The 288,358-nt window shown below is 35.1% G+C and overlaps 2 protein-coding genes across 2 annotated transcripts; one reads left to right on the top strand and one right to left on the bottom strand.

Annotated features, from left to right (window-relative positions):
* Positions 1-13,380: 13,380 nt before the first annotated feature.
* On the bottom strand, positions 13,381-48,983 carry LOC150107566 (SPRY domain-containing SOCS box protein 3-like). Its single transcript, XM_090392131.1, has 2 exons — positions 48,795-48,983; positions 13,381-14,141 (listed from the first exon to the last, which is right to left on the bottom strand). Exons 1-2 carry the CDS (start codon positions 48,838-48,840, stop codon positions 13,381-13,383), a joined length of 807 nt encoding a protein of 268 aa, XP_090248257.1. The 5' UTR covers positions 48,841-48,983.
* An 88,782-nt stretch (positions 48,984-137,765) lies between these two features.
* On the top strand, positions 137,766-246,938 carry LOC150107565 (PITH domain-containing protein CG6153). Its single transcript, XM_090391388.1, has 6 exons — positions 137,766-138,000; positions 155,328-155,371; positions 172,886-172,963; positions 191,684-191,788; positions 227,902-228,010; positions 246,411-246,938. The coding sequence occupies exons 1-6, from the start codon at positions 137,821-137,823 to the stop codon at positions 246,510-246,512; spliced, it is 618 nt and encodes a 205-aa protein (XP_090247514.1). The 5' UTR covers positions 137,766-137,820; the 3' UTR covers positions 246,513-246,938.
* Positions 246,939-288,358: the final 41,420 nt, after the last annotated feature.

Genomic DNA, 288,358 nt, shown 5'->3' with positions numbered 1-288,358 from the left:
TATCGCTGCATCAGAAGCCATTAAACCACAATTTCAAGAAATTATGAAAGAAATTCAAGGCCATTGTTCACATTAAATATTGTAATAAATATGTTTGTAAGCTGTTAATAATAAAAATAATGTGTAAAAATATCTAGCATTTTTAATTATATGATGATACAAGGCATATTTCCTCTTTATAATACTCATTACAATAGATTTTTGCTCAATCAATTGGGGGTACGTGCTATTTATTTTTTCTGTCTTGGGGGTACTCAATCAAAAACGTTTGGAGACCACTGGGCTAGAAGAGTTACAACTGTTGTACGGAGAGCTAAGTCTGAGTAAGAAAAGAAACTGGCTCTGCAAGCTAAAGACAACCCATGAGAATTCTGGGTTGTCGTTAGCAATCAAACAACCTCCTCTGCATCTGCGAGGGTGACAGATGCGCAAGAGGTTGTTCACCTAATAAGTGCCCATTTTGTTAAAAGCTATCAACAAAGCACATCACTGGTGAATGCAACATTGAGTTAGCTGTTATCTCTTCTGAAGAAACATGGGTGTATGGAGAAGATCTCTTAGAGCTGTTGCACAAACTGAATAAGAATTCAACAACAAGGACTGATGGGATATCAGCATAAGTGCTAAAAGAAAGTGTAGCTGGACTTGCTATTCCTGTGACCAAGCTATATAATTTGAGTCTCAGAACAGGAAAGATTCTGCAGGAATGGAAAGAATGTATGGCAATCCCATTGCACACACAGGTTGTGCAAAGACCGATGTATCCAACTATCGACCAATCAGTATATCAGGAGCGATGGTGAAGATTTTGGAAAAAAATAGTTAGCGCTAGCATTCAGAAATGGGTTGACAATGAATCTACTTTGCAATGAACAGCATGGGTTTACTAAGGGAAGGTCATGTTTTAGAAACTTGCTCACATTCTATAATGTTATCACTGAGTTAGACAAGGGGAATGGATATACCATGATACTTTTGGATTTTGCTCCCAAAATCCAAATGATTTTGCATGGATAAGAGCTAATAAAGAATATTAGCATGGATAAGAGGATGGTTGACTGACATGAAAAAGTGGTATATATGGGATGTAAGTCTGCAAGATTTAAGGTAACAAGTGGTGTACGACAAGGATCAGTCTTGGGTACGTGATGTTATTCAATCTGTACATTAATGACATTGGGAAGGATTTGACATGTGACATGCAGCTATTTGCTGATGATGCAAAGATAGGTAGGGTAATCAGGAATGCTGTTGATATGCAATACTTACAGAATGATGGTGGGCCATGCAGCAAAGATTGCACACATACAACTCAAAAGATAATTGCAATGCTGAAACAAACTTTAATATGTAAAGCAAATGGTGTCATTTTGCCTCTTTAGAAGGCCTTGATAAGACCTCACTTGGACTATTGTGCACAGGTATGATTTCATTTGTGATTCTGATACAGTGGAGAGAGTGCAAAGGAGAGTGTTAGAATGATATCCAGATTGTGGAATACTGATTATGAATACAAATTGAGAATTTGTAGACTGCAGACACAAGAGAAAGAAGGGTGGTATCATTCAGATGTATAAACTTATCAAAGGGTCATCGATTTCAGTTGATGGAATTTTTCATTTTATGGAGGGTGGGGAAAGGACAAAAGATCATTCTTGGAAGCTAATAATGAATTCTGCTGAGAAGGGGATGTGGGCTACATTTTTCTTTCATAGGGTGGTCTGTGATTGGAATGAATTGCCATTGGATGTCGTGTGGTCAAGCAGTGTGAATGAATTCAAGAATAAGTATGATAGCTAGTGTGTGTAGTATGTGGTATCCCTGGATGAGTCCCTGACTCCCTGGATGTCTCTCTTAATAATAATAATAATAATATAGAAGTCATGAAGAATATAATTTCTTGGCATCTTTAATTTATAGTATAATGAAGTGAAAAAAAATTTCAACATCTGTCTTACTAAATACTTCAATCCTGAGCATTTTAGTAACCTTTTGACTAGTTGTATATAGAAATATGACTTCCATCTGGGTAATGACCCTTCCCATAATGCATAGCATTGTATATGTCCATAAGGATATGTGCTTTGCATTATGGGATACTAAGGCAAGGGACGTGAAACCATTAGCCTCTAGCCCAGCTGTAAAGTTACTTCAAATGCAAACTTTGTTTGCTTACATTTGGATAAAGGATTATAGTATAACCAAGTGAAAAAACCTTCAACAAAAATCTAGTTTATTTTGTATTCTGTTGCTAATGATTTTTGTAAAATTTGCATATTGTTGAATGGAGACTGATAAGGTGGTAATTTTTAATATTCTCTCCCTTTTTAAAATCTGTATTAAGGATAACATTATTCAAACTTTTTGGAATCTCCTCTGACTCATACCTAAGACAGAAGATTAGAAATACCATTAAATATTTATTTTTTGTGTGTGTTTCTAATAAAATATATGTTCATGAATCATTAGTAAAAGGAATTCTGTGTGTGACACAATATTGTCAAAACCATTTCATCACCATACAGAATTAAATGTATATAAAAACATATCTAACCTGTGCTATTGATCATGAGGTGCTATATGCTGGGTAGGAAAATTAATTAACTCACTTTATTGGCAGACTTAATTGACTATTGCCTTGTTAGTATATTTGCTTAAATTAACAATTGGGTATTGTTTACTTGTGCATGGCAGATATTAGCAGACCTGTAATTATTTGAATTGATCAGTTTTATGTCATAGGCTTAGCTCAAAAAAAAATTTTTATTTCAGAACCTTTCTCCTGCTTTCCTGCTTTGTTTTTGAAGTCTACAATTGATGTTGAATTGTTCCCTATGCTATTGATTTTTATTTTTCTTTCTTTCTTTCTTTCTTTTGCCTGTTAATGGAATTCCAGATGCCACTATCAGAAACTGATCATTTTTCACCTAAAACAAGAAAAAGGAGAAAAATGAAGAATGCACAGTCGTGTGTGTGTATATATACAGTATATATCCATTCACCATAAAATAATGTCAGTTAAATAATTTATGCAAGCCTTTCTATATGTTTTTTGCAGTAGTTTTATTTTTCACAATTATCACCATTATCTGCACATAGTCACAAGGGAGAGGGCACTTTCTTCTTTGGATGTCATTCTGCTTGATTCCAAAAATTTTACTAATAAACACAGCCATTTGGTTTTGAGCAGGTTTGAGCTAGTAGAAGTATGTGTAGATTTTAACAGGAAAAACAATGGTAATCTATGTGTGCGTGCCTGCGCACGCATACATGTTGACATGCTAGGCATGAATAGAAATTAACAATCTCTCAAAAGGAGAAATGCAGTAATGTGAAAAGTGCTTTTTTTTTTTTTTTTTTTTTTTGTCCTTTCCTGGTTGGGGAAAATGATCAGAATTTATTTGGAACAAAAATAATACTCAAGTTATTTTTGATCGCAATGTAATTAGATTCCAGGAGGATAAAACAAAGCATTTTATGAAAATCATAAAAAGGCACTTCTGCAATAGCATACTTGTAGAGTGAAATTGTTCATGATCAAAGTAACTTCACTCAGAGTTGCTTTTGGGTTATGTATTGTAGTTTAGCAATTAAACAAGGCAACCTTGTATTGCTTGTAACAAAATATGATGAAAATTACAAAAAAAAAAAAAAAATTACTTTTGCTTCTTCCCAGAAGTGAATTCTTAGAGTTTATTATTATTATAGCAGCTTGAACTCTCCTATATAATTACTAGTGATATGGATGAACTTTGTCAGTATATGGTAACTGCAAAATATGCAGAAATTTCTTTAAAATGCCCCACTTGTCATATCTGCCCTGGACAATTTCTGTAGTTTTTATTTTATTTCGTACAATTTTAGTGAAGGGGCCAATGACACTAATTCCTTATTCCAGGCACACTTTCCTATTCTTCAATGGCAAAGTGACATTAACAGTCACTGTAAAATGCATCTTCACATAAATCAAGATTGTAAGAATACCAGATCCCACTGTTGATTAGAGGACTGTAATTTTGTGAACATGTTCTGGCTAATGAATAGGCAGTCTGTAAACAATAACTTCACCTAATGGCTGTACACAAATGTGCATGACATGCAAACCACATCAGTTGTCTGCACATGATGAGCACAGGCTGGTTTCATGGGCAGAAATTTACAATGATGACACTTTTCTCTCAATACTTATACTAACATGTACTTACTCTCATTAAAAAAAAAATCAAAAACTAATTATATTTACATTTTTAATGTGTCTTCCGTCAACAAAAGGTTGTAAACCTATATATATATATATACAGTATATTATTTATTCGTATTTTTCATATACCTGGAAACTCAGCTCTAGAGATCAAAAATAGAACATTATCAAACCTTTGGTAAGCAAGGCTGGTATGATACCAGGCATTAAAATTTGCCTTCTACCTAATGACAATCACAGACATCCATGGCCATACCAGGATTCAAACCAGCAACCTCTGGTTGAAGAGTTGGAAATGTTAACCACTCTATCAACTAAGGCAGCAAATTGTTTTAGATAGATTTAACTCAAGTGTTCGAGTTTAACAATGAATAATTTCATTGTACAAGAATGCTATTGCAGAAGCAGTTTTTATTTATTTTTATCAGGTCATGTCAATGTTAATTAAATGTTTTCAGATTTTAAGCCAATTTGTGAAAAACAAACAGGTTTATTTGTAGGAGTTAACTTAGGAGATAGCCTAAGAAACTCATTTAGCTCCATTACCTGAATAATGAGTATTTTTCTTCAATTTTTTCCAAGTAAATGTTGTTAAAAGTGGACTTTTTCTTGAAAAATGTTTGACCTATGCATAATACAAAAGCAAAGGAAAAAGCAAAGCAAATATTAATCCTGAAAAATGTTGAAACAATAAGTTGATTGAACTTATATTTAAGAATGTCTTTTCTAAATAAAAAGCGAAGTCTTATTCTTAAATTTGTGCTGTTTTCAATCCTCTTTCAGCCTATTTTCTAGTGTGGGTATAGGCTTTGTTAGACAGTCTTATTATAGAAGTTCATTCATCAAATGTAATACTTTTAGTCTTTCAAAGCTTCACTAGCACTTATTTCCTTTTGTCATTCATGATGAAAGACATACAATTTAGTGTGCCAAACTAATTTCATATTGTTCAGCAAGTGGTCTTTGAATTATCTTATCCAATAATTACATTTGTCATTAATGAGCCAGTATTCTCAATGTAAAATAATATTTTAAAGAAAAAGTTGAAGTTTATTCAACTTTGTCTTAAAAAAACAAGATAAACTAGTTTGGGGCAATAATTATGTGAACAAAGTACTTTTTATTTTTAGTTGTTGAAAAATTCATTTGATACAGTCAGATTATCTGAAAAAGGTATAACTTGGTTGTGATAATTTAATATTCTCACTATAGCTATCCCAAACTTCCATTTTTTAAGTGTTATTCAAGAATGTGGCGATCTGAATAGAATAAATATCACACAAAGCAAACTGAGTGTTTGGAAATAATGGTTTCAGTAGGTTTTATTTATTTTATTATTATATTATATATATATATATTTTTAAAATTCCTTATACGGAATGTAATTGCTGGCCATCTGGATAATCTTCCTTTACATAAAGCAAGAACTTCTCTACATATTTCTAAATAACTTCCAGGGCCGTATCATTCTTTCAATACCTTTAGCAATATCCTTTCATTTTTTAAGCGTTATTCAAGAATGTGGTGTATGATCTGAATAGAATAAATATCACACAAAGCAAACTGAGTGTTTAGAAATAATGGTTTCAGTAGGTTTTATTTATTTTATTATTATATATATATATATATTTAAAATTCCTTATATGGAATGTAATTGCTGACCATCTGGATAATCTTCCTTTACATAAAGCAAGAACTTCTCTACATATTTCTAAATAACTTCCAGAGCCGTATCATTCTTTCAATACCTTTAGCAATATCCTTTCATTTTAATGAAGATGTCATAGTAACAGAGCCTCATGTCAGAGTATTATTAGTAGTTAATATCACATTGGTAGATAGCAGTAATTAATTTAAAGATTGTTTAAACTATCCCTCTAAAATATTTGGATCCCATTGGACTTTTTAAGAAAAACGGACTCATAGGTAAATTCTGTTCATGCCACTAGCTCGTTAATTTTGAAGAAACAAAAGATTGTTATGCAGCACAACAGACACTGTCCAGAAGGTGTGTCTGCAATGCATTTTAAGTCGCGGATAATGTGCTGAAGATATTAGAAGTAGTATTATGTTTTGGCTGTTGCACCCTGAAGAATATCACAGTCCTGAAAAAAAAATAAACATTACCTTCACATAGCTTAGCTCTTACATACTTTTTTTTTTTTTTTTTTTGTCTTATATACCCTTAATTATGCTAATTGTTGTTCTTCAAAATTTCAGTTTTGGTTCATACCACTGAATTTAATGGTTCTTATAATAGTCTTCAATTATTTAATATTGTTTTAAATTACTGAATATACACACTTTACTGTCATTGAAATGCTACAGCTTTAACGATCACAAATGGAATGGTTGGAAAGACCTGGGTTCTAATAATCCCATCTAGGAGATGAACCTTTTGAAGTCTTTCTGACTGAAGGTGAGTTTTAAACAGAAGAAGCAAAGTTTTTTCCTTCCAGAAACACTTTTTTTTTTTAATTCCCACAAAACAAGCACACTAGCCAAAAGAACAAACAATTTGACATGCATAATACACTGCCCTTGTACCCTTGGCTTCTTGGATCAAATAAGTCACAAACTGATGCAAACTGTATCACTTAATGCAGCTTTCTCTTGTTGTGCATTGAAGGATAGCAACAAGTTCCCTTTAACACAAAGAGTTGAATTGTATTTCCTTGTATTATGTATTAAAAAAAGACAGCCAGTCTCTTATAGAAGTAACTGAGTGTTTTTCCTCAACTCAGCTTATTACTCCTGTAAAGCAAACATCATATACTGTCCTCAATTCATATCAGTGCCAATCCAATCTGCATGCCACATGCACAGTCTCAGATCGTCAGTTGGTAGCAGTTTTGCTACTTCTCCCTCAGACCTCATTATTAAAAGAAGCACTACACATTTTCTGTTTATAATGAACTAATCAGTATCTACTTGTTAACCTTATCTAACTCACCTTCAATCGAAGGTGATTTAGCTGATCTCATACAGAGGTATAAAAAATAGAGTTTTTCATCCCACCTACAGACAAATCGGCCCTTCAGAACACACACAATTTACAGACAAAAAATACTAGTTGTGGTGGTGGGCGTTGATGGAGATGATTGGTAGTAGAGGTTTGGTGTAGTGGTGGAGACAGTTGTATAGTAGATATCCTCCCATGATGAGTCTTTGGACTCATCCTGTGATGAACATTAAACTAAACTCATTGATGAGTTTAGTTTAATCCTTTATCCAATTGTTAGCAAACAAAGTTTGAACCTGAAAGTGTCTTCAGGACTGGGGTAAGGTAGTACAACACCAGGCAACTCGTTGCAAAGGTGGAGTAAGCTCTAATCACTCCTATCTCAGTATCTCCCATAATGCAAAGCACATTTCCTTGCAGATATGTGTAATGCTATGCATTAAGGCAAGGGTCACTACCCATACCGGTTTCGACCTTTATTGAGGTCTCGTCAGTGGGAGCCAGGCCCAGTAGTGGAGACACCAAGGCAGAAGCAATGAGAGGTCATCCCAACTTGGATAAAGGATTAAACTAAACTCATTATAGTCTAGCCAAGTGAAAAATAAGCTCTCAACATCTTTCTCTGAATCTGGAGTAATTTAATAATAAGGTTGTACACCCTTTGGCAACTCCTATAGGTTGGGATGACCGCTCATTGCTTCTGCCTTGGTGTCTCCACTACTGGGCCTGGCTCCCACTGACGAGATCTCAATAAAGGTCGAAACCAGTATGGGTAGTGGCCCTTCCATAATGCATAGCATTACACATATCTGCAAGGAGATGTGCTTTGCATTATAGGAGATACCGAGATAGGAGTGATGAGAGCTTATTCCACCTTTGCAACGAGTTGCTTGCCTGGTGTTGTACTACCTTATCCCAGTCCTGAAGACACTTTGAGGTGCATACTTTGTTTGCTCACACTTGGATAAAGGATTAAAATAAACTCTCAAAAACAATTATGTGTATGTGCTAATAATAACTGTTATATTAGCTTTGTATTCGGAACATGAATGAGTAATTATTGAATGCCTCATTGAAATTCATGAGCTTTTTGCATAATTGACTTTTGTTCATTAATGTGTTTAAAACATTTCTATATTCATATTGATCCTCTAGTAATAAGTGATACCATAATATTTTCTGAAGAAAAAAGTAATTTATAATTTTGCATTTTTGCCATATATTGTTTAAAAATTAGTGTTTAGTCCTACTCTCCCTTCCCCCAAGTAGTTCACCCATCCATCCATCCATATGTTTTAGCTCTACAGACCTTTAATGTCACACTTATTTTGGGACTTTTTCCCTATTTCATGGCAAGATAATGGCACAAATAAAAAAAAATAGAAACATTGTTTTGCTTTACAATTTCTAGTTTAATTTCTTTTTTTAATTTTATGGATGGATTTGTTTTAATATAATAGATGCCCATCCATAAAAGAGTGTAAATGTATAGTACATTAGTACTGTTGGTGAGTTAACAGGTTTTTTTATTTTGTTAATAATTTTTGGATTTATTTTTTCAAGCTATCTCAGGCCTCTATTAAAAAAAAAAATAAAATAAATAAGGCAATGGTCTCAACCAGGCGATGAAATTCATCTCCCACTTAAAAATATTTGCAAACTATCCAAGCCAAGATTTGAACTTACAGCCTATTGGAGAACAAGTACATTATCCAGGCCAAATATGCCAGTAGTAACCACGATTCTTAAAAGACATTAAATTGAAGTGTTTCTGATCTACAAAAATAAGATTTTTTTTTAAGTGTACACCACTGTGAAATTTAAAGATTACACATCTAAGGATATAAGGAGCCTTTTAAAATGGTTTTGCTGAAGACAAATTAGACCCTTCTTGAAATGCAGATTTTTCATCTCACAAAACTGCAAACTGGTTGGAGAAGATATAAATTAGCAGACACAATCTGCTGGCCGCTTAATTGCTTCAGCTATTATTAAACCAAATTTAAGCAAACTCAAATTGCTCAAAATGTATATGTGAGAAAGAGAGACCAGCATTGTTTCCCTTATTTTGCTATTTAAGCAAACTCAAATTGCTCAAAATGTATATGTGAGAAAGAGAGACCAGCATTGTTTCCCTTATTTTGCTATTTTCAATGTGTTTTCAGTTTATATAGTTTGCATAACTATGTGGATGAAGCTGCTAATGCAGCCAGTGATGATATATAGAGCATGAAACTATTGGCAGTGCAAAACACCAGCTTCCCATACACTGCTGCCACCTCACTGGATGTTGCATCTGCAAGATATTCTGTTCTTTCCAAAGTCTCTGAGGGTTTCTCACACTTAGTAGCAGCAACTGCAATAGCCTAAGCAAAAGTATTTCTTAAATAATATGCCTTGAAAACAGCAGAAACATTCTGATCCATGAGTTGCCAGAGTAAGGTGGTATTTGGTGAATGTGTTGATTAGATGTCCATTGTAAGTATGAGTGGTTGTTGAGGACTGACTACATTGTTATTCCATCTACCTCTGCTCTTGGGAATAGCCTTTCTCATAAAATATTTCCCAACTACAAACCTCCAACTCCTCAAGAAAAATGTCACAGATTTCTTCTTTGATAACTTAAAAAAAACTGAAAATGTGACCAAATTAATTACCCTTAAGAGCAGCATTTTTATTAGCAATGATTTCAATTTTAGGAATTACCAACCTTAAAGACAAGAAGATGGTGGGGAGGGGGTGTCTGACTGAAGCTTAAAGAATTGTCAAAGGATTGAATCAATTCAGTTATAAGGATATTTTTACATTTTCACATGAATCTTGCATTATGGAATTTTAAAACTGAAGAAAAATAAATAAAGTTAAACATAACGATGTATTCTTGTACAAAAAGATAGTTTTAATCATCATTGGAATAAACATCCTGAAGATGTTGTAAGTCAATACTTTATCTTCAGGATGTTTATTCCAATGATGATTAAAACTATCCTTTTGTACAATAATACTAACACTGTATTCAGTAAATGTGTGGCCAAATTCAGAAAATATTATTTAGTGTTAGTATAACTAATATTCTTTGTGGTTAGTGTTTTAACAACCACAAAGAATACTAGGTTTTATTGGGATTTTATATGAGTTGAAGCCCTCATATACAAGCATTCTCTCTCTCTCACACACAGACAGACACACACACAAAAAGCCAACCAAACAAACAAGATAAAATATTTGAATTGAGAAATACATTCAGTGGTAGTAATATGAGTCATAGGTTTTCACTATTCTACACCAGTTTGATCTTTTAGCATTTAATACAAGCATTCTCTCTCTCTCTCACACAGACAGACACACACACAAAAAGCCAACCAAACAAACAAGATAAAATATTTGAATTGAAAAATACATTCAGTGGTAGTAATATGAGTCATAGGTTTTCACTATTCTACACCAGTTTGATCTTTTAGCATTTAAACTAAGTGACTTCCCATTTCATCAGTGGAGGGATCTTCAGGTTAGTAGTTCCGAAATAAGATCAAATATTAAATATTTGTAGTACTTGGCAAGGCCATTGAAGAACATAAAGTGCTGAGTTTTACAGAAATTGAATTTTTGTGAAATTTAAATTAGAATTCCACAGAATACTGCACATATGACAATCAGTTTTGGCTATTTAATTTCAGTTTAAGTTGCACAGATACTTTGTAGACTAGATCAGTGTGTATAACCACTGTGGATATATAATCCCATAAAATATCTGCATCCACAGTTGTATCTAAAACATCACTAACATTGCATATATTTATTATGTGCAGTGTCAGACTGAGCAGTTCAGGAGTTTATGAATTATGAGCTCCCTTTTTATTACTAGACATGAATAAAATATAAATGAGAAATCAAAGGCCTATTTCTTATGATTCAATACTTTCTTCTTAAGTAGCTTCTCCAGTTTGAAGGTTGGCCCAATTGGAGAAGCTATTTATCCTCTGCCATTCTCTTAATCTTATAATGGTTCTTGTTACCCATCCATTTCTTTACCTCATCAACCCATGAAGTTCTTGGTCTACCAAGAGATCTACTTCCCTCTAATTTTCCCTCCAGCATTTCCAACATTTTCACTGCTGATCCTCTTAATGTGTCCTGCAATCTTGAACTTTCTCTTTATAAGATCTTCATGAGTGCTCTTTTGGTTTCCCATTAACTTCAATATCTCTTCATTAGTTTTTTCCTCATTCCAAGAAATCTTCAGTGCTCTCCTATAGCACCACATCACATAATTTATTATTCCAAAATGCTTCTTTTGCCTTAGCTATCCAGAACTGTTGTTTCATCTTCTGTAATTATTACTCCTAAATAATTATAAGCCTTTACATTTTGAATGAATCCTGTTGATACCCAAAATTTTTCTTAGTACCATGTACTAAGTAAAAAAAAATAAGTACTTAGTTTTAGTCATATTTAATACTAAGGCCATAATTCTGAGTCTTTTTGACTTAGTTATCATATTTTGTAACTCTGATTTTGCTATGAACACTAAACCATTTGCAAATCTAATATTAATTCTATTGCCATTTATTTTTTATTCTCATTTCATATTCTTCATATTCATTCATTATCATTTCACTGTATATATTGAAAAGTATAGAGGATACTATGCACCCTTGTTTCACTCTTTTAATATCTAATGTTTCATTATTAATTTAGTTTATAATTTGTTTTCTGATTCTATTATCATTCTGAGGTCTTAATATTTCTTTTAACTTTTCATGGCTAACTGTGAAATTATGTTATCTATTTCTATTGATCTTTCAGTAGCAGTTTTTAATTCATTAGTTACACTCTTTCCTAGCATGAATCCTTTGGCTGTTTATTTATATAGTACTAGTACTGCCTCCCCCCGAGTTACAGGCTGGTGAGCTGGTAAGACAAAAAACTTGACATAAAAACGTTTAAAATTTCGGCATATCTTTTTATATATAGAAAGTAGATATAGAGTAGATTTAATTCTAGAACAGATTCTATTTTTTATTATTTTCAGTAGTATTTTTGAATCATGGGATATGATACTAATTGTTCTAAAATTATTACATTCTGCTGCATTATTCCTTTTTGGTATTGAATGTAAGTTCAATACCAAAAAAGTTCAATACTGATATTCCATCACATCTCATCATTTTATTACACTTACTATTTCTTCTATAAGTATACATGGATTATTTGAATTAACACTGATGATAGGTTTGCCAGGCCTGTGGTCATTATACAGTTCTTCTAGGGATTCCTTTCATCTTTGTATCTTGTGTTCTGGATTTATAATAACATTCTTATTCTTACTTTTAACTGTTGACTTATTTTCTTTTGGTTATTATGGATGGTATTTTAAATTTGCTCATTTTATCGCTATCAGTATTGCTTCTTTTATCTTGATCCATGATGTGACTCATGGTTGAAAGATATTGTGGTGAGGACCCTATCTCGTCCACATTGTTGTAAGTGTTCATGGCTGCAGATCTGTGTGCTCACAGGAACAGTTTGCCTGTTCTGAGGGATGGAAAACCTGCATTTCTTGGTGAAAAAAACTCTGCTTCCATATGAGATTGGCTACGTCACCTTTAGTCGAAAGAGAGAAGATAAAGGTTCCTCACGTCATAGATGGGAATCGAACCTAGGTCTTTCTGACCAAAGGACTTCGTCTATACTGACTGTGAGCTACTGAGGCTCCATCTAATACCTTAATCTACACTTTTTGATTGATATACTGCATTTCCTCTCTCACACATATAAGTGTTGTTTACATTGATCCAAATATTCAGAATAAAATGCGCTCAATAATTAGTTTATTACTTTCCAAGTTTGTTTCTCATTATGCTGTGTGTATCTTGGGATGTATATAATTAAATTTTTTTCAGTGTGTTGTGCTAATGTACTTTTTTTTACCTGCACATTTATTTTCAAATATGGATTTTCATGATATGTACACATGTATATTAATAAGTCTTTATTTTTCTGATTTTCTTTCTTGAGACAAATGACTATAATGTGTTTATTTGTTACCGTGTCAGAGAATTAACGACGACTAGTAGATTCTCTTAATTTATGGAAATGCCACAAAACCTAATAAATTACAGCACACGTCAGATGAAAATGTCCTTACAAAAAGTGGATTTCATGTTAAGTATATATTATTAGTATGAAAGATATGTAATAAATAATTGGCGATGTGTCATACATAGAGGCAGGCATTCGTCGGCCTACAGATGCTAGAGTGTCTCCGGTGTTTCTCTTGGCCAATGGGTCGGTCGACTGCCTCTAGCAAGAAGGCTTTCATTCTGTTTGGTAAGTTCAGGTTGTGGATATCACTGGCATGTTTAACAAACTTAAGTATAACAGTCCTGCATCTGTCTTGTAAGTTAGTGTACTCTCGCCGCATTACACCCAGATACATTTCTGTTTTTGCCGCAGTGGAACACACAATAGGATATAAATCGTCTTGGATTATATTTAGACCAGAAAATGCAATACCAAGACAAATACCATCTTTATAATACGCAAGTGTACCTTTCTGGCCATCGAAATAAAGTCCAACAGTCGTAGCTTCATTTTCTCGAAAAGGTTTCGTATACTGTCTCCATTTTCCATTGTGCCAAAGTAAACCCTTATGAGACAAGCCCCAACCTTCTTCATCCTCGCCTAACATATTCACAAATGCATCCACATGAAGTCTTGCCCTCTTAGTTCCTATACCAAACATCATACTCGTACCAAAGATCCTTTGAGATACCTTCACTTCCCAATAATATCGACCTTTGTTCACTACACGCGTTCCGCGTACTCCAGCCGTTCCATTGCTCCAGTTAGGGTGAAAATGGGCTGTCCGGTAGCGAGGACCATATAATCTCACCTCGTGTGACTTGTCCCGTCTGTTCCATGACCAGTTGTCCCTACAGCCGGATTTTAGTGGCATAAAGTCATGGTTGGCCATATCTGTAGGAAATAAAATATATTGGTTACCATATGAATAAATAAATCATTCACACATAACTATAAAGATTTTTCTTAAAAGTTATTCAGGTGAAGACCATAATGTGAAGAATTCATTTAAAAGAAAAAGTAAATTAAGCAAGGAAGGGGAATATTAACATCTACTGAGATCCGCTTTTTTTATTTAAAATATTTAGATCAAAAATGGGGATATTTGATTCACATTTCTTTTTAAATAAAACTTCAGACTCCTTTATGCCCCGGGCAGAGGCGTAGCTAGAGGCGGGGGGTCCGCCCCGAGCGGCACTTTAAACCTTTTTGAACTTTTGCAGTTAATTCTAAAATAGTCTCGAGAACTCATTTCCAAATATTGTAATACTGCGAGTTTTCCTCACAATTGCTGTAAGTGTTGCCAGTTGTGAGAGGTGTTTTTCTAAATAAAATTAAGAATTACCTACATTACTATGAAATAGACTTCGCTAATGTCATCGACGATTTTGCTAACAGAAAAACAAGAAAAATAACATTTTAGAATGTTTTGATTTTCTGTAGTATTTTTGGTGTGTATTGAGAGGGACGACAAACTCAGGGAATCGCCCCAGGCGGCAATAGCATTAGCTACACCACTGGACCCGGGATCGTTCCGGAAATGGCCATCCTCATTCCTACCAAAACTCCCCACTCATCTACTGATAAACTTAATGATGTAAAGTCAAAATTCATCTCAGCGCAGCATACAAAGGACACATTGTGTTAATCCAAGGAGTTAAAAAAACAATTTATAAGAAACTGTATATCCCTACTTTTCTTATCCCTCTGCACTTAATTTTTCATTCATCATTTCTCTAGAGGCAAATTAGAACCTTATGTAATACCATTTTAAAAACGAAATGGTATTCCGTATTATCCAAAGTTCCTCTACCTGATATTAGCTTAATCAATTTTTTTCCCCTCTCATCTTGATAATTTAGAGGAATAAACGTTTTACAACTATTGTATTATTTATTTTTAAATCATGTTTCGTATTCAACAGTCAATACCTATTTCAAGCGATGTTGAAATAGCCCACAGTCACAAGGGTTTTTCCAGGCTATGCTGAAAAAACGTTCTTCCTTTATTTCCTCTATTCAATGTAATTTGTTTTCTTTCCCAATCCATCTCTTTTTACGTGCTCATTTCCTATCTTTGCTTTGAATGAATCTAAGGCGAAGTTAATCTCCTTAAACTTTGTTTATAATCACTTCCCTTCCTTGTTTTATATTTACAATCATAAAGTGGTCTGTTTCGTAATAGAATCATTGCTGCTTCAACATAGTTACGTAAACTGACAGACTGAAAATTTATAGACAAAAACTTAAACTGACGTGAAATAAATTTATCAGCTGTAAAATTTTCGCCTAAGTATCATAGGCATCTTCATTATAATAACAATAATGGAACACAAAACAAAATTACAATAAAAGAATCAATTTCATTTCTGACCGTCTGTGTTCCTAGTGACGCTTTTGAAATTAATTATTTGATTTGTAATTTTATTTCTGTTCCATTGTCGTTATACTGAAAATTCCTATGATACTTAGGCGTAATTTTACAGCTAATAACTTTTTCCCACGTAAGTTTGTTTGCTTTTTTAATTTTTCAAAGACTTGTTGGCTGTTGCTATTAAGATTCTGTTCGTTATCACAACTGTTCTGTACTATAGATAATGCTATTTTGTCTAATTTTGCCATTTCATGATTTCAATAAATCCAAAATCGAAACGATTTCATAAATGTTAACAGAAATCCTCAATACTAAATGTCATCAAATTCCATGCAACCATTATGAACGTACTGCGTCGTCCTACCAATAAAAGTGATCCGATTGAAAACCAATACCGAATCTCATGGACATACTGTATTTCAGTGCACATCTTAAATGCCAGATTTTGTTAAATTGCAACCAACCAGAGATATGTTGATATTTAAAATTTCGAAACGTTTTTAACTTTGAAAAATTGTTTGTTACAGTTGAAAGGAATATTCAAGTGGCTCAATTAAATAACTCAATTACTTAAGGAAAATAAGGAATTCGATATACTGTATTTATTTTCCTTACGTAATTTACCGTGCGTAGATTTTATCATGTCTATGAATTGTGTTAGTATTAACAACAGGAGCGACTCGTGCATAGGCACTGCGGAACTACAGCACCCCCAATTTTTCTCGATATTTAAATATATTTATTAATTTATTTATATTTGCGTGTAATATTTAATTTTATCATCAACAATCCTATACAATTCTCTTATTTTGTATAAAAAATAATAATAATAAAAATCATCTTGTAGCACTTAGGAGGGCGAAGGACGCTAGCAGTGTTTACCACAGTCATATTGCTATGCGCGCAAGCATGTCACAGTGAGATGCGAGCTATTGGTGTAATGTGCGGCGCTGTCCGTCGCGCAGTTCCACTGTTGTTTATATGCAGTTTGCTCCAGTAGTAGAGTGTTCGTAGTGCTTATCGTGTTTACTCCGTCTGTTTAAATATTTGGACATTACAATTAAAGACGTAGCATTTGTTATAGTTTTTATTTTAGAGCATTATTGTTATGATTTTTTTTTTATGTTTTTATCATTGTTATGATAATGGATTTTATTTTTAAGTAATTTTGAATTATACTAAACTATAATTTTATCGATAATAAACAATATTTTTTCATTGTTTAATTTTTTAATTTTTTTTTATTTTTACCATAATTACCATAATTTTTACAGTGTGTATGTATATTTCAAAAGTTGCAGCACCCCCGCGATTTCAAGCCACGAGCCTCCACTGATTAACAATGAAATTTAAGTTGCTCCATACATTCTCGTAAGGATCTCAAATATTGAATTACAATAAAATCTGTCTAACCAAAGTCAACCAATAACCTGCTACAGACAGACAGACAGACGAAATGAGGGTTTATACCTATTTTGCGAAACACGCAATGCAATCAATACGTAAGCTGGTCGAAATACCACGCTTCACTTTCAAAATAAGGGATTTCAAAATTTCTGCCGTCCAATCATAACGAAACAAGTGTTTAGGAATTGGACTATCTTACTTTCGTATTCAGCTGGAAGACCTGATAAATGAACAGAGATACATTATTTATTAATTTATTTAGTGATAAAACTGGTTGCAAGAATATCAAGGAATAGAGTCGTAGTCAAACTTGGCTAAAACAATTGCACAAACAAAATAAACAAGATCGTACTTACTATATTTACATCAACAGAACATTTTGCTAAGCAGTTTCTAGTTGCCATTTCTTCAAATGTATTGAAGTTATGATAAGGAAATTTGGCAGGTTATTTAAAAAAAAAAAAAAAAAAACATCTGGTATTGAATATTTTTCGGAAGACAGCTGGTATTCAATACAAATTGATTCTTAAAAAAAATGTATTTATTCATTTTGTAACTCTTTAAATTATCTTTTACTGATTTCTTTATTAGACATGATTTAGTTCAACTGCTGGAATTTTGTGCACATTAGAAAGACTTGAAATTTATTAAGATCCCTCCCTCACTGTTTTATGCGTTTTTCAGACAAAGAATAGAGAAATAAAAACCCAAACATTTCTAGTTAGGAAAAACTGATTTTTTTAACAAACCTTTTTTAAAAAATTGACCAAAGGGAAAAACTAGGAATGTTTCATTTTTCTGAATGACTATGAATTTGCGTGTATAGGTTTAGTTCATGCCTAGAATATTCAAATATCACCACACAAAGCACTATTTACCGCCCCCCCCCCCCAAAAAAAAATAAATAAAACGCTTAAAATTTAAAATAAAAACATTGGTATGAGTTTAAGGTTGCATTACAGGCTTCAGAAATGTCAGTAGTGCACAGATTTCTGGGTTATACGACTTGGTAAGAAACGTGATAGATAAGGATACACAAGGAAAAATTGCTGAGTGTATACTCCTAATATATTTCTTAATATATATTTGGCCTGACACCAAGTTTTTAAAATAAAAATGCATATATAATGTAACATTTATATATATATATATATATATATATATTTTACTGACTGAATTCCGAGAATTAGAAAAATAAAATTAAAAAAATAGAAAAAAATAAAATTTCTAACCTGCTTTTTTTTAGTTGTGGGATTATAAACAGTTTCTTCTAGCAGAAAAAAAAACATCCTTTTTGATTTTTACTTTCTAAATAACTTTGCTTTCTTTTTATATAAGCAATGACCTTTTTAGAGCATTCAGTGAGATTCCTTTTTTAAGGCCTTGGACATACTGTTGTCTAAAGCCTGGGTAGATTAGCGGAAATGACGCTTGCATCCTCTACACCAGTCTATTCACTGACTGGAGGAACTTTTCCTAAGCCTTTCTTCGACCGGTTCCCGAGTTATTCAATCCCTGGCACGGATTTTTAACACTTCGTTCCTCCAATAAGTAAGTTATTATACTGGGTAGTGGCAAATTCATTACTAGCTAAATGGCAAGAGAATTCAATATTAGCAATAAGTACACGGTTGCCTAAATAATCGAGGTAAGTTTAAAACATTATTCAGTGGAATCAAAAGAGAGGCTATTCTTTCTTTTTATAAAAATAAAAAAAGCCATAAATAGTTAACTAACTCTATTAGTATGACAATATAATAAAATCGACTAAATGATGCATCACAAACATCGGAGGAAAGATAATATACCTCGATTCATTACACAACGCGATACCTTTTCAGTATCCAACATCAATATCGACTTTCCGAAAAAACTATCTGTAGGGATATTTTGTAATCAATAGCTTGTGAGCAGTTTCTCCTCCATGAAACCTTCGTCATGCAGCTTTTATTGGATTACTGAATGTGTTGGTCTCACTTACATTGCGTTCAATAAACTCTCGGGTGATTGTTTTACTATGACGTCGATGACCGTGTTAAGGTTATCTCGCTCGATCTGTCAATAACTTAGTCCTGCCTATCCTATTTTCTACCTTAGCACAACTTACAACTTTATTTTCTCAGTGGACTTGTAAAAACGAAGGCGACAGAAACTGTAGAAACACACTTAGTAAATAAGAATAATTTGATCCTCAATGTATTTATCTTGTACAGTAGTATCTTTCTAAAAATATTTGTTTAATCTTCACAAATTAAAATGCAGCATGGAAAGACTAATCCTTTATTTTACGGACACTGTTACAAATTACAAAAATATCCTTTATTTGGATTGGAGAGTTCGCACGCAGCTACAGACATAGAACACCGGGAGACATAGGGTTAGCCACCTTATCCTCGGGACGGGTACGGTGTAGAAGGGCTAAAGATAGCTCTGTAACAGGCCACTAGGCCTAATACCTGAAGAAGAAGAGTGCACAGATGTGAATCCCAGGTACTTGGATCAAGCGCAACTATCTGCATTGCAAATATGTCTGTGTTGCAGATGCATCGTTAAAAGGTTTTCAAAACTAAGATTTATGAACAATTTCCCATGGCCTCCACATCCTGAAGCGGGCCCCCAGGCCAGGATTTATGGCGGGCCTTTTTTTTTTGTCTTTAATCTGTCGCTCAGGTTAAGGACAACATATTGCTATACAGTCTGCACTATACAGGTTTAGGATCAATTAGTTTAAATGATAACACAAAAGTAATATTTATGTAAAAAAATACCAACATGTATATAATACAAACTAATAATAATATTCAAAATTACTTCAAAGTATATTTTCTAGCTTTTGTCGACGCAAATTTATCAATAATGTCAGTAAAATCAACTCGCTTAGCCAAATCATTTTCGATGCACAAAATTGCTTGGTGATTAAGTCGTTCTTGGCTACTTGTGCTTCTTTGCCACGTTTTCAATGAATTGCCCAGTCTGCTGAATGATCTCTCAGCTGAAGAAACAGTAACCGGTATTGTGCAAAATAGTTTAATGGCGAGGCAGATATTGGCAATCATACCTTGCAGGTGTTTGTCATAAATTGCTTTCAAAAGTCTCACCAGACTTGTTTCTGTGCCAAAAACTATTTTATGAATACTTTTAAGGTGAAGAATTTCATTCAGTAACTCTTCTGAGAGATCGTTTTCACACATATTCACAAGTTTTGCTGCTTTTGCGATAAGTTGACCATCGTCCAGGTTGTGGAAATTTAAAATAGGTGAGAATAATTCACATATATTATCTGCTGCTTCAAACCTTGTTTTTAAAAAAAATTATAATGAATTCCAGTACTGGATAAATTACGAAACTTTTGAAATCTTGTTCAGGTTCTACAGTAGGTTCTCAATTTTCGCAAAATTGAAGTTGCACACCGATTGCTTACTCTTGCACTAATTCTGTTATAAATGCGGACTCGACCTCAAGAAATATCCCTTTACTTTGTATAATAATAATGTTCTTATTGTCAATATTTGCTAATATTTTGTGTGCCAAAACATTGTCATTAGCATACCTTTATAAGATCTGAAATATTTTTTCAAGCCTTAATTGTGTTCAGTGTTGGAGGAGAAAGCGAGACGGGCGAACGAAAACTAAAAACTAAAGTAAATCCTTTTGAATGGGAAGTTCAGAAGCGTAACCATAAGTCTGAAAAGATGGATAATGGGTTGGAAACGATTGCAAAAGCTAGTAGTCCCTCTCGGCACATATTCATTCATATTTTATAAAGTTTCTTTTTGTCTTTTGTTAGTCTCACTTAACTGGCCACCCGACAAGGCGGGTCCCCTAATTCCGAGCCCCCAGGCTAGAGCCCTGTCAGCCCCACCCTTATGGGGGTCATACAATTTCCTTACACAGTACATATCTTAAAAACAAAAAAAAAATGTTTTTAAGTCATTAAAGAGTTTCTAATTACTTACAAATATAAAAGAGAAAATACGAGATCTTATTTTGAATATTTGGAGCAAAAGGTCTTTAGAGAAAATCTCAAACTGGATCGACTCACATTAGCGAATAAAATACTAAAACTTCTATCGTCGGTCTCATATGCTGAATACTTGCAAAGCTTACACATCCATGGATTGTTTATCTGCCAACGTCCAAGTGGCAAAAGCTCTGAAACGTGCAGAGAGAGAGAGACCCAGATCTGGTGAAGGATTCTACCCTCCCCCCCCTCTTTTTTTTGGAATGAAAGAATAGGTGTTACTGCAACCTGTGCTTCTGTCTGATATCCAAAACTAGCATGGCTAGTTAACAAATAGCTAATACATTGATAGGAGATTGCCTTTTTTTCGAAATCTATCTTCCTTGCACTGTACTTTCATGTTATCCAATGTCTCAAGTGAGAAGGGAAGAAATAGAAGTGGAACTGTTTACGCATTTCTTTTATAAGTTGATTCTTTCTATTTAGAACAAGAAACGTTTAACTTGTTGAAAGTTTTTCCCTTGGTTATATTATATTATATTATAAATTAAAGATACCAAGAAATTATATACTTGGTTTAATCCATTATCCAAGTGTAAGCAAACAAAATTTGGGCCTGAAGTATCTTTCAGGACTGGGGCAACTCGTGGCAAAGATGGTATAACTTCTCATCACTTGCCTGAGTATCCCATAATGCAAAGCACATCTCCTTGCGGATATGTATAATGCTATGCATGTATAATTAAGGGAAAGGTGACCGGTTTCGACCTTAATTGAAGTCTCATCAGTGGGAGCCAGATCCAGAGGTGGTGATACTAAGGCGGAAGTAATGGAGAAGTCATATTTTCATATACGAGTTGCCAAAAGGTGTCACCCCTTATTATTAAAATACTCTGGATTAGCGATAGATAGGGGTTAAAACTTTTTCACTTGGTTATATTATATTATAAATTAAAGATACTAAGAAATTATATACTTTGTTTAATCCATTATCCAAGTGTAAGCAAACAAGGCAAGTGATGAGAAGTTATACCACCTTTGCCACGAGTTGCCCCAGTCCTGAAAGATACTTCAGGCACAAACTTTGTTTGCTTCCACTTGGATAATGGATTAAACCAAGTATATAATTTCTCGTATCTTCATTTATATAAAAAAAGTTTAACTTCTTGAGATAAAATAATGTATCGGGTATAGAATATAAGACTATCGGATGAATATAGTAATATTGCAAACTAGTTTACCTTTAGTAAGTTATGATGGAATAATACAGGAGTCTTTACAGAAAAATTGAAAAATTTTCTGTTTGGACAGTGCAATACATAAACAAAGCATGGCGATCGCATGAATATATGATAGAAATAGAAATATACAGATCATTCTCTAGCTGTATATATACATATAAAAGAAGGCTCTGTCTTCTAGTAGTCACTCTTCGGTATGCAGAGTGGCTACGAGAAAAAGACTAGTAAATTTGAACAGGGGTGGAATTTCGGTGCAGGTTTAATAGACCCTTCAGTGACAAATACCACCGAAATTGCTAGCATCGTGAGAAGTTATTTCTATGGTAGTATCCTGGGAAACGCGAGAAACGCATCATCACTAGAGGACAAGTGGGCGGGAGTTTACCCTCGACAGGCTTGATGCAAGCCCATTATTCTGGAGCGTTATTTGGACAAGCAACAGCCAACGAAATGTGCACGGAGTTGATTGTATGTCGCAAGCACCCTGTATTGTCTAAAACAGTCCGAAGAGAGCTTCACTCAACCTAATAACATTTTCGGGTTGCTTCTATACAACTGAGAACTCTTCACGCGTAAACATCAACTGCTCAGAAGTGCAAGAAAGTCATGTGATCTGAAGAGCTGTCCATCATGATTTTTATTTTCGAATAAATAAGTGTATTTGTCAGCATCTCAATAATTTGTGATACTCGGATTTTTTTAAAATTCCAATAGCGACAATTTTTAAGGAGGAAGAACAATCCCATAGTAATTGAGCGCATTCTCTCTCTCTCTCTCTCTCTCTCTCTCTCTCTGTTTGTCTGTCTGTCTTTCTCTTTCACACATAAACTGATGTATTCAGAATGCGTTTGTTATTATATATAACAACTGAAACATTTAATCTCTCTGTCGTTTAACTTCATATTTATGCCTCCAGTTTTGACAATCACTTAAATTTCATTCTTCTTCATGAACCATTAATCATTTTGCCAACTTCATCAACATGCATCATTAAAATATAAAACTGATCACTGAATTTGAGAGCAACGACAAATTTATTGTACTTGTGTGAGTGTGTAGAAATAGCGTTTTCTTTCGGCCTGTTAGAGGGCAGAAAACTGTTATACATGTTCGACTCTAGTCACCGATTAGGAGAATGTTTTCTGAATATTTTTACGGCGGTTTGCAATTTTTCCCCTGAAAAATTGCGAACCGCCAACTACTGAGATGGTGAGATGTTGTTTGGTGTACTCATATAATGTCTGTGAAGTCATTGATAGCTTTGGAACAGCGGTCAATGATGGCTAAAGGTGAAACTGGCTGCCTGCTGATCTTCAAAAAAATGCAATGGGGTTGAAACAGCTTAGTCTACTTCCATTGGGAAATAAAGACATTAGAAGATTAAATTTATATTTTAGACATTATTTTAAACAAACGAATTAAGTAGTGATCAGAGATATCCTTATAAAAAGTGCACTTCGTAATAAATGCTTCTTGTATCTGTTGCTATTTATTACCACGACTCAATTTAAAGCTATTTTATTTATAATATACTGTAGAGATGTATTGTTGTTCTGTACAATTTTGCTACTGAAATGGACAGACTGAGCAACATATTTTACTAGAGATTCTAAATATATGTATTTAAGGTCTCCGCTAAAATGTCTCTTAATTTTCATTAAATACCACCTTGCCTGTGAGTAATTATTATTATGATCATTATTTTTCACAGTTTTGTCAAACACTGCAAATGAAAATGTTCTAATTAAACTCAAAATTGAACTTTTTTTGTGTATTTGAAGTATCTTATTGGAAGCCAATGATAATCACAAACATCCAAGCCCACATCAAGATTCAAACTCACAGCCTCTTAGTTGGAGGGGAAATATGCTATCCAATCAACCAACCAGGCTCGCAAACTTGAGCTGAATGGATAAATTTAATGGACGCCCTACTAAATAAAATTATAAAATTACATCCAGTCACAGTTATCATTGTATGTCATTTCTACAGTAAGTGTTCGTCATTTTTGTTGCTGAAAATGAATACTAAGAAAGCTAAAAAAAATCGATGCGGAATTTCGATAAATTTTAACTAGTCGCAGCTGAGGATAGACAACGAAAACGAATTCCATACGTACTCATTTTGAGAAGGCATCTAAAAGCCAGAAAATAATTCTCACACTGGCCAAAGTCCTCATGTTAAATTTTTCCGCCATTTGAGAGAGAGGTTTCGTATAATCAATATATTGAAAAATAAGACGTTATACTTCGTAAGAGGCAAACACACACACACACACACACACACACACACACACACACACACACACACACACACACACACACACACACACAAAAAAAAAAAAGAAAGAATTTCATATCTCATATAATCACTTCAAAGTTTCTGGTTCTCTGTGGAAATGGTATTTGCCACGAAGAAAAACTATTATAAATTCTTTTTCAGTTGTTTTCGAGTTAGTCAATCTTTGGCGCAGAAAAGTAGAGTTTTTAACCCTGAAGACCAAAAATCGACGCAAAATTCACACTATTTAGATATAACATCTCTGGTTCATCTTGTAGTCCTAACGTAAAAAGAACACTGTTCGAGCACAGATACGAGACTCTTCAACACTTCTGCGCATGGCAGAAGGCGAATCCATTCCGATAATCGTGTAATCAATGCGTTTCGTGGGACGAGTGTTTATTATTATACGTCGGAAAGTTAGCTTTTCTTTTATGAAAATTCTAGTTTTTAAAGTGGTAGCTATTGTGCTTGTACAATAGTTGGAAAATTTTACGTATAAAACACGTGATTTCGCGTGTTGATGACGAATCGTACATCACTTTATTCCTTTCTTCCCCTCAACATGAATTAACTCTTCTTGACAATCTGCCAGCCAGGAATCTGGCATCTGTGGTTGGACAGTACCTGTTAGAATTTAGAACCACAAGAGAGTACTTGTTTGCCATGATTGATAATCTTGGGTTTAGTCGTCAATGATGGCTGAAGTATAGAGACTGGCTTTCTCTAATCTTCGAAAACTTGGCTGATGCTAAAGGAGTTCTGCCTTTTTAGAACTTACTCCTTTTGGGAATAAAAGCTGTTAGAGGATTTATTTATTTATTTATTTATAATAAACAGATCTGTAATGGTTACCCTGAAAGAGTAGTTCATTATTATGTACAGAAAAAGAACTCTCTCTCTCTCTTTCTTTCACCATCCACCTTCCCATACTTCCATGAAATTTCTACTATTATTCACACCCGTGTTAAAAGAATTAAAATCTTATATGTAACTTGGGAATTCCCAAGTAGCATATATTTGCATATATCATTCTCTGCCTTCCCAAGATAGAGATGATTCTTTCCAAAAAATACTTAGATGTAGCAACCTTTACATACTCTTAAACAAGCCTTAGCGATGAAATCCAAAAAGTGAACAACCACAGTGATATATCACATAAGAGACAAGAAACGTTAGGTTTAACTTTACACATCACACCTGACAAAAATGCCATGAATTGTACTCTGGCTTTTAGATAACTCTTCTAAATAAGAAGAAAATTTCTTAGCAAGTCATCGTTAAGAATCTAGTAATACTATTTATCTATGTGGAAATCTTAATAGGAATCGAAGCTTAATTTCATAACCTGATTTTTTGAAATCGCTAATTTAATCCTGCAATATTATTATTATTACGTGACACTTTCAGGGAGCCCAAAGACTCATCGAGGGAGGGTCCCCTACTCTACAACTCTCTATCTCCACCAACTACAACTACCATCATCATCATCTGCACCAACGCTATCTGCCGTCCACCACTAGTATTTTCATAGACAATCACAAACATCCATTCCTACCGCGGGATTCGAACCCGTAGCCTTTTGGCTGGAAAGCGGATACGCTACCCACTCGGCCAACCCCGCCGACCTCAACTTTTCCAGCAATGTAAAGTAATGGAAAATAGTTGGCAGTGGATATAACACATACAACACTGGAAATGGATTCCTTCCGAGTTTCATTATTATTTATGATAGAACTTCATCAATCTTTGTGTATTTATGAACTTTTCCCCCTCCTTTATCCTGTTATATTGTCCTGAAAAATATATCAGTCATATTAATGTGAGAAGAAAATAAAACACTTGGGCTAACATTTTATTCAAGTGATAGGGACAATAAATTATGTTTATTTTTGCTTATAGTAGATTCCAGTTATTATTAGATCAATAGTAATCTGTTTTCCATTGGACTTGGATATTAGTGAATCCACTGTGTTTTGGAAAGAGGGCTGCTTGAAATTAAATAATTAAAATAAACAAAAATAAATCGCCTAATGTTCCCATATTTTTCATTCAAAAAGGGAGTAGGCAGGCTCATTTAGCTTCAACTTTTTTTTAAATCAGCAGGCAATTAATCCTCTACAATCAACCATCAAGGATAGTTGAGGATACGGCTATCGATGATTTTAGAGGCATCAGCAGAGAGAGAGAGAGAGAGAGAGAGAGAGAGAGAGAGAGAGAGAGAGAGAGAGAGAGAATGGCAGACAATTGCCACCATCTAGTGATTCTAAACCCTAATGAATACTAGTGTTGAATTTCTTGAGTTGGTCGGTTAAAATCCGAAGATTTCAAGAAAAATATATTATTTATTATTACTTATTTTCTTTTATTCTTTGAAACACGAGATTATCTAATAATAACACCTAAATATAAATAAACTAATTAATTAAATTCTGACTGCATTTAAGCTAAAATTATTAATATAGTTTGTAATTAATGAACATGACAACAATAATAATAATAAGCTAATGCCTTTTATTCCCTTAGAGGGAGTACATGAGGCCTTTAAATCCTATCTAACTTTTGGAGACTGAATGGGCAGTTCAGTCTTCGCTGGTAGCCAATCAGAGATAGTTGGCTCAAGTCTATCACTAATTATAGGCGGCCACCGATGAAGAGACCGGCAAACAAGTGCTGCCATCTCTGGGTGCCTGACAGAATATGTTACTATCTGAAATAATGTGGGTTTTCTACGGTCGATTTTCTTGAGTTTACAGCGCTAAAAACCCGAGTCTCCGGGAGAAAAAAAAACGGATAGCTCGTGCCAGAGATCGACTAACTCGAGAACCAGCCGAAGAAAGGCTTAGAAAAAGTTCCTCCAGTCGGCGAGTTGACTCGAACTATCGGGCTGCCCAGCGCACAGGATGCAAGCGTCAATTCCTCTGAGCTACACAAACATGATAAATGAAAAAATAATTACAAGGTTTCGAAGCAGTAGAGTTAATGATTCAACTGAAAACATAATGAGCACGTCAATTAAACTTTATGTAGGCAGCAAATGATAAGTCACATTTTTCTTGCATTGGATAATTCTGTTTTAATATTTCAGAATACATCACTGAAACATGAGAGCAACCCACTATAAATTTTAGATTTTTCGCGATTTCTACATGCATTCACATCACAGCCAGTACGTTTCTTTTTAAATGTAGTTTATCATCCTTCACAGTATATAAAGTTAAAACAATATCATCACGTTAATTTTTTTAAAAAAAAGTGAAGAACAGTTCTTTCAGAATCGCCTGTAAAGAGAGAGTTATACGCCTCCGTTATTTTTAATGCTATACATAATATTTTGAAAGCAATTAGTAGACGAAATGTTGGGGATGCTACAATACTAGTGATTATGGAATCCGCAATCCGGAGGTTAAAAACTATTTGTTCTAATGATTCCATCCTTCAAATATTGAAAAGAAAAGGACGTCTTAAAGAAGTAAACGCACACGCACGCTCACACACACACACACACACACACACACACACACACACACACACACACACACACACACACACACACACACACACACACACACACACACACACACAAGCAAGCCATATTTTGAATTTTTAGAATCCACTTTAAGCCTTTGTCGACGAGTCAGTATACACAAAACAACTTCTGTTCCGAGTTGTCGCATGATAAATGTTGTCAACAAGGCCCACGCAGTATGGATGAAATGCAAGCATGGGTTTTGTACCGCGCGAGAGGGGTTATGCACCTGGAATGAATGTTGAAGAACATATGTCCTATTTTGGAACACCTCGCTATTTTCAGTAACCAATATCGATCGACTAACCCAAAACAGCTGTTGAAAACTGTCTAATCATAGTGTATATCATTTATTGATCCTTCCAAAACTCATTTAATTTTTTTACGGTCGAATTTGAGCACCGAATTACATTCTTGATGTTTTACTGAGTCTTAAAATTACCATTTGAAAATTGAACGATAATTCACTTCGTTTCTTTTTAATAGTTTTGTTTTTTCGTAACTAGATGTTTGTTAAATTAATGGCAATCACTTAATTATATTTGTCTTAATTTATTTTCAATTCTAAAGTGCTTCTTTTAAAAGTTCATTTTCCTCATAAAGGCAAGTTTCGTTAAAGATAATACATTTGTTTGCGTTTTGCGACTTACATTAACAAAGCGTTCAACGTACCATTTAAGTTAAGTGTAGTTATCAGTTACTGTTTGCGTACTATGTGCTAAAAACATCTGTTTTTTTCGTTATTGAAATAAAATCAGAAATAATAATAAATATTGCATTTATAAGTGCATCTTTAATTCTGTAGAATATAGGCACTAATGTTAAGACTAATAACAAATCTATTTTTATTTTATAACAACTTTTAACGAGTAATATGAAAATGAAGTTTCCCTCCCATATGGAACTGCTGTTTTACAATCAGTATGTATGTAATTATCTTTCGAGGTCATTTCATGCAACATGCCCGTGACCTAATTGATACATATGTTCACGAGAAATAATCTGTTTTACAACTGAACTTTGAAGAGAAGTTCGTTATCTTTACACAAATCGTAATAATCAAAATATTAAAATGCGTATTTTACCGAGTAGATTTAGTCTGCTATGCATTTAAGACCATTGTCGCCATCTATAACTCTCTTTCGGTGTAGACGTATATTGTGTAGACGTATATATTATTGTATATGTCTGCTACTGAAATTCATTCATAATAGTTCATTGTCCGCACTCATTATACAGACCTGCTGCTTAATAACAGACAAAGGAATCGATCTATACTCAACGAGTTTCAATGTCTGAAGGCTAAAATATGTTGTGTGATCAAAGAAAGAGACGATCATTTGTCACATTAATATGAATTTATTAGTATATGTAAAAATGGCAAAAAAGTATCTATATTATTATTATTATTAAGAAAGACCTCAAGGGACTCAGAAACTCATCGTGGGAGGCCATACTATTCCTCCCACGATGCTGTTACACCAGCTGTAACACACTAAGTAAATATAAGTAAAATAAATAAATAAGTCCTCTAACGTCTTTTTGTAGACAGATAGATTTTCTATTTTTGGCCGATACTTGGCCCAAGGTTATCAATGATTTCATAAGCATCAGGGGAGAAAGTACCACAGACAACTACCGCATCCCTTAGCTCCTAGCAACAGCATTATATATTATTGTGTGAAATAGTCGGAGCTCTACAGACGATTTCCTTGAATTGCAGTCTTAAAAACCAGATTCACTTATATGATATATGTCGTTGTTTTGTTTCTGATTTAAAAAAAGTGCTAGCAACTAGATTTTTTGTTGTTTATGCAGATACTCTTTTTGTTTTATATTTTCATGCATTTACCTTGCATTTCTTCAATAAAAGTACTGGATATCCAGCTAACCTGTTTCTTCCAGCGTGTAGTAGTCGAGAAATCCTATCACAACCAGGTATACGATAGAAATAAATTCAACATTATAACTAAAAAATAAAGAAAGAAAGCGAAAAAGCGAGAACAAAATCCTATATAGCATATTCTGAAGTTAGATAGGTACCTTGCTGTGGAATAAAGGTGGACCTTCGAATTACGGAGCTAATCAAGTGATGGGATCTGATTAGAGTGTAGCTTCACTGTTGATTATAAAAAAATTCCGATGATTTGCACTTGCTTCTTTGTATCGTGGCTTCTAATTTTACTGGACTAAAAGTTGTCCAAAAGTTGATCTCTGTCGATGTCGACAAGGCTCTGTGGTTAAAAAAAAAGTCTTGGGTTCGAACTCCGTTAGGACAGAAAGAATCTTAAGAATAAAAAGTACTTTGCAAATGAAGAAATCAGTTAGCAAAGGTTGAGATTTTTCCCTTCCAAGAACTGAGGTTTTCCCGAGTTTCAGCGAATACATTTAGTTAACAGATATAAGACACTACCCCATAATCTTAGTTTCTTTCCTGTAATTTCAAATAATAATAACTAAAGCATGGTCATTAGATCTGAATTGTCACAATGTGGTAGCATATGTATTTATGTTCTTCAAGGACGCTTCTTTGTGTCTATTCATTGTGAATTATCCAGCAGACGTGGCATTTAATGCCACGTGTGCTGGATTACAAGAGAAATCTTAATTACGAGAGAAAGTAAACTATGTCTTTATATAAGGATTATTCCTTTGGTGTGGTTTGAAGTAGAGTGAATATGATATTTATGTACCACTTTGGGTTGTTTTCAGTGAAATGCTTTGGATATAAGAAATTGAAATTTTTTGCTGTAATCTTTGGCTTGAGATGGAGGTGGATGTAAAGTAAAACGTGTGGCATAGAGTATTGCGTTTAGTAAAAAGAGTTGCATCACTGGAGCAAATAGCCTTGACATCAAAGAAGTTAGTATATATATAATCTTCTATCACATTTTTATCCCCCAGAGGAAGTTGGCGGTGGTCTTTTGCCATTAACCAACTTTTGGAAATCAGTAGACACCCTCTCTTCTCCACGCTTAATGTCGCCAATCGATGAGCCCGTGGCTGGCCATCGTAGATTTTAGAGACATCGGGGAAAGTATGATAGAAAACAGCCACCATCTTGCAATCCTAAACCCTAACACTTGCATTGTTGTCTGAAATAGTGAGCTCTGCGTCGATTTTTCTGAGATGCGGGTTAGAATACAATTTTCCAGAACAAAAAAAAAAGTCTACTTGAGCTAGAGATGCACTAATTTGGGATTCCGTTTAAAAAATCCTATAAAATGTTTCTTTAATCGGCGACTAGAACATACAATGATCTTTATTCTGACTGTAGAACATAAACAGAAATACAAATCCAACTCACGCCACCAACTGCAGTCACGTTAGTAGTAGATGAGGACAGAAAGAAAGGGTAATGTATGTTGACCTTTGCCTACATTGAAGAAGAATATACTTGGAATCATTTGCAGCGATCATATAACATAGGTTATACGGTAAAAAATAAATATTTTTTAAATAATGAAACCTGTGGTGCGTTCATAATTAGAAGAAACACACGTATAAACCACAGTGAAAATTATTTAATTGTAAATATTTCATCCTAAGTGTCTTAGGACATCATCAGTGTGTTTGTTCTAAAAAATAAATAAATAAAAATTCATTGCACTGCACAATGCAGAGAGTGTTAAAGCTAGATGTGCACAGTGAAAGTTTTGAAAGACCTAATTGGATGTTTAAATCCCAATGAACGTGTTCAATTGTTCAGTGATGCATTGTGTGTGTGTGTGTGTGTGTGTGTGTGTGTGTGTGTGTGTATGTGTGTGTGTGTGTGTGTGTGTGTGTGTGTAAGATTAAAAGTAAGATAAAAATTATTCTACAGAAATTCTATAAAAAATTATTCTAAAGTGTGTGTGTGTGTGTGTGTAAGATTAAAAGTAAGATAAAAATTATTTATTTTCTTGTAACTATTAATTAATCTGCCTGAAATATAATAAAACATTTAATTTCAAAATGTGGGGTAATTTTTTTTTCGATGTTTAACCAACAGATAAAATTACGAAAATTTGTGTCTACATCGTATTACAGCGAAGAGATATTTATAGTATTTCAGTATTCTTCGGTATTTCCCAACATGCAATATTGTTTCATGCTGATTAAGTTTTCTAAACACGTAACCCTTTTCGAAGAGATCTTTTTATATAATAAATAAATATCGTTAAAATTTCTAATAAATTTACAGACATTTTAAAATGAATTATTATTTGAACTACACATTGTGTTGACAAGCCTAATACGTTTCTGTAGAATTACAGAATTAGCGGATGAGTGTGTTTTCTGATCTCTAACTAGAGACCTTCTTAATGTTCAATACATACAGTGACAGGCTCGAATCATGGCGCTCTCCCTTACTGAAAAGGAAACTGAGAAGACTTTGTTGAAATGACCACCCACTAGAATCTCACCAAAGTCAATTTCAGCGAAGTCTGAATGGCTATTGATGTGACAATTAATTCTGTGATTAATCTAGGTAATTAATCATTGTGACAGAAGTTTTATTCAATGGAATGCGAAATGAAATTATTAGGAAATGACTGTAATCAAGTAGCCTGTGGAGCAGCCTCCCGCAATGAGTTCTTAGACTCCTTGGGAGCGCCATGGAATAATAATAATAAATCAAGTTTATTAAAAATTTTCAAATCAAATTCACCATCTCGACAGTAGTATGAGAGGAGTTCTTTTTTTCCCCTTTATAACCTTTGTTCTCTCTTACGATAATTAAATTTAAAAAGGAACGATTTTGTAACACAAACTAAATGGAAAATTTACTGTGAAGTTTTTCAAGCAAACATCAGGGTGTCTTTTTTTCTCAGGTTCGCTTAATGAAGGCATCCCACACTAGCACAGTTCATTTCTGAAGCATTGGATGAACAAATTCAGTGCTACAGAAATACAGAAATATTGCGCGATATGTTTAATATAGAAATATTCATTTCTGTATTAAACATATCGCGTGAAACAGTTTAAAAACATGTAGCGTGCTGTTACTATATATTCATGAATAACTTAATGAAACGGAGACAACTTCGAACTGTAACAGTAAATTAGAAAAAAAGATTGGGAAGATATAAGAAACCTTAAATTGACATAAGATTGAATTATATTTATCCACATTATAGAGTGGAACTTGCCCAATCTATAGCAGTAGAGAAATACATGGTACGTAGTACTATTAACACTGCTCAGTTAGGAAAATGTGCCTAGATTTTTAAAGTTTTCTTCATGGAAAAATAGGTAATGATATCATGGAGTTTAAAAGGGTTTAATCGTCATGTGCCTCCATCTCGGATACAAAACTAGTTATTGGTTTCTCAAGTCCCACATTTTTTAAGATGTACTCAGTATCACGTCAAAACAGGCGAAACTACCTCTCCTTCAACTAAACTAAAAAGAAGCATAGAAATGTGAAAGGTAGTGGTGAGCGAAGGCTGCAGTGTTTCTTATGGTCTTATCGATAGGTGATATTGCCATAGTTGACATCGCAATGCAATATTAGAAGCAGGAATACTATCTCAGATGAGGATATATTCCACTCGCACAATTGAAGTACCAGGACCAAAATCATTCTCTCCTCTCATCGAAGGTCATTGTCAAAAATGGGTGTTTCAGTGTCAGCAGCACGTCAGTTGGAAACCAGAAAAAAAGGTGCAATTTCCCTTTCCACTGCACCACTACCATGAAGATTGATAGCTATGTGTAAGGCGCAAAAAACAAGTCAATGGATCTCCCAGTGCAATGAACTCCACGGTACAAGCCATTGGAGTGGTACTGTCGTATGTTTATGTTTTGTTAATCAGAATTGGAATCTTGATCTACGGTACCAGAAATTCGTGACAGGTGCATTCTAGCATTTCATACCTATTCCCAGTGAAATGGAATCCTCCAGGATTCCTGTTTTGAATGAAAAAAAAAAAAAAACGAGTTTGGAAAAATTTCTGCTACGCAAGATATCGCTCAGATTCAGTTGAAAAACTATGTGTGCAAAAGACTGCCAAACAAGGTTCTATACAGGGGGGGGGTCTGAATTTTATGCTATGCCAGTGTATGTAAAATGTTTACAGAAAGTAATGCAACAGAACTATTTTTTAGTGAACGGATATCAAAGGAATTTACGAAAATTTTATTTGATGTGTTTTATATATGAATGCCTGTGCATAATCACAATGTAAATGCAATAATTATTATTATTATTAGTAGTAGTAGTAGTAGTAGTAGTATATAGCTCAGTCAGTATAGACGAAGCCCTTTGTTCGGAATTAATAGCAGTAAATATATCTTATAATATATTACTTTGGGATAATAATGTTTAGTAGATTATTACGCAAGTTTCCAGATATTGCAGACAGCCTAGTCAAAATTATGTCCTGTATCTAGTGAAGAGTATTATGGTGTAACTCAATGAGCCAGTCTGCAGTGCTGAATCCATAGAAGAGGAGAAGGATGGGGGGGGGGGGGAAGACTGCAGTACAGTTTGAGATTCCTAGCATTATAAGCGAGCGTCTAGGTCTACCATAAATCACGACTTCTCGCGTAATTACGTAAATGTTGGCTCAAATGACAACTGGAAGATAGGAGTGTGTGCAAATAATACAGATGAAATACGCATTGGAAAACTGTGTGTGTGTGTGTTGCAAGGATTAGACATTCATTATCAACGAAGCTCGCATAACAAACGCCTCCCATATGAACCTTTCGTGGCTCAGTCCATCTCTTAATATTTCGATACGAAATTTCCCATATCAAATTTTAGCTTACATTATTAGCATTCTTACAAATAATGATTTATGGAAATATCTTATTTAATTATAGTTATAAATTCAATTACCGCTGTGCTTCTATGTTTGTTCTAACTTTCCGGCAAGGTGGCGTAAAGGTGTATAGCATGCGCAGATGTTTTAGTAGCACATAGTCATGAAATATATTTTTTCTATTGTTTAAAACGTATTATCTGCTCAACATCGTGATAGCACCATGTGCTAATTCACCATTATTAACACCATGTGGTAAAACAGTTATAAATCAACAAATATTTTCTTTATTAAATATAACTTTTTATAACTGTATTAAAGGGAAATAATAATATATTGATTTATTTACCTGTTTTATTTATTTATTTATTTATTACTTGTGGAACAAGTAAAACATTTCAGTTACTTAGGCACGATTTTTACTGAAGATGGTAAATTAAATATGGAAATAGACAACAGAATCAACAAAGCTGGTGTGGTAGGAAGTCAATTGAATAAATTCATATGAAATAAGAGAGAAATTAGTCGGAACACTAAATTAGCTATATACAAGACAGTGTTCAAGCCAGTTTTAACTTATGGATCTGAGAGCTGGGTCAAAAGTAAAAAACACTTGACCAAAGACTAGAGACCACATATGTGAGAGTCCTGAAAAAGATTAGAGGCGTGAACAGATGGCATCAATGGCAATATCATATTAAAAACCAGGTTATTAGGAAAGAACTTGACGTTGTCAGCATCCAGGAATGCGTTAGCAGAGCTAATCTCAGGTGGTATGGTCACTTAAACATAATGGGAGAGGAAAGATTAGCAAAACAAGTGTTCTCTTCCAGGTTGGCAGCAAAACGACCTAGAGGAAGACCAAGATATAAGTGGATTGATACGGTACAAAGTGCGTCCGCGCGGTTAGTCTAGTGGCTTTGCGCATTGCAACCATATGCCTGGTGAACGAGTGTCCCAGGTTCGATTCCCATCGAAGATTTGAGGATTTTCCTCAGGCATAGCCAGGTTAGCCAGTCTTGGGCGCGGGAAGTCGTTTTTTTCCCGCCAGTTTAGCTGGCGTTTTTCATCCCGCAAGCAGGCAAACCGACCCCGTGAATATATGCCTCTACAGCCAAAAAATATATTGGCACAAAGTGCCTTAGACGATAGAAGTATAAGATCTGATAATGTTAGAGTCCTGACAAGTAACAGACTGATTTGGAGGAAAATTGTAGATAGGAAGTTAGTAATGATGTAAATTTTTCATGTAGTACTGTCATATCCTGTACACTCCTTGAGAGTACATGGCAGAAATTTGAGGATGATGATGATTTATTTAGAGTAAAACGGTGCAATGATCTATTCTGTAAAGATTGAAACAAAAAATTAATTAAGCAATTAAATTAAACGGTCTTCAAATCTGGTGTGATACCCTTCAAAACATGACAAACATCCTGTAGAGAATCAGAGCTTCTCCATTTCGGGGATGCAGCAATAAAGTAGTTGCGCAAGCTGGCAGCCAGATAGCATTTGGAATAAAACGGAATGGCAATGCATTTAAGGATCAGCTAGTGCATAATCCCGCTGCTTACTACACTACCAGATCCTTCTGGCACGATCTGGTAGTGCCTGGAGGATCTGGCAGTGTAGTAACTCCACGTTCTCTGTATGGACATGTCTAAGAGTATCTCCTCTCACTGCGTTTCCTTGTTCTTTTCTCTTCACTTCTTAAACACCAACATGACATAAAAGCCACAACAGAAATACTCAAATTGTTCTTAAAGTAAAATAAAAATCCTCTCCTCAAAGTTAAAAAAAAAAAAAAACACGACAAAAATCGCTTTCACATCGACCTTATTATTATTATTATTATTATTATTATTATTATTATTATACGTGACACCTCCAAGGAGTCCTAAGACTCATCGGGGGAAAGGACACTCTACGGTACACCGTTACACACCTCACCATGTCTCCTACTACTCATCCTACTACTACACACAACTAACATCAACGCCATCTACCGTCCACCACCAACTTTACCTATATTCGTGCAAACTTCAACTTAAATTACGTGCATTATCACTCACTGATATCTAAAATTGATCTCCTGGTTTTGACCGAAACTCATATTACTTCAACAAGAACCACAGTCCATAATAACTGCTCAAACTACAATCTGTATGATTCCTTCTCATGAAGCTGTATTTGTGTTTTTGTGCGGCATGATATTCCTTGCGAGAAGGCCATTCAGCTAATCATGAGATCCCTCTCTCATGAACCCCCTCTTCAACCACTGTTTCACAGACGGTCAGTATCAGCATTGAGTCTTCAATGGGCACTGTTCAGCAGAACTGGCATTCATCACACCTACATTTCTGTTTAACCAATAACACGAGCAACAGCTACCCGACGCATCCATTGACAGCTGTTGACTCATCGAACCTACTATTATCACTTATCTTTCATTTCATGTAGTTGGAGGTTCTGTAGAACAACCTTTCCCGTGAAGTATTCCGCAAAGACTACAACCTCCAGCTCTTCAAGAAAAATATCAACAAGAGTTGCTTTCTTTTGACCTTTGTTCACACACGGTATTGAATTGCAGTGTGCGTGCGTGTGTAAGAGAGAGAAAGAGTGTGTGTGTGTGTGTGTGTGTGTGTGTGTGTGTGTGTGTGTGTGTGTGTGTGTGTGTGTGTGTGTGTGTGTGTGTGTGTGTGTGTGTGTGTGTGTGTGTGTTTATATAGGTTCCCAGATTATCTCACTTTAGTAGCCCATCTTAATGTACTGTGGGGTGGACTACTAAAAATCCTATATGTTTGCAACCTTTTGTAGGTAGGAAAACCATTTAAAAATAAATAAACAGTACTTTACATAAAAGTGGCGCTAATGTCGTATCTGTTACTTGCGATACATCATGATATTCCCACTACACTGCTTACCAACAAAACAATGTCGTCACTGTTACTTGTGGTGTCAATCATTACGTCATATCCTATCTATTCCTACGACATTTACATATATTGTACATGGTTTAATAGGTTTAATAGTGATTTGCATTCATTGTGGCAATGGTGCATTCTCCAAAAGGGATGTAAAGGCTAATTTCTAAAATTTTTAATTCTAGAATTAAACTGCAATCGCCTACTCCCTATAAGGGAATAAAAAGTCGTTAATATAAGTTATGAAATTTTATTGTAAATAACGTAATTTAATAATTCCCTAATTAGCAGACTATGGCGTAGTTGAACCGTATTCAAATGAACCAATCCAAGTATTTCACGAAAATAACAGAAGACAATAAACTTGGGCTAGAATTAGGCTACCTTTTGAATATTGTTTTGTTTGTTTTGTGTTCGAAAAAAAATCCATTTCATCGTCGACTGATTAATAATAAATATCTAAGTGATAAGTTTGTTTTGCTCAGTGTAGATAATAGAACAATGTGTAAAATATCAGCTTTAGATTAAAACGGCAGTCTGTTCTTTAAGAAAAAAAAAAAAGCTCTGTTTGGTAATCGGTAATATTTCGTAGAATTTTGGAGTAAAAATTACTTCAAATTGAAGAATACAGAACTGTCAAGAAATATTAAGTACTTGCCATCGCTTAACACGAGAGTTGGACGGATATAATAATTCAGTTACCCATACGGTGCATTTACATTATAAACTGAGTAGATGTAATATGTTGCTTTCGTATTCTGTATGGCGATTATGTAATATATAAATAAAATCCAATTAAGAAAATGAACATGCAACTAGGAAAGGAACAGAGAATGCTTTGAGGGTGAGCTACATACGGGACTGTGTTTGTTCATGTACACTTCTATTTAAAGCAAAACTTTACTAACCATTAAAGGTTATATAATGAATAGGTATGAAAAAACTAAATATGATAAATAAAAACTAAAAAAAAAAGATATCAACGCTACTCGGCTTAGATGAAGATAACGAGGGACATTGGCAGAAACAATTTTGACCAATAGTATTTATTTATTTTATTTTATTTATTATTTAGGTCAGAATGAGGACAGTGATTCCTGCCCGTATATAAGTTGTGGATGTTGGATGTACGGCCTCACTAATAATTAACTTTTGCAACGTTAGCTTTCGAAATGTAATTAAATTAACATAACAAAAGCCTACGGATTTAAATACATTTTGTAAAATTGTAATTAAAGTATAGTAACACTGGTTAACAAAGAATCTGCAGTCATGATTAATCCAGGTGGATTTATGATTTTTGGGGCGAATAATTTTGAAAAATGGATCCCCAAGCACGTTATAGTTATTCGTTAGCAGTGTGCCAAAAACATCTTGCTAAACATTGTTCATGATACAAATTCTAAAACGTCAATCGGAGTGGGGTGGGGGAGAGGAGGTATATTGTTAATTGAATATAAACATCTAAAATTCAAGCGCCTAAATATTTTACTACATATTCGCAATGAAAAGGGCAACAGATGAGATGTATGCAGTTGGTGAATAGTGTTACTGTGTAGATGGGCAATTAAGTTGGATGAGGTGGATTGTGGGAGTGGAGTATCCTTCCTTGTTGAGCTCTTGGACTCCATACAGGTGTCATGTGATAATATTTTCTTTTAATATGAAATATGCACAGAAATTTAAAAGTACTTGAGAGCTGGTTGACCGAGTAAATTAACGAAAACATTTCGCTTTCCGATTAGTGCATTTGAATTCTACTACAGCATAGAGAGTCTTTAGGTAGAAGATGATTGCCATCTCCCTGTATAAGACCACCGTACTCCTTATTAAAACCTTAAAAGTAACTTGAAAAAAAAATGTATTGTTACTTAGTTAAAGTGTCCTTTTGGAAGTATTAATTTCCCTGGCAGTAGTGGAGACAAGGAGAATGAAGACAAGGAGTATTCGTTCTCCTTGTCTGCACAAATGAGGCGAATATTCAGTGATATATATATTTATAAGTTAATCATCTAGTTCTGCATATGTGAGATTTATTATTGCCCAAAACTTATTACCAATATCTCTGAAATTTTGAGGCTTCTTAGTTCTGTTTCTTCATTTTTTATGAGTTTTTAAATACTTTCCAAAACTAAGATCTAGTTTATCAGGGACAGTACGAAAGTAAGGATTCCTATTTTTTTTCCCTCAGAAAATATCATCCACCACAAAAGTCGTTGTCGGAGTTCTTCATGAACAGCTTGTTTCAGCTATTCGTGACCGCAACATGGCATTCTCAGAATGCATCTTTCAGAGGGTATCCAGACTAGGGGAGAGATGGGGAAGATCATACCAGATAAACGTTGCAATTATATTCATTGTGCACAAACTAGTGCGAGGTCAAGCGTTGTCATGTTTCACTACTGTCAGTGTTTGGTCCAGTATTTAATTGTGTTCACACCAATACTGTCATCACGATACACCTTTTTCAGATGGGCATGAATTTTCATTGGACTTGCATCATTCGTAGTAAGGAATTCAAATCATGATTCTCTTCGTATGTACATCTATAAAGGCATTTTGAAGTATTTTTTATGCTGTGCTCATGTGACTGATCCTGCGCCACTCATGGTGGAATTAGAAACCAGTACTCTGCACTGAGTAACATGTAAAATTTTCTACCATGCTCGAATCGAAGCTTTGAAAATATAAGAGAGATTACTTTTGTATCGCCTCTCATTCCCTTCTCAAGGTTTTTAAAAATTTCGGCTTCTGAAATTTTCGTAAGCCTTGCAGTAGGATACTGGAATGTTGATCCATTTTTGTCTTATGCCTGAACATGAGACATTAGATTAACTTTAACAGGCCACTGTGGCGGAAACTTTCATCTGGAGTCAAAGTGGCTTGCGTTTCATGCTTTCTTTCTTCCTGCTATAATTTTTATTTGTTTATTTTTTATTTTTTTGACATTTTCTAGAAATGGCGCATCAGCGTAGCAATGCTGTCCTATAAGCACAAAATGCTGCGTTGTTTTGTAAATCCTCCGTGCACAGCCACTAGTAATACACTAACTTTTAAATCTCCACAAATATTCCACTAGTAGTCTTTGTGGCTTGTTATTACTTCCATCAACTTAGACGTGTATCCAAAAATTTCCTGAAAAATAACATCTAAAAATTCGCCCCTAATAAAGGCTATTTTTGTTTGAAATATGAAGATCTAAAAAAAAAAAAAAAAAAAAAATCAGCTAACGCCTTTTTAGTCCCGTATATACGGGAGTAGGCGAGGCCATTTAGCCCTATCTAACTTTTGGAGACTGAGTGGGCAGTTCAATCTCCACTGGTACCCAATCAGAGACAGATGGCCCAAGGCTATCGCTAATTAAGCGGTACGCAGTGAAGAGAGACGGCTCAAATGTGCCGCCATCTCGTGGTGCCATCTCAAATGTGCCGCCATCTAACCCTAACACAATAAATATATTTAATGTCTGAAATAATGCTACAGTTGTATGGTGTCAATGGAGCATTATATCAAGAATACTTAGTCTTCATTTGAGTTGTAAGTCAGCAGTTAGAATTGAAGGAAGTACAGGAAAGTGGTTTAATATTAAATCTGGTGTCAGACAAGGATGTACATTATCCCTCTCTGTTATTCATTATCTATATGGATCACCTTATGGAGAAAAGTGGTATTAAACCTGACATCAAAACTGGAATATTAATTTCAGTTCTTTGCTTTATGCGGATGATGTCATACTTCTAAATAAATCCGCTACAAGTCTGCAAGATTCCCTGACTAAAGTGAATAACTGCTGCAATAAATATGGTATGAAGGTCAGCATTAAAAAGACAAAGACAATGAAAATAGGAAGAAACATTGAAAATATCAACTGCATTGTGAATGGAGAACATACTTAGGCAATTTTTAGTGAAGATGGTAAATTAAATATGGAAGTAGACAATAGAATCAACAAAACTGGTATAGTGGGAAGTCAATTGAACAAATTTCTTTGGAATAAGAGAGATATCAGCTGTATACTAAATTACGGAACACTAAATTAGCTGTATAAAAGACAGTATTCAAGCAAATTTCAACTTATGATCTGAGAGCTGGGTCAGAAGTAAAACACTTGACCAAAGACCAGAGCCCGCAGATATGAGAGTCCTGAGAAAGATTAGTGGCGTGAACAGATGGCATCAATGGCAATATCATATTAAAAACGAGGACATTCGCAAAAAAATTTACATTGCCAACATCCAGGAATGCGTTAGCAGAGCTAATCTCAGGTGGGATGGTCAGTTAAACAGAATGGGCGAGGAAAGATTAGCAAAACAAGTGTTCTCTGCCAGGTTGGCAGGAAAACGACCCAGAGGAAGACCAAGATATAGGTGGATTGATAGAGTACAAAGTGCCTTAGAAATATAAGATCTGATAATGTTGGAGTCTTGACAGGTAACAGACTGATTTGGAGGAAACTTGTAGATAGGAAGTTAGTAATGATGTAATTTTTCATGTGGTACTATCATATCCTGTATGGATGATGTTATATCTCAGGAATTTGATGATGAAGTCACATAGCAAAAGGTGCAAATACAACTGAAAGGATAATTGCGACGTTGAAGCGAATCTTGACATGTAAGGATAAGGAAGTCATTTTGCCTCTATAAGGCCTTGATAAGACTCCAATTGGATTATTGTGCGCAGGTTTGGTCTAAGAAGCTGTGGAAATTGTGAAAAGAAGAGTTACAAAGAGATTATATCCGGTTTGAGGACAGATTGCGAATACATGGATTACAGACTCTGGTTAACAGGAGAAAGAGGGGTGATATGATAGAGGCTTATATACTTTTGTAAGTTTGTTATTGGATATTGTCTAACGAAATTTTTCGTTATAAGTAAGACGGGGAAAGAACACAAGGGCATCCACATGGTAGTTAAGTTTGTTGGCAGTCAAGAAAGAGGTAACAGCTAAGTTTTTCTCTCACACAGAGCAGTGAGTGAGTGGATAGTTTGCCTTCAGGGACAGTGAATGCATCTAGTGTGAATGAATTCAAGAGAAAGTAGACAGTTGATGTGGGTAGTTTATGGCCCTCCCTCGATGAGTTCTTGACTCCCTGAGGGCTCAGATAATAATAATAATAATAATAATAATAATAATAATAATAATAAACCACAAGTAAGGAAGTTGAACATATATATGGTGTAGAGTTCACACCATATAGAGAACCCCTTGGAACAAGTCAAGCATCAATACCGCTATGAAAATTTTAAAAAGGGGAGCGTTTCGGGTGTAATAAAAAGAGAAAGCTCTCGTTAAAAACAAGTTTATAGACATTAATGCTGGTATCCGTAGAGTTCATCGAAAAGGCAATTTATAGAACGATAATTCGTCGAAAATGCAATTCATCGAAAAAACAATTCACCGAAAATTTAACTTTTCGAAAATGCTATGATAAAAGTGATCCATTTAGAACAAATACTGAACCGTGCAGAGTGAGAAAGAAATACTACTTTAATAGGGAATAATTATAGAACAATAAGGTTTCTTATTGTCTTTCTTGTCCGATAATTGTTTCATGTTTATTCATGGAACTGGTTTGCCTGTTTCCAGGAGGAAAAACCCAGCTTACGCAGGCTCCATTATTATTATTGTTACTAATAGTAATATGCGACTTCAATACAGCAATTATTATGGGATGAATTTTATTCATCGCATAACAATTCAAATAGAATTATTATGGGATGAATAAAAGTTTCAAATAGCGAATCTGATTCAGATTCGCTATTTGAAACCTTTCCAGTTTTCAGTTCAGCTATATTCGGGGCAACAAAGAAATCACGTGTCCAAATTATGTATCACAATAACTCTGAACTTAGCGGAATTAGTAAAAGTTGCCGGTACAAGAAGCTGTCTGCACGGTTCAGTTTTTGTTCTAAATGGATCACTTTTATCACAAAATTTTCGAAAAAAAAGTTTCGAACTGATATTAGTAATTCCGCTTTGACTGGATCAATTTAATGAAATTTTAGCTAAAATTTTCGGTGAATTGTTTTTTCGATGAATTGCATTTTGGACGAATTGTCGTTCGATTAATTGCTTTTTCGATGAATTTTCAAATTATGGATTTTTTTTTTTTTTTTTTTTACGGAAAACACGCTGTATTCAAATCACCCTGAATACTGGAATATCTGCACTTCTAACATTCGATGTACAGTAGACAACACATCAAATGCATGTTCATCGTGTTCACTTGTGTACAAGCTATTATGCCAATATATTCAACAGTTTTTGGACTTTATTAATAAACACACAGTGATTATGGGTTGCATTTCATTTTGACATTTGTACATAAGAATCGCCTAAATTAATTTCAGTCAGTTAAAAAGAAATAATAATAAAAAATTATATTATATTGAGAAAAATTTAGGGGGAAATATCAAAACAAATTATCAAGAAGGAATAAATTTGCAAACACTATAAAAATCATTGTTCAATATCCAAGAACATGAGCTATAACATAGGTATACTTGTGTGGCCTTATGACAACGCGTCTTATACCTTAATGCTAAACCGACAAAAGAAACACTTATAGGTCTTTCTTCTGGCGGTCTAACATTATCATTGTTATAGGCTTAGCCAGTTCCGAGTTAGTCCAGCTTTGGCACAGTTTTCAACCGCGAAAAATCGACTGTAGAACTCACGTTGTTTCAAACAGGACGATATTAGAATTTCGGATCACTGGCCTCAGCAGTATTCTCGTCCCAGATGCCTCTAAAAACATTGAATATACGTCTTTGGAAATTCAGGTTTTTCATTCCCGAAAAAAGAAGCAAACCCGAAATAAGAACAGACATAATGCACTGACTTCATATGCTTAGTTGTTTCAACATCAGACCAGAAGTTCTCCCGATTTATAAACGTTAGTTAGAGCTAAAAAGCGTTTTGCCTCCCCCATTGGGGAATAAAAGCCTCGGAAAAATCTTTTAAGGAGAGGATATATGGCATGAACATTTTAAAGTAAAACTGAGAAAACTAAAAATAGCACGTATTTAAAAAATATTAATTAATAATAATAAATAAAATAAAATAAAATAAAATAATAGCAAATAATAACTAATAATTTTTGTTGCTGTTGTTTTGTTTTCCCTCCAACAAATAATTCGTAACATTTATTGTTTTGACGCACGTTAAATATTCCATTGAATAATACTCTGTCAAAAGAGTCCAAAGTTTCGTCAATAAAAAAATTAATCGTCCGATGTGAGGTACAGTATCATGTTCCTAATAATGAAAATTTCCTTAAGGGGAGGGGGAATAAGCGGTCTTAGATAACGTTGACAGAGAAAATGTAAATAATCCAGTTCACTTTTCATAAATATCCAGGATCCAATGTATAAGCGATGTGAATGGGAAAAGAATAATATTCAATAATAGTAGGTTCTTGGTGCAACAGTTATTCCGATTTATGTACCCTTCATACTTCTGCAAAATTAAAACTTTTTTTTTTTCCTCAATAAACGTGGTTAAGGCCAATGTCCATTTTAACGTGCATATCAGTGAGACCATACGTTGTGAAAATCCAGATGCTATTTAAATGAGAAAACTGCCGAAGCAGTACACATGTGATCCCTCTATTGTCAAGAGAAACCATTCAACCGCTTTCCTACGGGTTCAAAATGACGCTCCGTATGTTATGGGCCCTGACTATACCGTAACTGTCGCTTAATTGAACAGCTGCACTGTTAGCAACAGCTGATAGGAACGCGCGCATAACGGTTTGTGTTGGCGTCATACATGCAAACACGTGGTTAATATTGAGCGATTATATTAAGCTAGGGCTCAATGTATTAGAGAGGGGTCAAAGAAATAGGGTTAGCCTGAAAAAAAAAAAAAAAAAAACAGCGGATGGGAAGGGGAGGAGATAGGAAAGCTGATGAGAAGTCAAGCATCTGTCTGTGTCGATGACGTACATCATATAGTTTTGAGTTCGTGTTTTTAATATTTAATTTTATTTTTCCGAAATAGTATTCTATTCTTGAGATACGACTTACAAAGAAAGAAAAAAGATTAAAAATTTAATTAGATCGATGTTATCATAACAGCTCCATTAAAAAAAAAAAGAAGTAAAAATTAAATAAAAATACGAAATTATTTCAATTTGTTTTGAAACTGCAATTTTTTATGACGCCCTCCTGCGGAAAGCTGTAAAGTTATAGCATATTAGTACTATGAGTGGAGTAAGAGTTTTTTTTTTTTAATGTATTTTATTTTTAACATGTCTTTTCACATTTTAATCTAATTTTGATAGGGTGATCAATTACACTACTTATTTTGATTCCTTATACAATAAAATCAGTTCATAAATCAAAAAGAAATTTATCCCAAACTATATCATACCAAGGTGTATTGGTTTAATTTTTTTATTATTATAAAAAAGTATGATGCGTGTATTTCGCATTTATTTTATAGCGAATTGTCTTTCTTTGTGAAAATACGACGTTGTTTTAAAATATATGTTAAATCGACTTAAATTTTAATTATTTTATATAATTTTAAACATAACTGAATTATTTCGGGAATGTTCGTATAAAGACGAACATTACTGAAACTATTTATAGAGGGCAGTAGCAAAGTGAGTGGCCGGAATAGCAATACTTAGTAAATGATAATATTAAAATTACTATCATTTTTTTTTTAAATGAAAACACCGGTATTAAAAAAGGGGCTCCTGTAAAAGGCAAGATATAAATTGGCGAATAAGTTTTTCCCAAACTTAAAATGCAACAGAAAACAGAGCGAAAGTTTTGTAGACTGTTAATTTTTCTTACGTATTCGTCTGTGTTCATAACTATTGTGAACAATGTAAAAATAATATCTAATGCATGATTAAATAACACGTATACAGTTTGAAATGTATATCTAAGACAGAACAATAATATATATTTAAAATAAACAACTAAACTAATAATTTTATTTCTGTAGAAATGCCTGCAGATAATTTTCATTCACTTGTATAACAAACTATTATTCGTTCTCAATACAACAGTTTAATTAAATTGTTAACGAAGTTTTCGACTGAAAAGTAAACAATCTGATCCTAATAAAATATAGAACGCTAATAAACCTTTTTAAAAATGTGAATGACCTGAAAAGTTAAAAACCTCTAGCATACTAGGACTGTGGTGAATCAAGGATGGGGTTAGAAATCTGAAAACGTGCTCTAGAGGCCAAACACAGAACTCTGTCAAGCCACTTCAGATCTCCAATAAACGAGTGTGGTAGTCTCACACATACTATATACCGCCTAATGACATTTGCAGACATCCATACCACAGTGGTTGGAAAGTAGAGATTTTCCACTGATCCCACTAGGCCAGGGCAGTAATAATTATAGCAGCATATAAAAGGACTTATTTGTCCTGTCCTTATCCTGTCATTCAAATTACATCTACAACAACGCTTCCACAGTGATAAGTTATTCTGCATATCAGCTCTATTTCTAAAAGACACTTTCTATTGAGTGCATACTGAGATTTCATAACCAGGAGAAAAAACCCTCACCAATAATTCATACTAGTTACCATGTGAGAAGCAAAAGAACTATAATATTACTCAGAACTTTGAAAGAACTTATCATCGAAAATTATTCGCACTTGATGCAGTAAAGATTATTACAAATTACCAGTGACGAATTAAGCTCCTCCAGGGTTCCTGAACATACACTTTGGGATTATCTACCTAGTTATAATATTCCCATATAATGTAGTGAGGGCCCCTTCTCTAAGTTTGGGTAATCAGTGCAGCAGCTGACAATGGTTTACTTCATCTCCTTTGTCCAGCCATGAGAGGCAAACATGTCTGCTTACGTAAACGTCTACATATGTTGCTGATAAGAGAATGGAATTTTAAATGACTGATATGATTAATAAGGGTAACTTATCGCGTTCGTTTTTAGCGTTTTTGTTTTGAATAGCACTTGATATTATTGCTTTCTATTCTCAGTGAGTTGTTCAGTTCAAAAAAAAAAACCCTAGGAGCTGAAGTATCGTGGTTTTAATTCATTTCATATCTAACTTAGGGAAATTTTAATTTTTTTAAAATTTTAAATGGAATTAAATTAAACTGCATCCACGATAATGCTATCACAACATTATCATTACTGCATAGAAATGCCTGGGACTCATCAATGGAAATGCCCAACATATAATATCAGCTATTTACATCATAACAGCTTTAAACTCAACAATAATATTTAACAGTTACAGTTAATAACAGTTATTATTATAACAGTAAGAGATCTTTATCAGGAATGCAAATTTTAGATTTCGGTCTAGATCAGATACCGGATAAAGACCATCATACAAGATATGTATATATAGCAATAGTAATAAACAATATTATTATTATTAATTTTTTTTCATCTTTATACATAAAAACAGTGTGGTAAATAAAAATAATAACTTAAAAGCTGACCAAAAAATATTCATTTAGTATTCTCTTTACATCATAAAGGCATATAGTATATATCCTTGAATGTTGACGTTTATATAATTACTGTTAGAAATGCGTTGTACAGTTATTATTATTAATAATACGATTATAATTTGATTTTTAATTCATAGTACATACAAATAGAAGCACTTTATCCCGTGTGTACATTAAAAGGATTATTTTTAAATTCTACATGTGTTACAATTATAATAATGAAATATAAGGCTGTATTCCTCTAAGATATTTTACATAAAGTATTACTCAGAAAAACATATACCGTATGGCGGACAGGTGGTTTCAATCCGTAAAGAAGTTTTAGTTGATAACACGTGTTATTACACATCTGCTTTCCTGTGTGGTATTATGAAACTATACACAGGCTTGAAGGTACATTATTGTATCACGTTTTACAGCATCAGAATTTGAAAGAAAGGGGAAAAACGCTTCACTACTACTGCTATACTTATATACATATACAAACATACATAATATCTGAACTACCGCTATACACACATATACATACATACATACAAACGTATACATATAATATATACAGTATATGTTTAGATTGTAAAATACATTAAAACCACTAACAAACATCTGCGCGCTTACCTGTGATGAAGGGGACAATAATCACGCCTGTCAACAAAAAACTCATAGATATGTATTTCGAAAAGATCCTACTTCATCCTGTTCGGCACTAGAACCAATTCTGTCTCCAACCGCTCTCCCTAAAACTGTAGTTTGTCATATGGGTGGCATTGGCAACCATTTTCCCCCCTCGACTACCCTGATGCGGGCTTCGTCTCTCCTAACCTCGACGGCTTTTGCGAGGCACGTGCTTTCCGTACGTTGCGTTCAACGTTTGGCACACGCCACCGTGAGTTTATCGACAAGACCGTTCCAATCTATTCATCAGGTAGGGAAATAGGATGGGGGGAAGGGGGGGGGAGATTTAGTGATGTCAGGTATCAGACAAAGCGCACACGAACTAGAAGTGGCCGAGTGTGCTATACTGATGGAGATGTAGTAGCGCATATGCACCCCGAGAGGAAAAGCGATAGCGGCGAAACGATGAGATGGTGGGTCACAACAAATCGAACGTGATCAGGAAGCCAAAGAGTGATTAAACTACAACTGGTATGACTTCGAGCTTCGATTTATATGTTGCGCAAAGTCATTAGTATACAGAACTCGCAAATAAACTTATCGATATAAAACTATTAAAGTATTCTAACTATTAAGGATATAAAAGTATTCTACTGTATTTATTTATTTATTTATTTTGCTATTTAGAAATTTAGATCTATTTAGAGACTTTCCGATAGGTTTGATTACACACTCAAGCAGGCTAAGTGTAATATACTGTATGTATTGTAGCCAATATGTATTAACATGTATGCCAAGAGTAGGACATTCTAAAATATACTTAAAATCAAAAATACTCATTTTCAAATTACTTCAATTTCCCCCACCCCAGCTATTACTATTATTATTATTATTACGTGACACCTCCAGGGAGTCCAAGGACTCATCGAGGGAGGGAACCTACTCTACAACCCTCTGCCTCCACCACAACGATACCAACGCCATCTACCGCTCATTACCACCACCACTAGTATTTTCACAGACAATCACAAACATCCATGCCTACGGCGGAATTCGAACCCGCAGCCGTAATTTGTTGAGCAGCAGCGACACAACCTTGAATGCTGAACAAACGAACAACACTAATCGCGCGCTCACGTTCTCCGTCAGCACCCGGAGCATGCGCTTTGGAACAAAACCGTGTAAGGACGCGTCTTTGACACATGTAATATTTGAAAAGCACGTGGATATATGTTGTTTTAAGGATACTTGCGACATAAGACTGAATGATATAATCACGTAATCACAAGAAAGATATTTATTTAACCAAATATTTCGGTCTGGAAATAGCAGACCATCGTCGGTGGTATTACAAGAACAGTTTAAAAAAATATACAAGCTAGAATACTAACAATAGATCGTTGAAATTAGAACATGCCGCGTGATGTTATATCACTAAGTATGAAACGAAATATTTTGAAGTAGAAACATGATTGAATTTGCTATTAAAAAAAAAAAAAAAAAAAAAAAAAAAAAATTAATGAGTAATCTTGATTAGGCTTTCCCAGATTTTTGATATAGATATGCAGTCATTACGATTCAGGTTGGGATGATGGAGCAAGGCCTCCACGCTTTCCTTGAACAAACGTTCGAACCTATAACGGGATCTATGTAAGAGGCGCGTTTTTGGACCAAAGGATGCTGTGGTCAGTTTCAATCCCGTGTTGAGCCAAACCAGACTTTTCAGGTTTATTGTGAAGAATGGATGATTGATGTTCTTGGATTCTTTTTTCAAGAGAACGTCCAGTCTGTCCAAAGTAAGAGAGATCACAGTTGCAAGGAATTTGATAAACTCCAGGAAGAGATAAAGTTGAGCGTTTGTCTTTAGGAGAAGGAAAATGAGAAGACAATTTGTTAATAGGAGAATACGTAGCTGTTAAATCATATTTCTTCAAAATTCTTGCGATAGGTTCTGAAATACCGGAGATATAAGGAATAGGTACTCGACGTATTGAATCTTTGTTGTTTTGTGGAGGATTATAAGATGTAAGAAGACGTTGAATACTTTTTTCAGAAAAGCCATTGAGTTTCATGTGTTGCTGGATAGTAGAAAGTTCTTTCTGTAGATAATCAAAAGTAGAACAATTAGTTTTGGCTCTTTTGATGAGACATTTTATAATTCCTGTTTTATGACATGGATGATGGGCTGATTCTTTCAGAATATAACGACCTGTGAATGTTGGTTTCCTGTATACTGTAGTTGTAAGAATATTTGAAGATGATCGGATGAGGAGAACGTCTAAAAAAGATAACTGGTTGTTTTCTTCTAATTCCATAGTAAACTTTATGCGATGATGTAAGGAATTAGTACTGTTTAAAAAGGAAGATAAAGTGTTTTTACTGTGAGGCCAAATAGCAAATATGTCATCTATATATCTTACCCAAAAATATGGTAGAGGGAAACTAGATGTGAAGAGGACTTTTTCTAAATGTTCCAAATAAAAGTTGGCTAAAGCTGGAGAAAGAGGACTTCCCATGGCTGTTCCTTCTACTTACCGTATAGCCAAATATCTAGCTAAATTACTGAAATCTTACATTGGCAACTCGAGTTCTTTTTTAAAAAACTCCTCAGATTTCTTAAAAAAATTAAAAGATGTCTCATTACAACCTACAGATCTTATGGTTAGTTTTGATATAGAATCTTTATACACCAATGTACCTCTTAAGGAAACTTTAAAACTACTTGCTGACATCTTTCCTCAAGATATTATAAAACTATTCGATTTCGTTATACATTCTGGTTATTTCATATGTCAAAACAAATTTTATAGCCAAGTAGAAGGAACAGCCATGGGAAGTCCTCTTTCTCCAGCTTTAGCCAACTTTTATTTGGAACATTTAGAAAAAGTCCTCTTCACATCTAGTTTCCCTCTACCATATTTTTGGGTAAGATATATAGATGACATATTTGCTATTTGGCCTCACAGTAAAAACACTTTATCTTCCTTTTTAAACAGTATTAATTCCTTACATCATCGCATAAAGTTTACTATGGAATTAGAAGAAAACAACCAGTTATCTTTTTTAGACGTTCTCCTCATCCGATCATCTTCAAATATTCTTACAACTACAGTATACAGGAAACCAACATTCACAGGTCGTTATATTCTGAAAGAATCAGCCCATCATCCATGTCATAAAACAGGAATTATAAAATGTCTCATCAAAAGAGCCAAAACTAATTGTTCTACTTTTGATTATCTACAGAAAGAACTTTCTACTATCCCGCAACACATGAAACTCAATGGCTTTTCTGAAAAAAGTATTCAACGTCTTCTTACATCTTATAATCCTCCACAAAACAACAAAGATTCAATACGTCGAGTACCTATTCCTTATATCTCCGGTATTTCAGAACCTATCGCAAGAATTTTGAAGAAATATGATTTAACAGCTACGTATTCTCCTATTAACAAATTGTCTTCTCATTTTCCTTCTCCTAAAGACAAACGCTCAACTTTATCTCTTCCTGGAGTTTATCAAATTCCTTGCAACTGTGATCTCTCTTACTTTGGACAGACTGGACGTTCTCTTGAAAAAAGAATCCAAGAACATCAATCATCCATTCTTCACAATAAACCTGAAAAGTCTGGTTTGGCTCAACACGGGATTGAAACTGACCACAGCATCCTTTGGTCCAAAACGCGCCTCTTACATAGATCCCGTTATAGGTTCGAACGTTTGTTCAAGGAAAGCGTGGAGGCCTTGCTCCATCATCCCAACCTGAATCGTAATGACTGCATATCTATATCAAAAATCTGGGAAAGCCTAATCAAGATTACTCATTAATTTTTTTTTTTTTTTTTAATAGCAAATTCAATCATGTTTCTACTTCAAAATATTTCGTTTCATACTTAGTGATATAACATCACGCGGCATGTTCTAATTTCAACGATCTATTGTTAGTATTCTAGCTTGTATATTTTTTTAAACTGTTCTTGTAATACCACCGACGATGGTCTGCTATTTCCAGACCGAAATATTTGGTTAAATAAATATCTTTCTTGTGATTACGTGATTATATCATTCACGTGGATATATAGTGACACCAAATATAAAAACCAAATATATATATAAACATCAAATAAAATTCCCAACATCGAGAGCTGGAGAGAGCGGATAGGTTAATCACTCAGCCAACCAGGCCGGCTAATATCATGAGAATAATGTTCCCCAATGCTTTTTCTTTGGGTATTATCACACTTTCCATTTCTAATCCTGAATAACTTTATCACTTTTAAGTTTTATTATATTCTATTAATTTTTAATTAATTTATTATATTTTATTAACTTTAATGGCTTTATTATATTTAAATTAATTAAATTTAAATAATTTACATTGATTTATTATATTTTATAAATAAATAAATTAATTATATTTTATTTTATTAGACGATGTCATACGGAGAAGCGGGTTTTCCTCCCGGAAACTCGGTTTTTTCCAACCAGCATATAGACAAACCGACCTGAGAATACACAATTTACAAACAAAATATTATTAGTGAGTGATAGATGGCATACTGTGTAGATGGTGGTAGTTGCATTAGAGGATGATGGCGGTAGTGTAGATCAGGGCTGTCCAACCTTAGGTAATCCGAGGGCTGCATTAAAAACAAAAAATCATCCGAGGGCCGCATCACAATTGATGCGGCCATCGGATAATTGCGCACTAATCGCGCGCTCACGTTCTCCGTGAGCACCCGGAGCATGCGCGTTTGAACAAAACCGTGTAAGAACGCTTCTTTGACACATCTAATATTTGAAAAACACATGGGTATATAGTGATGTAAAAACACCAAATAAAATTACCAACATCGAGATTATCGATTAGTGGTAGAATCAAAATATCTAATGCCCATTCGATTCAAATTGTTATTTTATTTTTTCACTCGTGAAAATCAAAACCCACAGGCGGGCAGTGCCTTGGAAAGTCCTGGTGTAGATGATGAGGTGTGGGTGTAGAAGAGCGCCCTCCTGCGACGAGTTGTTGAATTGTCACTTATGATAATAATAATAATAATAATAATAATAATAATAATAATAATAATAATAATAATAATAATAATGCGCTTATGCTCAAACTAATTTCATCATGTATTCTGAACTTCCAGTCAACTTTTATTTTTCGAAATGTTATTTAAAATGATTTGATGTGTATAATTGTTCTAACTTTACTGCCGAACTCAAACTGACATACATCAGGAATACTCGAGATATGCCAATATGTTCAGGGAGTGACAAGGAATGACAATATTTAATTTAGTATAAAGCATTCAAAATTTTCACCTAAACGGGTTAAACTCATGGCCAAGAAACATGGCTTCGTAAAAACTTAATTATAGGCATGAAGAAAACATACACTGCATGTACTCTCTATCCGGTTTGTGTATTAAAACGTAAGGTTTCGGAGAAGGAAAACCAACCTTTCACCTCCGTCTTAGACCGACTAACCTACCTTTACCTGACAACACTCATAAAGGCTCTTCGTCGTAGAAGGGACTCGAACCCAGTTGTTTCCAACCAGAGGACATCGTCAGTACCAAGCTACGAACACTTTTTGTATTCAAACCATTCTGTATTTCGGATATTTATGCAGTTACAGTATATAAATACAAGGCTGACATCTCCAAATTGAAGAGTTTAGGTGATGGTCTCATACCAGAAGACATTTCCAGAAATCCATACTCGCATTCTGTATGAGAACAGAGACTATCCTAACCCAATCAAGTCAGCGTATGTCACAAAAATATTTTTTTTACTTAAAAGAATACAGAAAAACTCAAAATGCTGACATCACGCAATCATAGAGTGCTCATGTTCATACAGATGTTACGGAAATCTCGGCAATTCTGATGTGGAGATTACCAGCCACAAGTTCACTTTGCATGAATTCAGGTTGGTGTAGAATGTTCATAAAAAAAATAAACGAGACACCAAATGGGCGTGGGAGATTCGACATTTTTTCAAAAAAGTAAACAATTATTTTCAACGACCTGCCCTTCACTATTTTGACTACAAAATTAGTTAATGCGAATTGGAACAAAATTAGATATTTAAGAAGAAATCTTTGTTCGCCTTCTATTATTGAATATAAAGTAATGGTGGGTTTGTAGCAGCTAATTGTATAATAATAAGTAAACAACTGAAAAATAGCAAATAAAGCTAAAATTTAAGTTGGGATTAATTTTTAATAATAAAAAAATAATAAAGTTTTCTTACTTCATAATGATAAGCGGTATGAAACCAGGAAGTGAAAAAAAAAATCAACAGTGGTTTTCATATTCACAAAAAGGAATATTTTTAGTATGAATGTCCGAAGCCTATCGGAAATAAAAGAAAAATGCCCAACATTTTGATAACAGAAACAAATCCATATATGACTTACAAGTTACCAGAATATAATAATAAATAAATAAATAATAATCATTATTTCTAACAGCTATTTATTTTATGAATGTAACATGAAAACATTTCATCCTGGAAATTCAATAGACGTATTGGCATCCCCAACACCTGTCTTTGGGACTCGAGGATAATTTTTGTAAAAATGAGAATATCCCGTTCAAAACTGGACAGATGGCACGCTAGGTCGTTGTTGGATTCTACGGAAAGAGCTACAAAGTCTTGCAGTAGATACAAGACTTAAATCAAACATCAACTGTGGCAATCACCAGTGATTACTACACCTGTGTAAAGAACATTTTGAGTAGTCCGCAGAGCGTTGGAAGTTCATGATATAACGTAACGAATTCCACCTTTCTGATCTGATGTGTCAAGTGTATGTGTGATGGATGCGTGATGACCGTATTTTGTTCGAGAGCATCATATCAACTGTGACGTTGATTCATCATCATCATCACGAACCATGGGCTCGCTGCCCGTTGATGTCTGATGCCTGTTTCACTATCTTCTTCCCCCTTCTTTGTCCAGTGCACAGTGGCTCAGTTTTTGTACACCCATTCACACCAGTCTTTTATATCGTCTATCCATTCTCTGTATGGTTTACCTCTTCTGTTTAAACCATCCAAAATCCCAAAAATAAATGTCGTTATCTTCCGGTCGTCACTCATTCTATAGATGTGTCCAAATAATTGCAGCTTCCGTTTTATAATCTTCTGCATTAGATTCCTTTTGGTTGTATCTTCTGATAAAGCTCTTCATTGGTGATTTTCTGTACCCATCCTATTCTTAGAGTCTTCCTGTAACAAGTCTTTTCAAATGCCAAATTTCTTTTTCTTGATTCCTTATTTATTACCCACGTTTCAGATCCATACAGTACACCGCTGAAGATGTATGTTTCTAGTACTCTTAGTTTTGTTTGCAGGCTGATCACTTTACTTTTCCAGATGTTATCCATGGCCTTCAGATTTGTTCTTCCCTTTGCAATCTTGATCTTTATTTCTTTTTTACAGCCAAGTCATATGTCAGTTTATGACTCGAGTTTCATGTTCTTCTCACCAAATACCATTGTCTTTGTTTTTTCCAAGTTCATAACAAGTCCAAATCTCTTCCCTTCCTCATTTAACAGTTTCAGTGTTTTTTGTAGTTCTCTTTCGTCTTCTTCAATAATAACAATGTCATCTGCAAATCTCAGATTTTTAATTATCATCCCATGCATTGATATTCCATTGGCATCTTCCTTCAATTTGTCCATTGCTCTTTCTAAATGTGCGATGAAAATGCTTGGTGATATTAGGTCTCCCTGTCTAGTGCCTCTGCTTGTTTTAAACCATTTCCCCAAATCATCACCTATTCTAACTGCTGCAACTGCATTCTGATAAACATCTTTTAATATAGCTATTAGTTTTTTATCAATTCCATTGGATTCCAGAACTTCTAATGTTACTTTCTGGTTAATACTGTCAAATGCTTTCTGAAAATCAACAAAGCAAGTATATATGTTTTCGTTTTTTCTCCTAGCTTTCTCTGCTATTAACCTCATTGTCAAAATCTGTTGAATTGTAGTTCTATCCTTCCTGAATCCTGCTTGCTCCTCTGCGAGGTATGCTTCCAATTGTGTTCTCAATCTTTCTGTCAATATGATCATCATCACGTTACCAAGGTGACTTATCAAGGCAATTGTTCTATAATTTTTACATTCCAGCTTATTTCCTTTCTTGTATAATGTTACTAATATTGATTTCAACCACTCCTCTGGCATTTTCCCTTCTTTCCATACCATATTACATAGTTGGTGCATTTCACCACCATATTTAATCAATTTTCCAGTAATGTTATCGTTACCAGGACTCTTGCTGTGTTTTAGCCGTCCTATTGCTTTTTCTACCTCTCCTCTTAAAAAAAGTCTTTAAAAAAATGTCTTTAAAAAATGTCCATATCATGCTCATTACCTGGTGGTGATATCTGTTTCAATTCTTCAGTCAGTTTCCCAACGCTATCTGAATCTAGTTTTTCTTAATATAACTCACTACAGTATCTTGTCCACCGCTATACAATTTTTTCTTTATTCATCAATACTTTGCCTTTTTCATCTTTAATTGTGGTCTGTTTTGGTTGCCCCTTTCTATTAATGGTTCTGATCATTTTGTATACCTCCCTTGTTTTATGCTCTCCATAGTACTGTTCTATATTGTTGCATTAGACTTCTAACCATTTCATCTTATCCATTCTGACTGCTTTTTTCACCTCATTACGCTTTCTTTTATATTGCTCTTCTATTTGTTCTGATGGATCCCTTCTTATCTTCAACATTCTTTTCTCCTGTACTAACTTCAGTATTTCTTGTGTAATCCATTTCTTCTTGATCTTCTCTTCTTCTTCTGGTACTGTTTCTTCAACTGCATCTTCTATCGCCTTCATTACTCTTTTCACTCTTAAATTCGAGTTTTTTGTTTCTTTCTCCACACTAAGTTTTCTTCTAACACGTTGTGACGTTGATTTCGAAAGTCTAATTATTTGGAACTGTTTCTCCTAATATGGATTCAAATTCTTGGTTGTAGTGTCTAGAAATATGAGCATATACGGGTTTTTTTATAATGAAATTCTTCACACATTGTGACCATTTTATGTAAACAAAAAACAACAACAAAAAACGATATTACTGGAACTGGTGGTCATATCTGAAGGAAGAAGAGTACAAATTACTTGACTCATCATAAACTAGTTGGGTATATGCATAGAATTTATGATTTTAGATATGCACTGTGCATATCTAAAATCATAAAAATCTCAACTGAATTCATTGAGATGTAGAAGAGTAGATGAGAAGAGTAGAAAGTGGGTCCTGACCCACTTTCTACTCTTCAGTGCATATCTAAAATCATAAAAATCTCAACTGAATTCATTGAGATGCATTCAGTTGAGATTTTTTGAAATACAGTGCTGTCCCAGTATTTATCTCAACATGTAATTTTCCAGAGATGTGTACACCTTTATAGTAGAATCAAAATATCGTTCTGCCGCTGGGTTGGTCTGAAATTTATATAATTAATATCTCTTTAGCATTAGAGTTACTTTATTCTAGAGATCAAAAACGAATCTGTACTACTTTTAGGCCTCCAGAAAGCGAAGTGGAGTCACTCCCCCGTAATAGAAATCGTTTGTCACATGCATAAGACAAGCAACACAAAACATTAAATCCAGTCTCAGTAACGAAATTAAAAAAAAAAAAAGGTTTCGTCTACAAATCTGGATAAAATAAAATATTGCTAGAAATAGAAAAGTATGTGTTAATTGATTTCATCCTTCCTGCACTACACAGTAGCTTATAGAATGACATATAAGAAGCTGCTGTTGAATATTGTAGAAGTTTGATTGAGCAAAATTTTCTGAACGAGGAAGAGGAATGATTCTGTGATACTTTACCATCAGCAAAAAAATTTAAAGGGAATTCTTGATTTCAGCGATTTCTGGGATTTGAGATAGACATAAAATGGTCATGCTCATGCATATCAATAGAAAGAAAAGAGTACTTGAAGTAATCCTACTGGACATGAATGTTTGTCGAAGTCTTTGGTTTCAGAAGAGTTTTGTCTTCCAGTGTGAGATCATCACCCTGTTTATTGGAGACTTGAAGTGATTGGAAAAGTACTCTTTGGTCCTTCTCACACTCTCGGAATAGCTAACGCTTAGTCCATCCACGGCACTAAACGCACAATAGATTTACAACCTTTGGCCAGCATGATGTACATAAAACTTAGTTCTTGGTAGAAAAGTTTAAGGACGAATTTTCTACTGCGCACGAAATCAACTAGAGAGGAAGCTAACTGACCAGTCGCAAAAGTAAAAGGAACTTGGAAAATTCTGTCAAATGAGCTCAGATGCATTTGAAATACAAAATAATTAAACTGCTATTTATAGAATATGTTCGTTTATTTAAAAAAAAATTTGCATTTTATTCGCATATACTCGTATGCCGAACTCCAGTGTTAGTTTTATATAACTATAATTCAAAAAGCATACAAAAACCGTCGCTTATTTGACTACCGGAAAGTTTATCAGGTCAAGATGATATTTAAAAAAAGCAAAGACTGTTATCTAATATATACGGAGATACCTTTTACATATAAAAATAGGTTAAATTAAATTAAAAAAAAAACTGTGAACCACTCTGAACACCCATTCTTTATTGGAAATGAACTATCACGTGGGTCATTTCAAAAGAACTGTAAAATGGTTCTATGAAAATTCGCAGTAAACATTTCCGCCGTAAAACTTTTGCATTAATTTTTGTAAATAATCAACGGATGATAAAGGAAGAGTATTATAAAATTATTAGAAAGGCAAATCTTTATTAAGGCGAATAATGAAATCATTTAAAAATTGTGCAAATTACAAGAGATGCTGCGTAAATAATTTTTTGCTACGGATCGTCAATTCAACAAACCCATCAGTAACATCGCTCATTAGAAAAAATTCTAATGCTGTGAAGCATTTAATTTTCGTGTTGAATTCAGCATCTGCGTGACAGTGTAACTTGGAACCAATGGCAACATTTTGGCGATAAATATTTTGTTGATGTAAATATCTTAGTAAAAGCGTTGATAGTTGCTTTCTCGAAGTCAACCATTAATGTTTCGGGATTTAATGATGAACGTAAGCCCTTTAAGGCACTGAATAATCTGCTGTAAGTTAATTCTGATTTGCTAAGAAGCAAAGCAAAAAGCCGCCATGGAATTCTTAGGGGTCTCATGCCAGTCCCAAGCCTGATAAAGGAGGAGGGTAGGTCAGATGAGTGTCGATGCTCTGACCGTAAAGAAAAAAAAACACGATTGTTATTTGATACCTGTACGATCAACAGCTACAACATGCCGGCTCGGAGGTCGCCCGGATCAACAAGGTCGGCGATACCAATCGAGCTATCGGGGTTGGATCGAAAAGTGGTACACCGAAAGGAAACAGAAACAGAAACTAACAGAACTATTATCAATAGGAATATGGAGTGTAAGACACTTTGGATGTCAGGAAAAGTAGAATTACTTCGCGAGGAAATGAAGTGATATCGGTGTGAGGACTGGCGGAGATGCGGCGGGCATCATCAGGACAGAAAAATGGATGTGAAATCATATGGTCAGGACATGACACCAAACACGAAGCAGGAGTTGGTTTCCTTCTTAACAAAAAAGCTAGAGGCACTCTCAGGCTACAAACCAGTCAATGAATGAATCATAGTAGCAAGATTTCAAGCAAACCATTTAATATATCAATAGTCCAGATATATCCACTCGCATCTGAACAGCACAGATGCGGATATTGACTTATTTTACAAAGATCTGACAGAGACAATGGAAACAATACCAAAACAAGATCTACTAATTATTGAAGGAGATTGGAATGTCAAAGTGGGAATGTATAATGATGTTTGGGAAAGAGTCATGGGAAAATATGGTTTCGGAGAAAGAAATGAACGAAGTGAAAGAATGTTAGAATTTCTTGTGGACCACGAGATGATGATCTGTAACCCAAGATTCCAACAAAAGGAGTGTAGAAAATGGACGTGGAGATCCAATGATGGGAAAAACAAGAACATGATTGATATGATTATGATTAAAAGAAGATGGATAACATCAGTACAGCAGTGTCGAACTTTTCAAGGAGCGGATATAGACTCGGATCATAGTTTAGTAATTGCAAACATCGAGTTCAAATTAAAAAGAAAATATTATTATTATTATTATTTGACACCTCCAGGGAGTCCAAAGACTCATCGTGGAAGAGTGTGTCAACGGCATTGAACGATTGGTCCCCCTTCCAACTATTAACCACGCTGAAACTTACTTAACTGAGCCATTAGTAGCAGAGGCTCTACCAATCGACATATAAAAAATTCGAAATCTAAGAAAAAAATCGAATCTAAGAGTGAAAGGAGTAATGAAGGCTATAGAAGATACAGTTGAAGAAACAGTACCGGAAGAAGAGATCAATCAAACGCTATCAAACCGATGCTGAATTCAACACGAAAATTAAATGCTTCACAGCATTAGCATTTTTTTTTCAATGAGCGATGTTACTGATGGATTTGTTGAATTGACGATCCGCAGCAAAATAAAAAAAAAATAATAATAATAATCATTTACGCAGCATCTCTTGTAATTTTCACAATTTTTAAATGATTTCATTCTGTTATGTATCACTGACATTCACCTTAATAAAGATTTGCTTTTTTAATGATTTTATAATACTCTTCCTTTATTATCCGTTGATTATTTACAAAAATTAATTCAAAATGTCTTACGGCGTAAATTTTTTTCGACGAAAATGTTTACGGCGAATTTTCCGGCCACGCTGTAAAATATATGCATTTGTGGCCACTGGGATGATGTAATAGTTTCCATATTCATGTCACTTAAAGTCAGAATGTGGATAAACCTCATTTTACTTGGTTGCTATTTCTGGTGCTCTTATTCTGCGAAATAAGACTCAAAATGGAGGCGAAATCTTCCTCAGCTTGGCAAGACTTGTTTGCTGTGATTAGTTGGTTTCGTTGTTTTAGATTTACGGCCGAAGCAACTAAGGCTATGAGGTCAGTGTAGTATGTGTGTAAAGTGTATGTGTTCTTCTGGCAGGTTGGTCTGTTTTAAGGAATGAAAACTCCTTGTTCCAGGAAGAAGAACCCTGTCACTTCCGTATGCGTTTCATGTGAATACCTGATGTTAATTCAGATCTTTTTATCTTTGGCATTGCACTGTATGGAATTTATCTCAGTGAACAGTTCAGACATTAAGAAGAAAAATCGTGCGTCAGTCCAAACAAAAATAAACAAATTTTTGTTTACAAAAATTTTATGTAATAAATACATAAAATAAATACATGATCTAAAAGTCAGGATGATGGTATTCAAGGATATGAAGATAGGTAAGTAGCTCAGGAAACGGTGGGGGGGGGGGGGAAGAGCATGAGAATTAAGAAATCATACTACATCTATTTAATGGTCCGAGTCTGATGATGGTTAATGAGGAGAGGGGAGGCGTAGAATCCCTCGCTAATGCAAAATAAAGATCCTGTCATGTCTTTATGTTTTTCTAGAATATTCTTCATTTGCATTTGTCATTATCACAAAACGTGTGGAATCTCCTCCCCCTTACTATTCAATCTTAGACATGTTCAACCCTTTCAGATAGCAGGGGGGGTGGAATTGAAGCTATTCTAACCCTTCCAACAAAACAAATAATTAATTGGACCCCAAAGTGACGTTTATTAATTAAATACAGCTTTCCTTCCCCTTGAAATAGATATAACGGTTGTAATTAGCTGTAATGCAACACCTAATGGTAAACATCATAAAAACCATTTAGCACATGTGAATTTCCCTTTGTGGTAATAATGAGAGTATTTCCATTGCGTAGACAGATTTTCTGCTCATCTCTTCCCAACTGAGCTAAAGCAATACGATCGATTAAGTTGGTGCCAAGTCTAGTACAGTACTAAGATAGGAGAAGTGCTGCAGGTGATCCTTCATGCGAATGCTTGCTTGTCCATCTTATAAAGACGACTACTGCGGAATCTTTGTGGAATAGTGAGCGCACTTATCCGCTTTAAGAAAAGAAGGAATTCATAAGAAACGATTTTCACTTTTTCTTAGAATCAAGTTTTGATATTCGGTGTATCTTCCTGATTTTTTTTACACTTCCTAGTTAAAAAAAAAAAAAAAAAAAAACGAATCACGCATTACTAAATTACAGATATTTAACTCTGCTAAAAATGATTCATTAAATATTCAATGAATTGTCTTCTTTATATTGGAAAAAAAATCAAGAATTTTTTTCACGAAAACATGATTGTGATTATCTAATTCTTCTTCTTAATTTACTATAACAACTGTTCGTATTTCCCGTGGTATTTTGATATTTTTCTGCTTTCGTTCTTCCAGCATATATAACCCCACCATAATAGCTTTTCAAATTTCATTCAAATATCGATTATGCATTCTCCTTTGTGCTAAGATAGTTCCATGGTCTCGATATTCAGATTAACAAACCGTTTTATAACCCGAGATCGAAATCGAAAAAATAATGTCTTGTGCAATACGAAATTTTCTTTCAAAGAGTAATGTAAGAAGCACTTTTCTACTTGTATTTCCTTTTGTTTCCGTTTACACAAATGTTGCTGTTTTACTTCTCCCATCGACTGTTACCTTGTTGAATAGAACATTATAAAATGTTTAGAAGCAAGTGGTTTAATGTGATAATTTGCTTTCAAGATCAAGCATGGTTCTTTTTTTTTATTACAGAAAAAAAATTATAGTAAATATTTGTATGGAAATCTATAAAGTACTTCTATTGTTTCCCGAAAATGGAAATGATATAGGAAACAACAACCTTTGGGTCTATCATCAGTTATAAGTTTGTGTTCTTGAAAACTATCAGAAAGGCATTTTTCTTAGTAAAAAAAAATCAATAAACAATAATTGTTTATTATTATAAGCAGCGTAGGTCTCGGAATATCTGAGAGATACATTCATTACTAGTATTTGCTAAAATGCAATAAAACATAAAGAAAAAACACTGCAAATATAATACATGATGATACAAATTAAGTGGATATTGAATCCAACATTATTTCATAGCCGAATATAGAAACTACAAGGTTTCGTGCCGAATATATAGAAACTAAAAGTTTCGGCGGATGCAAGCATAAGCAATCTTATGGGCAACTCGTAGTAAAGGTGGAGTAAGCTCCAGATCACTTTCCTTAGTATTTTCCATAAATGTAAAGCACATCTCCTAGAGGACATGTATGATAAATAAGCTTTTGGCTCTCTATTTCAGTAAATACATGATGGTTTATTTATTTTCAGTTACAATCTAAAAATTGTTGAGCAAATAAAAAAATAAAAATAAACCATACTATACTGACACCGGAGGTCGCGGTATCTCTCAGATAATCACAAATCTTTACATAGCATGTGTTAAACCAAACTGACAACAAAAAACAGTGCGAAATATCACTCGTAACATGTGCATGCACAGCTACTCATGACCTCCAAGCTATACACTGAATTGTGTAAGAATATTTATATTCAACATTTTGAATGCATCTGTCAGATCAGTTGCGAGCTCTGCAGGTTTAAGTCAATTTATTCTACTCTATATCTATAAATTTAAAGCGTAGTTTGAATACAATAATCAATGCGTTATAATTATTTAAATGAAATCAGAATTCTAAGAGCGATTAATTTTTAAAGGAATAAAGTCATAAAAGAGTAGACAAACGATAGCTTTTTTTTTTTTGTTTAATTAGAGGTTGCATGTAGCAAACTGTGATTAAACTGCGTTTAACTGATCAGTAAAACGATATGGTGATATGTCAGCCGAATAATAAAACACGGAAGATTAATCAAAACTGAGCTTAAATTTAATATTTCGATCGGCAGTGCTGCTTCTTGTCATATAAAATGATATAATGACATAGTATGAACTTACATTGCAGGAGCTCGGCCCAAGATAACCCTTTTGTTCGCATAAATCATTGACACACTCATCTGCAGCTGCTTCATTATTTTACGAACATAAAGGAACCATTTTATAACGATAGATGAAATTTAAAAAGAAAAACGATAATAATAAAAGCAAACGACGTTTGCTGTTGCATTCCACAACAGCAAAATATGCCAAACGAAATATGGCATCAGCCAAAAGATCTCATAACAAGCAGTAAATGTGATATAACGTAAAAATTGAAATAAAATAATTTTTTTAATATTAAAAAAAAATATTTTATTTCAGTACTTATATAATTATTTTCACGTTATTCTAAATTGCTTTTTAACTTTTTTTTATTCGAAATTCGAATCGAAAAAATAAGATAAAAGTGATAATTAATTGGAAACAGCCATTGTAAACAAATGGCTGTCTAGACGCATGAACGGGGTGAATGAGAACCGTTTAAAATAATTGTTTCAGGACTTTCAAGGTCATTTTGATGAGGATCCTCCGTCAGGACTGACAGGATCCTTATGAAAATGACCTTGAAAATGATCGCGATCTTCGGCTTCCAGAAGGCCGCCAACAGAAAATTAGTGGCGCAATCCTTACATTAGTTGAATGGTCACCAATGAAATCGATATCAATGTTCGTCAACACGGGGACAAGGTTTGGAATGTTTGAAGCAAATTTCTTCAATAATAAATGTACAGTTTATTTCGAAAATGTTTTCTTTTTGAAATAAATAAAAACCTTTAATTTTTATTAAGAAATCGATAACGATTGCCCACGTGTAATATTTAGGTTGCAGTTTTTTTTTCCCAATGGATGGCCAAACAATAGTTACCAGCGCATGCTTTGAGAAGGGTTTTTTTACACCATAGAATAATCATGATATACAAGATGGTTTCAGAAAGATGGCGCACCCCTTCATGTTGCCTATTTTGTCCTAGCAGTTCTAAGACGCTTCGAAGAAATGGATCAGGTAGGAAAGGATTCAGAAACTTCATCTGCTCCTCTTAAGCAACTGGCACATAGTTAAGACCCTTTCAGTCCATGACAGTGAATGAAGTATCATCAGAAAGAATACTAACAGACAAACATAACAACAGAAAAGTGAAGGAAGCGATTCTCAGTGCTTTTCAAGATATCACAAAGGCCTATGTTAAGAAGGGTGAAATTATCGCACACGGTTATGCATTCATTCTTTGTGCAAGAACAACAGAGTCCGCGCAGATGTTATTGATGGTTGATATATTGATGTTTCATGTTCATGATGACCATAACATGGACCACTATCTTAACGCTTTCAGTAATTCATTTACATAATCTACCAACGTATCGTAGAATAAAAAGAACTTTTTAAGACAAAAGGACATCCGTGCATCTTTTTATAAACATATAAACCTCTCACGTCTTGTTTCTTTTGTGTTCTTATGGTTCCAATGTGATATTCTTCCGGCATTGAAAGGTCATTTAATAGTTATTTAGAACGATCTCCTTTTTTGACTCCCTCATTAACAACATTACATTCTGGTCACGCCTCTTTCGCTTTTCTATTGAATTTCGTGCTTTGTACACCCAGATGTGGACCATTTATGCAATCATTATAATTAAATATAAATAACTGCATTTAGTAATTGCCTTATTGGATGTATTTTAATAAAGCAGCTGTATAACCTGTTGAACCAGTCTGATGTGTTTCATGGTTTCATATGTTTACACGATCATAAAAAAAAAAAATCTTCTATTTAATATACACTTATTTTAGCAAGCAACTATAATTTAATATGCCGTAACTATAAAACTTAATTCACCGAAAAGGAAAAAAAAAAGCTTCAGTTTTAAATTTATTTTATTTTCAAAAATGCTTTCTTTCCCGGTGAAATATTAATAATATACATGATAGCAATCAGATCGAAGATAGTGGAAAGATGGATGACCCTATTTTTTTTTAATATTAAGATTTTATGCCTTGAATTTTGTTTATTATCAGAACAACAGTATAAATTATTTTATAATTTTATATAGAACTTCTGACACCTACCAAATTCAAAATTCAGCTTCAGGTTATCATAATTTAAGCAATGTCGAGTTCCAAATCTCCAAGTCTCTATCTTCACTAAACCATACATTTAGGTGTTTTGCGCGTTAAAGTGGCTACACTCATAAATGGTAAGGATGATAAATTATCACCATTAATTAGATAAAGCTTTGTATCGCGTGGCATTCGTTTGAACTTCCTTGAAATATAGAGCTCCCTGCATTGAATTTCGGGGTATGACATTATGCTATTCTGTTCTTAAACAGTGAACTAAGTCTGTGAATGAATTGGAAATATATCTTAACTCATGAGTTCCCATCACCTGAACTATGAGTGGCTCAGTCAGAGTAATTCGAAATATAGCTTCTCATTACCATAACTTAAACTAACATAAAGGTTTATTTTGAATATTCTGAACAGACTGGGCAACATAATGGATTAGTTAGTCAACACAGACTTCCGGACCCCCTACCACACGAAAAACAGAGCTTCCATTGACATCAAGAGATTATCTATTTGATTTTAATTGTCGGAAATAGATTCCCAGTGAGTCTTGCTTTGGGTTCGCTTTCGAAACTGCCGGGGTGCATATTTGAAAATGGGTTGCTTTGGACATAGACAACTCAGTGTTGTTACATCGACAGTAGTAAATGCCAACTACTTTTTCTCTTAATTTTTTTAAAAAAAATAAAATCATTTGAATAAAGCAAGTATATTTTTCGTTTTAATTTAATTTTTTTAATAAAAATAAAAAAAGACAATCACTCGAACAAATCGAAACAGTTTCGATTTGTTCGAGTCCTAGTTTGTGAGTAGTTTTAATGATTTTAACAACAAAAAAAGAAAACTTAACACAATATAAGCTACCTAAAGAAAGAAAAATTTATATTTACACTGCAGTTACTGAAATTAATATCTAGACTTTAACTACAGTCTAAACAATAAGAGCATGAGCATGATCTAATCAAAACATAAGATGTACGCCAGAGGCATCTAAATAAGATTGTTATTGTATTTAAATAGATTAAACTGTCAATTTCTTCACCCACACGAAAAAAAAAAAAAAATCAGCATCATTAATCCAATCCACTAAAATTATATCGTATTGTTTCTTTAAATAAAAAGAAAAATGTCACTTAATCTTTTCAGGTTAGGAACCATCCTGAGAAAATTCTTTATTCATCGAGTTCAATACCCTATCTTAAAAAAAAAAAAAATCATTCATGTAGAAATGTTAACGATATCCTAACTTCATAAATTAAAATTTCATAGACTGTTGACTAGCTACGAATTCCTTTTACAAAACGACCATGTCATTATATCAGACTACTCTATTACGAAGGCCAAGAAGGAGTCAGTTTTTAGAAAGACTTCATTGAAAGTAACATTAGCTACTCTCCTGAATCAGGTCAAAATGGCAGCATATCTCTTCACGTGTTTGTAAACGATTTCATTTACTCTTGATTACAAGCAGGATAAGAAGACAATTTACCCTATAATAGGTTTGCCAGTATTGTATAAATTATTGTATCATGATACAGCTTTCAGTTTTGATTAGAGTCAACGGTGCTATCATTTTGGAGCAAAGGAATGACATCGTATATCACCGTACTTGAGGGAGGAAGGTACAGAAGTACGTTCGCAATGTAAAATGAGCCAGAGGATTTTAATTTTAAATTAGTTAAGTGGGCTAATGACCGATTACTTTCCAAATTCGATCAGCATATACACCTACCTACCTAGTTCTTGTGATGTCATTTTTTATTTGGCTATTTAGTGGCTCAATGCATATCTAATTGTATCAGTTTTTTAGAAGCCAAGTATTTCATTTTATTTTTAGGCTTTGTTTACTTTAGTGGTATCCAACCACTAATTTCCAGTGTAATGCTTTTTTTTTTAAACAACAGTCTCCCAAATCACTAGACACTGGAAGACTTTATCACATTAGTACTGTAGATATGCCAAAGGATTGCATAAGTCGGTATTTTTTCTGGGGTGGGGGGACCAAACTTTTTCATGCTATTTCAGGTTTCCAATTAGCAAGGTAGTTGTGGTGTCACACCTTACGATTGAAATAAGCTATCATCAAATGTCGACGCCTCTGTGGTGCAGTCAGATGAATAACAAATGTCTTTGACAGGAAAGGTTCGAATCCCGCTAAAAACGCGAAGCACATTTAAGAAGACTTTTACAGTGAAGGGGGGAAGCTAACCGATCTCACGAAGGACGTCTAAGATCTTTAAATATCTTCTCTCCCATAAAACAGACAAATCGACTAGAGAATCCTTGCAATTAACCAACACACACACACACACACACACACACACACACACTTCAATAGCAAATTCGATGCTTTACTCATCTCATTCAGCTACAAAGGGTATTTGAAGCATTTCTATTGTGATATATATTTTAATTTAATAATAAATCTTAACTTCCATTTCCTAGAAATCTGGACGTTTTTTAAACACCACGTTCACATTTTTATAATCATGTGACCAATTAAAAAATATGACTGGCATGTAAAATTTGCTCAGCTATATTAATTAAGCATTGAATACAGTTTTAGGATTCACTATTTTCCAGTTTTTGCAAGAGAAATATGGAATTTCTTCTATGGTATACTTCAAAGACTTGCCTAAATACTGACTGTTAAAATCGCTCTCCGCAAAGCCATTCCCGATATTTGGAAGTTCATGTCTGGAATCAAGAAAATTAAGAGATTAAATAAAGTGTACTAGTGAAATATCCAGGTCAGGCAGCGAAACTTATTGGCAGAAGATTTAAGAGAACTGTGCAGAAAATGTTAGACTTATTCATGAATAATGAAGTGAAATGAAATAAAAATATAAAACATAAACAATTATGCATAATTTCCTGAAACTGTACCCAATGCTGAATACAAATAATCCACCTAAAATGATTTCCGGTTACATTTGATTGTTTGTTTCTTCTGCTATATTTATAACAATAAAATATTTTTTTTAAACGACTTCCGTTCGAAAACTTTTCTTTCCATTTCATCGTGAATCAGATGATTCACGATAAATCGATTTCATTACATTGGAATTTCAAGCAAGTACATGGTGGTCCTCGCAACTGTTAATATACCCTAAATGCATTACTATCACTCGTAAATGATCGCTACTAGTTATAGTAAATGTTAATGCACTGTCCACTTACTAAAATTACGAGGCAATTCCAACCATTATTTATTATTCATGGGCGGAATAAGTTTTGCTTTGTGCACCAGTAATCAAGGTTAATACGTGGATGTGTGTCACTATAGTCGTTGTCACTCGACTGTAATAGTAATTGGGTTGCACTCTGATGGACTGTTACGCATTTCCAAATGTTAGCAGTTTAAGGAGAACCTTGCCATTCACCTAATAGTCTCGATGTTTGGCTGATCAATAACTCAACAAGGCATACTGTTGGATCTGAGCAATTTTCTAGAACATTTCTCAAGGTTAGCGACCCGTGGGTCATAACCCAAGAGGAACTAGAATCATTTAGAAGTGGAGAGAGAGAGAGAGAGAGAGAGAGAGAGAGAGAGAATGGATCCAGTTCTGTTTGCTTCATAAATTCGAGTTCATCCTTCTCAAGGTTCAGTCAATTTAGTAATAATTTATAACTTAAATATTTTTATTCTCTATTTATTAACATTTACCTATCTATATATATTTTGACTTGACTTTTAAATATCTGTTTCTATCTATAAAGAAATTTTGATCATTTCATACGGATGCGACGTCATTCTCGTATGACGTCACATCCGATTGGCGCGAAGGTCTATCCTAGCGTTTCCCAAAAGTGTAGACCGCAGCTTCAATCGAATATAAAGAAACTTGGATATTTCAGACGGCTGTGACATCATTATCACATGACGTCACATTCGATTTGGCGCGAAGGTCTACACCAGAGTTTCCCAAAGTGGACGGCGACCTCGGCATCGATCCTTTTAAGAAAATTACTGGTTTTGAGAAAAATGCAAATATAGCATGTAAGCTTTTGATGAAAAAAAAAACGAAACAACATAAATGTATAGCTAAATTTACTCAAATTTAATATTAAGCGCATACATACATAAGCAAGGCATGTTTAGTCTGGATCCGTTTCTCAAAATTTTTTACTGATATTACAAAATCTATTTACTTAATTGAGCAAACTGTATATACAATAATGTATGTATACGTGATGAGTCGCAAACAGTAGAGTGATGAAAAAAAATAAAATAAAATAAATAAATAATAAACAAATAAATGATATAAACTTTTCTTCCCAGCTGCGTAAAGTATAGGAACTGCTAGACTAATGCAAAGTTCCGCTCCCCAAACCACGGTTTAGTTGAATGGTTGTGAATATCTTTAGGTAGCAGATGATCTTTGTCGCCAGGTGTGAAACCACCACTCTACTGTTCTTAGGCCTAAATTGGCTCGCAAATGGTTCTCTGACAGGATTCTCCAAGATTACGTAACCCTTAGCCAACCAGCGGTTCTCGACTGCACGTTAGAATGCGAGAATTTTTATATGCATTATCACGTGACCACGCTAGATTTCATGCGTAGATTCACATAAAAAAAAAAAAAATTGGAATAATACTCGTACGTTCTGTTGCAATAACTGAGCCTATGAGAGGAATACTCATTGCATCACTATTTTCTCATTTTTATGACTATTTCGTTCGTTATATGAATATTAAGTTGTACCCGGAGAATACGAGATAGGTAAAGAACGATAAATATAATCATCAGTTTTGCTATCTCATAAAGTGCAATGAAATCGTAATGTCCGACACATGCGCTATAAGATACCAGATCATTAGGTATTCTGCTAAAGAGCGCGTATTGCTCAAAATTCGGGATTGTTTTGTTTTGTTTTTGCTTCTCATTGACGTTGGAATGACTAAAAGCAGAAAATATATCCAAAATATATCCCATGACCAAATAGCAATCATATTTAATATGTCCCCTTTCTCGAATCAATGGTCATAACTTTCGTCCAACCTTGCTCTTTCAGAAGGCCTCTATTGTAACATCAAAAGATAAAATTGTCTTACCTCCTTACTTTCTTGAATAGCTTGTTAACCAGCTAAGAAATCTTGTACATAAAAAAAGTGTATTCAGAGATTATTTTTTCTCAAAAAAGAAAAAAGAAAAAAAAAAGAAGTTTTTATAATTTCTATCAAATTTTACTGTTTTGAAACAATTTTGTAAAATTATTAAATAAAAAAAAATTACAATCAAATATGTTCCAGTAATTGGTATATTTTAAATTTATCCCAATTAGCTACTAGCTGCCAGGTGACTATAATAGAATAAATAGCCTTGTTTATACATTTTGCTGTGACGGCAACAGTCTATTTTATCTCCGCTTTAGTATAACACGTTTAGCAGTATGTTAGGTTGCGTTGATCCTAAAATAATGAAGGCACAGCTAATGATAAAGCCGTCAAAAATAGAGAGAATGTTTTGAAACTGTACTAATTAACAAACCTATCTTCTTCTTCTGAGCGCAACTACCACTAGAAGAAGCTTATTATATTTGTTGAAATATAAACACATTTGAAACTCGATATAAAACCAACCCCAACGCGAAACGTTCTCTGTTTACTAATATTCATTCGATTATTAGGCGTTCTTTCCCAGAATAGGAAGAGAACAACTTATGGACAGCGGCGCGTGGCGATAATCTCTTCAAATGCTCAAGCGGTGTTGATGAAAATTGTCATAGTAGTTCCTCTACAAAATATATAACTCAGAATTAAATTTTCTTTCTCGGAGTGAATGATTTGAGGGATGCCAGTGATAAAGTCATAACGCTAGACCGCCAAAAGAAAGATCTTAATGTTAAAGGCCGGCCGGTTCTAGTCGCCACCTTGAGGAACTTTTCCAGGCTTTTTTTTTTTTTTTCAGCCAGTTCCTTAGTTAGTCAATTCAAATATCATAAGTAAGTAGATTGTTATCTTCAAACATTTTCTATTTTAAACCTCGCAATTCACATTATTCCAGACAATAATACCAGTTATGGTTTAGGAACGCTACATGGTAGTAGCTATCTATACTCTGGTGTCCAAGGTTTTCAAATCATCAGTAGCTATTAACCTACCTTCTAGTGACAACTAAAGGTAGAGACACGAAGTCTAATCAATCTCCACAAGATTAGAGGTAAAAAGCGTTGGCCTGCTACCATCTGGTTCATAAAAGGCGTTAGAAAATTTATTTATTATTATTTTTTTTTGAATAGTTTGGTCGGCCATGCCACATAATTCTTATTCATATGAATTAGCCTATTTACTTATAGTTTTTTCATCGTTCTGTCGACAGTTTCTGTACGCTACGGACGTAATTATATATAAATTCATAATTTATGTTTTATATAATTTATATTATTTTATATTTATATAAATATAAATGACTATTACCGAGTCATTTAATATATTCACTTTATGGAGTAGATTTTTCTCTGATTGTAAGCATTGGTGAAAAGAAAATGAAATAGAAAATTCTTCATTAGCTGTTAACCATGAAGAGCCCGTATACTTCTCAATCATTTCTTTAAGTATTTCTTTAAATATATTCTCATCATTACATAGTTTGTATGAACAAATGTAAGTTCATCTCTTGCGATGTTTGGGTTTAGAAATTCGGTTTATCAAAGCTGCTGTATTTTACTGCTTGCTGGGGAAAAAAATTTTTTTTTTGCTTTTTTTATTTTTTAGTTATCTTGAAGTCCAGTGTATTTTAATCTTACCATCTTAAATAGTTTTACTTTATCAGTATGTTTAATTTCACATTTATTTTATATCGTCTTAAGCATTGTGTGGTGTGCCTGTCCTGTTGTTATGTTCTGTCTTTATAAACTTTATAATAGTACGTTATGGTTTCGTTTTTATCTTCTCTTGCAATTCACAACGAGCCAAATGATAACGCAGATCTAATGGTGCTATCATTTTCTTAATGTCTTTTGCCTCTATTGCCATATCGCACCTTGACGTAATAATACGCATTAGCTTTGGTAGTTTAGCATCTGGAATTGTTCTTTTTTCGTAGGATTTTTTTTTTTATTTCATAGTTTTGGAAACTTTTTTTAAGTGTTGACATAACAAAGTATGAACTTTGTTATGGGTATACACTCTGCTGCCAAAAGTATTGGAACACTCAAAAATACATGTAGATTTTTTTTTTAAAAAATACTTTTTTTTAAAAAAAAAAGTTCTACCTTTGGCTTGAAACACAATATTATTTACATGCTAAACTTTCCATGCACTTCTGATAAATTTCTTAGAGAAATTAACATCCTTTATTCTTACGATAAAGAGCCAAGAGGCTATTTTACCGGCGACATAAATTAAGTTAAGGGAGATAGTAAATCTCGTATTATTTTCCATAAGAGCCTTTTGGCTCTTTATCGTAGTAATAATAATATATGGGTACACGGGTCTGGCAATTCGTTAGTAGGGATATATGTAAGTTCGGTTCACTTAAACCTTGATATTCCAGGTCTACCTACTCACTGATGAGACCTCAATAAGGGTCGAAACCGGTCTGGATAGTGACCTCTCCTCATAATGTAAAACAGTAATACATCTCCTAGGAGCTGCGTTTTACATTATGAGAAAATATTAAGGATAGTGACGGATTTGCTCCACCTTTGACACGGGTTGCCATAGTGTTGTACTACCCAAGTGATGACTTACGCTTGGACTCGCCGATAGTTCTTCGGCATGAAACTCTTAGATTTCGATGGATTTCAATCTCCGAGTTTCGTACCCGGCTGTAAAATAATATGGGATTTACTACCCCCCCCCTTAACTTCCTTTATTCTTGCCGAACTGTCTTGAGTTGTGGTGATGTTAGCTTCCAGGAAAATTCCACACACTTTGGTTTCGCTAATTCCACAAATGTTCAATCGGATTTAGACGGAGTTCTATCTAGGCTGTTTAATCCATTAGAAGCATGCTGTTTACCTAAAACGAATTTATTGTTTTAATTTTTATTTTTCACCTTTGACGTCCATAGACGCCGTATGGTCACTCCCGTACTTCATCGGGTTTTGGGTGTGAGGTCTCCTGCTACAATAAGTGGTAAGATTGCAGATTCTTTTTACGCAGAGTTTGTAGGACAACCAGAGCCAGGCAGGCTCTGGTTGACCGAGTGGTTAAAATGAAGCCCACGGTAAACTTGACTGTATGACAGAGAGAGAGAATTGCCTTGAGGGAGCAGCTATGGATTTCCACTGTAGAATGTCATAGGTTCAGGAAACGTAGCATTCCCGCACTTTGGGAGGTGATTCAATACTCTCATTCACAGTAAAATCGATATAAACCCAGTGGATCACTTCCATACTTATAAAAACATCCCCACACCATCACATTTCCACCAACGTGTTTTGTTTTGCATTTGAAATAGTGTTTCCTGCTCGTATTCCATCGAATAGGAGACCTTAACTGCCATCATATACAGATTCTCCCATCTAATAAAAGCAGGTTGTAACGAAATTCATCGTTCCAAAGTACCCGTATCTAGCTATCGAGAGTCCAGTTACTAGAGGGAATGAACTCTTTCAATCAGGGATATGTGTGTGGATGATAGCTCGTCTATGGAAATTTAGTAAGTGCAAATCTCTGAACGCTGTTACTCATATCTCCTTCTTGGATCCCCTGGATGATGATTATTACGATGAATCTTTTCTTGCGAGACAGCACATGCCTGTAGATCCATTCTGCAAACATTCGTAAAACATTCAAGGACAAAATTTCACTTTGTTATTTCCATTCGATGTAATTTTTTTCGCCCAATATGTCCTACTATTGTGACCGGACAATTAACTTCTCATAAGAAGACCGAATTCTGCAATGACGTCCGAAAATCTATCCACATTCAAAGTTGTGAAGCTCTGCATCCAATTTTAGTAGAAATGCACGCATTGCTTTATGATAACTCTCCCTTACGTCCTATAATGCCATTCACGCATATCCGCGTGGCTTTTATATGTTCTTTGCATAATGCTTGTTTCAACTGAGTTATTCAAATACTGTTGACAATATAATATCTACAATAATTGTATCATATCAAGTTGATTATATCAAATTAATATGTTGAGTTTGTATTCATAATCTAACATTAATTTTTTTTAATAAAAAGCGCACATTTAGGTCTTCGTAGTTGAAAGCAACACTACAATAGCAGAAATGTGCTGCGTGTTTTCTCATCATTGTTTATACTAAATCATGTTCAAAAATAAAACGAGGAGGTGGGATTTATATTTTAGATAACCTGTAGATATCAGGTCAAGTTCAATAAAAATAAATAAATAAATAAAACATTTCTCCTAAAGACTAAACATTATCAACAGTTTCTAGTGCCCGGCTTTTGGATCAAGTACGTGGGTGGTCTGAAAAGTTCTCGGCTAACAATGAAAAAACCAAGTTATAATTTGGAACTTATTTTTATATTTCAACATAATCTCCCTTAAGACTAATATGTTTATTCCAGCGATGCTCCAGCGCCATTATTCATCTCCTGTAGTTGTTCTCAATAAGATCTGACCAATACCCAGCTGCAAATCACCTCCTGATTCGGAGAAAAACGCTGACCAGAGAGGAAGAGTTTTAGTTTTGGGAAGAGATAGAAGTCAGAGGAAGCCAAATGTGGTGAATATGGTGGATGTTCCAATAATTCATGTTGTGCAGATCCCTCAATTTTTCCATTGCCAAAACACCTTTGTGGGCAGGTGCATTGTCCTGATGAAAGATGATTTTTTTTCTTCTGCAAACCGAGTCTTTTCTCACGATATTTTTCGTCTAGTCTGGTTAAAAGATCGGAATAATATTCCCCGATTATTGTTTTACCCTTTTCAAGGTAATTATTAAATAAAATGCCTTTAGCATCCCAAAATACCGATGCCATGACCTTTTCTGCTGATGGAACCGACTTTGTCTTCTTTGGCGCTGAACAGCCGGCTTCTGTCCACTGTTTTGACTGCTGTTTGGATTCTGGTGGGTAATGGTGAATCCAAGTCATCCATAGTAATAAATCGACGCACAAAATCAGTTTTATTCTTGTTAAAACGCTCCAAGCACTGTTCAGAGATTTTCATGCGAGTGCATTTTTGATCTGCGCGGCACCCATATTGCGCAAAGCTTTTTCGTTTGCAATTCTTCATGCAAAATATATCCTACACGTTCTTTTTAAATGTCTATAGCCATCCTCAGAAATTTCACGCACTTTGAATCGCCTGTCATCCAATACGATATCTTGCACTTGATCAGTGATTTCTGGTGTTGTTACACTTTTTGGACATCCTTCACGTGGATCATCTTCAAGGCTGGTATGACCACGTTTGAACTCAACAGCCTATTTCTTAATTGTCGAAAACGAAGGAGAAGAGTACCCATAAATTTATGAACTTCGAATGAATTTCTTTTGGCGTTAAACCTTCTTTTACAAAGAATTTTATAACCTCACGATATTCAATTTAATCCATTTCAAGGGATAGAATGACTTGCAATTTCACATGAATGCTTATGACAGATGTATCAACTTAAAACAAAAATATCTTGCCGATAGTGTTGCCATCTATGTTAGAGGCCGAGAACTTTTCAGATCACCCTCGTATGGGCTATCATGACAGCAGATTTCGTCGTCAAGACAAATATTATTTTCAACAAGAAGAAAAAAAAATTACAAATGCAAAGGTCCTTCAGGAAATTAGAATCCCCCCTCCTCACACACACACACACACACACACACACACACACACACACACACACACACACACACACACACACACACACACACACACACACACACACACACACACACACACACACACATCCTAGAAAGGAATGAGCTGAGGATTTTGAAATACGAAAGAGCAACTTGATGTAAAGTGAACGACTTCTTGTATACAAGTAACATGTTAATCTAGGCAACATCAGATTCTTCATTCAACTATTTATTCATGAACTGTATTACAGAAATTATTTCTGGGTAAGATATTTGGGTCGGAGTAATGGGACTCATCATTCCTGGACTAATGGCACGTATCATTCAGGGGGGTGACACTCATGAGCCACTATGTTCTGTTTCGAAACAGAACAGAACAGAATTAATTCTCTGCCTGGAGACTACGGCCGGTTTGAATATTTTGCGGAATGAAAAACCCGAATTTATGGGAGAAAAACTCCGCCGCCTCCGTATGAGACTGGACTATTTCATATGAAAAAACCCTGATGAAATTATTCGCGTCCTAAACAGGATTCAAACTCAGGTTTGTCAAAACCGACTTATGCACGAGAGATTAGCTTTATTTTATTTATTTATTGTATTTTATTATTTTTATGCGACTATTGTGTACGCAACACTTTCTCGCATCTGATTGATTTTATTAATACAAATGCTTAATGCCACTACTATATAAAACTCCATTCAAGATAGCACAGACTAGTACAGTGTAGGGCGAAAGTGAAGAGAATTTTATAATGAAAAACATTGATTAGTGAGCTCTTGACAGAATAGTAAGCATTGTGAAAGGCCATTAATTGTTAACTTATGTACAGCAGTGAAAAGGTCTCTCATTAATTGCATCCACCTCATTTCATTTCGCTTATCACTTAGGACCTTGAACCAAAGAGATCAGAAATTCGAACATAAATGATAGGAATACAACACATGGTGCGTATTCCGATGAAGAAAGATCGGAATATTATTATTATTATGGAAATAATAATAATAATAATAATAATAATAATAATAATAATAATAATAATAATAATAATAATAATAATACGCGATTGCGTGAAACGATACTGCATAACCAATTTTCATTTTATGTGAAGAAGCTTAGTTTGCTGCTCCATCTCTCTCTCTCTAATACATCCGTTTATAGAGATGTAGTTAGTGAAGTTAATGATCATTGTCCACAATGTTCCCTGGCTTAGTGGAGACAATAAAAGGATTATGAGACCCTACCAAAGCTATAAAAGGGAGTTATCTTACTCTGAAGATCTGAAGGCGCTGTACTAAAAACTTGAGGTTGCTGAATGATAAATCAAAAGTTGCACCTCAAGGTGGTGATGGGGGAAGTATTAGAAGTGAAAAATGTCAAGTTAAATGAAGTAAAGAACTTTATTATGATCAAAGTGATCTTTGAATTCTCACGGTGTCTATGGACCTGTATCAGTGATATCCTAAACGAAGGACGTTTCAACCGAAGGTGAGTCACGTGGCCTCATACGATGGTGACAGCCTCCTCCGGGATTTTTCATCCTTGAAAATAGGCAAATCAGCTTGAAGAATGTCCTTGATCAAGTCTAAAACAACATGAAATGAGATGACGCCACACACACTCACTGGCCAGCAGAAAGACCTCATAAAACTGCATTGTTTGTTTGTCTTAAAAGTAAAAATTCTAGCCACTTGTTGCATTTATATAAAATAATTATTATTCATTTATTTCACTGAAAGCACGTAATAATAAGAAGGAAAAAATTTCTTCTGAAACATATGTTACTGTTGGTGGGAGGTTTTAAATGAAAATAAAACACCCACACATACACACGTACGTCCCGTTGGGAATTGAACCACTTGCAGTAGTATCTAAAAGTTTTTTTCTTTTTCTTTTTCCCAGTTTTCTTGTCGGTCGTATTTTCTTTGATTAATTGTTTCTGAATATGTACAGATAATACTTCAAATTACACTGTCCGTTTACGTTGTCTTTTGCAATATTTTTTTCAAAAGATTAAGGCACGTCTACTCGGCGTTTGTAAGAAATTTCGAAGCCTGTTGGTCAGAGAATAAACAAAGTATCTATGTTAAACATATGGCTAACTTAAAAAAAAAATTAAATGTCATAATAAAGAGACAAAAATACAAAGTGAAATAATTATTTATATACATTTATGTACCGATTATTGAAATTAGACTGGAATCAGTGGTGTCAGTAAAAATCCATCGGGTAGCCGGTCATTTGAATACTTCTAACCAGTGGCGGCTCGTACATAAGCACTGCGACACTGCAGCACCCCAAGGAAAAAATGAAAACATTAAATTTTGTTTCTGTTTATAAATAATAGCAATGCTTACAACATTATATAAATGAAATACAACATGTTAAAGGTTACAGCTTATGTTTTGACATTGATTGAATAGTTAATAATTGAAATTGTTCGATTAACGCTTTAAATTACGAAACAAATGCACTGCGATCTAACGCAGTGTCAGAATTATCACGTTCAGTCAGTTCCGGCTAGACTCGCCGATATTCGTTTGCACTTCTCATTGCACGTTACAAGTGCATCGTATGCTTGCGCGCGCTATTTCTAGTAGATACGAAACTTTTATTATTGGTGTTTGTTCGTGGTGAGGGTGAAATATTTTTAATAAAGCAATTTTTTAATATGTAAATTTATTTATTAATAAATAGGTTACTGATTAGGAAAAAAAGATTTCTTTTTATATTCTATATGCACCCCCACCCCCCCACACACACCTAAAATTTTCACCGGCCGCCACTGCTTCTAACTATAAACTGTGGCGGCGATCTCAGTTAAATCAACTCGCTGCAATGCGCACTCCTGATCGAATCTTTTATTTATTTTTTTTTTTATTGACATTCCCATCCACAGAATAAATCTATGGCACATTAGTATCGTGAGCAGTCCAAGAATTAGATAATCTAGGAAACTTTGCTCTAGAAAATAAACATGATACTTTTTCAAGTTACAAACATCCATTTGGAGAGATAAAGACGCAATCCAATTGGCCAACTGGTTTGGCAATTGAGAAATGATCGCCCTCTGTTCAGAAGAAGGTCCTTTACATGATTATCAAGGCAAAGAGAAACTGCATCTTATTAGAGTCCGAGAAGTAAAGACACGAGTCTGATCGCTAAGAAAAATAAATACTGCATGATGCAAATGTTGCAGTAATAGTTAATGTATAAATAGCGAAGTTCTGCTAAAAAGAAAAGAAACGAGAAAAAATAAATAAAAATTCGAAGAGTGTCTGATTAATATGGAAGACGATGAAACTTGCTCCGCTATATTAATGATGGCTCTCGATTAATCGAATTAAGTCGTATCATATTAAGACTAAGACACCTGTTTTATTCATTTCCGATTATTCATTCATTTCCAAGAAGGGGGCATCGAAAGTTAGGTGGGCTTAATGAAAGGCTAAAAGAAAGGATCAGCAAAGGATTGTCAAGGGAAGTTGTGAAAAAAAAAAAAAAAAAATTGTAGTTGCGCAGGGCACGGAATACGTCCTTGTGCGCATGCGCGAATAATGTGACTTTCTTAGGTTGTAGTAACGCAAATAAAAAAAAAAACTACTCTGTTGAAACTTATAAGTAATATTATTAATGTACATTTCAAAACAATTCATAAGAACTTTCTTGTTTTACTTGTGAATTGTTTTTTTTTTCTATATTAGAAGGCAAGAAAAATTACTTATAATCTCAACGTGTACGTGTTCTTTATTATGACTAAAAGAATGAGGTTTAGCTAGTCTTTTTTTTTTTTAATTGAGAAACAATTACTTTTCATTTGGGATACGAAATATGAAATTCGTTTGCAGAGAAGCAATTCATAAATTACTATTTAAAAGAAAACGTGAAACACAAACAGAAACGCAATAAAGAAATTGATTGTTTGAAACAAAAGCGAAAGCATATTACAGCCTAACATGTGTAGAAGTCATTGGCAACAAAGGAACAGATGTATGCAATTTAGTATTAAGACAGGAAGGACTTGAAATTAAAACATTATTTAAATAATTTTAATGTACTCAGAGATCACTTTTTCTGATCTTTTCCCGTAATCTCAAGTTAGTAGAACTTTCCTGCAGGTTTTTATTCATTTTCAGAGTAAAATCGACTTTTTAATTCACTGGGGCTAATTAAAATCGAAGTAGAACACAAAGAATATACGCAATAATACCAGATAGGATTAGGAACACTAAATGGCGACGGTACTTCACCGTATTCTAAAATCAGCTTTCGTCTGTGTGACGTGGCTTGAAATGTATTCAACTTGCAGTTATGATCAAGGACGGAGACTATCTGCCTGATACTAATTTCTGAAACTCATAACTAAAAGGCTTAAAATAATATATAAGTTAAAACATTATGGGATAATATAGCAATGTCAGAAAAGTATGGAACGAAATCACGAAATTATATATCCTGTTGTAAATATTTTATTTAAATAAATGATACACGAGAGCAGTGGCGCACCCAGGGAGGAGACCAAGGGGCCCTGGCACCCCTCAAAAGAAAAAGTTAAAAAACACTAGAAAATTTTCCAAACTACTTTTCGAAATTAAAATTCATTTTTTATTTATGTTGTGTCGTGTCTTCTATTTCTATAGTACTTATGAATTAGGGGTCACATAAGGTGAGAGAACCCTATAGCAGTGTTTCTCAACCTGTGGTTCGTGACGATGGGACAGGTGGTCCACAGGCTTAAATTAACCACATAAATCTATATATTTTAATTATCCAAACAAAACAAATTAAAATTGAATAAGTAAGTAAAAATTATTAAAATAAAATGAATACTTAAAAAAACTATTTTAATTTGTAGCGACAGAATGACGAGTAATAAAAGAGGGGTGAAGTAAAAAACAATATGGTTTTATTGCTTCCACTTTCCCTTGCTGTTTTGTCAGATTTGAAGTGAACATGCATTGTCCACATGATCACATTTCAACCAATTGCTTGTTGTTTATTGATTTTTATTGTTGAAGGTTTTCCTCCTTCAACCAAGGCTCAATATATCTTCAGAAGTGCTAAGTAATACTTAGACAAAATGTGTTGTGAGTTAACTCCAGTATTTATATATTTTTCGGAAATCGCCCGAAAAGCAAGCTGACAATTGAGTTGAAAAGCTAACTCTCTTCAACCGAATTCCAATAATATGTGAAACTGCCATAACAGCATTCACTATATATATCTTAGTTTTAACACGTTTACGAATTTTAACACTTTTTCGGTTGAATTTTATTGCTGCCGAGCGAACTCACACAATCTAATTAATACCAATTGTTTTTAGTTAGATACTGTGTTTGCCGTGCAACATATGGTTTTGCTTGAGTCTATCTATACAGCATAGTTTCTGTATGAGGGGACATGTGATTTATTAATTAGTGTAGTTTTTATCCCAGTTGTCTCTAATTGCACTATTTGTTGAGAAATATATTACACAGACTGCTTATACCTTATTCACTGACATAATAAAAGTACTGGTTTTTCTTGCCTCTTCAATATAGTGGCTATTGGGGAGGTCATGTTATTTACCGCAGGAGCAAGTTACTATCGCCCTGCTCTGAACGTGTTTCAGCTTTTTTTCATTTGCGAGGTATATGCGAAACTTTTTAATTTCTTTTTTCGAAAAGTAAAATCAGGGGGATGAACATTATATGCGAGTAAGTACGGTAATTCAATTATGGATAAGTACATTGGTACCTTCTTTAAACGGAAAAATATCTCGGATGACAGTGATGATACAAAACGAGTTTGTAATGACAGTTTGTGTGTAGTTTCTGAAGAGAAAAAGGACTGTAACGAATCCACAGAAACACAGAATTTTCATCAGTTGCAATGCGATAATATTAATACGCTTAACGAAAGGAAAGATTTGCTGACTTGCTGGACGCTCGACCAGTGGATCGCATTCAAAGGAATACAATTGGTTAGTTTGCAGGAACATTTTTCTGTTTTGTGACTTTTCTCCCTTTACGGTAATTATGCCTACATTATTGTGTTATTATTCAACCATTGTTTACAGATATCAATGTGTATATAAAGTCAATATCAACAGTAGCCTGATTACGAACGCGTGATGAAAGGCACGGGGAGGTTTGAAGCTTCCCCGGATAATATCAAAAGGTAAATACAACTGGTTATTTTGTAAAACTTATTAGTTTAGAATTTAACCACTGGGAAAGGGTTTGTGTCCACCTCAAAACTCTGAAACAGAATTTGGAAACATTTTCCGAATAACTTTTTATAAGAAATTTCTGTGATTTCACGATCCATTTCAGGCTTGCAGTCACGAGAACGACCTTTCGTTATCGAAAAAAGAGCAGCTAATTGAGCTTTCAAGTGACAGTGGGCTTAAAGTGCAATTCCGTGATCGTGGTTTGGCTCGATTCTGGATCTCGCCTTCAGTTAGAAGTGAATTTCCCGAATTATTTGAAGAAGTCGAAAATCGTCATGCAGTTTTCTGCAACCTATCTTTGCGAGAAACGATTTTCATCGCTCCTTCAAATAAAAACAAAATACAGAATTCGTCTTAGTGTGTGTGTGCCGATCTTCGACTGAAGTTGACCAATATTGAGCCAGATATCCAGCAACTCTGCAAGGTCGAGAAGCTCATCCATCTCATTAAAAGTAAATAGTAACATAATTATATCATTTTATTTATTTGTTTAATAAAAAGTAAAACTTTGTTTTAATGTTTATCCACAAAATTTAATTTTTTTATCTATATATCCGGCCTGGTTGGGCGACTCTTCAGCCAAAAGGCTGCGAGTTCGAATCCCGCCGTGGGCATGGATGCTTGTGATTGTCTGTGAAAATACTAGTGGTAGTGGTCGGCGGTAGACAGCGTTGGTGTAGATGATGATGATGATTGTAGTTGTGGTTGGTGAAGACGGAGAGTTGTAGAGTAGGTGCCCTTCCTCTATATGTCTTTGGACTACCTGGAGATGTTATGTATTAATAATATCGACAAGCTTTATATGTTCATTGTGCATCACATAGTTTGAATTTGGCACTTGGAAATATCTGTGACAAATAAGAAATTGCATTGGCTCATAATTGAAAAGGTACACAATTTCTTCAATACCCCTAAAAGACAAGACGTCCTTCTTGTTTATAATATTATAATATTAATATCTTTTAAGATTTATAATATCTTTATTTAGCTTGCAAAAATTATTTGCGTGCACTTTACCATTGTCTAAAATAATGCAAAAATCTGACCTCTTAATTGCCCTAAATTTTGTTGATGATGTTGTGGCTCAATTAAATACCGTTCGTGAAACACCAGATTCTTCATTTAAAGATATTTACGATGAAGCATGTATAAAAGCCAATAATTTTAATATTGACATTAAAAAGCCAAGGACTTCATCAAAACAAACATTAAGGTCCAATGTTCCAGCCGATTCTGTAGAAGAGTATTTCATGAAAACTATTTCATTCCATTTATTGACCAAATATTAACTCAACTTCATGAACTTTTCACTCGGCACCGCAACATTTTGAAATATATTTTTTTCTCTTCTACCAAATGGAAAAGATGCTCCAACAGCAAGTGCAATGGAAGATTTTCGTCAATTATGTGAATTTTATGCCGGTGATTTGCCTTATACAAATCCAGCAATTTTGAACGCCAAATTCAAGTTGTGGTATAAGAAATTTGAAAAACCGTTTGCAATAGCTCCACGCAAAAATGCCGTTGATGCAGTTTCAAAGTGTGACAAAATGATATATCCCAACATCTATAACATATTAAAAAATATTTGCAACGCTTCCGGTAACAACATGCATTAATGAAAGGTCATTTTCTAACTTACGCCTTTTGAAAACATATTTAAGATCTACCATGACACAATCACGATTGAACGGACTGGCTTTGCTATATATATATATACACACAGAGAGAGATGAATGTAACTACGACTGAAATAATTCAAGAGCTTTGTAAAAAGAAAAGAAAACTGGATTTTATTCTTTAAATAATTTTTTATAATTATCTAATGAATTTTATTGAATGAATGAAATTTAACGAATTTTATTTGAACAGATAAAATATTTTTAATTTTTTAATGCAAATTCATTGTATTAAAAATATTTTTATATCCGTTGAACTCGGGTTCCCTCTCCTCCAAGATTAAATCCTTGGTGCGCCACTGCATAAGAGGAGAGAAAAGACACTAAAGCTTTATGTTAATGGCTCCTACTTAACTTTGGTTTGTCGTTCTACAATATCCAAGCGAAGCTTCATTTCTGATAGCCACAGTCTGCTAAGAGGCTTTCTGTCTGTAAACAACTGTAACTGCTATAATCGTCAGCAGTTTGTAATATAAAAACTCAAATAAGCTTTTACAAAATCTCAGATAAGCCTTTACAAGTTTTAAAATAATACGGCGCTTTATGGCATTAATATTACTGTTTTATATGAAAGGTGCTGGTTTTATATGAATATAAAATTAAGTGTTTTGTAAGATTCGAACTTCTTCTGTTAAATAATGTACTGCCCAAACCATATTCGTTTTAGAATCTTCTCTTTTTTAAAAAAACAAAAATATTTGATATCAGCATAAAATCTCTATTATAATAAATCCAAATAAAGTCCTAAATTCTTCAATAGAAATTACATGTTATACACGGCTATTTTGTTATTTATGAAAAAATAGCCAAAATGATAGATAGTCTATTTATATATCTAAGTTATAATTTTTTTTCAAGTAAAATTATCGCTGAAAAACATCTCAAGTGATTTTATTTGTATGCGTGTGTGTTTTCTTGAAGATATTTCAAAACCTACTTGGATCCTTGAAAATCCCTGTGTCTAGAATTAGACCTCTACTATCAACGATGATGCAAACACATGATTGATGATTTTTTTTTTGAAGTCAGCAGCAGCAGCAGACGAAACGTCTATAAAAAGGAAAAGGCCACAGACCATTCTGCTACGATGTCAGATATTGATCTTGATCAACTTGTTTTCCACGTAGTCTTGCTGTAAAAGACGAAAGTCGCACAAAACTGCTAGATATGTTAATGATTTTAACAATTATTGATCTTGTTCAAGAGATAATATGGAGTAGATAGCTGAGATTTTCATCAACGTCGCAATACATCACACCTAAGTGCTCAATTTTTATCATTTAAATATACTAGAGAAATATATATATATTTTTTTATTCGTACACGCAGTTAAATTACGCAGATCACAACAGGAAATAAGACCAAAGTTGGCAATAACTCAATTAAGGCCAAAAAAACTCATACAATTAAATATGACATTCTTCTCACTTCATAGAAATAAATCCATGGATAAAATTCAAACTAAAGAAATGATCTGTTGCAAATGTTTTTGTAACACCCTGGATAGCTAACATATCGTCTATATTTGTACTATAAATGCTATAACGAATTGAAGTTATCTGCCTGATGATATTGCGTAGTGGAGGGTCATTGGAAAAGCTGGAAGGTAGCCAAAACATATAGCTTAGTGACTCATTGTAAACCCAATGTCGTCAACCGGCAGTAGCGTCCGTTTCAGAAGACTGATAATAGTTAACGATTCATGGGAATGTTATATATGAGTCATGAACTGTTCGCAAAACCACTGTACCAGAGATCTTCAGTATGAAAAAGGGTGAGAAATAAGAAGAAGAAGAAGAAGAAGAAGAGAAGAAGAAGAAGGTTATGAGAAATGTAATCAGAAGATGAGAAAACTTTATTTTCGCTTTCAGCGCAAATAATTTAGGTCTTTAAGAGGGTATTAATCTCATAAAAAGCTTATTTACAAGATATTTCATGCGATTCAAACTGTTATAGAAATAAGAATTAATTCGGAGGAAAATTTTAAAAAATGCAATATAAAAAGAACGTGTCATGGAAGATCGAAATGTTAGTGATGACCATATTGAAGACCTGACAAATAACAAATTAATTCGGAGGAAAATTACTAACAATAACTGAAAATTAATCTTGCATTATCATAGTATCCTGTACACTCCATTAGAATACTTATAAGGAATCTCATAATTATGCTAAAAAAAAAAAAGAAAATACCATTACACAGGACTTTCGAGAGAGGTGTTGAACACCATAAACTTATATTGAATCTGTAAACAGCACAGAATGATAGTATCTTTTATTCTTTCTTTTTTGCACAAGCAGTTGATATATTATTCATTTAAAGACGGCTATAATATGGATATACCGCAGTGTGTACCCTGACTAGCTTTCCTGAAACCATGTTGGTTTTTAGCAAAATGAAGTGGATTAACAAAATGAGCCATACACGTGATCTGAGATCCGCTAATATATATATAAATCACTGTACTAACAACGAAAGTACTCCTCTGGGAATGTTGCATCATTTCCATAACTGAACTCGCCCAATGTTTTATCAAATTAATACATTTATAGTATGCCATTAATCCATCTGCAACAACCTTTATTAGAAATTATTTCTAGGAATATTTTTTGTAAACATACGCCTTACATTTACAATACGGTTCAATGAGGAAATGATGATCAAATTAATTTTCATTATCATGCAAAACTGGATATTTTAGTAGCCCTCTAATGATGAAGAGGTTGAGTAAATGAGCTAGAAGTAAACAGAATATTAACTGGATAATTAGAACACGCATCTGGCTAACCAAAAAAGAGCTATATGAACAGTTTTTTCTCTTGTTTCTTTTCCATAGCAGGCTTTTAATAAAGTATATATCCTTTGGGAAAAGAAAACATTCCTTTTCTTGCCATATCTATGATAGAATATACAGCTTGTTAATTCAAAATATTTTATAAGACGAGACATGATGGGACTTAGGACTAAAAATTTATAATAAACTAATATACAAGCATTTTTATAGCAAAGTCTCTGTTATTATATAACGGTTCGTTGGGAGAAAAAAAAAGATCAATGCAATGTTTATTTTTTTTTAAATTCACGATTATTAAAGAACACAATTAAGCTACTGACTAGGACCTATATTTTTTTTTTTTTAAATTGGTTTTCGGTCTTGGAAATGAATAAGTTTGAATAAAGTTTTTACCAGTCCGAAAAAGTTTGAAATAGAATCTTCCTAAGTATTTTTTTAATTTTATGTATTTTTAAAATATAAATAAAAACATTTTACGCAGTCTTACGTTGGTTTTCCACTCCTAATGTTCATTAGATATATCAGTGAGCTGGGGGGAGATGTGTTCCAAAAAGGTCTCCTTCAGTATGTAGCTTATAATACCTGTTGAAAATCAAAGTATTTCTTGGTTTCAGCAGAACCCTTGAATACGGAGAATGGCGGTGCTTGATATCATTCTATTGCTCCTCTGTGTTAAAAGTACTTTTCACAAAGACACTTTATAACTTCATTTCCGGATCTTTCTGAGACAGCCACCAAGAAAAATGCGAGCTACATAGACATTCATGATCAAAATACTTTACTTCTTTTGTGTACTTCTATAATTTTTGATTTATGGATGATAATAATTTATTATTTTCTCTGTTTCATTTATATTTTTGAATGATTTGTTTCTATACCATTCATATTTTCGACAATTACCGATGGCTGAAGTTTGGATTTTTGCTCATCGCCTTTCCTTATTGCATTCTTAGACGAGTATGTCTGTTTTCATTAGGAAAAAGCAAGGTGTGAAAAAAAAAAACCTCCTTTACTGCGGATTTGTCTTCTGACAAATCCTAAGGTTTACTAAGGATCCATTGGCTTTGTTTATTGTCTTAAAAAAATAATAAAAATTGGTTTATTGAAATGTCAGTACACAAAACGATGATAGGCAGGAGGAGCCTTTACAAGGTTTTCTGTGTTCAGTTAGCCATCGTACAGAGCAGGGTTCCCTTTCGGAAACATGAATATTTTCATCACTCAAGATAGACAAGTCGTCCAAGAAGAAAACACAAAATTTACAGACATAATACACGGCCTTCATTTCATTAGCCTTAATTGATTAGTTCAGAACAACCCAACTCTCAAGTCGATGCACCATTTTAATTTCCGAGTTGCATCTCACTTAACTTAACTGAATCAATTAAGGCTAATCAAGTAATCAGTAAACTTAATAAACTCTAGTTTTAATTTTTTAAATGTAAATTAAAATCCATTGAAATAAACAATACCTAATATTTACAAGAACCCACAATGCTACTTGAAAGAATTATATCGGGCTTGCTTGCCTTCGATGCCAAATGCAGAAAACAGATTTGGGTTGGAACTTTGAGTTAGGTCAGAATGTTTTGAATTCCGGAAAAAGCAACAGAAGCTATGAGGTCAGTGTGTTCCATCTCTTACCTGCGTATCTTCTATCGGGTTTGTCTATTTTATGTCATGAAAAACTCTCCACTATCGCATGAGACGGAGTACCTCGCCATCGGTAGAAAAAATCTTATCAAGTTTCTTTGCGTTGAAGGGACTCGAAAGTCTTTCCAACATCGTCGATGCAAACCGAGTTACTGTGAATTCTGTGAATTTGTGTGAATTCTGTGAATGCATATAATGGCATATTATAATGTATAAAACATTAATGGGAGAAAAGTTATACGTAACTCTTTAGAACATTCCTCCATACTCTAGTGATAGAACTTAATAAAAACTAAAATATAAATTTAGCAAAAAAAAATTTAGAAAATTGAGTTTAGTAGCATTAAGTGTAAATAAAATGTAATAATTTTAATTATTATTATTGCTTAAAAATAATACCCTATTCATCTTCAAATATCAGATTAAGTTTATTAATATCAAATCTACGTTAATAATACGGAGATGTGTGAACGATTGAAGTTGTCTCGGATGTGGCACGCTTATCCCCATGTCAGCATGTCACCAAGAATGCCACATCCGAGATGGATGTGGCAGACCAAATTATATTCTTGTCCCATCCTTAAAAATCCCTCACGCTTAAAAAAGTTTAAAAGTACTTCAATGTCTGGGTAAAACGTCAATATATATATATATATATATATATATATATATACATATATATACATATATATATATATATATATATGATTACCATATATGTATATATGGTAAATATGTATATATGTATAAAAATGATTACCATGTATAATATTCTTCAACGGCAAAAATACTTCGCATCTTTAAGGGAAGACCAAAATTAAAAACTGTACATCGGTTTTATAATTATATAGTCACAACAAGTAAAGTATCTCATTATTTGATCTAAACGTTCCCAGCATAGAAATGGGAACGTGTCTTAGATCGGATAGAACGCCGAAATAGTAGATTCAAGTATTTAATGTTATGTACGGTTAAAAACATTTCATGAAACTGGTCAAATTCTACAAATATAATCATGAAAGTGTGCTGTAAATATTTATGAATCTAATGGTAGTAATGAACATTATGAGAAATACTGAACAATATGATAAATGCGGCTTACATTGCTAAACAACTCTGGTAATAACCTTTTATACTGAGGTTTATTATTCATAAAAGAATTGATAAATTAAAATACTTCTGATTATTGATTTAATTTATCCTTAATTGCTAAAAACAAAGCCTGAAAAATGAACATATGAACTCCCAGTAAAACCTTAATTACTGGTTATGAATAAATGAAAATACCCGGATAAATATAATTACTATTCAGAGGATAATAAAAACCATGTTCTAAATGTGCGCGGAAAAATTATCGTGTACTTCACCTTTTATTGCTTATTTTATCGAAAAAATAGAGTTCGGAACGATTTCTATTTGATTTTCTTGATTCCTACAGAATCTTCTGAGGTATCGGTGATGCGTATGTGAATCACCCGTTTAGTCAATTGCCATATTTATTCATTTCTAATACAGGACATTCACCTATTCACCTTTTCCAGCAATGGCTTCCTTAATCCAACTTGCATTCAGACATGTTATACTTATCGGTATAAACTATTCACCTCTAATGAGGTAATGACCTTTGCATTTTAGAGACAAATACTATGCCACTGTATAATAACACAGAATAAGTAGCTTTGTTACTTCATAAACTCTGATTCGACTACACTTTTACTCATCCTTGTTGATAACACATTTACCTAAACCTAAAAATTTAGACCTAAACTAATCTAGAGTTTATTTCGACCGTTACCTCTTCCGCGGAAAAGCTAACTCACAAGCCGGTATCCTGGTAGTAATGTTTTTTTCAGAAAAGATCGAATAATGGTTAGAAAGAAGAAAAAGTCTTTGAATCCCGTGTTCCCAGTTCATTCACCTCCGTATAGAAAGCATTGTATGTGTAGCCATGGAAGACATCATGGAAAAACTGCAGACATGCTCCTTTACTTCGCAGACTACACAAAATTCCAACGTACTATCTAACTAGCCTGCAATCTTTCGAACGAACCATTGCTGTTACGTACTGGAAGTCTGGCGCTTCCACCTGGCCAGCAATTTTTTTGATTTCCAATGCTGTGTAACAATTCTGTGTTACGATACAAGTGGCAAAGATTTCAAAAACAAAATCTTGCACAAATATTAGATATTTCACCAACCTTTGAACTGCTAACGCCCTGTAGTTTCGGCCCTGCGAATGGCGGACATTCGGCTGACGGCGCCCTTTCTTTACTCTATGCTACTACCACCACGCCTTTCGCAGTCTCTCCAAGATCGATCCAACTACCCGCGACAGCCAATACCGCACAAAGCTCTACTTTTGTGTCTGCCACTACTGCAGCTGTTCGGCGAAAAATATAATTATTTATAGATGTATGATTTTGTGTGTAGTTGCAGAAGACGTTGGATTAATTTGTTGCACATTTGAAAGTTTGTTTCGTAGAGCAAAATACGTACAATAGTCTAATCAAGATAACAAACCCTAATCCACCCTATGAATTTATAATGACGCACGAAGTTTCGCTTAAAGATGAACAGTTTAAAGAAGTTTAAAAGTAAACCAAATATTTAATCGCTTTTTGAATACGTCGTGTTTTCATATCATTTCCGACAACACGCTAAATAATATTAAAATAATGTAGCGTATTATTTCTCTTCGAAATGTTTCAGTTTCAAAGTAATTTAAACATTTATTATTCAGTAAAACTAGATATTTTACATTATCAAGACATTTTTGGTATCAACCTATCCACAAAGTTTTACATAAATGGCCGCATAAATAATTATGAGTGTAATCAACATGTACTTATTATTGGAATATATGTAACGTCAATTTTTCTTACTAGGGCGCGCTTTCTGCGAAGTAGGAACATTCTCGGTACTAACAACTACTCGTTGATATTTCATTACGTATGGCCGCGTGTATTGTACCCGGATAGAGTCTTAGTAAATGTTTTAATTATTAAACACCAAACATCTATAATCATATCACGGACTTACGTGAACGACATGATTTTCTGTGTTGATAATAGTGACCAATCTCTATCTGTAATGTCCACATAAATTTTTAATCTTTTAAAAGAATAATGCCGCTCCTTAATTAGAGAATATCAATCAGTAGTGGCTAGCAAAACGTCATCATTATTTTATTTAACTTTCATTGGTCCAAGACAAAAACAATTAATGACTGTAGTTCTTTTATTTATTTATTTTTTTTATTCCCATGAAATGTGCTTACTTTTCACTTTTCAAATCCCGTTCAAAATTAATATTTTCTCCCGTAATCCTACATGTAAAATAGAAAGAAAAAAAAATGACGTTATTTAAATTATTTCGATGTCATGCAAAGTTTTTTCTTCGTACTTTATATAATTATCCTAGTCATTTAGTATGCACAACCTCGAAAGAGAATAATAATATGAAGCACGGAAAGGCGAAGAAGGTACTCTGCGTTTAATATGAATGATCTACTATTTCGCCATACCTTTAATGTTTTTTTTCCCTCTTCGTGTTTCATTTTTCCGAACGTTTTAACTCTCTCTTTTCAAATCTGAAAAAGAAATAATATTTTAAATTAAATTTTATTGTTTTACATTTTTACATTTAAAATATTAAAAAAATATAAATACAATAAATATTTAGCTGGGTTTAAGAAACTATTAATCCAAATAGAAGAACATAATGTACTGATAAACTTTAAGGACAAAGTCTCTCTCTCTCTCTCTCTCACACACACACACACACACACACACACACACACACACACACACACACACACACAAAAAAGGGTTAATAATTAAGTAAATCTAACCTAACCGAACATAATCTTTTGTCAAACTTGAGTAATGAATACAAAACTTAGGCTGACACATTATTATTATTATTATTATTATTATTATTATTATTATTATTATTATTATTATTATTATTATTATTACGAAAGATTCAAAAAATACAGTATATATCTGACGAAGAGGCTATATCAAAATCAAATATTTCACAAAGAAATTAAAGAATGAAAGAGTTAATTACTTTAATTAGAATAATATACATATTTAGCAACATTTTCCAGAGATTGCAGGAAATGCTTCATTGTCTCTTTATACAAAATTCACATGCATTTGCTCGAGTGTCATAATTTTTGAGAAACAAATTAAGAATACAAATCACCTATTTCATCATAGCACGTTTTGTGCAATTGTAGACTAGTGACTAAATAACCCGAACTTACTCTAGAGAACCCAACATGGAAAAATTTTAACTCGGCCACTTCAGTTCTCCAATAAGCAGGACAAGAGTCTCAAACAGAAAGATAAAATTCATCACTCACCTAAAGACCTTCACGAATATGCATTTCATTGTGACATTTGCGTCACACAGACTGTTGATGTGAAAACGCAAACGTAATGAACTCTGCCAATCAAGTCAAGAGAATAAAGAAACCCTGCTGTCTAGACATCAGTACTAGTTGGAACTCTCCTCGTTTGCCTTTGACATTTACGAACTGTTTTGTCTTAACAAATTATATTTCCTGTCAATTATAGTTGACTTCATGAGACTATACATTATATTATATTATAATTAGTTCTCTTCTTTCATTGATTCTTCTCGATTTTTCCCTTTGTTTTTATTTCATATTTAGTTCTTTTTTCCCTTTCGATCTGGGATATTGCACACCTCTTTGTTGAAATTTCTGTCTTTTCAACTCCTTTGAAGTTACAATAATCTTCCAGATCATTCTCCCCCCCCCTCTCCCCCCAGTTGATAGTTTAAGTCCGTTTTTACCAAAAAAAAAAGGGTACCACGTATGGTTTTCGTTCTCTTCAAAAATAACATACCTTTTGACTCAATGCTCAGTAAAAGAATTCAGACGTGTTCCAAGAGTACTTAAGGACAATAATGTTAATGGTCATATTTTCAGCTGGTTAACGCCTTCCGTTGAAGAAATCTGGGCTCGAATCCAGTTTAGGAGGCGCAAACACTTCATATGATTTTTCAACTGAAAGTAACTAGCTAGGTCTGATAATGGAATGGCAATTTTTTCTGCAAATTTCGGAATTTTCCTCCTATAAAACAAACAATCTGTTTGCTTTCTAGGAGGAAATATGAGGTCATAATACATGACCTCATAATCTGAGTTATTTCGGCTGTACTGCCAACCAACTTAATCCACCAGAAAAATGGTTGTTGTTAATATGTTGCTTTTTATTTAAATAATTTTTTAAAAAATAAGAAAGATAAATAAGTTTATTAATGTTCGGACGTTAGATTCAATATTTATAGTTTTTTTTTGTCTTTTTATTAAGAACAAACGGACGTTTTTTTTTTTCATTTCTTCCTCTTGATGCATTCATTTATAGTAAAATTATTTGTAATTTCTTATCAGGACTTAAAATGCTTATTCAAAAGAATAATCCACTTATATGTATTATTCTTTTGAATTTTTAAACATTATAAACCGTTAAACCCGTTTATAATGATTTATATGAAGAAAATATGGTTAAAGAAATATCGAAGTTTATTAAAAAAAAAAAAAAAAACTTTAAAACTAATATTTCTCCAGTATAACACTATCATTGTCAGAGCGAACATTGTGACCAGTAGAAAAGTTAGATTAAACTAAAATTATTATTATTATTATTATTATTATACGGGCACCTCATGGAGTCCAAAGACTCATCGCGGGAGACCCCGTTTATCCAAATAATCTATCATACTTCTCCTTGAACCATTAACAGACAAAGCACTCACAATTGCCTCTGGCAACCCATTCCATTCATTCACCACTCTCTAAGCGAAAAAAAAAAAAAAATCCTTAGGCAATTACGTGTTTAAATTGTAAATCGACATTTTTGTTCCTAATTAAAAATAACTCCAAAAAGGTATTTTTGACAGCAATTTTTTGTATGTTCATTTTCTGAGAAATGGACCTGGAATCAATGTTGTTTAGATTTGGCTGATGTAAAAAAAAAAAAAAAAAAAAAGTCTTCGCAGGATTTCTTGAATAACCTCGAAAGTTTACAAGAGCTGCTGTAAAATGTGATATCCTCCTTTTTGATATCACGATTAGTATTAATGCCCTGGTCTCTAAATCCGAACATACCAAGTTAGCGGAACGGAAGTACTTTATAAGCTCTTCACTCCTAACTTCAGATGAAGAACCAGTGTTACCATAGCAGTTGAAACGAAAGGGGCGAGGAATGTGGTAAATACCAAAAAGAGGCTAGGGTGCACGTTGTCTTTTATAGAAGAAAAAAGGGAACACAGCTTTTGAACTAGAATGAAAAAAAAAAATTGAAAAATGAAATGCTTGTAGATATTAGCATGCTTTTCAGAAAAAAAAGAAAAAACTTTTGACATAAAAAGCAATGATTGGATTCTGAGTTTTATCAGAGGCTTGTTCATAAATAATTATTTGTAATTTTATTTATAATATGTATTTTTTTAACAATTTAAACATAGATCATTTCATGTGCAATTATATCCACGAGCTCCTCATCATCAGAAGTATGCCAAGAAGATTTATCCATAAAATAAATTTTTAAAAAATTATTTAAAAGTACCTTTCTCTGTATTTTTTTTACGTTATAAACACACAGAAGTCGCTTTGCATTTTAAATATGATTATCCAAATAACTCGTTTTTAGAACAGGTTAATTTGTAGCCATTGTACATGTTAACGATATTCTAACGTCACGCAAATTTTAGCATTTATTTTTTAAAGTAAACTTCATTTTTTCTTTAACTGTGTTTTTATCCGTTATAAATCATTATACACCCTGTGTCCAAAAAGAAACCGAACTTTTCGAAAATAGAAGAAACTAGTGGCGCCACCTGTTGTATCTTTTTGTTGTCGAAAGCAGCAACCTTCATTAGTGTTGTGTCAACTGTTTATGACATTTGTTTCATTAGAAGCCGAGTTATAGTGCCAACAGAGAGCTGCGATTGACTTTTAAACTTGGTAAAAGTTTTACCTAAACGCATCAAATGCTTCAAAAAGCATACCGTGATAAATGTTTATCCCATACTCAAGTTTATAAGTGGTTTAAGCGATTTCAAAGTGGTTGTGAGACGCTTGAGAACGACGAAAAGCCGAGCCGTTCAAAAACTGCACTGAGCGAAGTTAACATCCAAAAAGTGCGTGATTTCATCAAAGAAAACCCGAAATCGTTCCGTGAGATTGATTGAAGATGAATTGGGGATTCGAAAATCAACTGTGCACAACATTTTGATCGAGAGTTTGGGCCTTCGTAAATTGAATTCGCGATTTGTTCCCCACAAGTTGACCGACGACGAAAAAAAAAGTATCGAATTGAACACTGCAAGGACTTCTTTAAAACCGCTCGTAAGAACTCAAACTTCCTTGAAACGATCGTTACTGGTGACGTAACGTGGTGTTTTGAGTATGAGCCTGAAACAGAGTGCTGAGTGGAGACCACCAGAAGAGGGGCATCAGAAAAAAACTCGCTTAGAGAAGTCAAAAGTAAAGACAATGCTGATTTGTTTCTATGATTCCAAGGGCATTATCCACAAAGAATACGTTCCGCCTGGCCAAACGGTCAATGGTGAGATTTATCTCGAAGTTTTGAAGCGATTGATAGCGAGAATTCGTCGCGTGACGACCATATTCATGCCGTATTCGTCAAAACACATTGTCAATCTTGGCACTATAACTCGGCTTCTAATGAAACAAATCTCATAAACAGTTGATACAACACTTATGCAGGGTGCGGCTTTCGACAACAAAAAGATACAACAGGTGGCGCCACTAATTTCTTCTATTTTCAAAAAAGTTCTGTTTCTTTTTGGACAGAGTGTCTAGAAATGTTACAAGCAACAAGTAAAGTTAAAATGTAGACTGTAATCCATGGTTACACAAAGCGAGATCACAGAGATTTCAGATCCTACCTCATATTTAATTAACCAATTAAACATAATTTTAAACAAAAATATACGAATAAATAATAATATTCAATTACAATAACATTAAATTTGTCATAATTTTGTCTTAGTTACATTATCAGGTCGTTCTTTTCTTGTCAGCTTCTTTGAAAATTTCTTTGACCATTGCAGAGTGCAATTTTGTTTCATATCAAAACCTCAATTCACATCTGTAGCATAGCATCTGTAGTTCAAGTGGAAGAACATCGGGACATTGCGCCCTTCGATTAGAAAAGACCCGAATTTGATTCTTGTCGTGACCGAGAAAATAATCTTTATATGGGTGAACGTGAGGAAGTTTTTTTTTTTTTTTTCGCGAAAACTCGGGTTTTTCATCTCGCATACACCCAAATCGGCCAAGAGAACACACCAAATTTACAGATAAAAATATTATTGGTGGTGGTGGAGGGAGGCAGATGGCGTTGTAATTTAATGGTAGTAGTTTCTTTGTTAGTTGGAGGATTAAGTAGGAGAAACGGTGAGTTGTGTTGCAGCGAAGTAGCGTGTCTCCCGTGATGAGTCCTAGGACTCCTTAGATGCCACTTTTTTTTTTTTTTTGACGGTGACAAAGTTTATTGTCCTCATCACATATACAGAATATTTACAAATATACAATTGAAATATTATTATCACATTTTCTGTTCACTAGAAATATTCAGTACAGAATATTAAGTAAAAATAATGTTATTTAACTATGCATTAATATTAATAATGATAATTTATTTTACATTTCTTTCACATACAGTTGTATCTCGCTAATCCGAACCTCTTTAGTCCGAACCCTCTAGTAATCCGAACTGCTTTTAAATGTAATTTCCCAAAATTATGACTTTACCACATCAATAAAAAATATAAATTTGAAGGATGTAGCATTCTCAGTTTCTGCTGCTTGGGAAACCATCGAACCTGAAGCAATTCGAGGGTTATGGAAAAAAACTGTGGCCTTCTAGAATTTACCAAGATAACTACGGTGATACACAAAAAGAGGAAATTCAAAACTTGCATAATTTGGTTAAAAATATAAATCCAGATGTTGAAATTTCACAAACAGATGTTACGGAATGGATGGTCGAACCGAAAGTGAATTCGAAATCAAATCAGATGCTGAAATTATAAATATGACGCTACAGAATGAATTAGAAGACAATAAAGTACTCGAAGAAAAAAAAGTAAAACACGAAGAGGCAGTTGACAGTTTTAATATGTGCATTGAATGTGCTAAGCAGAATGATACGCCATTCCACAAAATTTTATTGCTAATGCTGCTCTGTGAAGAAGCATTCGAAAAAAGTTTAGTTTCCAAGAAGCAAAAGAAAATCAGTGACTTTTTTACAAAGAAATAAAAAAAACTTTTTTGTGTTATTTTGTGAAACTTTTTTTGTGTGTGTTGTGAACAAGAAAGTGATATTTTTTACGCAAATGAAGTTATGTACTGAACTATGCAATTTTATTAAATCAGAATCTCAACAATACAGTTCATACAAACTAAATTTTTTACTAAAATAAACTTGTGTATTGTATTATTTTTTAAGTTTTAATTACCGTACAGTAGTTTTTTTTCTATCAGTTACTTCATTTATTTACAGAATTAAATTGATGTACCATTAGAATCTGATTATTTTCGTCTTAAACACTAGTTATTGTTGTCTCTTGGGGGAAAATTCGCTAATCCGAACTTCTCGCTAATCCGAACGAGCACGGTTTTTATTAGTTCGGATTAGCGAGATACCACTGTACATACTATATCTACAATGATTCGTTTAATGTGCTAAGAGAGATCTTGTTCATTTTAACGATATTGGTTACGAAATAATTTCATCATTTATATTTCAATTTGTAGTTCATTTTATTTCACAATTTATATTTTCAGTTTCTTTTTATTTCTCTTTTCCTTATTTTTTGGTTAGCAGCAGGGAATGTTGAATGGGTTCATTTCACTTTTTTTTCACATTGCTATTAAAAAAAATAATCAACAACACCATTAATAATAATAATAATGTGTTCATACAGATTGTATACATTTATACAATTTACATATTGTATTTTATGTTTAATACAAAAATATATTAGAAAATACATTTTTAGATGAATAATTACATACTACATAAAAATACCACTGTGGGCAACGGAAGTAGTAGAAGAAATACTTTATTATTATAGTAGAAGAAATACTTTATTATTATTAAATAGGTGTTAATAAAATATTAACGTTAAGTTTAGTTCTAAAGAGTATGTTTCAAGTTGTGTGAATGATTGTATGAGATGCTCTCTGATAGTTCCTCCGTATATAATAATAATAATGATAATAATAATAATGTTCACTTTTAAAGCTTTAAAAAGTTTCGAAAGTCATCGAGAGCTTACTTAACTACAATTTTCATTATGAGAATTGTCTTAATATTGCGCTTAATATTACTTAAAAGACAATAAACTCTGCTTCCAACGTTCGCATTAATCGTCTTTTATTTTTTCTATTATTCATTCTTTTAATAGTTGTTGATGTCAAATGATTTTAGGCTCATTTCTTCTATATTTTAATAAATAAATCACGATTTTGCAAACAAACAAATGCATTGAATATTTGCGGTTCGAATCTAGAATTAGTTGTTGATCTTGTTGCGCCCTTCAGTTGGATATTATGTAATCTATTCATTTTAGAGATTCTGCGAAGTGCTCGGGAAGGGGAAGGGGCGGGGAGTAAAAAGAGCAATTAAGAATGACGTGTTAAATAAGTGAGGTTTTTTGCAGAAACAACCGTCGTAATTACTAATTGATTTACTGAGCATTAATAACATAGTGGAGCCTTTTGAATAAACAGAAAAATTTCTGTTTAATCAAAGGGTTCCATTTCTTCAATGATTAATAATATTCAAATGAACTGATTCAAATACTGGATGCTCATATCAGTAAAAAATGAATATGAACAGATTCTCTACATAGTTCAGTTGGTGAACCAACCGAATTTAAATAGGAATTAAAAAAAGTATTCCCCAGAATAATTGATGAATGTGAACAGTGTTATTGTTGCGGCAATGATTACACTGGCCAACAAAAAAACAATTTTTTTCTGCTCATTATGATCTGACACTTGTTTTTTTACTAATTTGGGTGCTGCGCTGATTTCAAATATCAAACCCATTTTTCTCTATCACGCCAGGTTTTTCCTCTATGGCATTTTCTTTTTGCTAATTTGTAAGTTTTTGATAGTTTTAGGAGGCAGTACTATTTAGAGGATCAAAAAAATCGATTTTTTAATATTATTATCTGAAAGTATGTGCTTTTAAAAATCTGTTCCTAACTTTTTATCAAGACATTCGAAAAATTCCCGAAGATATAGCCTATTATTCAAAGCGGTGCGCGGATCAGAATCGGAGCGCTCACCGCTCTCGCTTGTTAGTAAACGAATAAATGCGTAAGAACCTGCAACGGCACGTACTGGCGCTTTAAATGCGAGAGAGGCCGATAACCGACCTAATACATTCAGGTGATGAAAAGTAGGCGATGACAACTGCCTAAAACAAATGAATGCCATATGCGTCATAGCGACAAAGAACGATCGAAATCAGTCAATCGTTAATCGATAGTGAAAGTATGATGAGCCCTTATAACGTTTCAATAAAGTCTCTGTTTTTTTTTGTCTTGCTAATTGCATGTTAGTTGGCAATGAAGAAAATACATCATGTCTACTACTCGAAATCGGAGCGCTCCCAGCGCTCCGATTCTGATCTGCGCACCACTTTGAATAATAGGCTATATCTTCGGGAATTTTTCGAATGTCTTGATAAAAAGTTAGGAACAGATTTTTAAAAGTACATACTTTCAGAAAATAATATTAAAAAATCGATTTTTTTGATCCTCTAAATAGTACTGCCTCCTTAAAAATATCAAAAACTTACAAATTAGCAAAAAGAAAATGCCATAGAGGAAAAACCTGACGTGATAGAGAAAAATGGGTTTAATATTCGAAATCAGCGCACCCAAATTAGTAAAAAACAAGTCTCATATAAAAGTCAGCAAAAATTGTGTTGGACTGTGTTATTATTCAGTGCATGAATTTCATATTCTTAGCTCTGTTGCTATGAAGTACGAGTACATAGGCGGTTCGTGTTATGCATTCGAAATTTCTCATATATTCAAACAAACAGCGCTGGTATATATCGAGTGCGTAGTCAGTCGATTAGTGACACCCAATTTATTCGTTATAGGTATGCTACTTGTGCAGAGTTTTTGAAATTGATGTCAAATATATCTAGGTTTTCTAATGGAATGGTTTTCTAGTGCAGAGCAAATGGTCAACATGAATAGAGAGTCCTTGCTATATCAGAACAAGTCTGATGACGGAAGTGTTACGAATTCCCCCCAGCTCATTCCTGTACTCAGTTTTCCCTTTGAAGGTTAGATCAGTTAGTCCTCTTAGATTCGCTCGTCATATTCCCTTTATCCCTATAATTTCCTTTTATCATTTTAATTTCATTTCATCATTTATTTTCGCTTTCTTTATTCTAAGTAAAATAAAAAAAATTAAAAAAGAAAATAAAATAAAATAAAAATTCTTATAAATAGTATAAATATGTCCCGTATTTGCCGACGTATAAGACGCACCGGCCTATAAGACGCACGCCCTTTTTTGAACACATTTTTTAGGAAAAAAAAAACTTTATCGCTGAATATTATAATGAATTTACAGTATTTCAAATATAAGTAATAAGTAGGTCTACTTTCAACAAATACCTAATCTAACTAGGAAAGGGTACCCACCTTTTAATCTTCGTCAAAATCAAGAAATTCATCTCTAGAGCTAAATGAAGAGACACTTCAACCTCTTCTAAATCAGAATCTGAGTACTCATACCGCAAATTGCCCTCTGTACTATCCAGTGCATTACTAATTCCACACTTCATAAATGATTTAACCACTGTCTCAGTTTTCGCAGCATCCCATGAAGCTTTGACCCACTCACAAACTTGCGAAATGCTTGGCCTCTTCCTTCTTCCTGATGGCGTGAGCTCAAAATCTGAAGACTGCATCCAGCTGTTCTACTTTTCCTTCATAAATCCCTTAAATGGTTTATTAATGCAGACATCTAAAGGTTGAAACTGACTAGTTAGACCTTCTGGAATTACAGCTAACTGAGTTTTCAATTCCTTGAGTTTATTTTTAACATCTTCTGTTCTGTGAAAACGAAACTGATCTCATACTAGCATGGTAGGCTTCTTCAACAGTCCACCAGGGCGCCTAAACCAAATTTTATCTGTCCATAACTTCATTCCTCCTACATCCATCCAGCCTTTTGCGTGAACATGTACAAACACTCCTTTAAGCAGTTTTTCTTTGGGAAGCGTCTTCCTTTTAAAAATCAACAGTGGCGGCAATTTTGACCCATCAGCAGAGCAGGATAAAGCAACCGTATAGTGAGTTTTTTCGTGCCCCAAAGTTTTAACAGTAACACCTTTTGTGCCCTTGGAATCTACAGTTTTGTTTGAGAGCACATCAAAAGTCAGCGGAACCTCGTCCATGTTTCCTATTTGCGCAAGTTCAAAATTTTCTCGTTTCCTTGCGTTAATGACGAATCGATGAAATTCAATAATTTCTTCTTCATATTCAGCTGGCATCTTTTGTGATATTTTTCAGTCCGCATACATGAATCTGGAACACCATGATGCTGATCCAGTAAAGTTCGCGATCTCTCTGTTAGTGGCTATAGCTTTCGCTTGATGAATAATCATTTTTGTAGACACTGAAAGTCCGGCTTTTCTGTGGTCTAAAATCCAACTTTTCAGTTCTCCCCTCAAGTTCTGGGCATTTTGCAGTTCCACTTCGTAGATTATGTTTACTGTGAGTTGCCTTTTTTTAAATCCTCTTTCTGATTCCGCCAAGTTCTTATCATTTTTTCAGTTGGGGTTGGCCCGAACCGCCTCTCTGCAGCCCTGTTTCCATGTTCTTTGGCATACGCAATCACACGTAGCTTGAATGGAATATTGTAGCAATGCCCACGTTTTTCATCAATAATTTGCCAAGAAATTTAGAGAAAATTGAACAACAGAAAATTATCACCGTTCACAACAATCGCGACAACATGCGCATCCACTGAACTCTTCGTAACTGGGATGCTCTCACACACCGCAAGGAAGCAAGAGAAATCGCGTAACACGGAACAGAGAAAATTTCCAGAAATGAAAGTAATAAAAAAACTGAGTTTTGGCGTATAAGACGCACCCTGTTTTTCAGACCTATTTTCAAAGAAAAAAAGTGCGTCTTATACGCCGGCAAATACGGTAATTATTTAAATATTTCAGATTTGAATTACATAAAACAATATTGTTATGCTAAAAGAACAGAAGTGTAAAAATAATACAGCCATACAATTATAATCAAATTACCAGCTAAATACATTTTACATGCAGATGATCAACTATTAATTGCAAATATAGAAAAGTAATTATTTACAACCCGGACAAGATTTTATGAAATAGGACATGAGGATATCCATCTAACAAAATGGATATTTATTGGTATTTAAATACCATTTAAATACGGGTAAGAAGCAGAACAGCATTAAGTAACAAACAAATAGTAGAACGGGTTAATGATTTCAGTTATTTTGGCTGAATTATAAGCTACATTGAACAAACAGATCCAAAATATCGAATTAGTAAATTTACTAAAACTTATCTAATAATTTTAATATATATATATATATATATATATATATATATATATATATAGATATAGCAGAATATAGCAGAATATATATATATATATATTCAGCTGAATATATATATATATATATATATATATATATATTCAGCAGTTGTTGCCCGTATTACTGTGGAGTCAGTAGAAATTGAGGTGTAATACGATACTAAATTCGCTGAACAGTTCAACTGGAAATATCTGTAAAAGAGACACAATGTGGAAACTGTGAGATTGTTGCGAAAGAGAGTCTGAGAATCTGCGAGAGAGAGAGAGAGAGAGAGAGAGAGAGAGAGAGAGAGAGAGAGATCAGTAATCAGCTGGCTGCTCTTTTTTGAACATCATTAAGAATATTTGAGGTGGTTTTTAAGAGGAGCACCACCAAAATGTGAGAGCAATGTACTTAGATTGGGCGGATTATTTCTGATTTGCACAAAATCAGTGGGTGGGCAGATAAAAAGTGACATGTTGACAGAAAAGGGATTACAAGTTTGTTTGTTATTTTTTTTTAAAGCTGAGGATGTCATAGAAGGAATGTAATTGTTCAAGGAAAGGCTGGTGTGTCACTCCGAGAAGTGATACCTGGTCTTGATTATTACGCTGAGCATTATCACAAGTAAACGGAGAATCCAAGGTCTTTTGTATGTGTGAGTGAAAAGACAAAATTGCGATTTAGAAATAATGCAGGCGACAAGGTTATTATCAATTCCTGGAAATATGATGTTGAATTTAGTGTTTAGAAATGATTGTAGATGATATTGAAACTTGAGATGTTCGAGCGATGCAGGGTGTTTTATATAAGTGGAGGGTGCTAACAGGAAAATTGCGAACAAAATTTGAAGAGATTGAGAGAAGGTAGTTATGTATATGACGAAAGATTTGGTGAAATAACAGAACCATGAAGAACAACTGCATTAATACGTAAATCTGAAGAAAGAGAACACCCTCCACAATAACGCACAATGAACGATCCAAGGGAAAATTGAAAATCCTAATTGGATAATATCTTTTGAAATTGCCATCCTTTGGAAGGCAATTTCAAAGGATGGCAAAAAGAGTCCTCGATGCCAGAAACTATCAGATGCTTTGGAAATGTCAATTGCAACAATAAAAGTTTATTTAAATCTTTCTATGGCACATGTCCAGATGATGTTCAGATGATCACGGTGATGTAGGCATGGAGATCTTTTATGGATCTTGATTGGAGGAACTAATATTGGTGGTTGCTGATTAGCTGACAATTCCTCAAGTTCTGAAGAACTGACCCTTGGTGACTGTCTTCATTATTTTAGACAGCACTGATGTGAGAGCAACAGACCGACGACAGTCTGATGATAGACACGTTTCCCTGTTTTATTTTATTAAAATTAAAAATAAAAAAAACACCTGCATATCAACTTATTTCCATGCTGTTTAGTAAATGCCCGCAACGTGTAATATGTATAAATAATAAAAGACAGGTGTTAATTCAGGAGCCTTTCTTGAGTACAACTAATGGGATTGTCTATTAAGACTAGAAGTCTTTTTAATATCTTGTATTTCAAGATTCTTCTGATAACTTTTGGATGCATGTGATGTAATGTAGCGTGTAAATATGTAGGTGATTTGCCTTATCCATCTATGCAGGAGATGAATATCACAGTCGCAACATGTACCAGAACGCAAACACTGTACTCTCACCATGGAAAAGAGAATAGAAGTCGCGGAGATCTAACCATTTTGCATTGTCATTGTTGTTGTTATGAATGGCTAAAGAGCGGTCATTCACAACAGCAACAATGTCAAATGGTCAGCTTTTCTTCCTACTTGTGAGTGGAATTAGAATAAAGGAACCAGTTGGAGTTGCGAACATTAGAGTCACCAAGGAAAACGGCTTCATTGTTAGGGTAGTTGGATTTCAGTAAATCAAGACTTAAGAATATGAATCAACGAGACCAGAATGATTTTCAAAATTTGGCAAGCGGTAGAAACAGTAGATGAATTATTATTATTATTATTATTATTATTATTATTATTATTATTATTACGGGCAGCTCCAAGGAGTCCTTAGACTCATCAAGGGAGGCCCAACATCATGTCAAGAACAACTATTCAACATTCACACAGTATCTATCGCACTTCACCTTGAACTCATTTACAGTCATGGCACCCACAACAGACTCTGGCAGCTTATTCCACTCATTTACCACTCTCCAAGTAAAAATCCTAGCTCTAACACCCTTGTTAATCACACTCTTACCACGCTTCCAGTCCTCCCACGACCAGTCCTATTCTCAAAAATATCTTCTCAATTAATCTTATAGAAACCCTTCAGTAATTTGAATGTCTCAATCATATCACCCCTTTTCGGCCTATCAACTAATTTCTGCAGCCTACAAATCTTCAACCTGTTCTCATAAGGTTCATTCCATAGTCCTGCTATTATCTTGGTCACTCGTCTCTGGATCCTCTCCACCTCCTCACCTTTGATAAGACCCCCATCTAGACTACTGTGCCCAGATATGGGCGCTAGGGTTTCTTCTCGATGGTGAGGAGGTGGAGAGGATCCAGAGACGAGTGACCAATAACCTGTTTGTCTCTGCTCGTTAAAGTGTTTTTCAGCAAGAAATGATTTGATGAGCTGATTTTGCCACTTTTACGATGTGTCCCCTAAACTTCAACTCCATATCCACCAACACTCCCACATCCTTGGCCTCGTCAATCTCCTGTAGTACAGTTCCACCAATGTGATATACTGCTGCTAATCTTTTCACCCCAAAATGCAAAACCTTACATTTTTCCACATTAAATTGACATCCATTCTCCTTAGCCCAGTCCTCCAAACTATCCAAATCATCCTGCAAAATTTTGACATCCTGAGCATTCACTATTGCTCTACCTAACTTTGCATTATCTGCAAACAGATGCACAGTTCCTCTCAGATCCTTTCCTATATCGTTAATGAACAAATTAAACAGTAGTGGTCCAAGAACAGAACCCTGTCGCACCACTAGTCACAGGCCGTCTTTTGTACTCTACTCCTGAATAAACCATTCTCTGATATCTCTCCATCAACAACCCTGCTATCCATCTCACCAACCCTATATATATTCTCATATGCTGCAGTTTACTGATTAGAATTCCATGTGGTATCCTATCAAAGGCTTTAGCAAGGTCCAGTAGAATCACTGTAAACCCGTTATCCTTAACCATTTCAGCCGTCACTGTGTTATAGAACGTGAGCAAGTTACTGAGGCATGATCTACTCTTCACAAAACCATGCTCTCCCCCATACAGTATCCCATTTTCATCTATCCAATCTTGTATTTTCCTCTTGACTATTTTCTCCAAGATCTTGACAACAATTCCTGGTATGCTGATTGGCCGGTAATTTTCAACAGCAGTCTTGGAACCTCTTTTATGCAGTGGAACTATTTTCCCCTCTTTCCACCCCCTTGCGACAAACCCAGACCCGAGACTCAAATTAACAAAATGGTTAAAGGCACTGACAATTCTTTATCCGCTTCTCGTACGACTCGAGCTGGTATACCATCCAATCCCGCAGAAGAATTGACATTGAGGTTCTGTAATAGACTATTCACCTCCACTTCATTCACTACAATTCCCGTATAAGCTGTTGGTTCTTCCATTTCTGCAATGTCACCACCTGGATGATATACTCTTGCAAAGTGCTCACTCAGTAATTCTACTATATCAACTGATTCGGTTATCTCCCTACTATCGGCATTCTTTAAAATCAACCTGCCGTATACATTTTTTCTTTTACTTGCAACATATCGAAAAAACTGTTTGGGATTCTCTTTAGCCTGCATGGCTAACGTTCTTTCATAATCCGCTTTTGCTTTTCTTACCACACTCGTTACCCTTCTGGCCTGGGCTTTATACTGTTCATGCGCCTGCAGGTCACCTTTCTCCTTAAATTCCCTCCACAGTTGTTTCTTTTTTTTGTAGCTCAAGCTTAATGGTGTTAATCATCCATTTAACTCCTACTTGATTTACTATTCGGACTCTAGGTATACTTTCAGCCATGGCCTCCTGCAAACACTTCTTAATCGCCTCCCATGGACTATCATCATCCAGCCCTTGCAGTTGTACATGCCATGGCACTGAACCAATCAAACTCCTAAGCTTGTCATACTTACCAGCCCGATAATTCCACATGTACCCTGTCTTGATTGTAAATTCCACACCTTTAGCCACCTCCCAAGTCAAGACTCTATGATCACTCTCACCAATTGGTGGCAATGTGGTCATATTCGTTACAGTCAAATTCTCAGGTGCAATTACTAGGTCAAGCACTCTCTGGACCTCTGGTATTTTCCATCACATGCTGTCGCAGATAGTTATCCCTTAATAACTGCATAAAATCTAATTCCTTCCTCCCATGTATCCTCTCCTCCCTTCAATCAATGCTACCATAGTTGAAATCTCCCATAATAATTACCCTCCTTCCACTCATTTCTTCTATTTGCGTATGGATACTCTCTCTCTCTCTCTCTCTATCTCCACCATCTTTTCCATCACCTGGTCTATAGCAGCAACCAATTGTATATTTTGTTCTGCTAGCCTCAATCTCACACCAAATGGCCTCAAATGTGCTCTTTTCTCTATCCCGCAATTCAACTTCTATTCTCCTTGGTTGCAGCTCATCAGCTATCATCAATAATATTCCTCTGCCCCCCATTTTATTCTCCCTGTCACTCCTGAACACACTATAACCCTCACATTCAATCCCACTAGCTATATCATCTTCAGTCAGCCATGTTTCAGTAATGCCAATAAATAACTTGTGGTCTGGAAGTGCCAACCAAGAACAAAAATTCTTCCTTCTTGTTCCTAATTCTCCTAACATTAGTATACATGAATTGCAGACCCCCCCCCGTTAGTCCCATTGCTACCTTGATGCCTTATACTAACTGTTCCATTCTGATATGTTGTCCTTATTTGCTCTGGCATATTATACTCATTTATACACTCAACTGCCTTCCTAAGGTCTGCATATCTACTCCCCCCCCTTAATAAATCTAGTTTCCCTGATTCTGCACATCCACTTCATTCAACAACACTTTTTCAAGTCTCCTTACACCGAATCCATTCAAATGCAAACCCTCCATCTTATATAGATACTTTTGCCCATCGAACTCACTCTACACGTCCACAAATTCCACACCACTCATCCTGCATAACACACACATAAAGTCATTTGCAATTATAGCCCTCCTTCTAAACTCTTCACTGGCATACCGCAGAAAAGACTAACCATCCTAACTCTCTCACTCTTCTCTTTTGCTACCTCAAACAATTCCTTCAGGTCCTCTATCATTTCCATTTTATCTCCTTTCAAATCATTCGTACCTGCCACCACTATCATTTCTTTCACCCTTGCTTTTGCTGTCTAATAGACTCACTTATGTCCTTAATGGTCGTACTAGGTTGGTACGATTTTGTCAAATTCTCTACTATCACACCTCGTACTAACGAATCTCCATACAGCACTCGCTCTTTCATTTTGTTTACGTTCACAATCATACTCTTATTTTTCCTATCATACTTTTTTTTATTGGCTGGTACACTCGGTAGACATTTGTGTATACGCTCCAGCTGCCGCTTTGCCCTATGTATCTCTCCGCTCAACCTCGCGATCTCACTCATTGCATCTATCTCCTCTTTTTTATTATCTGTTAAATCATTCATTTGCTCTGTATTAATACCTTCATTCTCACTTTCTACGCCGCTCTCACAGCGCTGTAGTACAACCTCGCAATTTCTTATCATATCGCTATTTTCTACATTCTGAAATTTGACAGAAATATCACACTCACGACCTGAAACACACTTTAATTCAATGAATGAATTATACATAGTAATCAAAGAAATCTTAAGGCACAGAACATTAAAGATGAAATTAAACATTAGGCATCCTCTTGCAAGGAATGTCATGCTGTACACAAACACAAGTAGTGCCCTTGTGACAGAAGGAGTTCATTCAAAGTGTAGTTCGGACAGTTAGAATGGACTGTGGTTGTTATGGCAGTAATTTGGAACTCAGTCAAATGCAGGAGATCAGATGTGGATATATTATTATTATTATTATTATTATTATTATTATTATTATTATTATTATTATTATTATTATTTGTCACCTCCAGGGAGTCCAAAGACTCATCGAGGGGAGGGCATCTGCTCTATAACTGTCTCCACCACTCACAATCCACCCACTGACCGCAACTACACCAATGCCATCTATCGCCGACCACCACCACTAGTGTGAAGATCATAGTGCACTTGGTTTGATTTGGTGTTTATTCCACAGACTGGTGAATTGGATGTACTAGAATTGCTGTAAGGTTTTTTAGAAACATTTAAAAAAAATTTTTTTTAAATGTTTTTAAACATTTTTAAAAAATCTAAATCTTTATCAACAATTCCAGTAGATCTATTAGAATTTACTGTCATGTTAGTGTTTAAGAGATGGCGAGTAAAAGAACAGAGGAACACGCAGTATAATCACGTAGATTCTTAGATATGGCGCCCATACAGAGAGCATCTAGTCTTCATGTCCACATATTAGTACTTAGCCTTTCTCCAAGCATGATCTGCAAGCCTCCTCCTTAACAAGTTTACCACTAGGTTCTGATCCATATACCACTAACTGTTAGCATGGAATTACGTTACTGCTTAATAACGGCGAAATAACACAATTTGGAAATTAGAAGAGTTCAATAGACCCAAAGACAGTGCTTGAAGGATGCGAATAAAACTCACAGGAAGTCTATTGAAAGCCTGTTTCACTATGATGAAACAAGTACTCAGGCCATCATTAATGTATATATACGTTTCAAGTCCAGGATTGAAATGTTTTATTCTGTCCGTTACTTCGATTCTTCTATTCTTCAAGTTGTCAAAAAGATTCTTCACTATTTCTGTGTTGAAAAGAAGTGAAAAAAGTTAAAGAAAACATTGTGATTGCAAATAGCCTTATATGATTTTGTTTATACAAAACAAAACAAACGATATATATACGAGTATATAAACCTTCGCAGTTCCTAAAAGTGTGTTATGCTTGTGACCAATTCTTGACTTTTTGTTGTTGTTGTTGTTGGTAAGTTATTGGGAGATATTGATCTTCTCTGTTTATATAATTACTGACATACATAATTATTATTTTATATATAATAATATAGTGTTATATTGGCGAACATAAGGCAGGTGTGTTTAGTAGTCCAATATTATGACAAAAAAGTTCCGCAAAAAAGTTTTGTTTAAAGTTGTACTTGTTCTTCACTGGGTTTTATCGAATATCTCTTGCTTAACAAATATGGAAAAAAAAAACTGACAAAGACAGGTACTAAAATGAGAATTTTATTTGTAAAATGAAATGTACATTGAAATATAATTAGAAACTGTGGGAAACGATATGTATGGTTCTAAAACCTGTAAAGCAGTTCGGTTAATTCGATAGGATGTGATACAGGTTAGTTCTGAAACTCCGATATTTTTCACTTGAATCATTCGTCAAGAGACATATCTCCAAATTATTAAAGCATTTTTGTAAGAAATCGAACTTAAATATTCTTATGCTTTTTATTTTTATTTCAACCTTTCACCATGAAACATTAATCCATCTAGAGTGGCATCGGCACTCTCGATGGAGTAAAATGCCAACTGTCTATGGAATATAATGAAGAATATAAATAGATAAAGATAATGGAAGGCTACAAAAATGGATTCCAAGGTGGTGTAAAACCCCTAACTTGGTTTTAAAGACGAAATAAATTCGCCAATCATTGGTAGATGAGCTGATTGTCAAATGCTACGTTAGCAGAAGATCCCCCCCCCCCACGCTGTATAAATTGATTGGTGCTTATTCACACTCAAACTATTTCTCTCTTCCTTATACTCTCGTTTTATTATATTTTATTATTTTTTTAATTTTATTTCATTTTTATGTACGCACAAAATAATTCAACAAGGCTGATTACCTGTCAGTCATTTATCTAATCTCTTAACGATACCTGTATTAATATCAAATGTCGGTATCAATATTAACAATACAAAAAACAACAACAATCTTATAATTTTTTTTAACTCTCCAAAAGAAGTGTACAGAACTCTTTTAGCCCACCCTAACTTCTGAAAACCAGTAGCCAGGTGATGGTTATCCTCTGTCATCTTAGCGATTTCAGTTCATTTCTACGAGCATGTTATATATGAAGATGACAAATGCTGCCATCTCGTATTATCTAGCTCAGTGGTTCTTAACTTTTTCGAAGTCACGAAATACTTTTGATTATAAGAAAAATTTGGGGAACACCAAAAAAAAAAAAAAAAAAAACATTAGGGTAATAAAACTAACTGGACTTGCCTTTTATAAAAATGAAACTTATTTTAATGCGATACTTGAGTTTGGCTTTAGCATATTTCAGCAATATCAGGTCTAATATGTGATATAACTACCCTAATATCTTTGTCTATATTAGTAAATCTTTCATGCTTTTTAGTTTTAATGTGAGTTAATATTGAGAAACCGAGCTCACACAAATATGATGTTGGAAACTGTAACAAAATTATCAGTGTCCTTGTGAAGAGATCTGGGTATTTGGCGTGGACAAAAATCCAAAATTCCTTAATTGAGTTATATCAGAGAATTTCATTTTTAGAGTACGATCCGTTGAGAAGGTAACTAATTGTTCTTCTTGGAACGAAAATTCACAACTCGATGTATTAACTGTGCCAAATGGATTTCGTATCAGTCATAATTGTGTGTATTTAAGGAAGGAAAGTACCTTGAAATCTTTTCTTCCAATATTGTCAAATGTTCTGTTATAACGGAAATAATTCCCTCCACATTTTTATTATGGAGCGAAAAAAAACATATCTGCTGTATTTTTTTCTGATATGCGGTTTTTCCAAAGAGATACTTTTATATGAAAAGCTAACAATTAGTCAGTGGATGTCAAAATATTTTCATTTTTCTCTTGGATACTTGTATTAACGGTAATTAAAAATATCGGCTAAATATGCCATTTTAGCACACCAAATATCATTTTGAAAACATTTTACAAAAGCATCTGTACCTTCATTTTGAAAAAAGGCCAGTAATTCATTCTTAAGTTCTAAAATTCGGAATAGCAGTTTTCCCTGGATAACCATCTTATTTCAGTGTGCAAAAACAAAGATTGGTACTTGGCTTCCATAGATATGCAAAGTTTTTAAAAGGGGTGCTTTTAAAGGTCTTGACTTGATGTAATTTACCATATTTACAACTTGGTCTAGTACAAGTTTTAATGTTGGTGGTAATGTTTTTGAAACTAGGGATTCTCTGTGCAAAAAATAGTGCGTAGATATAATATTTGGGTTTATTTTCTTTGCAAGGGTAACAAATCCTTTAATAGAGCCTACCATTGATGGAGTACTCAGTACAAATTCCTACACACAGCTCCCATGAAATTTGAAAATTTTCTAAATATGACGTAATAGAGACAAAAATATCTCATCCTGTTGTACGTTCGGTAAGTTCTCTGCACCATAGAAATTGATTCACTGTTTCGTTTTTATTAATGAAACGAACGAATCCTAGTTAATTAGCTTTACCGCTAATGTCAATGGACTTGTCGATTTGTAAAGCAAAATGTTGTTTGGAAAATTTATTTGTAACTATTTTCTCAATATCATTTGACATATATTTAATTTTATTTTTTATTATATCGTCCGAATGAGGAATTTTCATAATTTCCCTTTTTGCTTCGTCGTTAAACACAATGTTTACTGAAATAAGAAAGCCAAAAGGCTTCACTTTGACGATGCACAATCATTCAAATTAAGCGGATATTGAATTCAACATTATTTCAAAGCCGAATATAGAAACTATAAAAGTTTCGGCGGATCCAAGCGTAAGCAAACCTTTCATGACAGGGGGAAACTCGTAGTAAAGGTGCAGCAAGTTCCTATCACTATCCTTAGTATTTCCCATAATGTAAAACACATCTCCTAACGGACATGTATGATGTTATATATTATGGGGGGGGGATCACTACCCAGACCGGTTTCGACATTTCTGAGGTGTGTTTAAGTAAAGACCTCTCTAAAAATTAGGCGATCCCCCCTCCCAGACCACTCCCTACGAGTGACCGAAGGACCGTTCAACTCAGCGTTGTTCCACTCAGTGACAGGCTCACCCAGTCACCAAGAAGAACTTCTCAGCGTTGGCTCTACCCAGTGGCAGGCTCACCCCACCACCAGACAGAGCCATTGGGTTTTTCAGTAGATCATGGATTGTGGGTGTCACTTTGCCTGATAATGAATTACTCTGAATGAAAAGAATAAAAGAGAAAATCCGTGTATAGCAGTAGGTGAGCTCATAGCTCTTGATTTAAGGTAGTTTAAAGTTAGATTTAAGCTAGCATGTAAGTTAGGTTAAGAAAAATGATCAATAGATTGGGGAAAGAATAAATAAGTTGCTGACCAGTGGAGTTCTATTGGCCAAGTCCAGGCCGGCGCTCTACCTGGTGTTAGCGACAGCATGAAAATCTGGCAAAAATCTAAATGATATAGGTATTGATTTTGCAATTGGCGAGTATGGCTAATAGTCATATTGTGGTAACTGCATGAACCGAACCTGTACCACAGGACATTAAGGACTGAACGCCTTTAGGTCCTTAATGCAAGACAGTGGCACATTGCCAAGTGAGTCTGACCTGATATTATAGTAGATCAAGGGAGTTTAGCTTGAAAATAAAGACAACTAAGAGAGTCTAATCTGATGATAAAGATTACAGGTTAGTTTTACCCTAAAAGCACATTAGTGGGAGCCAGATCCAGATGTATATAAATACTCAAGTTGTAGTGATGCAGAGCTTATACTTTACATATGAGTTTCCAAAAAATGTATCACATCACAAAAGGCACCAAGAATTACTGAAATAAGAGAGCCAAAAGGCTTCACTTCGGCGATGCACAATTATTCAAATTAACTCGTATGTAAAGTATAAGCTCTTCCTCACTACAACCTGAGTATTTACATACATCTAGGTCTGGCTCCCACTGACAAGACCTCAAAACCGGTCTGGGTAGTAACCCCCCCTCCATAATAAATACATGTCTGCTAGGAATGTGTTTTACATTATGGGAAATACTAAGGACAGTGATGGGAGCTTGCTCCACCATTATTACGAGTTGCCCCTGTCATGAAAGGTTTGCTTATGCTTGGATCTGCCGAAACTTTTATAGATTCTAGGCCTGTGTAGCTCAGTGGAAGTGGCACTTGCATCCTCTGTGCTTGGTCGCTCGAAGTCAGACTTGAAGTCTAGTCCCCGACTGGAGGAACTTTTTCTAAGCCTTTCTTCGACCGATTCCCGAGTTAGTCGATCTCTGGCACAGGCAAGTGAGTTTTTCCTCCCGGAAACTCGATTTTTTTTATCCCACTCAAGGAAATCTATCGTAGTACCCATATTATTTCAGACAGTAACATATCTTGTTAGGGTTAGGTACCAAGATATGGCGGCACTTGTTTGCCAGTCTCTTCATCGGAGGCTGCTATAATTAGTGATAGACATGGGCCAGCTATCTCTGATTGACTACCGGTGGAGATTGAATTGCCCATTCAGCCTCCAAAACTTAGATAGGGTATAAAGGCCTTGCCTACTCCCTATAAGGGAATAAAAGGTGTTAGCTGATTTTTTTTATATATATTCGGCACGAAACTCTTGTAGTTTCTCTATTCGGCTTTGAAATAATGTTGGATTCAATATCCACTTAATTTGAATAATAATGTTTACTATTTCACAACATGCTGGTAAAATGAGAGACTCTGCTATAGTATGTGGTTTTCATTTCACAGCACTTAATTCAGCTACCTTATATGATGCAAGTTGGGCCTTATCGGAAATTTTAATAGTCTTTTCAAAATATTCCACTTGTTTAACTTGTATGACCAACAATCTCTTGAAAATGTTTAGTTTTTGAAGCAAGTTTGGCATGCTTTGTAGTAAAAGTGTCGTTTCAACTTTGCAGAAGCCATTGCACTATTGCAGGTGTTCTCAAACTTTTTAAATTTTGTACCACATAAATAAGAATTAAAAAATCTATGTACCACCATATATTTATGTACTACCATTTGCTTTGCTTTATATTTTCGATTAGTGTTTGTTTTACTTGAGCTGTCATTTCGTTACTTCGTCGCGAAACGATGACATCACAATGTCTTTGGCTGCAGGTAATATTAAAGTTACATTCATACGAATATAAACATAATATTTATTTTTAATATCATTTATGTTAAATAATATGCTAGCCTGGGTTGGCCGAGTGGTTAGCATATCCGCTCTCCAAACAAAAGACTGCGGATTCGAATCCCGCCGTGGGCATGGATGTTCGTGATTGTCTGTGGAAATACTAGCTGTACTGGTGGTGGATGGTAGATGGCGTTGGTGTAGATACTGGTAGGTACGGTTCATTGTAGCTGGTGAATTGAGTGGTGAAGTAGGTGTCCTCCCTCGATGAGTCCTTGGACTCCCTGGAGGTGTCACGTAATAATAATAATATATTTATGTTAAATAATAACTTTCCTTTATTTTTTACTCTCAACTCGTTACAATATTAAATTATATTTTTCTGAACATTTATTTAAATATTTTGTATAAAAACTGTACCACCAAAAATAACGTAATGTACCATTAGTGGTACATGTACCACAGTTTGAGAAACGATGCGCTATTGGATAGTTTTCCCCCGTATACAAGACACTGGGAAACAGGACATTCTTTCTTACTGGTCCATGTAAAACTGCAACTTAAATATTCGTCCGATTTTTGTCTATTAATTTTTCTTATTTTACTACATATAATGCTGTCTTCTGTATGAGACGCATTTGCAGCAACGCCATTAATACTACTTCCAGAAGTGTGCCATGTGACATCTTTCACCGGCGGAACATTTGTAGCCAGTTTGCGGAACACAAGTGTTCGGGGAAACACCGGTTAAGAACCACTGATCCAGCTAATATTCCTCTATAAATTATGGAGTCAATTTTTTAAGCTGCAAAGATAAAACCTGATCTTCCTTCTGGGAGAGAGGAAAAACCCACAATAGTTTATCTAGAATCAAACCTATTAGCATTCTTCCACCTATCTAGCGTCGTGGTTTTTATCGAGAGGCTAGAGGCTAAAATGCCATGTTCGAGGACGCTGGTTCGAGAGTGCTTATTACATAATTACTGTTATAACTGCATATCAGTTTATTAATATTGCCTGTCCCTTAGCAACAAATGAATAAATTGATGGTAATTGATTAAATCTTTTAAAAATTCGACGTGTAATGCACGATATTAATTTCTAATTACGATTCTAAATATCCATGCATTAAACGGCCGCTATTTAATCTGCCTTCCATCATAACATTTATCTAATCACATCTTAAAAACTATCTAATTTTGTTGTTGTTATTTATAAGTGGTATTCTATATATTCTCTATTTTAACTGTAAAATGAACTTATATTAATTATTCTAACTGTTTTTAATTCGTCGTCATTACGTCTACTACTCGTATTCAGCTTAGGTATGTACGATGGGATCCATCTATCTTTGTTATATATAATAATCCATAAACTAATTTTCGACTCAACGGTCTTCCAGAATTCTTCAAGCTGTGTCCACCAAGTTACAACTAAATCCCATTACTGTCATGATACACACACACTTCGTGAATATTCTTTGAGTTATTCCTTCGATCAGAATGTGCAAAGTTAGCCAATCCAAAAGTAACTTTAAATCACTACATATAACAGTATCAGAAATTCTCTATTGTACAAGTGAAGCTCTCCTGGTTAAACGAACAGACTTCTGCTTCCAATTCATTAACTTAAATTACCTGTCAACCAGAATATCCAAAATCCTTATATTCCATAATTCTTTTCTAAGTCTTTTCATGCATTTTATGTCCATCTAAATTTGCCTTTGTATTAAATTTCATATACTACATTTCTCAACATTAAATTTTAATATCTATTCACTTTTCCAATTAGAACCTTCCTAGTCGATATTGGCAATGCTCTTTGACAGTAAAAACTTAGGTTCGAATCTCCAGAAACTCGAGTTTTCTATTCTCACAAAATATCAAACCAACTAAAAGAACACACAAATTTACAGACTTCTATGTTCATTGTAATTACGACCGAAAAAAAAAAAACTTTCTGTTTCTTAATATTATCCAGGAGAGAATCGAAGTCAGCAAGGTTATTTATTACCTTACTAATTTTGTCATCACTAGTAAAGAGAGAGACGGAAAGAATTTATCATTAATATTCGATGGAGTCCCCAGTAGCTCAGCCTATTTCGACGATTAAGCTTTCAGTAGAAAGACCATATACGAATACACGAATCGAATTCCGTCTAGGATGAAGAACCTTTGTCAGGACTTTTCTTCTAAAGGTGAATTAGCCTGTATCATGCGTTGACGAAGGATTTTTTTTTTCTCCCTGAAATTCGGGTTTTCATCCCGAAAAACAGACAGACCAGCTAGAAGGACATGCGTAATATACAGACATAGGTGACAACGGGAATAAGGATTAACCACTTTATCCCTTCCGATACTAGTTTCTGTACCACGAAATGAGGGACGTGAGTGAGGGAGTGAGACACACACACACACACACACACACAGAGAGGGGGGGGTAGCATACTGTTTTGTTTCACTGAATCCACGAATTCCACACGGAAGAGTGTAGCAAAGCGAGTATCTCTCCCCAAACAGTTGTGAAGGGTTCTGTATGAAAATTTACTATACCCATACCATTTCCAGCGACGACTTCAGTCACTTTTATCAGATGAACATCATCATCATCGATTGTTATTTGCTCAGAGATTTTTACAACAATGTACGTGGAACTAACAGTTTGACTCATGTGTACCTTTTTCATAGACGAGGTGATGCTTACTAAGAGAGTATTTTAAGTTATCACTACAATCACATGTGGGCCAATAAAAATCCACTATTCAGTCAGGAGAGTGGCAGAAATTCTCCAGCAACATACGGCAGGTATCTTCGGAGACAAATCAGATTAATAGGGAAGATTGTTTTGCAAATTAGGATTACAGATTCTTTGCACAGTGACCTTGCAAAACCTGTTAGAAAACATCTTCCATGATATGCTTGATGACTTTTATGCTGAGGAGAAAAATGTTCCTGCATGATGGAGTTCAACTACACTTCAGTCACGAGACCACTAGCGTGTCTTAATCAAACATTTCCTAAGAGGTAGACTGGTTGAGGTATATTAATAACGTGAGCCTCTTGTGTAACTTGATCCTGTGTGTTTTGCTTTAGGAATGTTGATGAATCACAGGAACGTGATGAACATGCATCCATTGCCAACAGACACTAGCCAGGAACTTTCAAGAGTGTGATGCTGTTAATGATGAAATATCTGAGGTATTCATCCTATGCTTTGAACACATCCTCTGAGGTATTCATCCTATGCTTGTTTCCAGACATTTTGACATTTTATGGCAACATGTCTAGAAATGTCTAGAAAATGGCAGCGTTCACGCTACAACTAGAGAAGAACTGTTTCTGAAATGCGAGGTTTCCAGACCTATATTTACTTGGATCTTTCTTTAATTTTGCGATGCAGAATGAGTATATAAAGTTTATGCTAGGAATGTGGAATCACCCTGTGTTTATATCAATCCCCCCATACACTCACTTACGAGAAGTCATAAAAGCTATAACATACGACAACTGTATCTGCACAGGTTTCAAAAGAGAAAGAAGAAACATTGTTCGTGTGGATTGCACAGCTTTAATATTTCCAGAAAGTCTGCTCATTCTACTTTCCTCTAAATATGCAGAAACATGCTTAGAGAAAACTAAAGCTTGCTCGGTAGAGCATCGCCGTGAAAGTTTCTATAGAAATGCATAAGGCACAATGAGAGCATCAACAGAGTTTTTTTTTTTTTTTTTGCAAGACAAATAGTTTATATTTGATGTATTTGAATTAGGAAGGCAAGAGGTGTAAATCAGCTAGAAAAGATAAAAAGTAATTGGCAAATATCAGAATACTATGAAATTCTTAAAATGACTGTCTGAGGGGATGCTAAGTAATTAGCTTTTACATCATTATCATTTGCAAGTAAAGCTATGAAGAGACAGATTATGAGCCTCGAATGAATTTTTGTCGTTGGTTGCAAATCCTGATTTCTGTAAGTACATTTGATTCACCAAAAAAACAGAGCTTACTCTATATGGAATCAATCACGTTCATGATGAGTATTTTGGGGCATGTAAAAAAAAATCTCATTCAACAGTTCAAAACGAATTTTCAATGCTGGTTTTAGTGTACAGTTGGGGCTTATTGGAAACCAATCAAAACACGCGTGATCAACGATCGTCTCAAAGGAAAAACTTTTTTTTTCATTTTGAAAGTGCTCTCTGAGTTTTTTGAAGGATGTTCCTTTATTAACTATTGCACCCGTATATCCATCATGACGGAACATTTACCACACTTTATTCGACAGATTTCCGATTATCAAAACTGTCACTAGCTCACCGTTTGCATAGTCAATAAACCTAAAGTTCTCACCTTTGATGAGAACTTTTAGGTTTAGAACTTTCAGGCCACATTCGAAATAACTATTTTAGAAATGTTTAGCAATTATTATGATTGTTTCCTTGATATTTTTTCAATAAATGATTTTCCAAGTTAAGCGTAACTTTTAAGATAATAAAACATAATAATCAGCTAATGCCTTTTACCTTATAAAGAGTAGGCAAGGCCTTTTAACCCTAAGTAGCTTTTGGAGAATGAGTAGAGAGTTTAATGTCCACAGGTAGTTATCAGATGAGATAGTGAAATACTTTGTAACTTCTTAAATAAATCTTCTTATTGGTGTTCCAGTTTTGTTTGTTTTGTTTTTGTTTTTCTTGCAACTGCCATATTTCCATGGCAGTTAGAATTCATATTTGTACCAGCATAAACTTTAAAACAAACCGAAATAAAATAATAACAGTCAAACAATGAACTCCTGAAGTTTGATAGGTTCTACCTGGTGCTGCACTTTGTATACAACACTTAGAAGTAACAAATCGATGAATTTTATGGTTATTATTATTTTATTTTGTATTTAGTTATTTTGAAAAATTGCACGTTGATATTAACTCAGCAATAAGACTTGACTGTTCAAATTATTGACTAAAAAAATAGTTCCGCTGGCAAGTAGCTTTTTTTTCCCCTGTGATAAATCCACAAGACGCTTCATTAGCTAGGTTTAAATCAGCACTTGGAAAACATGTTGAAAAAACCCCCCATGGACAGCCCTACACTTCTAGAGCGAGATCTGCTCTAGAACACCCCATTCTAGAGGCGTAAGATCAGCTAGCTCTAAAAAGTTTAAAAGCATTACCGAAATAGTAATTCTACCGGTAAATAGGGCCGGTTTTATCATTAGGTGAACCTAGGCAATCTAGGGGCGCTAAAACTAATATCACATGTATAAGTGTATGTGTGCTTGTGTGAGTATGACAAAATACATATAGAGAAAGAATGTATAGGGGCACCTAAATTTTCTTTGCCGAGGGATATCAGATACGCTGGGACCGGCCCTGCCAATAAATAGTAATATAGAAGACTATGACAACAAAATCATACAATTCTTTAAGATGGATACATGCATACTCTATGATTGATCATGAACTTACTAGTGCGTTAAAATCGCACACTATGAATTTTATGAAAACAACCTATGAGTTCAACAGAAAGACATTCCAGACTATCAATTGAATCTCTGCAACCCCTTTCCCACGGGACTCCTAAAATTCATAAGGAAAACATACTTCTCCTCTTAATAGTTTAAAGCATAGATTCCCCTACGTGTCTTCTTGCTAAATATCTGGCTAAACTGCTAAAAGGCCTAACAAGAGAATCACTATCTTTTGTTACAATGACTGAACACTTTGTGTCCCCCATCAACAACGTGTAAGAATGCACGTAATTTTAACGTGCGTGATTACATTCGCTGCAGCATGTGCAAAATGTATGGCCTTCGCAGAACGAGAGATTTTTGGAAAGAGAATGATACTGGGGTACATGTTTGTCTAAAGTGTTTCGTAAACGAATGTAATAACTGTGAAGAGAGTAAGATGAGTGATGGTGACTTGAAAGGCAAAATGCGTGATAATGTGATTGTGTGATAACGCTGTAGAAAATGAAGATATATGATCAGATGATAATGGAAAAGAGTATGCACTTACTTGTGGTCTTCACAGAACGAAACGTGAGATTGAGTATCCGAGAAATGCCTGTGCAGGATGATATGACAAGAAAGCGGAAGAGAAGGGAGAGAAAGCACAGCATAAAAGAACGCAAGCACGAAAATAAAGATCGGATTTTGTATAGTGATTCATTAATACGAAGTGTCCTTGATGAGAGTGTGACGAAATCGTGTTTTCCTGGAGCTAAGATTAAGGATGTCAGTGATGCTGTAAGGATACAGAGAGTAAAGGTGAAAGTAATGTTTATTTTGGCTGGCAGTGCCAGTCAGCCTGGCACAAATGATTTAGTAGGTGAAAAGTGCGGTATGCGAGAATATCTGAAAGAGTTGATAATACATGAGAAAAAGAAGAGTGAGAAAGTAAAAGTTGGGAGTCTGTTGCCACCGTATGATAGAGGTAAACTGAAATGGAGAGAGAGAGAGAGAGAGAGAGAGAAAGAGAGCTATGATTGCGAATGAGTTAGTGGGCAGATTGTGCAGGACAAAAGGTGTGGGGTTTGTTTGATGGAAGGAACGATTTTAAAAGGGCTGAATAGCTTGCATCTTAATGGATTTGGTGTCAGGAGTCTTGAGAAAGTTTTGTTCAGTGAGAGTTCGGAAGTACAAAATTAATGAAACTAAAATGTTTAAGGGGGATGCAGGTGAGGGTTGGTAAAGTCAACCTAGAAGTTATAAGTGGGAGAGTGATCACATAATGCAATATGTTGCACTCGAGGTTAGCTTTAGTTCGCTAAGTAACGCAGGGTTGAAGAGTTTTTGGCATTAGTTAGCACAACTTGGCCAAAAGTAATAGGCATTAGAGAAATGTGGTTAACCAAGGATGGTATGGTTATAGTAATAGAATGCAAAGGATATAATGTTTTCAGAGAGGACAGAAGGAACAAAACGGGGAAGGTTGTAATGATAGCAGAGGAATTAAAGCCAAAAAAAAAGTAGAAGTATAACAGGAGAACAGTGATTCAGAGGGCAGTTCATTTGAGGCTAGCTGGTGTGAGATAGAGGCCAACAGGACTAAATCTGTAATTGGCTGCTGCTATAATCCATGGGGGGGGGAAAGAATGCCGATGCCATGCACTCGCAAATTAGCACGATAAGTGCAGGTCGAATAATTATTATAGGGGATTTCAACTATGTGGGAATAGATTGGGAGAAGAAGTGGTCGCAAGCAGAGAAGGAAATGAAATTTATAGAGGTCTTGATAGATAATTACCTGAAGGAATATGTAATGGAAGGACACGCGGTTCAAGAGTGTGTTGGATCTGATGATCGCATCAGAAAACTTAACACTAACCAATCTAGTTAAACTGCCTTCGCTTCAGCACAAAGTGTCTTGACCTGGGAGATTACCAGATATGCAGGATATCTGGTGATCTCCCAGGTAATAAGTTTTCCATATGACAAGCGATTATGAGAAGCTGAGTAGGAGAAGAAGACAGCTTCAGCAGAGCAATGGCATAGGAATTTGGAGGGGAGGAATAATGTTGGTACATGGGAGGTGATCAAGAGATGTTTGAGAAAGCAGTATCTGAATGTATACCTAAAGCCAGAAGAATAAATTAGGCAGAGTTAGACGATGAATAACTTAATTAAGAAGGATTTGTACACACAAAAAATTGTGGAGGATTATAAAGAAACATATAATCAGCATGCTTATGAGCATATAAGGCAAGAAGGGTGACAATATGATAAGAAAGGCCAAAGCTAATTTTGAGAGAAAGCTAGCAGATGAGGCCAAACGAAATCCTAAGAAATTCTTTCTCTATGTGGCAAGTGACAGGAGGAATGACTATGGAAGGATGACTTTAAAAAAAAGTGCTGGTGGTGGAAGATAACTGACAAATAGCTGAAGTACTGAGAGAGTATGTTGTTGGAATATACCAACTATGCAGTGATATTGCAATGCCAGGTGTGCCATTGACTTATAGGAGAATGGATGATGAAGAAATGGAGGCGGCTAAAATATTGCAGAACCTCAATATGGACACAGCCATGGGATTAGATGGCATATGGGCCTTCATATCACCAGAATACACAAGGGAATTATCTGTTCATCAGACCAAGCTGTTTAATTTGAGCCTCAGTACTCGAAATATGCAATGGAATGAAAAAAAAAGGGCAAACTTTCGGTTAATTTCTGCATTATGTGTATTCTATAAATATTTCCATGGCAAACGTTCATCTGAAATAGCATAAATAATCCTCCACTAATTATTAAGTCCGTTGGAACACTTGCAGCTGTCCCACAACATCTCTTCGCTGTACTCCTTGAAACCTACAGAACAACTTTCTTTCCTCTTCTTTCATCCTTTCTACTGCTGTATTGTGGAACAATCTTCCACCTGTTGTATTTTCCAAGGAATACACTTTATACAGGCTTTTAAATCAAATGTAAACAAGTTTCTCCTTTCCTAACCCATTACCCCATACACGGTACAAACGTACTACATGTTGATTAACCAACCTCTCATGTACGAGGATGGTCTGAAAAGTTCTCGGCCTAATTATAAAAAAACGAATTTATAATTTCAAAAGTATTTTTATTTTTCAACATAATCTTTCTTAAGACTAATAGATTTATTCCAGAGATGCTCCATCGCCATTATCCTGTTCCTGTAGTGGTTCTCAGAAAGATCTGAAAAATATCCCTCTACAGCTGCAATCACCTCTTGATTCGAAGAAAAACGCTGATCAGTGAGGAAGAGTTTTCATTTTGGGAACAGACAGAAGTTACAGGGAGCCAAACCTGGGGAATAGGATGGATGTTCCAACAATTCATAGCGCAGATCCCTTAGTTTCCCATTGCCAAAACACCTTTGTGGGCAGGTGCATTGTCCTGATGAAAGATTATTTGTTTCCTCTGCAAACCGAGTTTTTTCTCACGATTTTTTTCGTCTAGTCTGGTTAAAAGATCCGAATAATATTCCCCTGTTATTGTTTTACCCTTTTCAAGATAATTAATAAATAAAATGTTTTTAGCATCCCAAAACACCGACCCTGTGACCTTTCCTGCTGATGGAACCGACTTTGTCTCTTTCGCGCTGAACAACCAGCTTCTGTCCACTGTTTTGACTGCTGTTTGGACTCTGGTGTGTAATAATGAATCTAAGTCTCATCCATAGTAAAAATTGATGCACAAAATCAGTTTTATTCTTGTTAAAACGCTCCAAGCACTGTTCAGAGATTTTCATGTGAGTGCGTTTTTGAACTGCTGTGAGCAAGCGCAGCACCTATCTTGCGCAAATATTTTTCATTTGCAATTCTTCATGCAAAATATATCTTACACGTTCTTTTGAAATGCCTATAGCCATCCTCAGCAATTTCATGCACTGTGATTCTTCGGTCATCCAATACCATATCGTGCACTTGATCAATGATTTCTGGTGTTGTTACACTTTTTGGACGCCGTTCGTATGGATCATTTTCAAGGCTGGTACAGCCACGTTTAAACTCGGCAGCCCATTTCTTAATTGTCGAAAACGAAGGGGAAGAGTGCTCATAAACGTTTATGAACTTCGAATGAATTTCTTTTCGTGTTAAACCTTCTTTTACAAAGGATTTTATAACCGCGACACTCAATTTAATCCATTTCAAGGGATACAGACAACACTTTTGCTTCAGACAGTTGTATAAACAAACTATTCGATAGAATGAATTGCAATTTCACCTGGATGCTTATGACAGATGTACGAACTTAGAAAAAAAAATCTTGCCGATAGTGTTGCCATATATGCTCGAGGCCTAGAATCTGTTTGTTCAACATAAAACTCCCATTACATAAAAGAGGCCCCAAGACAGAAGTAGCAAATTATAGGCGAATCAACATCTCAGGAGTGGTGGTTAAGGTATTGGAGAAATTGATGAAAGATAGAATTCAGGAATGGGTGAATAGGAATATGACATTCTATAAGGGATAACATGAGTTTGTGAAGGATAGGTCTTGCCTTAGTAATTTGCTTACTTTTTATAATCAAGTGACAATGGAGTTGAATAAGGGAAATGGCTACTCAGTGATATTTCTACACTTTGCAAAAAGCATTTGACAAGATTCTACATAGAACTCTATCGCATAAATTGGGGCAAATGGGAATGGATATGAATCTGGTGATTTGGATATGAGGTTGGCTGATGGATAAATATCAAAGAGGTTTATGGAGTTGAGTAGAGGAGAAATTAAGTGACTTGGTGGTGTATCACAGAGCCCAGTGCTTGGTCCTCTGTTGTTTAATTTATACATCAGTGATATAGGAATGATGTCATAGGAAATATCCAGTTGTTTGCTGACGATGCTGAACTGGGAAGAGCAATGGAGATAATATTGATGATGATGCACAGATCCAGCAAAAGGACTTAGACCAGCAGTAAAGGCAAGGTAAATGGCTGCTGTTCAAGTATAAGCTGCTGCACTTTGGTAAGAGATCAGAAGCTGTGTACTATATTGATGGAACTGAACTGCAAGAAACTGATGAGACCAGGGACTTGGATGTGATCGTGATCAAAAAGTTGAACTTTAGAGGGCATATTGTGAAGGAAACCAAAACAGCGCATCAGATTATCTGGTTGTTGAAGAACACACATACTAACAAGTAGAGATAGTGAGGTTACTGTTCCGCTATATAAGGCTTTAATAAGGACACATCTGGACTCCCTGATTCCGTGGTGATGAAGAAGTTGTGGAAAGGATCCAGAGGCGAGCAACAAAGATTATAGTAGGTCTGTGGAATACTGCTTATTAGAAGAGATTAATGGTCTGTAGACTTCAAAAATTAGCTGTTAGAAGAAAAAGAGGAGACATGATAAAATCATTTAAGTTATTAAAGGGATTTTGTAGGATTGACACCGAAGACTTTTTCAGTACATAGTAAGAAGGGAGAGAACAAGTGGTCAGCAGTGAAGGATGTATAAGAGTGTGGCTAGCAAGGGTGTTAGGAGTAGTAGCATCAGTGGTGGCCGGTGAAAATTTTCAGTGGGGGATGCTGCATATACAAAATAAAAAAATTCTTTTTTTTCCTAATCAGTAACCAATTGATTAATAAATAAATTTACATATTAAAAAATTGCTTTATTAAAAATATTTCACCCTCACCACGAACAAATACTCATAATAAAAGTTCGTATCGCACAGAAATAACGCGCAAGCATAGGATTTATCTGTAAGTGACACTGCCCAAACGAGCAGTGTCGGAATAACTTGTAATGCAAAAGAATATCGGTGAGTCTAGCTGCAATTGGCCGATCGTGATAATTCCGACACTGTGTTAAATCGCAGTGCATTTGTTTCGTAATTTAAAGCGTTAATCGAACAATTTCAATTATTATCTATTCATTCAATGTCAAAACATAAGCTGCAACCTTTAACATGTTGTATTGTATTTATATAATGTTGTAAGCATTATTATTATTTATAAACACAAGCAACATTTAATGGTTTCGTTTTTTCCTTGGAGGTGCTGCAGTGTCGCATTGCTTATGTACAAGCCGCCGCTGAGTAACATGGTAGTGAATGGGTTGTCAGAGGTGGTTGAGTGTGCTTCGTCAGTGAATGAGTATGATGGTATTGTATTAATGGCTAGTGTGCGATTATAAAAAAAAAAAAATGGAGATTCCTGCAAAACAAGTGTTCTTTGTCAGGTTGGCAGGAAAAAGACCCAGAGGAAGGCCAAGATATAGGTGGATTGATACAGTAAAAAGTGCCTTAGAAGATAGAAATATAGGATCTGATAATGTTGAAGTCTTGACAGGTACAGACTGATTTGGAGGAAAATTGTAGATAGGAAGTTAGTAATGGTGTAAGTTTTTCATGTGGTGCTATTTCATATCCTGTACACCCCTTGAAGGTACATGTCAGGAATTTGATGATGATGATGATGATAATTATTATAATTTATTATTATTCTTATAGTCTAGCAGCTCAAGAACAGGCAATACGAACTAATGCAATGAAAACAAAAACTTTGAACATCAATAATAACCGCAAATGCAGATTATGTGATCAGAGAGATGAGACTGTGGAACATATAATCAGTGCCTGCACCAAGATAGCTCAAACTGACTATAAATACAGCCATGTTCAAGTGGCCAAAATAATTCATTGGCATGATGCAAAAAATATGGCTTTCCAACTTCTGATAACTGGTGGCTGCATAAAATGGAGAGAGTATTGGAAAACGAAACCGCAAAAATTCTCTGGAACTTTAGAATACAAACTGATTGGCATTTGGAACACAATAGACCTGACATCACAATTATCGAACACTGACAGCTTTGGATTATTGATATCGCTGTACCCTGTAATAACAACATTAACAACAAAGAACTGAAAAAAAAATACTAAATATCGAGATCTGGCAATCGAAGTTGGCCAACTGTGGCTTAAACACACCAAAGTCATCCCAAGTTATTGGTACACTTGGTGCAATTTCAGTGAGGCCCGTGTAGCTCAGTGAAAGTGGCGCTTGGGTCCTCTGCGCTTGGTCGCTCGAAGTCAGACTTAAATTCAAGTCTAGTTCTAAGCCTTTCTTCGACCGATTCCCGAGTTAATCAATCTCTGGCAAGGGCAAGCGGTTTTTTCCTCCCGGAAACTCGGGTTTTTTTATCCCCTAAATTCAAGAAAATCGACCGTAGTACCCACATTATTTCAGACAGTAACAAATCTTGTTAGGGTTAAGTACCAAGAGATGGCAGCACTCGTTTGCCAGCCTCTTCATCGGTGGCTGCTATAATTAGTGATAGACATGGGCCAGCTATCAACTGCCCCACTCAGTCTCCAAAAGCTAGATATGGTATAAAGGCCTTACCTACTCCCTATAAGGGAATAAAAGGCGTTAGCTGATTTATTTTATTATTTATTGGTGCAATTGCAAAGAAGCTATCCAACTATTTACAGCAATTAAACATCAAGGCCTAACAAGAGAATCACTATCTTTTGTTACAATGACTGAACACTTTGTGTCCCCCATCAACAACGTGTAAGAATGCACGTAATTTTAACGTGCGTGATTACATTCGCTGCAGCATGTGCAAAATGTATGGCCTTCGCAGAACGAGAGATTTTTGGAAAGAGAATGATACTGGGGTACATGTTTGTCTAAAGTGTTTCGTAAACGAATGTAATAACTGTGAAGAGAGTAAGATGAGTGATGGTGACTTGAAAGGCAAAATGCGTGATAATGTGATTGTGTGATAACGCTGTAGAAAATGAAGATATATGATCAGATGATAATGGAAAAGAGTATGCACTTACTTGTGGTCTTCACAGAACGAAACGTGAGATTGAGTATCCGAGAAATGCCTGTGCAGGATGATATGACAAGAAAGCGGAAGAGAAGGGAGAGAAAGCACAGCATAAAAGAACGCAAGCACGAAAATAAAGATCGGATTTTGTATAGTGATTCATTAATACGAAGTGTCCTTGATGAGAGTGTGACGAAATCGTGTTTTCCTGGAGCTAAGATTAAGGATGTCAGTGATGCTGTAAGGATACAGAGAGTAAAGGTGAAAGTAATGTTTATTTTGGCTGGCAGTGCCAGTCAGCCTGGCACAAATGATTTAGTAGGTGAAAAGTGCGGTATGCGAGAATATCTGAAAGAGTTGATAATACATGAGAAAAAGAAGAGTGAGAAAGTAAAAGTTGGGAGTCTGTTGCCACCGTATGATAGAGGTAAACTGAAATGGAGAGAGAGAGAGAGAGAGAGAGAGAAAGAGAGCTATGATTGCGAATGAGTTAGTGGGCAGATTGTGCAGGACAAAAGGTGTGGGGTTTGTTTGATGGAAGGAACGATTTTAAAAGGGCTGAATAGCTTGCATCTTAATGGATTTGGTGTCAGGAGTCTTGAGAAAGTTTTGTTCAGTGAGAGTTCGGAAGTACAAAATTAATGAAACTAAAATGTTTAAGGGGGATGCAGGTGAGGGTTGGTAAAGTCAACCTAGAAGTTATAAGTGGGAGAGTGATCACATAATGCAATATGTTGCACTCGAGGTTAGCTTTAGTTCGCTAAGTAACGCAGGGTTGAAGAGTTTTTGGCATTAGTTAGCACAACTTGGCCAAAAGTAATAGGCATTAGAGAAATGTGGTTAACCAAGGATGGTATGGTTATAGTAATAGAATGCAAAGGATATAATGTTTTCAGAGAGGACAGAAGGAACAAAACGGGGAAGGTTGTAATGATAGCAGAGGAATTAAAGCCAAAAAAAAAGTAGAAGTATAACAGGAGAACAGTGATTCAGAGGGCAGTTCATTTGAGGCTAGCTGGTGTGAGATAGAGGCCAACAGGACTAAATCTGTAATTGGCTGCTGCTATAATCCATGGGGGGGGGGGAAAGAATGCCGATGCCATGCACTCGCAAATTAGCACGATAAGTGCAGGTCGAATAATTATTATAGGGGATTTCAACTATGTGGGAATAGATTGGGAGAAGAAGTGGTCGCAAGCAGAGAAGGAAATGAAATTTATAGAGGTCTTGATAGATAATTACCTGAAGGAATATGTAATGGAAGGACACGCGGTTCAAGAGTGTGTTGGATCTGATGATCGCATCAGAAAACTTAACACTAACCAATCTAGTTAAACTGCCTTCGCTTCAGCACAAAGTGTCTTGACCTGGGAGATTACCAGATATGCAGGATATCTGGTGATCTCCCAGGTAATAAGTTTTCCATATGACAAGCGATTATGAGAAGCTGAGTAGGAGAAGAAGACAGCTTCAGCAGAGCAATGGCATAGGAATTTGGAGGGGAGGAATAATGTTGGTACATGGGAGGTGATCAAGAGATGTTTGAGAAAGCAGTATCTGAATGTATACCTAAAGCCAGAAGAATAAATTAGGCAGAGTTAGACGATGAATAACTTAATTAAGAAGGATTTGTACACACAAAAAATTGTGGAGGATTATAAAGAAACATATAATCAGCATGCTTATGAGCATATAAGGCAAGAAGGGTGACAATATGATAAGAAAGGCCAAAGCTAATTTTGAGAGAAAGCTAGCAGATGAGGCCAAACGAAATCCTAAGAAATTCTTTCTCTATGTGGCAAGTGACAGGAGGAATGACTATGGAAGGATGACTTTAAAAAAAAGTGCTGGTGGTGGAAGATAACTGACAAATAGCTGAAGTACTGAGAGAGTATGTTGTTGGAATATACCAACTATGCAGTGATATTGCAATGCCAGGTGTGCCATTGACTTATAGGAGAATGGATGATGAAGAAATGGAGGCGGCTAAAATATTGCAGAACCTCAATATGGACACAGCCATGGGATTAGATGGCATATGGGCCTTCATATCACCAGAATACACAAGGGAATTATCTGTTCATCAGACCAAGCTGTTTAATTTGAGCCTCAGTACTCGAAATATGCAATGGAATGAAAAAAAAAGGGCAAACTTTCGGTTAATTTCTGCATTATGTGTATTCTATAAATATTTCCATGGCAAACGTTCATCTGAAATAGCATAAATAATCCTCCACTAATTATTAAGTCCGTTGGAACACTTGCAGCTGTCCCACAACATCTCTTCGCTGTACTCCTTGAAACCTACAGAACAACTTTCTTTCCTCTTCTTTCATCCTTTCTACTGCTGTATTGTGGAACAATCTTCCACCTGTTGTATTTTCCAAGGAATACACTTTATACAGGCTTTTAAATCAAATGTAAACAAGTTTCTCCTTTCCTAACCCATTACCCCATACACGGTACAAACGTACTACATGTTGATTAACCAACCTCTCATGTACGAGGATGGTCTGAAAAGTTCTCGGCCTAATTATAAAAAAACGAATTTATAATTTCAAAAGTATTTTTATTTTTCAACATAATCTTTCTTAAGACTAATAGATTTATTCCAGAGATGCTCCATCGCCATTATCCTGTTCCTGTAGTGGTTCTCAGAAAGATCTGAAAAATATCCCTCTACAGCTGCAATCACCTCTTGATTCGAAGAAAAACGCTGATCAGTGAGGAAGAGTTTTCATTTTGGGAACAGACAGAAGTTACAGGGAGCCAAACCTGGGGAATAGGATGGATGTTCCAACAATTCATAGCGCAGATCCCTTAGTTTCCCATTGCCAAAACACCTTTGTGGGCAGGTGCATTGTCCTGATGAAAGATTATTTGTTTCCTCTGCAAACCGAGTTTTTTCTCACGATTTTTTTCGTCTAGTCTGGTTAAAAGATCCGAATAATATTCCCCTGTTATTGTTTTACCCTTTTCAAGATAATTAATAAATAAAATGTTTTTAGCATCCCAAAACACCGACCCTGTGACCTTTCCTGCTGATGGAACCGACTTTGTCTCTTTCGCGCTGAACAACCAGCTTCTGTCCACTGTTTTGACTGCTGTTTGGACTCTGGTGTGTAATAATGAATCTAAGTCTCATCCATAGTAAAAATTGATGCACAAAATCAGTTTTATTCTTGTTAAAACGCTCCAAGCACTGTTCAGAGATTTTCATGTGAGTGCGTTTTTGAACTGCTGTGAGCAAGCGCAGCACCTATCTTGCGCAAATATTTTTCATTTGCAATTCTTCATGCAAAATATATCTTACACGTTCTTTTGAAATGCCTATAGCCATCCTCAGCAATTTCATGCACTGTGATTCTTCGGTCATCCAATACCATATCGTGCACTTGATCAATGATTTCTGGTGTTGTTACACTTTTTGGACGCCGTTCGTATGGATCATTTTCAAGGCTGGTACAGCCACGTTTAAACTCGGCAGCCCATTTCTTAATTGTCGAAAACGAAGGGGAAGAGTGCTCATAAACGTTTATGAACTTCGAATGAATTTCTTTTCGTGTTAAACCTTCTTTTACAAAGGATTTTATAACCGCGACACTCAATTTAATCCATTTCAAGGGATACAGACAACACTTTTGCTTCAGACAGTTGTATAAACAAACTATTCGATAGAATGAATTGCAATTTCACCTGGATGCTTATGACAGATGTACGAACTTAGAAAAAAAAATCTTGCCGATAGTGTTGCCATATATGCTCGAGGCCTAGAATCTGTTTGTTCAACATAAAACTCCCATTACATAAAAGAGGCCCCAAGACAGAAGTAGCAAATTATAGGCGAATCAACATCTCAGGAGTGGTGGTTAAGGTATTGGAGAAATTGATGAAAGATAGAATTCAGGAATGGGTGAATAGGAATATGACATTCTATAAGGGATAACATGAGTTTGTGAAGGATAGGTCTTGCCTTAGTAATTTGCTTACTTTTTATAATCAAGTGACATTGGAGTTGAATAAGGGAAATGGCTACTCAGTGATATTTCTACACTTTGCAAAAAGCATTTGACAAGATTCTACATAGAACTCTATCGCATAAATTGGGGAAAATGGGAATGGATATGAATCTGGTGATTTGGATATGAGGTTGGCTGATGGATAAATATCAAAGAGGTTTATGGAGTTGAGTAGAGGAGAAATTAAGTGACTTGGTGGTGTATCACAGAGCCCAGTGCTTGGTCCTCTGTTGTTTAATTTATACATCAGTGATATAGGAATGATGTCATAGGAAATATCCAGTTGTTTGCTGACGATGCTGAACTGGGAAGAGCAATGGAGATAATATTGATGATGATGCACAGATCCAGCAAAAGGACTTAGACCAGCAGTAAAGGCAAGGTAAATGGCTGCTGTTCAAGTATAAGCTGCTGCACTTTGGTAAGAGATCAGAAGCTGTGTACTATATTGATGGAACTGAACTGCAAGAAACTGATGAGACCAGGGACTTGGATGTGATCGTGATCAAAAAGTTGAACTTTAGAGGGCATATTGTGAAGGAAACCAAAACAGCGCATCAGATTATCTGGTTGTTGAAGAACACACATACTAACAAGTAGAGATAGTGAGGTTACTGTTCCGCTATATAAGGCTTTAATAAGGACACATCTGGACTCCCTGATTCCGTGGTGATGAAGAAGTTGTGGAAAGGATCCAGAGGCGAGCAACAAAGATTATAGTAGGTCTGTGGAATACTGCTTATTAGAAGAGATTAATGGTCTGTAGACTTCAAAAATTAGCTGTTAGAAGAAAAAGAGGAGACATGATAAAATCATTTAAGTTATTAAAGGGATTTTGTAGGATTGACACCGAAGACTTTTTCAGTACATAGTAAGAAGGGAGAGAACAAGTGGTCAGCAGTGAAGGATGTATAAGAGTGTGGCTAGCAAGGGTGTTAGGAGTAGTAGCATCAGTGGTGGCCGGTGAAAATTTTCAGTGGGGGATGCTGCATATACAAAATAAAAAAATTCTTTTTTTTCCTAATCAGTAACCAATTGATTAATAAATAAATTTACATATTAAAAAATTGCTTTATTAAAAATATTTCACCCTCACCACGAACAAATACTCATAATAAAAGTTCGTATCGCACAGAAATAACGCGCAAGCATAGGATTTATCTGTAAGTGACACTGCCCAAACGAGCAGTGTCGGAATAACTTGTAATGCAAAAGAATATCGGTGAGTCTAGCTGCAATTGGCCGATCGTGATAATTCCGACACTGTGTTAAATCGCAGTGCATTTGTTTCGTAATTTAAAGCGTTAATCGAACAATTTCAATTATTATCTATTCATTCAATGTCAAAACATAAGCTGCAACCTTTAACATGTTGTATTGTATTTATATAATGTTGTAAGCATTATTATTATTTATAAACACAAGCAACATTTAATGGTTTCGTTTTTTCCTTGGAGGTGCTGCAGTGTCGCATTGCTTATGTACAAGCCGCCGCTGAGTAACATGGTAGTGAATGGGTTGTCAGAGGTGGTTGAGTGTGCTTCGTCAGTGAATGAGTATGATGGTATTGTATTAATGGCTAGTGTGCGATTATAAAAAAAAAAAAATGGAGATTCCTGCAAAACAAGTGTTCTTTGTCAGGTTGGCAGGAAAAAGACCCAGAGGAAGGCCAAGATATAGGTGGATTGATACAGTAAAAAGTGCCTTAGAAGATAGAAATATAGGATCTGATAATGTTGAAGTCTTGACAGGTACAGACTGATTTGGAGGAAAATTGTAGATAGGAAGTTAGTAATGGTGTAAGTTTTTCATGTGGTGCTATTTCATATCCTGTACACCCCTTGAAGGTACATGTCAGGAATTTGATGATGATGATGATGATAATTATTATAATTTATTATTATTCTTATAGTCTAGCAGCTCAAGAACAGGCAATACGAACTAATGCAATGAAAACAAAAACTTTGAACATCAATAATAACCGCAAATGCAGATTATGTGATCAGAGAGATGAGACTGTGGAACATATAATCAGTGCCTGCACCAAGATAGCTCAAACTGACTATAAATACAGCCATGTTCAAGTGGCCAAAATAATTCATTGGCATGATGCAAAAAATATGGCTTTCCAACTTCTGATAACTGGTGGCTGCATAAAATGGAGAGAGTATTGGAAAACGAAACCGCAAAAATTCTCTGGAACTTTAGAATACAAACTGATTGGCATTTGGAACACAATAGACCTGACATCACAATTATCGAACACTGACAGCTTTGGATTATTGATATCGCTGTACCCTGTAATAACAACATTAACAACAAAGAACTGAAAAAAAAATACTAAATATCGAGATCTGGCAATCGAAGTTGGCCAACTGTGGCTTAAACACACCAAAGTCATCCCAAGTTATTGGTACACTTGGTGCAATTTCAGTGAGGCCCGTGTAGCTCAGTGAAAGTGGCGCTTGGGTCCTCTGCGCTTGGTCGCTCGAAGTCAGACTTAAATTCAAGTCTAGTTCTAAGCCTTTCTTCGACCGATTCCCGAGTTAATCAATCTCTGGCAAGGGCAAGCGGTTTTTTCCTCCCGGAAACTCGGGTTTTTTTATCCCCTAAATTCAAGAAAATCGACCGTAGTACCCACATTATTTCAGACAGTAACAAATCTTGTTAGGGTTAAGTACCAAGAGATGGCAGCACTCGTTTGCCAGCCTCTTCATCGGTGGCTGCTATAATTAGTGATAGACATGGGCCAGCTATCAACTGCCCCACTCAGTCTCCAAAAGCTAGATATGGTATAAAGGCCTTACCTACTCCCTATAAGGGAATAAAAGGCGTTAGCTGATTTATTTTATTATTTATTGGTGCAATTGCAAAGAAGCTATCCAACTATTTACAGCAATTAAACATCAATGAAGTGATCCCATATGATCTGCAAAAACAGCATTACTTGGAACAGTCCATATTTTACGACGCTATCTGACAGACTATTCTTAGATTCTTGGGTAGAATCTGAATTGTTCTGTATCACCAGTGAAATTGTTGTTTAAATCAAGGCTTCCCAAACTGTGGACTGCGGCCCCTTGAGGGCCGTAAGTTTTGTTGAGTGGGGGCCGTGAAATAACGAAAACAATTTTAAAATGTTTTAAGACTAAGTAGATTTTTTTTAATCTTAAAAGAAACGTATTTAATTTTTATAATTCATTTTTTTTTGTTATTTTTTATATTTTAATGAAAAAAATCACACATTGGTGTTGGTTCACAAATTTTGCTTTATTTTGCTTCCTACGTATTTCGGCGCGTAATGAATATTAGTAAATATATGCTTATTCATATAAGTTTTATTTCAAAAGTATTGATAAGAAACACTTACAAACGCAAAATCTTGAATATAAATTGTATTCAATATAAATATAATGATATATGTGTGTATTACGATTTTTTTTTTTTTTTTTGGACTGTGGCCGTGAAATATTTTAATTTTCCAAAGGGGACTTTACATCCATATCAAAACAAGATATCATTTAAAGCACTGGTTTAAATGATATCTTGTTTTGACTGTGTATCAATTATGTGAATGATAATAATAATTGTTTTAACCCCCCCTTCTCCCCACACATTAACAAGCTTTCGATACTAACTTTAATACAATAATGTTTTTCGTAATAAATTAGAATACTGTACTTACAATTATGCGCTTAGTTTCTCATAGATGGTGCTGTTTTGCCAAAAGCTTTCAAATTGTAGTGTGCCGTCTGGTAGCATAAGCTTATCTCAGTGAACAAGCAGCAAGCCCAGATTAATATTTTATTTATGGCTGGTCATAAGCATTGTTGTGGTAAATCAGAAGGAGAAAATCCTGCAGAACTTGGCATTCACTACAGTCTGTACACAAAAATTGACTTAGATCGTGTAGAATGTTTAAATGAGCAAGTAGAGGGATCTGGAAAACTGGTTTTTAAAGCATGGGAAAATCGACTGGATCTCTCTAAGGTTTGTTTTTCATAATAGTTGAAAAGTAATGTGTGGTAAAGGGAGGTTTGGTGGAATTATAAATTCCCAATTGGGAACTCAGCTACTATATACACAGTAGCGCTATAATAATTGTTATCATAGGACTTCCATGGGGACAAGTTACTTTTCGCTTAACGAGGAATACTTGTAATTTATTACACTACATTATTGATTTGAAAGATTTGTTATAGTTAATTTTTTTTTTTTTTCAGATTGAGTACACTGACAAGAAGCATTTACTAAAGGCACAATAAAAGTTAGTATCACTGCTGTATTTGGTTAAACTCAGCTCGAAATAGTGCACCCTGCGCTTATTAGCTACGTATTCCTATAATAATTATAATGCTGACGAAAGGCGTTGTCGTTATTATGATGTCATGAAAAATTGGCATGTCAATCAGTATGACTTTTAATCCCGGAAGATAAATTTGTTCGTGAATATATAATAATTTATTAGCATCAGACTTCCATTGAACTAAAAGATTTATTGCAGGAAGTCTACACTCTCATGCAAAAAAAAAAAAAAAAAACATCAAACTATTCCTTAAATCTATATTAATGGTTTCTTCATTCACCACAGTTTCAAGCAGTGCATTCTGCTCACACCACTTTTCATGCAAAGAACATGCTCCTCGCTACCTTGCTTACACCCTCTTTATATAACTTCTAGGAATGGCTTCTTATTCTACCCTTGCCTCCCTCTACTCTGTGAAAATGTGGTGAGTGAATAAATGTAAATCTGGTAACAATTCCTCACCAACTTATACATCTCAATCATATTTCCTCTTCAATTCATAATGTTTTACAAGTTGCATTCCTTTAATCTATTCTTGTATCTGCAGAAATAGTCCTCAGCACTGTCAAAAATGGTTTTAATATTACTTATTTTAAATATTAATTTCTAGCATGCTGCAACTGATTTTAATTGGTATTACGATTGTTGTTTGTATCTTGTATTTGTTCTTTGATTTGCTTGTTGTTTCTACACACTGATGACGATCTGTTATATTCAGTATGAAATATTTGTACTTTTATTAAAGCTTATTACTGTGGTTATCTTGTAATTTTGTTGTTTTATAGGCATCATTGACATACATTTGTATGTTAATGATGCCAAGACAGGCTTAACTGGAGATAGGCAGCTGATGATGAAAAGCTGGGAAACACTATGATGTGTGGTCTTGTAGACTATGTCAATGGGCAAGTAAGTAGCACTATCAGTTTAATGTTGCAAAGTGTATGGTCTTGAACTTAGATAAGTAAGGTTGGGAAGCAGAATAGACAGTTAATGAGAAAATTTTGAAGTGGAAGAGATGAGATATATATGGGAGTGATAGTGGACAAAGACTTGAAGTTTAGGTATAGTCTAAATTGTAAGAACACTGCTGAAATTGTAAGAACATCACAATTGATAATATCAATAATAAGAAGGACCTTCACATACAGAATCTTCACCCTCTTTATATAACTTCTAGGAATGGCTTCTTATTCTACCCTTGCCTCCCTCTACTCTGTGAAAATGTGGTGAGTGAATAAATGTAAATCTGGTAACAATTCCTCACCAACTTATACATCTCAATCATATTTCCTCTTCAATTCATAATGTTTTACAAGTTGCATTCCTTTAATCTATTCTTGTATCACATATTCCACTACCCAACACCAATTTAGTGAACCTTCTTAACCAGGTGACCAAATTTCTACATATTAGTCTGTATGCAGCCCAATTAAGGCCTTATACAAGAGAACCATAACATTTTTGCTTCTGTATGTGAAGGTCCTTCTTATTATTGATATTATCAATTGTGATGTTCTTACAATTTCAGCAGTGTTCTTACAATTTAGACTATACCTAAACTTCAAGTCTTTGTCCACTATCACTCCCATATATATCTCATCTCTTCCACTTCAAAATTTTCTCATTAACTGTCTATTCTGCTTCCCAACCTTACTTATCTAAGTTCAAGACCATACACTTTGCAACATTAAACTGATAGTGCTACTTACTTGCCCATTGACATAGTCTGCAAGACCACACATCATAGTGTTTCCCAGCTTTTCATCATCAGCTGCCTATCTCCAGTTAAGCCTGTCTTGGCATCATTAACATACAAATGTATGTCAATGATGCCTATAAAACAACAAAATTACAAGATAACCACAGTAATAAGCTTCAATAAAAGTACAAATATTTCATACTGAATATAACAGATCGTCATCAGTATGTAGAAACAACAAGCAAATCAAAGAACAAATACAAGATACAAACAACAATCGTAATACCAATTAAAATCAGTTGCAGCATGCTAGAAATTAATATTTAAAATAAGTAATATTAAAACCATTTTTGATAGTGCTGAGGACTATTTCTGCAGTGATGAAGATGGCAGCTGTAAGAAGAAAGTGTACGTGTACTACTAAGCATTGCTGAGACCAAAACTAGACTATGTCTAGATTTGGTGATCTGTTGCTTTTTTGGGGGGGGGGGGGTGGCAGAGAATGGTGGAGTAAATCCAAAAAAGAATAATTATGATAGCCTGATGATTGTTGAACATTGATTTAGAGCTGCAGTTGATAGAATGTAGGTTAGATAACATGGCAAATAGGAGGAAAAGAAGCAGTATGGCTGACAGTTAAAAATTGATGGGAGGAGCATATTGAATTGCTTTTTTCTTAATTCTCATATAGTAAGAGAAGTAGAGATCATTCCTGAGAGTTTCTATAAAGATATTGGCAGTAAGAGCTGGCATTAGGGAGTTTTTGCAGGATTTTGACACGCTAGAGTTTAGCATCGACATGCAAAAACTATAACAAAACAAACTTATTTTAGGTATGAGCCACACTAAAAAAAATTCATAGTATAAAGCTAGAGTTATATTAATAAATGCAAGGTGTTACACTCTTTGTGTGCAGAGATATAAGATTACATACTATATTAGTGGAGCTCTACTTCAGGAAGTGGATGAGATTCGGGATCTTGGGGTGATGATAGACAGTGAACTAAAGTTCCGAGGACATGCCACTCTGGTTGACCGAATGATTAGCATATCTGCTCTTCAGCTACGGGTTCAAATACCACCAAGGGCATGGATGTTTGATTGTCCTACTAACCAGTTACCATATGTACTGCTGAGACCTGTGTCTTGACACAGTATGACCTTTGATGTCTTTGCACCATAAAAATAATAGAAAAAAATCTGAGGGCACATTGCAAGTGTTGCAAAGACTGCACTTAATATTGCTGCTATGGTAAAAAGTACATTGACACTTAGGGATTAAGGAGGTTGTGGTACTACTTCTATATAAAGCATTGGCCTAACTAATGCCTTATGTTAATCTCAACTGCATGTGATATCAAAACTGGAGATTAACATTTCCAGTTTTGATATCAGGTTAATATTACAGTTATCCCTCCACTTACGTCCGTGATCCCCATAAGGAAAAAATAACATTTTCAACTATACTTTCAAACAAGACAAGTGAATGTAAAGTAAAAAGGTTTCTATTTAGCAACAACGTATCGTGCGCAGTGGCAATAGCAATTTAGCAGCACTTTCCCTCTGTAGTCGGCACGATCTTCAGTAATCCCTCTTGATTTTGTGTTTGAGAAATAGGCTATTTGTAAATTTATCATTAAATATTTTGTGATATTTTGTGCGACATGGCCCCTACATGCCTAAACAAAAAACCTGGTGAAGAATTACAGAAAAAGAGGCAAGTAATTGATCTTGAAAGTTAAAAGCAACATGAAGCTGGTAAGCCCATCAGTGTGATTGCACATTCGGATGGTCTCATTATACAGTGATGACCATTTCGAAAAATAAGGATCAAATTGTAGAGGCTGTGAAAGAATCTGCTAACTAAGTCTCTTCAGCATGTTGAAGGAGAAAGCAGGACCCGATTATGACTACAACTTCAACACTTCTTCTGGTTGTTTCATGAGATTTAAGCAGCATTTTGTGCTGCATAATGTAAAAATGTATGGTGAATCTGCAAGTGCCAAGGAATTTGTGGAGAAATTGGATAAATTTATTACGAAGGAAAGTTATTTTCCCTAGCAAATATTTAATATGGATGAGACCTCCTTGTGTCGGACATTCATCCACAAAAAGCTAAAATCTGTGCCTGTCTCTAAGCTTTTAAAGACCATATTATGATTCTGTTAGTGGGGTAATATGGCTGGATATTAACTGAAACCATTTGTGATATGGCACAGTGAGAATCCACGAGCCTTCAAAAACATTAGGAAGCATACTCTTCCAGTTCATTATCAGAGCAATAAGAAGTCGTGGATGACTCAAAAATGTTTGCAGATGCCTTAATCAACTGTTATGCGAGTGAAATGGTAAACTATTGTGTGAAAGAAAATGTAGAATTTAAATTTTTATTAATTCTAGATAATACTCCAAGTCATCCATCTTATATCTGTGATGTTCAAGGTCATGTTTCTCCCTCCAAACACTACTTTATTGATCCAACCGATGGATCAGAGAGTTCTTGCAGTGTTTAAAGCTTATCTACTTTTTCACAAGCCACTGAAAGAAATGATCAGACTCTTATGCAATTCTGAAAAGCATTCAATATTTATCATATTATTAAAAATATTGCTGTGGCTTTGGATGAAGTGACCTCTCAATGTATCAATGGCATATGGAAAAAAATATTAAAAAGGTTTGTGTACAATTTTGGAAGTTTTGAAAGAAATGAAACCTTTATAAATTAAGTAAAGAAATAGTGGGCCTAGCAAACAATCTTGGAGCAGTGCCATTGCATAAGAAGCTACAGGATTGAGTCATTTGTGCATCAGAAGCAGTTAGAGATTCTTTGAACAAGGCAGTATCTGACTGCATACTCAGTGTCAGGAGGATAAACCAAGTAGGGATTAAGTGGATAAGTAGCAATATAAAACAGGAGCTGCAAAAAAAAAAAAAAAAAAGCATTGGAAGGAATATAAACAAAATGATAATCAGCATGCTTCTGAGTAATAGACAAGAAGGGTAACAAGTAGGGTAAGGAAAGCTAAATCAGTTCTGAGAGAAAATTACGTAAGCAGACCAAAGTAAATTCAAAAGCATTTTTTGCTACATAGCAAGTAAGAGAAAGAATGATTATGGAAAGATAACTTTACTCAGTTGCTGAGTGATCACTTTGCAAGGGTATATCAGCCAGGTGGCTTTGCAGTTGATGCGATGACAGAGACTGATGTGAGAATTGAGGTAGATGAACTGGAGGTACTCAGTATATTGAAAAATATCAATGTGAATATTGCAGTGGGCCTGGATGGTATGTCAGCTATGAGAATGCTTGCATTCTCATGCTGACATAACATCATAATATATGTGTTATAGATATGATACAGCTGTGATATAATGTACCATCATATCACAGCTTGCATTCTCATGCTATGAGAATTCAAGCTGTAAGGCAGTGCCAATTCAAGTGAATTAGCATTGCTTCTGATGAAGTTGTTTATTCTAAGTCTCAGCTCTGGTAAGGTTCAAAGGGAGTAGAAAGAGGGTAAGATAATTCCATTTCGTAAGTTGGCTCACCATTCCAGTCACATTGAGACTTCGAAATGAGTGCTGCAAATAAATAAATAAAAATAATAAATGATACTTCGACTTTGTACGGTCATTTAAAGTTTTGCTTGAAAATATTACTTGATGTTTCTGCATTTACAGACCAATTAGTATCTCTGTAGCAGTGCTTAAAGTATTGGAAAAGTTGATTAAAAGTAAAATTCAGAAATAGGTGAATAGGAACATCATACTGTATAGGACACGTTTTTTTAAATGTTGGTGCTTCCTCAGTCATTTATTCACATTTTATAATAAGGTAACTATGGAATTGGATAAAGGAAATGGCCACACTATTATACTTCTAGACTTTAAAAGTCATTTGATAGAATACCCCCATGGAAAATTATTACATAAGTTGGAGCAAATGGGAATGGATATGAGCTTGGTGGCATGGATAGATCTGGCGACTGATAGACATCAGAAGATGGTGTGTGTGTGGTGGATGGGATCAAGGCAAATGAGGGTGACCAGGGCTTTGTGCTAGGATCACTACTTTTTATCATATTAGTGATATAGTGGAAGATTTCAGGGGAGTTATTCAGTTGTTTGACTATGATGCAAAACTGGGGAGGGCAATGTTTGATAAAGGTGATGTAGCTATCTTGCAAGATGGATTTAAATAAATTGACATTATGGGAAGAGAATGTCAGTTTAATGTTGTAAAATGTATGGTTGTGAACTTCAGGATGAAACTTTATACAAGGTAAACAAGGTTACATACTTCATATCATATTGATGGTACTAGATTACAGGAAATTGATGAAGCTAGAGATCTGGGAGTGATAGTGGATAGAGAGATTTGAAATTCCAAGTATGTATTGCAAGAGTTGGCAGAATAGCTCAGAGTATTACTTGGATGTTGAAGAACACATTGACAAGTAAAGATAGAAAAATTATTATCCCTATTTATAAGGCTATGATTTGGCCACATGTTGACTACTGTGCACAGATTTGGTCACAGGTTCTAGTGGACTGGATGTGGTAGAGAGCATTCAGAGATAAGCTTGTGACAGATCTGTGGAATGTTTCCCTATGAAAATAGATTGAAAATGTGTGTATTGCAGAGTTTAGCAGACAGGCAGAGGAGAGGAGATATGATAGAAACTTAAGTTACTAAAGGGATTCTATAAGATTGACATAAAAGAAAATTTTCGGTACATGAGGAGTAGGGGGTAAACAAGGGATCCTACTTGGAAGGTGTCTGAGAGCGTGATTAACAAGGGTGTGTGGACTAGGTTCTTTACTTGGGGAGTGGAGAATGAGTGGAATGGATTGCCAGAGGTGGTTGTGAACACCCCAACAGTGAATAAGTTTAAGGAGATGTACGATAGGCATTGTGTTAATAGATAGTGTGTGTCTCCCATGATGAGTCTTTTGACTTCATAGAGTACCTATATAATTAATAATAATACAGCAATCCCTCGATTAGTGTGCCTAATGCATTCTTTAAAACAGGCGCATTAATCGAAAACACACTAATCGAATATAATAACCTATGGGAAAATGTATAATTCGTTCCTCAGATTTCTTTCTTGACCCTTAATTTTGTTTATAAAAGAATTAGGGTATGTCTCAGGGCCTAGTTAGAGGAAAACCATGAAGCTGAAAGACAATAAAACATATTCAGAATATAAATTTATTATTCTGCTTCTTAACAAAGAATTGAGCTAACGTAATTTGGTGGGAATTCTGTTTCTTTTTTTCATACAACTGACTGTATGACCCTATTGCCTATTCTGCAAATTTTACTGGTTCTCTCTTCACCAAGGTCAGTCTCTAAGTATTGCTGCTTAAAAACTTCTATTGTACAAAAACTGTTTTCAAATTGAACAATACAACCTTTTGTATTGTTAAATTTGAAAAAATTTTTTCTTGGCTGTTTACACTATTGTTAGAGTGCCCAGTTCTTTCTTTAATTAGATTTAATATGTGAAATTTATCAAGTATCCTGATAAAGGATTAAACTAAATATATAATTTATAGTCTAACAAAGTGGAAAAAAACTTCCAAAAGATGAAAATAATCCATCTTTTCTCCCTCCTATTAAAAGGATTAAGCAAATTTTATTTCTAAAAGCATTAAAGGGAAAGAAAATGAAATCAAACCTGAAAAATGGACAAAAGCCAAAGTTTAGCAGAAAAACAAAGTATCTGTTCTATTTGGTGCTATTAGCAGTTATTTTGAATATTACTGAACTATCGCTTTTTTTTTTTTTTTTTTTTAGCAGTGTGCAATTGGCTGTTTACACTATTGTTAGAGCCCAGTTCTTTCTTTAATTAGATTTAATACTTGAAATTTATCAGTATCCTGCTGAATACCTTCTCAAAAAAAAAAAAAAAAAAAAAAAAAAAAAAAAAAAAAAAAAAGCGATAGTTCAGTAATATTCAAAATAACTGCTAATAGCACCAAATAGAACAGATACTTTGTTTTTCTGCTAAACTTTGGCTTTTGTCCATTTTTCAGAATTGATTTTATTTTCTTTCTCTTTACTGCTTTTAGAAATAAAATTTGCTTAATAATTTTTAACAGGAGGGAGAAAAGATGGATTATTTTCATCTGTTGGAAGTTTTTTCCCACTTTGTTAGACTATAAATTATATATTTAGTTTAATCCTTTATCCAAGTGTAAGCAAACAAAGCTTGCGCCTGAAGTATCTTCAGGACTGGGACAACTCGTGGCAAAGGTGGACTGAGTTCTGATCACTTTCCTTAGTATCCCATAATGCAAAGCACATCTTGCAGACATGTATAATGCTATGCATTATGGGAAGGGTCATTACCCAGACCAGTTTCGACCTTTGAGATCTCTTCACTGGGAGCCAGACCCAGAGGTGATACCAAGGTTGAAGCAATGCAGAAGTCATATTTCCATATGCCAGTTGCCAAAAGGTATCACACCTTATTAGTAAATTACTCTGGATTAGAGAAAGATGCTGGAAGTTTTTTCCCCACTTGGTTAGACTATATCTTATATATTTAATTTAATCCTTTATCCATGTTAATTTTAATTCTTTATCCAGGACTTGGGCAACTGGTGGCAAAGGTGGACTGAGTTCTGATCACTTTCCTTAGTATCCCATAATGCAAAGCACATCTTGCAGATATGTATAATGCTATGCATTATGGGAAGGGTCACTACCCAGACCGGTTTCGACCTTTGAGGTCTCTTCAGTGGGAGCCAGACCCAGAGGTGATACCAAGGTTGAAGCAATGCAGAAGTCATATTCCATATGCCAGTTGCCAAAAGGTGTCACACCTTATTAGTAAATTACTCTGGATTAGAGAAAGACGTTGGAAGTTTTTTTCCACTTGGCTATAAATTATATATTTAATTTAATCCTTCATCCATGTGTAAGCAAAAATAAATTAAATTTAAGGAAAAATAAATTTCATATGAAAACATTTTATGACATCTTCAGTGCAAACATATAACATTTGTATTGTTATGAGGCATGAGTGGAATTGAAAACAAATGTTACAAATGCTTTCTTTTTTACTTCTCTGAGGGTCATACAGTATCGTAATGTTAATTTCCTAACATTATCATACCATTAGGAAACCAAGAAACAATTTAAATGTAGCCAATAAGCAAACAAGTTTGAGCCTGAACTATTTTCAGGTGCAAACTTGTTTGCTTACACTTGGATAAAGGATTAAACCAAAGGGCAGCATGGCTTTGTGATGGGTAGGTCATACATTATTAATCTGTTAACTTTTTATCATAGGGTGACAGCTGCATTGGATAAAGGGAATGGCTACATGATAATGCTGCTGGATTTTGCAAAGGTTTTTGACAGGATACCACATGGAACTCTATTACACAAACTGCAACAAATGGAGATGGATATGAAATTGGTGATATAGATAACAGGGATGGTTGTTGTTGGAAGTTTTTCCACTTGGTTATACTATAAATTAAACATACCAAGAAAATAATTTCTTGGTATGTTTCCATTTGTTGCAATTTGTGTAATAGAGTTCCATGTGGTATCCTGGCAAAAACCTTTGCAAAATCCAGCACTGTTATCATGTAGCCATTCCCTTTATCCAATGCAGCTGTTACCCTATGATAAAAAGTTAATAGATTAATAATGTTTGACCTACCCATCACAAAGTCATGCTGCCCTCTCATAGAGTATCATATTGAGATACTGATTGGTCTAAAATTTGCTACCACTGCTTAGATCCTCCTTTATGCAAAAGAATCATTTTGCCCTCCTTCTGCTGGGACTTTGCCATAGTGCCTGCGTTTACGTCTTACTATATTTTGTTATCTGATTATGGATGTTTGATTTTGCTGAAATATTAGTGTTAAATTAAATTAATATATTAGTATACGTTGTAATTTCCTTAATAAATACTGTTATGAATAGCCAATGTATAAGCCTTACCAGTGGTACCAAATGCCACCCATTCTAAAGATATATAATTTCATAATCGCTGAATCAATTTCAAAAGGTTTCAGGTGCCAAACATCATTTGTCTACTTATAAATTAATGAATCATTATTTCTTATATATACCATGTTTGCCGATGTATAAGACAAACCCCGTTTTTTGTACACATTTTTTTAGGAAAAAAAACTTTATCACTGAATATTATAATCAATTTACAGTACAGTATTTCAAATATAAAGTAAAAAGTAGGTCTACTTTCAACAAATACCTAATCTAACTAGGAAAGAGTCCTATCTTTTAACCTTCTTCATCAAAACTCAGAAATTCATCTCCAGAGCTAAATGAAGAGACTTGAAACCTCTTCTAAATCAGAATCTGAGTCCTCATACAACAAATTGTCCTGTGTACCATCCAGTGCATTACTGGATGGTACACTTCTTAAATGATTTAACAACTGTCTCATTTTTTGGAGCATCCCATGAAGCTTTGACCCACTCACAAACTTGCTGGTAATTAATTTACGGAATTAACAACGCATATAAAGTAAATTAATTAAAGATAACTTTAATGAATCACTTCTATATTTCGACAATGTCACATTGTCATCTTCAGGAACATAAAGATATGGTATGTGCACTACAGGAACTAACAAAGCAAATGAGGAAGAAATTAAGACACTAATTTTGTTCCTAAAGTCCTAATGCTGCCCTCTTGCGGGCTAATTTGGTAGTCTTGGCCGTTGGGCTGAAGTTCTCATAATGAAAGTCTCCCAAATTTGGGGCAGTTTCATGCACCCAAATTTGTTGAGGTTAGGAACGTTTTTTAGAGCTGCTGAAGATTCTTTGAATAATCTTTCGTATTTAAACTTGCTGCGATGGATTATTTTTGTCTTCTTCCAACGAATTTTATGGTGGGTATCTAAGGCATGGTCTGCCAGCCCAGAGCGGCTGTACTGGTGAAACCGGATGTAGTCTTGGTGTTCTGAAATCCTGATATTTGTTGTTCTGCCTGTTTGGCCAAAGTAGGACAATTTGCAGCTGCAAGGGACCTGGTATACACCAGGTAGGTCTAGGGGAAGTGGTTGGTCTTTGGTAGAGCGGATAAGGGATGCCAACTTTTTATATGGTCTGTAACAGGAAGTAAGGTCATATTTCTTGAGGATATTAGTTATTTTTTCAGAGGTGCCCTGGATGTAGGGGATAGTGATAGACTTGGTGTAGTCTTTATTGTTGAGGGGGGGAGGGGGTTGTGGTTTTCAGGTTTTAGTATTTTTTGGATTTTTTTGGGGTTATAGCCATTGGCTAAGAAAGTGTTGAGGATGTGGTTTAGTTCCATAGTCGGGGCCTTGTCATCTGAGCAGATTAATTTTGCCCTGTTATATAGTGTTTTTATCACCCCATATTGTTGTGAGGGGGGGTGGTGGGATTGCTGGTGAATGTATCTGCCAGTGTGGGTGGGTTTTCTGTAAACAGAGAAAACCAAAGATCCATCAAGCTGGCGGGTGATTAAAGTGTCTAGGAAGGGGAGGGTGTTGTTTTCCTCTTTTTCTAAGGTGAACTGGACTCTGGGATGTTGGTTGTTTAAGTGTGTTAGGAAGGAGTGGAGTGAGTCTGAGCCATGTGGCCAAATAGCAAACACATCATCCACATAACGAAGCCAAATAGTGGGTTTTTGTGGGGCGGAGTTTAAGGCTTTTTCTTCAAATGTCTCCATAAAGAAATTGGCCAAGGGTGGGGAAAGTGGTGAACCCATGGCTGTCCCCTCTATCTGTTTGTAGAACTTTCCTTGCCAAACGAAATAGCCTGAGTTCATTGTGAACTGAAATAGGGCTGAGATATCGGGAGTAAACTTGGCTTGGATGAGCTCAAGGGTTTCTTTGAGTGGGACATTAGTGAATAGGGAGGAGACGTCAAAACTGACCATTATGTCAGTGTGTTGGAGTGTGAGGTTTTCTATACTGGCTTTAAAGTGGGCCGAGTTTTTTTATGTGTGATGGTGTGTTGCCAGTGTAGTGTGTGAGCATTTTGGCTAAATGTTTGGCTAATTTATATGTGGGGGAATCAATGCCATCCACTATGGGACGTAATGGCACATTTTGTTTATGTATTTTTGGGAGTCCATATAATCGGGGGGGGGGGTCTAGAGTTAAGGTTTAAGCTTGTTGGTGACTTCCACAGGCCAAGAAGTGACTTTCTTAAGGGGTCTGTGGATAGTTCTAATCTGAGAGCTGGTAGGATTATATTCAATGGGGAGGTAAGTAGTACGGTCTCGTATTAAGGAATTTAGCTTACCTTTGTAGTCTTTTAAGTCTTACCACTAGAATCACAAACTTGCGAAATGCTAGGCATCTTCCCTCTTCCTGATGGCATGACCTCAAAATCTGAAGACTGCATCCAGCTGTTCTACTTCTCCTACATAAATCCCTTAAATGGTTTATTAATACAGACATCCAAAAGTTGAAGCTGACTAGTTAGACCTCCTGGAATTACAGCTGAGTTTTTAACATCTTCTGTTCTGTGAGAACGAAACTGATTCCATACTAACAGGGCAGGCTTCTTCAACAGTCTTACAGGGTGCCTAGACCAAATTTTATCTATCCATAACTTTATTCCTCCTCCATCCATCCAGCCTTTTGCATGAACATGTACAAACAGCTCCTTTAAACAGTTTTTTCTTTGGGTAGCATCTTCCTTTTAAAAATCAATAGTGGTGGCAATTTTATCCCATCAGCACAGCAGGATAAAACAACCGAGTTATGAGTTTTTCGTGCCCAGAAGTTTTAACAGTAACACTTTTTTGTGCCCTTGGAATCTACAGTTTTGTTTGAGGGCACATCAAAAGTCAGCGGAACCTTGTCCATGTTTCCTATTTGCACAAGTTCAAAATTTTCTTGTTTCCTTGCGTTAATGACGAATCGATGAAATTCAATTTGTAGACACTGAAAGTCCCGCTTTTCTGTGGTCTAAAATCCAAGTATTCAGTTCTGTCTCAAATTCTGGCCATTTTGTAGTTCCACTTCGTAGATTATGTTTATTGTGAGTTGCTTTTTTTAGATCCTCTTCCTGATTCCGTCAAGTTCTTATAATTTTCTCAGTTGGGGGGGGGGGGTAGTACGAAATGCCTCTCTACAGTGCTGTTTCCATTTTCTTTAGCATACACAATCACATATAGCTTGTATGCAATATTGTAGCAATGCTGACGTTTTTCAGCTATAATTTGCCAAGAAATTTAGAGAAAATTTAACGACAGAAATTTATCACTGTTCACAACAATTGCGACAACAATTGGAAAGTTTAAACAAACAGGAACACAACTGTGATTGTCTATGACAGTGCATGGGCATCCACTGAGCTCTGTGTAACTGGAATGTTCTCACACACCGCAAGGAAGCAAAAAAGAAATCGCTTAACTCGGAACAGAGAAAATTTCCAGAAATAAAAGTAATAAAAAAACTGAATATCGGCGTATAAGACATACCCTGTTTTTCAGACCTATTTTCGAAGGAAAAAAGTGCGTCTTATGCACTGGCAAATATGGTATATATTTTTTAATAACTAATGGCTTGTATTTATATATGTAATTTCTGGTTAAGCTTACATTTACATCAAATAAATCAGAGCCAGAGTGCCGAATCTGGTTATTATGATAAATAGCTTAGCTTTTTCCTTTCTTATCGTTGTTACCATTAATTTCAATTATAAATGACTATACAACAAGCATAATAAATTCATTGATTTATAAATGTTTTGTGTGTGTGTGTGCATATTTATGCTTATAAAATGACTCTCTTGATATTTTATTGCATATACTAATTACTGTTGTAAATCAGACAGAAATGACAACAAACCTAAGTATAGTATTTAGTATACTATTATATAACTTTTCTTAGTTGTGGGGTGCTTAAGGGTCAAAGCTGTATAACTGGGAAGAGACCTCCACATAGACATTTTAAGAAATGTGGAAAACTGACCAAAGCTTCTGATTTAATATCCAGTTCCCAAATTCTTGTGGTGCACCCTGTTGGGTATCCACCATACTTAACAAAATAGGATGGGCCGGCAATTTGTGGTTTAGCTGACTAAATTGTATTCTTATTGGTTTAAACCATAATGCAAAATGATGTCACAACATGACAGAATTTCACGCTTGCTGGGGTGTTGCCCAGTTAAACAAGGTCTCATTATTTTTGTCACTGAACCAGGGCAAACAGTGCAAAGTCAGCTACTGGAGCAAATCCCAGAACATATTCCAACTGAACATCAGCAGAGTTCAAGATTGGTACTATCAGTGTAAGAAGCATCAATGGAAAAGAAATGGACCTAACAGAAGAATTGGATAAGTACCAGATCGACATAATGTGTGACTGTAACAAAGTAGACAAAAACAGGTGAAATCTTTCTTAGCAATAAATATAAAATGTTATATTCAAGCAATAATAGTCAGGAAAAAGGAGTAGCAGCTATAGTATTCAACATTATGAATGGCAGACAGTATCAAGTAGAGTGATATGAACAAATATTAGAATGGGGAACTGGACAGCTACCCTTATTCGGTCTCACAGAAGGTTCTACTAAGGAAGAAATGAAGGAATTTTTCAAGGTATTTGAGAAGGCAACTGACATAACAAGAAAGGAAAAATTTGGTCCTTGTTGGAGATCTACACAGCAGAATAGGAAATGATTACCAGACAAATGTTTTGGGAACATTTGGAGAAAAAGAGCAAAGTTAATAATGGTAAGTACCTGCTATATTTTTGCTCAGGACATGGACTAGTTATTACTAACACCATGTTTCAACTTAAATGTACACATTCACATGGATAGAAGATGCAAGGAATAAGAAAAATCTCGTGTCCTGAACCAGTGGGAATGTTTTCCCACTGGTTCAGGACATGAGTATACAGAGGATCACTATTTAGTTTTGAGCAGGGTAGAATTGAATTTTATATTGATAAGAAGAGTATGCAAGAAAGTTTTAAAATGAATCAAAGTTGAGCAGCTTTCAGAGGTGATTTGCAGACTCAAATACGCCAACATTATTCAAGAAAAAAATGAAAGAGGTTGAACACAAGAGCCAAACCCTAAAGAAAATGTTGATCAGTTCAGCCAGAGTGTGTGTGTGTGTGTGGTGAGATTATTTGTAAGGATAGAAAAATCCTCTGTGGCAAATTCAAGAAGTTAAAGATGCAGAAAGGGAAAAAAAAGAAAGCATAGAAAGTTCCTGGCAAGTAAGTTACCTTTGTGCTCTTAGAGAATACAGAAAAAATGTAAGAAAGTGAAGTATTGTGTAAAACTAGCTAAGCAAAAGTCGTGGGAAGATTTTGGTAAGAACTTAGAAAATAAATATCAGGAAAGTGACAAAATATTCTGGAGGCTTATTCAATAGCCTCCAGAATATTTTGGAGGCTTTTTCTTATCATTTCTCAAGTATACTTGCATAAATTTTACCAGGAACACTCAAGTAGGTGGTGTTTCCCTACTTGAGTATTCCTAGTAAGATTTATGCACTTTAAGACAAATAGTTGAGAAAATCTTGGAAATATAAAAAGGATTTGTATTTAAGTGTTATTGATCTGGAAAAGACATATGACAAGGTGCCAATTGGAAAGCTCTTCAAAGTGCTACAGTTATATGGTGTAAATGGGACATTATCTCAAGCAATACATAGTCTCTATTTAAGTCAGCAGTTAGAATTGAAGGAAGTACAGAAAGATGGTTTGATGTAAAATCAGGTGTACATTAACACATTAGATAATAACAGTGGAGATAACTCCACTGTTATTATCTATATGGATCATTATGAAGGAAAGTATAAATAGTATTAAATCTGATATCAAAATTTGGCAATGTTAATATCATCTGCTTACTTTATGCAGATGATATTATACTTCTAAATAAATCCAGTACAAGTCTGCAAAATTCCCTGACTAAATAAAATAGCTGTTGTAATAAATTTGATTATGAAAATCAGCAATAAAAAGACAAAAAAAAAAAAAAAATCAACTATAACACCTTTTATTCCTGTATAGGGAGTAGGCAAGGTTACTTTAGTCTTATATAACTTTTGGAAACTGGGGGGGAGGGGGGTGCAGTTCATTCTCCACTGGTAGCCGATCAAAGATAGCTGGCCAAAGACTATCACTAATTATACATGGCATCGGTGATGGGAGATGACTGACAAGTGTTGCCATCTCGTGGTCCTTAATTCTAACACTATGTTTACTGTCTGAAAATAGTGTGGATTCTAAGGTCAATTTTCTTGATTTTATGGGATGAAAAAACCCAAGTTTTTTCATCCCAGAAAAGCCTGCTTGCCTGTGCCAGAGATTGACTAACTTGGGAAGCCAGCGACTAGAATCGAACTTACAATGGTCTCTCTCTTTGGCTGATTTAGGAAGGCATGTTCCATCTCCACTGAGCTCCACAGGTGAATTTAAAAGACAAAGACATTGAAAATAGACAGAAACCTTGAAACCATCAACTGTATCCTAAATAGTGAACCTATAGAACAAGTAAAAAATTTCAGCTATTTAGGTACAATTTTTAATGAAGATGGCAAATTAAATATGGAAATAAACAACAGAATTAGTAAATCTGGTATGGTAGGTTAGAAAGTTATCTGAATAAATCTATATAAAATAAGAAAGAATTTAGTCAAAATACTAAATTAGCTGTATACAAGATAGCGTTCAAACCATTTTAACTTATGGATTTGAGAGCCGGGTTAGAAATAAAACACTTGATCAGACTAGAGACCCCAGATTTAACAGTTCTGAGAAAGATTGGGGAGTGAATAGATGGCATCAGTGGTATTATCATATTAAAAATTAGGATATTAGAAAAAAATTGCCATCATTAGCATTCAGGAATGTGTTAGCAGAACTAATCTCAGGTGGTTTGGTAACTTAAACAGAATAGAGAGGAAAGAATCACAAAACAAGTGTTCTTTGCCAGTTTGGCAGGAAAAAGACCCAGTGGAAGACTAAGATGTAGGTTGATTGATAAAGTAAAATGTGCCTTAGTAGACAGAAATATAATATCTGATAATGTTGGAGTCTTGACAGATAACAGCTTAATTTTGGGGAAAATTGCTGATTGGAAGTTAGTAATGATGTAACTTTTCCATGTAACCCCCTGAGAGTGCATATCAGGAATTGGAAGCTGATTATTGTTATTTGTTTTGCATAAAAATATCTTGTACAATATTATTATTATTTAAGAAATAATCACAATAACATATCTTAATATCTGTTTATAAAAAAGATAGTAACTTTTTTGTTAAATTAATGATATGTGTATTTATTTAATCCATGTTATTTTTATAATTTATAGTATGTAGAAAGTGATACAGATGAAGAACTTCTGTTCAATATTCCGTAAGTGTTGAGTTCTTCACATCAGAAATATTTGAGAATTGGTATGTAATGTTCTTAATAAAATATGAGAGATTTGTGTACTTTTTATCTGCAGATGTATGTAACTTTTCATTTCCAGTCAGATTTTTTTAGATGGATTGGATATGCACTTCAGAGCATCTCAGTTTTATCTCATTTGTAAATGTCATCGAATTACATACATGACTTGCAAATGACAGCTTTGATTAAAAATCTGTCCAACATGGTAAAACGTACAATTTACTCAGTGCTTAAAAAAAGAGCCTCTGTAGCTCAGTCAGTCAATTCCCGTCCATGATGTGAGGAACCTTTATCTTGTCTCTTTTGACTAAATTGCCAAAATGGGCCAGCGACCTGTTCCGTCAATGCTAACAGGTATGCCAACATGCTACAGAACTTTGTGGTTCCACAACTGCAGCAAAAAGGATGTCTCGATTCAACCATCTTCATGCAGGATGGTGCACCACCCCACATCGGACTTCAGGAACAGCGTGTTTTGCGACACCATTTCTCTGACAGAAGAATCATTAGTCATGCATTTCCCATGCCATGGCCACCGAGATCGCCTGATCTCAATCCTTGTGACTTTTGGCTGTGGGGAATTCTTAAAAGCATTGTGTATCAAGGACATGTACCCGATATTCCAACTTTGAAAGATCGAATAACGTTACATGTGAGACAAATCAATTCCGATATGTTGAGCCACTGTGGAAAATGTCGTGCACCGTATGCAGTTCCTGGAACATCAGAATGGTGGTCATATTGAACCTCATTTGTAATTAACAATAAACGTCATGAAATTGATGTGTGCTGTCTCTCATTTGCCATTTAGTTATTCATTAGTCATATCTACTAAAATTAATTTGGCAGCACTAAAATTTCCCATGTTGGTGACTTTTGGTGCTTTTTTTTTTTTCCATTAAATTGAATCCCCATGTTCCACTCTGTATGTCTACCGAATATTGGTGTGTTTCATCCAATATGTTACTCGCTAGAGGGCTCTGAACACTTAACGTTATTTTATAATCACCCGGTACATACTTAATCCCACATTACCCACATTAGGAGGGCTCAACTCATCCTAAGGAGGGGGATCCCATATGAAATAAAAACAGTGCTTAAAAAAACACCATATTCAGCATTCATTATGAATTGCAACTTTGTGATATTTATACAATGAACAGACAGAATATTGCAAAATAGTGTTAGTTATTTAATGAACAAAGGCAGTCAGTCTAACTGGTAGGTATCAGTGCAACTACATGCATCATTTATTTAAAATCAAAACAATTAAAATTTCGAAACATTCTTCTCAGATTTCTTTTAGAACACTGTCAGTGATAATGATAAATTAGTACTTAATAAAATTGGCACCCATCAGGCATCAAAAATGCATTACAGAAATACCATTCCTGGGATATTCTCACATGTTGCAAGAAACTGGTCTCCTCCAACCTATGAGGAATGAAATCCAGTAGTGTATCTAGGAGGAGTGGTCCACCCTGGGTTGCACTGTTCACGTGAGACACAATTTTATTTTTTGGCGATTCTTTTATTTATGTTAACTTAGTAATTTTTATTACTAAATTAATAATTAGTTTTTTACAACTATACTTACAACTGAAATAAATAGTGTTTTAATTTATTTCCCTATATTTCATTTTGACTTTTTGTAGTATTTTTGGTAGTAGTTTTGTAGCATTATTGAGAGGGGGTGGTAAACTCCGGAACCCTCCGAGCAGCAAAAGTTCTAGCTGTGCCACTGATGAGACCAGTTTATCTCTCACGTTGTAATGGAAAATGGCATGGATCTGAGAGATTTTGTCCCTGTTATTGATGGATTCACCATGAATAACAGTGTAAAAATTGCAATGCAGTGAAAAACAGTGTAAAAATTGCATTCTGAGATTTAAAAAAAAAAAAAATTAACATATTGAATTCCTAACTCAAGGAGTTCTCTTGCATGATAATGTGCTACTATGTAGCAGACTGAATGTAGAAAGAACTGACGAAAACTCACGTGGGAAGTTTTTGGGTATGCTGTTCACAGTTCCTTAGTTCTCATTAATTTTTACCTTTTTTTTTTAATGGCACACTGAAACAATCACTTAAAGAATAGTACTTTGCAAGCAGTGATGAGATTGGATTCAGTGGTGTAGTTTTTTTTGGACAGAATATTTTGTGTATGGTTCATTGGTAAAACAATTTTAAAAGCTTATCACAATAGATCAGTTACAAAATTGTTAATCATTTCAATCCACTTTTTGAAATAAGTAACTGAAGCATTTTGAAGGCATTTTGTTTTAGTGATCATTTAATGATCACGAAAGCAAACGCATTCATAATTGAATGAGAATAAGAAATTTCAAGCAATATTCAAATATTCTCTGCCCTCTGGGTACACTCAAAGGTGACCAATTGTTTTGTTGATTTATGTGCAGGATGACACTTTCCAAAATAATTGACAGTTTTTTTACATCTAAATTTATTTAAATTAGGAATATTCTGTAGTGTGTAAGTTGATTCCCTGTATAACCTTTCATTTTTGAAGCAGTTTTTTAGGTAATAGTTTTTCTCCAACTATCTTCATAAAGGATATTTGGTGAGCAGGGTCTGCTAGTTCACTTTTTTAATATTGATTCATAATTATTTAATTTTAATGTTCTGTTCATTTAGTTATAGATCAGCATTTAGTTACAGTTACAGAAATAAACTACTTGCCATCTAAATTTACTCGAAACTGATTCTCCCTTAATTCTGCAAAGTTGAACAGTTTCTGCAATATAATATAATTTGTAAACAATTAACAAATTATACAGCTGTTGATTAATATTATTGCTATTATATATTATATATGCACAAAACAATTCACTGATAGCACTTGCTATTATTTTCTTGACAGTCACTTGAATGATATTAATCAATGATCACCAGTATAATTAGCTGAACTAATAATCATTCCCAACATATTTAACATTACCAGTTGCATATTAATCATCAGCTTACTGCTGTTTATAACAGCTATCATTATAATTTAAATAACATATTCAGCAGTAAATGGTGATTATCATCATTAAATTCCTGATATTTACTCTAAAGGATAATGTTCAGGATAATATGATAGCACTACGCAATAAGTTTTTATTATTACTAACTTGTTGACAGTTTTCCTCCCGATTGACCTGTTATTGTCATACCTTATGTTTTAGTCTTCTGGCACCTTAACTGCATAAGTCCATGCATTCAAATATTCTGTGCCCTCTTGGTCAGCCTCTGGATCTTTACCTTGCAGTCCTTGTATCGAACAGTGTTTTATTCAAGGGTAGGAAAAATACCCAAAGGAAGAACCGTTGAGTAAACGTAATTCTCTGCTCATCAATTTTGGAATGATAATGTCAAATTCCTTCCCGATATTGTAATTTTTCATATGATTCTGTCACTGATGCTATCTATTGAAAATTTGATAAATGATTTTCTCGCAACTCTAATACCTGTGATCTCTCTCTCTCACGTCTTTGATTAACCTCTTATTTCTAACCTAATTCTCAGATCCATAACTTAAAATTGGTTTGAACACTGTTTTTATACTGATAGTTGAGTGTTTTGGCTAATTTTTCTGATATTTCATATAAATTTATTCAGTTTACTCCTTACTATATGCCAATTTTGCCTATTCTGTTGTCTATTTCCATATTTAAAAAACTTTGCCTAAATAGCTGAAATGTTTTACTTGCTTTACAGGTTCTCCATTCAGGATGCAGCTGATGTTCCTATCCTTTTCTTTTTTTACTGCTGATTTTTATGCCAAATTTGTTAAGTTTGTTCAATTTGGGCCTTAGGGAATCCTGTAGACTTGTACTGGATTTATGACTATAGCATCATCTGCATAAAGTAAAGAACTGAGATACATCTCCAAGTTTGATATCAGGTTAATGCTGCTTTCCTTCATAATGCATATAAGATGATAAATAATCCATATAGATAATTATTTCTCATCTTATTAATAATGGGAATTAGTATGCATTATTATCTTACACCTGATTTTACATCAAACCAATCTGAAGGTGAGTTAGCTGGCCTCATACAGAAGTGGCAGGGTTTTTCATCTTGCAAAACAGGCAAACCAGCTAGAAGAACACATGCAGTTTACAGACATAATACACATCTCATACTAATCTCTTAGACATAGTTCCTTTGGCCAAAATTCCAAAACAAGAGTAACAATGACATCAAACTTAAGTTCGAGACCATGTATTGCTCTAAGGTTATTCCATTTACACGTGTTATTGGTCATTATCTATCACTGTATTATAATTAGCTGCACTTTAAAACTTACCATAATCAGTAGTAGTTAATGATTTACAATACCAACAACACATTGAACTGTATGTATATACTTATATTAACTATACTTAGTCATTATCATTATCAACAGCATTAATTTCTAATTGCATATTAATCATTAACTGCAGTCAACTTTCATTATAAAAATCCACTACTCATTCACAATAGTTGTTGTTTGTTATGTTCCATCGAGCTGTTTTCTACTCATGGTGACTCCATGAACATACATTCTCCATTCAGATCCTGGCCATATCTTTCAGAATTTCCAAGTGCATTCCAGTTGCTTCTTTAACTCCATCCACCCATCTAATTCTTGGTCTTCCTCTTCTCCTGCTTCCATCAACTTTAGCAAGCATCATCATCTTCTCCAGACTGTCATTTGCTCACATAATATGTCCGAAGTATGACAATTTTTGCTTGATGATCATAGCTTCGAGTGAGCAATCTAGCTTTATTCTGTCTATCACTGATTTATTGGTTTGCTTTTCAGTCCATGGTATTCTTAGTAAGCGTCTCCAAACGCATAATTCAAATGCATCTATCTTCCTTCTTTCACAGGGTCCAACTTTCATATCCATACAGTACCAGGGAATACCATTGCTTTCACAATTCTGATTTTTGTTACAAGGCTAATATCTTTTATCTTTAAAGATCTTGCTTAAATTTGTTATTGCTTTCTTTCCGAGTAATAATCTTTTTACTTCTTTAGTACAGTAACCGGTTACATGAAAATTCATCGAAAAGGCAATTCACCGAACATTTTAAATTTTCGATAATGTTTTCATAAAAGTAATCCATTTAGAACAAAAACTGAACCATGCAGGTGGCTTCTTGTACTGGCAACTTCTACTAATTCTGCTAAGTCAGAGAGATTTTGTAAAACAGTACATAATTTGGGCATGTTATTTCTTTGTTGCCCCGAATATAGCTGAACTGAAAACTGGAACGGTTCGACATTTTTTTTGTAAAAGTTTCAAATAGCAAATCTGAGTAAAATTCATCCCATAATAATTGCTGTATTGAAGTCGCATATTGCTACTAGCAACAATAATAATAATGGAGCCTGCATAGTTCAGTCGGTATAAACAAAGCCGTCTAGTTAGAAAGACCTGGGTAGTAGGAATCTCATTTACGACACGCATAATTTTTATCAGTCTTATTCAGCTAAAGTTAAGTTAGCAGGCATAATACGGAGATGGCTGGGCTTCTCCTCCCAGAAACAGGCAAATCAGTCCCATGAACAGACATGAAACAGTTATCGGACAAGAAAGACTATCAGAAACCATATTGTTCTATAATTATTCTCTATTAAAGTAGCATTGCTTTCTCACTCTGTGCGGTTCAGTTTTTGTTCTAAATAGATCAGTTTTCTCATAACATTTTCGAAAAATTGTTCATTCGATGAATTGCCTTTTTGATGAATTGTCTTTCGATGGATTGCCTTTTCGATGAACTCTCTGGATACCCAATAACCATCTTGATCAATTTGGGATCTGAGGAGCACAAAATTGTTAACTGCTTCCGTTTTCTCCCCATCTACTTCAAAATCATTAAGTTCACATGTTGCCATAACTTTTATCTTTTTGAGGTTAAGTTTAAGACCATATTTAGTCTTTAACTTTCATAATAAGTTCCTCCAGATCTTCTTTGCATTCTGCTAGCAAGGTGGTATCATCTGCATACCTCAAATTATTAATATTTTTTCACCAATTTTAATTCCAACTGAAGACTCCTCCAGCCCTGCCATTCTTAAAATGTATTCGCTGTACGAGTTAAACAGGTACAGAGATAAAATACATCCGTGTTGCACCCCTTTACCAATTGTGAAATACTCAGTTTCTCCAAGATCTGTTCAGACAGTAGCTTCTTGTTCATAATAAAGATTCCTCAGAAGGATAATGAAATGCTCTGGTACTCCCATTGTTCTTAACACATTCCACAGTTTCACATGATCTACAGAGTCAAAAGCCTTGCTATAGTCAAGGAAACAAAGGTAGACATTCTTGTGATATTCCTGTGCTCTTTCTATTATCCATCTCACATTGGGGATTTGAACTCTTGTTCCTCTGCGTTTTTGAAATCCTGCCTGTTCATCTGGCATTTCCCTCTTCATGAATGGTTCCAGTCTTTTCTGAATGATCTTAAGTAAGACTTTACTTGCATGAGAAATCACAGTAGTAGTGTACTATAATTTGACCATCCTCTTGTGGATGGATTCTCCATAAAAAAATTAAATAAATAAAAATTGGGGTGTTTAAGGGTCAAAGGTCAGAGTAGACCTCCACATAGCCTTTAAAGGAATGCGCAATACCAACCAGGGGTTCTGACCTAATGTCCAGCCCCTCATCTTCTCGTGGTGTACCCTGTTATATATTTACCTGGATACTGAACGAACGAGGATGGGCTGGCAATTTGGGATTTATCCAACCAAATTGTATTCTTATTGGCTTAAACCACATGACAAAATTTCATGCTGGCTGGGGCATTGCCCAGTTAAACAAGGCCCCCATTGTTTTTGCCAAGGAACCATGGCAAGCAGCGAAAAGTCAGCTACTGGAACAAATCCTGAAACACATCCCAACTCAACATCACCAGAGTTCAAGTACTATCAACATAAGAAGCTTGAATGGCAAAGAAATGGAACTAGCAGAAGAAGAATTGGATAAGTATCAGATAGACATAGTAGGGGTGACTGAAACAAGAAATACAAACTGGTAAGATCTTTCTAAGCAATAAATACAAAATGTTATATTCAGGCAATAACAATCAGGGAACAGAAGGAATAGCTATAGTAATCAACACTAAATATGAGGCTAATCTTCTTGAATGTCAGGCCATATCAAGTAAAGTGATGTGGGCAAATATCAGAATGGGGGAACTATACAATGAGACTTATTTCTGCCTATGGTCTCGTAGAAGATTCTGCTAAGGTAGAAGTGGGGGAATTTTTTTAAGCTTTAGAAAAAGCAACTGACACAGTGAAAGAGGAAAAGTTGGTCCTTGTTGGAGATCTAAATAGCAGAGTAGGAAATGATTGTCAGACATACAGAAATATTTGAGGAAAATTTGGAGAAAAGAGCAAAGCTCATAATAATGGGAAATACCTATTGGATTTCTGCTCAGGACATGGACTGGTTATTACTAACACAACATTCCAACATAAAGATGTGCACAAATTCATATGGAGAGAAGAGGCAAGGAATAAGAAAAGTCTCATTGACTATGGTTATTGATAGTGATGTTTTCTCACTTGTGCAGGACACTAGAGTATGCAGAGAATTTGAAATTGGAAGTGATCACTATTTAGTCTTGAGCAGGATAAAATTGAATTTCATATCGAAAAGAAGAACATGTAAGAAAGTTTTAAAGCGAATAAAAGTTGATCAGCTCTCAGATGTGTACTGAAGACTGAAATATACAAACATTATTCAAGAAAAATGAAAGAGTTTGAGAACAGGAACCAAACCTTAGAGATTCAGTGGCAAGCCCTGAAGAAAACATTGATTCAGCCAGAGAGGCATGTGGTGAGGTTGTCTGCAAGAATAGAAAAATCATAACTCCATGGTGGACAAAGGAAGTTAAGGCATATCGAAAGTTCCTGGCAAATAAATCATCTTGTGTTCTTATAGAATACAGAGATAAATGTAAGAAATCTAAACACCGTAAAACTAGCTAAACAAAAGTCATGGGAAGATTTTGCTAAGAACGTTGAAAATAAATATCAGCAAAATATTCTGGAAGTTGTTGAGCAATCTCAGAAATGGAGGAAAGAGTGCTGTAAAAGGAATTAGAGATGAAAATGTGACTTTTCATGTCACTTTTATCATCTTTGGAGAAAGAGATATCCTTGATGTATGGAGTAATTACTTTGAAAAATTGCCAAATGAAACAAGCACAGTGGTAAAAAATGCTCAACAGGTGCAATCAGGATATGTATTTGATGGCTTTTTCTACTTGAAGTAGAAAAAACCATCAAAAGCATGAAATGTGGAAAGTCAGTGGGAGTAGATGATATTCAAACAGAAATGCTTAAGTGTGGAGGTATAAAAGTCTTGCAGTGGCTGCACTGCATTTCAGAAAGCCTGGACAGAGGGACGAATTCCAGTTGAGTGGAGTAGAGATCTCATAGTATCCATATATAAAAAGGAAAATGAAACTGATGTGAGAATTACAGAGGTTATTAGAGATTATTTCCCTTCTGAGTATTCCTAGTAGGATTTATGCAAGTATACTTGAGAAATGGTTGAGAAGGATTGTGGAAGGGAAGCTTGGTGAAGAACAAGCTGGATTCAGATCAAAGAGAGGCTGCAAAGATCAGATTTTCACTTAACGACAAATAGTTGAGAAATGCGATTCTCAACATGGGGATATAATAAAGATCTATATTTAAGTTTTGTAGACCTGCAAAAGGTATATAACAAGGTGCTAAGAGAAAAGCTATTCCAAATGCTACAGTTGTGTAGGTGTCAATGGGACATAGTTTTTATTTGATTTGTAAGTCATTTGATAGTCTCTTGTATTTGCATTTGCTATTCTGAAGTAAGGTGATGTTTTTCTATTTGCATACTTTGGGGATGGATATCTGGCATATTGTTTATAATTCCTAAGTGGATGATTGCACTATTCATAGTCATTGAAGTTGAAGATTTTGATGTTGACTGTCAACATCGAAATCTTCAACTTTTTAACAGCTAACATCGGAATCGTCAAGCACAAAGACCACCCTAGCATGACCATGGCCACTCAGGACTTGCAGTCCAAACTTTAGGTACTAACCATTAGATATCCATCTGATAAAAGGCCCCCCCCCCATACTTCACTGAAACAAATTCAAATGTGAGAGACTGTTCCTAGAACATGTCTCTGCTTTATGAACGATTCCAGCCTCAACAGATTTGAATGAACGATCATCATCAAATTCCTGTTATATATCTTCAACAGATGTATAGGATAAATACTATGATATTACTACATAAAAAGTTTACATTATTACTAATTTCCTATCAACAGATTTCTCCCTCCAAATTAGTTTATTATCTGTAAGGACTACATATTGTTAGATTATATATTTCAGTCTTCTAATGCACTTCTAACTGCATCACTTCACCTAAATCTTGGTTTTCTGCTGAGTCTTTTTCCTGCCATCTTTACATTAACACCTGATTTGCCACCTTTTCCATTCCCATTCTGTTAAGTGACCATACCACCTGAGATTAGCTCTGTGCACACTCCTGAATGTTAAGAATGTCAAATTTCTTCCTAATATCTTCATTTTTAATACGATTCTCTCATTGATGCCATCTATTCACTGATTTTTCTCAGAACTCTTATATATCTGCAGTCTCCAGTTTTGGATCAACTGCTTGATTTCTTACCCACCTCTCAGATCCATAAGTTAAAATTGGTTTCAAGACTGTCTTTTATAGTTTAGTGTTTTGGTAATTTCTCTCTTATTCCATATAAATTTATTCATTTGACCCCTCACCATACCATCTTTGCCTATTCTGTTGTCTCTTTCCATATTCAATTTGCCATCATTCACTAAAAATTGTGCCTAAATAACTGAAATATTTGACTTCTTCTATAGGTTCTCTATTAAGAACGTAGCTGGTTTTCAATGTTTCTGCATTCCTATCTATTTTCATAGTCTTTGTCTTTTTATTTCTAATTTTCATGCCAAATTTGTTACAACACTTATTTAATTTAGTTAAGGATCTTGAAGACTTGTACTGGATATATTTGAGTATCCCATCATCTGCATAAAGTATAGAACTGAGGTTAATATCTGCAGTTTTGATATTAGTGTTAATGTCACTTATGTTCATAAGTGACATTAACACTAATGTCATACATATGATGAACAACACTGAAGAACATGTGCATCCATGACCCTTACATCTGATTTTATATTAAACTGTCTTCCTATATTTCAGTCTAACTGCTTATTTACAACTTAAATATAGACTATTTTTTGCTCTGTATAACATCGTGTTTATTACCATATCATTATTATGTTCCAAAACCTGCATGGAGTCTGAAGACTTATCACAGACAACCATACAATATATGTTTTATCTCGTGAATTGATAATTAAATGAATGAATTGATTGACAAAGCACTTGAAATACATTCTGGTAACCCATTCTGCTCATTCATACTTCTCCAAGCAAAAAAAAAACAAAAAAAAAAAAAAAATCCAGTCCTCACATCTTTGCTAACCACACTTATTAATTTCCAGGCATGGTCCTTTGTTCAAGCTGAAAAATTTCCTCTTCATCATTTCTCTAAATATGTCCTCTTTTATATCCATCGCCAAGTTTTACATCCTGGTCACTGCATTGAGATTCTCTCCCCCCACTTCCTCATCTAAAAAGAAATCCAGATGATCTGACCTGAGCATAGGTAGAAGTATCAAAGACTTATAAAGAGGGGAATGATAATTATCTTATATCTGCTTGTTAGTGTGTTATTCAATAACCAAGTAATCCTGTGCGCTATCTACCTTGGTCACATATGCAGTATGCTTTTTGAACATAAATCTAACAATATCCCAAGATCTAGGGGGGGGGGGTGTTGTGGATAAGAAATTTACGTTCATAGGGCATAAACTCTATCCACCAATTTTCCCCATCCCAACACTAGGAAATTTATGACTGAGTGTTGGGATGGAGTATGGTTCCATCAGTGTGGTATACAGCATACAATCTTTTCATCTCAAACTGAATAGCATTATGCTTTTCTACATTAAACTGGTTAGTTATCTTCATACTGACAGCCTATTTAAATGTAGAGAATTTTCATTTTGAAAACTCTCTACATTATTTAACTATTAAGCTACCCAATTTTTGCATCATCTGTGAACAACTGAATATTTCCCTGCAAATTAAACAGCAATTGTCCAAGCACAGATCCTTTCAGTATACCACTAATCACCTAATTTTCCTGACTTCTGCTCCTCCATATAATATGCTTTGATACCTGTCTATCAGCCATCTTTGTATCTATATTACCAGCTTCTTATCATCTCCATTTGCTCCATTTAATGTAGGAGAATTCCATGTGGTCTTCTGTCAGATGCCTTTGCAAAATCTAGCAGTATCATATAGTTTATTATCCAACTCAGTGGACACTTTATTTTTCAATAAATTACTAAGTCATAACTTAGTAATAGAAACTTTGAATGTAGGGATATGAACAAGAAACTTCATTCTCAGAGGAAACATGCAAAACAAGTAAAACATTTCAGCTGTTTCCCTTTCCTTCATGATGTATTTCAGCTGTTTGCACAGTTTTTGAGAAAATGCCAAATTAAATAGATAATAGAATAAGTTAAAAATGATGGTCAGGAACTAGGGTGAAATATTAGAGAAAATAATCAAAACACTAAAAGGGCAGTATACAAGAATCTTCAAACCAATTTCAAGCTATTAATCAGAGAAATTACGAGAAATAAAACAAATAAGCAAAGACTAATGACTACATCTTTGAGTAATCTGAGATAAATTATGACATTAATAGATGGCATCACTAGCAGAATCATTTTAAGAATTGAAGATATCAGAAAGGAACATTGCTGCTTTAGTATTTAGAAGAATGCTAGATACTTGTTCACCCAAACAGAATGAAAGAAGAAAGGTTAGCAAAACAGGTATGTAATGACAGGGGGTAAAAAGATCCAAAAGAAGATCAAGATCGCACTCGATTGATGTAGTTAGTAGCCCTTTAGAAGACCAAAATGTAAGACCTGATGAATGAGGAATAACAATGTGGTCTATAACATCGCTGCTAATACCTTTTCCAGTCACTTTAAAGCAGTTGTTTTTTGCAAAGCTTCCTGTTAAGGCTTAGCATTGTCAAATACATAAACCACATGTTTCAACCCTCTAGCCATTTCATTTAATTCTTACAAATCTTCAGAATTGGCACTGCCGTCTGAATAATCATTGCTATCAAACTCCATATCACTTTTATCTGGTACATATTCACTGCCACTATTACTCATAACTTCATAACTTTTTTTTATAATATTTTACTCAAATAAATTTAAAATAAAGCAAAATAAAATTTGGCTACTTATTTCAAGCCACCAATGGTGGCTTGAAATTGTGGGGGTACTGCAACTTTCGAAATATACATAAATGCTGTAACTATAGTGTATATGTTTGGATAAAATATCAAAATTATGGTAAAAATTTTAAAAAAAAATTAAACATGAAAAAATATTGTTTATTATCGATAAAATTATACAGTTTAGTACAATTCAAAATTACTTAAAAATTATTATAACAAATGTTATGTCTTTAACTGTAATGTCCGAATAGTTAAAAAGACGGAGCAAACACAATAAGCACTACGAACACTATACTACTGGCGCAAATTGCATATAAACAACAGCAGAACTGCACGACGGACAGTGCCGCATTATGCTAATAGCGCGCATCTCTCTATGACATGCATATGCTTGCCCGCGTAGTAATATGAGACTATGGAAAACACAGTGTCACTAGCGTCCTTCCCTCCTAAGTGCTACAAGATGGATTGTTATTGTTTTTTTTTACAAAATAAAAGAATTGTATAGGATTGTTGATAAAATTAAATATTACTATAAATAAATTAATAAATATATTTATATATCAAGAGAAATTGGGGGTGCTGCAGTTTGCAGTGCCTATGAATGAGCCAGCCCTGTGTTAGACTACCTTTGGTCAACTCCTTGGTAGTAACTGACACACACTTCTTATTATTTGAATAACATGTAAAAGTTTATTAATTAAAGATACCAAGCAATTTTATAAACTTGGTTTTAATCCCTTTTTCCCAAGTAAGCAAAAAACGAAGTAAGTCAAGTTTGCGCCTGAAGTATTATGGTCTGAGACAACTCGTGGTAAAGGTGGAATAAGTTCTGATCACTTTGCTTAGCATCTCCCATAATGCAAAGTACATCTCCTTGCAGACATGCATATGATGCTATGCATTAAAGGAAGGACCACTACCCAGACCTGTTTCGACCTTTACTGAGGTCTCATCAGTGGGATCCAGACCCTGAAATGCAAAGGTTGAAGTAATGCAGAACTTATAAATGTTACCTATACAAGTTGCCACAAGGTGCTTCGACCTTATTAAATAAAAATCTCAGGATGGGAGAAAGATGTAGGAAGTTTTTTACCTTGGGTATACTATACATTAAAGATACCAAGCAATTTTATAAACTTAGTTTTAATCCTTTTTTCCCAAGTAAGTCAAGTTTGCGCCTGAAGTATTATCAGGTCTCTTGGTAAAGGTGGAATAAGCTCTGATCACTTTCCTTAGTATCTTCCATAATGCAAAACACATCTCCTTGACCAGAACTTTAATTTGTTTTGACTTTTACATTCAGGTCCTCTTCAGGAATATACATAGGTGTATGCACCTGAAGAGGACCTTAATGTAAAAGTCAAAACAAATTAAAGCTCTGATCAAGGAGATGTGTTTTGCATTATGGGAGATATGCACACACACTACACTACTGCCATACTGTTCTAAGCTACATCTGTAAAACTAAATAACCCATCTTATCCTGACCACTGTTGGTAGAAAATAAACAAACAATAAAATAAAAATAAATAAATTCAAATAAATATATCAAAATTAAAATTAAATTGTGCACAGATTTGGTCACTGGATTTTCATGGCAATGAGGATATTAAAAAGGGTCCAGAGAAGATTCCCAAAGGTGGTTACTGGTCTTTGGAATGTGGAGTACGAGAACAAATTGAATGTAAATTGCAATGCCTTGTGAATAGGAGGAGGAGGGGATATGATTGAGACATATGCTAGTCAGTGGTTGTTATCAGGTTGACATAGAGTAAGGATAAGTTTCTTTGCATGGAGTGGTTGAGTGGAATGCATTTCTTGAGTGTTGTGAATGCAGACATTGAACCAGTTTAAGGCATGGTTGAATGAGCATTGTATGCAATAGCGTGCATCTTCCATGGTGAGTCTCTGACTCCATGAAGGTCATACCATTCTAAGCTTAATCCTGATAACTCAAATGTTGGCATTATATTAATAGTGCCAACACTATTAACATCTTGCCAATAGGCAAGATGTTAATAATAATAAATTAATAAAATTAATTCCATCAGCGAATCCTAAAATTCCCATTTTTGACATCTGGCTATTAAATCGTACATTCAGTCTTGATAATTTATATTACTATTTAGCCTACTCTTAAACTTATCTTTTTTTTTACTGAAGAGTTATTTCTACTTTCAAGGCAATTATTGGCTGATGTGATTTTTATTATTTTTGTTTGTAGAGATCCGGTTTAACTGTTGTTTGGTACTCTAGACAGTTTGATGATGTGCATTGTTGTCATGGTTGTATATACAAGGGTGGTCTGAAAAGTTCTCGGCCTAACAATGAAAAAACAAATTTATAATTTCAAAATTATTTTTATTTTTCAACATAATCTTTCTTAAGACTAATACATTTATACCAGCAATGCTCCAGTGCCATTATCCCCTCCCTGTAGTTGTTCTCAGTAAGATCTGCAAAATACCCCTCTACAGCTGCAATCACCTCTTGATTGGAAGAAAATCGCTGACTAGTGATGAAGAGTTTTAGTTTTGGGAAGAGATAGAAGTCAGAGGGAGCCAAATCTGGGGAATAGGGTGAATGTTCCAACAATTCATAGTGCAGATCCCTTAAGTTTCCCATTGCCAAAACACCTTTGTGGGCAGGTGCATTGTCCTGATGAAAGATGATTTTTTTCTTCTGCAAACCAGGTCTTTATTCATGAATTTTTTTGTCTAGTCTGGTTAAAAGATCAGAATAATATTCCCCAGTTATTGTTTTACCCTTTTCAAGATAATTAATAAACAAAATACCTTTAGCATCCCAAAACACCGATGCCATAACCTTTCCTGCTGATGGAACTGACTTTGTCTTCTTTGGCACTCAACAACCAGCTTCTGTCCACTGTTTTGACGCTGTTTGGATTCTGGTGTGTAATGGTGAATCCAAGTCTCATCCATAATAATAAATCGACGCACAATGAGTTTTATTCTTGTTAAAACGCTCCAAGCACTGTTCAGAGATTTTCATGCGAGTGCATTTTTGATCTGCTGTGAGCAAGCGCAGCACCCATCTTGTGCAAAGCTTTTTCATTTGCAATTGAAAAATTTTGAAATGCCTATAGCCATCCTCAGCAATTTCACACACTTTGACTCACCGGTCATCCAATACCATATTATGCACTGATCAATGATTTCTGGTGGTGTTACACTTTTTGGATGTCCTTCATGTGGATCATCTTCAAAGCTGGTTCAGCCACGTTTAAACTCGGCAGCCCATTTCTTAAATTTCGAAAATGAAGGAGAAGAGTGTCCCCAGTTATGCAGTTATAAAATTCTTTTACAAAGAATTTTATAACTGCATGATGCTCAATTTTATCCATTTCAAGGGATACAGATAATTTTGTTTCAGACAGCTGTATAAAACAAACTACTTGATAGAATGACTTGCAATTTCACATGGATGCTTATGACAAATGTACGAACTTAATTTATCCATTGTTATTATGTTATCCATTGTATACACAGACCACCCTCGTATGTTGACCAGAAACCAAAACTTAGCCAACATATCTATCAAGTTTTGGTCAGCATATATACAACCCTACAACAGTGCACATCCTCATATTGCTTACAGTACCAAATTACAATTAACACTAATCTCTGCAAACAAATAATAATGAGAATCACATCAGTTAATTGCTACTTAAAAGAAGTAACTTCATTTAAAAAAAAAAAAAAGACAACAGGAGAACAATGTTGTTTTAAAGCTTCTGGCTAAATACAGTACCATAGGTCAACCAGTGATTGAATATGGTAATATAAAGTATCAAGACTAAATGCAAGTTTTAATAATCAGATATCAAAAATTGGCATTTTTTTGATTGATTGGCTGATATAATTATTTATTTTTTACTATAGGAGGTGAGGCTAGGTGAGTTAATTAGTTTTAGAGATCATGTAGTGTAAAATAGCATGGGGCTAGTTGCTTTAATGTTGTGTGTGTGTATTCCTATGATAATCCTAATGTAAAGCTTGAAACTTGGAATTTGAATGTTTTTTTATCTCAAATTGTAGTTAAGTTCATAAATTAGTATAATGAATGCTGTTAAGTTTCACTAAATCTAAAGTTCAGTAACGATTGTTTATAAGAAATAATAATGGAAATAAAGTAATAATGTGAAGCTAGTTATAAACATAAAATTGAAGTTTGTAGTGATACCATGTTATCCATTGTATACATATGAAGTGTTCTGACAAATGAAATGAGGAGCAATCTAGAAAATTTGTACAGATTTCTAAAAATATAAATGGTGAAGTGATTCTGTGGTGGATTTAAAACTAAGCTTTAGTGTTATAACATTCTGATTTAAAAAAAAAAAATGAAAATGTTATGAATTCAAGTAAACAAATGTTAGTTTTGTTGGCTCAAACAAATGGAACCTTCAAAAGATGAAATTACTTTATTAGGAAAAAAAATCTCAGCATGACTCATCCCAGCATTTTCAAATAAGCAGCAAGGCCAGATTTTTAATAGGATGCATTGGGTACACTAGCTGAGTCTCTTAGTGGGTTTTGACAATGCCCTTTAGTTGGAAAGACATGGATTCAAATCCTGTTGAGGACATGAAGAATCTTTATCTGGACTTTTCAGTTAAAGGTGAGTTAGCCAGTTTCATTTGGAGGTAATAGTTTTTCCTCCTCGATGCTTGAGCTTTTCATCCTCCAACTAAGCAAACCAATCAGGAAAACGCACGCAATTTACACACAAGAACATATATTTAGGCATATGATTAGCCACGTTATTCTATAAGTATGGTTATGAAAGCCAGTCTAGGCAGGTTGTGGACATTAAGGTCTTATATTGCATATTGTTATAATCATCATCAATATATTAGGTGCTAGCTAGCAGTCATACACCAATTTGGAACTTTAAAAAGCTTAAATCCAGCATCAGTAAGCTGCACAAAATGTTTCATTCCAGATGATTCAGTGTCTAATAAAATACTTTTGATTATTAATGAGGTATACCACTATTTAACTGATAGCATTGATTAGGAATATATTTCTTATGGGAATAATTTTGATATTTCTTTAGTTTCACAGGAAATGTAAAGCTGAAAGGAATAATCATTGTAGGTGGAGAAGATAAATCTCATCCTTCAAGAATGAGACTGTAAGATATGTTTTTTTAATGAATAATTTTAGTTTTCTCTTGATAATTTTAACCATCTTAAATATTATTAGGAAATCTTGAAATGACTGTTCAAGTAGCCTGCTTGTCTGCCTCCAAAATGTGTGTCCATAACACAAATGGTGGCCTCTAAAACTGAAGAATTAAAATCAGTTTCTTCACATTTTTTTTGTTAATTTGGGCTTTTAAAACCAACTACCAAAAAAAAATCCTGGTGAAAGCTTCTTGAGTATATTGCTATTCTAAAATAAAAATTAACTAAAGTGAATCCACTTATCTGCTATTCCTGTAATCTCTAGGAGTTCAATGATGTGAGAGTTAGCTGTCTTGTAATTATTCTGAATATCATAACTATTTTCTAGTATATGCCTTCAAGGCATTTCCTACCAGATACTATGATAGTTCAGTGAAATTATTAGTTCATTACTTTCCAGACTTTTTGGACTCTCATTTATGCTTACTCTTGGTCTCTCATTTATATTTACAATAATTGCTCCATGTGTCCATGACTAATGCTCCATGCATTTTCTCAGCCAGTGTCCCATGTTTGTTTGGATTCTTCTTGGGATTGATAGCAGCATAAGCCTCAGTCATTCTCTCTCTAAGAGGATAAAAATTTCTGATTTTTATTGCATACATCTGTTCATGAAGCCCCAAAATGCAAAGTCCAGCAGGTTAAGGCCAGATGATCGTTGTGCTCACTTCTCAGATCCTCTCTTTACAATCCATCGATGAGGAAACTTGTCATCAAGCCAATGATGCACTCTAGTTGTGTAATGTGGAGGAGCTCCATCTTGCATGAACCATTTGGATCATTCCTCAATTAAATCAAGTTCTGGTACTGTTTCGTCACCCAACATTTTCAGGCTTATTTTTTTTTTTTTTGCCATCCACTGTTTTTTTTTAAAGAAGAACAGTCCCATGACTTGTCTCATACAACATAACCATTAATCTCTTGATTCCTTGCTACCAGTGAGAGTTTTCAGTCGACCAGTATCTGAAATTCTGTGTATTTACTTTCCACTTACATAAAAAACTTGTGCTTTGTCAGAGAACATTGCACCTTCTAAGAAATTCTCATCTGCTTCAATTTGGCACAGAAACCATTTGCACATTTCAAGTCAATCAGAATCATCTTCAGTTGGTTGATGTAGGATTTGAAGTCTGTAAGAATGAAAGTTTTTTTTTTTTTTAGAATGACCTGTTCCATGCTCTTGGGCATCCCAATTTCAGCATTGGTCTATTCTAATGAATTTCTGTCGGCTGGCAGGCAGACACTCCAATTTGAGTGCCTTCACTTACAGCAGCATGACCACATCGAGGCTTGTCGGTGATAGATCCTGTCTCTTTAAATTTCTTCATCAGTTTCCAACTGCACTGTATGCTATTGGGCATCCTTTCAGGATGACTGACATTAAACTTGTTTCCCCCCCACCCCACTTCCCTCTTGGACAATTTCTGATGGCCATTAAGGACTGTCTCCACTCTTTCATCCAGTGTTAATGCCATTTATCACCTGTAAAGAAAAACATATTTGTACATATAATTCCTGATTTTTTGGACACCCTGTAGTTTCCCCACAGTAGTTTTCTTAAAATTAGTCTTTTAATTATGGCCAGTGATTTGGGCATTTCTTACTTTGCTGTTCTTTTTTAAGAACTGCAGTTGACTCTCACTATAGCAAATGCCACTAACAAAACTCACTCACTCTAACAAACTCTGAAAAGTCCCAAAGATATAGAGTGCTGTTCTAAAAGAAATTCATTATAGCAAGCTTTTCACCATTGCAGACTGTTTGCTATATCAAGAGTCCTCTGTAAAAATGTAGATAAAGGAAATAGAATGTGACTTATTGTAAATATTTTTCTGATTTATTTAAAAACTTTCATGGCTTACACATGTAACAAAAAATATGTAGAATTTTCTCATTGTGTAGGGTTCTATGGAGAAAGGACATATTAGAATCACTATTTTCTGGCATTAAACCACTCACAAAAGAGTCGAAGAATTATATTTTAATTCGACTAGTTTCATGAAAAAACTTTGTTTCACTTCATCAGGAAATAGCACAAATAAATTAAACTACAAGCGAAGTAAATATCAGTTAACATTTCTAGTGAAGAATATTTGAAAACGTTTAAACAATGGAAAGCATGCATTCACTTTTATGCTGCCTGCTGATTCGAGTTGCTGTATACTGCTGGTAGATACAAGTGTGTTGTGATGGATTAAGGAAGACTAGATTTGATGTAAAATCATCCTTTGTTTTTTGTTACACTGTAGAGCATGGGTGTCCAACCTTATGGCTTGCCTGGGCCACATTGAGTAAAGAGGAATTGTCTTGTGCCACATATAAAATGTAGAATATAGTTATGTATATAAGTAACAAAACTTCCTTTATTTTTTTAAATTTTTTATTATCACATTAAAAAAAGAGGGCAGCATAAACACAAAACTAGTGAGATATTTGGCCTTGTTTACGTGAAACCAATGTATCAATGTTTGGTTTGATGGAAGTGGTTGCAATTCGTAGTGAGCTCTCAAGGTTGTTGTCAGAAATTTTTGATCTCACTTTACTCTTCATATGCTTCATTCTTGAAAATAATTTTTCACAAATGTATGTACTACCAAAAAGTGAATAAAGATAATGTGAATAAAACATGATTGTGAAGCGAAGGATATTTTTCTCAGAAAGATAGGTCTTATAAAAATCTAGCAAAAGAGATATGACCAAATTTTTCTTTGGGATGAATATCTGATTGTAACTCTATGCATTCCATTTGAAAATTTGAAAGTAATATATTTATGTTGACTGAAAATGGAGTCACAAATGTCAAAAAAAAATTGATAGTTTTTTCTGAAATCTTGAACCCTATTCTCATATTCCTGTATCAAAACAGAAAGATAGTCAGCATATTTTTTGCATCACATAATGATGTTAAAAGTTTAAGATCTTATGGGGTCGCATTACTAACAGTCCGGGACTGCAAATGGCCTGCAGGTTGGACACCCTGCTGTAGAGAATACTTCATCGTTTCAGTTTATTCTTTGAATGCTCTTGAGTAAAATCAATGTGGAGCATTTCAGTTTGTTGCTATTCTACTAGATGTTTTGTATCTGTGTATGTGCTACCAGCTCTGATTTGTGCTTTCTTTCATTCTCAACATCCTCGATGTGTTCCGATCAGCATATCTGCCCCAGATCTGCTAGTTTGTCATATGTAGTGTAGTCAGCAATTGCAACTGATCTTGTAGATACCTGGTTTTTTGAGTAGCAGGTGTGGTGGTTTAGGAGGTTTCAGATGATTGAAGATTTTATTGATTGGGAAGAAAGTGACTTTTAGATTTTTTTTGGCAAAACATCTTGTTATTTTATCCTTGATTTAGTGTATATATTTACGAGAATCACTGCTCCTTTATATTCTTGGTTTATTTGTTGTTTTTTGTTTATTTTGGAGGTTGAGATAGAATTTTTTTGATTAATGTTCTGTTGTAGCTATTTTTTTGGAAGGACAGAATTAAGATACTGTAGGTCATGGTTTTTTATCTATATCGTAGATGCCAAAAAAATCTAAAAGTTGCTTTCTTTTAGGACTACATAGGACATACTGGCAGATCTGGGGAGATATGGTGATTGGAATACATCAAGGACATTGAGAATGAAAGAAAGTACAAATCAAGGCTGACAGCACATACAACAGATTGAAATTATTATTATTATTACCTGACACCTCCAAAGACTCGTCAAGAGAAGGCACACTAATTATTCCTGATACCTCCAAGGAGTCCGAAGACTCATCGTGGGAGGACATCTACAATTCTCTCTACACCTAACCTCTACTACGAATCATCTCCATCAACGCCATCTACCGCCCACTTCCAACACCACCACAACTAGTAATTTTTGTCTGTAAATTGCGTGTGTTCTGAAGGGCCGATTTGTATGTATGCGGGATGAAAAACCCGAGTTTCCGGGAGAAAAAACCCTGCTACCTCCATATGAGATCGGCTAACTCACCTTCGATTGAAATCGACCAGATAAAGATTCCTCCCGTCGCGACGAGAATCGAACTTAGGCCTATTCCAATCGAAGGGCGCAATGTACCGTCGTTCTTCCAATTGCGCTACGGAGGCGCTTTAATCTACAACTCTTTGTCCTCGCTACTTAATCCACCAAATACACAGAGCTCCACTACTGTCTACACACACAGCAGCATCTACTGTCCTCCACCACTAGTATTCTGTAAATTGTGTGTGTTCCCATAACTGATTTGCCTGTATGCAGGATGAAAAACCTGAGGTTGGGAGAAAAAACCTTGCTACACCTCATATGACATATGCTCTACATTGGTTACCGCTTTAACTCAAGAGCATTCAAAGAATTCGATGAAATGATGAAGTATCCTCTACAGTGTAACAAAAAAAAAAAGCGGGGGGGTGATTTTACATTAAATCTGGTCTTCCTTAATCCATCATAACATACTTATATCTACCAGTAGTATACTGCAATCCATGAACCAGCTGCCAGAATAACAACAAATGCACACTTTCCATTGTTTAAATGTTTTCATGTATTCTTAACTGGAAATGTTAATTGTTATTAATTTGCTTGTGATTTTTAATTTATTTGTGCTATTTCCTGATGAAGTGAAACTGTTTTTTCATGAAACTAGTCAAATTAAAATATAATTCTTTTTGACTTTGTGAGTGATTTAATACTAGAAAATAGTGATTCTAATAGCCGGCTGATTGGCTGAGTAGTTAGCATATCCGCTCTCCAGCCAAAAAGCTATGGATTTGAATCCCGCCGTGGGCATGGATGTTTGTGATTGTCTGTGAAAATACTAGTGGTAGTGATGAGTGGTAGATGGTGTTGGTGTAGATGATGATGGTAATTGTGGTTCGTTGTAGTTGGTGGTAATTATTACGTGATTTACGTTGTAATTATTACGTGACACCTCCCACCTCGGAGGTGTCACGTAATAATAATATATAGAATTTTATTCAAAAAGTCCAGTATATTTCATCCAACTTTATACAGACATCAGGGAGAAGACCATTAACTACATTCAAAACATGAATGTAGTTAATGGTCAATTAACTACATTCATGTTTTTACTACGATGAGTCATAGTAAAACACTACGATGAGTCATAAAGCAAAACGCATACTAGCTCTTGTCTCAGTCACAGCTGAAGTATATGATTACAATATTAGAGTCCAAAGGAACAATTCTAAAAGTTGTGTAGATAAAAAAATAATTTAAAAAAAATTATGAACAATTAATAGTGATCACTTCCCAAAATATAGAGATTGGCATGCAGTCTGAGTGGTTGAGATGTGGGCAATTTTGAAGCATTTCACATATTTCAAGGAAAAGATGATCATATTTGAACTTGCTGGAATGAAGAAGTTTTATCTGGTTCCAAAGAACTCTGCCTGGTGTCAATAGAATGAGAAGCAAGCCCAGACTTGTTGGATTCCAAAACAGTAATATAGTTCTTTGTTGTTTTTTGATTCTAATCAAGGCTGAACTGTTAGTCTTTCTTTATTAGTCTAAGAAAGATGACACGAGTAAGGTGCTTGATAGACATTTGGTAAGGAAAGACATGGTGTATTCATGTTGGAGGTTTAATGGAATATTATCAGCACTGGGAAAGGATTAAAAACTATTTTAATACTTCCAATATTTCGTTTCCATCACAGAGACATCATCAGGGATTACAAAAAAACTTTTGTAACAACACACACACAAATATAATATAATACAATAGTGAGTGAAACTAAAGTCCTATCTAGGTTGTGTGCCCTCTATGGGCATTTGCAGGTGGGGGGCCTAGGATGTAAAGAGGGATCTCTGATAATTAATGTTTCCCAAATTTTGGGAAGTTTAATGCAACCAAATCGTATTTGTTTAAATTTGGTTGATTCCTGAGTGCAGATGCAGATTCAAAGAATAGTCTTTCTTTTTTGAATTTACTATGGTGGAGCATGGTGGTTTTTTCCCAGGAGATCCTCTGGGTAGTATTCAAAACATGGTCTGCAAGGCCAGATTGACCATAATCGTGATTGCAGATGTATGACTTGTGTTCTTCTAACCGGATTGTTGCTGATCTGCAACAACCCAGTAAACTGGTACAAGGTACTCTATGCACTCCAGGCACTGAGAGAGGAAGGAGCTGGTCTTTGGTGGAACGAATAAGGGTAGTAAGTTTACGGTGGGACTTAAAAGCTGTATGGAGGTTGTACTTTTTTAATGATCTGGCTATTTTTTCTGAAGTCCTTCTAAAGAGATGTTTGGGGAATGACTTTATTATTTTTTTAATTCTGTAGTCACTGTAGCCATTGGAAAGGAAGGTGTGTATGCGTTTGTGTTCATTTGAAAGGGCAGTTTCACTGGAACGAAGATTGTGGGCTCTATTGGTAAGAGTTTTAATAATGCCATATTGCTGAGAAGGGTGGTGGTGGGAGAGTTTGTGAATGTATCTGCTTGTATGAGTAGGTTTTCTATATACAGAGAAAGAAAGGCCTTCCTAATGGTAACCTTTCTTTCTCTGTATATAGAAACCAAACAGCTCCCTCCTCTCTGTGCCTGGAGTGTATAGAGTACCTTGTGCCTGTAAACTGGCTTACTTCGGACAGACAGGCAGATGCAGATTCAAAGACTATTCTTTGAATCTGCATCTGCACTCAGGAATCAACCGAATTTAAACAAATACGATTGCATTAAACTTCCCAAAATTTGGGAAGCATTAATTACCAGAGATCTCTCTTTACATCCTAGGCCACCTGCAAATGCCCATAGAGGGTGCACCACCTAGATAGGACTTTAGTTTCACTCACTATTGTATTATATTTGTGTGTGTGTGTGTGTGTGTGTGTGTGTGTGTGTTGTTACAAAAGTTTTTTTTGTAATCCATGATGATGTCTCTTTGACGGAGACGAAATATTGGGAATATTAAAATTATTTTTAATCCTTTCCCAGTGCTGATAATATTCCATTAATCCTCCAACATGAATTCTTCACAGCACTTAAGCCTCAACACACAGAACATGGTGTATTCTTTGCAAATGGTAAGAAGAAAGAAGTGTATAGATTGAATTTGCAAAGCATCCATGCTGTTTGTGTGAGGTTCCTTTAAGATAGGCATTAAAATTCTTTTCACATTGGATTGTAGTCTGGTAGAGAGATTATAATTATCATAATGTTTTTGAATGGTAGTTTTAATGTATCCATTAAATATCAGAGTGTCTTCTTATCCTATACCTTATTTAGAAATTATGGTAAATGGGGGAAATTTTTGATATTGGAGTAACACACACAGATGAAGCAAATAAATTACATTTTGAGATTGCCCAAACTCTATACAAAGCAAAACCACCTCCTTTAAATATACCCTTCTCAGAAGTACAAGCTGTTTGCTTCCTATGCCAGGACACTAATATTGTCATCACAAAGGCTTATATAGGTAGTACCAATGAGTATAATCTTAAAGTTAATATCTTATTGGGAGATAGGTCAGCGTACAGTGTGATCAGCAGAGATCAAAACATCACATTAATAAATGAAATAAATTATTAGACAATGTACAATCATGAGATGCCATTACTGTTGAGAGATTACAGATTCATCATGCCCATTTGTCTTGTTTCTATGGTCTTCCTAAAATTAGTAAAGATGGCAACTCAATAGTGGACTGGCTCTCCCATTTACTACCTTGCAAAATATCTCTCTCTCTCTCGTCATCTTCAGAATCTCACTGGCCACACTAGCTCTTATATTAAAAACAGTCTTGACTTGAAAGTATCTGTGTTTCAGTAAGGAAATACCTTGAGTAAACATATTACTTAAAATTATAATAACGAAATTAACTCACGTAAAATATTATTTATTAGTAGAATTTTTGCCTGAGTATCATAAGCATCTTTAGTACATGTAAAAAAGGCTAATTAAACAATAACTGACAACTCCAAGGGCACCACCTAAGTAGCTCATGTAAGATAACTAAAAAAAGGTCATTAAGTTTCCTGACTTTTTTAAAAAAAAAAACTGTGTGTGTGTGTGTGTGTGTGTGTGTGTGTACACACACAATTAAAAAGTTAGTATTTTTTAAAGCAGCTAATCTTTCCTATCTCCCACAAAGGGGATAGATGTGTAGACCATCGGATCTGTTTAAGTTGGGAGAGTGAAGTAAAGGTTCACATGTTTCTTTATAAAGCCGTTCCATGAGGAACCAACTTTTGTGAAAGACTCTTGTCTTGTTCCAATGAACTCTATCTAGTGTTGATGTCATGCTCTGCAAGTTGGGACTATTCAGGTTCAAAGTATTGAATATACGACTTGTGTTCCTCTATCTGAATAATAGCAGATCTTCCTGTTTGTCTGAAATAAGATAACCCACAAGAGCAAGGAATTTGGTAGACACCTTGATGACTTAAATGTGGAAGCTTGTCCTTTGGAGAAGTGAAAAAGGTGGCAATTGTTCTGATGGGTCGAAAGGCAACAAAAATATTTAGTGGTTTTAAAACTTTCACTATGCGTTCACTAATGCCTTGCACATAAGGGATAGGAATACGTGTTATTTCTTCTGTATTTGAAGAGGAAGTTATATCAAAACTACTTATAGCGCTTTTGATGAAAGAATTCTTATATCTATTAGATAGAAAAGAGGAAATAATATATTCAATTTAGAAATTATGGACTTTACAACCGTGTTATAAATAACTCTTTTAATATCCCGACTTTTCGATCTTCATATTAAGATCATCATCTGGAGCATATACAAATATACAGGACAAGCTAAGTTACATTACATACAGTAAGCTAAAAGAAACAATGAACTGATCACAAGTTATTCTACGGGCATGACCTCTAGCGAAAAAAAAAAATTATAAACTATATCAAGCTAAATTCTATTTATGATAACATGAATAAACATTCTTTCTTACAGATAGGTTTCTTTCAGTAACAACAATGTCCTATTTTTAGCATTCTTCTTCATGTAGCTTCCTCAGTAAGAGGGTGCAGCACCATGTCCTTCCAGTTCTCTCTGTTGGTGGCTTTCCTTTTTGTTTCTGCATAGCTATGTGATCCTGTCCATGATCTTATATATTCAAGCCATGTCCTTTGTTTTTTTGCCTCTTGATCTTTTTCCCATAATTTTTCCTTTTAAAACTGTTAGTATCCTCTGTCCTGCTGAACCTCTCAGTACATGTCCTGCCAATCTCATCTTTCTTCGTTTTTTTGCTTTTCGTTTTTTTGCCTCTTGATCTTTTTCCCATAATTTTTCCTTCTAAAACTGTTAGTATCCTCTATCCTGCTGAACCTCTCAGTACATGTGTTGCCAATTTTATCTTTCTCTGGATCATTTCCTGTAATAAAGATCTCTGTGTTCTCATTCTCTGTAGGACATCTGTATTTGTCACATGTTCTGTCCATGGAATTTTCAGAGCTCTCCTATAGCACCACATTTCAAAGGCCATTATCTGTTGCCTTACTCTCTTCTTGAATATCCAGGTCTCACTTCCATATGTGAAAATTGGCCACACTAATATTCTTATCATTCTTTTCTTTGTCTCGATACTCACAGAACTTCTGAGGAGATCTTTATTTTTCCAGAATGCATCTTTAGCTATGGCTGTTCTTATTTTTATTTCTTTATCTTGCTTTCCATCTGCAGTAAAGTAGGTGCCTAAATATTTGTATTCTGTTGTATGTTCAATTTTCATATTGTTTATGAATATTTCTGGCTCGGATCTGCTTTCTTTTGAGATTTTCATAAATTTTTTTTTTTTTTTTTGCATTAATATCTAATCCAAATTCTTTACCTTCTTCAATTAGTAGCTGCACTAATTTGATTAATTTGTTTCTATTTTCTGCTATTAGAATGGTATCATCAGCATATCTAAGATTGTTGTATTTTATACCATTGATACTAATTCCTGTTTTTTGTTTTTCAATCTTTTTCATCACTGTCTCACTATAGATATTAAATAGATTTGGTGAAAGGATACAACCTTGTCTAACTCCTCTTTTTATTTTCACTTCAGAATCTCAGAGTTAAACAGCTGCATTTTCTGTTTGGTGTAAATCATTTTTATAATCTTAAGTACATGATCTTCTATGTCTAATTTATCTAATATATTGAACATTTTATTATGTTTTACTTGGTCAAAAGCTTTCTGAAAGTCTATGAAGCATATGCAAATGTTCCTATTTCTTTCAAGTGATCTTTCTATTAGTATTTTTAGTTCCAGGATAGCATTAATGGTTCCCATTCCTCTTCTGAAGCCTTTCTGTTGTTCACTCAATTCACCGCTTATGGCTCTTTCAGTTTGTTTGTTAATGATGGTTAAAATAATTTTAGATGCATGGGATATTAGGCTCACAGTTCTATTCCTCACAATTTTGTACATTATGTTTCTTTGGAATTGGTATGCAGATAGATGTTGTAAAATCTTCAAGTAATTGTATTGTTTTATAGATGTCCTGAATGGATTCCACTAAATATTGTTATTATTGCCAGTCAAAGCTTTCAGCAGCTCAGCTGGAATATTATTTTCACTTCAGTTCTTTTCACTTTCACCCAGGGGATTTATTATTAAGAAGATTCTTAATTATGTTTTACTTCCTTTCTTGTGGGTAGAGTGGTAACTTAAGATGTTGTGAATCATCTAACATGTTACCATTATCATCATCATCATCATCATAGAGATCTGATAAGTACTCCACCCATCTTCCATTTATCTTTTCTTATCAATGAGTATGTTACCATCTTTTTCCTTGATGTTATTAGACTGTGTATGTTCTGTTTTTCCATTAAGTTCTTTCACTTTCAGGAATGCTTCTCTGGTTTTGTTCCTATTTTGTAATTCTTCCATCTCAGTACACTGCCTATTTATCCATTTTCTTTCAATCTTTTACATAACTGTTTGATTCTTTTATCCAAAGTTTTATATCTTAACCTTTCTTCTTCATTTGCTCCTCTTTTCCATGTTCTTTCATCAATAAAATTGATTACCTCTTGAGTTATCCATGGTTTTTTCTTTCTTCTTGTTTATTGATGTGGTTTTTAGCAGATGTTATGATAGCTGCTTGTAGTCATTCCACTGAGAGGGTTCATTTTCGTTTTCCAACTGTGCAGACAACAGTTCTGAAATATTTTCATTAATTGATTTTATTATCGGTTGTACCATTTGATTTTTATTTGCCTGAAAACAATAAAATTTTATTGTTTTTGGGCAAAGATGAATTTTCGCGCGAATATTCATCTTCATTAAGACCAGTCTATGATCAGATCCCCAGTCAGTACTTGGCATCACCTTTGAGTTCCGTATTACATTGAAGTAGTGTTTACTGACTACTAGTGTTTCCAAATTCCCAACATTTTGGAACCTTCGGGAATCGAGAACGGGAAATCATATTTCCCGAGAATTCCTGAAATCTTTTTTTATTTAATTTTCGTTGATCATCTGTAATAATGGCTATAACAGTAAATGTTAATAAACAGAAAAGCTGTAGAGAAGGTGGGGCAAATGGGTTCGTGGCCCCAGCACAGTCTTTCAGAGGTTTCGAGACACTCCTATATGTAAAAGGTCGAAGCAAAAAATTAGTAAATAAAATTTCCTAAATGGAGGTCGACCGGAATTTCATGACTCGTGCATCTCTTGCCCTAAGCTCTAAACAGAGGTCACTGCGGTATCATTTTAACTAGGTTTCTGTTATATTTCAGATTTTCTCAAAATATAAACAATGTAATTAATGCAAACTTTATTTAACCAAACCTTATAGTATACAGTGAGTTTTTACATATATCACACAATGCATTAACATTGTGTGATATATGTAATATACGTAAATTTAAAAATACTTCAAATAGTTGTCATTTTAAAATAAAACTTTAAGAAACATTGAACATTAATTGCCCGATCAGACACTCGTGATCTTCGCTTTGTAACAAATATACTTGATGTGGAAAAATTTCTTTCATTTTCTGTAGACGGTCAAATTGTTAAGAGTGCATCTAAAAGCATCTTCAAGTTGGGAGTGAGAGAATGCGTTGCTTCATATAGGCTCATTTTCTTCCTTAGAGAAGTAAATATTTTGTCTGCATGCATAGGGCTAGGCTTTGATGTCGAAATTGATATTGCTTTAGTCAATTCACTCTTCAGATCAGATTCTGATTTAATGTCAGAACTCTCTGTAAGGACATCCTTTATTTCTTTTATTGGAACTTCTTCTGCTGTAAATGTTTCTTTAAAAAGTCTTTCCATTAATGACTTTGCCAATCATGCAATTTCATCCTTACTTCACAAGGCAAAAAATTCATCCTCTTCCATCTCACATAAACAACTAACATTGCTTAAGTACTTTGTCAGAGACACAAGATCTCTATTTCTACGTTTAACCAATTCAAGTTTTATTTCCTTTAAAAGTATTTGGCTCATTGAAGAATTGTTTTTCTAATTTACTGAATAGGAACTTAAAAGTTCCTTCACTTGTGAGAATATTAGCTTCTCTATTGCTTAAGGCTTCAACTGCTAATATTACAGGTTGTAAGCAATTCAGCATACCTCTCAGTATTTCATAATATAATACTCTTCTTTCCATAAGTGATAGAGTTTCAGCTCTCGTAAAACAGTCTTAATCGGATTTACGATCTTTAAAAATCTCTCTATCATTCTCTCCAATGTGTTCCAGCGTGTTTTACAGTCCAAAATGACTTAGTTCCCTCATTTCACTCTTGTTTATTTCTTGCTGCAAAACAGAATTTTTTACTGGAGAATATTTAAATATTTTCATAATTCTTCTTTTGCTGCTAATTGCTGAAGATAGATCATCTTGCAAATCATACTGATCAGCTCGGGCCACACCATCTAACTCAGAATCACTGTTATCATCTTGATCGTATTCAGAATCTGTATTGAATTCACTATTGCTGCTACAAGTCACTGATGCTTCACCTTTCAACTTTTTAACATAAAATACTTTTGTTACAACTAGATGAAGCGCATGGTTGTAGCAGTACTGTTGAATAGTCGGTGATAATGTTCCAAATTTTTCCATAACAGCTGCACTGTCACTTGTAATTGCAACCGCATCACTTTCAAGTTTTAACTGAAAGTTTTCTAATCTTTAGGATAGCACTTTTTCCGCAGGACAGCCCATGTATTCTTATTAAACCCAGGTTCATAGAGGTCTCATTGCAGTATACGTGAACATTCATATATCTGCGATTCTTGCAAATGGTTTACTCGTCTATTGAAATGCACAGTTTTTTATTATCATATTTGAATACTTCCAATTTCTGGATGTACAGTTGTCTCACTTTACTATAACAATTATGTATTAATGTCATAACCGAAGATGGACTTCTTGGCAACTGCATTCCTTTGCTTGTGAAACTTTCTCTAATAAACTCAGTTTTTGTGATGTGTTGACTGATATCCCATCCAAGGCTGCTAATTTGCTTACGGTTTCTTCTAAATCCAGTCCCTTGACATAATGTAAAATTGTCGTTCATCTCTTAGAAGATGAAGGCATTGGCTCATCATTATTCAATTCAGACTGTTTTTTTTTAAGAGAACAGTGGCGATTTATTGCTAACCGGAATGAATTGATAAGCACAACAAAAGTCCAACTCGAGTATTAATATACGTAGGCTGTTCAATAAGTAATAAGACTATATTTATACAGAAAACAGATTACCTTTAATCATCGTCATTTACATGGTCTTTTTCGAAGTAACTACTGTGAGATGCGATGCATTTGTCCCAACATTGCGTCCACTTCTTAAACACATGTGAGAGTCCGTTTTTTGAGAGTTCTTTCAAAACCACCTCCGCAGCTTTTACACATGCTTTGTTGCTTTCGAAATGGCGGCCTCTTAGTGGTTTCTTGAGCTGAGGAAACAGCCAGAAATCGCACGGTGTGAGATCAGGACTGTATGGAGGGTGTGGTAGGATATCTGTGTTGTTCTTCTGCAAAACGTCCATTACACAACCAGCAATATGTGGCCTTGCATTATCGTGGTGCAATAAGAAGCCATTCTTCAGCAATGGACACCCTTTTGACGTGCTTGATGATAATCGCTGCTGTGTTGATCATTGTCTCTGTGATGGACATTGAAGGTCTTCCCTCACGTTCAAGATCTTCCACATTTTGCCTTCCTTCCTTAAAAGTTTTATGCCAGCGAAAAACACTTGCCCTCGACATTGCTTCATCGTCGAAAGCTTCGCGTATCATGTTAAAAGTGTCCGATGCTGATTTTTGCAAAACGCACACAAAATTTAATCGCATAACGCTGTTCCAAGGACGCTTCCATTTCAAAGACTGGTCGCACCTCATAGGCGCTCTGATGAGCACTTGCGTTTAGTCACGTGACACGCTGGCACATCAGCCCGTATACGCCATCACTGCTGTGTTGATCAACCTCTTTTGTTAATACATACAGCAACATTTCTTTATTCTACAGAAATTAATATTGTGATGAGCGGTTTTCGCCACAGTAAAATTAGTCTTATTACTTATTGAACAGCCCACGTGTGTGTGTGTGTGTGTGTGTGTGTGTGTATTTTTTTTTTTTTTTTTTCAATACTAATGCTTGAGTTGGAATATGAAATATTTATTTAAAATATTACTGTTAGAACATTTTAAATTAATTTTATTTGTGAACCAGTTCATTTTATTTCAGACAATCTATAAAAAAAATATTCAAATATGTATTTATTAAAACTTTTCCCGATTTCTCGACCAAATTTTCTCGGGATTTGGGAACGGGAAAAAACGAAAAAAATTCCTGAGAATGGGCGGAAGGGAATTCCCGCCCTAAAACTCTACTGACTACAATATAGTCTAATTGATTTTTGTATCTTCCATCCAGACTTTCCCATGTGCATCTTGCTGTTGGTTTTTGCTCAAAATAAATGTTAGTTATGATGAGATTGTGCTTGTTACAGAAATCAATCAGCTTTTGTCTTCTCTCATTCCAAATTCCTTTATACACCATTCTATTTCATCATACATGATATCTATTTCTGCTCTCCCATTCTGTTCTGTAGGAGCATATATTTGAATGATCAGCATATCTCTAGGTTTAGATTTCACATTAATTCCGTAAACTAATTACCAGTTAGAATTTCCATTACTCTATCTGATTTTTTGATTATATGGATAAGGTTTTTATTACAGGGTGTTCGGGATAAATTTGACAGTTTCGTAAGGAAAAAGAAAATCTTCTTTGTATCTATTAAATTTAATGAATTGACAAAAAAACATTACAGGCAGAGTTAATTACAATACTATCAACAAGATTTACTCAAAATAACCACCATTAGCATCAATCACAGCTTCAATTCTGCTTCGGAACCTCGAACAAGCTGATGCTACAGTCTCCCTGGGAAGGGCCGCAAAAACTGTTTTAATTTTATCCATTAACTGGGCTTTTGTATTACTGGAAGTGCGATTGGTGTCTTTTTCAACTGCGCCCCATACAAAATAATCCATGGGGTTAAGGTCTGGGGAGTTTGGAGGCCAAACATTTGGACTGGTGAAGTCGTAGAAATTTTCAGACAACCATTTTTGACTTTTCCCAGAGGTGTGGCAAGGGGCCGAATCCTGCTGCCATACATACGGCCTACCATTGGCTACCCTTGTTATCCAGGGCTTGACTACAGTTAGCAACTCCACGAACAAAGCCCGAATTCCAATGCCAGGGTTCTTCAACACCTGTTCCTGCAGATTTGCGAGGAATTCTGCTGTACAAACGCAATCAGATCGTCTGCTAGGGATCTTTCTTCTTGCTACATCCTCGTAGTCACCATTGCAAGTCTCTAGTTCATGCCTGATTGTTTTTACTGTATTCAGGGAGCATTGGGCAGCAGTCGTAATATCCTTATTTTGATGGCGGGCACGAATCATCATGATACAAGTTATTCTCTTCCATGATTCAGGTGGGTTCCAGCTATCCATCCTTTCTGACATCTTTTATATGAATGAAGAAGGGTCCAAACTTTTAAATGAAGAGAAGTGTGTGTTAATACATGTAACTTACGGAAAAATATAATTAATTATAAATATGTCAAATTTATCCCGAACACCCTGTAGTTTTCTTCTCTACAATAAACACTACACCTCTTCTTGATATTTCACCACCTGACGTATATATTTTATGTAGCTTACCATTTGGAAGTTTCGACTCAAAATCTGATGATCCTTCCCAAAAAGTTTCACTTATTCTTGGTATACTAATATTCAATCTCTCCATCTCTCTCTCATCACATTAGCCAATTTCCCGCATTTATTCAATCCTCTTGCATTCCAAGTAGCAACATTCAAGCAATTTCTGCGTCGAGTTTCTTTATAGCAGTCACGGACTGACGATACTGCAGGGCCTGCTATATCACCCTGACACCACCGTTCCGGGCATATTGAGACTACCCAGGCTTTAATTCTTTTCTGTGTAGGCATGATGCTTTACACGGCGGCATTTTTTATGGAATGGGCCGTAAAAAATGCAGAACCATCCAACTCCCAATATGAATGGAGGACCGCAGCCGTCGTTGGTTAGTGGGGTCCCATGGACCTAGCCGGGAGGCCTACAAAGTAGTGCCACCAACCTTCTCCCCTCATCCACCACTGAGGAGATGCCGTGACAGCCCAGCGACTGGTTTTTAGCATTACAATTGTTATTTTTGATTTAGGATCCTGGATTTTCTACAGTCCTGTTTAGTTCCTCTTAGAGAGGAAGGTTCTGTGGGTCGAATATATGCCTTCCATATGTTTGGGATTTTTAGACCATCATTATTGTTCAGATTTAGGTGGCTGGTAATAATCTCACAGGCTTCCTTAAATTTGCATTCATACAATGTTTTGGTGTGATGTAGACAACTAGTGCTTTTCCAGTCAATTCTATGTAAGGTGTTCAAGGGCATAATCAGAAAGGCCAGCTTCACCATAATTATTATATTTAATGTGTCGTTTATATTCTTTTGGTCTGATAGGAATTGTGCGTCCTGTTTCTCCTATATATGGTATGTTACAGGTGTAATAAATACGGTATACTCCAGGATGGGCCAGTGGAGGGAGTGGGTCTTTGGATGAGTTGAGTAAGCTTTTTAATTTTGCAGGAGGTTTAAAGGTGGCTTTGAGGTTGTATTTTTGTAGTATTCTGTTTATTTTATTTGATGTCCCTTTAATGTAAGGAATGGTTATAGTTTTATTGTAGTCTGGTTTGTCTTTGTTTATTACTGAGGTCTTGTAGAGAATTTTGTTAATAGTGTTTTGGCTATACCAATTTTTTTGAAAAGTATTGCTGATAACTTTAAATTCGTCTTTCAGTGCCTGTTCATTGGAGCAGATCTTTAGAACCCTGTTTTTTAGAGTGTTAATGACACCTAGCTTTTGCATTGGGTGGTGGTAGGAGTTTATGTGTATATATTGGCCAGTATGTGTCGGTTTCCAGTAAACAGTGAAGGAAAGATTGCCAGAAGGAAGATGTGCGACAAGTGTATCCAGAAGCAGTAGTGTGTTCTGTTTTTCAATCTCGATTGTGAACTATTTGTATTATTTGTTTAGGTGGCTAAGGAATGTGTCTAGTGTCTGGCGGCTTTACTTTATATATATATATATATATATATATATATATAAAGTAGTTAATAAAAATAGGAAAAAAATCCTTGACCAACTCATGGTATGAAAATACTGTAGGTTTACAAAAATCTTTCATGGATGGAATCCACATTAATCATAAATAAATAGTATTTTGACCTTTCAGTAATGTTTTTAACCACCTTACTGGCCATTATGGATCAAATATGCATCCTCATAGGCTTCGTATCCATCATATATTTAAATGTAATATAAATGGTATTACAATTTTAATATGCACTTCACATCCATGATAACCTTGACATCTGTGGCCGGTAGCGTGGTTAATATTGCTTTGTATGATGTCTATTTACATCATGTAATCGTAGTGTTTCTAATAGCTTTTCTTTTGGCATGTTATCATGTGCCTTTTCCAGGTCTCCAAAACTTAAATTTCTATTATTTCCTTTCCCTAATTATTATTGCCCGAAGAAAATATATTTTATATAATTTCTCTAATACAGATGTTCCATTTATAAAGCAATATTTTCTGAATAAGTTCAGGATTTTTAAAAAAAAAAAAAAAAAAAAAAAAAAAAGCAGTGAACTCCTGAGTGCAGTTGTGATGTCATGTCAGCATTGATATTATATACACTGTTAACTCAAGTTATTCAGGTGAGGAGTCTTTTTTAATATTATTTTTCTGCAGAATCCTTTTTGCAGTGTAAAAATTTACTGAAGAATAAATTTTTAATTAAGTGATCATAATATATTCAAAGTTTGTAGCATGTTTTAGAAAAAATGTAATGTAGATGATTGAAAGCATAGCCATGCATTGGTGGTATTAACACATGTAAAAAGGGATGAAGTATGAAAGGCATTTATCTATATAAAATTTTCTAGCTGGTTTTCAGGGTCAATAGATTTATCATTAGATTTCTCTCTATGTGATATGCTGAAACACAGCATGGAAAATTCATTTATAGGATAGCATTATCAGAAGTTCTTGATTCTGATTCTTTTTTTTTTTTGTGAAAAATATAAATTATTATTTTGGTTTGTATTTATAAAACCTTTTGGATCATTAAAGTTATTTTTTTTTTCATTTTAATTTAGGTTCAAAAATAGACCACATCTTACGTTTGATGATGCTGCAGGTACACCAGATCAAGAATTTGAGCTTTATCCAGATTCATCTGGCACTGTGGAATATCCTGTTAAGTAAGTATCTTACTCATATGATTTGACACTTGTTGGTCAACTATTTTTTCTTTTTTGAAAATATGTAATTTCCTTTCTAACAACTTGGGTTGAGTCTGCACTTGATCCAGATTCATCTGCCACTGTGGAATATCCTGTTACATAAATATATAATAGTACAGCTTTTTATCTTGTATGTCTGACACATCTACCACATTATCATAGATAGGGATTGCAAATTTATAAATTTTTTCTTCTTCTTCTCTCTTCCATCATCTATGCAGATGATGATGAGGCCGAATGAACTCTTTCCAGTTTGGTGTCGCTTGTGTGATTTGGTTTTTCAGGTCTTCTTTTATTTTGTCTACCCATCTAATTCTGGGCCGTCCTTTGGATCTTTTACCTTCCATCATTGTATTCAGAGCTTTAGATGGTAGTCTTTCTGTTCCCATTCTGGTCACATGGCCAAACCATTTGCAGTCTTCTTTCTTGGATTTTATCTATTATTGTTATTTCTTGTTTTAGTCATTTCCTTATGTCTTCGTTTCTTAGTCGATCCAGCAGAGATACTCCAAGTAATCTTCTTAGCCAACCCATTTCAGTAACCAATAATGTTTTCTCTTCAGCCTTTTTGAGATTTCAGCATCCATAGAGGAATATTGGGAGGACAATTGTTTCATAGATTCTTACTTTTGTTACTTGTTTGATGTCTCTTGACTTCATATTTTATTAAGTCGTCCAAAAATTTGGGATGCTTGACTGATTCGTCTGTTTATATCTTTTATAATTTCACCATTGTACTCAATAACTCCTCCAAGGTAGGTGAAGTTTTCTACCTGCACTAGATTCTTACTATCAATTTCAATATTCAGATTGGTGCTTCTTTTTCCTATTTGCATAATTTTTGTTTTGTCTATATTTATGTTTAATCCAGATTTTATACACTCCTCCTTTATTTTATCAGAAATTCACTGTAGATTTTCTTCTGTGCTTGCAAGTAATGCAATGTTGTCTGCAAATTTTAAATTTGTTACATTTTTCCCATATATTTTGATTCCGGAGTCTTCATTGTTTAAGGCCTTACTGGTTGCTTCTTCCAGTGTAAGATTGAAAAGGTCTGGTGACAGATTGCATCCCTGTCTTACTCTGCTCTCTGTGTGGAACCAGTTGGTTAAGGTGTCCTCCATTCGTACTGAACTTTCAGATTTCTCATATAGATTCTTTATTATTCTTATGGTTTTGTTGGGAATTCCAAATTCTTCCATAGTTCTCTTCTATGGATTGAATCAAATGCCTGATGAAAGTCCATGGAATTTATGTAGCAACTTTGGTTGTACTCTAGTGTCTTTTTATTAGCTGTCTTAAGGTGAATAGTTGATCAATTGTGCTTCGCCCTGGTCTGAAACCGGTTCTCCTAGTGCCAGTTCTAAATATGGCTTAATTTGTTTTTGGAGTACTTTCATAAAAACCTTACTTGAAATACGGAGGAGGCTAATGCCTCTGTAATTATTGCATTCTGTTTTATCTCCTTTTTTGTATATAGGAGTTATGACTGATTTGGTCCAATCAGTAGGCACTGCTTCGTTTTTGTAGATCCTTTCAAATAATGTTTTTAATGGTTCCACAAGTTGTTCCTTTCCTGCTTTTAAGAATTCTGCATGTATTTGATCAATGCCAGGTGCTTTCCTAGTTTTGAGTTTTTCTATGCTGTGTGCTATTATTTCTTTGGTAAAGATATTTGTTTCCTCTTTCATTTCAGTGGCTGGAATCGTAATATCCTGGGAGCTGTTTTTATTATATAAAGCTTTGAAGTATTCTTCCCATCTGGCCATTCTTTTTGTTTTACTTTCAATTAGTTGTCCCTCTTTGTTTTTGATCATTATAATTTTTGTTGTCCATGTCTTACTAATTTGGTCTATTTGTTTATATAATCCATGAAGGTTATTTTCTTTTGATAGCTTTTCTGCCATTTTGCATTTTTCTTCTAACCAGTTATTCTTGTCTCTTTTAACTAGTTTTCTAATTTCTCTGGTTAATCTATTATATTCATTTCTGTTATAGTTCTGTTTCAATTTCATGCTTTTCCTTTGATCGCTTAACCTTTTTACTTCATTCGAGATCCAATCCTTTTTACTTTCTCTTTCTGTGTAACCTATTGTTTTTTCTACTGAATTTAATATTTCCTTCAATTTGCACCAATGTTCTTCGATATTTATATTCTGTTTTGGTAGTTCCTTCAGGTTTTTATCTAGTTCTAGTTGGTATTTTCTTAGAATATTGTTGTCTTGTAGCTTTTTTACATTAAGTCTCCTTTTGACTCTAAAAGTGCTTCCAGATTTTAACTTTATTCTTAGGTTTGCTAATACTAGCTTATGGTCTGATTCACAATCTGCAGAGAAGGATCTGCAGTTTAGGATACTTGATTTCCATCTTTGGTTTACAATAATATAGTCTATCATATTCTTGGTATGTCTATCTGGTGACATCCATATCCATTTTCTTTGGGATTTTGGTTGTTTAAAGAGAGTGTTACTCTATTATTTGAGCAGAAGTTTAGCAATCTTTCGCCACGTTCATTGCTTTCTCCATACCCAAACTTTCCGATTACTCTTGGCCAGGTATCCCAGTCTTTGCCTACTTTTGCGTTTAAGTCCCCCATTACAATTAGGAGATCTTGCCTCGATGTCTGCTGTACTGCTTTTTTGTAAATCTATATAGAACTCCTCAGTGTCTTCTTCTGATGATGTCGAAGTTGGTAGTAGACTTGAATAATAGTTAGTGATCTGATTGATGTTTTAAATCTTGCTTTAATTATCCTAGGTGAGCTAGGATTGTAGGACAATAGAGAGTTTTGAGCCTTTGGTTTTAATATAAGTGCTACTCCTTCTTGGTGTTTGTTGTCCTCCCTGCCTGAAGTTAAGATTTTGTACTGTCCATGGTGGAATTCTCCTTTTCCAGTCCATCTGGTTTCGCAGAGTCCAGTCACTTCCCATCGGTAGTTGTCTAATTCATGCAGTAGTCTTTCTCCTTCCTGGTGAAGAGTTCTTACATTCCATGTTCCTATGCTTGTTGTGTTTTTCCTGTCTATTAGGTGATGTTTTGTTCCAATAGCATATTTTTTGCCTTCACTATCTTGGTTCCCTAATAGTGGGCACAACCCTTGTTTGACTGGGCGACGGTCGAGCCAGCATGTATCTTTAGGTTGGTTAGAGTTCATTCGGTTTCAATGGTTAAGTTTTTGTCAAGTGTCTACCACCACTCCTTGACCTGAATTCAACTGTTTTTTTTAAGTAGATAGTGGAAACCACATTTTGAGAGGAAAGAGTCACCCTCTCGCCCTCGAGTTGCTCTAATACCACTGTGGGGAAGGAGTAAAAAGTAGGAGAGAGAGTAGAGGGAAAGAAGAGTAGAAGACTAGTCTCCAGTTATGATATATCAAGAGTGTATATTGTATGAAGTAAGATCAGGTCTAGCTTGGGTATCTCGGGTTTGCCATGCCCATACTCACCAGTGTGAGCCCCTGAGATACGTTTTTTTCAATTATCCGTAATTCAGTAAAAATTTTCATAACAATTAATCAGTAATTTACTGGTAATTTCTTACATTTTCAAAATGTTATGCTGAAAGACTATAAATATTAATATGCAAAAATTTTATTAAACATAAAGCATGATATCAAAAACAAAAAATTATAAAGAAAAAAAAATAATATTGATATTATTGATATAAATGATAAATAAACAATTTTTATTTTAAAATATAAATAGCATCTTTAGAGATAAGTAAAACACAAACATACATAACTCAACATGAATTATTTATTATAGTTGTTTTTTTTTTAATTTTATTTAGTGCTGTTGAGTCATCTTTCCTGGCTTTGAATCCGCCATCTTGTTGAAACGTTGTTCTTAATTAAATTAGTTAATTGTTGGTTGATTACTAATCAAAATATAGAGAAATTTATATTTATACTGTGCCACCCTATATTCAGATTAGCCTATGCAAAATAGTAGAATCAATCTTCAACTAATTTAACAATCTCATTATTCATACAGGCCAAGTTTAAAATTAACATTTAAGGCTTCCGCAAGGTCCGATATCTTTATGAACGGTGCAATGAAAGAGAATCAGGCACACACAGAATTGAAACCAAAGAAACAAAACATTTAATGCAAGGTTATATGACAAGTACATAAGCTTAACTCTGAAAACAAGATAATACAAATAACTTAGTTCAACTGGTCATAACATTCTCATAGATTAGGGCATTAGACATTCAGCCATTAAATCTATAGTTTTTTTAATAATAAAAAATGGTTCACTCAGTTCAATATTACAGAATCTCTCAGTAAATATTCTTACTGATATCACACAGTTAGCAAGCTCTTAATTCATTAATGGCGGCAGTTATTACTTCAAGGGGAAATACTTTCAAGCTTCTAACTTCGGCTAATCTCAGTAGAACACCACAGTTAATGTTAGGATATATCAGACGGAGCTAACACTTATATCTTCACACGGAAGTACAATAAAATAGGACTGTTCTTACTAGGTTAAATCCTTTACATGTCAGATTCACTGTAGGCACATTTTAAAACTATATTTACTTATCACTCTGGAGCCACACTATTCAAAAGAGAGCTTCTTTATGATAACTTCAGGGGGGAAAACACTTTCAGGTTTCTAACTACGGCCAATTTCAATAAAATGCCACAGTTAATGATGGGATATAACAGGAGGAGCCAACTCTTATATCTTCACTCTAAAATACAATAAAATAGGATTGTTCTTACTGTGTTAAATCCTTGCACATCTGTTCACTATAGGCCCACTTTAAAACTATATTTACTTATCACACTGAAGCAACACTATTCCAAAGAAATCTTCTCAATGATAACTGAATTATTATTCATTGCACTTCACAAGTCTTGATGCACTTGTAATAAGGCAGAATACTTATTTCATATTTACTTCTATGTAATAAATTCAGCTTTGCACTATCCTTCTTTAAAACGACTTTGGAATATGTAGTAATTCTAGAACTCGGTAGAATTATTCTGGGATGCCTATTAATTTCCCGGTCTTTTATTAATCCTATTACAGCACTACAATTCTTAATACTGCAGCCCCTTACTTTACTCTGTGCTGCCTATAAACTCATTTCCCGGTCCCTTCTTAATCTAATTACAGCACTATAATTCTTGATACTGCAGCCCCTTACTTTACTCCGTGCTGCCATGAGTGCTCCCTCCTTCCCTCTTCTCCGCACTGTTATGAGTGGTTCTCCCCCCTCCCACGTATACTTTCAATTTCCGCTTATATATCTCCACTCTTCTTCCTGCCAAAATTGGTTCTCACACTTCAGCTCATATCAACTCCTTGTTTCCAATACCGTAGCTCACGCTATCTCTTTTTAACTCTGTCTCCATGACAACAGCCAAAACAAACCATAAACAGAAGCATTACTTAGGATTATACCTTTACATACAGTAATGAAAAATAAAAAAATATTATAGTTATTTAAGATCACGCCTTCATTTAGTAATAAACAAAATACAGGGCATTATATGAGTAATACAGTTTAAGCAAGAGACAAACAATAAACAATATTTACAAGTCTTGCTTATGATATGGAAGATTATGTTGGATTCTGAAAGAAATATCAATAACTTTAATTTCTCTTCATTCAGAATCCAACAGTGCCCTGTTTTTTTACTAAAATGAGTGCATAGAAAAAGTTACCTATCGAGGCTGTGATTCTTTAAATGTGAATTAACTTTTATACAAATTAATCCATCAGCAGAAAAGCTCTGTCAGATTTGACATTTGTTGGTCAACTATTTTTTCTTCATGAAAATGTCAATTCCTTTCTAGCGACTTGCATTGGATCTTTAGTGCTTTTTATTTTTCAGTTGGATCTCTTTATTGCCAATTGAATTTATATCATTTATTGATAACTCAACTCATTTCAAGGGAACTAAATATGAAGTTGTAGCATCTTCAGACATGGAATCACTAATATCAGTTGATTTTTTTTTTTTTGTTTTTGTTTTTTAAATCAAGGTGTTCCAGTAAGTCCACGACTATCTTTGTTATGGCATGTTTACACGGTATACAGGATTTGTGGATCTGTGGTCAAAGAAGGATTTGTGTAATGCTGATGGACTACATCTAAATGGTATTGCTGTTAGGTGTCTAGAGAGAGAGAGCTTTGTTCACTGGGCATACCTAAGCACAAATTCAGAAAAACTTAAACTCACCTGCTTCTGCCCTAATTGTTGATGTGAAGGCACTTATGAGGTGAGTGAGTGTGAGAATGATGTGCAGAATCTAGTCTCTCAAGCAAAAATATTGAATACGGTGGTCAATTCAGGATATAAGGGTGTTTGGGATCCTAAAGGGATGTTTCAGTTTCCATATATCAATGCCAGAAGTATGAGGAACAAGAGGAAAGAGAGAAAAAGAGTCCCTACACCGCACCAAAACCTGGTTTGAGAGAAAATTTAAAGAGTCTTGTGAAATGCTCAAACACAACCCAAATCTCAACAAAAATGATGGCCTCACCATTTCAAGAATGTGGAGGACTCATCTACAACCTATATAACATCCTAAACTAGCATTAGAAAAATTCCCACTACAAGAAGACAACCTGGTGACTTGGTGAAGTGTTTAGAACATTCAATAGCAACTGAAAGAAATCATTTTGTAACTATCCAGAATATTAATACAGGAGGACTCTAACAGTTTATTGTAGTTGCATTTATCTATTTATAATATATATATATATATATATATATATATATATATATATATTATTATTTTATTTTATTTTTTTATTTTATTTTTATTTTTTATTTTTTCCATTTGTTTTTCTTTTCTATCACTAGAGGTCAGGCTATAAAAAAGATTTATTAACTACGTAGATTTAGTTTACTGGTATAGAAAGCATGAGCATGTAGCTTGGTTCTGCATACAGTTGTATTCTTCCGATGATGACCTCGATATAGAGGTCGAAACGTCAAGTTTTATTTTATTTGTAATTAATAAAATAAACTGTTCAACACGTGTGTTTTTGAGTCCCTAAATCTACAAATATGAGTGCTGATCACCGTGTAACCCTAAAAGAAAGAAAGAAGAGGAAAGTTTTTGACATTGGTTAGTGCAACCTACACCAAGTCTCACTAATGCCTATAACTTGTAACAGATGATGTAGTTACAGAGATAGAATGTGAAGGGTTTAGTATTTTCAGGAAACAGAGAGAAGATGCGGGGGGGGGGGGAAGGGTACTGCTGATGATAGCAGATTAATTGCAGCCAAAAAGAATAGGAGATAGCTGGGAGCGTGGCTAGGTTAATTTTAAGCAATCTGGTGTGGGATCAAGGTCAGTAAGACAAAATAAATAATTGTTTCTATAAACCAGAGCAGTGTTTCTTAACCTGGGGTGTGTGCACCCCTGGGGGTGCGAGAGAAGTTTCTAAATTTTCAATGGAAACAACTGCCTGTGAGAAACTAGAGAATGCTACATCAACTTTTGGAATCCCCCACTCCTACCCCCTCTACCTTTTGCCTCAGCGCATCGCACTTACCAGCATGGATACTTTACCACGGGAAATATTAGCGAAGTTCAGAGATGGATACTGGATCCATTTCTGTTTGACTCAGATTTGATGGACGACAGCTATTTAATAAAAGACGATCTTATTGAAATAAGAGCCAATGCACATATTCAAATGGAATTTGAAAAACTGGACTTAGAACAATTCTGGTGTAAACAGTTAGAACCTTATCCACAGCTGGCAAAAGCAGCATTGCAGACACTTTTACCATTTGCCACCACCTATCTGTGTGAAATGGGATTTTCATCACTTTTGCATATAACAACAAAAGCCAGAAATCGCTTAAATGCAAGTGATGATGATGACTTACGCGTGGTTCTTTCAAAAAAGGAGCCTCGCTTCAAAAGTATTATTATGAATAAACAACAACAACATAGCTATTAAAAATTGAGATATTGTTTTATATGTAAATGTATGTGTTTATTTTTCAATAAATAAATTATCTTGCAATAGATATAATTTCCTAAATAAAGAAATAAACACATTTTTCAAGGGGGCGCGTGAACTTATTTTTAGATTCAAGGGGTGCCGATCATTAAGACCCACTGGATTAGAGGGTTCCATGGATGATCTGAAATCTCTATTTAATGAGAGATAATTACTTGAGGAAGCATGTGATGTAGGGGACTAGTGTTGTGCGAGTATTGGACCTGATCATAGGATCAGAAGAGCTGTCCATAACTAGGGTAGTCACATTGCCTCAGATTGGTGAAAATGACCACGAGGTCTTGACTTGGGAGTTTGTAACTTGAATATTCTGTCAAGAAGGGGTATATGTGAAACTGCAAGGGCAGGTGATTGTGACCAGCATAGCAGGAATCTTGAATCTGTTCCATGGCATAAAACACTGCAAGGGAAAGATGTTAGTAGTGCATAGTTAGGGAACAAGCAGTATTAAACTGTATGTCTAGGGTAAGGAGTTTTAATCAGGTAGGATTTAGATAGATGAGTAATATCATTAAGCATGAATTGCAGAAGAATCAAAAAATGCTGTGGAGGGTATATAAAGAGGATGACTAGCAAACTCATGAACAGTACAAGGCTCCAGCAAGAAAGGTTACCAGCATGGTAAGGAAGGCAAAATCAGATTATGAGAAGATCTAACTGAGCAGGCCAAAGGAAATCCCAAAGAGTTCTTTTGTTATGAAGATAAGTAAGAGGACGAACAACTATGGAAGATTAACCTTAATGAGTGCTGATGTTGACAAGGTGACAGAAGCAGATAAAATAGTTGAGTTACTGAGTGACTACTTTCCAAGTCTATATCATTCAAGTGAAGTTACTGCTGTAACATGTAACAAAGACTGATGTGGGAACAGAGGTGGACAAATTGAAGGTTCTTAGGATATTGCAGAATCTTGATGTAAATACAGCTGTGAGATTAGATGAGATATCAGCTCTGGTTTTGTAAGAATGTTTTGTAAATTGCCAGTTGCAAGGGAACTGGCAGTGCCTCTGACTAGGCTTTTTAATTTGTCTCACTCTAGTAGAGTTCCAAGGGAGTGGGAAGAAGGCAAAATAATCCCCTTGCATAAGGGGGGGGGGTTCTAAAACTGCAGTAGCAAATTATAGACCAATCAGCATTTATCAGACATGGTGATAAAAGTACTAGAAAAATTGATCAAAAAGAGAATTCAAGAATGGGTAGATAAAAATATGATACTGTATGAGGGTCAACATGGCTTTGTGAAGGGTTGGTCATGCCTTTGTAATTTACTAACTTTTTATAATAGAGTAACAACTGAGTTGGATAATGGAAATGGCTACATGATGTTTCTGCTGGATTTTGCAAAGGCATTGGAAAGAATACATGGAACTCTGTTATGCAAATTAGAACAAATGGGAGTGGATAAGATGGTGGCGGCTGGACAGATATCAAAAAGTGGTATATGGAGGCTCAGAATCAAGGGCGAAAAGAGTTGACTAGTGGTGTGCCTCAAGTTTCAGTGCTGAGACCACTGCTGTTTAATTTGTACATAAATAATATAGGAAATAACCTGAAAGGAAATATTCAGTTGTTTGCTGAGATTTGAAATTAGGTAGTTATTTATTTTGTATTAAACACAAGTGGTACAGTAGTAAGTAATTGGTATACCATTATTTACAACAAATTAGGATACATTACAAATAAGAACTTTCCGTCCTCTCCCAGGTCTAACTTCCTAGTGAACCAGTTTCTTTAAACTTCTTAATCATAGCTCTCAATGCTACAGCTGACATAGGACCTGTAAACAGGTTATGAAGCCTTCCAAATTCCCGAAGGGCCGCTATAGCATTGCACTGTTTAAGGTAAAACAACTTAACAAATAAAGCACGCAGAGGCAAGGTAGGATGCATATTGAGTACAATTCGTTAGTCATTCGAATAACTGCCTGAATGTTCCCAATTACTTTTTAAGTGGAATTGGTGGCGCTGCTGTCACGTACGCACAGTAAAATTTGCATAAGCCTAATTTGTTGTAAATATTTGACTGCTTTCGGCTCCTCCAGCGCCAGAATTTCCCCTATCGGCGACTTTTGGTACTAAATCTTTTTTTCACGGCATTCATCTCCCCATGCCTTCGAAAGTCTCGATACAAAATGTGGTCTCATTCCGTGTATTAGTTTTAGCTCCAGATACCTCCAAAGAGGGAAAGTTAATATATGGCCACCCTGTAGTTCATAAGATTACTTGGCTATTGAAGAACACACTAACAAGTAGAGATAAGGAAGTTGTTATTCCACTTTATAAGACCTTGATATGTCCACATCTGGATTACTATGCTCAGGTCTGGTCTCCTGGATTTCTTGGAGATGATGAAGCGGTGGAGAAGATTCAGAGGCAAGCGACCAAGATAGTGAATAGTCTGTGAAATATTCCCTGTGAGTGTGTAGATTGTTGAAGTTGGTTGATAAAGTCAGCTTGTGCTCTTAGAGAATATAGAGACAAATGCAAGAATGCTAAATACTGTGTAAAACTAGCTAAACAAAAGTCCTGGGAGGACTTTGGCAAGAATATAGAAAATAAATATCAAGAAGGTGGCAAAATATTCTGGAGGTTGTTGAAGAAGCTTAAGAATGGAGGAAAGAGTCCTGTAAAAGGAATTAGAGATGATAAAGGTGACATGAAAACAGGAGAAAAAGATATCCTTGAAGTATGGAGTAATTACTTTGAAAAACTGCTAAATGAAACAAGCAGTGATGACAGCACAGTGGTAAAAAACACTGACCAGGCATGCAGTCAGGAATACATATCCATACTTGAAGTAGAAAAAGCCATCAAAGGCTTGAAATGTGGAAAGGCAGCAGGAGTAGATGATATTCGACCAGAAATGCTGAAGTATGGTGGTATAAGAGTCTTACAGTGGCTGCACTGCATAGTTCAGAAAGCCTGGACAGAGGGACGAATTCCTGATGATTGGAGTAGAGCTCTCATAGTGCCCATATATAAAAAGGGAAATAAAACTGCATGTGAGAATTACAGAGGTATTTCCTTACTGAGTGTTCCTGACAAGATATATGCAAGTATACTTGAGAAACGGTTGAGAAGAATTGTGGAAGAAAAGCTTGGTGAAGAACAAGCTGGATTCAGGCCAAATAGAGGCTGTCAGGATCGGATCTTCACTTTACGACAAATAGTCGAGAAATCATGGGAATATAACAAAGATCTGTATTTAAGTTTTGTCAATCTGGAAAAGGCATATGACAAGGTGCCAAGAGAGAAGCTATTCAATACGCTGCAGTTATATGGTGTCAATGGGGCATTATATCAAGCAATACTTAAGTCTTTATTTGAGTTGTAAGTCAGCAGTTAGAATTGAAGGAAGTACAGGAAGATGGTTTAATGTTAAATCTGGTGTCAGACAAGGATGTACATTATCCCCTCTGTTTTTCATTATCTATATGGATCACATTATGAAGGAAAGTGGTATTAAACATATCAAAATTGGAGATGTTAATGTCGGCTCTTTGCTTTATGCAGATGATGTTATACTTCTAAATAAATCTGCTACAAGTCTGCAAGATTCTCTGACTAAATTGAATAGCTGTTGTAATAGATATGGTATGAAGGTCAGCAATAAAAAGACAAAGACAATGAAAATAGGCAGAATCATTGAAAATGTCAACTGTGTTGTGAATGGAGAACCTGTGGAACAAGTAAAACATTTCAGCTATTTAGGCACGATTTTTACTGAAGATGATAAATTAAATATAGAAATAGACAACAGAATCAGCAAAGCTGCTTTGGTGGGAAGTCAATTGAATAAATTCATATGGAATAAGAGAGAAATTAGTCGAAACACTAAATTAGCTGTATACAAAACAGTGTTCAAACCAGTTTTAAATTATGGATCTGAGAGCTGGGTCAGAAGTAAAACACTTGACCAAAGACTAGAGACCACAGATATGAGAGTCCTGAGAAAGATTATAGGTGTGAACAGATGGCATCAATGGCAATATCATATTAAAAACGAGGATATTAGGAAAGAACTTGACATTGTCAGCATCCAGGAATGCGTTAGCAGAGCTAATCTCAGGTGGTATGGTCACTTAAACAGAATGGGTGAGGAAAGATTAGCGAAACAAGTTTTCTCTGCCAGGTTGGCAGCAAAACGACCCAGAGGAAGATCAAGATATAGGTGGATTGATACGGTACAAAGCGCTTTAGACGATAGAAATATAAGATCTGATAATGTTGGAGTCTTGACAAGTAACAGACTGATTTGGAGGAAAATTGTAGATAGGAAATTAATAATGCTGTAAATTTTTTCATGTAGTACTATCATATCCTGTACACCCTTTGGCTACATGGCATGAATTTAATGATGATGATGAAATAATCTAAAGTTGTAAAGGATGTTCTGAAACCTGCCTGTTATTTAGTTTGATAAAAATTTAACATATTGTTTAGTCTGCCATCTATAATTTTTGTAAACAGCTTATGAAGGACTGGTAGAAAAGTTATGTCAAATTACATGAACGTGTGTTAAAATACATTTCATGATGGACAGGGACATGCGCTTCCATTAAAGCCAAATATATGTGGAATGAGGGAAATCTTTTTGTTTCAGGATACATTGGAAACCAGTATTTAAAGAAATTCTATATTTGGTTGGTATATTTAAACTAACCACCAATAATAATAATAATAATAATAAGGTGCCTGCATATATCAATTACTTAATACTGGAATAAAAATAACCCTTGTAATGAAAAACATTATCCCAGTAGACATCATGTTACACAGCTCAAGCAAAACAGTTTTATCGCATACTTAATAAATAAATACTAAATACTTAATAAATACTTGCCCAACCAGGTCAGCCTGGTTGGTCAGGTGGATAGCATACTCGCTCTCCAACCTCTTGGTCAGTGTTTCTCAAACTTCAGATATCCACGTACCCCCTTCTTAAATGTTCATTATTACCAAGTACCCCCTTATCAAAATAAATAAAGTATATTTCATTGTGAATGTCTATTTTATTTGAATTTATATGTTCATGTGAACAAAAAATGATTTATTTTTAATAGAATAAAATTTGGAATAGGTTCCTCTTCATTTCCCATCCATGAAGATCCACATTTCAAGTAATTCATATCATACTTACAAAGATTTTTCATCTTCTTCCTAGTTGGTTCTCTAAAGATGTCAGACGACACACCCTTATCAATTTCATTTGATCCAGATACAATATCAACGTTTTATTGTTGCTTGCAACTACTTGTATTTGCTGTATTGCTCTCTTTTGTGCATTTTATAAATCCAGTCTTTAACCAATGATCCATACTTAAGAATTTGAAAGCTAAAAAAATTACTGTATTTACTTGAATGCCGTATTCTTGCACTTTTTTCCCAAAATTAAAGCTAAAAAATCGTGGTGTGAGATATATGCGGGAATTTTCGGAAACTAAAGTTTTCAGAAAAAAAACTGAAAATGGTGTGACTTAGCATGAAGCTCTTATTCGCTATCGCTGCTTTTGGCATCGAGAACAGTTTACTTGTGTGTGCATCGTCAATGTCATCTACTCAAATATCGTCATCTTCTTTCTCATTATTTCAAGCAAAAATTACCAGTAATTTACATGACTGGAGATATGTAATGAACAATCCTTCACAAATGGCTAATGAAAAGTAAAAGATGACCACCAAACAGACAGCAATGGTAGGCCAGTAGAGCAGCTATGAAGAAGTGCATATGATTGGTGCGGTATTAACAAAAGATTGCGCGAACCAAAGACAAGCCAACAGATGAGTTGAAATGCTAATTCTCCTCAACTGAATTCCATAATACCTGAAACACATTCACTATATATTTCTTAGTTTGAACACATTCATGACCCTGGTGGTGGTGTCAAGCAAAACTATATGTTGCATGGGCAACATATGGTTTTGCTTGAGTCTATACAGCAGTTTCTGTTGAAGGGGAGTGATTCATTAACTAATGTGATTCATTAATTGATGCCATTTTTATCCCAGTTGTCTCTAATTGCACTATTTGTGGAGAAATATATTACACAGATTTCTGTGAGAGATTGTTGATTCTTGAGAGACACTTGTGACATTAAATTAAGAATTATAAACACATTAACACAAGAATATTTTAATATTTACCAAATATTTCAGTCTGAAACTAGCAGAACTATCCTCAGTGGCTTGATAGGAACAGTTTTAACAAGGTGGAATACAAACAATTGATCATTCAAAAGTAGAACGATCCGCATGATGTTATATTGCTAAGCATTAAAGAGAGGTAAATTTCATCAAAGTGATGAATAAATTATAGGTATTAATTCACAATTTCATATACAATCTTAATTTTTAAATTCAATTAAAGATAACATTAGACTAATGTTATATTTAATTGAATGTAAGAATTAAAGGACTCAATTTTAAAAAAAATTTTTTTAGTATATTATCCGGATTAAACTTTCCCACATTTTGTCAGAGATATACAGTCATTTCGATTCATGAAGTAAGGCCTCAGCACACTCTTTGAATAGGCATTCGAATTTATAGCAAAATCTGTGTAGAAGGCGAGTCTTGGTACAGAGAATGTTGTGGCTTGTCTCTCTCCCATGCTGTGCCAATCCAGACTTATTGGATTTGTTGTGAAGAATGTATGATTGATGTTCTTGTATTCTTTTTTCTATAGAGTGTCTTGTTTGTCCAAAGTACAATAGATAGATTGCAGTTACAAGGAACTTGATATAAACACCAGGCAGAGACATAGTTGAGCATTTATCTTTAGAAGAGAGGAAATAGGTGGATATTTTGTTAATAGGGATATAAGTGGCTGTTAAATCATATTTCTTCAGAATTCTGTCAAAAATATGGGAAAGTTTAATCCTTGAAATTGGTTCTGAAATCCTGGAAACATATGGAATTGGAACTCCGACGTATTGATTCTTTGTTGTTCTGGATTGGATTGTAGGAATCGAACAGATGTTGTGTAGTTTTTTCAGAGAAGCCATTTAATTTCACGTGATGTTTAATAGTTGAAAGTTAATACCTATAATTTATTCATCACTCTGATGAAATTTACCACTCTTTAACGCTTAGCAGTGTAACATCATGCAGCTCGTTCTACTTTTGAATGATCAATTGTTTGTATTCCACCTTGTTCCTATCAAGCCACTGAGGATAGTCTGAAGTTGTTTCTGGCATATTTCTGGATAGTAACTGGCAATTTGAATAGCAGAATTCATACATAATATATAATTTATTGAGAAATATATACGTTTAAAATAATTCTTTTCTAAATAATGATTCCATACGTTAATGATGCATAGCTGAAAATTGCCACGTCCCCCTGAAGTTTCAGACTGAAATATTTGGCAAACATTAAAATATTCTTGTGTTAACGTGTTTATATTGCATAGACTGCAAATGTCTCTGTACCTTATTCAGTGATGCAATAAAACTAAGTTTTTCTTTGTCATCAGTATAGTGATGCTGTTGGGGAGGGTGTGTTTTTTACTTCAGGGAGCGAGTTACTATCGCCAGGACATGAACGTCGTGGCAATAGTAACTGGCAATTTGAGTAGGAGAATTCATACATAATATATAATTTATTGAGAAATATATATGTTTAAAATAATTATATTTTTCTTAATAATGCTTCCATGCGTTAATGATGCATAGCTGAAAATTACCACGTCCCCCTGAAGACCTTTCGCTTGTGGTACGTGCACCACACTTTGAGAAACATTGTTCTAGGTCATAGGTTCGAGTCCTACTGTGAGTGGATGTTTGTTAAAGCTTGCTCTGAATGAGTTTATATAGCTCCTTGAGTTTATAAGGCTTGTAAATTTATCTTGTGTTCAAGTCCTAGAAACATCTTCAAATGTTGTAGTAGATATCATCAGCAAATTGTAGATCTATAAATAAAAATACAGCATACAGAACAAAATACTGCATTTAGACAGAATAATTACAGTATTTAGTGTAATTAGAGACATCTAGAACTTATATAAGTCTGTATAGTTGGAAGTTTATTTTGCACTTGGTTAGACTATAATAAATTTAGTTTAATCCTTTATCCAAGTGTAGGCAAACAAAGTTTGCACCTGAAAATATCTTCAGGACCGAGGCAAGGTGGTACATCCATTGGCAACTCATAGCAAAGGTGGACCGAGCTCTCATCTCTCTCTCTCCTTGTCTTAGCATCTCTCATAATGCAAAGCACATCTCCTTGTGGACATGTATAATGCTATGCATTAAGGGAATGGCCATATTTACCTATATGAGTTGCCAGAAGGTGTACCACCTTATTATTAAATTACTCTGGATTTAGAGAAAGATGTTGGAAGTTTATTTTGCACTTAGTTAGACTATAATAAGTTTAGTTTAATCCTTTATCCAAGTGTAGTCAAACAAAGTTGCGCCTGAAAATATCTTCAAGACTGAGGCAAGGTGGTACATCCGTTGGCTCAGTTCTGAAGATATTTTCAGGCACAAACTTTGTTTGCCTACACTTCGATAAAGGATTAAACTAAATTTATTATAGTCTAACAAGTGCAAAATAAACTTCAAACATCTTTCTCTAAATCTAAAGTAATTTAATATTAAGGCAACTCTGGCAACTCGTTTAGGTAAATATGACCTCTCCATTGCTTCTGCCTTGGTATCACCACTTCTGGTCTGCCTCCCACTGATGAGACCTCAATAAAAGTCGAAACCTGTCTGGGTAGCGGCCCTTCTCTTAATGCATAGCATTATACATGTCTGCAAGGAGATGTACTTTGCATTATGGGAGATACTAAGACAAGGAGAGATGAGAGCTTGGTCCACCTTTGCTACGAGTTGCCAATGGATGTAACCCCTTGTCTCAGTCCTGAAGATATTTTCAGGTGCAAACTTTGTTTGCCTACACTTGGCTAAAGGATTAAACTAAATTTATTATAGTTGAAAAATATTCTTCTCCCACAGTCACCATACTACACAGACACAAACTAATCAAAGTAGAAATTTTATTGTAGCACTAAATTAAGTAGAGTATCCTAACAACATATTCAGAGTTGATAACGGAAATTTATTCATATAAATTTATATAATGGAAATTTTCAAAAGTAAACACTATTTTTGATTCTTTTTTATGACTTGAAATAAGATAATGTTACATCTAGGATTTCCTGTACCATTAAGATGATTCACAAATACTATTTTTAGAAATAAATATCTATCAAAAAAACTGTCATATATACAGGTAACCCTTGTATAATGTGGATGTTAGGTTCCATAGAAATGCTGCGTTATATAAATCGCGTTATGCGAGACTCAGCTCATATAGAAAAAGTAGGGTTATGTTCCGTAATCTTTTTTTTAAATTATATAAACAATAATGACACATCCAACAAAAAAATATTTTTATTTAATTCAGATAATTCATATAAGTTAAGAAAACATAAACTATGAAACAAATGTATAGTATAAAATTACAAATTGCATGTAAACTTCATTGCACATAATGCAATATATTAGGCAAAATAAAATAAAGTGCATATTTTATTTTGCCTAATCATCATCATTGTCTTCAAAACTAACATTTCGTAGATGTTCTTTAGTTAAAGTAGCTGGACGTTGTCATCACTTGAAATCTCTTGGACATCATTTGTATAATTCTCATTGCATACTTTGGCTGGTTTAGTTATCAACAAGTTAGTAATAAGACTTTGCTTACAATTGTGCTGCAATTTTTTCAGAGAGCTTTCTTCTGAAGAATCTTGATAAAGTTCTTTTAAATGTTTATAAACTTTGAGAGCTTTTTGTATAATAAGATTTCCTTCCAAAGAAATTTTCTTTTGAGTGCAATCTTCTATCCAAATCATTAGAGATTTCTCCATTTTTTCCATTAGAATATCGTGTACACGAGCAACGTGCTTTGCACTTACCGTTGACCCAGCAATAACGCTTTCTCGGATTTTATGTTAATTTCGTTTGATTGTTCGAATTATTGATTCATTTAAATTCAAAGTTCTTGCAACTACTTCGGGTTTTTCTACATTTTTCAACTGATCCAAAATTTTAATTTTTTCTTTGAGAAAAATAATGCATTACATATTAATTAACTCACCAGAAAAGAAAGTGCTCAGCTTGATATTAACACTTATGATTTTTAATGCTCTTTCCTGGCAGAAACGAAGACAATTTTTAACAGTAAACAGTTCATATGGTAAACAATTGACATACATGCATGCTGAAGGGTATTTCTCCTAATATAAATTCGCTACTTATAACTTCATGTGCGATACGGGCAGTCAAATTTAACTAAGATAAAATTTGATTTTTAAGTCGCACAGTGAAAAATATATGAAAAGATAAAGAATTATTGCAATTTGTAGACTGCGTTTTTATCTAAACCACGTATAAGTACCGTGTTGAACAAGGGTTACTACAATTTGTAAACCGTGTTATAGCGAAACCGCATTGTATAAGCACCACGTTATACAAGGGTTACCTGTATTCTATTTTTTTATAATAAATTTAGTTTAATCCTTTATCCAAGTGTGTGCAAACAAAGTTTGCACCTGAAAGTATCTTCAGGACTGGGGTAAAGAGGTACAACACCGGCAACTCCTTGCAAAGGTGGAGCACGCTACCAACACTCCTATCTCAGTACCTCCCATAATGCAAAACACATCTCCTTGCGGATATGTATAATGTTATGCATTAAGGGCCACTAGCCAGACTAGTTTTGACCTTTATTGAGGTCTCTTCAGTGGGAGCCAGGCCTAAGTGGAGATACCAGGCAGAAGCAGTAGCAAGGTCATCTTTACCTATAGGAGTTGCCAAAAGTATACTGAGGAGTGTTGGTAGCTTGCTCCACCTTTGCAAGGAGTTGCCCAGTGTTGTACCACTTTACTCCAGTCCTGAAGATTATTATTATTATCTACTGACTCCATGGAGTCAGTAGACTCATCACGGGAGATCCAAACTAGCAAAACAATATCTGTAATATCTCTTCTTGAATTCATTTACAGACGAAGAGCTCACAACTAAGTCAGGCAACGAATTCCACTCATTCACCACCCTCCAGGCAAAAATCCTTGTTCTGACACCTTTTGTTAACCACACTCTTCTTTAATTTCCAGAGATGACCTCTTGTTCTTCCATCACTATCACACAGCTGAAACATTTCCCCTGCATCAATCCTATAAAAACCTTTCAGGAATTTGAATGTTTCTATCATATCCCCTCTTCTTCGCCTATCAACCAATCTCTGCAATCCACAAGCTCTCAATCTATCAATGTAGAGAGCATTTTTTATATCACTCACCAACTTGGTCACTCTTCTCTGAACCCTCTCCACAGCCTCATCTCCAAGGAATCCAGATGACCAGACCTGAGCACAGTAATCCAAATGTGGAAGTATCAATGCTTTATAAAGGGGAATAATACCCTCTTTATCTGTGGATGTCAGTGTGTTCCTCAACAACCAAGTAATCCTATGTGCAATCTTGGACACCTTAGCAATGTGTCCTCTGAACGTCATCTCCCTATCTACCAATACCCCTAAGTCCCTAGCCTCATCAATCTCTTAGAGTACCTTTCCATCGATGTAGTACACAGCTGGTAATCTTTTAATCCCAAAATGCATGACTTTGCACTTTTTCACATTGAACTGACATGCATTATCTTTTGCCCATTTTACCAGCTTATTTAAATCCTCCTGCAAACTTTCAACATCAGCTTGATTTTTTTTTATTGCACTACACAACTTTGCATCATCAGCAAACTGAATATCTCCCTTTAAGCCATTTCCTATATCATTTATATACAAATTAAACAACATTGGCCCAAGCACAGAGCTCTGAGGCACACCACTGGGCACCTGCCTCATTCTGGACTCGGCTCCTCCATACACCACCTTATGGTATCTCTCCCTGAGCCATTCTCCTATCCATACCACCAATTTAATATCCATTCCCATCTGCTCCAATTTGCTTAACAGTGTTCTATGGGGTATCCTGTCAAAAGCCTTAGCAAAATCCAGAAGTACCACTGTGTAGCCAGTTCCTTTGTCCAACTCAGATGTTATTCTATTATGAATAGTTAATAGATTGCTAAGGCAGGATCTACCTTTAACAAAATCATGTTGGCCTCTATAGAGTATCATATCCTGATCCACCCATTCTCGAATTTTGTCTTTAACCAACTTTTCCTATACTTTTACTGCTACTCCTGAGATGGTGATTGGTCTCTAATTAAATACTGCAGTTTTAGAGCCACCCTTATGCAAAGGAACCACTTTGCCTAACTTCCACTCCCTAGGGACCATACCAGAGTTCAAGCTTAAATTAAATATCCAAGTAAGAGGGGTTGACAATTCATTTGCACATTCACGCAACACCCGAGCTGATATTCCATCTAAGCCTACAGCAGTGTTTGCATTTAAATTTTGCAATATATTTAATACCTCTGATTCTTTAACTTCAATCTCACATTAGGTATTGCTACAGGTATAGAGATATCCTCACTTGGTTGATAGACTTTTAAAAAGTGATCACTCGGTAACTTGACTATTACATCTGATTTTGTCACCTCAATACCATCAGCACCCACTAAAGTTATCCTTCCGAAGTCATTCTTCCTCTTACTTGCCACATAACGGAAGAACTCTTTGGGATTACCCTTGATCTCTTTGGCTAAGGTCTTCTCATAATCTGATTTAGCTTTTCTTACTATGCTGGTAACCTTCCTGGCTTGAGCCTTGTACTGCTCATGGGTGTCCTGATCGCCTTTCTCCTTGTAAATTCTCCATATCGTTTTCTTTTTTTGCAGATCAAGCTTGATACTACTGCTCATCCATCTAATGCCTGCCTTGTTTGACCTAACCATGGGGACACAATCTGATATTGCTTTCCTCAGATACCCACTGATTTTATCCCAAGCACTGCTAACATCTTTTCCTTGCAATATGTTCTGCCATGGGATGGCTGCAGGCTCACTCCGAAGCTTGTTATAATTGCCTAACCTGTAGTTCCGTATATACCCCTTCTTAACAGAAAAATCTACAGATTTTGCAATCTCCCAAGTCAATACCACATGATTGCGTTCACCAATTAGAGAAAGCGATCATGTTGCATAAGTAAGCGATCATGTTGCGACCAATTGCATAAGTAAGGTGTCCTCTAATGAGGACACCTTACTTATGCATATAACCTCTGAACCAATAATCAGGTCCAACGCTCTCACACCACGTGTCCCTTCAGTTATGTGCTGTTTCAAGTAATTTTCTCGTAGAAGATGTATGAACTCCATTTCCTTTTTGCTACGTGATATTTCCTCCTTCCAATTGATACCACCATAATTAAAATCCCCTATAATAATCACTAAGCCTTCACTCATTGCACTAATTTGCTGATGCATGAATTCAATATCTTCCCCTGTACTCCCTGGCCTATAGCAGCATCCAGCTGTATATTTGGTTGCATTGTTCACTATTTCGCACCAGACTGCCTCAAATGAACTCTCATTCACATGTCTAACATCTTGATATACTACTTTCTTTGGCTGCAACACATCAGCTATCATCAACAGTACTCCTCCTCCTGTCCTATCTTCTCTATCCTCCCTGAAAATACTGTACCCATCACATTCAATTCCAGTGACCACATCTTCTGCTGACAGCCAAGTTTCAATAATGCCTACAACTTTTGGTGAGATTTCACTGACTAATGCCAAAAATTCTTCTCTCTTATTTCAAATGCTTCTAGCATTGGTATACAAAAATTGCAGATTCCCTCTAGATCTTGTACCGGCTTTAGAACTGATATATAAGTCGCTAACTTCCGTAGTCCTATGCCGATTTTTATCCCCTGCAATTTATTCTGCATATAAGGATCAATAAATATAATCAGTGTTAAAGTTTCTCTCTCTTACACTTAAACTTTTCAATATTAGTTTCCCTGCCCAATAACTTCAACTTGTTCAGAAAACAATAACTTCTTCAATCGTCCTTCAAATGTCCTTCCATGTTAAGATGCAGTCCATCTCTAGCATACAACTGCCTTTTTCCTTCAAACACACTCCAAACATCAACAAATTCCAGACCTCTTTTTTTGCACATTCTTGCAATCATATCATTCATTATCATTTCTCGTCTACTTAACTTGCAATTGTCAAAACGAGGCAGCACACACACTATCCTCCCATTGACACTTTTCCTCTTCACAATATCTAATAATATTCTTAAATCTTTTCCTACCCGATTTATACTACCTCTCAGGTCATTCGTACCCACCATAACTATCATCTTGTCTGCTTCATGCCCTCTCTTTATTGCTAAATCCACTCTTTCTATTGTCCCATCAGCCAAGCACTCCTCATGCATACCACTCTCCATACCCTTAATCATAGAATCACCATATATTTTACCACTCTTAACTTCATTCAAGGGGTGCTTAAGGGTCAAAGCTGTATAACTGAGAGGAGACCTCCACATAGCCTTTAAAGGAATGCGGAGAACCGACCAGGGCTTCTGACCTAATGTCCAATCCTCACCTTCTCGTGGTGCACCCTGTTGGGTATCTACTTTGATACTGAACGAACGAGGATGGGCTGGCAATTTGGGATTTAGCCCACCAAATTGTATTCTTATTGGTTAAACCAAAATAAAAAATGATGGTACAACATGACAAAATTTCATGCCGGCTGGGGCGTCGCCCGGTTAAACAAGGCCCCCGTTGTTTTCGCCAGGGAACCAGGGCGAACAGCGAAAAGTCAGCTACTGGAACAAATCTGAAAACAAACCCCAACTCAACATCACCAGAGTTAAAGATTGGTACTATCAATGTAAGAAGCCTGAATGGCAAAGAAATGGAGCTAGCTGAGGAATTAGATAAGTACCAGATCGACATAATAGGGGTGACTGAAACAAAAAAGACCAAAACTGGTGAGATCTTTCTGAGCAATAAATACAAAATGTTATATTCAGGCAATGACAATCAAGGAAAAGAAGGAGTAGCCATAGTATTCAACACAAAATACGAGGCTAATCTTCTTGAATGGCAGTCAGTCTCAAGTAGAGTAATGTGGGCAAATATGAGAATGGGGAACTGGACAATGAGACTTATTTGTGCCTATGGTCCCACAGAAGGTTCTACTAAGGTAGAAGTGGAGGAATTTTTTGAGGCTTTAGAAAAAGCAACTGACACAATGAAAAAGGAAAAGTTGGTCCTTGTTGGGAATCTAAATAGTAGAGTAGGAAATGATTGTGAGACATACAAAAATATTTTGGGAAAATTTGGAGAAAAGAGCAAAGCTAATAATAATGGCAAATATCTGTTGGATTTCTGCTCAGGACATGGACTGGTTATTACTAACACCATGTTCCAACATAAAAATGTGCACAAATTCACATGGAGAGAAGAGGCTAGGAATAAGAAAAGTCTCATTGACTATGTTATTGTTGATAGTGATGTTTTCTCCCTGGTGCAGGACACCAGAGTGTACAGAAGATTTGAAATTGGAAGTGATCACTATTTAGTCTTGAGCAGGATAAAATTGAATTTCATATTGAAAAGAATAACATGTAAGAAAGTTTTAAAGCGAATAAAAGTTGAGCAGCTCTCAGATGTGAACTGTAGACTAAAATACAGAAAGATTATTGAAAAGAAAATGAAAGAGTTTGAGAACAGGAATCAAACCTTGCAGATTCAGTGGCAAACTCTGAAGGAAACATTGATTGATTCTGCCAGAGAGGCATGTGGTGAGGTTGTGTGCAAGGATAAAAAAATCAGAACTCCCTGGTGGACACAGGAAGTTAAAGAGGCAGTGAAGGAAAAGAAGAAAGCATATCAAAAGTTCCTGGCAAATAAGTCAGCTTTTACTCTTACAGAATACAGAGACAAATGTAAGAAAGCTAAACAGTGTGTAAAACTAGCTAAACAAAAGTCATGGGAGGACTTTGGCAAGAATATAGAAAATAAATATCAAGAAGGTGGCAAAATATTCTGGAGGTTGTTGAAGAAGCTTAGGAATGGAGGAAAGAGTGCTGTAAAAGGAATTAGAGATAAAGGTGAAATGAAAACAGGAGAAAAAGATATCCTTGAAGTATGGAGTAATTACTTTGAAAAACTGCTAAATGAAACAAGCAGTGATGACAGCACAGTGATAAAAAACACTGACCAGGCATTCAGTCAGGAATACATATCCATACTTGAAGTAGAAAAAGCCATCAAAGGCTTGAAATGTGGAAAGGCAGCAGGAGTAGATGATATTCGACCAGAAATGCTGAAGTATGGTGGTATAAGAGTCTTACAGTGGCTGCACTGCATAGTTCAGAAAGCCTGGACAGAGGGATGAATTCCTGATGATTGGAGTAGAGCTCTCATAGTACCCATATATAAAAAGGGAAATAAAACTGAATGTGAGAATTACAGAGGTATTTCCCTACTGAGTGTTCCTGGCAAGATCTATGCAAGTATACTTGAGAAACGGTTGAGAAGAATTGTGGAAGAAAAGCTTGGTGAAGAACAAGCTGGATTCAGGCCAAATAGAGGCTGTCAGGATCAGATCTTCACTTTACGACAAATAGTCGAGAAAGCATGGGAATATAACAAAGATCTGTATTTAAGTTTTGTCGATTTGGAAAAGGCATATGACAAGGTGCCAAGAGAGAAGCTATTCAATATGTTGCAGTTATATGGTGTCAATGGGGCATTATATCAAGCAATACTTAGTCTTTATTTGAGTTGTGAGTCAGCAGTTAGAATTGAAGGAAGTACAGGAAGATGGTTTAATGTTAAATCTGGTGTGAGACAAGGATGTACATTATCCCCTCTGTTATTCATTATCTATATGGATCACATTATGAAGGAATGTGGTATTAAACCTGACATCAAAATTGGAGATGTTAATGTCAGCTCTTTGCTTTATGCGGATGATGTTATACTACTAAATAAATCCGCTACCAGTCTGCAAGATTCTCTGACTAAATTGAATAGCTGTTGTAATAGATATGGTATGAAGGTCAGCAATAAAAAGACAAAGACAATGAAAATAGGCAGAATCATTGAAAATGTCAACTGTGTTGTGAATGGAGAACCTGTGGAACAAGTAAAACATTTCAGCTACTTAGGCACAATTTTTACTGAAGATGGTAAACTAAATATAGAAATAGACAACAGAATCAGCAAAGCTGGTATCGTGGGAAGTCAATTGAATAAATTCATATGGTTTAAGAAAGAAATTAGTCGGAACACTAAATTAGCTGTATACAAGACTGTGTTCAAACCAATTTTAACTTATGGATCTGAGAGCTGGGTCAGAAGTAAAACACTTGACCAAAGACTAGAGACCGCAGATATGAGAGTCCTGAGAAAGATTAGAGGCGTGAACAGATGGCATCAATGGCAATATCATATTAAAAATGAGGATATTAGGAAAGAACTTGACATTGTCAGCATCCAGGAATGCGTTAGCAGAGCTAATCTCAGATGGTATGGTCACTTAAATAGAATGGGAGAGGAAAGATTAGCAAAACAAGTGTTCTCTGCTAGGTTGGCAGGAAAACGACCCAAAGGAAGACCTAGATATAGGTGGTTTGATACGGTACAAAGTGCCTTAGACGATAGAAATATAAGATCTGATAATGTTGGAGTCTTGACAAGTAACAGACTGATTTGGAGGAAAATTGTAGATAGGAAGTTAGTAATGATGTAATTTTTTCATGTAGTACTGTCATATCCTGTACACCCCTTGAGGGTACATGGCAGGAATTTGATGATGATGAACTTCATTCAAGTCCACACTCATGGACTCATTCTCTACACTATTCAGCATGACTCTCCCAGCTTCATTACTCAACACTCTATTACTTCCCCCCCCCCACTCTCACTACATCTCGTTTCTTCTAGGCCACTTGTGGTTTTATTATGTTGACTCCCAATCACTCCCATACTATTTATTACTGCATCATTCACCAAAGACTCACCTATATGTAATCCTGTTCTAGTTACTTCAGCTAAAGTAATCTCTATAGTCCTAATTTCTCTGTTTAACACATTAAACTCAGCTTTAACTTCCAGTATCTCCTTACCGATCACTTCCACTTCCTCATGAAGAAGATGAAGGTCATTTTTCATTTTCATAAACTCCCGCCGAAGTTCTTCCGCTACGGTCCCGATGTCAGCTTTCATTCCTAAACGCTCCAGCCTATCCCGACACTTCTCACATACGTCGACATTTTCGTTCTTCTCATTTTGCCAGACCGACCACAGATCCTTCACATTTTTCGGTGCATACATATAGCAGTTTCCGCAACGCATTCTTTGCGAAAAATCTAACGCTGAGCCAGCCTTTCGTGTAGTAGTAGAAGTCCTGCGCACCGCTGACGTACGTTTCTTGTTGGACGCCATCTTTACACGTTGATATAGTGAAACAAACGGCAGTGAAAACACAATATATACAACACAGTTCTAAACAATAATACCACTGAAGGACAGTTGTTTCTAACCGATGCACAATTGCAGCACAATTTGTGACAAAAAGCCACACTATATTTAACTTTAAAAACACGTTTTCTAGACTGACCAATAAGAGAAGGGACTTACTAGGTAACCAATAAGAGAAGGGACTTACTGTGTCTTACAAATTTTCAAAATTAATTGACATGTAGAAAGCCGCATACTCTTGGCGAAACTCGTCTTACCAGCTATAAATGAAGTTTTAGATATGATGATTGGCCCACGTAAAAGTCATATGTCAATTCCTCTCAGCAATAGTTCAGTATCAACAAGAATTGATGAAATGGCAAAGGACATTGAAAAAACTTTGTGATGATTTAAAAACTTTAGCATTTTCTTTGCAACTTGATGAGACAACTTTGTGACAAGGAAGCTTTGTTAGTGCATTATATAAATACTAATGAAGAAATTAAAATTATTGAAGAGTTTCTATTTGCTAAACAACTGAAAATTGACACAAAAGGTTCTACAATTTTTAAGGTTGTTAAGGACTTTTTTAATGCTAAAAACATTCCTCTCACAAATATTATTGCATGAGCAACTGATGGAGCACCAGTTAATGATTGGTCATCACTGTGGATTTATAGCACATTTAAGAAGCAGTTCTTTACAGTTCACTGCATTCTTCATCAACAGCACTTAGCTGTAAAAAGACTACATAAGACTTTGGATGATGTTATTAAAGCAATGAATAAAATAAAAGCCCAGTCATTGAATACTTGTATTTTTTTTTGGAAACTTTGCCATGAAAATAAAGAATTTGAGCATCTTTTGCTTCACACTGAAGTTAGTTTGGCTCTCAAATGGAAACTGTCTGCAACACTTTAATGATCTCTACGATACTGTTTTGGACTTTCTTAATTCACTTGATGAGAACATGTGTAATGTTCTAAAAAAACAAAAGGTTGACATCGCATATTTTTCTGATATTTTCATCAAATTTAATGACGTTAACATCAAATTGCGGCAAAGCAACATGAATGTTATTAAAGCAAAGGGAATTATAAGTATTATATTTACGGCTATTTTGCCTGCTTCTGTTGAGGAGTGCCCCTGTTTAAATGTCATTGGCTTTTTTACTCATGGATTCTTAGGGCATTGTAGATGTATATTTACCAATAAATATATGTAGCATAAAGGAAAAGAAATTTACACATACCTTTTTCTGAGTGTTGTGCTTTTCTTCTTTCTGCGATGTCCAAACTACTGTGTGTGGGGGGGGGGGGGCAGTGTGGGAGAATTAAATAGAAATGGAAAAAAACCCTTTTTTTTTTTTTTTTTTGAATAATATATATATATATATATATATACACACACACATACATATATATTATATCATTAATGGTGGGCAGAGCTTTTTTTTTTATATTTATATAGGGTGGGAAAGGGGTTAGGGGGTTGAAAACAGCAACTGCTTTTTAGAGGGGGGGAAGGAGGTTGACAGGGTGCAGTTCGTTTCGACTATGCTTGGTTGTTGTCTGAACACATGGAGGAAGTGGATGCTGTGTCAGGTCGGGTAGGTGCTTCTGCTTTTGTTATGAAGCTTCCAAACCTCGGAGATTATGTAGAGCCTGTGGACGTTGATAGAGTTCGCGTCACATTTTATGGCTATTGTTTCCGATATTCTAAGCATTGTTTCATTGTGTTGTCTGTCTACTATGATGGCCTTGTCGATCTGCGGGGTGTGTTTTTGTTCAAGGGCTTGAACAAGTATTTCCTTTTTTTTCCTGTGCTTTGTATTAGATTTTTCTTTTTGATGTTGTGTTTTTTTAGTGTTTAAATGTTCTGGAATAGGGATGTTACAATCGCAGAAGTGTTCTTGTGGTCTTGCCCATAAAGACCTGATGGTGGAACCCGTGTAGGTGATATCACAGTCTTTTTGGCAGGGAAATTTATAGACTACATTGTGGTGTTCAAATATTTTGTGTGTGAGATTTAGTGGGTTTTAGGTTTGCCAATTTTTGGTTTGTGGTGAATACCAGTTTGTAGTCAGTATGTTTGAAGATGTATTTATAGGCTTTGTATGTGTTTTGGGTGTATGGTAGTTTGATAATTTTTTGGGAAGTTTGTTTTGGTACTTGGGTTGTTTTGGCGGTTTTTGGCTGTCTTGTTTGCGTAATTTATTAGTTGTGTAGGATAGTTGCGATTTCTGAAGATCTGTGTTAGTTTTTTTATTTCTGCATTTAGATTACTCTGATTGGTTGAAAATTTGTATGTATTTATGAATTGTAATAAGATGACCGATTTTTTTAATGGAATATGGATGGTATGAGTGGAAATGGAGGTAGTTTCCGATGTGCAAGGGTTTGTGGTATGCTTTCATAGCTATTTTGTTGTGTGTTTTGATTAATGTCAAGTTTAAGAAATTGATGGATTTGTTCTGTTCGGTTTCTATGGTGAATTCTAGTCTGTTGCTGTAACTGTTTAGGGATGCTTTTAAGGTGGTGGTGGTTCCAATGCACAGAATATCGTCCACATATCTACCATAAAAGGTGATGCCGGGGGGGGGGGGGTGATTCTATGTGTGCTAGGAATAATTCCGCTAGTTGTCCGCTGATGTTTTGGCCCATGGGAAGTCCGAAGATTTCAATGTACATGTTGTTGTTGAACTTGAAGAAGTTTGCCGAGATTATTAGTTTTATTAAGTTAATAATGTCATTGGGTGTTAGTTTAGTACGAGAGTGTAGGGTGTGATCGTCTGTGAGTAGTGTGTGTATGATGTCTAAAGTTCTGGGGACGTCCACGTTGGTGTATAAAGAGGCCGCATCCAATGAAGTGAGGATGTCTTCCTGGGATAGGGTTAGGTTTTTTATTTTTTTGAAGAGGTCGTCCGTGTTTTTTATCATGAAGTTAGAAGTTGAAATTAATGGTTTGAGAAGTTTTGCAATGAATTTTGATAAAGGTTCTGTGGTGGTGTTTTTTGTAGGAGACTATTGGCCTCATCGGGTACCCATCTTTGTGGGTTTTCATTTGTCCAAACATACGTGTGGTGTGGGGGGGGGTTGTGTTTTTCATTGTGGTTTTGTCTATTTTGTTTTCATTTTTTAGGGTGTGTTGGGTACTGTTGATTTGTTTAATGAGGTCAGGGTGGGGTCAATTTGGAATTTTTGGTAAATATCTACAATGCCATAAGAATTCATGAGTAAAAAAGCCAGTGACATTTAAACAGGGGCACTCCTAAACAGAAGCAGGCAAAATAGCCATAAATATAATAGTTTGTTAAGAGGAGTAACATGGGAGTTTTCCCAGAAATAATATCCATAGGAATTATAAGTGCTTTTATCAGAAAATTAACATTCTATAAGCAGAGCATTGCAAGACAAGATTTTCTCTCTTCCCAAGTCTACAAATAACAAATGATGATCATGATGATAATATGGTTATTTTTGACCACAAGAACTATAGGAGAGAATGAATGACTACTATTTGGGGGGGTTTTTTTGGTCAAATTTTAAAAAAAAAAAAAACTAAGTTATACCAACTAGTTACGCCAACTTTGCTGTTGGCTTCATCATGGTAAAAGATGTATAAAAAATAAGAACACTTGAATGCTAAAAACTGTTAACACTAAAACCATAAAATGAACAGAATACGATTGCATTTTATAAAAGCAGAAGAACGCATACATCACATGCATAGCACATGTATGATCTACTAGCTATGTAGTAACATTCTGTAGTTGGCAGCAAAATTTAATTCTGGCATGTTGAAAGATCTAATGAGGGTCTTCCACATCTCGGGCAGAATTAATCCATGGTTTCTATTAAGGTTTTGTTCTGAACGGAGAGCTGTCGTGGCTTCTTTTATAATTCGGGAGTGGAAGTCCTCCTCTAAATAGGGCATTGAGCTTTTATCCCATTCTATAACATGGTTGGTCCTAGCAAAATGAAAGGTTAATCCCAATTTGTCTTCTCTATTATTATTGACGTCTCCTATGTGTTCCTTCTTCCTGATTTCAAAACTTCTTGAAGTCTGGCCATTGTAGTTCAAGCCACACGAGCAGGGGATGTTGTAAACTCTGGCATATTTAGAAAATGGATGACTGTCTTTCGGCGAATGGTCTGTGCAAGTTTAAAATCCACTCTTATTCCATGTGGCTTGAGGAGTCTGGCAATCTTAATGGAAATTGTTCCCACAAAAGGAATCGCTTTGGTAGAATTATAACGTATATCTTTAGGTTGTCTTTGTTTGGGGGGGGTCACAGAAAAGAATCTTGTGGATCAATTTTCTAAGATAACCATTCTTTGTAAGGTTATTTGATATCAAGGACAGTTCATCTTGGAGGTCTTTATCATCTGTCATAATGAGAGAGGCTCCTCTATTTTTTAGCATGTGTACAATGCTAAGTTTCTGAGAAATAGTGACAGGATACCACATGGAAGTCTAATCCATAAACTGCAATATATGGGAATGGATATAGGGTTGGTGAGATGGATAGGAGAGTGGTTCATGGAGCGACACCAGAAAGTAGTTTACTGAGGATTAGAGTCCAAAAGACGGCCTGTGACTAATGGTGTGCCGTAGGTTTCCGTTCTTGGACCACTGCTGTTTAATTTGTTCATTAATGATATAGGGAAGGATCTGAGAGGAACGGTTCATTTGTTTGCTGATGATGCTAAGTTGGGTAGGGAGGGCAATAGTGAATGCAGAAGATGTCCAAATTTTGCAGGATGATTTGGATAGATTGGAGGTCTGGGCTAAGGAGAATGGATGTCAATTTAATGTGGCAAAATGTAAGGTTATGCATTTTGGGGTGTAAAGATTAGCAGCAGTATATCACATTGGTGGAACTGCACTCCAGGAGATTGATGAGGCCAGGGACTTGGGAGTGTTGGTGGATAGGGAATTGACGTTTAGGGGGAACATCGCGAAAGTGGCTAAATCAGCTCATCAAATCAATTGGATGCTGAAGAATACTTTGACGAACAATAAGCAAGTTATTGTTCTTGTCTATCGAGCCTTGATAAGACCCCATCTTGATTACTGTGCCCAGATCTGGTCACCTAGGCTTCTTGATGGGGAAGGAGGTTGAGAGGATCCAGAGGCGAGTGACCAAGATAATAGCAGGTCTATGGAATGAACCTTATGAAAACGGGTTGAAGATTTGTGGGTTGCAGAAATTGGCTGATAGGCGGAAAAGGGGAGATACGATTGAGACATTCAAATTGCTGAAGGGTTTCTATAGGATTAATTCAGAGGATATTTTTGAGAACAGGACTGGTGGTGGGAGGACTAGGGGACATCCATGGAAGCTGGGCAAGAGTGTGGTTGGTAAGGGTGTTAGAGCTGGATTTTTTACTTTAGAGTGGTGAATGAGTGGAATAAGCTGCCTGAGTCTGTTGTGGTGCTATGACAGTGAATGAGTTCAAGGCAAAGTATGATAGATACTATGTGAATGTCAAATAGTTGTGATGGACATGATGTTTAGGGCCTCCCTCGATGAGTCTAAGGACTCCTTGGAGTCGCCTGTAATAATAAAAATATAACAACTAGTAGGATCATACACCTGCTATGCGTTTGATGTATGTGTTCTTCTGCTTTTAGAAAATGCAATTCTATTCTGTTCATTTTATGGTTTTAGTGTTAACAGTTTTTAGCGTTTAAGTGTTCTTATTTTTTATACATCTTTTACCCTGATGCCAACAGCCAAAGTTGGCGAAACTAGTTGGTATAACTTAGTTTTTAAAATAAATTTGACCAAAAAAAACCGAAATAGTAGTCATTCATTCTCTCCAACAGATATTAGATATTTAATATTAGATGCAGATTTGGATTATTGTTCCCATCTTCTGACACTCAAAAAAGATTTGATAATCAGGTTCAAAGACTTTGACTAACTTAAAATACCCAATTGGGTCATAAATCCATTTCTTTCTGATGCACTTCTGTTCATCCAAATTTGTGTGAAGAATTTACTGACTTAAAAAATTATTTTGAACCTCAAGTACAATTTCAACAGCGTGGGTATGAAAGATTCTGGCCAAATATGCAATGCAAGTATCATCAGCTTTGAAAAGAAATAAAATGACTGTTCATTGCTTTTTCCTTCTTCATACTTGGTTGAGAAAGGATTGAACGTTGTGACGCAATTGTTAGCTAAGCAGCGAAATAGATTTCAAATAAGTGAGAGGAGACTTGAAACTTCATTTGTCAAACATTGAACCTGATATTGAAAAATTTGCAGGATCTTATCAGTCTTATGGTGGCCATTAATGATTGGCTTATTAAATACAGTAAGTTTGAGTAAAAATTAATTTGTATAATTTATATAAATTTAGGTTTGCCTAATGATATTATAATTATCTTATTGAGTCATTAACTTAATGTAAAAAATTGAGCAACAGACACCAGGCCATACAAATAGTTGAAAGAGGGTGCTAAGCAAAAAGGTTAAGAACCACTGCTCTAAAATATAACTGACATAGACATCTAAATGTTATTATAGATAGTTTACAGAAATCTATAATGATATTGGACATCTGTATATTGTCTGTAATAATAGACAATATGCAGATCCCATTAGGAATTACACATTTTGATTATTATAGTTCATTACTGAGACAGCACTCGTGCTGAGGCCATTTGCCTCTGTGCTGTGTATCTCATAAGATTATAACTTATTTCCAATCTGTACACAAACTTTTTGTGATTGTGTTTGCCAGGTATAAGTTTTCTATTGATTATTATTCTAATAATTGCAAAGTTTACTTAATACCAAGAAAGTGGACTCAATTTAGGCTGGATTTACTTTGCATATCTAGATAAAAAAAAATTAATAGTTGGCAATAAATACCTTTCAACATAAGGCCGTAGGTATTGGTTGACTCTTGTGTTAGCCCTTGGATATATTTTCTATCATCTACCACCAATAACAATCTGAAATGGCTTCATGATGCAAATAACCCTTAAATATATTATAATAGATATGTGGATTCCTTTAGTAAATTTCATTTCTTTATTATAGAAATTCAGTACTAAGACAACTCTTATGCTGATAGTAGCGTTTGCTTCATAATCGTGTTATAATATGATTTGATTAATTTTAAGCGTGATATGAAATAATTCAATCTTTACATTGTTAGCTTGGAAAAAGTTTGTGTGTTAACTTGAACTTTTCAATTATTTTATATATTATTTTATGGCAGTGAGAAGAGGGAAAACTATGTAAAGATCAAAGCTAGATATAGCCTTTAAAGGAATACAGGGAACTGATTAGGGCTTCTTATCCAGTGTTCAGCCTACACCTTCCAGAGATGTATCTAGATGTCCACATGGATATTCTGAATAAACAAAAATGGGCTGGCAATTTGACACTTAGTCAACCAGGTTAAAGTCAACAAAGAATACAGTTTGGTTAGGTAATTCTCGAATTGAGACCAGTCCATTCTTGTTTGTTCAGTGTATCCATGTGGATATCCATGATGATACAATATAATCAAGTGTCATATTAATTGGTATATTATCTGATAAACCAAGTTTCTTTTCATCAGCTAATCAGGGTGAAAATTGAGATACTAATAGAATTTCAGATTTCACCAAAATTGAAGATAGCACAGTGAATGCAGGAAGCAACTTTGGAAAAGAAGTGAAACTAGCAGAAAAATTCACAGAAATACCATGTCTGCACAATTATTACTGCTGAGATAAAGAAGCCTAAAACTGTGAAATACTCTCAAATAATAATTGCAAGATTCTCAAATAATAATCTAAAAAAAATTTTTTTTTTAAATAAAAAATAAAAATGCACCAGACAAAGAAAAAGGTGGTGCTTATAGAGCTGAACAGCAGAGAAGGAAATAAATCCTGGACATATAGAAAATATTCAGAAACATTTAGACTAAAGAGAAAAGCTAATAAAAACAAGAAGTATTTGATGACCTGGACTAGACCTTTACTGTGTTCTATCCTAAGAAGATGGACATAATTTACATGGGGAGAATACACAAAAACCCAAGAGTCTTTCTGATTGTTACTGCTAAAGGTAATGTCTTCAGGCTGGCTCGGGATATAAGAATATACACAGAATTTGAAATAGGAAGTGATAATCATTTAGTTTCAAGCAGGATAAAAATGAATATCACACCATAAAGAAAAATATATACAAAAGTCCTAAAGAAAAAAGTCGAGCAGCTTTCAGAGGTGAACTGTAGACTAAAATATACAAATATTATTAAAAAATAAATAAATAAATAAAATACTTTGAAAACAGGAAACAAACTTTAAAGATCTGGTGGCAAAATCTGAAGAAGATATTGATTGATTCAGTCATTGAAGCATGTATTAAAGTTGTCCATAAAGGGGGGGAAAATCAGAACTTCTTGGACTCATAAGTTAGAGGAAGGTCTAAAAAAAAAAAAGCAGAAATCATATAAATTCTTGCAAGAAAGTCAGCAGGTGTCTTCAGAGAATGTAAAGTAAAATGTAAGCAAGCTAAACTATGTAAAAGTTTAGCTACTTTTGCATAGCTTAGTTTGCTTACAATGCAGAAGTCATGGGAAAAATTTGGTAAGAAAGTAGAAAATGTAAATATCACAAAGGTGGCAGAATGTTCTGAAGGCTGTTGAAAAAGTTTAGAAACGGAAGAGACATACAATAAAATTAATTAGAAAATAAAGGTGACATGAAACTGAAGATATTCTTTATATTTGGAATAATTATCTTGAAAAATTGTTAAATGAAACAAGAATTGACAGAATGTAGTAGAAAGCATTCAAAAGGCATGCAATCATCAGCTACATATCAACATTTGAGGTAGGAAATAGCCATTAGAAACCCAAAATGTAGAGAGAAAAAATAGCTTGAGTATATGATATTTGACCAGAAATACTCAAATATTGAGTTATAAAAATTTTGTAGTGGTAATGCTACATAATTTAGAAGGATGAATTCCTGATTATTGGTGTAGTGCTTCGAATCTAGAGTTTTGGATCCTACGTGCAACTAGAATAGCAATAGATGTTGTCATTAGCTGGTGCATAGTTTGCCCATTAATGATTTCATTTACTACTCCTGACAAAACCAACTGTAATGCCATGTGAAATGTTAATTGTCGTTGTTTCACACATACTGATTTTGCTATTAGTAATATTGAAATATTTTAAATTGTATCATATGCTGTCTACATGTATTAATTTAGCTAGTATTATTTTCAGGTATTGAATAATACAAGCTGACTTGGGTGTACAACCACACAGACTTAGGAATGTTACTAGTACTACTGTTGAATATTAGAGCTGTTTTAATATAGTTGACTCTCACTACAGCAAATACTGCTGAAACAAATTACTGAAAAAATACATCCCAAAGTTCCATAGGTATGGTATAATGATGTTCTAAAAGAAGTTCATTATAGCAAACTATTCACCAGTGCAAACTGTTCCTATGGATCCATGTGGGGGGGGGGGGGTTGCTGTAATAAGAGTCTATTGTACCAAAGTATTTTATAAGTATCTTTATGAATCTTAAGAAACATTACAAAGATTGCTTGATACAATAATTTCTTAAGTATTTTATATAGTCAGTGAAATAAAAATGTATTATAACATTGCTTGTCAATTTATATCTTTTCAGAATTGTGAAATTCTCTAGTGTGTATAGTCTTTCAATTCATTTTCCAAAAAATTTTGGTGCTGAATGCACTAAGGTTTATTATATTGGCCTTCGAGGAGAATTTTCAGAGGTAATATATTTTATTAATAAGTCTAATGTGGAAAATGTTTGATTTTGCATAAATAAAATCTCTTCATATTAGATCCAGTTAACTAAATGAGGAACCCATTCTATCTCACAAAATTTAAGCAGAGTTAAAATTTTGACCCTTCCCTCTCCACTGAGGACAAATTATTTTGATAAATAATATTTGTATTAAGGGAAAAATTAAATATTATTTACAGTCAGTGAGATGTTATTACCCTGATAATTTTATTGATTTTTTGTCCTTCAATTTAACTAAAAGTTTTTATATATATATATTCGGACATGTATATTGCTATGCATTATGGGAAGGGTTAATACTCAAACTGGTTTCAACCTTTATGGAAGTCTCATCAGTGGAAGCCAGACATAGGAAGATACCAAAGTTAAAGTAGCATCTATCTCTGGATAAGAGATAGATGCAGAATGTTTTTCACTTGGTTACAAAGTAAATTAAAATTGACAATAAATTATATTCTAGTTTAATCTTTTAGCCAAATATAAGCAAACAAAATTTGCACGTGAAAGATTTTCACTACTTGTATATAGAAGCAGTTGACTTCACATCAATTACCTCAGTATTCCATGATGGTATACAGAGGCAACTGATATGAAGTCAATTGTTTCTATACACAAGTAGCCTAGTTGTACAAATATTGTTTGCTTCACTCGGGTAAAAAATTAAACTAGAATATAATTTCTTGTCCACTTTAATTTAATTTGTAGCCAAGTGAAAAAACTTTAAAAGATTTCAGAATTGTAATAAACTGTTTCCATTATTGCCAAAACGATTCTAACTTTCCAAGCGTGTGTGTGGTAAGGTTTACTATGCACACACTTTGCTTAAGTATAAGTAAACAAATAGTAAATCCAATTGTTAGGCTGCATATTTTCATTAAGCCACTTTAAGTGTCCTTCAAATGATTTTTTACTTACTATTATAGATACAAAATAGATTGTTAATACAGTAATGCTCTTCTCACCTGACAATATTCTTATTAATCAACCAGTCTTGCTCACTCTTTCAATACTTTTCTGAAGAATGAATTTCACTTATCAACTGTTTGTTTTTAAGAAACATGTCATGAAAAGCTACACAATCCTCAATGAAGAATGATTTTACAATAAGCATTGATTTTACAGTTTTTACGGACAATTTGTTTTTCTCAACAGTCCACAGTGCGATCATGCGAGAAAATAATATTTTCTCGCGTGATCGCACTAATATTTTCACATAATATTTTCATATATTATGTGAAAATATTAGTGCGATTATTTCACATATATTCACATAATATTTTCATGCATTTGTTCCAGGGATACACATAACAAACTCCACTACTTTCTTTAAATTTGATAGTTCTCCTTCAGCATTTTTTAAGAGATCCACCCAGACTTAATCTAATTGTTTGGATTTCAACATGTCCTTCATTTCACTATCTTCTTTGGACGTCAGAGCTGTTTTCGCTATCATTATTTCATCAAACAAATCAAATTCAGCATTTAAATTTTAAATTTAAACAATTTAAAATTTCATCATCATCAAATTCCTGCCATGTACCCTCAAGGGGTGTACAGGATATGATAGTACTACATGAAAAAATTACATCATTACTAACTTCCTATCTACAATTTTCCTCCAAATCAGTCTGTTACTTGTCAAGACTCCAATATTATCACATCTTATATTTCTATCGTCTAAGGCATTTTGTACCGTATCAATCCACCTATATCTTGGTCTTCCTCTGGGTCGTTTTCCTGCCAACCTGGCAAAGAACATTTGTTTTGCTAATCTTTCCTCTCCCATTCTATTTAAGTGACCATACCACCGGAGATTAGCTCTGCTAATGCATTCCTGGATGCTGACAATGCCAAGTTCTTTCCTAATATCCTCATTTTTAATATGATATTGCCATTGATGCCATCTGTTCATGCCTCTAATCTTTCTCAGGACTCTCATATCTGCAGTCTCTAGTCTTTGGTCAAGTGTTTGACTTCTAACCCAGCTCTCAAATCCATAAGTTAAAACTGGTGTGAACACTGTCTTGTATACAGCTAATTTAGTGTTCCGACTAATTTCTCTCTTATTCCATATGAATTTATTCAATTGACTTCCCACCATACCAGCTTTGCTGATTCTGTTGTCTATTTCTATATTTAATTTACCATCTTCACTAAAAATCATGCCTAAGTAGCTGAAATGTTTTACTTGTTCCACAGGTTCTCCATTCACAACACAGCTGACATTTTCAATGATTCTGCCTATTTTCATTGTCTTTGTCTTTTTATTGCTGACCTTCATACCATATCTATTACAACAGTTATTCAACTTAGTCAGAGAATCTTACAGACTTGTAGCGGATTTATTTAGAAGTATAACATCATCCGCATAAAGCAAAGAGCTGACATTAACATCTCCAATTTTGATATCATGTTTAATACCACTTTCCTTCATAATGTGATCCATATAGTTAATGAATAACAGAGAGGATAATGTACATCCTTGTCTCACACCAGATTTAACACTAAACCATCTTCCTGTACTTCCTTCAATTCTAACTGCTGACTTACAACTCAAATAAAGACTAAGTATTGCTTGATATAATGCCCCATTGACACCATATAACTGCAGCGTATTGAATAGCTTCTCTCTTGGCACCTTGTCATATGCTTTTTCCAAATCGACAAAACTCAAATACAGATCTTTGTTATATTCCCATGATTTCTCCACTATTTGTCGTAAAGTGAAGATCTGATCCTGACAGCCTCTATTTGGCCTGAATCCAGCTTGTTCTTCACCCAGCTTTTCTTCCACAATTCTTCTCAACCGTTTCTCAAGTATACTTGCATAGATCTTGCCAGGAACACTCAGTAGGGAAATACCTCTGTAATTCTCACATTCTGCTTTATTTCCATTTTTATATATGGGTATTATGAGAGCTCTATTACAATCATCGGAAATTCGTCCCTCTGTCCAGGCTTTCTGAACTATGCAGTACAGCCACTGTAGAACTTTTATACCACCATACTTCAGCATTTCTGTTCGAATATCATCTACTCCTGCTGCCTTTCCACATTTCAAGCCTTTGACGGCTTTTTCTACCTCAAGTATGGATATGTATTCCTGACTGCATGCCTGGTCAGTGTTTTTTACCACTGTGCTGTCATCACTGCTTGTTTCATTTAGCAGTTTTTCAAAGTAATTACTCCATACTTCAAGGATATCTTTTTCCCCTGTTTTCATGTCACCTTTATCATCTCCAACTCCTTTTATAGCACTCTTTCCTCCATTCCTAAGCTTCTTCAACAACCTCCAGAATATTTTGCCACCTTCTTGATATTTATTTTCTATATTCTTGCCAAAGTCCTCCCATGACTTTTGTTTAGCTAGTTTTACACACTCTTTAGCATTCTTGCATTTGTCTCTGTATTCTCTAAGAGCAAAAGCTGACTTATTTGCCAGGAACTTTTGATATGCTTTCTTCTTTTCCTTCACTGCCTCTTTAACTTCCTGTGTCCACCAGGGAGTTTTGATTTTTTTTTATCCTTGCAGACAACCTCACCACATGCCTCTCTGGCAGAATCAGTCAATGTTTTCTTCAGAGTTTGCCACCGAATCTCCAAAGTTTGATTCCTGTTCTCAAACTCTTTCATTTTTTTTTTCAATAATCTTTCTGTATTTTAGTCTACAGTTTACATCTGAGAGCTGCTCAACTTTTATTCGCTTTAAAACTTTCTTACATGTTATTCTTTTCAAAATGAAATTCAATTTTATCCTGCTCAAGACTAAATAGTGATCACTTCCAATTTCAAATCTTCTGTACACTCTGGTGTCTTGCACCAGGGAGAAAACCACTATCAACAACAACATAGTCAATGAGACTTTTCTTATTCCTTGCCTCTTCTCTCCATGTGAATTTGTGCACATTTTTATGTTGGAACATGGTGTTAGTAGTAACCAGTCCATGTCCTGAGCAGAAATCCAACAGATATTTGCCATTATTATTAGCTTTGCTCTTCTCTCCAAATTTTCCCAAAATATTTTTGTATGTCTCACAATCATTTCCTACTCTGCTATTTAGATCCCCAACAAGGAACAAGGACTTTTCCTTTTTCATTGTGTCAGTTGCTTTTTTTAAAGCCTCAAAAAATTCCTCCACTTCTACCTTAGTAGAACCTTCTGTGGGACCATAGGCACAAATAAGTCTCATTGTCCAGTTTCCCATTCTCATATTCGCCTACATTACTCTACTTGAGACTGACTGCCATTCAAGAAGATTAGCCTCGTATTTTGTGTTGAATACTATGGCTACTCCTTCTTTTCCTTGATTGTCATTGCCTGAATATAACATTTTGTATTTATTGCTCAGAAAGATCTCACCAGTTTTGGTGTTTTTTGTTTCAGTCACCCCTATTATGTCAATCTGGTACTTATCTAATTCCTCAGCTAGCTCCATTTCTTTGCCATTCAGGCTTCTTACGTTGATAATACCGATCTTTAACTCTGGTGATGTTGAATTGGGGTTTGTTTTCAGATTTGTTCCAATTTAAAATTTACACATTTAAATTCAATATTTAAAGCTCAGCCAATATCATGGCACACGCCAAAATGTCAATGCACATGCGCACTGTTCTAACAAACTTATCATTGTTGCAGTGTTGCTATAACTCGCCTTGAGAAAATAACAACGTTTCTACAGTTCCCTGTAAATGGCGGAGAGCGTTATTTGTAATAGAATAGAAATTGTAACTCATAGATTTTGTTATTCAGTCTTGAACTCTAAAATACAGGACAAAAAGCTGTCCCGAAGAGTTTTCTCGGGACAACGGGACATATTAGCCAAAAATGGAACAATCCCGTATTTTATGGGACGTCTGGGATCCCTAACTATGAGTGAAAAACAATACTCTTTCAATTGACAAGGGAGCACCTCTTTCAGTTTTTCATTCATTCAATCGAGTTGTTTCTTACTTCAGCTGTGATTTTTTGGTTTTGTGGCAAGATTTCAAAGTGTATAATACCAGCCATATCCCACCAAATACTTAACAAAACCTTCTGAGGGTGAAGGTCTTGTTTTGGCTGAGGTTTAGCCTGTTGCCCTGACTGAACCCACTGTTTTCATGCTTAACATTCTTGTGAAGTATCCACTTTTCATCACTGGCGACTACATGACTCAAAAATGGAGATCGAATGAATCTCTGAAGAATGAAGAGCAGTGCAGATGTTGATGCACTCTATTTAATTGCTGTTTGTCAATTCATGAGGAACCCACTTGCCGACCTTAAACATTATTCCAAGTTCTTGTAAATGGCGATGGATGGTCGATGAAGATGAATTAAGATCTTTTGTTAAATCTTCAACAGTTGCATTGGCATTTCTTGCAATAGTAGCTTCCTGCATATCATTATCGAAAGAGAGAGACAGGGCTCTCAGAGCATGGGGAGTCTTTCAAGCTAAAGTCCCTTGTCAAAATTTTTAGAACCATTGCCGGCATTTTTGCACATTCAAAACGTTATCACCATACACTTCTTGCACATTTTTACAGTGTAAGAAGCATTGTTGCCTTTTTTTTTTTGAACTCAAAAAGCATGATGTGCCTCATGTGCTCTTCAGTGACCTCCTTAACAATAAAGGGTTATTTAAGCAATAACTTATGTATGTTATTGGCAAGGGGCCACTACCCAGACCGGTTTAGACCTTTTTTGAGGTCTCATCGGTGGGTATTTCTAGCCTGGCTCCCACTGATGAGACCTCAATAAAGGTCGAAACCAGTCTGGGTAGTGGCCCCTTGCCTTTAATACATAGCATCATACATCTCCTCAAGGAGATGGGCTGTGCATTAAGGGTAAATATTAAGAATAGTGATCAGAGCTTATTCTACCTTTACCATGAGTTGCCTTGACTTGCACTACTTTGAGGGTCAGCTAGACTTGCAATACGTGCAGGCACAAACTTGACTTATTTGTCTGTTTGCTTACTTGGGAAATGGAGTAAAACCAAGTTTAAAATAGCTTGGCATCTTTAACATTTATTATACCCAAGGTAAAATACTTTCTACATTGTATATTATATATATATATATATATATATATATATATATATATATATATTAAAGATATAAAGAAATTATATTCTTGGTTTTACGAATTATATATATACATGAGGGGGGGGGGGTCTGGAAAATTCTGATAACACCCAGAACCAAAATGATATTAAAGCAACTGATCTGACAACAAGAAAGAACATACGATGACATAAGAATATATGAACATAAGTTATCTTCTATCTAACAGATAAGCTTAGGTATTGACGGTTATTCATGACTTAACGGTATTAACAACACAGTATGTTCTTTCTTGTGGTTATATCAGTTGCTTGAATATAATTTTTGTTCTAGTTGTTAACAGAACTTTCCAGACCCCCACCTTGTGTGCATGAGGAAATTAGTGCTGCAGGCCAAAGATAATTCCAAAGAGTTCTTTCGGTATGTAACAAGTAAAAGGAAGAAAAATTTTAATGAATGTCAATGGTAGGAGGGCAACTGAAGCAGATGAAATAGTGAATTACTAACTGAACACTTTGCAAGGGTTGAGAAAAAATTGTAGTCAAGACATCGATGTTGAATGATATTGATATCCAGATTTAGTGCAATGTAGCATGTGTTTAATGTATTCATTGCCGAGAGTGAATGGTTTGAGATACAAGAGAAAGAATGGAGAGGATGTTTGTCAGAAATGGTTCATGAGCAAATGCAAGTCGTGTTGGGAGTAGAAGAATGAAGTGACCGATGTTAAGGATATATGGCAGGATTGTGAAAGTGTGGAGAATGTGGTAGAAGCAGTGAATGATAGTGCATGAAATACGAATGAGAGTTTGAAGGAAGTGGATGAAAGCAATAATGTTGATGAAATGTCAGTGCAGAAAGGAATTGCACACTTACATGGAGTCCTTCACAAGACAAAACATGAGCTTGAGTAACTGGAGAAAAGAGAGAGCTATATGGGGGTTTGATAAGAGGTATACTTAATGAGGAAATGATGAAAGCATGTTTCCCAAGTGTGAAGATGAAGGATGTTAGTGAAGCTGTAAGTTGGCATAAGAAAGAAGTGAACGAGTTAATTGTTTTGGCAGTCAAAATTGATTTAAAAGGTGAGAAATATGCAATGAAAGAGGATATGAAAGAGTCAGAAGAAGCAAAAATGAAGAGTAAGAAAGTAAAGATTGTGAATCTTCTGTCTCAGTATGATAGGACAGAAATGAGAAGGGCCATGATTGCCAGTGAGAAGATTGTGTAGGAGGAGTGGTGTATAGTTTATAGATATGATGGATGAAAAGACCTGTATATGCCTGATAGACTGCACTTGAATGGTTTTGGAGTAGATGCTTGGAGAAAGTGTTATTCAGTGAGAGTTTGGAAATGTAAAACCAAGGAAACTAGAGAAATTAGGGAAAGAAGCAATTTGCATATGTCTAATCCCCTGGGGCAAATGAGTGTGAGTGCAGGAATTACTGTAAGGATATAGCCACCTCTCGGATTAATGAGTGTGAGTGTAGGAATGATTGTGAAGAGCTGGTTACAGTTTCCCAGGTTTTGAATCTGAATGAGCAGCAAATGACATTATGTAAGTGTGTTAAAAAACGTTTAATTTTCTTGACCAAAAAGCTCTGGAAAGACTTTTAATGGGATTATATTGATCAAGTGCATATAATAAACAACTAGTTTCACCAACTAAGGCTGTTGGCATCTTCAGGGTCTAAAAAGTAAAAAACTGTTACAAACTATAATCAACCGATTCCAATTATATTAAACAAAGAACAGAGCGCGTACAATACATTCATAGAGCTTGGATGATATCACTTGTTGTTATTTAGGAACGTTCTATAGTTGGCACTATAATTCAGTTCTGGCGAGTTGAAGGATCTGATAAGGATCTTCCAGATCATGGGCAAGATTAGTCCTTGGTTCCTGTTAAGGTTTTGTATACAGTGTGCAACTGTTGTGGTCTCCTTAAAAATTCGGGAGCAGAAGTCCTCCTCCATGTAAGGAATTGTGCTTCTATCCCACTCTATGGTATGGTTCATTCTTGAGAAATGAAAAGCTCACCCCGATTTTTCTTCTCTGTTATTATTGACATCACTTATGTGTTCTTTTTGCCTAATTTCAAGGCGGCTTGAAGTTTGGCCGATGTAATTCAAGCCACATGAGCAGGGTATGTTATAAACTCCAGCATATTTGGAGAAAGGATGACTATCTTTTGGAGATCTTAAGAATTGTCTAATCGTTTCTGTGAGTTTAAAGGCCACTCTTATTTTATGTGGTCTAAGGAGTCTTGCAATCTTATTGGAAACTGTCCCTATTATGTAAGTGTGACTATGGACCCAAGGGAATGTTATAATGCATGTACATGAATGCCTAAAGTATCAGAAATAAAGGAGAGGAGTTTTGGGCATTGGTCAGCTCGACTTGGCCAAAAATTACTGGCATAAGTGAGACCTGGTTGTCAGAGAACGATGTAATTACAGGGATCGAATGTAACAGATATTGTATTTTCAAAGAAGATAGAGGAAATAGGGCAGGGGGGGGGTATTATTAATGAGAGCTGAAGAACTTCAACCAACAAAATAAAAGTTAAGGAAGGTTGTAGATCTGAGGGGAAATAGTTCATTTAAGGCCATCTTGTGTGAGATCAAGGCCAATGGGACAAAATATATTGTTAGCTGCTGCTATAGACCTGGGAGTCTAGATGAAAATGTGGATGACTTGTATCAGTAGGTTACACAATGAGTGCAGGCCAAGCAATTATTATGCGAGACTTCAACTATGGAAGATAAAGATCTAAAGGAGGAAACAGCACATGGCAAAATGGAATTTATACTGTTACCCAGGGATAACTAACTGAAACACCACACGATCAAGGAGACCAGGAGTTTGAGAGTGTTGGATCTGGTAATAGCATCAGAAGATCTATCTATAACTACAGTAGCAACTTTACCTCCAAGTGGGGGAAAGTGACCAACCATCTGGTACTGGGAGATTGCTCAACATGTAGATTGTTCAGTTAAGAAAAGGTTTATGTGAAACTACAATGATGGCAATTATGACAGACTTTGGGGACAAAAATTCATGATATTAGCCATGCCATCTGGATGCAGAAAGGTAAGTTGAGGGAAATCATTGTCTTGGTTGGTACAAATGATTTGAGAGGTGTGAAGTGTTATGTGAGGGAAGATGTAAAACAGTTGTTAGAAGAGGCAAAACTAAAGAGCAAGAAGGAGAAGATTGTAAGTCTCCTATCACGCTATGATAGAGGTAAATTGAGGTGGGGGGTTTGTAGCCAGTGAGTCTACATGTAGATTGTGCAGAAGGAATGATGTAGGATTTATTGATCTGTGTTTGACGGAAAGAAGGGTTTGTACAGTGCTGATGGACTGAGTCTAATGGTTTTGGTGTTAGATGTCTGGAGAGAGATTTGTTCACTGAGCATGCTGAAATGCAAATTCAGGAAAACTTAAGTAATTAGAGTGGAAGCAAGTGAATTTGTGTGAAGGCATCCATGAGGTGAGTGAGTGTGGGAATGACCAAGTGTAGAATATCTAGTCTCTCTCTCAAGCAAAAATATTGAATAAAGTAGTCAATTTAGGAAGTAAAGGTGGTTTGGGGCCTAAAGGGTTGCGGCAGTTTCTATATACTAATGCCAGAAGTATAGGAACAAGAGGGAGGAATTTTTGGCATTGGTTAGTGCAATCTTGCCAAAAGTTATAGGCATTAGTGAGACATGGCTAACAGCAGATGATGTAGTTACAGGAATTGAATATGAAGGATTTAGAATTTTCAGGGAAGATAGAGAGGGGAATAGAGTACTCATGATAGCAGATGAATTGCATCCAAAAAGAATAGGAGCCTGCTCATTTGAAGCAGTCTGGTGTGAGATTAAGGCCAGTAAAAGAAAATATACAATTGGTTGTTGCTATAGGCCAGGGAGTTCTGCAGATAATCTGGAAGACATGCATCACCAAATTAGTACAGGTCGAGTGATTATTATGGGGGACCTCGATTATGGAGATATAGACTGGAAGGAGGAAAGATCATGTGGCAGGAAGAAAATAGAATTTATACACCTACTAAGAGATAATTATTTAAGGAAGCATGTGATGGAAGGGACTAGGGGTAGGGGAGAATATTGGGCCTGGTCATAGGATTAGAGGAACTATCTGTAACCGAGGTGACCACATTGTCTACAATTGGTAAAAGTGACCATGCTATCCTGACTTGGGAGATTGTAAAACGAGGAATATTCTGTCAAGAAAATGTATATGTGGAACTACAAGGCAGGTGATTATGACAAGCATGGGAAGAAGCTTAAATCTGTGCCATGGCATAGAACTTGGCAGGGTAAGGATATTAGTAGTGCATGGGATATAGTTAAGGTTCATCTAGAGCAGGGGTCACCAAAGTTATTTGCCCATCGACCCCTTCAAGAGGTTATCGACCCCCCTATATTTTACTATTACGTAATTATAATAGGACAAGCAAAAAAAGATACTGATGTGAGATTTTAGATTGTTTATTTTATAGTTACAGTGCTTATTGTATGTATAATATGGTATATATTATTATATTACTATCACTAGTAATATCACTGGTATTACTAGTGATATTAATAAACTACTGGTATTAATATCATTGGTATTACTACCAGCGCTGCTCAACTCTTCAACATAGAGAAGCTTAGTTCGTGAATGAATAACGATTGAATTATAATATGTATGTTGATGAATTTTAGAACATTAACGCTCACTTGTATGTCGATGCGCAAAAATGAGACTGGGATTGAATACTAGAGCACGTGCGTGGTTCTTATCAATAAATAAGAACCACGCACGTGCTGCAATCTCGCTCCCACTGCGCCGGCCTGCAGGAACCACCAACATCCTTTTATTGGTAAATACGTAATTTTGGCCTACTTGATTGGCCTCAGTAACTATTTTCATGACCTTACTCCATCTTACAGGTCCTGTTCATGGACCTGTAAGATGGAGGTACTGATCCCACGATTCACTCTTAATTGTGTTGTCATTACCTCCATGTCTTTTGTCATGGAGGTAATCCAAGTTAACCGAATTAAATATTACCCATACAATGATGTCTTATATTTTTCTGTCGATCCCCACTCGACCCCTGAGCCTGAATCGACCCCTAACAATGTCATATTGACCCCTTTGGCGACCACTGATCTAGAGCATAGGTGGCCAACAGCAGGCCCGCAGGCTGCATGCGGCCCGTAATGTGATTTTGTGTGGCCCACGGCAGGATAAAAACTATATTAAATTATGTATTATCAATTTAACTATTAATTTCGACTGCAGATTTTCTGATTATATACTAGTTATATCCATTATTTTTGATGACGGAAACAATTTATATTCTCAACAATATTGTTCTCCCAGTAGTAAAATTATTTAACAAATATAGTAATTCAATACATATAACTATTGCCTTGAGAAAAATGCAGTTTGTTTTTATTTAAGTTCTGTCTAAACGTGTGCGGCCCTTGACGCTACCACTCATCATATATATTGGCCCTCGTTTAGAATGAAGTTGGACACACCTGATCTAGAGGAAGCAGTATTAAACTGTATACCTAGGGTAAGGAGCATTAATTAGGAGTAAGATGGATGAGTAATATCATTAAATATGAGCTGCCTAAGAAGAAAATACTGTAGAGGGTATACAATGAGAAAGGCGACCAGCATGGCAAGGAAGGCAAAATCAGATTATGAGAAGAATCTGGCCAAGCAGGCCAAAGGAAATCCCAAAGAGTTCTTTAGTTATTATGTGGAAATCAGATGGAGACAGAAGCAAATAAAATAGTTCAGTTACTTTCTGACCACTTTTGCATGGGTGTATATCATCCGAGGTGAGGTTACTGCTTTAACCTATCTGACAGACACAAATGTGGGAACAGAGGTGGATGAATTGGAGGTTCTTAGGATATTGCAGAATCTCAATGTAAATAGAGCTGTGGGATTAAATGGAATATCAGGTAGGGTTGTGCAAGGGAACTGGCAATGCTTTTGACTAGGCTTTTTAATTTAAGTCTCCATTTTGGTAGAGTTCTAAAGGAGTGGAAAGAGGGCAAAATAATTCCCTTTCATAAGGGAGGTTCCTGCCTCAGTAATTTATCACACGTTTGTAATAGGAATTGAATGAAGGAAATGGCTACACTATGATACTGCCGTACTTTGAAGAGGAATTTGACAGAATAACACATGGCAGATTATCACAGGGAGGTTCTAAGACTGCAGTAGCAAATTATAGACCAATCAGTATCTCAGGTGTTGTGGTTAAAGTACTAGAAAAATTGGTCAAAAAGAGAATTCAAGAATGGATAGATAAAAAATACTGTATGAGGGTCAACATGGCTTTGTGAAGGTTTGGTGGTCATGCCTTTGTAATTTACTAACTTTTTATAATAGAGTAGCAGCTGAGTTGGATAATGGAAATGGCTACACTATGTTTCTGCTGGATTTTGCAAAGGCATTGGAAACAATACCACATGGAACATTGTTATGCAAATTAGAACAAATGGGAAAGGATTACTGATTATATGGATAAGAGGGTGGCTGCTGGACAGATATCAAAAAGTGGTATATGGAGGTGCAGAATCAAGGGCAAAAAGAGTTGACTAGTGGTGTGCCTCAAGGTTCAGTGCTGGGACTACCACTGTTTAATTTGTACATAAATGATACAGGAAATAACCTGAATGGAAATATTCAGTTGGTTTGCCGATGATTCAAAATTAGGTAGAGTAATAGTTAATCAAGGCAAATGTGGAAAGCTTGCAGGACAATTTAAATAGGCTGTCAGTATGGACAAAAGATAATGGTGTCAGTTTAATGTGAAGAAATGTAAAGTTATACATTTTGGACTAAATTAAATAGATTACAAGCTGTATACCACATTGATAGAACTGTACTCCAGGAAATAGATGAAGCTAGAGATTTAGGAGTGATGCAGAGAGACAGAGTTAAAGTTTAGAGGACATATTGCTAAGGTTACAAAAGTAGTTCATAAGATTACTTGGCTGTTGAAGAACACTAACAAATAGAGATAAGGAAGTTGTTATTCCACTTTATAAGACCTTGATATGTCCACATCTGGATTACTATGCTCAGGTCTGGTCTCCTGGATTTCTTGGAGATGAAGTGGTGGAGAAGATGCAGAGGCAAGCGACCAAGATAGTGAGTAGTCTGTGGAAAGTTCCCTATGAGTATAGATTGAAGGTGTGTGGATTATTGAAGTTGGTTGATAAAAGAGAGGATATGAAGAAAACATTAAAAATTTTTTGATGCAGGGGAAATGTTTCAGGATACTTAGGTCTGGTCTGGTTTGGTCTTCTGGGTTTCTTGGAGATGAAGCTGTGAAGAAGAAGATTCAGAGGCAAATCACCAAGATTGTGAGTGGTCTGTGGAATATTTCCATTGAGTATAGATTGAGGGTGTAAGGATTGTTGAAGTTGGTTGATAAAAGATGGGATATAAAGAAAACATTAAAGTTACCTAAAGGATTTTATAGGATTGATGCAGGGGAAATATTTCAGCACTTGGCTAAATGTGCCAGAATAAGGGGGGGGGTCATTCCTGAAGTTGCATGAGGGTGTAGTTAAGGGGTGTGAGGACTAGATTCTTTACTTGGAGAATGAGTGGAATGGGTTGCCAGAGTCAGTTTTGGGTGGTTTGTCTGTTAATGGGTTCAAGGAGGGGTATGATAGATTGTGTGGATAGTTTGGGTCTCCAGCGATGAGTCTTTGGACTCCATGGAGGTACCTGTACAATAATAAAATAATAATAACTGGGAGTTGTGACATGGCATAAGAAGCTACATGGAATGAATGTCATCGGTGCATAAAAAGCAGTCAGGGATTAAATGGATGAGTAGCAATATAAATCAGGAGCTGAAAGAAAAAAAAAACAATATGTAGAAGGAATATAAACAAAATGGTGATCTACATGCTTGTGAGTAATATAAAGAACAAGCGAGAATGGTAACAAGCACAATAAGGAAGGCTAAATCAGATTTTGAGAGAAAATTAGCTAAGCAGGTCAAAGTAAATCAAAAATTCTTTTTTTTTTCTTTTTTTTTTTTTTTGCTGCATAGCAAATAAGAGAAAGAATGGTTTGAAAAGATAACTTTACTCAGCGCTGATGATACGAAAGTGACAGAGGCAGAAGAAATGGTTCAGTAACTAAGTGATCACTTTGCAAGGGTATATCATCTAGGTCATGACTTTGCAAATTACTGACATGACAGAAACGGATATGAGAATTGAGGTAGATTAACTGGAGGGTACTCAGTATATTGAAAAATATCAGTGTGAATACTTAGTGGACCTGGATGGTATGTCAGCTCGTGTGGTATGATGTGCAAGTGAATTGGCAGTGCCTCTGATGAAGTTGTTTAATCCAAGTCTCAGCTCTGGTAAAGTTCCAAAAGAATGGAAAGGGGATAAGATAGTTCCATTATATAAAGGTGGCTCCAAGACAGAAGTAGCAAATTACAAACCATTTAGTATCTCTGTAGTGGTGGTTAAAGTATTGGAAAAGTTGGTTTAAATGTAACCTTCACAGATGGGTGGATATGAATATGATACTCTATAGAGGGCAACATGGCTTTGTAAAAGGGAAGTCCTGCCTCAGTAATTTATCACACATTTGTAATAGGAATTGAATGAAGGAAATGGCTACACTATGATACTGCTGTACTTTGAAGAGGAATTTGACAGAATAACACATGGCAGATTATCACACAAGTAATAATATGTGTAATAATGAGCAAATGGGAATGGATATAGGGAGGGGATAACTGTGATAGACATCAGAGTGTGGTGTATGGTGGAGTGGAATCAAGGCGATGCGGGTAACTAGTGTAGTGCCCCAGGATTCTGTACTATGACCACTATTTAATTTGTGCATCAATGATAAAGCAGAAGATATGAAGGGGGGTTATTCAGCTGTTTGCTGATGATGCACAACTAAGGAGGGCAATAGTTGATAAAGGTGATAGATATTTTGCAGGATGACTTAAGTAAATTAGCACTCTAGGCAAAGGACAATGGTTGTCAAATTTAATGTTGTAAAATGTAAGATAATGCACTTTGGAATGAAAGGGTTGTATTTTTCGTATCATATTGATGGTACTAGATTACAGGAAATTGATGAGGCTAATGGTCTGAAGGTGATGGTGGATAGAGATTTGAAATTCTGAGAACATGTTGCAAGAGTTGGCAAAATAGAGAATTACTTGGATGTTGAAGAACATATTGACAAGTAAAGATAGAGAGGTTGTTATTATCCCTATTTTTATGGTTATTATTCAGCCACATGTTGCATTGCACTACTGTGCACAGATTGTGATCATCTGCATTTCTAGGGAACTTGGGGTGTTGAATAGGATTCAGAGTTGAGTGACCAAGCTCATGACGTCTGTGAATGTTCCCTATGAAGATAGATTGAAGGTGTGTGGGTTGCAGAGTTTAGCTAACATGAAGAGGAGAGGGGATATGACAGAAACTTATAAGTTACTAAAGGGATTCTATAAGATATTGGCACAAAAGAAATATGGGAAGTAGGGGGAAAACAAGAGTTCACACTTGGAAGTTGCCTAAGAATGTTTGGTAAGGATATGCATACCCTCTGCCTGCAGAGGGGCTGAATGAGTGGAATGGATTGTCAGAGGTGTTGGTGAGCTCTCCAACAGTGAATAAGTTTAAGGAGGTATGTAATAGGTATTGTATTAATGGATCATGTGGGTCTCCTGTAATGAGTCTTTTGACTCCATGGTGTATCCCTATAAATAATAATATAATTTAGGTTAAGATATTGCAATAACAAGAGCAGCAATAGTTACACACACACACACACACACACACACACACACATATATATATATATATATATATACACACACATATGGAGGTAGATTAATTGTGGGTGCATAGAATATTACGGAACCTTTACCCAAATACAGCTATGGGATTAGATGGTATACCAGCTTGAATTATGAGAAGCTGCTAGGGAATTGGCAGTGCCTTTGACCACATGTTTAAGTCTCATCTCTAGGTTGGTCCCAAGAAGGTGGAAAGATGGGAAAATAGTTTCTGCACATTTGAGATGCCAGTACTGATATAGCAAATGACTGATTACTGACAGCATCTTGGGATTTGTGGTTAAGGTATTGGAGAAGTTGGTTAACATATTCATGTCTGGGTGATCATAGCTCTCTCATCGTCACCCTACCTATCTGATGGATCAAGAGAAAACACTGTCCTGCAGAAATTTTGTGCTTGCATTTTGGCAGATGCACTATGTAAAGTAACAGTTATTTAATTGTGACCAAATCTGCATGGGGAAGGGGCAAAGTGCTTGTTTTAGGATAATTAGAAAACAATAAGGAAGGAGAATGCTATATTTGGATTACTCAAAGGCGTAAATATTTTAATACTAAACCATGTGAAAATCTGAAATCTAAAGGGAAGAACAAGTGAGAGAAATAGACTCCTCTGACTCCATGGAGGTTAGATGTTAATAATAAATAAATTAATTAATAATAAATACTTGTATTACTGGCAAACAAATTATGTTTTGTTTCATTTTCTAAGAAATTTCTTTTGTTTACTGAGGATCAGGATACATAATATCCAATCATTATCGGAATTATTCACACTTTTGCAAATCCTACATTCATTACTTTTGTTTGTCAGCAGCTTTTCTGTCTTATCAGTAATAGATATTCCACATATGCTGGTATTATCTGTTTCTGAAGGCTGGAATAAAAATGTTTCCTCCATGAAAAACACTCCATCCTCAACAGATGCTATACTGCAGAAACAAGAAAAATGAGTAGCTTTTATCACATACTGTACAAAGGCATTTACAGTCTAAGCAACAATTAGTGTAATTAGAGAGACAACTGGAATGACACTCATAATGGAAAAACACTCCCCTCCTACAGACTATGCTGCATACATGCAAACAGAAAAGATTTATTGTAGCAATAAACAACAGCTGTTTATAATGCAGTCATTGGATACAGAAAAACACACAATTTATGTAAAGCAAAAAGATTATGTGAATATATATAACTTGAAATCAGTTTGTATTACATTTGAGATATTTGAAATCATCCAGATACTTCATAAATTCTAATTTAAGAAATAAAATTCTACCAAAAAAAGTTGCAACTAACATGCTGTTATTATAAGCTTTGTGAAAATGTGACCACTCACACTGCGGAAGTGGCATATATGCACTAAAGCTAGTTCCTCACCAATGGTTTATGCACATGCAGACTGTCTGGCATGAATGTGTTAAAGGAAAATTTCAGGAAGACTTTTGACAGGATACTGCATGGAATTCTGGTAAATAAATTACATCACACAGAGATGGATATGAAGTGGATAAGAGGGTGGTTAATTGAGAGATATAAGACAGTAGTTATATAGTTATAAGGGGTAGTCCAATAGAAGGCCTGTGACTAGCATGGCAGGTCTATGGAATAAATCTTATGAGGATAGGTTGAAGATTTGTGAGTTACAGAAATTGATTGATAGGTGGAAAAGGGGTGATATGATTGAGACACAAATTGCCAAAAGGTTTTTACAGGATTAATATAGAAGAAATTTTTCAAAACAGGTATAGTGATTGGAGAACTAGGGTCATCCTTGGAAACTGAGCAAGGGTGTGAGGACTAGATATTTTGCTTGAAGAGTGGTGAATGAGTGGAATCGGTTGCCAGAGTCTGCCATGGCTGTCATTACTGTGAATGAGTTCAAAACAAAGTATGATAGATATTGTGCCAATATTGCATAGCGCTTGACATAATGTTTAGGGTCTCTATCAGTGAGTCTTCGACACCACAGAGGTGCTAATGTAGTTATATAAGGCTTGGAAACCCACATCCCATTGACATTGTTGAGATTCTGCTTCAGAGACCAAACATGATCTTTTTCATGCCATTTCAAGTCTCTGCTTACCATCTTAGTGTAACATTATTTGTAAACATTATCTATCATCAAAAAAACTCTCATAAGCATCCATGTCACATTACGATACAAATCTGCAGACTTTTGATAACAAAACAGAGATTATGCTATCCATGCAACCACCTAAGCCAGTGATTATTCACATGCTAATCCAATGAGTTTTATTGTGCTAATTTATTATTATTGTGGTGCTTTATGAATCTGGTAATAGTATATAAATAATACTCTTAATTCAAAGAGTTGTCAACCTGATAACCATTTGAATGGTTACTAGGTTTATAACTACTTCAATTTGGATTTATTAATTTTTAAACTTATATTAAAACAATTTTCTTTCCTTCTAGATGACCAGGCATGAGATAACCATTTGTTCCTATGAATCTGCACCCAATCCTGCTGATCACAAGACACAGGCTTTTAATCCTCAGTCTTACCCAATCCATTAATACGCAGCAAACTCTTTGTTATTAATATTGTGATACACATTGGACAGCAGAAGTAAAAGTTTATATAAGCAATTTTGAATGAAAAGCTTCTAAATTTGTTTATACATAAAGGGACTACTGTATAAAAATGCACTTTGGATAGATCACAAATTGAATAGCTGCTACTAATTGAATAATACTAATTGATCACAACTTTGTATACTTTCAATATGTTTAGTACTTTCGGAGTGTGTTTTGGTTTTCTACGTTCAGAATATCTATTTTTCAACTACTACTAGTGCATTTATTATACTTTATGTACATATGTATATATGTTAATTCTAACAAGCACAGTGCAATTTTTCCATTTTTAAAATTTTTTCCCCTTTAGTTGTAAAATAAAATGAGTGAAGATTAAATATGCTTAGAGTGGGAAGAATAATCTAGTCAGTTTCACACTCTGTAAATAGATTTGAAGACCTAAAATACTTATGAATTGTGTAATATTGGAAACTGCTGTTTTAATATGACTTAATCAGCATCAGGATTAAATAGTTTTGCAGTTTTTGAATAGTTAAAATAGATTATTCAATTTCAGAACTATGCATCTACACAATACAGATTCATGACATCCATTAAAATTAATTATATATTTTGCTAAGTTTTACATTGTTTTACTTGGAGTGTAGGAAGGATTAGAAATACATGAAAGAAAAACTTATTCAGAAAAATATCATAAAAATGAATGTCATTTTTACTTATAGGATGACTGGTTATAGAACTCAGTCAGTAGAATTGCTATCACGATTCTAATTTTCCTACTTAGTGTTGAGTATTTCATACATGAATTCCTGTTAAAATGGGAAATGATGTGCAGGGGCAGATCTAACAGGACAAGCTGGAGCACTTGTGCCAGTTAGTAACTTAATGGTGGTAAAAAACTAAACAATCAGAATTATGTCAGATGTGAAACTCATAAAAAATTATTTATGGTTTAAGATGAGTCAGGAATACTTATTCCTTGCCATTGAAAACAAAGCAGTACATAAACTATGATCAAATCATAAATTCCTTCACTGAGCAGAAAGTCTGTAAATTAAAATTTTGACTTTTATATTTTTGCTGAATTTGTGGTTTGCATTTTTGCCAAACAAAAAAAATACATATTTTCCTTTATCTGGAATACAAAACATTTGTGTTTTTTTATAAAAGCTATAAAAAAACACAAATGAAATGATAAAAGTTTAAAATGAAAATTTTAAACTTTATGATAAAAACAAAAATTGGTCTCTATTCTTCCCCCATCCCACATACTCAGATTTTTTATAGATCTGACCCTGATGGAAGAGCTTTGTTGTCATTAATCCTGGAGGCAATCAAAAGTTCCCTTACAAAGTATGTAAGAGAATTTTATGTAAGGGGTGATACTTTTTAATTTTTTTAGATCCTCTTTTTCCCTTTCTGTTCCCATTACAAAAATGTTATAATTAAATAATAATAATAATAAAAATGAGGTGCTTAAGGGTCAAAACTGTATAACTGAGAGGAAACCTCCACATAGCCTTTAAAGGAATGCGGAAAATGAACCAGGACTTCTGACCTAATGTCCAATCCTCACCTCGTGGTACACCCTGTTGGGTATCTACTTGGATACTGAACGAACGAGGATGGGCTGGCAATTTGGGATTTAGCCAACCAAATTGTATTCTTATTGGTTAAATCAAAATAAAAAATGATGGTACAACATGACAAAATTTCATGCCGGCTGGGGCGTCGCCAGGTTAAACAAGGCCAACATTGTTTTCCCCAGGGAACCAGGGCGAACAGCAAAAAGTCAGCTACTGGAACAAATCTGAAAACAAACCCCAATTCAACATCACCAGAGTTAAAGATCGGTACTATCAACATAAGAAGCCTGAATGGCAAAGAAATGGAGCTAGCTAAGGAATTAGATAAGTACCAGATCGACATAATAGGGGTGACTGAAACAAAAAAGACCAAAACTGGTGAGATCTTTCTGAGCAATAAATACAAAATGTTATATTCAGGCAATGACAATCAAGCAAAAGAAGGAGTAGCCATAGTATTCAACACAAAATACGAGGCTAATCTTCTTGAATGGCAGTCAGTCTCAAGTAGAGTAATGTGGGCAAATATGAGAATGAGAAACTGGACAATGAGACTTATTTGTGCCTATGGTCCCACAGAAGGTTCTACTAAGGTAGAAGTGGAGGAATTTTTTGAGGCTTTAGAAAAAGCAACTGACACAATGAAAAAGGAAAAGTTGGTCCATGTTGGGGATCTGAATAGCAGAGTAGGAAATGATTGTGAGACATACAAAAATATTTTGGGAAAATTTGGAGAAAACAGCAGAGCTAATAATAATGGCAAATATCTGTTGGATTTCTGCTCAGGACATGGACTGGTTATTACTAACACCATGTTCCAATAAAAATGTGCACAAATTCACATGGAGAGAAGAGGCTAGGAATAAGAAAAGTCTCATTGACTATGTTATTGTTGATAGTGATGGTTTTTCACTGGTGCAGGACACCAGAGTGTACAGAGGATTTGTGATCACTATTTTAGTCTTGAGTAAGATAAAATTGAATTTCATATTGAAAAGAATAACATGTAAGAAAGTTTTAAAGTGAATAAAAGTTGAGCAGCTCTCAGATGTGAACTGTAGACTAAAATACACAAAGATTATTGAAGAAAAAAAAGAGTTTGAGAACAGGAATCAAAGCTTGCAGATTCAGTGGAAAGCCTTGAAGAAAACCCTGATTGATTCAGCCAGAGAGGCATGTGGTGAGGTTGTCTGTAAGGATAGAAAAATCAGAACTCCCTGGTGGACACAGGAAGTTAAAGAGGCAGTGAAGGAAAAGAAGAAAGCATATCAAAAGTTCCTGTCAAATAAGTCAGCTTGTGCTCTTAGAGAATACAGAGACAAATGCAAGAATGCTAAACACTGTGTAAAACTAGCTAAACAAAAGTCATGGGAAGACTTTGGCAAGAATATAGAAAATAAATATCAGGAAGTGGCAAAATATTCTGGAAGTTGTTGAAGAAGCTTAGGAATGGAGGAAAGAGTGCTGTAAAAGGAGTTAGAGATGATAAAGGTAACATGAAAAAGGGAGAAAAAGATATCCTTGAAATATGGAGTAATTACTTTGAAAAACTGCTAAATGAAACAAGCAGCGATGACAGCATAGTGGTAAAAAAACACTGACCAGGCATGCAATCAGGAATACATATCCATACTTGAAGTAGAAAAAGCCATTAAAGGCTTGAAATGTGGAAAGGCAGCAGGAGTAGATGATATTTGAACAGAAATGCTGAAGTATGGTGGTATAAGAGTCTTACAGTGGCTGCACTGCATAGTTCAGAAAGCCTGGACAGAGGGACGAATTCCTGATGATTGGAGTAGAGCTCTCATAGTACCCATATATAAAAAGGGAAATAAAACTGCATGTGAGAATTACAGAGGTATTTCCTTACTGAGTGTTCCTGGCAAGATCTATGCAAGTATACTTGAAAAACGGTTGAGAAGAATTGTGGAAGAAAAGCTTGGTGAAGAACAAGTTGGATTCAGGCCAAATAGAGGCTGTCAGGATCAGATCTTCACTTTACGACAAATGGTCGAGAAAGCATGGGAATATAACAGAGATCTGTATTTAAGTTTTGTCGATTTGGAAAAGACATATGACAAGGTGCCAAGAGAGAAGCTATTCAATACGCTGCAGTTATATGGTGTCAATGGGGCATTATATCAAGCGATACTTAGTCTTTATTTGAGTTGTGAGTCAGCAGTTAGAACTGAAGGAAGTACAGGAAGATGGTTTAGTGTTAAATCTGGTGTGAGACAAGGATGTACATTATCCCCTCTGTTATTCATTATCTATATGGATCACATTATGAAGGAAAGTGGTATTAAACATGAAATCAAAATTGGAGATGTTAATGTCAGCTCTTTGCTTTATGCGGATGATGTTATACTTCTAAATAAATCCGCTACAAGTCTGCAAGATTCTCTAACTAAATTGAATAGCTGTTGTAATAGATATGGTATGAAGGTCAGCAATAAAAAGACAAAGACAATGAAAATAGGCAGAATCATTGAAAATGTCAACTGTGTTGTGATGCAGAACCTGTGGAACATAAAACATTTCAGCTATTTAGGCACGATTTTTACTGAAGATGGTAAACTAAATATAGAAATAGACAACAGAATCAGCAAAGCTCCAATGGTGGGAAGTCAATTGAATAAAATCTTATGGAATATTCTTGTTGAGAGGCTTATACGCTGGTTAAACATGATAACTAATATTTAAGGAATTGACAGCGTATACTAGAAATATAGATTAAATAAACTTTAATATATACTTTCCGATATTTCGGCGAACGTCACGTTGCCATCTTCTTGGGAACTTACTACAAAGACACGTGCACACAAGTACTAATAACAGCAAATGAGACTGAAGCTAGGAAGCTAGCGTTTTCCTAAAGTCCTGATGGTGCCCCCTGGCGGGCTGTATTGGTAGTTCTTGGCCTTTGGGCTGAAGTTCTTCTGATAAAAGTTTCCCAAATTTGGGGCAGTCTCATGCATCCAAATTTGTTGAGGTTTGGCATGTTCCTAAGGGCCGAGGCTGATTCCATGAATAGTCTTTCATACTTGAACTTGCTGCGGTGTATTACTGTGGCTTTCTTCCATCTTATTCTGTGGCGAGTGTCCAGAGCATGGTCTGCAAGCCCAGAGTGGCTGTACTGGAAATCGGATGTAATCCTTGTGTTCTGAGTCTGAGATTCTGATATTTGCTGTCCTGCCTGTTTGGCCAAAGTAGGACAGCTTACAGCTGCAAGGGACCTGGTATACACCAGGTAGGTCTAGGGGAAGTGGTTGGTCTTTGGTGGAGCGGATAAGGGATGCCAGTTTTCTATGTGGTCTGTAACAAGTGGTCAAGTCATGTTTTTTTAAGATTTTATTGATTTTTTCCGAGGTGCCTCGGATGTAGGGAATGGTGATGGATTTAGAGTAATCTTTTTTGTGAAGGGAGGGGGTGGTGGGTTGTGGATAACTGGGTTAAGTATTTTTTGGAGGGGGTAGCCGTTGGCTGAGAAAGTGTCACAGATGTGATTTAGTTCAGTGGTTAGGGCTTGATCATTAGAACAGATTATTTTTGCCCTGTTGCATAATGTTTTAATAACTCCATATTGTTGTGAGGGGGGGGGGTTGTTGGTGAATGTATCTGCCTATTTGGGTGGGTTTTCTATAAACTGAGAAAACCAAGGTTCCATCAGGTTGGCGGGTGACTAGTGTGTCTAGGAAGGGGAGGTTATTGTTTTCCTCTTTTTCCAGGGTGAATTTGATTCTAGGGTGTTGATTGTTCAAGCGTGTTCGGAAGGAGAGGAGTGAATCCGGGCCATGTGGCCAAGTAGCGAAAACATCATCAACGTAGCGAAGCCATATGGTAGGTTTTTGTGGGGCTGAATTTAAGGCTTTCTCTTCAAACGTCTCCATGAAGAAGTTGGCCAAGGGTGGGGAAAGTGGTGAACCCATGGCTGTCCCCTCTATCTGTTTGTAGAATTTTTCCTGCCAAACGAAATAGCCTGAGTTCATTGTAAACTGAAATAGGGCTGAGATATCGGGAGGAAATTTAGCTTGGATTAGCTCTAAGGTTTCTTTGAGGGGGACATTCGTGAATAGGGAGGAGACATCAGAACTGACCATTATGTCATTATGTTGGAGTGTAAGGTTTTTCTATACTGGCTTTGAAGTGGGCTGAGTTTTTTATGTGTGATGGTGTACTGCCGGTATAGTGTGAGAGCGCTTTGGCTAAATGCTTGGCTAGTTTGTAAGTGGGGGAATCAGTGCCATCCACTATGGGACGTAATGGCACATTTTCTTTGTGTATTTTTGGGAGCCCATATATGCGGGGGGGTCTAGAGTTATAGGGTTTTAGTCTGTTGGTAATCTCCACAGGCCAAGAAGTGACCTTCTTAAGGAGCCTATGGAGTTTTCTAATTTGTGAGTTGGTGGGATTGTAATCAATGGGGAGGTAAGTGGAACGATCTAATAATAAAGCCTTGAGCTTACCTGTGTAGTCTTTAAGATTGAGTACCACAGTGGCGTTCCCCTTATCCGCTTTGGTGATCACTATTTTTTGTTTCTCTTCAATTCTTGTAGTGCCTTGTATTCACTAATGGATATGTTGGATTTTGGAGGTTTTGCTTTATTGAGAACACAGGCTACATCCAATTTAATATCGTTGGCGATGTGGTTTGGAAGTTGGCGAATCTGGCGTTCAATTTGGATCATTAATTCCTCGGCCGGTAATTTCTTAGGAGCAATGGCGAAGTTGTGACCACGTGACAGAGCGTGGAGTGCTTCTGGCTTTAAGGTAGCTGACGAAAGGTTAACAACAGTGTTGGTTTGTAGTTTAGGTTTGGACGCCGAGTTCTTTATTAATTTATCAAACTTGTTGATATGTCGGCTCCGTACTCGTTCAAATTCTTTCTTAGCTGCCTTACACGAGACGTCATGTAGGACCGACCAAAGCTCGTGATTCAGCGTAAGTGAAAGCTCATTTTCTAGCATTGAAATAGCTCTGTTTATGTCGGCTAGGGAACTGCGTGTAGCGGTAATTTGCTCTAAATCCATCTCTAAATCCAGATTACTCTAAATCCATCACCATTCCCTACATCCGAGGCACCTCGGAAAAAATCAATAAAATCTTAAAAAATCATGACTTGACCACTTGTTACAGACCACATAGAAAACTGGCATCCCTTATCCGCTCCACCAAAGACCAACCACTTCCCCTAGACCTACCTGGTGTATACCAGGTCCCTTGCAGCTGTAAACTGTCCTACTTTGGCCAAACAGGCAGGACAGCAAATATCAGAATCTCAGAACACAAGGATTACATCCGATTTCACCAGTACAGCCACTCTGGGCTTGCAGACCACGCTCTGGATACTCGCCACAGAATAAGATGGAAGAAAGCCACAGTAATACACCGCAGCAAGTTCAAGTATGAAAGACTATTCATGGAATCAGCCTCGGCCCTTAGGAACATGCCAAACCTCAACAAATTTGGATGCATGAGACTGCCCCAAATTTGGGAAACTTTTATCAGAAGAACTTCAGCCCAAAGGCCAAGAACTACCAATATAGCCCGCCAGGGGGCACCATCAGGACTTTAGGAAAACGCTAGCTTCCTAGCTTCAGTCTCATTTGCTGTTATTAGTACTTGTGTGCACGTGTCTTTGTAGTAAGTTCCCAAGAAGATGGCAACGTGACATTCGCCAAAATATCGGAAAGTATGTATTAAAGTTTATTTAATCTATATTTGTAGTATACGCTGTCAATTCCTTAAATATTAGTTATCATTTGGAATAAGAGAGAAATTAGTCGAAACACTAAATTAGCTGTATACAAGACAGTGTTCAAACCAGTTTTAACTTATGGATCTGAGAGCTGGGTCAGAAGTAAAACACTTGACCAAAGACTAGAGACCACAGATACGAGAGTCCTGAGAAAGATTATAGGCGTGAACAGATGGCATCAATGGCAAAATCATATTAAAAACGAGGATATTAGGAAAGAACTTGACATTGTCAGCATCCAGGAATGTGTTAGCAGAGCTAATCTCAGGTGGTATGGTCACTTAAACGGAATGGGCGAAGAAAGATTAGCAAAACAAGTGTTCCCTGCCAGGTTGGCAGCAAAACGACCCAGAGGAAGACCAAGATATAGGTGGATTGATACAGTACAAAGTGCCTTAGACGATAGAAATATAAGATCTGATAATTTTGGAGTCTTGACAAGTAACAGACTGATTTGGAGGAAAATTGTAGATAGGAAATTGATAATGATGTAATTTTTTTCATGTAGTACTATCATATCCTGTACACCCCTTGAGGTACATGGCAGGAATTTGATGATGATGATAATAAAAATGTATATAAATACTTAAAATTTTATCTTTAAATTTTATATAAATGTTTTGTTGTTTGTCACTTTAATAACTATGGCCACCTGCCACAATGAGAGAAATCTATTTAAAAAAAGTTACTAAAATATATTTTTATATGTATAAATTATTATTATTATGTGAACCTCCAAGGAGTCCAAAGACTCGTCGAGGGGAGGGCACCTACTCTACAACAAACTGCATGTACTATCATCATCTCCACCAACACCATCTACTACCCATCACAACCACTAGTATTTTCACAATCACAAACATCCATGCCCACAGCGGGATTCGAACTCGGAGCCTTTTGGCTGAAGAGTGGATATGCTAACCACTCAGCCAACCAGGCCAGCAAACAATTCTTGACACTGTTCAAAGAAGAGCAATTTAATGCATAGATGATTCCACCCTTACAGATTTACTTCAGTCTCTATCTCACAGACTGTTTTGACATGTGTCTATTCTACTAATACTTCAATGGGCATTGCTCTACTGAATTGATAACCATTATTCTTCCACTTTCTGTTGCACCTGTTAATACAAGAGCATCAGCACTGAATCTGCTTGTTTTCCTCTTTTATTCCATCTACAAGAATAATCCTTGGAACTACTCCCTTTCTCATGAAGCTCCCAAATAACTATAACATGCCATTATTCAAAAAAAAAAAAAAAAAAAAGTCAATAAACTTCTCAGTGGTTCCTCACATGCCACTGATATGCTTATAGGTCCTTTGAAGTCTCGTGTATGGGATAAAAAAAAAAACGTAGTTCCATGAACATTTTACATATATTGTTCATGAAATTATATAAAATCATAAGCAATATAATATATAAACATAACACGATTCCATCTGAATTTTTATCTTGGCCTCCAAAGAGCCTAAATCATACTTTCTTCAGCACTTGTACCTATATCTGGAGCCACTGACATTTAATTTTGCTTTTGAAATTTATTTTCACATTTTTCTTAAAGAAGTTTTCTTGGATTTGATATGTAAATACCTGAAGATATCAGTAACATATGCATTAATCTCCTGTATTATTCTATACTTCATAAACACTTCCTTGAGAAACTGTTCTCTATCGTTTTAACATCTTTATTTCATGACTCTTTAGAGAAGTAAACTTGATGCTTCAGAATGTCAACAAACAGATCCTTGTTTTCTTAAAACTTGGAACTTTTTCTTATTTTCAGAAACTTGATCTTGTTTTTATCTTTGATAACTGTTTGTTGCTTTTTAATAACCAATTTGTAGGAAATATCAAATTAACACTCAAAAAAACCTTGTCCATACAGGGGAGAGTAAGCCTAAATTTCTTTCATCTACTGGTATTTTTGATACATTATTTATCAGTATTGTCAGTCTTTTTTGAGGTTGCACCACATAAATAGTACCTCTGTGCCGATGATGACACTGTTATACACTATCATTCATTGTAATGTCATTCTGTATTCATTGATATTTCGTTTTCATTCAGCTGCATTGTTGTACATTCAAATTGTTTTATTCAAGTTTATATAATCATGTGATTTGCAGGATAAGATCTTCATGGGTTTTCAAGTGTTCCATAGAAAATAGGCTAGGATTTCTCCTTTCATAATAATGGTCAAATCTGAATCTCCAGCTTTCAAAAATAGGACCAGATTTATATGTAAGCTATAGTTTAGGGCCTCACATTACAAGGGATACCTCTGCTTTGGGTATAGGTAACCTGATATTTCATCAATAGAGGGGCCTATTAGAAGTTATAGCTTAGGGTTTATAATAACCTTAAATCCGGTCCTGTTTACAGGAGAAATAAAATTGTTCTAATTGCTCCTAGATTTAACCCCAAATTTTTGCTTTTGTAAACTTTGGACAGAGCCTGAGTACAGTGCTATTTACATATCAGTATGATTTTTTTAATTTATCCAACTTTAATGCCATTAACACTTCTTGTACAGGGTACTCTTACATCTCTTAGCACAATGTTTTCTCTTTAACAAATAATGTGAAAGAAATATTTTCTCTTGTTCACAAACAATATTATGTTGGTAACAATTAGTAGAAAGTCTGTCTTCAGGTATACTTTTGTGTAAGCTCATCTGAAGAAAGGAATTGTGATATCGGTGCTAACACAATTGAAAATTTATTTCTAGACTTCTGTAGTTGCAAATTCTACGCTGTAAAGCTTCATTTGTTTAATGTACTTGAAAGGAGTTTTCTGAGACTGCGCATTTTCTGTTTTTCCTCCAGTTGAAAAATATTGCAATCTCTTGAAATTTGTTTGCAGGAGATATAGAACAGGCTCACCTGCAAATGACTTAGTATAGTTAATCTTTTTTTTTATTAAGAAATCTAATTTATGCCAGGATGATTGCAACCTTGTCTCTTAAATTATATGTTGCTATTGGAAAAATTTTCTTTGAAGATTACCATAGGACTCTGAATACACATTTGGAAATGCAACATTTTCTTTAAAATTCTGATTATGAGGCTATTGTAGTAAGCCACACTTGATAAAGTAATATATACACATGTGTCTTAAAAATGAAAATAGTTGAAATGTTTTTTTTTTTTTTGGGGGGGGGGGGGGAATATATATATATATATATATACATACACAAACACACACTGTATTTTTCGATAGATAACATGCACCCCCAAACATTTTCATCACTCTTTTGCTGCATAGATAACACATGCACCAACTAGCGGTAGAGTTAGGAAGTACAGACAGAGAATGGAGGAATTCTTTAAAAACATGTGCATTGCTAGTAGCAGTGGTCGACATGGAAGACAGAAGTACTTCTCGGAAAAAATCCTACACAGTGCAGTTCAAGCTTGAAGTGGTAGAAGTAGCAAAGAAAAAAGGGAATCGTGAAGCTGGTAGATTGTTCGGTGTTGGAGAAAGTAGTGTTTGTGAAAAAAGGCTGAAACAGTCCTGAAATGTTTACATACGAGGAAACGTGCTGTGAGGTTTAGAAGGTGCTTGTGGCCAACCATAGAAAACAAAAACTGTTTGATTGGATTGTTAGTGAAAGAGCTGAAGGTATGAGAATATCTACTGTCTGTGTGTTGCAGGAATCGAAAAGAATTGCGCAAAACGGTAATATATAAAGGATTTCAAGGCCTAACAATCTTGGGTTTTTGGATTTATGAAGAGAAACAATTTAAGTGTGCACTCCACTAGTGTTGGAAAAAATTTGCTGTGCAACTGGGAAGCGAAAGTAGCTAAATTTCGTTTGTTTCTGAGAGAAAACTTGTGTGGGGATTGATGCTTGTCACTTTGGGAATATGGATGAGGTTCCGTAAGTTTTGACATGCATAGTTCTAGGACAGTGAATCTGAAGGGAGCAAAAGAGTTTCAGTTGCTACAACAGGGCAAAAAAGGTCTAACTTTACTGTGGTTCTATGCATAACTGCAGATAGTTCCAAACTGCCACCAATGGTGATTTTCAAAAGAAAAACTGTTCCAAAAGGTTGAGATTCCAAAGATATTATTGTTACTGCTAATGATAAAGGTTGGATAAATTCCGAGGTTATGAAATTTTCGTTGGAGAATGTGTGGCGAAAGAGAAAAATGGCATTTTCAACCCAAAATCTTTGTTAGTGTTGGATTCGTGTAGGGCACGCATGACAGCAGAAGTTAAAACAATTGTAAGTATTCCATATTGGCCATCATTCCAGGTGGTTTAACAAAAAAAAAAAAAACTCCAACCCCTTGATCTTGCAGTAAATAACCCATTCAAAGACTATTTGCGGAAAGACTGGATGATGAATAGCATCCATGAATATAACAAAACAGGGCAGATGAAAAGAACGTCATATAAAGATATAGTTACGTGGATTGTAGAAAGTTGGGCTGCTGTAAGTGAAAACTGTGTTAGAAATGGTTTCATTAAAGCACAAGGGAATGTAGTAGTGTCCAGTGACAATGATTATGAAGCTGAAGAAATACCAAACGAAATTTTTAATTCAATTGATTCTTTCAATATCGAGTCTGATGAATTTTTTGGATTTGAATAGTGTAATGTTCAATAAATATTAAGTAATACTTCTACTTTAGTTTTGTTATTACATTTGATTTATCTCTCACACTTTCAAATATATACCATGCATATTCATTTTTAACGAATTTAGACTTTTTTTGTATAGATAATGCGTGCGTTATCTATCGAAAAATACGGTATATATTATAGAGAGAGGTAGCTTCCATGGTTCAGTCAATAACTTTGAATCCTTTAGCTGGAAAGACGTGGTTTGAATCTTGTCTAGGAGATAAAGAACCTTTATAATGCCTTTTTAGCAAAAGTCAGTTAAGTGATTTCTCATATAGAGATAGCAGATCTTTTCCTCCTGGAAACTCAAGTTTTTCACATAACGCAGACAAACTGACTGGCCGTGAAATGCACTCAATTGACAGGAATAATAGACTATGCAGATAGGATTAACCATTCTATCATAACATTAAACAGTTTTCTATAAACTATTAATTAAAGATGTCAAGAAATTATATTCTTGGTTTAATCCTTTATCCAACTATAAGCAAACAAAGTTTGCACCTAAAGTAACTTCAGGACTGGGAAACTCGTATATAGAGGCTAATGACTTCACATCACTTGCCTTAGTATCCCATAATGCAAAGCACATATCCTTTCAGACATGTATAATGCTATGCATTATGGGAAGGATCTGACCTTTATTGAGGTGTAAAAGTAAAGGGTTGCTCATCATATGCCTGCTAGAGTAGTTAGTATAGGGTGCAAGAGAGCCTGATAGTATTAGGAGAAAAAAAAGACAGATAGCATGAGAGAGAGAGAGAGAAGGTCTCAGCTCTTTTATATCATCATATAGCCAAAGGCTATCGGTTTTCCTTTTTCACCAATCTCATATAGATGAACAACCAAAAAACCAATTGAAACCAAAGCGCAAAGATGACTGTTATCCAGGTGGTTAGCACATCTGGGTTAACCATCTTGAGTTGGCCTTCTCTGCCTGGGATTGTTCTCCAGTCATCCCTCTGATTAACTATAAGACTACATTGAAAGAGGATGGAACTATTTAAAAAAAACCTCTCATAGCAAGAATAGACAGAATTTTACCCCCACCCTGGGTGAATATTGCATAATGTGTGTGGTCTACACCATCTAGTGATAAATTTGATATCTCCTGGAATGCTTCTTTCTAAATACAAAAAAAACCGTCTGAATGAACAATAAAATTTCCACAATACAATATTATAAAGCATTTGGATGTCATTGCTGGTTTTCAAATCCATGTTTTTTTCTAACCTTCCATAAACCGTATTTTAATTCGTTAATTATGAAAATCAAAATTCTCTTCCCACTGCTGACAGGTGGTGGATATTGTAAAAATAAATAACCTGTTCTGTTGTAAATAGTGGCATGCCCAACACATTACATAATCTGTTCCAAATACGCAGAGCAAGAGGGCAGCTGTATAATGCATATTTTACTGTTTCCAATTAGTAAGATGTTACAGATTGGATCTCTGATGTTAAAGTACCTCCATTTGATGGCATTGACTGGAAGGCAACATATGCAATTCTCCAAGCAAGATCTTTCCTGTTAGGGTACCCTTGGAGCTTCAAGTTATGAAACAAAATATTGTTGTCAGTACCCAACTGTGGAACTTCGCAGCAAAAGAGATTAAAGAATTTTTTATACCAAATGTTAATTTTTTTTTTTTTAATGGAAAGAATGTCAATTCCGGAGTGTTCAGGCAGTCTTAGAGTTAAGCACAGAGTGTTGTAATATTCAGGAACAATCTCAGCTTTTGTACCTTTATAATCATTAACTCCAAACAGGGGAAGATGAAAACCCAAGTAGTACCATTGAAGGTCTGCACACGTGTGATTAGTTTGCAATATTTTATGGATTTTTGAAGCTGTATTGCTTAAATAGCAGAATCTTAAGACTGGGAGTCCAAATCCTCCATGCTTCATTGATAGTTTAAGAAATTCCTTTTTAACTTCTTGGTATTGGCTAGACCAAAAAAATTGCACAGGTTTACTATATAATTGCTTTTCTTCAGCTTCTGTGATGTCTGTAATATTTATTATGTACAAATGAGCAGGAAAGACTATGGTTTTGAGTGCTATGGCTTTAGAAGAAAAGGAGAGCAGCCCTATTTTCCAGTCTTCTAACATTTCCAAGTTCTTGTACATAAGCTCTTGGACTATGGTAATATTGGGTAAGTGGAGAAGGGAATTCCAAGTATAATGAGGGGGTTCTCTTTTATGGTTGGCCCAAAAGGAATGCCTCCAAGATCCCACTTTCCATAAACTTTTAATTTTGTCTTCTCTGCATTAATAATTAATCTGCTGCTTTTGCTGAATTTTTCCAAAATACCAAAATATATATGGAATCATTATCCTTAAGTTCTGACTACATCGGCATATGCTAATACCTTATTTTCCTTTTTAGTTGAAGTAACTGTTATTCCTTGCACAGAATGTGTATTGCTGACTTGTTGTGAGAAAGGTTCAAGAACCAATGCAAAGAGCAGTGGACTGAGAGGGCAACCTTGCTTGACTACTTTTTGAATTTTTACTGGGTCTGACAGGAACCCATTAACTAGGAGGTGGGTGGTTGAATTGGCAATGGCTCCTTTAATAACAGATAGCAGTTTTTTACCTAAACCAATTTGCTGGAGGATGTGGAATAGAAAGGGATGCCAGACATTATTGAATTCTTGAGTAAGGTCTACTGATAACACTGCCATCGACTGCTTTTTCTTGTTAACTAAGCAGATTAGATCACGTAGCAGAAATAGATTAAATTCTACCTGCTCAACCTGGTACTCCATAAACCTGTGTGCTTTTAATTATATATTTCATTCCCACTTTGAGCCTGTTATTGATAATGAGGAAAAATATCTTGTAGTCAGTATTAGATAGAGAAATAGGTCTCCAGCTGCTGATTAAGGTGATCTCTATTAGGTTTAGGAATGAGGCTTGCTACAAATTCACTTGGTATGTGTCCTGATGAGAGAAAGGAATTAAATAGGTAACTAGAATGGGAAGATTAAAATCCCAGGCCTGGGGATTTTCTTGTCTGGCATTCTTTATAGGCGGTGGTAACTTCAGATGCTGTAATAGAGCTGTCATGCCCATCTTGGATATGAACAGGAAAGCCATTAATGTTTCAAGAGTTATAATTTCCAAGAGTACTATTGTCTTCAAACAGATTTTTGCAGTGTTTTTGAAAGGAGTCAAGGATGTCTTTAGTGGTGGACATGTCCTCTCCATCAACACAGATTTGAGTGATAGCCCTTTCTTTGTGAAACTTTGTAAATTGTCTATTGAAGAATGCAGCTGAAGGGCTAAGTGCTGTTGTATTCTTATGTTGTATTCTTATCTTAAAATTTCTTTCTTCTACTTGTTTCTGCCTTTCCAGTTCTATCTCTATGTTAATGTTTTTAATGATGTTGCTACATTCTATACCAGTGATGGCGAACCTATGACATGCGTGTCATCACTGACACACTTGAGGATTTCAAGTGACACACCTTGGATGTTGAAAAATATTGGTATTCTGATGAAAAAAACTGTGATAAATCGTGTAAAATCGCTCTCAGTTAAGGCGAAGGTAGGTTTGTTCATTGAAAGAACTTTCTACCAGTAGTCAGCAACAGAAAAGTCATTAAATGTAATGTAAGTTTGTAATTTCAGTTTATTAAATTAATTGTATAATATGGATTCATAGATTTTATATCATGTCCTATTAAATAAATAGCCTAATATGATATGTATAAGTCACCATCTATGATTATGTAGTTACATTTATAATGCATGTATGCAAGTGGCACATCAACATCAATATTTAAAAAAAAAAAAAAACAGTTTGACACACCTGGGTAAAAAGGTTCGCCATCACTGTTCTATACCATTGCATTGGTTTGTTACGAACCAGCTTCTCTCTTTATACAGATCTTTCAACTTTTTCCTTTTGAGGAAAGCCTGTTCCTTTCCCCATTCCATCATATTCTGCTTGTTTGAATTTTAACCACATATCCCAATTTCAGGTAACATTATTCCAATTCAAACAGGGTCTGGAATTTAGTTGAAAAGATCAACAGAAAATTTGGTGGAAGTCTCCATGGTCCAGAAGAGATCTCTACTTTTTCCATGCAGGGGGAACTTAAGTATAACTGGATTATGATCTGACATGTTGATGTTAAGATGTTTTATCTGAATTATCCTATTTATAAGGGAAGAAGAGATATAAATTTGATCAATAAAAGTATACCAATACCTTGATTCATGAATGTGTATGCCTGGAGATTAGGATTGCAAATCCTCCATATGTCTACTAGTTGAGCATTGTCAGGACATGTTTTTAACTGTGCATATCCCACTTTTCCACTCCTGAGGTGTCCTCCTATTTTGTCTAATGTGGGGTTTTCAATACAACTGCTATGATGTTGTGGGCGCCATAAAAATATGGTTCCAATTCCTGGAAAAATTTTCATCTAACCGTTCCATTGGATGGAGCCTAAATATTTATAAACCTTATTATACATCCACAGTATTTCCAATCAATTGTCAAGACCTTCTGTCTCATCAGTTGGAGCCAAACCCTGAAGTGATACAAAAGTTGAAGTAATGCAGAAGTCATATTTCCATATACAAGTAGTCAAAAAAGGTGTCACACCTTATTACTAAAATATTCTGGATTAGAGATGTTGAAAGTTTTTCCACTTGGTTATACTATAAATTAAAGATGGCAAAAAATTATATTCTTGGTTTAATCCTTTATCCAAGTGTAAACAAACAAAGTTTGCACCTGAAGTAACTTCAGGACTGAGCAACTCGTATATAGAGGCTTATGACTGCATATCACTTGCTTTGCATTAGGGACTAAGGCAAGTGATGTGAAGTCATTAGCCTCATATATGAGTTCCCCAGTCCTGAAGTTACTTCAGGTGCAAACTTTGTTTGCTTACACTTGGATAAAGGGTTAAACCAAGAATATTATTTCTTGGCATCTTTAATTTATAGTATAATCAAGCAGGGAAAAACTTTCAACATCTATAAAGCTAGGGATAAAAAAAATCAAAACATTGGAAGTTATGTGAATAATAAAAAAATATATATATGAAGTGATAATTTTAACTAGCTAGAACATGTAAACTTTTTCAAAATATGTAGTAAAATTTAAATAGCACAAATATGTTTAAGGTTTTAATAGCAAAGCAAACCTAACAATATATGAACCATTATAAGTCTTAAATGAATAAGATTGACTTTTTTTTTCTTTCTTTTTTTTTTTTTTTTTCCAAATGTGAAATCCTTTAGGTTTATAGTGAAATGAAATTATTATAAAAGCATAAAATATGAAGCACAGTACTTTTATATATTTCTTGGTAAAGATTCTATGGCATCAAAATTTAAAATATAAATACTATGTTTTTCATGTAATCTAAACTTTGGATAAAAAATCCTTACAAATAAATGTAACACCAGTAGCAGCCATAGTTTACAAGCCTATAATACTGTAGTACTATGAATGACATGGAGTTGAGAAAGAAGAAACCTTTTCACATTTGATTTGTACCTGCATGTTATATTCCTTGTTGAAATAAAAAGAAGGGAGAAGAGAAGACTGTTCTAGAAGGCAGCAGTAGAAAGAATTCATGAAGAGGAATTTGTTCTGTGAATTTGAAGTTGAACTGTGAAGAAGTGTTGAATGACTGCTGAATGTTCAACAGATTTAGTAGAGAGTGGGAGATTATTGATACTAGTTGAGATAAAGAGTAACCATGAAAGTATTTATAGAAGATGCATGCAGTGGTAAATAAATACCTGCATGAAAGTGAATACAGTGAATTGTTGTGAAATGAGTCAATAGTCAGTCTAATTTTTCTTTGCTGTACTGAATTGAATAATTTTAGGAAGTTGCCAGATTTGTGAGTTGTATAGTTAATAGCTATCAGAAGTCAAGTAATATCTGTTATCCTGATTTTTTTATGATGATGAGGTTTATGCCAAGACAGACTTAATGTTAGTGTAATTTTTCAATAAGAAAAATTTCATCTTTGAAATTTGCATTTTGTCAAAAGTCAACCTGGAAGAAGTGTTTTCTTGCAGAAAATAAAGTAGGATTATGTTTTGCTAGCATTAAAATTAATGAGGTTATCTACACCCCCAGTAAAGACCAGTTTGGAGGTCAGAATTAAAGATAGTAAAGGTTGATGTTTTGGAGGTTGAGATGATTTGCATGGTTTCATGTTAATAACTAGAAATTATTAACTTCAACTTTCTAGTGTAACTTTCACTTTTTTTTTTTTTTTCTTATGATTCCCAGTTCACCACTACCTTCTCTCAGAGTTTACTGACATCTTCCAGGTGACAGATTAGGGGAATCTTCATATAAGAAAGCATTTATGATGCTCTGACTAATGAGATCTCCAAAAAGATGTGGTACACTAAAAGATTTTTTGGAGTGTGCCATCCTCTTAAATGTGTACTTCATGCTGTAACGTTCACAGTTAATGGTAAGAACTTCCAGTGGGCCATAAGTTCTGTCCATACTATGTAGTTTCCATTAAGCAATGAAAACATATCTCAAGCCAAAATGGATAATTTGGACCAGTAAATGTTGTTGTCTAAATGTCAGGACACTTCAGCAAAAATGCAGAAACTTTCCAAACAGAAATACGGATAAAGAATGTAGAAACGTTGATACAATGAGAACGCATTACCAACAGCCTTAACTATTGGTGATATATTCTTGTCAGGTTCTCTACTTAAAAACAGTGAAGTTCAACAATGCTGTAAAGTGATAATCACATCAGATTTCATTACAAGCCAGTGAAAATGAATTGGTAATGTAATGAGAATGCTGAGCTATCAGCATTCTCATTACATCATTTCATATATTACATCACCAATTAATTTTCCCAAGCTTATCATTTAAAAGCAGAAATGAAGACCCTAAATCAGACCAGTGTAAAAATACCCCAATAGGGTACATTGTGCTGTGATGACTGGGTAGAAAACCAGTGAAATATTAGTAAGTTCAATGAATGTATTTGTTCCTCTTGGTGTTACTTATACTGTTAAGCTTTATTATGGATATTATGGATTTTTTTATAAAGAATTGCAGATTGTGATAGATAAAACTAACAAAACATATTACTTTTTAAATTTACATATAAACATGTTACTTATTACTAGCAGGAGACTCAGTGTTTGAAAATAAAGAATTACACAGAGTAAAGGATATGAATCACATATTGATTATACTAGTGTGTATTTTAAGCCATCTGAATCGTTCCTGGATGGAAGAGCATATTGATGTTTCAAAGTGAATTTTGATCATTATTTGGTAATAGCAAAATGTTTTAAACCAAGATGGCTAAAATTAACAAAATAGAAAAAGATTTATCAACAAAGTTACAACACTGTCATACAAGAATCTAGTATTAACATGTTCACAGCCAGTCTCCTGGACAAATTGTGTTGTACTTTCCCATGGAGCAGGATACAACAAATTTCTTAAATCTTTGTTTGCATATTGAGTGAGCACAAACAAGTTGCAGTATGTGCTTTAAATTGAAACCAGAACTAAGTAGAAGGTAAAGAATCTGTTGATTTCAGGTATATATATATATAAATAAGTAATCAAGTGAATTTTTATTTTAGAGTTGGTATATGTAAATTCCTATAAGTATAGTGAATTATATGGCAATCTAATTAATGAGACACGAACCATTTCTGTATGATTGGCACATATAAGGAAAAAAAGAATAGGTCTGAATTCAAATGGATTTGTTACAGACAAGTTGGGCTGACTCTAGGTGCTAGCAAAGCAAGTTCATGCTTGGGACACATTTAAAAAGGATAGCATTCCATGTAGAATGCAAAAAACATTTTTTTTAAATCTTCCATGTTGTTATTTTATGCTTATGATCATAGTAAAATGAAAACTTAATTAGTAAGAAATAGTTTATTTCATTAAATACTGTGATAGCACTACATGAACAAATTTTCTGTTTTTAATTTTTTAAAACAAATTTGGTAATAGCAAAAATGTTTTAAATCAAGATGGCTAAAATTGACAAAAGGGAAAAAGATTTCTCAATAAAGTTGCAAAATTGCCATACAAGAATCTAGTATTAACATGTTCAAAGCCAGTCCTGGACAAATACTATGATAGTGTTACATGAACACATTTTCTATTTTAATTTTTTTAATTTTGAAATTAAAAAAAATGCAAAAGTTAACAAAAGAAAGGGGGAGAGGTTAAAAAATATTTTCTTGGGGTGACAAAAAAAAAACCTAGAGGTCCTAGAATGGAGCAAGTAAAACAATATTATTTCATTATAACAGTAGAGTATAATATACTAACCTATTTTAAAAGAATTGATAAGGGAAATTGTAAGTATTTTTGATAATCTCACATCCTCTCCTGTTCTTTTACCTGAGGAAAAAATCCAGCAGTAAGTAAAAAAGACCTTAGGTTAAAAAAAAGGGGGGGATAAAAAAAATCACAAAGCTAGCAAAGTATGCATTTCAAAACATTGATATTCCAGCAACTATTGAGACATAAACATATGTGAAATGTATGTGTATATATGATTATTTAATAATGGCTGATATTTGTTTATTTTCTACATAATGTGGTTGTATTTTCAATGATTGTATAGGAAATAACAGAAATCATACCCCCCCCCATCTTCCTCTTAGCATTTGCATTCACCATCTAGATCAGCGATGGCGAACCTTTTTACTCAGGCGTGTCAAACTTTTTTTTTTTTTTAAATATTGACGTTGATGTGCCACTTGCATATATGCATTATAAATGTAACTACATAATCATAGATGGTGATTTATACATATCATATTAGGCTATTTATTTAATAGGACATTGATATAAAATCTATGAATTCATATTATACAATTAATTTAATAAACTGAAATTACAAACTTACATTACATTTAATGACTTTTCGGTTGCTGACTACTGGTAGAAAGTTCTTTCAATGAACAACTGAGAGCGATCTTACATGATTTATCGCAGTTTTTTTCATCAGAATACCAATATTTTTCATCATCCAAGGTGTGTCACCTGAAACCCTCAAGTGTGTCAGTGCTGACATGCATGTCACATCTTCCAGTACTGCATATACCTATTATATATAATAGGTATATGCAGTACAACCTCAGTATTGCTGGAGTTAAATGGAGGAGATTACTGATTAAATGATTGCCCTTGTTTTCTTTCATTGTTTTGTAGGTAATGTAAGAGGATCATCATTACCAAATCCCTCATATATAGTGAACTTTTCATGTGATACTATCGTATTATCCTGTATGCCCTTTCAATGTTATACAATTAATTTAATAAACTACTATGATACAAATTAGTCTGTTATCTGTCAGGACTCCAATATTTAGAACCCTTATTTCAGTCTTCTAAGGGACTTCTAACTGCATCGCTTCACCTAGGTTTTCCTCTGGGTTTTTTTTCCTTGTATCAAACACCAGCTTTGCTAATCTTTCCTTTCCCATTTTGTCTGAGTGACCATGCACATATGATTAGCTTTTCTCACACATTCCTGAATGCTAACAATATAAGTAGCAAATAATATAATTTGCTACTTTTATCTTGGAGCTTTCTTTATGCTGTGAAATTATTTTACTTTTTTTCTACTTCCTGGGTACCTTCATTCCAAAATTAACTAACAGCCTAGTCAGAGGAGGTGCCAATTCCTTTACACATTTCTCATAATACATGGGCTGATATGTCATCTAATTCCATAGTTGTGTTCCCATTAAGATTCTGCAATATCACAGGTACTTCCAGTTCATCTGCCTGAATTCTCCTATCAGTCAGTGTCATATCCAACACTGCATAATCTCCACCTGGATGGTACACCACTCAGCAACTGAGCTGTTTCGTTTGCTTCTGTTACCTACCTGCCATCAGCACTCATTAAAATCATCCTTCCATAGCCATTTCTTTTTACTTGCTGCATAATGAAATAATTCCTTGGGATTTTTTTGGCTTCATCAGGTAGCTCCCATGTGCACTACAGATTTCCCTTCAGAACGTTTTCTGAAACTTCTGTGCGGGAGCCACTACTCTTCAATTTGTATATTAATATAAAGATTTAAGGGATGATATTCAGTTGTTTGCTGCTGATGCAAAGTTGGGGAGGAAAATAGTTGACAAAGATGATGTAGGTATCCTAAAATAATTTAAATAAATTTGCATTGTGGGCAAAGAATGATAGTTATCAATTAATGTTGCAAAATATGTTATGCACTTCAGGTTCAAAAGGTTACATACTGTGTCCTATTCATGGTACTGGATTGCAGGAAATTGATGAGGCTAGGGACTTGGGGGGTAATGATGGACAGAGAGTTGAGAGGAAGAGTCATTTTATTCTCTTTATAAGGAGTGGGCAAGCACTTTTAACCTTATCTAGCTTTTGGAGACTGGGTGGGCAATTCAGTTGACACAATAACCAATCAGAGATAGCTGGTCCAAGACTCACTAATTATAAGCAGCAACCAATGAAGAGACTGGAAAACAAGTGCTGCCATTTCTTGGTACCTAACCCTAACAGAATATTTATTGTCTGAAAATTAAGTTTACATGACAAAAAATCCTGCTTGCCTATGCCATAGATCAACTAACGCTGGAACCAGTTGAAGAAAGGCTTAGAAAAAGTACTTCCAATTCATCTGCTCCAGTCAGCAACTAAAATTGAATTTAAGTTTGTCTTCGGCCTGCCTCGTGCAGAGGATGCAAGTGTGACTTCCACTGAGCTACACAGGCCTTTTAAGCATTATTAAAAAATAAGGGGAAAAATATTAAGATCATTTTGAGGTGAAACATCGTGACATATACATAGGAGTAAAGTTGGAAGGTAAGTGTCACAAAATTCCTGACTGAAGTAACTACTGCTACAGTGCATGTGGTATCTATGCGAGTCTCGGAGATAGGCCTCCCTCCAACAATCGAGAATTCCAGAAAACCACGTACCTATTTAACAGTCGCGGGGCTGACACCACATCCATTGACTTCAGCCACATGACACCACACTAAGCAGACAAAAACACTGTACATGAAACAGAAAATTTCAGGGGGGGGGGGGAAATACGAAGGAACAAGAAAAAATGCAAAACATCCTAATGCTTAACATAAAACAGCTAAAAAAATATGAACTGTTTTAAGAGAAAACACCCAAGAAAAATAAATGCATTATTAATTATATAATGCAATGCAAATAAGGCAAACGTGCCTTCATCTATGCAAACAATCTAATTTTCTACTTGTAAATTTTAGGAAGGTTTACACATAACATAGTTACTAGTACTAAACACCAGTATAACACAGTTACTACAAATATCTTAACAAAATGACCAGCAAAAATACAAATCGTTTATCTTCTCAAAGAGTAGTTCACACACGATACACCATAAAGGGAGGAATTTTACTCTGTAGCGTGATATCAAGGGGGGGGGGGGTGTTCCAGTGAGTTAACTGTATAATTGTTGCATAAGCACAAAAGCTAAAGATCAGAATGAGAAAAGCACATCACTTTATAGTATGTTCTGTGTGCTGCTCAAAGGCCTTATCTCTAGTTGTCGACCTCAACCCAGATAATTGCCACTATTCAGAGAAGTCATAAAGGAAGTATAAAAGATAAAAATATGTGTGTACTAGCACGCACAAACGAAGTTCTATGTGAAACATCCTTACGTGTACCCCCACCCCCTGAATTTTTGGAAACTGAGTAAACTAGCAGCATGTGTATGTTACAAAATCAGGTGGGGGAAGTCACTACTTTACGCCGGCTGGGCCGCTTATTCTGTATTAGTCTGTCTTGCTAGGCGACTAGTTGTCACCTCATTTTGTGAAAACAGGATCGTTTTGAAAACCAAGTGTAGTGATTTTCTTTTGTCATTCATTCTGAGTGAGGGGGGGGGGAGAGCGGAGTTTTGAAATTGTGACCAAAAATTAATTTTAAACTCCTATGGCAAAACTCGCTGAAAAGCAAAAAACTTAAAGGCTGGGTTAAATGCTTCTAAACCAAAGAAGACTTAAAGGAGAGCTAGTTCTTGTTAAAGAAGAAGCTCATAGACTCAGTCCCACTGGTATAAGACTTCCTTCGCAATCGTTTTGTATATATTATTATAACTCATTGCCTCACTCATCACGAGAAAAGACTTCAGTTGCTAAAGGCATATTCATCGTTAGCAAATACATAGTCTAGCCATAAATACTGTTAAAATTACAGCGTATAAACCTTTAATCTGTCAGTAAATCGTTTACAGCTTTTAACACATACAAACTACATGTACAGGGTGTTCGGGATAAATTTGACAGTTTCGTAAGGAAAAAGAAAATCTTCTTTGTATCTATTAAATTTAATGAATTGACAAAAAAACATTACAGGCAGAGTTAATTACAATACTATCAACAAGATTTACTCAAAATAACCACCATTAGCATCGATCACAGCTTCAATTCTGCTTCGGAACCTCGAACAAGCTGATGCTACAGTCTCCCTGGGAAGGGCCGCAAAAACTGTTTTAATTTTATCCATTAACTGGGCTTTTGTATTACTGGAAGTGCGATTGGTGTCTTTTTCAACTGCGCCCCATACAAAATAATCCATGGGGTTAAGGTCTGGGGAGTTTGGAGGCCAAACATTTGGACTGGTGAAGTCGTAGAAATTTTCAGACAACCATTTTTGACTTTTCCCAGAGGTGTGGCAAGGGGCCGAATCCTGCTGCCATACATACGGCCTACCATTGGCTACCCTTGTTATCCAGGGCTTGACTACAGTTAGCAACTCCACGAACAAAGCCCGAATTCCAATGCCAGGGTTCTTCAACACCTGTTCCTGCAGATTTGCGAGGAATTCTGCTGTACGAACGCAATCAGATCGTCTGCTAGGGATCTTTCTTCTTGCTACATCCTCGTAGTCACCATTGCAAGTCTCTAGTTCATGCCTGATTGTTTTTACTGTATTCAGGGAGCATTGGGCAGCAGTCGTAATATCCTTATTTTGATGGCGGGCACGAATCATCATGATACAAGTTATTCTCTTCCATGATTCAGGTGGGTTCCAGCTATCCATCCTTTCTGACATCTTGTATATGAATGAAGAAGGGTCCAAACTTTTAAATGAAGAGAAGTGTGTGTTAATACATGTAACTTACGGAAAAATATAATTAATTATAAATATGTCAAATTTATCCCGAACACCCTGTATAACGTACATATAGCAGCACTCAATATTCGGAATGTTCCCTTTTTTGTCTTCACGCACGCCCGAAGTCTGAGGTCATATATATCGACAGCTGAGAGCAACCTATCCATGTTATCTCTTGAAGGGTACTTCAAGAGAATATTAAGCTCCGACCACAATTTGAAATCCAACCGGTTCAGATCGGGATTTCAGACGGTGACGTGGTGGGGCACATTCGCTTCTAATCAATGTTGTGTGATCCTTGCCTTGTGTACACGGGCTGAGTCCTGTTGGAAGGTTCACTGGTTCCAGTACAGTATCTTGATTCACTTTGGTAGAAGTTTTGACTCCTTTCTCGCAGAAATGCAACTTGAATATCCTCTGATACCTCACCACACACACACACAACAAACCATCACTTACTGGGTGATATCTCTGAATTCTGATGCTAAGGCACTTGCTGTGCGACCATTCGGGGCATATATCTAATCGAAGAGGATATTTCTGTGTCTGTTGTTCTCGTACTGCCGAAGAAGTGCCTTATTACTCTTTGCCGCATAAATTGTGGTGTTAGGAAGTGTCCAGTAGAACAACGATAGACCTCATTCTCAGGGACGTGGGAAACGTTCATCTCTCGTTATGTCACTTTCTGCGTTCTCGCAAGATTATGGCGGAGGCGTGCCTTCACAGCCCTTACAAGTTGTTGCATCCTAGTACAGCGTGGTCGACCTGTTCTTGATGGTTAGCTACGTCTTCTGTATTGATATTAACATAACGGTTAATAGCCCGAAACACAAACATCCTACTGATCCTGTACTGTAGTATAGATCTTTCCGGGTGATTTTAGCGTGTTGAAAATAACAGGTGGCAGCATTCCAACCTTCTGAAGTGCTATTACAACTGCAGGGTTCTCATAATCTCTCCACTGCATGTTAATCCGTACAGCTAGAGAACTCTCTCTCTCGATAGATATGTTGACTGCGTACAGCGCTACTAACGGAATCGGCCTCGCGCAATTCTGTGGGAAACGTAGGGTGCGAAAGTTGTAACAGTATTTATGGAAATATTGTGTAGGATATCTGTTTTAGACTAGCGACCCAACGAACGTTCCTTGGTTGTTGGCAAACGATATCTCATCACCAGGAATATAAATCTTTCTGATGGATTAGCAAATAAAGTTTTGTGTGAACTGGGAAGCATTGAATTTGAACAGTGTAAAATCAACGATCTTGGATGAAATAGCCAAATGCTCTTCGAGTCAGCTCCTGAGCCAAGAAACGAGACACCAAGTACGTACAATCGAAAAACATCGGTGATGGCTTTATTGTAATAGAATGCCGCACGGCAAGTGTTTTTGAACAACGATAAAACGATGTCAGCTAAACGAAATCAATTCCTGTTAATTCCGTCTTGCACCATAACCATTCATAAATCTTATGAAAGAACTTTCGATTTGGCTGAATATGAAAAAAACCAAGAGCAGTCCTTGGTTTAAATCGCTTTGTCCAGAGTAACAGGTATGAAAGGACTCGGCATCGTTTCTCCTACCAGTGACATTCACCACGAATCAGAAAATGCTCAATCGACTGTGACACTCCCAAAGGATGAAAAGTTAGCGAGTAATCCATTGAAAGAAAGAGAGAGGAAAAAACTATATAGTGTGTTGTTTGACAAGAAATTGCATTCTTATCAGTATTCAATAATGTTTAAAGCAGAATTGATCTAAGGAGATATGGTCCTTTAAACAAAGTGGGTGAAAGGGTTAACAAAGCGAGTTGTGCCATGGCAGCAGGAAAACGATCCAGAAGTACATCGTGTTCTAGATGAATTGATGGAGTTTCGAAGACAGAAATATAAGGAGGTAAGAGCTTCGAAATCTGGTGAACACTTAAGACTGCCACCTGTCACTTAATCATGTTCAAATTTGCTGAGTCATATTTTTGGAATTTCGAGTACAGATTATCAACGTGATTATCATATTGATCAAAACAAGGTGATTATCATAGCTTATAATTGCCATCAAGAGTTATAACCAGTTTCTCCATACTTTTTTTCCCTCCCGCAAAGCAGGCAAATCGGTAAAAAGAGCATACAAACTTAATCCACAACACACACCGACCTCATAATTTGAGCTGCTTTAGCCGTAAATCCAAACAACATTCAACCAATCTGCTTCCGTACTTTTTTTAAGAGTGTATATTAGTAAATTTCTAATGGAATAAGTGCGGTAATTATGGTACTTAAAATGAAGAATTGAAGGCGAATTTGAACTTCATCGAATTTAGTCTGGAAAAGTCAGATTTTACAAACCTGACGGTAGATCACATCAGCATATACAAATAAACACTAGTTAAGCTTAGTTTAAGAATTAACTCTGGCTATAATACGAGTTTGTGATTGGTTTCTTAAAGCAACAACAGCGAAAAAAAAAAAACTGAAAATACATCTGTTTGGCAATTCAGCGTGGCAAACTATAATAAGGATCGACCGCGTTCAGAAACTTGACTACGGTAGGAATTTTTATTATTATTATTATTAAAAGAGAGACCTCTAGGGAGTCAGAGACTCATCGAGGGAAGCCACATACTTTGCACACCAACTATCATACTTATTTTTGATTTCATTCACCCTGCTCGCACTTACGACATCCAATGACAATCCATTCCAATCACGCGCCACCCTCGGAAAGAAAAATCTAGCCCTCACATTCTTTTTGGGAGCCTCCATTCTCAGCTTCCAAGGATGCCCTCTCGTCCTTTCCCCACCCTCCATAAATTGAAAAATTCCAATTGAAATCCTGTATGACCCTTTCAGAAGTTTGTAAGTCTCCATCATATCTCCCCACTTCCTCTTGTTTGCTGTCTACAAATTCTCAATCTGTCTTCATAATCAATATTCCACAATCCTGGTATCATTTTTAACACTGTCCTTTGTACTCTCTCCAATATCCTTTCCCCACCCTCTCGTCCTTTCCCCACCCTCCATAATTTGAAAAATTCCAATTGAAATCCTGTATGACCCTTTCAGAAGTTTGTAAGTCTCCATCATATCTCCCCACTTCCTCTTGTTTGCTGTCTACAAATTCTCAATCTGTCTTCATAATCAATATTCCACAATCCTGGTATCATTTTTAACACTGTCCTTTGTACTCTCTCCAATATATCAGATTCACAAAGGAGACCAGACCTGCGCACAATAGTCTAAGTGAGCTCTTATCAAAGCCTTGTAAATAGGCAAAATGACATCCTTATCTTTAAATGTGAACGTTCGTTTCAGCATCGCAATTATCTTTGGAGTTATTATTATTATTTGACACCTCCAGGGAGTCCAAAGACTCATCGAGGGAAAGTGTGCCAACAGCATCGAACGATTCGCCCCCTTCTAACTACTAAACGCGCTCAAACTTAGTTGTATTTGCAATTTTTGCCACATGGCCCCTGAACAACTTCCTATCAATTAACACTCTAAGATTCCTAGCATCATCAGTTTCTTCTAGCATAATCCCACCAATATAATACGACATTAGATATCTAATCATGCCGAAGTGAATTTACCCCAAGAAATTAATTTTTTGTTTTTTATTCGTCTTCTTTCTATTGGGAGATTTCTTCTTATCCCAAAAATTTTCTTTCCAACTTTCCTTTCAGAATTGATATACTGCATATATGAAGGGAAAAAAAGTGCCATTTTATATTTCCAGAAACCGGTGTATCCACGGAAATTTCCACAATTCCCGATTATATGTTTATCTAGGCTGACCGTATTTCCTTGAGACAAAAACGGGACATTGGGATGGCAAAAACGGAGCAAGGGTTATGTAATATTCTGTATTCATGAAAAATTAAGACGATAAAAAAAATTTTATTACATAAACATATTGAGCTTACCATTATTCTTCAGTGACAGAACCCATACAAAAATTTAGGTAGACGTACAGGGGGGGGGGGACTGTATTTCACCACGATCGTGGTGAAATACGTAGTTTTTAACTGAAGCCAGGGTCTTTTCACCCTTCTAATGTTTCTGGCTATGTAGATGTTGGTTGATGTCGCTTCTGCCTTAATGAGCAACGGAAAAATGGACATTACAATGTTTGTTCCATCAGTACACAGCTTGTCCAGTTTAATAAATTTGAATTCTTTCTGAGATTGTCATTACAACTGCAGTTTCGCCTGTTTGACATTGCAAGGCTAGACTTAAAACTTTAAAACAATATCAACTTTAAACCATCGGCATTGAATAACAACGCCAACGGTTAGCATACAGGCAAAACAAAAACTAACGCTACAGCAGAAGAGACGCCAATTGTTGCCAACATGCGTTTTTTTTTTCTCTGAATAAATCACTGCAGATATCGATATTTAGTATAGAACAATGCGACTCCATGGTTATACAAATCACTGGTATATATATATATATATATATATATATATACACATGATATACTGATTATAGGTTATGAATAATTTATGATTGACCAATATTAAAGTATATTTATAGTTTATTAAAAACGATGTCAAAATTGACATTTTTATTAAAATGACGGGACGGCAGGAAATTATGAAAAAAACTGTACTGTGTTCAGAACGGCAAGTATGGTCAGTCTATGTTTTTCTTTTTCTTTTTTTTTTTCTTCTGGAAAAAAAAATGCAGGTTTTTAACTCCAACGTAGAACCCACTAGTTTACTAGTTATAATATTAATTAAGACTGGGAACACGAGATGGCGGCAGTGGTCTGCTCTTCCTCGCTTTTTTTTTTTTTTTTGACGTATCGAACAACAATAATGTACTAAAAATATGGCTTAACTATGATTGTGCCATATTTATGTTTTAAAGATTTATATTTTAAGGATGTTTCTGTTACTCATTTTAATAACAAGAAACAAAAATAGCAGTAATTTAATTCGGGTTTGAATGTTTTTTTTTTTTTATAGTATATATATATATATATATATATATATATATATATATATATATATATATATATATATATATATATATATATATATATATATATATATATATATATATATATATATATATATATATATTTGGCAGTCCATAGTATATTATACTCTTAAAAAACTATTTGGACTCCTGTGATGTCAAGAAACAATTATAATCAAGAAATCAATGACGTACAGATTTTTGTTGTTGTCTGGAATTATGCTCGAAACAATTAAGGATGTGAGGCCAGTGTATTATTCTTGTTACTTCCATATGTTCTTCAGGCCGATCTGTCTATTTGGAGAAACGAAACACCCAAGTTTCCAGGAAAAAAAAATCCTATCACCTCCTTTTCTATAATGGTTCGAGATGCGGGTTCACCTTTAGTCTGAAGAGCAGGAGATCAGTGGAGATTCTTTATGGATAAAACTGTTCATGAATGCGAGATCACATCATTGAAATAGAATATAAATTTATGTTTTGTGTAGTCTCTGTCAAAACCGCTGACGTAAGAGATATTCATTTCTTCTTGATTCTTGATGTGATATTCAGCATTCTGTTAACTATTAAAGTGTTATAGTAAGAGACGTCATCATCGTCAAATTCCTGACATGCACCCTCATGGGGTGTACAGGATATGATAGTACTACATGAAAGATTTACATAATTACGAACTTCCTATCTACAATTTTCCTCCAAATCAGTCTGTTACTTGTCAAGACTCCAACATTATCAGATCTTATATTTCTATCGTCTAAGGCACTTTGTACCGTATCAATCCACCTATATCTTGGTCTTCCTCTGGGTCGTTTTGCTGCCAACCTGGCAGAGAACACTTGTTTTGCTAATCTTTCCTCGCCCATTCTGTTTAGGTGACCATACCACCTGAGATTAGCTCTGCTAATGCATTCCTGGATGCTGACAATGTCAAGTTCTTTCCTAATATCCTCATTTTTATTGATATTGCCATTGATGCCATCTGTTAACGCCTATAATCATTCTCAGGACTCTCATGTCTGCAGTCACTAGTCCTTGTTCAAGTGTTTGACTTCTGATCCAGCTCTCAGATCCATAAGTTAAAACTGGTTTGAACACTGTCTTGTATACAGCTAATTTAGTGTTCCGACTAATTTCTCTCTTATTCCATATGGATTTATTCAATTGACTTCCTACAATGCCAGCTTTGTTGATTCTGTTGTCTATTTCCATATTTAATTTACCATCTTCACTAAAAATCGTGCTTAAGTTGCTGAAATGTTTTACTTATTCCACAAGCTCTCCGTTCACAACACAGTTGAAATTTTCAACGATTTTGCCTATTTTCATTGTCTTTCTGTTTTTATTGCTGACCTTCATACCATTTCTATTACAACAGTTATTCAATTTAGTCAGCGAATCTTGCAGACTTGTAGTGGTATTAAACATGACATCTCTAATGTTGATGTCATGTTTAATACCACTTTCCTTCATAGCGTGATCCATATATACAATCAATAACTGAGGGGATAATGTACATCCTGGTCTCACACCACATTTAACATTAAACCACCTTCCTCTACTTCAACTCAAATAAAGACTAAGTATTGCTTGATATAATGCCCCATTGACACCATATAACTGTAGCGTATTGAATAACTTCTCTCTTAGCACCTTGTCATATGACTTTTCCAGGTCGACAAAACTTAAATACTGATATTTGTTATATTCCGATGCTTTCTCAACTTTTTGTCGTAAAGTGAAGATCTGATACTGACAGCCTCTATTTGGCATGAATCCAGCTTGTACTTCACCAAGCTTTTCTTCCACAATTCTTCTCAACCGTTTCTCGAGTATACTTGCATAGATCTTGATAGGAACACTCAGTAAGGAAATACCTCTGTAATTCTCACATGCAGTTTTATTTCCCTTTTTATATATGGGTACTATGAGAGCTCTACTCCAATCATCAGGAATTCGTCCCTCTATCCAGTCTTTCTGAGCGATGCAGTGCAGCCACTGTAACACTTTTATACCACCATACTTCAGCATTTCTGGTCAAATATCATCTACTTCCGCTGCCTATCCACATTTCAAGCCTTTGATGGCTTTTTCTACTTCAAGTATGGATATATATTCCTGACTGTATGCCTTTGGAATGTTTTTTGCCACTGTGCTATCACTTCTTGTTTCATTTAGCAATTTTTCAAAGTAATTACTCCATTCTTCAAGGGTATCTTTTTCCCCATTTTGATGTCACCTTGAACATCTCTAACTCCTTTTACAGCACTCTCCTCCATTTCTACGCTTCTTCAACAACCTCCAGAATATCTTACCACTTTCTTGATATCTATTTTCTATGTTCTTGCCAAAGTCCTCCCATCACTTTTGTTTTGCTAGTTTTACACAGTGCTTCGCTTCGCTTTCTTACATTTGTCTCTGTATTCTCTAAGAGCACAAGCTGACTTATTTGGCAGGAACTTTTGATATGATTTCTTCTTTTCCTTCACTGCCTCTTTAACTTCCTGTGTCCACTATGGAGTTCTTATTTTTCTATCCTTGCAGACAACCTCACCAACATGCCTCTCTGGCTTAATCAATCAGGGTTTTCTTCAAGGCTTGCCACTGAATCTCCAAGATTTGGTTCCTGCTCTCAAACTCGTTCATTTTTTTTTCAATAATCTTTGTGTATTTTAGTCTACAGTTCACATCTGAGACCTTCTGAACTTTTATTCGCTTTAAAACTTTCTTACATGTTATTCTTTTCGAAATACAATTTTATCCTGCTCAAGACTAAATAGTGATCACTTCCAATTTCAAAACCTCTGTACAGTCTGGTGTCCTGCGCCAAGGAGAAAACATCACTATCAACAATAACATAGTCAATGAGACTTTTCTTATTCCTAGCCTCTTCTCTCCATGTGAATTTGTGCACATTTTTATGTTGGAACATGGTGTTAGTAATAACCAGTCCATGTCCTGAGCAGAAATCCAACAGATATTTGCCATTATTATTAGCTTTGTTCTTTTCCAAATTTTCCCAAAATATTTTTGTATGTCTGACAATCATTTCCTACTCTCCTATTTAGATCCCAACAAGGACCAACGTTTCCTTTTTCATTGTGTCAGTTGCTTTTTCTAAAGCATCAAAAAATTCTTCCACTTTTCAGTAGAACCCACAGAAGTTTCTACTAAGGTAGCAGAACCTTTTGTGGGACCATAGGCACAAATAAGTCTCATTGTCCAGTTCCCCATTCTCATATTTGCCCACATTACTCTACTTGAGACTGACTGCCATTCAACAAGATTAGCCTCGTATTTAGTGTTGAATACTATGGCTACTCCTTCATTTCCTTGATTGTCATTTCCTGAATATAGCATTTTATATTTATTGCCCAGAAAGATCTCACCAGTGTTTTTCTTTTTTTATTTCAGTCACACCTATTATATCGATCTGGTACTTATCTAATTCCTCAGCTAACTCCATTTCCTTGCCATTCAGGCTTCTTATGTTGATAATACCGATCTTTAACTCTGGTGATGTTGAGTTGGGGGTGTGCTTTCAGATTTGTTCCAGTAGCTGACTTTTCGCTGTTTGCCTGTGTTCCCTGGCCAAAACAACGGTGGCCTTGTTTAACCGGGCGACGCCCCAGCCGCCATGAAATTTTGTCATGTTGTACCATCATTTTTTATTTTGGTTTAAGCAATAAGAATACAATTTGGTCGGCTAAATCGCAAATTTCCAGCCCATCCTCTTTCGTTCGGTATCTAGTTAGATACCCAACAGAGTGCACCACGAGATGGTGAGGATTGGACATTAGTTTAGAAGCCCTGGTCGGTTCTCTGCATTCCTTTAAAGGCTATGTGGAGGTCTCCTCTCGGTTATAGAGCTTTGACCCTTAGCACCCCGAGTAAGAGCTGTTAGATGCGATTTTTTAGCAGTGTGTTGGCTCAGATTCCACTTTTCTGAAACTGTTCGCCTCTATTTATGGACCGGAAAACTCTTCTGAAAGAACATCGATGTATTTGCATAAAAATGACATATATTATAAGATATGGTAAGTCATCGAGAGTTTTCAACACTATGATTGAGTAATTTAATGTTATGCAATAATTTAATAAAATTAAATCTATTGTTTATGATTACAATCATTGATAGTCATGGGACATTATGTGTGATCGTCTTAGGGTGGCGATTACTTGCTCTCCATTTTCCAAAAAGTCAGGGTCAAACGGCCTCGCCCACTCCCTTTGGAGAATAAAAGGTACCAGCAATTAGCGGATTTATGGCTGAACACCATAACATCTCTTCTAAAATTCATTCTTTTTTTTGCCATTTCACTAGGAAGACAACTCTCTTCCGGAATTATGCAAACTCATCATCATCATCTAAAAACATCAGCTGTCTTCTTGGACCTAAGAGCAGCCTATGATATAGTATGGCGTGAAGGTCTTATATACAAATTTCTTAGCATTGTCCCATCTAAACGGACTGCTTACTTAATTTCCTCCATGCTCACAGAAAACGTTTCAAGTTCTATTAGGAAATAAAATGTCCCGATAACGAAAACTTAATAATGGTCTTGCACAAGGATCAGTATTGGCACCCTTACTTTATAACCTATACACATATGACTTGTCCACTACTATCTCACGCAAGTTCTGTTATGCTGATGACATTGTAATTGCCATTCAACAGAAAAACATGAGTCAGGCTGAAGAGGTGCTTACAAAAGATCTGAAAATAACAGGTGAATATTACAAAAAATGGAGGCTCCGGCTCAATTCAGACAAAACAGACGTATCAAGCTTTCACCTTAATAATCATATGGCAGATGTCACTTTGCATATCTGCTTTGAAGGATGTTTACTACGACACAATAAGTTTCCAAGTCCTTGGGCGTGACCCTGGACCGCACGCTCTCTTACAAGCAACACCTAACAAGCGGTTCTGCTAAGTTAAGAACCCGTAACAACATAATACAAAAACTAATAGGCAGAACATGGGGAGCAACAACCGATAATCTACGGATTACAGCTCTTGGTCTAGTTTTCTCTGTTGCCGAATATTGCTCAACAGTTGGCTAAATAGCACACATGTTAAACTTATTAACCAACTAAATAATACAATGAGACTGATTTCTGGCACAATTAAATCAACGCCCACACACACACTGGCTTCCAGCTCTTAGCAACATTGTTCCACCAAGTCTGCACAGGACTAAAGCTCTTACAGGAGTATAATAAAATCTTGGAGAACACATCCCTACCAATACACTTAGATCTCACAGACTTAAGTGTACGACGATTGAGATCGAGACATCCACCACTACAATTAGCCTAACTACTACTACAATCTAACTTCGACCTGAAGTAAAAGTCGCAAGAACGGTGGGAGAGCCAGATAGAAGATATCACAAAAGTTTCTCTCAACAAATTACAATAAAGTTTTGATGCTTCCTTAAACCTCCGAAAATGCTGGACTCAGCTTAACAGATTACGATCTGGTCATGGTGTGTATGTGTGTGCGGGCATGCTTTTTAAATGGGGTAAACGACCACATTGTGATTGTAGAGCTCAGACAAACTGTGGACCATATTGTGACCCAATGTTATCTTAGAGCATATTCAGGAGACAAATTGGACTTTTTAAGTGCTACACTCGAAGCTATGAACTATTTGACCAATATGGATGTAACCTTTTAATTTTATGTTTTTAAAATGACAGTGTATTGTACTGCATGTTTTGTTATTCATGCCATACGAATAAATAAATAAATCCAAACCCTGGCTTAATTGTCATTGTGAAACAGTGTGTGTGTGTGTGTGTCAATTTTTTTTTTGTTTTATTTGTCATCGACAGTTGCTTTATGTCCACCGCTCGAAAGCCTCCCACAAAGTCAATGATTCTGTCCTATTTTGAGCTTTTCTATGTCACTGAATTCCAACCATCTCTCTAATCTCATCCTTCCAATGTCCATTTGATCTTCTTATAGATTTCTTTCCATTTCCAGAATACTATTCAAGATCATTGCTCTGTACATTTCTGATGTTAGTTCTTCTAATGCTTCTAATTCTAATGTCATTTGGATCTTTTAATGGCTATTACAATGCTTACCTTGGTCCAAGCTCTGATCCAAGTATTGTGCTTTCTACCAAGAAGGGTAATACCAAACAGTGATCATTCCATTTTCATCTGGGTGGTCCTAAAAGTGCTAGTCAATTTTTTTTAGTCAAAGTTTATACTTCACTTACATATGTAACGACTAAAACTATACAAATGTCGACTATTTTCCTTTTCAAGCAAACTGGGTTGTCTCCTTTGAGTGCATCACCTTATTTTCCAAAGGCTACACAGCTAAGTTGAATTCTTCATATAACGTCTTCCTCACAACCTCCATCCAATGTTATCTTTTGCCCTGGGTAAACAGAGGTAGTTATCGTATCGATTTCAAGGTATTCCATATATGTGCTGGCTTTTGGATTATGTTTTTATCATATATTTATATATTATGTTAGATATTTATTATTTAGAAATTACAGAAGAATGTTCATATTTAGAAATTAACAGAAAATGAAAAAGCAGAAGAAAAAACGTTCTTCTACCTAGTTTCCTAAAACAATAATCTCATCAATAAATCGTAGGTGATTTAGCTATTTCCGTTCCAGATTAAAAAAAAAAAAAATTAACAAGGCTGCTATTAATAGTTTAGGTGGAATGATGCTTCCCCGTCTTACTCCCTTTTCTATAAGAAATTTCACATTTGTTCCTGATTTTGTAGTTAAATTTATATTAAATAATACATTATTTCAGTATATTAAGATACTAACTCCGACCACAGAAGCGAGAGCCGTCGTTGGCAGATTGCCAAGAAGAGTCGATTCATGCTGAAGGGGAGAAAGGAATAAGGCGATGTACGAATTCGTCACAAACACGCGAAATCATATTCTTTATACGTAAAATTTTTCAAACTATTGTAAAAGAAAAATAGTTACCACTTTAAAAATTAGAATTTTCATAAAAGAAAAGTTAATTTTCCGACATAGAATAATAAACACTCATCCCACGAAACTCATTGATTATCCTATTATCAGAATGGATTCGTCTTCTTCTGACATGCGCAAAAGTGTCGTAGGGTCTCGCATCTGTGGTCGGACAGTAAGCTCCTTCAATTCCTTGATTTTTAGGACTTATAAAATAGCTAACGTTGAGTGAAATGCATTTCCAAAATTAGTCATAAGGTATTTTGATATTCATTTATCTTTTCAATTATTTGTTTTATTACATATGTATATGATCAATAGTGCTATATTTTTATTTATTTATTTATTTGAATCTTGCTTGTTGGAGGTTGGCAAAAATCTAATTTATGTTGTATTCTGATGTGATGTTTATAAGTTTTGTTAAAATTTTTATTTTGGTGAACAGCGACCGACTGGGTAGCCATTTTTAAGATCTTCTCTGCCCGCTCTTTTTAAAAACTATAACATGGATAACACTTTTCTTTCAACTCTTTGGCATTTTCTTCTCTTCTTTCTTAGGTGTTCTTCTGTTTAACTTGCCATTCCGTTGGATTTATTTCTGTTGTACCAAAATCTAAAACCCACTTACAACACACTTCTCCAAACGACTTTGATTCAGTAATGTTATGTGCTGCTTTGCTGCACATAACATTACTGAATATAACTGCACAATAAAAATAAAGACCATAGACTTCCTTCTTGTGTTCTCTCATTGAGATTTTAATCTCTATTTGTTATTTTTCATATCCTGTTGATTATATTCTTCATTGTAGCACATCCACTCTCACAACATTGTCTACTTCTGATACAAACAGTTCAGTTCGATTTTGTATGTCATATCATATAGCATACAAAATCAAAAGTTAATTAATAGTTAGTTAATAGTTCTATTAACTATTAATTCAGTTTATCAGTCAATCTTTTCAGTCAAATCAAAAAAAAAAAAAAAATCAGCTAACGTCTTTTTATTCCCGTATATACGGGAGTAGGCGAGGCCATTTAGCCCTATCTAACTTTTGGAGACTGAGTGGGCAGTTCAATCTCCACTGGTACCCAATCAGAGATAGGTGGCCCAAGGCTATCACTAATTAAGCGGTAAGCAGTGAAGAGAGAACTGCTCAACAAGTGCTGCCATCTCGTGGTCCCTGACCCTAACACTCGTATTTAATGTCTGAAATAATGTGCGTTTTACGGTCGATTTTTTTTTTTTTTTTGGAGTTTACGGGACGAAAAACCCGAGTTTCCGGGAGGAGCAATCTGCTTGCCCGTGCCAGAGATCGACTAACTCGGGAACCGGTCGAAAAAAGGTTTAGAAAAATTTCTTCTAGTCGCCGACTAGATTCCAAACCAAGAAGTCTTCTTTCGTGCGGTCAAGCGCCGTGGTGTGCGAACGCTACATCCACTGAGCTACACATTCAGTGATTTGACTAAAATCTCTTCAATCATTTGACTATTTTTGGCGGGATTTAAATGCACATGAAAAAATGCAAATAATGATCTTTAATTAAGTCCCACTCTGGTTTCAAGATGATTTTGTTGTTAATTTAAAAAAATTTTAAGACCAGTAACTGATCGAATAGGGTGTCCATATTTATTTTATTCGTGTGGGGTTCCCTACCCCGTTCCTCGATGAGCTGGATAAGCCCTCATAATGAGGGATTAAGTACAATATCCTGTGACTGAAACCTGTGTGTTCACGGGATCGACTTGCCTGTTTGCGGGAGGAAAAACCCCAGATAAACTAGGGAGAATAAAAATCCTGTTGTCCACGCCCAAGACCGACTAAATTGGCCGAGGAAGATCCTCACGTCGGCGACGGGAATCGAACCCGGGACACTCCTTTCCCAGGCATAAGGTTTTGAAGCGCATAGCCATTAGACTAACCGCGCGGACAGGGTTTCCATATATCATAGGTGAATTGTGAAACAAAGAATCATCTTCAGACAGCCATATTTCAGCGAAAGCAATGTTGTCTTATAGCAAGTATAAAACGTTTTTGAAGTTAATGAAGTTATTTGATGCCGTGCAGTTCATGGTATGCATCTTTCGATTGGAAATACCGTTAAGAATGCAAGATAGTCTTCAAGTTGTGATTGGTTTAGTATGTCGAAGATGAAATAACTTTTTTTGATGGATTAATAGCAACCACAATATACTTAGGACGAGATCCAGCGTACCTCAGACTGTGTTCGAATCCTGTGTAGGATCCGAAGAACTTTTTACTGAAGCTGAGTAGGCCGTTTTCATATGGAGGTTGTAAGGTTTCTCCTAACTGAAACTCGTGCTTTTCATCCCGAAAAATAAGGCAAAACGGTCAGAAAAAAAACACACACCCAGTTTAACCATAGAAGACAATGCAGATAGGAATCTCTATCATGAGCAGTATCAGGTTCGTAAAAAGCCAGACTGCTTGACTGTAACAGGCCATTAGGCGTAATACAGTAAGGAAGATGACGATATATTCACAACTAAACTATGTTAATTTAAAAACTCCATTTTTAATTACTATATGTCCCAAACATTTTCTCATAAATTCATAAATAAATAAATACATTAAATTAAAATGCGTGTGTGTGTGTGTGTGTGTGCGTGCGTGCGTTAAAAGCATCTAACTTATAATGTCTAATTCACTTTACGTAAAAGTTCAAATGAAGTCAAAAGTCAATTATTCATTGAAGCAATCAGTAAAATTTCCCTTTAGCCATTTTGGAAAAGTTCTGTAGTTATCGAGAAGTTTAACTTCTGCTAACATTAAAATAACAATGAATTCCTTAAAGGAAAACTTATTTAATGAGATAAGAAATCTCAAAATCGGACACATTTCTTAGTCTGGAAAAAAAAGTTCTCCGCTTCAGGTAGAATTGATGAGAAAGAAGGTGGGTGGTGTTTCATATTTCTCTTCTCCCGAATCGACACAGATAACTTCGTTTCTGGAGGTAGAAAAGAAATTTATTCATTCCTGCTGATGTGCGTGGTATGTGTGTGTGTGTGCGCGCGCGCGCGCGCGTGCGAGTGCATTAATGAAGGCAGAACAATTTCTTAAGAAGTTGATCTAATCTATTACTTGTGGCTGTGTTTGTAAAGTCAGTAAAGATGCTTGGAGGTAGCTGCGATCAATCATCATCAGACCTAAAGGTTGGCTGCAGTTCTTATCTTCAGTCACTTTTTGTGCTTCGGGGAGAAATCTCTTACTGCGGGCTGCTAAGGAACAGGTGCGCTGTGCAGGTTGATTAGTCTTCCTTCTTTGGCTGAAGTTCGGAAAGAATGTTCAAGGGGTAGTATACTAGAAGGAAAAGCTATTTTGTTTAACGACCAACAACTTATCTCCTGCTGCCTGATCCATTGAAAAGAAGACAGATGAGGTGTTCACTCTATTGTGTTCGGCTGGCGCTGTCATGTTCAACTCGGTAAGTCCTGTGTGTAAATTACGTGCAAGATAGGAGGTGATCAGATTTTTTCACAATGACGTATACCAGTGAGATATGCAATCCTCACTGTACTAAAGTAAAAGGAAGGATGCTATTCTTGGCGGTGATATTGAACCCCATCACACATCCTGCATCTTTAGTCAACATTTAAAAGATGAATTTCTGGCCTGCATCAATCTTCTTATCACCATTTACATTATGTTTTAAAGCATTCTTTCGTTTTTTTTTTTTTTTTTGGTTGGCGAAGTTGGGCTGGAATATTCGTGTTGATTTTTTTTAATGCGACATCTACGATGATTTTAAGTAAAAGAACTTTGTTGTCTTTATGTAAAAAATTTAACTATAAATTTTATTAAATAAATCAGCAAACTTAAAACTAAGTTTGTTTTGGATTACATGAACTTAGAGTCTGAGATGTATTTCAAATGTATTTTAATTATCTCATATGACGTAATCTTTTCAGTTAACCTATCTCGCGTAAAAATGCATTGTGTTTTGAACTTATTAATTTGGTCATTGCAAATTACTAATGCTTTATTTATTTAGTTTTCGTATCATTTCTGAGCATTTCCGTTAGTTTAAAACTAATGTTTCAATAAAATATTTTATCACCGATTTTTTTCATTTTTTTTTGGGGGGGGGATCTAAAAAAAGAACTACAGAATTAGCTAAACGAAAGTTATTACTAGTGGCATAATTGCTTTGTCCTAATTGCATGATTGAAAAACATTTAATAGTAAAGCTATTCAGCGCATAAAACGGTGAAAATATCATTTGCTAAATTTTATTCACTTCACATATTAAAGAAAGTGTTATGCAGGAAACCTCAGGAAACAGTTAGTAACAGGAGATCGTAGGTATTCTGGTTGACGTAGCCCTCGAGCTACCTTGGGCAGCTCCTTGTAATGTTGTCTCCTGAAACTGCGCCCATGTGGTGTGACGATATATCGTGACAAATTAAGCCAATGTGCCACCTTCATCTAAAGTTTCTGAACCTTTCATCAGTAATAATAAAAATAAAAATAATAATAAAACATACTTTATACTCACTACATTTTATTCAAAGGGATCTCTGTGTCTTTTTTTTTTAAGATTTTTAAGATTTTATTTACTTAACTAAAACCACTTTCAACTAGCGCCTCCGTTGCTCAATTGGAATAGCAATGGTACGTTGCGCCCTCCGATTGGAAAAGGTCTAAGTTCGATTCTCGTCGTGACGAGAGAGGAATCTTCTGATTTTCCATCCCGCATACAGAAAAACTGCCATGAGAACACACGCAATTTGCAGACAAAAATACTAGT

This window comes from Typopeltis vanoorti, chromosome 4 (genome assembly GCF_054136105.1).
Source record: "Typopeltis vanoorti isolate ZY-2024b chromosome 4, IOZ_Tvanoo_1.0, whole genome shotgun sequence".
In the NCBI taxonomy this organism is placed as follows: domain Eukaryota; kingdom Metazoa; phylum Arthropoda; class Arachnida; order Uropygi; family Thelyphonidae; genus Typopeltis; species Typopeltis vanoorti.
This window is presented reverse-complemented; position numbering and strand designations above follow the sequence as displayed.

Excerpts from the sequence above, each read along its gene's own strand:
- LOC150107566 (XM_090392131.1), bottom strand. The coding sequence starts at position 48,840 with ATGAGTTTTTTGTTGACAGGCGTGATTATTGTCCCCTTCATCACAG. Across the intron at positions 14,142-48,794 it reads TATTGTCCCCTTCATCACAG|ATATGGCCAACCATGACTTT; the intron begins GTAAGCGCGCAG and ends TATTTCCTACAG.
- LOC150107565 (XM_090391388.1), top strand. The coding sequence starts at position 137,821 with ATGGCTGGTCATAAGCATTGTTGTGGTAAATCAGAAGGAGAAAATCCT. Across the intron at positions 155,372-172,885 it reads GAACTTCTGTTCAATATTCC|TTTCACAGGAAATGTAAAGC; the intron begins GTAAGTGTTGAG and ends ATATTTCTTTAG. Across the intron at positions 191,789-227,901 it reads ACTGTGGAATATCCTGTTAA|AATTGTGAAATTCTCTAGTG; the intron begins GTAAGTATCTTA and ends ATATCTTTTCAG.